The 272621-nt window shown below is 42.3% G+C and overlaps 6 protein-coding genes across 14 annotated transcripts; 3 read left to right on the forward strand and 3 right to left on the reverse strand.

Annotated features, from left to right (window-relative positions):
* The first annotated feature begins 2284 nt into the window (after positions 1-2284).
* Positions 2285-67641, forward strand: FAM81B (family with sequence similarity 81 member B). Of its 5 annotated transcripts, none has more exons than XM_074952864.1 (9): positions 2285-2639; positions 6568-6630; positions 27667-27919; positions 35020-35138; positions 47945-48074; positions 52111-52217; positions 56737-56872; positions 61524-61713; positions 64490-67641. In XM_074952864.1, exons 2-9 carry the CDS (start codon positions 6590-6592, stop codon positions 64621-64623), a joined length of 1110 nt encoding a protein of 369 aa, XP_074808965.1. In that variant the 5' UTR covers positions 2285-2639; positions 6568-6589; the 3' UTR covers positions 64624-67641. The 5 variants fall into 5 exon arrangements, with proteins under 5 accessions (XP_074808965.1, XP_074808969.1, XP_074808967.1 ...); XM_074952868.1 differs by lacking the exon at positions 64490-67641 and adding an exon at positions 62310-62593; XM_074952865.1 differs by lacking the exon at positions 2285-2639 and adding an exon at positions 5159-5188.
* A 1811-nt stretch (positions 67642-69452) lies between these two features.
* Positions 69453-150145, reverse strand: SKIC3 (SKI3 subunit of superkiller complex). Of its 2 annotated transcripts, none has more exons than XM_074952857.1 (41): positions 149836-150145; positions 147260-147357; positions 145146-145289; positions 143107-143198; positions 142045-142120; positions 140512-140652; positions 138068-138166; positions 137864-137972; positions 130140-130280; positions 127739-127840; positions 126695-126834; positions 124514-124600; positions 124319-124422; positions 124098-124224; positions 122487-122666; positions 120753-120877; positions 119722-119975; positions 115678-115780; positions 108978-109154; positions 108354-108498; positions 108119-108197; positions 107964-108025; positions 107787-107843; positions 106634-106702; positions 104707-104781; positions 103795-103936; positions 102669-102762; positions 96711-96788; positions 94947-95071; positions 93817-93940; positions 90383-90604; positions 89354-89426; positions 88907-88960; positions 88680-88791; positions 81664-81792; positions 79292-79413; positions 76983-77141; positions 74938-75090; positions 72991-73121; positions 71727-71850; positions 69453-70333 (listed from the first exon to the last, which is right to left on the reverse strand). In XM_074952857.1, the coding sequence occupies exons 1-41, from the start codon at positions 149855-149857 to the stop codon at positions 70256-70258; spliced, it is 4728 nt and encodes a 1575-aa protein (XP_074808958.1). In that variant the 5' UTR covers positions 149858-150145; the 3' UTR covers positions 69453-70255. The 2 variants fall into 2 exon arrangements, with proteins under 2 accessions (XP_074808958.1, XP_074808959.1); XM_074952858.1 differs by lacking the exon at positions 149836-150145 and adding an exon at positions 149695-149800.
* On the forward strand, positions 149920-211453 carry ARSK (arylsulfatase family member K). 4 transcript variants are annotated; one of them, XM_074952860.1, is made up of 9 exons: positions 149920-150365; positions 160799-160928; positions 165478-165637; positions 182471-182753; positions 186253-186424; positions 188725-188949; positions 201568-201792; positions 202339-202620; positions 206629-211453. In XM_074952860.1, the coding sequence occupies exons 1-8, from the start codon at positions 150189-150191 to the stop codon at positions 202617-202619; spliced, it is 1653 nt and encodes a 550-aa protein (XP_074808961.1). In that variant the 5' UTR covers positions 149920-150188; the 3' UTR covers position 202620; positions 206629-211453. The 4 variants fall into 4 exon arrangements, with proteins under 4 accessions (XP_074808961.1, XP_074808960.1, XP_074808962.1 ...); XM_074952859.1 differs by lacking the exon at positions 206629-211453 and having other exon boundaries at positions 202339-203161; XM_074952861.1 differs by lacking the exon at positions 206629-211453 and having other exon boundaries at positions 201568-201699; positions 202339-203161.
* Positions 211454-218036: 6583 nt separating this feature from the next.
* On the reverse strand, positions 218037-220543 carry GPR150 (G protein-coupled receptor 150). Its single transcript, XM_074952863.1, is given in 2 exon segments — positions 218037-220339; positions 220342-220543. Coding segments are annotated over 2 exon segments (1476 nt in total). The 5' UTR covers positions 220468-220543; the 3' UTR covers positions 218037-218989.
* An 18169-nt stretch (positions 220544-238712) lies between these two features.
* RFESD (Rieske Fe-S domain containing) lies at positions 238713-242896 on the forward strand. Its single transcript, XM_074952874.1, has 4 exons — positions 238713-239617; positions 241340-241520; positions 241620-241654; positions 242435-242896. Exons 1-4 carry the CDS (start codon positions 239285-239287, stop codon positions 242702-242704), a joined length of 819 nt encoding a protein of 272 aa, XP_074808975.1. The 5' UTR covers positions 238713-239284; the 3' UTR covers positions 242705-242896.
* A 7075-nt stretch (positions 242897-249971) lies between these two features.
* SPATA9 (spermatogenesis associated 9) lies at positions 249972-261951 on the reverse strand. Its single transcript, XM_074953780.1, has 5 exons — positions 261891-261951; positions 261669-261757; positions 253301-253528; positions 252514-252609; positions 249972-250220 (listed from the first exon to the last, which is right to left on the reverse strand). The coding sequence occupies exons 1-5, from the start codon at positions 261949-261951 to the stop codon at positions 249972-249974; spliced, it is 723 nt and encodes a 240-aa protein (XP_074809881.1).
* Between the last annotated feature and the right edge of the window lie 10670 nt (positions 261952-272621).

The raw sequence follows: 272621 nt of genomic DNA on the forward strand, positions 1-272621 counted from the left end.
AAGAATAGCAAATATGGCAGGCACCAGCTTGGCTGAACAGAAAAATCTCTGGGGAGCTTAAACACAAAAAGGAAGCTTGGACAGATGACTAGGGAGGAGTATAAAAATATTGCTCGAGCATGAGGGGTGTAATCAGGAAGGCCAAACCACAGTTGGAGTTGCAGCTAGCAAGGGATGTGAAGGGTACAAAGAAGGGTTTCCACAGGTATGTTAGCAACAAGAAGGTGGTCAGGGAAAGTGTGGGACTCTTACTGAATGGGAGAGGCAACGTAGTGACAGAGGATGTGGAAAAAGCTGAAGTACTCAATGCTTTTTTTGCCTTGGTCTTCACAGACAAGGTCAGCTTCCAGACTGCTGCATTGGGCAGCACAGTATGGGGAGGAGGTGAGCAGCCCTCACTGGTGAAAGAACAGGTTAAGGACTATTTAGAAAAGCTGGACATGCACAAGTCCATGGATATGGATCTAACGCATTGAAGGGTTCTGAGGGAGTTGGCTGATGTGATTGCAAATCCATTGGCTATTATCTTTGAAAACTTGTGGCAATTGTGGGAGGTCCTGGATGATTGGAAAAATGCAAATATAGTGCCCATCTTTAAAAAAGGGAAGAAGGAGAATCCAGGGAAACACAGTCTGGTCAGTCTCACCTCAGTCCCTGGAAAAATCATGGAACAGGCCCTCAAGGAATCCATTTTGAAGCACTTCAGGAGAGGAAGGTGATCAGGAACAGTCAACATGGATTCACCCAGGGCAAGTTATGCCTGACCAACCTGATTGCCTTCTATGATGAGATAACTGGCTCTGTGGATAAGGGGAAAGCGGTGAACATGATATACCTTGACTTTAGCAAAGCTTTTGTTGTTGTCTCCCACAGTATTCTTCACAGCAAGTTTAAAAAGTATGGATTGGATGAATGGACTATAGGATGGATAGAAAGCTGGCTAGATCGTCGGACTCAGCAGGTAGTGATCAATGGCTCGATATCTAGTTGGCAGCCAGTAGCAAGCAGAGTGCCCCAAGGGTTGTCCTGGGGCTGATTTTGTTCAACATCTTCATTAATGATCTGGATGGTGGGATGGACTGCACCCTCAGCAAGTTTGTGGATGACACTAAGCTGGGGGGATAGGTAGATATGCTGGAGGACAGGGATAGGGCCCGAGTGACCTAGACAAATTGGAGGATTGGGCCAAAAGAAATCTGATGAGGTTCAACAAGGACAAGTGCAGAGTCCTGCACTTACAAAGGAAGAATCCCATGGACTGCTACAGGCTGGGGACCAACTGGCTAACCAACAGTTCTGCAGAAAAGGACCTAGGGATTACAGTGGATGAGAAGCTGAATATGAGTCAACAGTGTGCCCTTGTTGCCAAGAAGGCTAATGGCATATTGGGCTGCATTAGTCGGAGCACTGCTAGCAGATCGAGGGAAGTGATTATTCCCCTCTGTTCAGCACTGGTGAGGCCACATCTGGAGTATTGCATCCAGTTTTGGGCCTCCCACTACAGAAAGGATGTGGACGAATTGGAGACGGTCCAGTGGAGGGCAAAGAAAATGATTAGGGGGCTGGGGCACATGACTTCTGAGGAGAGGCTGAGGGAACTGGTCTTATGTAGTCTGTAGAAGAGAAGAATGAGGGGGGATTTGATAGCAGCCTTTAACTACCTGAAGGGGGGTTCCAGAGAGGATGGAGCTAGGCTGCTCTCAATGGTGGCAGATGACAGAACAAGAAGCAATGGTCTAAAGTTGCAGTGGGGAGGTCTAGGTTGAATATTAGGAAACACTATTTCAATAGGAAGTTGGTGAAGCACTGGAATGGGTTACCTAGGTGGAAATCTCCATCCTTAGAGGTTTTTACTGTCAGGCTTGACAAAGCCCTGGCTGGGATGATTTAGTTGGAGTTGGTCCTCCTTTGAGCAACGGGTTGGACTATATGACCTCCTGAGGTCTCTTCCAACCCTAATCTTCTATAATCTGCATGTCAGTTCAACTTTTCTCTCCTGTTTCACCACAGCACTGTGATACCCTCTACCCCCGGTGCAATCCTCACTGAACACTTGTGTTCCTACTTGGCCTGACGCCTGCACTGCTGCAAGAGGGCAGAGGCTCCCTGCGCTCTCTCCCCAAATCCAGGGCATCCTCCCACAAAAAGCATGTGAGATCCTTTAACATTATTCTACAGAATCATCATCGACTGTCAGCATAAGACAAATACAGCAGCTCATTTTCCTGTACACTTCCTTCTCTGAATAGGCATTTTGGTTACCTAGAAACAAGAGTAAACACAAGTGTCTAAGCAACAGTGATCCAAGAGACTCAGGAAACTTGTGACTCCTGTGTCTTCTACAAGTCCAACAGCCTTTTCTGATTTTATTTTCATTTCAAAATACTGTCACTGCTCCCAGAAATGTGCAGAATTGTAGGGAGTTTACCAGCAGGTATTCCTGGGTAGTTTGCCATTTTTCTGAGCTGCCCAGTGAACTTGCAGATGGACTGATGATGGTATGGGGAATTTGTGTTTGGGAGAGTTTAGCTGTTTCCTTGACAACAGCATTTGGGGCTCCCATGCACTGTGGGACTGAGACAATTAATGGGAATGACTTAAAGAGTTAAAAGAAGAATAAAGAAAATGTCAGCTGCAAGGTAAAGTATGATATCAACACAGAGAATGTATTCTCAATGCTGGACTCACTGGCCTTCCAAAGACTTACAGTAGCTAACATCAAATAGGACAATTACAGTGTTTTTCAATGTCCATCTGGTAGAAAGTGGTTTGGTTATCTTTGTGTAATGTCTATAACAAAGTCAAAGTATGCAATTCTAATATCCTGCTAATATTTTTTCACATTATTTTTCCTTCATTATAAGAGAATTTATTTTGTCTGTGTTATGGTTATATGTATGCAATACTATTTAAGTTATTTCTTACAGAAATGGTTAGTGAAAAATAGTTTCTCATCATACAGCGATAGAATTTCTATTAAGTCGCATGCACAGTAAATAAGGTGATACAGTGCAATTAACTGCAAACAAGCAGATGTGGTGTATAGCTATCTGCTACCATATGATTAAATATCTAATAACATTAGAAAAAGGGTTTTGCATTCATAATAACTCTTGGGAATCCATCTGTTCTGTCACTATGATGACAGGGCTGCAGTGTGTGCAACCTCATTGACTTTGATGAAATTGCATCTGGATTTACTGAGAGCAGAATTTGTCCCATGTGTGTAGGAGTATGTGTGTGTACATGTCTTTTAATTATTACTAGGCATCTTTACCAGTTGGGTTACTCTTTTTTCTTTTCCCTATGACTTGTGTTAGTTCATGTCAGCCAATGGTTTTCTGCTTTTACATTATTTAATAAACGCTTTTCATTTGTATTCTTTGAAAATGACTACAGTAGAACCTCAGAGTTGTGAACACTTCGGGAATGGAGGTTGTTCCTAACTCTGAAATGTTCATAACTCTGAACAAAACATTATGGTTGTTCTCTCAAAAGTTTACAACTGAACATTGACTTAATATGGCTTTGAAACTGTACTATGCAAAAGAAACATGCTGCTTTTAACCATTTTAATTTAAATTAAACAAGCACAGAAATGGTTCCCTTACCTGGTCAATTTTTTTTTTTAAACTTTCCCTTTTTTTGTAATTTATGTTTAACACGGTACTGTACTGTATTTGCTTTTTGGGTGCGTCTCTGCTGCTGCCTGATTGCGTACTTCCAGTTCCAAATGAGGTGTGTGGTTGATCAATCAGTTCATAACTCTGTGTTCATAACTCTGAGGTTCTACTGTACTAGTGCTTGTGAAAGATGCTGGATTGACAGCCATAAAAACTGAGAACCTGAAGACTGGAAACCAAGAAGTGCAAGTTTTCAGCACAACTCCAAAATGTGTCTGAAATCTGCTCATAAGAGCTCTGTCCTTTGTCTCTTTGCTGCCTTCAGAGTGTGTGTACTATATATGGAGAGGATACAGTTACATAAAGGTGAAGTTCAATTCACCTGCATTTGAAACTGAGTGTCTTTCTAAAATATATATAACAAATTGTTGTGTTTGCTACCGTAGCAGAAAATAATAGTTCCCTCCACTGCCACAATTAGTGAGTGGCTTGTTATGCAGAAAGTCAAAGTAGATGACCACAGTGGTCCAATGGATTTTAAGGTCAGAGAAGCCAAAGCATCAGGCTCCAAGGAGGTGAAGTGCAGGGCAGTTGGGCTGGAGAGGTAAAACCCATTCCCCTTGCTGTCCTGGAACTAGGGTTAGAGCATTGGTTGCAGTCTCTATGTTATCTGCCTAGTATGATGGTGGAGCCACTGAGAGATCGTCATAGACACAGATCCCATGGCCTCTGCCCTAGCTTGCCTTTGGCCTTCTCCTAATGCAACACTCTACGCAGCCCTTGGTGAAGCTATCACAGAAACCACTCCTGCAGCATACACAGAACTTGGAGGCATACTGGAGTGGATGCTCCATCAGTTTCTCCACAGACAGTCCCAACCTGGGATTTAAGTGTTGTGGAAGATCTTGCACTAACTCTCCCTAACACAGGTTACATTTTAGCATAGATGCTTGCCACAGCTAATTAACCCTGCCCCTAAAGAGCTAGTTCATTCTATACACATGAACTAAATGGAATTCCATTGAGCAGTTTTCTTTCTTTTCTATGGGAAGAGACAAAAAAATTATATATATTGTTTGCAACTATTGGTTCAGCCTGGATTTAGTTGTTATTTTACCTAAAATTCTATTCGTGTCTAAGAGCTGTTCTGTTTCTATTTGAGAAACACAGTTAAAGAGCAATGGAAGAAGCACTAAATAAAATAAAACTAAATTCACCTCCTCACAAAAATACAGGTAGATCACAGGGTATTTATAAACAGCTCATTTTAAGGAGGTGCAATGTGCTATCTGAAGGAATTCAGCCCATCAATGGGATCTCGTTCACAGATATGTAATGCAACCCAATTGGTTAAAAATTCTGTAACTGGTCTTGTGCTTTACTCTCTGAACTTCAGAGTTTCAGCTATGTGCCACGGAACTGGAAAGATGACATCACAGCATCTCCAGGGAAACAGATGCTCATTCTAAGCATCTTTTAGAATGGGGGCAACTGCCTCAGCATTTAATGCAATGCAGGACACCCACTGGTTGATGAACAGGCATACTTCTCTTCCTGAGTTTGAGGTAGAATAGGAAGCCCTTTATTTATCCATTTCCTGATTTTTGAGGGATTAAATTTATAATCTTTAGTTCTTTATTTTAATGTAGTTTTTGCAATGAATTATATGTATCATATTTGTGCACTCTTGTAATAAATGCTTAATAACAAAAGAGTTTCCTTCTGTCCTATGTATATACATTAGTACAGTATATAATTCTGTGACTGTTTTATGATCCCATTTTTGTTCATGTATATCTCTTTATGATGATCTGTTTAGCACCAACAATGAGCTTAATGCTGTACAATGCGCAAAAGTAGAGATAGCTTAGAGATCATATGGAAGAACTAAGAATAAACCACTTTGCAAATTTTCACTCCCTTTATATGTTGGTAGTTATAAGGAACAATAATTTTAAGGAGGGAATAAATCTTAATATGAATACCCAGGGATACGTGCCAGTACTATATCAGTATAGAGGTATCAGGTGACAACTCTTAGCCCTAACCAGTTTATCTGAATCGGACAGTCATTAGCTGCTTGGCAGCAGAAACAAATTCAATGTGACTCTCGAGAAGTATTCACGTATTCTCTCGTTGGTCGCCTTTGGGTCTAGAGGATCCAGTCTTACCATGTCACAATTGTGAAAGGTAGGGCCAGTCTCTCTTCTATGTCTGAACTCCACTCAGCTCAGGGCAATAGGTGTAGGAGAGCGTGGTGTCAAGAATCTGATTATTGTGGTCTTTTGATTAAAGCAAGGAGAACCTGTATTAACAGCCAAGGTATTTGTAGTTAAAGATTACGTAACTCTTACCCAACAGAAACCAGAGCCTATTGTTCACTGTGACCTGCAGTTCATGCACAGTCCCTGTATGGAAAGTCACAGCTACACTCTATATCCTTACAAAACAACAGCTATTCCACATATTCCCTCATCCTATGGGCTATGCCCATCTATTCTACACTTGACTTTGGTGCAAGTAGGCTGCTCTAACTTGCACTACTGGCACCTGAGGGACCAGAGGCCAGTGGAGAATCATGATTGAGCGGAGCTCTGCCATGTCCCCTTCCTGACTTGCTCTGACATGCCTCTTCTTCTAGAACAGTGGATGACATTGGTACAGGAGTTGGCTCTCCTGACTTTGTGCCTATGTTCCCCTTAGCTAGGGGAATTATCTGCTGATCAGATACAGTCAAAGTCCAGCCTTTTGCTCTCCCTGAATGGAAATCAGAAACTGCTCAATGCTCTTCTGATTCTGCTATAGCTTCTGGAAAGTTTGCTGTGTCTATGAGATATATATTTGTGTATGAAGCCCTGTCCTGAAATATGGACTGTACAGATTGTAAACTCATTTGAGTCATGTACATGGAAACCACAAATAAACACTTTAACCTTTGCTTTAGATAAGATTTTCTTCAAGCAAAAATGTCAGAGAACTCCACTGAGTTGGTTAACTACCCGGACAAGTAAGTCTGCAATTACTTAAAATCACAACTATTACCACAATTTGAATGGAAGTTTATTCCGGTCAAGTGCTTATTTAATGGATTGCAGAGTCCCAGACATAAAGCACGGTTCACTCTCTTGTACTTACTACCACTGCTGTGGCGAACAGAGAACAATGTAGATTTATTGGTACGTACTTGCTAATTGTGATTGGCGCTCTACATCAATGGTACGTAATCTGTGGACCTTGAACTGAAGACAGGAAGAGAACCATTGCTATGTATGGCTCAGGTTCTACTGCATGTATTGCCTGTAGTGTATCAGACCATTTTCTTCAGAATGGAATAAAATCACTCAACTGGTTGCTTCCATGGTCCATGTCGCTACCAAGAGTGGACTTGCCAAGTTCTTTTGAAAGTAAGTATATTAGACTTCATAATCGAATTCTGAATATGTGAATAACGGGAAGATATCATAAAATCATAGAAGTGTAGGATTGGATGGGACCTCATGAAGTCAGAGTCCAGCCCTCTGGTCTGAGGCAGGTCCAAGTAAACCTAGACCATCCGTGCTAGGTTTGTCTCACCTGCTTTTAAACCTTCCAAAGAGAAGGATTTCACAACCTCCCTTGGAAGTCTGTTCCAGAGTGTAACTATCCTTATAGTGAGAAAATTTTCCTAATATCTAACATAAATCTCTCTTGCTGCAGATTAAGCCCATTACTTCTTTCCCTACCTCCAGTGGACACATAATAATTGATTACCATCTTCTTTATAACAGCCTGTGACAGGACCACTCATCTCATGTGAACGCCCCTGCCGGCCAAGTGTGTCTGCACCTGCATTCTCTCAGCTTTGCTTCACTTGCTGTGATCCCTGTTGATAGTTAAACTTTTTGAGCAAGTTTTCAGTGAGAGCTGAGTCACACAGTCTGTGGGTATACAAAAAAAACAGTTCAGATAAATATTGGCTCTCTTTGAGGTCTTCTGCCACCTTCTCCGGGCTTAGGCCACTCCACCTGTGGCTGGTAGAGGGGACCCAGGCCTGCCCACTACTCCGAGTCCCAACCTAGCTGCTTCCTTTTAATTTGCTGTTGCATTTCCCTGGGCCACTTCCCTTCTTAGCCCCAGCATTTTCAGCTTCACTCTTACCTCCGGCCTGAAGTCTAGCTTGAGTCCCAGTCATCAGCCAGGAGCACCTTCTTTGCTCCCCTGGCTCCAGCTAGCAACTGATCTGCTCTCGCCAGCAGCTTCTGTCACATGATCTTGCTGGGCTCCGATTGGCTGCTTCCCTGCAGCCTCTCTAGGCAGCCTGGAGGACCCACCTCTACTGCTCTTTCCTGGGCATGGTGTGGAAGGACCACAAGGCCTCCAGCAGAGGGCCTCAAAGGACCTGATACACCCCGTCACACATCTGTTAACATATATGAAGAGTTTTATCAGGTCCACACTCAGTCTTCTTTTTTCAAGACTAAACATGCCCAGTTTAACCTTTCCTCATAGGTCAAGTTATCTAAACCTTTTATCATTTTTATTGGTCTCCTCTGAACTGTCTCCAATTTGTCCACATCTTTCCTAAAATGTGGCACCCAGAACTGAACACAATACTCCAGCTGAGGCCTCACCAATGCGGAGTAGAGTGGGACAACTCCCTTCCGTGTCATACATGCAACACTCCTGTTAACACATCCCATAATGATATTAGCCTTTTTCTCAACAGCCTCATATTGCACCTTTTTCTCAATTGCACCAAGAAGGCCTCCGTTGCTTTTCTCCTCAAAAACAGTGTAATAATTATCCATGGGTATAAGTTACCACCCAGACCTTTCTAAGCAAGCATATTTATTCTTAAGGTGAAAACATTACAGAGAAAATATTAAAACAGAAGAATCTACATGCATGCTAATAAGCTTACCAGGGATCACCCCAGATCCAACAAGAGCTCTGGCAGTTGAGCAGTCCCTCAAACTCCACCAAGGAGTTTTTTTCTGTGGTCACAAACTCACAACAGCTGTTAGCTTAGAACAAGCACACCCATGAATCTGAGTCACGTCGTTATACAGTTTGGGTCTTTGATCTGCAGAGACCAGGAATAGTTAGTCAGCCAGACAATAGTCCCCTATTCAGGGCGAAGTGTCAAAAGGTTGGGTCTTTGCATAGCTGAGCATGGTAATTTGCATTCACCTCCTTCCGGATATTTCCTAGAAAGCCCACTTCACTTGGTTTGTCTGGCACATTGTTTAAAATAATCCTTTGATGCTCATAACCCTTCCCAATGTTTACACTGACTATCTTCCTTCTAGAGAAGTTACACACAATCCCAAAATAGTACATAAGCTTTGCATTTTTAATAAATGGAACTCCTAAAACACTTAAACTTAATTCAATAAGGTTTAGTATAACTCAATTAGGTTTATCTAGAATATTGCAGGAAGTTACTATAGGTGGCCCATCAGCCAACAGAACTAGGTTGGAGTAAGGAGGAATGCACACTGCATCCAAGTAAAAGGAAAGCAGAAATCACTACTGTGAAGTTTCCTGGAGGCATTGTGCCTGCCTCATAAATGATTCTGTGCACACTTGATTGTGCACAATGGTTGCTGCATAATCCCTCTTCCTCTAGCTAACTGGAGCCATTTAAAGATGAATAGAAATGAAGTAATCATTGCTGACATGAAGGAAATGCAAGACTGAATCAAAAGTACAAACTGTAGGATTTCTCTTAAATTCTACCCCAATACAGATTTCAAAGAACCAAATAGGATAAATGATTTATGATTTCTCCATGTGAGTGAACTCAGTCATGCAACAACTGAGTGACAAATACTATTTTTCAAACTTGATAAGGAATACCTTTATTTTTTTAAGGATTGTACTAAGCCTCCTTTTTAGCCTTTTACTGCATATTTTGCACGCTAATACTACCAGTAACAATGTGTTAAGTAGGCTGGCCCCTGTGGTTAGTGAGCCACACTCTGATGAAAGATTCTGGTTCAGTTTCCAGGCTCAGCTTTGCCTTCACAAGTGCAGAGAGTAGGGTTGCCAACTTTCTACTTGCACAAAACCGAATACCTTGCCCTGCCCCCTACCCAGCCCCTCCTCTGAGGCCCACCCCCTTCATCCCCTCCCCTCTGTCACTCGGCTCTCCCCACCCTCACTCCCTCGCTCATTTTCAAATGGCTGGATCAGGGGATTGGGGTGCGGGGGAGGGGGTGCAGGCTCTGGGATGGGGCCACAAGCTCCAGGGTGGGGCCAGAAATGAGGAGGTCAGGGTGAAGGAGGGGGCTCTGGGCTGAGGCCGTGAGTTGGGATGCAGGTGTGGGTGAAGGCTCCATCTGGGGGTGTGGGCTCTGGGGTGGGGCCAGGGATGAGGAGTTTTGGGTGCAGAAGGGGACTCCGGGCTGGAAGGTGAAGCCAAGGGGTTCGGAGTATGGGAGGGGGCTCCGAGCTGAGCCAGGGGTTGGGGTGTGGGAGGGGATATAGGCTCTGGACTGGGGTTGTGGGTTCTGGGGTAGGGCCAGAAATGAGGGTGAGGGAGGGGGCTCTGGGCTGGGGCAGGGGGTTGGGATGCAGGGGGTTGGGGTGCAGGGGGTGAGGGCTCCGGCTGGGGTGTGGGCTCTGGGGTGGGGCTTGGGATGAGGGGTTTGGAGTGCAGGAGGGTGCTCCAGACTGGGATGGAGGGGTTCGGAGGACAGGAGGGGGATCAGGGCTGGGGCAAGGGGTTGGGGCGTGGGGGGGGGGGGGCTGAGGGTTCCGGCTGGGGGTGTGGGCTCTGGGGTGGGGCTTGGGATGAGGGATTGAGGGTGCAGGAGGCTGCTCCGGGCTGGGACCGAGGGATTCGGAGGGAGGGAGGGGAGGCCTGGGACAGGGGGCTGGAGTGTGGGAGGGGGTCAGTAGTGCAGGCTCCGGGTGCTTACCTCAAGCAGCTTACCTCAGGCAGCTCCCGGAAGCAGCGGCATGTCCCCCTTCTGGCTCCTATGCAGAGGTGCAGCCAGGGGCTCTGCATGCTGCCCTGTCCACAGGCGGCACCACTGCAGCTCCCATTGGCTGGGAACCACAGCCAGTGGGATCTGTGGAACTGGTGCTTGGTGCAGGGGCAGCACGCAGAGCCACCTGGCTGCACCTACATGTAGGAGCTGGATGTGGGAGCCTGCCTTAGCCCAGCTGTGCTGCTGACTGGACTTTTAATGACCCAGTCAGCGGTGCTGACCGGAGCTGCCAGGGACCCTTTTTGACTGGTGTTCCAGTCGAAAACTGGACACCTGGCAACCTTAGCAGATAGGTACAATTTTCATTCTCCTATCCCTGTGCCTGTAAAGCAGCTGGGCTGGAAGGTGAATTCACTCATGTGGAAAGGCAGCAGTGGTCCTCACAATGCCCTTTGAAGTAGAATGCCCACCACAGAGCTGCACTGCCTAAATCAGTCAATCCCTGTGTCCCGTCACTGAGGATTGCAAAGTTTGGAGCACTGTTTCCATAACATGCTAAAGCCTATGGCAGAAAGAATGCAAAGCTCTGCAGTGACCCAACACTCAGCCAGTAGGAAATCACTGTGGCTCTAGGTTTTAATGAGGATTAAACTAGACAAAAAGTAAGATGGAATAATTGGGAAATCAAATGTTATGTGGTACTGTTAATTATGCGAGTTTGGGGGTCAAGGCAATGGACAGTTCATGCACATAAAGTGTTTTATGGTTGGATATCAAATGAAGATGTATTTACTTCTAGACTGAACATTCAAGGTTCATAGGAGTTGAATATAAGGAGCATGTTTATTGCTCATGACCATGAAGTACCCCATGCTAAATTATTCCTTTTTGGAGAAATGAGAGAAGGCCTTGAAGTAATGGAAAATTGATTAACTACCCCCTAGTATTACATCTATAAATATTCCTCTCATGAATTTAGGGGATGTGTTTGTGTGTTAATTTTTTCTTCAAACTTGGTTGCCTAAAGTTAGAATTGTCAGAATGCTAGAATTGTATTATAATTGACTGTTGTGGAAATGATTACAATGTCACTGAAGAATAATTTTTAGTTCAGATAGAAAATAAGTAGCAGGAAAGAATTCTAATGAAACAAAAATCTTGTTTTCATGCAAATAAAGGAAGAAATCCAGAATAACATATTAGCAGAATTGTTCCCAATAGAAAATGTCTCAGTTTTCCCATTGTTTTTCTTAAAGGTATTCTGGTTGATAGGTTGGGGCAAAGGTCACTGATGACCCAGGTGAACCCTGAGGTTCTGCTCTCCCCCCGTCGCCCCCCATCTTCCAAAGAAGCTATGTGATCTTAATTGATCAGCTGTGTTTGGGATCACAAACATGTACATTTTGGTATCTGTACTCCTTCAATGACATCATGTCTATGATGCCAGAGAGGGTGGGACAACACTACTGATCACTGGGAGATCTAACACTTTCTAGAGATCTCTCAGATTCCTAACTGATGTAGGGAATGCAGTATAGCTGATTCTCTGACATACTCCTTCCTGAGGGATCAGGAGGAGAGTGGAACAGGAGGAAAGATATTTCTCAATTTTCCTGATATCTGCTGGGAGAGCAATACAGCGGTGCATAGACAATCCAGGAAGTTTTTGGAAAGCGTAGGGGACAATTTCCTGGCGCAAGTGCTAGGGGAGCCAACTAGGGGGGGCGCTTTTCTTGACCTGCTGCTCACAAACCGGGTAGAATTAGTGGGGGAAGCAAAAGTGGATGGGAATCTGGGAGGCAGTGACCATGAGTTGGTTGAGTTCAGGATCCTGACGCAGGGAAGAAAGGTAAGCAGCAGGATACGGACCCTGGACTTCAGGAAAGCAGACTTCGACTCCCTCAGGGAACAGATGGCCAGGATCCCCGGGGGACTAACATGAAGGGGAAGGGAGTCCAGGAGAGCTGGCTGTATTTCAAGGAATCCCTGTTGAGGTTACAGGGACAAACCATCCCGATGAGTCGAAAGAATAGTAAACATGGCAAGCGACCAGCTTGGCTTAATGGTGAAATCCTAGCGGATCTTAAACATAAAAAAGAAGCTTACAAGAAGTGGAAGGTTGGACATATGACCAGGGAAGAGTATAAAAATATTGCTCGGGCATGTAGGAAAGATATCAGGAGGGCCAAATCGCACCTGGAGCTGCAGCTAGCAAGAGATGTCAAGAGTAACAAGAAGGGTTTCTTCAGGTATGTTGGCAACAAGAAGAAAGCCAAGGAAAGTGTGGGCCCCTTACTGAATGAGGGAGGCAACCTAGTGACAGAGGATGTGGAAAAAGCTAATGTACTCAATGCTTTTTTTGCCTCTGTTTTCACTAACAAGGTCAGCTCCCAGACTGCTGCGCTGGGCATCACAGAATGGGGAAGAGATGGCCAGCCCTCTGTGGAGATAGAGGTGGTTAGGGACTATTTAGAAAAGCTGGACGTGCACAAGTCCATGGGGCCGGACGAGTTACATCCGAGAGTGCTGAAGGAATTGGCGGCTGTGATTGCAGAGCCCTTGGCCATTATCTTTGAAAACTCGTGGTGAACGGGGGAAGTCCCGGATGACTGGAAAAAGGCTAATGTAGTGTCAATCTTTTAAAAAGGGAAGAAGGAGGATCCTGGGAACTACAGGCCAGTCAGCCTCACCTCAGTCCCTGGAAAAATCATGGAGCAGGTCCTCAAAGAAATCAATCCTGAAGCACTTACATGAGAGGAAAGTGATCAGGAACAGTCAGCATGGATTCACCAAGGGAAGGTCATGCCTGACTAATCTAATCGCCTTTTATGATGAGATTACTGGTTCTGTGGATGAAGGGAAAGCAGTGGATGTATTGTTTCTTGACTTTAGCAAAGCTTTTGACACGGTCTCCCACAGTATTCTTGTCAGCAAGTTAAGGAAGTATGGGCTAGATGAATGCACTATAAGGTGGGTAGAAAGCTGGCTAGATTGTCGGGCTCAACGGGTAGTGATCAATGGCTCCATGTCTAGTTGGCAGCCGGTGTCAAGTGGAGTGCCCCAGGGGTCGGTCCTGGGGCCGGTTTTGTTCAATATCTTCATAAATGATCTGGAGGATGGTGTGGATTGCACTCTCAGCAAATTTGCAGATGATACTAAACTGGGAGGAGTGGTAGATACGCTGGAGGGCAGGGATAGGATACAGAAGGACCTAGACAAATTGGAGGATTGGGCCAAAAGAAATCTGATGAGGTTCAATAAGGATAAGTGCAGGGTCCTGCACTTAGGATGGAAGAATCCAATGCACCGCTACAGACTAGGGACCGAATGGCTAGGCAGCAGTTCTGCGGAAAAGGACCTAGGGGTGACAGTGGACGAGAAGCTGGATATGAGTCAGCAGTGTGCCCTTGTTGCCAAGAAGGCCAATGGCATTTTGGGATGTATAAGTAGGGGCATAGCGAGCAGATCGAGGGACGTGATCGTTCCCCTCTATTCGACACTGGTGAGGCCTCATCTGGAGTACTGTGTCCAGTTTTGGGCCCCACACTACAAGAAGGATGTGGATAAATTGGAGAGAGTCCAGCGAAGGGCAACAAAAATGATTAGGGGTCTAGAGCACATGACTTATGAAGAGAGGCTGAGGGAGCTGGGATTGTTTAGTCTGCAGAAGAGAAGAATGAGGGGGGATTTGATAGCTGCTTTCAACTACCTGAAAGGGGGTTCCAAAGAGGATGGATCTAGACTGTTCTCAGTGGTAGCAGATGACAGAACGAGGAGTAATGGTCTCAAGTTGCAATGGGGGAGGTTTAGATTGGATATTAGGAAAAACTTTTTCACTAAGAGGGTGGTGAAACACTGGAATGCGTTACCTAGGGAGGTGGTAGAATCTCCTTCCTTAGAGGTTTTTAAGGTCAGGCTTGACAAAGCCCTGGCTGGGATGATTTAGTTGGGGATTGGTCCTGCTTCGAGCAGGGGGTTGGACTAGATGACCTTCTGGGGTCCCTTCCAACCCTGATATTCTATGATTCTATGATTCTATGATTCTTTTATAATAAACCTATTTTTTCACTAGCCTATGCCTTTGGTCCTAGAGTGCATTCCTGAATTGGTATGTCCAAGTTGATCGTGCAATTTGCTGTTGCTTGCTCGTTGAGCCAGTTAAATGAGGTGATGCTGGTAGGCAGAGGAAAGTATTTTGAAAAGCTTGCAGCTACAGTACTGTCTGTTTAATCAGTTCACTCCATGGTCTAGGAGTACTTGTGGATTCCTCACCTATCCTGAGCTCTCACATAGAAAGCATTATGCACAGATGCTATTGCCATCTCTGCTTGACTAGGAAACTCTCTCTCATCCTGGCAGGTGAAGGCCTAGCCTCAGGTATTCATACCTTTGTCACCCTGTCGCTGGATTACAGCAATGCAGTATACTGGGGCATGAAGCCTTCAGCATTTAGGAAACTCATACTAATACAGAATGCTGCAGTGCATCTTCTCAGCAAAACAGGCTACCACAAGCACATCAAAGCTTTCTATGCTGTCTTCCCATAGAATTTCAAATCTAGTTCAAAGTTTCACTCCATATCTTCAAAGTGCTTCATGACTTGGGCCCAAGATATTTAAAAGATGCCGAAAGCTCTGTGATTGAAGGCTGTGGTTGACAATTCCGTTCCTCTGGCACAATGGAACTGTCAAAACAAAAGTAATGCTCATCTGTGCAGGAGACAGACCTTTCTATGGGGATGGTCTGAGAGTGTGGAATGAACTCCCCCAAGAACTAAGGACAATCACAAACCCACCACTTTCCACTCCAAATCCAAGGTGCATTTTGTTGACCTTGCCTTCTCTAACATAGACACATAGCAACAGGTATATTTATATAAATCAACAAAAAAAAAACACCCCCTTCACCACATACCTCCTATAATAGTATCCTTGTGTGCAGTGCAGTATCCTACAAGATACTACACTGCACACACTACTCCCCCTAGGAAGAGGATGACAGAACAAACAGCATGTGACAGAAGTTATTCACATTGTTTAATGCACTACTGGAAGGTGCTCACATATTACAGTGAGCATAGCCAAGGAAAGTGTGGGGACCTTACTGAATGGGGGAGGCAACCTAGTGACAGAGGATGTGGAAAAAGCTAATGTACTCAATGCTTTTTTTCCCTCTGTCTTCATGAACAAGGTCAGCTTCCAGACTACTGCACTGGGCAGCACAGTATGGGGAGGAGGTGACCAGCCCTCTGTGGAGAAAGAAGTGGTTCAGGACTATTTAAAAAAGCTGGACAAGCACAAGCCCATGGGGCAGGATGTGCTGCATCCGAGGGTGTTAAGGGAGTTGGTGGATGTGATTGCAGAGCCACTGGCCATTATCTTTGAAAACTCATGGTGATCAGGGGAGGTCCCGGATGACTGGAAAAAGGCTAATGTAGTGCCCCTCTTTAAAAAAGGGAAGAAGGAGGATCCTGGGAACTACAGGCCAGTCAGCCTCACCTTAATCCCTGGAAAAATCATGGAGTAGGTCCTCACGGAATCAATTTTGAAGCACTTAGAGGAGAGGAAAGTGTTCAGGAACAGTCAGCATGGACTCACCAAGGGCAAGTCATGCCTGACGAACCTAATTGCCTTCTATGATGAGATAACTGGCTCTGTGGATGAGGGGAAAGCAATGGACGTGTTATTCCTTGACTTCAGCAAAGCTTTTGATACGGTCTCCCACAGTATTCTTGCCAGCAAGTTAAAGAAGTATGGGCTGGATGAATGGACTATAAGGTGGATAGAAAGCTGGGTAGATCATCGGGCTCAACAGGTAGTGATCAATGGCTCCATGTCTAGTTGGCAGCCGATATCAAGCGAAGTGCCCCACAGGTCGGTCCTGGGGCCGGTTTTGTTCAATATCTTCATTAATGATCTGGAGGTTGGCGTGGATTGCACCCTCAGCAAGTTTGCAGATGACACTAAACTGGGAGAAGTGATAGATACACTGGAGAGTAGGGATAGGATACAGAGGGACCTAGACAAATTAAAGGATTGGACCAAAAGAAGTCTGATGAGGTTCAACAAGAACAAGTGCAGACTCCTGCACTTAGGACGGGAGAATCCCATGCACTGCTACAGGCTGGGGACCAACTGGCTAGGCAGCAGTTCTGCAGAAAAGGACCTAGGGGTTACAGTGGACGAGAAGCTGGATATGAGTCAACAGTGTGCCCTTGTTGCCAAGAAGGCTAACGGCATTTTGGGCTGTATAAGTAGGAGCATTGCCAGCAGATCGAGGGACATCTGGAGTACTGTGTCCAGTTTTGGGCCCCACACTACAAGAAGGATGTGGAAAAATTGGAAAGAGTCCAGTGGAGGGCAACAAAAATGATTAGGGGTCTGGAACACATGACTTATGAGGAGAGACTGAGGGAACTGGGATTATTTAGTCTGCAGAAGAGAAGAATGAGGGGGGATTTGATAGCTGCTTTCAACTACCTGAAGGGGGTTCCAAAGAGGATGGATCTAGACTGTTCTCAGTGGTAGCAGATGACAGAACGAGGAGTAATGGTCTCAAGTTGCAGTGGGGGAGGGTTAGGTTGCATGTTAGGAAAAACTTTTTCTCTAGGAGGGTGGTGAAGCACTGGAATGGGTTACCTAAGGAGGTGGTGGAATCTCCTTCTTTAGAGATTTTTAAGGTCAGGCTTGACAAAGCCCTGGCTGGGATGATTTAGTTGGGGATTGGTCCTGCTTTGAGCAGGGGGTTGGACTAGATGACCTCCTGAGGTCCCTTTCAACCCTGATATTCTATGATTCTAACCTATATAGAACAGAATTCAGTCTCCTCCTTTACTGTTTCTTCTTTAGTTTCTTCACGTTGTATCTATTAAATGACCCAGTATGGCCACTGTTATGTTCTTATGTTATGTACTTAGCAAAGAAGGGGGTCTGTCTGGTGGAGGCATTGGTTTGCTTTGTTATAGTCAAACTTGGCATGAGGGATCAAAGACAGCCAATCATCTCAATCATTTAGAAAGCAACACTGGTACTGTTCTAGCCCCCTGGCTGCTCAGTGCTCATGCCCACCACTGTGACTATTCTTGTGTTTCCTTGTTCCTGCTGCCCCTATCTTGCACATATCTTTGCCTCAGCCCTGTCCCTGCCTGAGATCTCCCCCTTGCCTTACCCTGCTTGCTCCTGGTGATTCCAATTTTGACTCTTGGCTCTGGGCTCTCATTTCAGCTTGACTCTCAGCTCTGAGTCCCAGTGTCTGACCTCCAGCCTGATCCTTGGCTCTGGCTTCTGACTACTCCCGTCAGCTCTGACACTAGGCCCTGATTTCCAATGCTCGGTTCTTGACACACACTCCAATCTGTAGGCCAAATCACCCACATCCTGGTTGCCTGACAGGTCAGAAACCTTCAGGACTTTTGGCTTTAGTTGCTTTTAGGAAAGTATAAGGGAAATCAAAATTGTGTCTATAGAGCAAAAAGAGAATGCAAAGGAACTAGGACAAACTTGAAGAAGCATCCTTTTCCCTGGGAAAAATGTCTCCTTTATTAAAAGTGAGTCTTGTTATGTAGGTTGAGATTTTCTGCATTTGGATGCCTAACTTTGGACATTTAATTTTAATGGAAAATGTGTGTCTACATCTCCTGGATTGCTTTGAAAATCTCAACATACATGACAAGGCCCACTTTACTGAAGCCAATGTTTCTGGCAGGAAAATGGAATGAAAATCTCACCTGTCTTTACAGTTTTATGACCAGAGCCTGTGCAGCCGGATTTCAGGAGGGCTTTGAGTTTATGGCACACGCTTTCAGATATCTTGAAGAATTTAATTAACGCGGCAAAGTGGTTTAGAAATATAGCATATGGAGTTCTTCAGTTTATATTCATTTTTCCAAAAGCATGACCAAACACAGATTGTAATTTCTATTTCAAACCAGCCAGACCAAAAAGATTAATATCAGTGACAATAATTTATGGTAAATGAATTACCAAAATCTTTGTCAATTCAAAATCCCATAATAGCTCCAGAATCTGGTAAACCACTTTCTCAGATCTCACAGGTTCTATAGTACCCTTTTGACAAATATCGGCATTATTAATCCCACAAACCGATGGACTGGAGAAAGAAAGAAATACAACTCTTATAAAATGTGGAGGAAATCTGAAAGATGATGCAAAATATCAGCATCAAATGCTCCCATATTTGATATTTGCATAAAGAGAAGTATCCCACAGGTGCTAATGGGTTTTCCCTATTCAAACAGAACCAGTCAGTGGAATACGGCACTGCCTGAGGAGGGCAGAATGAAAGAGTCTAATGTTCTGTCTTGTAATGGAGCTGAAGGCCTCAAGCTTCTTGCAGGATCAGGCCCTTCATGAGGGATTTAAAACAGCAATCCTGATAGAAGAGGGAAATAGATTTTCTTTGTGTGTTATAATGTTGAGTCATGGTTTGTTCTTTTGCATCTGTACAGCCATCTACCCAGTATGGTTCTAGGGTGCAATACTACATAATTAGTAATGGCAGAATAATACTGATATGGTTCAGGGGTGAGCTGTACATTTCACCTTTCTCTGGCTCCCAATGGTCACTTCTTTCAAGTGACAGGCCTACATTTGCACTTCACCCAGGGTGGAATCCCACATTTCACCCCACTTTTAGACTGGATCATCAGGCTTCAGCACCCCAGTTTACCAACCCTTAGTACTTTGACAATACCAGCTGGCTTTGATACATGCCATTTACATATCTCCAGGAGCTTTGACCAGTTTGAGAATGCAGCTTGTTCAAAACAAAGTGTTATTTATCCACAGAACATAAGCAGAGAAAAAAGGCGTTATCACAACAAAAGCATAAACACACATTGTCTTATCTAAACGTAGCATCTGCTCCTCCCTTCATTTTTCTGGGGATCAAGGTCCAGCCTGCTTTTCTGCAGACTGTCTCCCCTGTCTCATCAGAGGCTCATTTTTAACTGCTTCCAGACTCTGTTTTAGAGTTCCCACACAAAAATGTCTTGGGATTCAAGCTGGGGTCTTTCTTACCACCTTCCCTTCCCCTGCAGAACCTGTCAGGTCCCAGTTCCATATTAGGGGAGATAAACTTCAAATTATCACCTCAATTGTATGTTTGACTATCAGTAGTCAGGACTGTCTCTGGTCATTAAGCTTTTGGTTCCAGTAATCCCAGGTTAACCAAAACTAATTTAACTTTTTGTTACCTGTTAGCCAGCAACTCAACCACCAAGTGCAGAGATATATACATAGCATCCATAAAATTACTACAGATATTTCACATTCCTCAGATACCATAGTGCAACAGCTACCCATTATAAAATAAATAATAATAGCTCTTACATAGTGCATTCCATCCAAAGCGTTTACAAAAGAAGTTAGGAACATTATCCCCCACTTTACAGCTAGGAAAACTGAGACAGAGCAGGAAAGTGACTCATCCTAGGCATCCCAGTAGCAGAGCAGAGAATAGAATAAATATTTCCCCATATAGTTCAAGTCTTAGTTAAAAGATATCTGTAACATGTATTGCTTTCAATCCATCTCTGACTCCTAGTGGGATGGGGACAGAATGGAAATCTCAGTGTAAAAAAATATGAAACGGAAAAAGAGCTGTCATAAATATAAAGGGAAGGGTAACCACCTTTCTGTATACAGAACTATAAAATCCCTCCTGGCCAGAGGCAAAACCCTTTCACCTGTAAAGGGTTAAGAAGCTAGGATAACCTTGCTGGCACCTGACCAAAATAACCAATGAGGAGATGAGTTACTTTCAAAGCTGCGGGGCCGGAAACAAAGGGTCTGTCTGTCTGTGTGATGCTTTTGCCAGGACCAGATCAGGAATGCTCCTTAGAACTTCTGTTAAATTAGTAAGTAATCTAGCTAGAAATGCTTTAGATTTCCTTTTGTTAAATGGCTGGTAAAATAGGTTGTGCTGAATGGAATGTATATTCCTGTTTTTGTGTCTTTTTGTAACTTAAGGTTTTGCCTAGAGGGATTCTCTATGTTTTGAATCTGATTATCCTGTAAGGTATTTACCATCCTGATTTTACAGAGGTGATTCTTTTACTTTTCTTTAATTAAAATCCTTCTTTTAAGATCCTGATTGCTTTTTCATTGTTCTTAAGATCCAAGGGTTTGGGTCTGTGTTCACCTATGCAAATTGGTGAAGATTTTTATCAAGCCTTCCCCAGGAAAGGGGGTGTAGGGCTTGGGGGGATATTTTGGGGGGAAGACGTCTCCAAGTGGTCTCTTTCCCTGTTCTTTGTTTAACATGCTTGGTGGTGGCAGCATAGGGTTCAAGGACAAGGCAAAGTTTGTACCTTGAGGAAGTTTTTAACCTAATCTGGTAAGAATAAGCTTAGAGGGTCTTTCATGTACCCTAGAGTTCAGAGTGGGGAAGGAACCTTGACAAGAGCCTTGGGTTTTCAATTTGGCATATTGAGGAATTTCCATCAGACTCTTGGCAAATGACTAGATAGGTCATCAGAAAGATAGGTAAATGAAATAATAAAGCTCCAAATATCAAATAATTAATGTCTAACCAGCAAGCTCTCTGAGATTTAGTGAGTGGAACTCTAAATCTTTCTCTAGTCTGACAGCTAATATGTCAACAGGCTTTATTAGAGTTTCATTTTCATATAATTAACAGGAGCCACTTTCTTTGTTAAACAAGATGATCTGTGGGAAACAGCAATGTATTTATAAAACTAAGTAAGATTTTAAATAAGTCTGACCTACAGTGCAGGATTCTCAATCAGTCTTCTGTGACTTTGGTTCAGCAGCCACTGATAAAGCACAGCATACACAATCTCAAGAAGTCAGTTTGATATTTAAAGTTTACAGAGCACTGACTGACAATAAATGTTTACTTCCAGTGCTGTTTCATGGCTGGCAATGGTTGTGTTTATTTTTAAGTCCTAATTGCACAGCTAAATGTAAAATAGCTTTTGGTAGAAACAGCCCAGGAGCCAGAATATCTTTATAGTCCATATGGTTGTAAAATTTGTTGTGGATTACCCTTAGGCACACATCAATCAGTAAACTGTCATCTTTGCATTTTCTATATTGACGAGCAGGACAGTTGAACTTTCTTCTCCTCCTCTTTCTTTAAGTTATTTTTATATCAGGACATTTATTTATAGCAATCTAAAAGCAAAGATCACAATAAGGGAAAATGCATCTGATGTCTTTCCAGATTACTATCTGGGTATTCTTCTTTATTATTAAATTACAGTTTTCAGCTTAAATCGTGTTATAGGGTACTGTGCCTATGCCATTGTGCTTAAATTAAGAGACACATAATACAAGTGGTCTTTTGGATGAGATGTATATCCAAGGTTCTGACTCACTTGCAGTAATTAAAGATCCCATGGGACTTTTTACAAGAATAAGAGTGTCTTGACCAATTCCAGACTGGGCCTATCTATGAGTCCATTTCAAAAGGATATGATATTCTTCCTCCCTTCCAGCTCTAGACAACTGCATAGTTTTGCTGCATGCTCCTAAATATCTGGTTCATTCCACCCCAGAGATGGTTGCATTTCAGTGTGTGTGTGTGTGTTTGTGTGAAATGATTCCTCTGGCCACAGACCTGTGTTCCCACATCCACAAGCAGCTGGGCCCTGAATCGCAGTAGAATTAGCACAGTTCTTCTGTGCAGGGTAATCAGGTAGGTGGCAAGCCTGAGAAAGGTGGCCAGGCTGCAATCGTTGTAGACCATAGAGCTGTGTTCTGTGGGGATCAGGACACCATCTGCAGCAGCATCAAGACGGTTTTGTGCCTGTGTGTGTGAATAGACAGAGGTATAATTTATACACACACAAATATCTTCCATCTCTGTGCAAAGCCCAAGTCCTAATTCTTTGTGTGGGAGCTCTTCACAGGCCAGGGAATGGAATCTTCCTCACAGGTGACTCTAAAGCAGCTGCATGCATGGAGATTAGTAGTGGACTCACATAGCTGCTCAGATACCATGATGATGGACCCAGCATAAGAACCTTGAGGGAACAATGACATCAAGACAGTTATGCAATATGGTCCCCGTTTTTCACTATGACAGTAAGTGAGAATTGTAAACAAGCCAGGCCTTTAAAATGAATAAACTTCTCGTACATGAAGAGGTCACTAGAGAAGCAGACCTGATATCAGAATCTGTCCACAGTAAGGTAAATGAAGCCTTGATCCAAGGCCAAGTTTTATTTGGATTGATTTTCTTTATTGACAAAGGTAAGCTAACAAAAGAGACATTAACCAGAACAAGTACAAATTGTGCAAGTCCAGAACAGCTACCAGTTCTGACCACACTATGCATTATGGAACAGTTCTGCATTAAAACTACATTGTTTCATTGTTCTGTTGGGCTTTATGCAACTGTGTGAGTAAAGTTAAGATGAAGTATTGAATGACTCACGGGACTGGTAATGGGACATAAGGGGGTTTGCTTCCAGGTTCCCAGTTCAAACCCAGTCAACATCAGTAATTACTAGAAATGTTTTCCATTTGAAGGCTGTTAGGGGGTCTTATGTGAAAAGAGTTTGGGATCTCAGTCCAGTTTCCAATGGAAAAGTGTCAGCATTAACCAAACACGCACCATCACAATTGACATCAATTAGCACCCTACAGAGGGCACAAGGGCTGAACTACCCTCTCAAAGGAAGAGATTGTCACTCCAGGTGAGGGCTGAGGCATAATGACAGGACAGAGAGAGATAGCTTGCACAGCTACTGCCCAGACTGTACTTGTTCTGCAGATAAACAGCAGGGCTGTCAGACTGGCATTTTTTAAAAATAAGAACATTGTGATACGGTGTTTGAAGGGCCGGCTGCCTAGCAGTTAGCATACCTGACTTCCAGCCCATGGTTTCTCTGACCGGACAGCAGGGGTGCCTAGTTCCTGACCTTAGGCTGGGAACGTTCTGGCCTTCACCTGAATCTGGGCCTCAGCCCTTAGGGGGGGTGTAGTAGTGAGACCCCAGCCCTCCCTCTCTACCATGTCCTAGCCCAGGGCCCTGTGGGAAGCAATGCCAGCAGGATCCTCTGAATGGAAAATTCAAGTCCACTGCCCTGGGCTACTTCCTACCTATGTCCCTTCAGTTTGCGGCATAGCCCCTATGGTCCAAACAGTCTGTAGTGGCTCAACTTGAGAAGCGCCCCCTCGTAGAGCTTCTGCTGCATCCTGCCACAGCCTCAAGTCCTCTGGGCAGGGTGGATGTAAGCCCCACAATGTCTTGAAAGTCAAAATAGTAAAGTTCACTCACTGCTGGATGCTCCCCAGTCTCCTCAACAGTCTCTCCCGGTCAAGAGTGCTTCTCCCACAGCAGCTGTCCTGTCTGTCAGGCTTGTAGTGATGGCTCCCCTCCAGTAGAGAGACAGGACTATCTTCAGCCTCTTCACCAGTCAGCCCTAAACTGAGCCAGCTTCTCTCCTTTTCTTCCCCCTCCAGGCCTGCCATTGTCCTATCTGGGCCCATAGGCTCTCTTTAACCTCTTTTCGGCTGGTGAGAGGTTTCTCTGATCCATCACACACATTTACAAGAAAAACATGAAATTGTGCCATGCCTTGTATTTCTGTAACCTGCTCAGTTAGGGATGTTCCCGTTGGTCTTAATTTGACACTAAATGAAGGTATAATTATAAAACTTTATTAAATATTTCTATTATTTGTATTATAGCAGCACCTAGGAGCCCAAGTCACGGACCATGACCCCATTGTGCAAGACATTATACATCCTTTGAGCCCTACACACAGTCTATACCATCCCCTATATCACAGTCTTCTCACTTTTCATGGAAAGCCTTATCTTCTAACCAAATAGAAGTTTTGCCATTGCCTTCAGTGGAAGTCGGACTGGGCACCCGGAGAAGATGTACTATGTTTGTCCAATGTCCACATATGTCTTATTTTGCTAGACTGTGATTTGTGTGTCCATGGGCATTCATGAGACTAACTCCTCCGTTTTCACACACCTGCACCTGCAAAAGGCTTTGTCTTGTGAAGGCATTCTTATGGTTTGCATTGAATGGGTGGATGGGATGTACAAATTATTACTGTTATTCATTATTTGTATTACAGTAGCATCTTAGAGGCCTCAGTTAAGAATCTGAACCGGGTGTGCTACAAGCTTGTGACAATCCCGGTCCAGACACCCCGAAGGAGAACAAGGGATTTAAACCCCAAAGAATAAGGAGTTGAATCGACTGATTGTATAGAATGTTATTGTGCTATAAAAACATGTTGAGTAAGGTCTTTTATGAAAGTTTGTAATGTTCTAAACTTTAATAATCGGAGGATTTGTATACAGACTATGGTTATGATTTTATGTATTTGTGTGTATAGAGAACTGTGCTCATAAAGCTTTGACTGCACCTCACAGTAGGACTGTGAGTGATCAGACAGGTAGAGACACCTCCCAAGCCAGTTGTTTACATGAAACCACTTCAAGTACCCACCCATTGTCCAGCCCAAGAAAGGACAGCCATGGCCCGCTAAAGTTAATGGAAAGACAGACATTCCAGCTCTCAAATCAAGAGGGGTTTTCCACACTTTGAATAAGCATGAGTCACCAGGGACCAAGAGGCGGGAAAAACAAAAGGAAAAAAAGCCTTTAAAAAACAGACTTGTGTCTGTGGTTTGACATCCAGAAACTGAGGGACAGTCACTTGGCAGACTCTGTACATGAACTGCTGGATCCTCCCTATGGCTAAAGGGTATGCTGGGAAACTGTTCAAAGGCAATAGGTAACTTGTATTAGAAAACAGATTATCATCTCATACGGAAGCATAAAGTCTGAGGTTGTGTCCATAATCTGTATGTTTGCTTTTCCTTCCTATTTCATCTGTGAATCTCTGACTTTTCTATTAAATAAAACTTTTTGTCTGTTTTTACCCCAGGCAGGTCTCTGTTGTACAAACTGTGTGGAGTGTGTCCCCCAAAGTGAAGTGGTAACTGTCGGGTTGGTTTCACACACTGGGGGTGATGAACCAGAGGGGGAACAGTCAGGGTGTGTGATAGTTAAGAACTTGAGAAGGACAGATTTAGGGAGACTCAGGACTGAAGGGCTGTTGGTTTCACCCTGCAAGGAGTAACTAAGCTGGTAAGACCTTGGGTGAGACCTTGTGCTTGTGGGGTGGCTATTGGTGTCAAGGAATTAAACCAGAGCTGCTCAGAACAAAGGGCCCTAAGATTACTGGACTGGCAGTGACAGAAAATCTTATTGGTCTAGGTGATCCCTAAAGCATCACAGTGCTGTACAAACAGATAAAATAAGACCGTCGAGGCTCCAGAGAGCTCAAAGAAATCTTTCTGAACAAAGGAAGTTGCATGTCACTTTGCGCAATGTAGCTATGTTATTCCCACAATCAATAAGGTGATAAAGGTGATATTTTCTCCTGCAGAACAGGTCTATATCATTATCAGCTTCTCCCCCCATTACACTCTTGTTGCTCTATGACTTTAGGTATTTATGTTCAGTCAATTTATAGAGTTCTGCTAATAGATAGGGCCCTATCAAATTCACGGTCCATTTTGGTCAATTGCACGGTCATAGGATTTTAACAATGGTAAATTTCATGATTTCAGCTATTTAAATCTGAAATTTCATGGTGTTGTAATTGTAGGGGTCCTGACCCAAAAAGGAATTGTGGGGGGATCGCAAAGTTACTGTAGTGGAGGTTGCGGTACATCTCTGCCTTCAGAGCTGGGCAGCTAGACAGCGGTGACTGCTGACTGGGAGCCTGGCTCTGAAGGCAGAGATGCCGCCAGCAGCAGTGCAGAAGTAAGGATGGCATGGTGTGGTAGAATCATAGAAGATTAGGGTTGGAAGAGACCTCAGGAGGTCATCTAGTCCAACCCCCTGCTCAAAGCAGGACCAACACCCACTAAATCATCCCAGCCAGGGCTTTGTCAAGCCGGGCCTTAAAAACCTCTACGGATGGAGATTCCACCACCTCCCCAGGTAACCCATTCCAGTGCTTCACCACCCTCCTAGTGAAATAGTGTTTCCTAATATCCAACCTAGACCTCCCCCACTGCAACTTGAGACCATTGTTTCTTGTTTGATCATCTGCCACCACTGAGAACAGCCGAGCTCCATTCTCTTTGGAACCCCCCTTCAGGTAGTTGAAGGCTGCTATCAAATCTCCCCTCACTTTTCTCTTCTGTAGACTAAATAACCCCAGTTCCCTCAGCCTCTTCTCGTAAGTCATGTGCCCCAGCCCCTAATCATTTTCGTTGCCCTTCACTGGATTCTCTCCAATTTGTCCACATCCCTTCTGTAGTGGGGGGACCAAAACTGGACGCAATACTCCACATGTGGCCTCACCAGTGCCAAGTAGAGGGGAATAATCACTTCCCTCGATCTGCTGGCAATGCTCCTACTAATATAGCCCAATATGGTATCGCCACCTTTATTTATGTGCTGCTGCCTGCAGAGCTGGGCCCTCAGTCAGCAGGTGCTACTCTCCTGCCACCTAGCACTGAAGACAGCAGTGCAGCAGTGCGGGTGGCACGGTATGGTATTGCCACCCTTACTTCTGTGCCACTGCTGGCAGAGCGCTGCTTTCAGAGCTGGACACCAGCCGCCACTCTCCGGCTGCCCAGCTCTGAAGGCAGCGCAGAAGTAAGGGTGGCAATACTGTGACTCCCTTAAAATAACCTTGTGACCTCCCTGCAACTCCTTTTTGGGTCAGGACCCCAATTTGAGAAACACTGGTCTCCCCCGTGAAAGCTGTATAGTATAGGGTAGAAGCATACAAAAAAAAACTAGATTTCACAGGGGAGACCAGATTTCACAGTCTGTGACATGTTTTTCATGGCCGTGAATTTGGTAGGGCCCTACTAATAGATTAATCTGCTTCTTTAAAAGGTTTATCAGCTAGTCACATTACGCCATCATCTAGGCGGATTTACATGAATGATTATTATCATGGAGCTTGTATACTACAGAACCAGGGCAAGAAAAAGGGAAACTGTTATTATTCCAGTACTCTTGATGTCAAATTTTGATCTTACTGTAACTATTGTAATATGAAAGTGTAACATGCAGCATATTTCAAACCTAATGTACACTGGCCAGTCTTCAGCCTCATTCAGACATTACCCTGTATTGTGTTTTTCTGGACAGGAGCCAAGGTTTCCTTCCTGCAATTCCCATGATTCCTGGAAACAGAGTGAATCTTCTAGAAAACCGGGTGTCCAGTCAGGAGAGGACCACAGCTGTTCTCTTAGATCAGGCCTTTCGAATCAAAGATGACATTGTTTCTTATCTTCAAGGAAGTAAGGGCCATCAACAGGGGGAGGCAACAGCACGACAACTGCTGGAAAACCACATACAGACTATTACAAGCATAGTTAAGAAGCTCAGCCATGATATAGAGGTAGGTCTGCATTTGTTTTTGGAGCTGGTGGGATTTGTTGCATCTCTAGTTTCCTATGATTCAGTCAGGACCAATATGTTTTTCAACTATAGAAAGATACTTAATATTGTATAAGCAGCTAATATTAATATATCTTTGCTCCCCCTGGGAGGCCAGCTACCCACTTCTGCCCCAGTTACTGAGCATGGTACAGTTCTCAGAGGATTTTTGGCCTTCTCAAAAGGTTAGATTTTCTCCTGTGGCTAAGATCTGCCTCAGCAGGGACATCAGGGAGCTAATTACAGTTCCCTGATTCCCCTATGCAAGGAGCATTTACAACTGGCCAGATATGGACAGATTCAGGCCCCATTTTGTTTCCAGAGTGGCACAAATGGCCTGGAAAAGGGAAATAATTTGGCCCAAAGACTCTGCTCATGAGAAGTTGGAACATGCTTGGACTTTTTAAAAAACACATGGAGACATAGCATACAGGTTGGCCTGATGAACAAACACACCCATAGTTGTTTAGGGCTTTGTGATGGGGTGAATTTCTAAAGATTTGTATCCAAACCCTTTAGGGATGGATATCTTTCAGGATCAAGTTTTTCATCAGATTTCTAATCTGTCATTATTTCAGCTGGACCAGGGAACACCCTCTCTCGCCCTATAGGAGTGCTTGCAGTTCCATGTGAAACCAGGAAATGCAGAGGCTTGTGAAAGTAAAAATAAAACAGTTAGAGCTTAAGACTGTGGTAGTTAAATGAGAAGACTGAGAATTTTAAACTATTGAACCCTTAAGAAAAGCTAACAAAGTTCTCAGTGGCACTCACCAGAAATATGGAGGATTGATAGCAACTCCAAGATTAATTGTACTGAAATTTTCACTTAAAATGCCTCTGTTCCACACTTTAGCACTTGAATTTGGTCTCCAGATTTGCTGCAGCCTAGCTACCCAGCTTTCCAGCACACCAAGACAACAATGCCATGGGGAGACCTTGAAGTACTGGTGCCTTAACTCAAGGGCACTTGGTTCCTTCAGTGCCACTGCCTCAGCAGTCCTGCACCCCAGGCAGCTGTCCTGGAGGAAGCCAGTGTCTCTGCACCAGGGCACTAGAATTTGAAGGTTTCCCTGGCATTGCTGCCTCAGCTCTGTGGAGCAATAAAGCAACAGAGGCCTTTGATAGGCCCTTCAAGCCTTGGTGCAGAGCTCCCTCACAACCCAGGCCACCTGGATAGCACCCATCCCTCCATCCAGGCATCTACAAACAAACCACTCATCTTCCATCCCGTATGCTCACTGACCCACCTTCATTTCCCCTGGTGCACCATCAAAATTGTACTGAGACAATCCCTTCCCCAAAGAGCTTACACTTTATTTGTTCTGTTTATAAAGTGCCTAGCAAAAGGGGGGACCTGGTCCGTAATGGGGGCTGGTAGGTGCTCCCACAATACAAACATTATTAATTATTATAAGGAGCTGGGGTGAGCATACATATGCTTAAAATCTTCATAAATTATAGCCTTAAAAAAAAAGGTATACAAATCAAGTAATTTACCCTCCACCCCCAAAATCTGAGTACTTTAAAATTGTTATAATCTTGGGGTATTCTGGAATTCATTTTTTTAACTCCACCACAAAATGTAATAGTTACTATTAATTCAGATCTTGGCAAAGGCAACTGATAGGAAGAATTTAAGTTGACAAACTGTGTTCCCAGAACCATCCTCACATTTTGATGACATCATTAACGATGCTCAGCAAAAGAAGTAACCACAATACAGTCATCAAACAGTTCTGGCTGGTGTTGCATAAGAAACAGCAGGACAAACGCAATCAGTGTTTGTCAGATGGAAAACAACAAAACCATTAGTGAAAGAAACGCTTAAAAATGATTGAACACTGACTTTGACCAGCATTGAACAGCTTTCACAGGTGCAGTTATTTGAATATATTTCACTTCCCCAAGGTTGGCAAGTTGTGGGAATTTAATACTGTTTGGAGTCCAGGGAATTAGATGAAGAACTGGAGTAGTGATTTCTCTCAATAAATAGGATATTGGTGCTTTCCATCTTAATAAACGAAAGAGAGATACTGCTTTTGTCAACCAAAGAGCAGGTGTCTTTCATCCAACATTTCATCTTTGTGAGTTTATCACACCACATTTGCCTTGTTAGGCATACTACAAATGAATCATTCGAGCTGTGCTAATGCACTTGATCTTTTGAGAATAACATTTTTCTACCAAAGAACAAAAATAAATGTATAGTCAGGGCTCACTATTTCAGATGCATGCCTCGTGCATTGTCACTAGAGCTGTGAAGACGAATGAAAAGATTGTCATTACATTTTGCTCTCCAAATTTCCCAGCCCCCTCAGTTCTCCCATGCACCATCTCTCTTGGGCCAATGCTAGAATGCCTCCTTCTGCTGCAGAGATGGTAAAGAGCTGATGTAGTGGCCACTTACGTTAGGGGTATTTCCTGGTGGAAGTAGGGCCCTGATGCCTGCCCTATGACCGCTTTGCACCAATCTAAGTGGTATAAAAAGAGCCACAGGGCAACGATAAATCAGGCCTATAATTTTTTCTGACTGACTGTTTGACAGTGCATTAAAACAAGTCAAAAAAATTTCTGTTAACTCTCAGAAATACATGGGATGAGCTCAGACAGTCAGGGATTCAGAACAAGGGCTGTGTGTCTCATCTATATCACTTCAACAATGCAACCAAAGTCAGCTCAATATCTGCAATGCATCACAAAAACTGCCTTCAAAACTTTTGCTAAGTTCTGTGTAACAAAGATAAAACTACCCAGCTTCACTAATAATTTTACTGATTCAGAAATGTTGCATTAAGCACTGCGTGTTTGAAGAAGCTCCAGGAACTTGACAACAGGCAAATCTCAAATTACTCTGATTTTACATAGAATGCTTTACTCAGCTCTAATCAATGGATAGCTTGAAAAGTCTGCTACAGTGTTTGCACAGTATGGGAGTTTTCAATGTATGTGTCCTCTCTCCTGCTTAACTCATCCTAAAATGTTTACTCAACTCTGTTAGTTACATCAGACAGACAGCATCAGAGGTGGGGCTGGTAGCACAGTTTCATGTTAAGGTTGCCTGCCAGTTCCCATTAGATGACCCTGTTTTCAGTTACTTATAACTTTGCCAAACCTTATCTGTTCAAGCTCAAATTTCCCATGCTGGGTGTGTGCCTCAGCTTCATATACATACACACACACACACAAAACTTCAGCCAAAATGGAATAGCCACTTCTGAGAACAAGGCTAATGAAAAATATGTTGTTTTTCCCATGTTAAAATTACAGAGCTGTGCTTTGGATGTATTAACTGCTATATAATGCTAAGTCTCTGGGGAAAAAAAAGTCAGGCCCTAGACATCTCATTGACTCATAGATTGTAAGGCACAAAGAGACCATCATGATCATTTAGTCTGTCCTCCTGCATATCGTAGGCCACAGAACTTCATCCACCCATTCCTGTAATAGGCCGATAACTTCCGGCTGAGTTACTGAAGTCCTCAAATCTTCATTTAAAGACTTAAAGTTACAAACCATCCACCATTTACTCTAGGTCAAACCAGCAAGAGACCCTTGTCCTATCCTTCAGAGGAAGGCTAAAAAAAGACTCAGGGTCTCTGCCAATCTGACCTGGGGAAAATTCCTTTTCAACCTTAGATATGGCAATCAATTAGACCATGAGCATGTGGGCGAGATCCACCAGCCCAACACCTGGGAAAGAATTCTTGGTAGTAACTCAGAGCCCTCCCCATCTAGTGTCCCATCTTGTAGTAATTGGAGATACTTGCTAAAAGCAATTGCACATGGGCTATATGTCATTGTCAGCTCTCTCTTCATACCATCCCCTCCAAAAACGTATCAAGCTCAGTACTGAAACAAATTAGGATTTTTTTTTTTTTGCCCCCACTACTTCCCTTGGAACTTCACTTTTCTGATGGTTAGAAACCTTTGTCTAATTTCATGCCTAAACTTCTTAATGGCCATTTTATATACATTTGCTCTTGTGCCAACATTTGCCCTTAACTTAAATAATTCCTCTCCCTCCCCTGGTGTTTATCCTCTCATGTATTTATAGAGAGTAATCATAACTCCTCTCAGCCTTCATTTTGTTAGGCTTAACAAGCCAAGCTCCTTAAGTCTCCTCTCATAAGGTAGGTTCCCCATTCCTCTGATCATCCAAGTAGCCTTTCTCTGCACCTGTTCCAGTTTGAATTAATCTTTCTTTAACAAGGGAGACCAGAATTGCACACAATTATTCCAAATGAAGTCTCACCAATGCCTTGTATAATGATAACAACACTTCCCTGTCTCTACTGGAAATACCTCGTCTGACGCATCCAAGGATTGCATTGGTCTTTTTCATGGCTGCATTATATTGGCTGCTCTTAATCATCCTGTGATTGACCAAAACACCCAGGTCTTTCTCCTCCTTTTGTAGCTTCCAACTGATACATCTCCATTTTATAGGAAAAATTCTTGTTAGTCCCTAAGTGCATGATCTTTCACTTTGCATTGTTAAATTTCACCCCATTTCTATTACTCCAGTTTTCAAGGTCGTTCAAATCTTCTTGTATGATACATCCCAACTTTGTGTCACCACAAATTTTATTAGCACACTCTCACTTTTTGTGCCTAGGTCATTAGTGAAAATGTTAAGTAAGATTGGTCCCAGCACCAGTCCCTGAGGAACTCCATTGGTAACCTCTGTAACCAAAAGCATCCCTGTATTCACACTGCACACACCATTGTAATAGTCTTAGTACTAAATATGCTTTGGGAGGTATCATTTGAAAACTGATAACTTGCTGGTCAATAATATTGTGGTAAAATATGTGTAGCAAAATTATATGTGAAGTTATTAATTCCCCCGTATAATGTTGCTAGCACATGTTCAGACCCACACAGTCTTGACTAGCCAAAAGTTGTTAAACAGTTCTATCCTAAACAAAGGAATGTGTTTTTACTTCGGTTTACATATAAGCAGTATACAGGGTCCCTGAGGCAGCAGGAGGGGAAATTACAGGAAACAAGGCAAATCTGTATTTCAGCATACACAGGTAGAAGAAAGAGCATGGAGCCAACTTCACCACCAGACTCCACATCACCTTCTTTATGGTTTGAATAAACTTTGCTTTGAGGGGTAATCCTCAGAAGAGTCCACTTGAAAGGGTGACTGGACTATAAAAGTGAGTATTGGAATCAGGCATGGAGATTACATAAGCATCTCCCAGATTCCTAGTTTAAAGCTCTTTCAATCAGTTGTGCCAACCTCCATCCCAGAAGTCTATTTCCCTCCCTGCTCAGGTGGAGTCTATCCCATGAGAACAGTCCTCTGTCCGTGAATGCTTCCCAGCGGTCGAACATCCCCAAACCCTCCTTACAGCACCACTGCCTAAGCCATTGTAATCTTGTCTCATCTTCATTGTCCTCTTCTAGGGACAGGTAGAATTCCACTGAAGATCACCTGAGCTCCCATTTCTTTTAAGTGTCTTTCTTGGCCTGGTATAGTCTTCCTTGATGCGCCCCAGCAAAAATCTAGCAGTATCATTTGTTTCCACGTGAAAGACAATCAATGGATTCCTTCCTTCTCCCATTAGGATTCTCTTCAGCCTCAGGTCCATATCCCATCCCTTAGATTCCAAAATGTTGAGCTCCCAAAATAAGTAGATTTTTTTACCTTAATCTTTCTGTGCCTTAGTCATCCATCTGTAAAATGGGAGTAATACCACACCCTTACCTCACAGAATGGTTTTTAAAATAAATTAGTGTTTGAGAAGCACTCAGGCGTTATAATGATGAGCACCTTTGAAAAGCACATGAGACAATTAATAACTCTGTCTTCAGAGTAGGGTTTGAATAGAATAGAGTAATTAAGGTATGTGCCCACTGTAGCGGGGTAGTCACCCCGCTCCAGCCCTGAAGGGGTTAAAACAGCCCTGAGAGAGGGCTGCCCTGGGGAGCCAATAGTAAAAGCAGCCCTGGAGATGGCTGCGGCTGGGGGAAGAGGAGTTCAGAACAGCTGGGAGAAGCTGAGTGAGTAGATGACCACAGCTGTGGCCAGCTCAAGAGAAGAGGGGAGGGGAGGGGGGGCAGCTGACCCTTATAAGAGGGCTGTGGGCCAGAAGCAGAGGAGTCTCACCGTATCCCTGGAGTGGGAAGGGCTACCTGCCTGGGAGCAAGGTACCTGAGGCAGGGCAGGGCAGGGCAGGGCAGGGCAGGGCAGGGCAGGGCAAGGCAAGGCAAGCTCCAGCTCCAGCTCCAGCTCCAGCTCCAGCCTAGAAAACCCCCAGGCTGCAGGCCTTGTTAAAGGCCTACAGAAGGTACTGGGGCTGCAGAGGTGCAGCTTGGGGATAGGCAAAGGCAGCTGGTCCTATCCCCTTGTCAATGATGAGTGGCCATTACAGACTGCAGTCTGCCCCAGTGAAAGGGGGCTAGATGATGATGACTGGCAGTAGCCACTGAGTCAAGGTGGGTTTGGAGGGCTGGAGGTTCCCCTTAGAGGGGAGACCCAGATTGTGGGTTACTGCTAAGGGCAGAACCCTGAGGAAAAGGGGCACTGGGGTCTGGGAGAGACATGGGGCTAGTGGCAGGTGAGACACTGGCCTGCAGAGGGTGCTCTATATGCTGGAGAGCTAATTCCAGATGACCAGCAGGAGGTGCTGCACTGGTGAGTCCTTGCCTTGTTATACCCATAGATTGAACAATGAGGATAAAACAGTTCATGCCGTATGCTTGAATACAGCCTAGCTCCTATTGGAAAAAAATAGCATGTGATCATATAATTAAAGACTGAATCATAATGCATATGCACAAAGCGGGCAAATTAAGTTTTAATGGGCAACCTTCATTGGGGATTTCCTGACTTTTGATTGCTTGACTTTGCAACCTTAATGTTCTTGCAATGTAGTTTTTATTTGTGTAATTTAGATAGACACTGTAAAGGAGTACAGCTGTGCTGTAGAAAGCGAAATGAAAACTTCGAGAACTCCTTCTTTAAAGGATGTTTTGGCTAAGCTTTGAAATATTAATAAATGAAGTAGTTAAACTAAACAAGCTCATAGGATGTGACCTATGAATTTATAGGTTTTGGAGAAACAAATAAGAACAAGAGATAATGTTGCAACAGGAACTACTTTTGCTGTTCAAAGTTTGGACCATAAATACCTACATGGATTTGGAGACCTGCGTGGAAGGGTGGCCAGGTAAGAAAACATAGTGGGCCTGATTCTCATTTACACTGCTCTAGGTGGGTAAAGGGGCCTTAACGTGGGTATAAGAACAGCCATACTGGTTCAGACCAAAGGTCCATCTAGCCCAGTAGCCTGTCTTCAGACAGTGGCCAATGCCAGGTGCCCCAGAGGAAATGAACAGAACAGGTAATCCTCAAGTGATCCATCCCCTGTCACCCATTCCCAGCTTCTGGCAAACAGAGGCTAGGGACACCATCTCTGCCCATCCTGGCTAATAGCCATTGATGGCCCTATCCTCCATGAACTTATCCAGTTCTTTTTTGAACCCTGTTATAGTCTTAACCTATGGAACTCCTTGCCAGAGGATGTTGTGAAGGCCAACTGTGCATTGTGTGAAGAAATATTTCCTTTTGTTTATTTTAAACCTGCTGCCTATTAATTTTATTTGGTGACCTCTAGTTTCTGTGTTTATGAGAAGGAGTAAATAACACTTCCTTGTTTACTTTCTCCACACCAGTCATGATTTTATAGACCTCTATCATATCCCCCCTTAGTCATCTCTTTTCCATGCTGAAAAATCCCATTCTTATTAATTGCTCCTCATATGGCAGCCTTTCCATACCCCTAATTTTTGTTGCCCTTTTCTAAATCTTTTCCAAATCAAACATATCTTTTTTGAGATGGGGTGACCACATCTGCATGCAGTATTCAAGATGTGGGTGTACTATGGATTTATGTAGAGGCAATATGATATTTTCTGTCTTATTAAATATCCATTTCTTAATGATTCCCAACATTGTTAGCTTTTTTGACTGCCGCTGCACAGAGTGGCTGTTTTCAGACTATCCACAATGACTCAGATCTTTCTTGAGTGGTAACAGCTAATTTAGACCCCATCATTTTATATGTCTAGCTGTCTAAATTATGTTTTCCAATGTGCACTACTTTGCATTTATCAACATTGGGCAACAAAATGGCAAATTAAATTAAATCACCCAGTTTTGTGAGATCCTTTTGCAGCTCTTCAGTCTGCTTTGGACTTAACTATCTTGAGTAGTTTTGTATCATCTGCAAATTTTGCCACCTCACTGTTTACCCCTTTTTCCAGATCACTTATGAATATCTTGAATAGGACTAGTGCAGTACAGAGCTGTGGGAGGCACCACTATTTACCTCTCTCCATTGTGAAAACTGACCATTTATTCCTACCTTTTTGTTTCCTATCTTTTAACCAGTTACCAATCCATGAAAGGACCTTCCCTCTTACCCCCATGACAATATACTTTACTCCCTTTTACACTGCCAGAGCAGTGTGAAGTGTTGTTAGTGTACATGAGAATTGAGTTCAATGTATTTGTAAACCTGGTACTGTATTTTACTATGGTGCCAGGCCCACACTCAAAGCACCCAGACTGCGGACCTGCCCACTCTCCATCCAGAGGGTCTGCCCTCACTCGGCCTCTTCTCTTCTTCCCCCCCCCCTCACCCCGCCCCAGGCTCCACCCACAGCTTGCTCCTCTCTGCCCCTTCCCCACCATGTGAGCAACGGGCAGGGCCTCGGGAAGAGGCCAATGGGAGTGGGGGGGCCTTGGGGCGGACCACAGGCGGGGCCTCAGGGAGAAGAGGCTGAGCGGAGGTGTGGCCTTGGGGCAGAGCTTGGGCAGAGCAGGAGGTGGGGTCACGGTCCAGTACTAGGGCCAAAAAGATTAATCTGGCCCTGGTAAAATATATAATGCTAATGAATAATAACTACATTTTCCTCAAACATAACATTTCAGAGATTATCCTTGATGTGCTGGCTAGATTTCAACTTGAATAATTAAATTTTCCCCCAAGTAAATTCCCCTATAGTTTCAATTATATATGGCATAGAATTCTTCATTTCCTCTCCTAAAACTGAGAACAGCAACGCTACTGTATGACAGCTAAGTACCACTGTGTTCCACCCCAGAGATGGATGCATTTTAGTTGTGGCTGCAGGGATAGCTGTAGTCTGTAAAGTGAATTCAATATCTTGGAATATGTAGATGAGTATGCTGGGGAAATCTTCAGGGTGCTAGGGAAAGATAGACTTCTTCACCTCAGGCTAGGCTGTAGCAAATATTGCCCAGACAACTTGCACCTAATAAAGAGTTGGCTGAGGAGCTCTCTGGTCCCCTGATCTTCTTTTTTACTAAATCTGGAATAGTGGGGGAATTCCAGAAGACAGAAGGGTGCCGGTATTGTATCAATATTAAAAAGGGTAAGCAGAATGTCCATCTGGTTAGTCTCATATCAGTGATGGTCAAAAGAAAGGAAAAGCAGATATGGTAGTCAACTGATAAAGGATTAAAAAATAGTAGGAATATAATTGTTAGTCAATATAGTTTTATGGTAAACAGGTCTTGTCAAACCTGATTTCTCTTCTGAGATTACAGGTTTGGTTGATGAAGGCAACCCTGTAGATGTAATAGACTTAGTCTTTTGTAAGGTGTTTGGCTTAGTACTGCACAACATTCTGATTTAAAAAATACAATACACTATCCAATAGCTATAGAGCACATGATGAATGCATTGAGAACTGGCTAGTGCACAGATCTCAAAGTAAGGGAATCATCACTGAATGGGGTGTCTCTAGTGGGGTTCTGCAGAAATTGGTACTAGTCCTGACTCTATTCCACATTTTTATCAATGATCTGGAAGTAAACATAAAATCACTGCTAATAAAACTTGCAGATGGCACACAGATTGGCAGGTTGATAAATAACCATGACAGTGTGGTCTGGATTGCTTGGTAACGTAGACTTGTGTAAACTGCATTGGGCTGCACATTTTCATCTCGAACAATGAATGCAGGCCATGCCTACAGGATGAGCGAGCTGTATTGTGGAAAGCAGTGACTGTGAAAAGGATTTAAGGGTCACAGTGGACAGGCTATTAAACATGTGTTCCTAGAGCAATGCTGTGGCAAGAAGAACTAATGTGATTCTTGGCTATGTAGACAGGGAAGTAGTGAGTACAAGTAAGGAAGTAATTTTACCTGTGTATTTGGCATTGGTGAGACCAGGAATACTGGAGTCAACACTTTAAAAAGACCTTTTGAAAAATTGGAGAGGGCCCAGAAAAGAGCCACAAAAAATGATTCAAGGTCTGCAGAAAATCTCTTACAGTAAGACTTAAAGATCTCAGTCTGCTTAGCTTATCAAAAAAAGCTTGAGAGGTGACTTGATCAGTGTGTAAATACTTTCACAAGGAGAACATACTGGTCCTAAAGGGCTCTTTACTCTAGTGGAGAAAGGCCTAACAAGATCCAACCCTGGAAGCTGAAGCTAGACAAATGTAAGGTAAGTACAAAATTTTAACAATGAAGGTGATTAACTACTGGAACAAACTACCAAAGAGGTGATGGAGTCTCCAGCTCTTGATGTCTTCATATCAAGACTGGCTGCTCTTCTGGAAGTCGTGCATTAATCAAACTCAAACTACTGGGCTCAATACAGGGAAAACTAGGTGAAATTTAATGGCCTGTGGGGTTGTCCATGACTTTTATGTGACATATTACAGGGTGGGTCCTTAATTTTGTGGGTTTTTTGTTTTCAGTGTTACAAGGGTGTAGTCTTGGGGAAAAAAACATTAAAAATGTGTTCCATAAATTGGGGATAGCCCCTGTGATAGTCAGGAGTTGAGACTAGGTGACCTAATGGCCCCTTCTAGTTTTAAACTCTAATAATCTACTGTACTTCTAGGGCTGTAGCTTCTCCCAGGGAAGAATCATACCCCTTCCAGAAGGGGAATGGTCACAAGATTAATTGTATAGGGATGGATCCACTAATCATCCACCAGGCCTGACAGCAAATGTGTCCCAATTAGCTCCAAGGAGCTCTGTATTCCATGCATCTGCAATCCTCCCTCTTCTCCACCACTCTTTCCTCACTCCCTCACCAGGAATAGAACTACAGTAGTTTGCCAGCATTTGGGGCTCCCAGCCTTTGGAATGAAGTATTTGCCTCTGAGGAAGCCAAATTTCCAGCTTGGCAGTACTGGAAACCTATTTTCAAAATTGTACATATTGGGCCAGATTGTCTACTAGTGCAAATCAACACATTTCTCTTATAGTCCATGGAGTTATGCCAATTTACACCAGCTGAGATTCTGGCCCATTATATTTGATAAGCAGAAGGTTGCAAAACTCCATTTTTTCAATTGCTCAGAACTGACCTAAAATTTCACTTTGGGGTGAAATTTTCTACGGTTGTACTCCACCTAAAGGTGAATTTTTTTTTTGTTTTTAACTTAGGGGAAAATCCATTCAGCCATATGTGTTAAGCAAGGCTGAGAAAACCATACTTTTACCATTGTAAAAAAATTATTGGCACACTTTTTTCACACACATAACTCAACAGCTGAAGTTGAGACTTGGTGTGTGAATAGTGCCCACTGAGGTGTATAGCCACACTTGCAATTTAGCTTGTCACTGCAGTTCACACCTTGCTCTCAAAGGAAACCTGCACAAAACCTTCAAAAGAGAAGTCTGGGAGCTTAGTCATAGCTTGCTAGACACTAAAAATCATGGTCTTAATACAGGCAATGGATTTATGGCTTATTACAACAATCTGTAACCCACTAACCCCCTTTTTTGTACTATGACTGGAAAGGTACTAACAGGCCACTTCACCTTGAATGGTCTCTCAGAATGTGGGTGACTCCTATCCTGACCAATCTGTTCCACCTTAAATTTAGCTCTGAGTACCTTTCCCAGACCTGAAGAACAGCTCTGAGTAGCTCCAAAGCTTCTCTTTCACTAACAGAAACTGGTCCAATAAAAGTGATTACATCACTCACCTTGTCTCTCTAATATAGTTTTAAGCAATTGAAAAATCATTTGTGAGCATGCTCACCTAGTAACTGCTGAGGTTTTTCATTAGTGTCTAATTAATCACACCTTGTCCTGTGACTTCTCAGTGCATACTTTCCCTTATGCACTTTGACCAGTATAAGGGCTGCTACCTTTAGACTACTGCTGAATGTTGGACAACTTGCTTGTGGTTTTTCTGCACGGGATGGGCCAGCAGAATAGCTTCAGTAGCTTCACTGTCAGCCTGCTGCAGGTTCTCAACTTCATCTCTCTTCCTCCACAGACTCATGGGTTTGCTCTCCCAGTAGGATCTTTGGGATCCCTTAGTGTTCCACACTCCTCTGCCCACAATGGTGTTTGATCACTCCCAGAGCTGTCATGGCAAGCACTGTAACCCTGTCCGCTGGATGGAATGATGCCTTGAAAACTCTAAGCTTTGATGTTAAGCTAAATCCTACCCTTGCAAAGCTTTACATGTGGGATAGTACAATTCAGCACCACCCCCTAGGATATTTGTATGTAAATATGTGTGTTCCTTTCAATCAGCCCCATCTTCCTCCTCCTGCCTTATCCATGCATTGATGTCCTAATCTATTCTGCGAGGCTGCAATAGTCACTCCCATGGCAATTTCTGTGATGTCACAACAAGAAGATTCTGTCTCTAGCTCAAATGGAAAATTAAAGACTCTGCTGTGTGCGACCATGGTCACCCAGAACAGACCATGGAACATATAACTCCTCAATGCCCCATTCACAAATATGAAGGATGCATCACAGCAATACACTCTGCTACTCCAGATGCAAATATCTGCCTTAACCATCTAAATGAAATATAGTTGTTGCTCAACATTTACATCAGACACATGAGGAAGAAGTGGAGTTCAAACTGGGAATTTCATAAGCCAAAGTGGATGGAGGCAAATTTGCATAGTTAAGTGACTAATTTACTATTTTTTTTTAAACAGAAGCATGAATCACCTACCCATAATTATAGGTTCCTACTGAATTTGTAGATTAGTTTCCCTGAGCACAAAACTATTTGGGCTGAAAAGGACATTAATGAACCCTGGCCCTCTGTCCATGAGCTACAGTAATTCATCCTTCTATGGTCCATCATATAGAGCATGCTAATGTACATTGAAGCTTGTCATTCAAACCATGTTCTCCTTTCTCTTCACTCCCCCTCTTCCCCCAAATGATTACCTCCATAATACCTTTTTGATCTTTCTGGAATAGACAATACAAGATCTGAATTTTCTCCCTCAGTATGGTGTATAAGCGTTTCACTACCAGCAAATGCGTCTTCAAATAATTCTTGAAAGTTCTATATAACAGGGGAAGCCCATCCCCAACGTAGAATCCTATAATAGCAGGGTTGGAAGGGACCTCAGGAGGTCGAGTCCAACCCCCTGTTCAAAGCAGAACCAATCCCCAACTAAATCATCCCAGCCAGGGCTTTGTCAAGCTGGACCTTAAAAACCTCTAAGGAAGGAGATTCCACCACCACCACCCTAGGTAACCCATTCCAGTGCTTCACCACCCTCCTAGTGAAAAAGTTTTTCCTAACATCCAACCTAAACCTCCCCCACTGCAATTTGAGACCATTACTCCTTGTTCTGTCATCTGGTACCACTGAGAACAGTCTAGATAATCCTCTTTGGAACCCCCTTTCAACCTGAAAGGGGCTATCAAATCCCCCCTCATTCTTCTCTTCTGCAGACTAAACAATCCCAGTTCCCTCAGCCTCCTAATCATTTTTGTTGCCCTCCACTGGACGTTTTCCAATTTTTCCACATCCTTCTTGTAGTGTGGGGCTCAAAACTGGACACAGTACTCCAGATGAAGCCTCATCAACCTCGAATAGAGGGGAATGATCATGTCCCTCGATCTGCTGGCAATGCCCCTACTTATACAGCCCAAAATGCCATTGGCCTTCTTGGCAACAAGGGCACACTGACTCATATCCAGCTTCTCGTCCACTGTAACCCCTAGGTCCTTTTCTGCAGAACTGCTGGTTAGCCAGTTGGTCCCCAGCCTGTAGCAGTGCATGGGATTCTTCCTTTGTAAGTGCAGGACTCTGCACTTGTCCTTGTTGAACCTCATGCCATGTTTACTATTCTTTCGATGAGTCGAAAGAATAGTAAACATGGCAGGCGACCAGCTTGGCTTAATGGTGAAATCCTAGCGGATCTTAAACATAAAAAAGAAGCTTACAAGAAGTGGAAGGTTGGACATATGACCAGGGAAGAGTATAAAAATATTGCTCGGGCATGTAGGAAAGATATCAGGAGGGCCAAATCGCACCTGGAGCTGCAGCTAGCAAGAGATGTCAAGAGTAACAAGAAGGGTTTCTTCAGGTATGTTGGCAACAAGAAGAAAGCCAAGGAAAGTGTGGGCCCCTTACTGAATGAGGGAGGCAACCTAGTGACAGAGGATGTGGAAAAAGCTAATGTACTCAATGCTTTTTTTGCCTCTGTTTTCACAAACAAGGTCAGCTCCCAGACTGCTGCGCTTGGCATCACAAAATGGGGAAGAGATGGCCAGCCCTCTGTGGAGATAGAGGTGGTTAGGGACTATTTAGAAAAGCTGGACGTGCACAAGTCCATGGGGCCGGACGAGTTGCATCCGAGAGTGCTGAAGGAATTGGCGGCTGTGATTGCAGAGCCCTTGGCCATTATCTTTGAAAACTCGTGGCAAACGGGGGAAGTCCTGGATGACTGGAAAAAGGCTAATGTAGTGCCAATCTTTAAAAAAGGGAAGAAGGAGGATCCTGGGAACTACAGGCCAGTCAGCCTCACCTCAGTCCCTGGAAAAATCATGGAGCAGGTCCTCAAAGAATCAATCCTGAAGCACTTACATGAGAGGAAAGTGATCAGGAACAGTCAGCATGGATTCACCAAGGGAAGGTCATGCCTGACTAATCTAATCGCTTTTTATGATGAGATTACTGGTTCTGTGGATGAAGGGAAAGCAGTGGATGTATTGTTTCTTGACTTTAGCAAAGCTTTTGACACGGTCTCCCACAGTATTCTTGTCAGCAAGTTAAGGAAGTATGGGCTGGATGAATGCACTGTGAGGTGGGTGGAAAGCTGGCTAGATTGTCGGGCTCAACGGGTGGTGATCAATGGCTCCATGTCTAGTTGGCAGCCAGTGTCAAGTGGAGTGCCCCAGGGGTCGGTCCTGGGGCCGGTTTTGTTCAATATCTTCATAAATGATCTGGAGGATGGTGTGGATTGCACTCTCAGCAAATTTGCGGATGATACTAAACTGGGAGGAGTGGTAGATACGCTGGAGGGGAGGGATAGGATACAGAAGGACCTAGACAAATTGGAGGATTGGGCCAAAAGAAATCTGATGAGGTTCAATAAGGATAAGTGCAGGGTCCTACACTTAGGATGGAAGAATCCAATGCACCTCTACAGACTAGGGACCTAATGGCTAGGCAGCAGTTCTGCGGAAAAGGACCTAGGGGTGACAGTGGACGAGAAGCTGGATATGAGTCAGCAGTGTGCCCTTGTTGCCAAGAAGGCCAATGGCATTTTGGGATGTATAAGTAGGGGCATAGCGAGCAGATCGAGGGACGTGATCGTTCCCCTCTATTCGACACTGGTGAGGCCTCATCTGGAGTACTGTGTCCAGTTTTGGGCCCCACACTACAAGAAGGATGTGGATAAATTGGAGAGAGTCCAGCGAAGGGCAACAAAAATGATTAGGGGTCTAGAGCACATGACTTATGAAGAGAGGCTGAGGGAGCTGGGATTGTTTAGTCTGCAGAAGAGAAGAATGAGGGGGGATTTGATAGCTGCTTTCAACTACCTGAAAGGGGGTTCCAAAGAGGATGGCTCTAGACTGTTCTCAATGGTAGCAGATGACAGAACGAGGAGTAATGGTCTCAAGTTGCAATGGGGGAGGTTTAGATTGGATATTAGGAAAAACTTTTTCACTAAGAGGGTGGTGAAACACTGGAATGCGTTACCTAGGGAGGTGGTAGAATCTCCTTCCTTAGAGGTTTTTAAGGTCAGGCTTGACAAAGCCCTGGCTGGGATGATTTAACTGGGAATTGGTCCTGCTTCGAGCAGGGGGTTGGACTAGATGACCTTCTGGGGTCCTTTCCAACCCTGATATTCTATGATTCATCAGATTTCTTTTGGCCCAATCCTCCAATTTGTCTAGGTCGCTCGGGCCCTATCCCTGTCCTCCAGCATATCTACCACTCCTCCCAGTTTAGTGTCATCTGCAAACTTGCTGAGGGTGCAATCCACACCATCCTCCAGATCATTAATGAAGCTATTGAACAAAACCAGCCCTGGGACCGACCCTTGGGGCACTGCACTTGATACTCAGTTAATTGTTGTGTTCCCATTTTGTTTGCTCTCAGAAAATTATATATTTACTAATTTCCTGATTTTTTTTTTTAAATGAGCCCAAGTACAATTGTCTTTGCGCATATGGACATATGTCGCAACAATACAAAACAAGCTGACAAATGTAAACAAAAAGAGACCCTCCCCATAAACATAAAAGTACTCTCCTCAACCCACCAGCAAAACACTGAACAAGGAGATGGACTCTGCACTTCCTTCTGAGGGTTAAATTCTGCCTGTTCTCTTTTTCTTGCATACTTCTCTGTATAACAAAGCAATGGAAATCAGAAAAGTCCAGAACTTTATCAGATTATTACAAGCTATGAATGAAGTTTACAGAATGAGAAACAGTTACTACGCGCTTCAGAATTTTTTAATCCTTGGCTAGATACAATGGTATAACAAAACTGTTCCTTTCATTGTACTCCCTATAATTGTAAAATTGAGGTCCTTCAGGATACAGTAGGAAACTTTGGGGCTATATTTATGTCAATAATGAAATGCATAAATTTATCATTTGAGGTTTACTTATTCATATGCAAATAATTTAAATCTCATGGAATTATAGTGTCTAGGTCTTTCGATAGTCTCTTTCATTGCAATCTGCACTCTGTCTAGCCCCTCCCTGTCTGTCTGACCAGGAAACGGGAACCTCACCTTAGGCAACTCTTGTCTTCCTCTTTTATAAACAATTAATTAGATCAACATGTTAAACAGTTTCCAGTTTCCTTATCTTCTTGCTCCAATAGCATACAAGCTTTTTAGTGATCCAATTTTCCTTTCTATAGTATACCTTTAGGACTGAATCTTCGTGTATGTATGCAAAAATGTGCACACATTTTCCACATACAATTATGCAATTGTGTATGCAGCCGGAATAACTGCATCCATAAACACCCTAGACATCTATTTGGTCATTTGCATACATAATCTTGCTAATAATGCTATCTAGCTCCTATAGAGAACTTTTCCTCTGTCAATTTCAAAGTGCTTTAGAAAGGAGGACTCAGTATCCCCTTTTTATAGATGGCGGGGGGGGGGGGAAACTAAGGGATCGAGAGGTGCAGTGACTTGCCCAAGGCCACCCAGTAACCCACTGGAAGAGCCAGTAATAGAACACACGTCTCATGGGTCCCAGTCCAGAACTCTAGCCACCAGTTATGCAAACACAGTTATCTTTACCCAATTATGAATCAGATCCTTCATCTTCTATGACTGTACTTTTTGCATCTTGCATTAAGCATTCTCTGCATCTGATGTTTAGGTGGTTTGGTTTGTTATAATTTAAATTATTTCTTCTTATTGATACAGAGACCCTAATCCTCAAATTTCTCATGTTTACATTTTTTCAAAACTCTTCTACTTAGTGCTTAGAGTTGGGATTTTAAAAAGGAGTCTAAGGGAGTTAACAGCTAAATGGGAGCCGGGTGCCTAACTTTCATAGGCCCTCTTATAGTATTAATAGTTATGCAGGCTGGGATTTGCATGTTATATCTTGCCAGGTTTAATTTCAATTGCATATAGATGCTCTCTCCCTGATGGTCTGACTCTTTTAGAACTCTGTCCTGCACATTATAGAACAGAATTAAAACTGACTTTGCTTTCCGCATGCCAGCAAAATCAACATTTTAAAAGTTATAGGACCAATTTTTAAGCAGGAACAGCTCTCTCAACTTTCACAGAGTTGTGCCTGCTTACACAAGATATAAACTTGATTCACCCTGCCTAGAGGTTTTTTTTTCCACTAGTTCTTGCCCTCACAAGAAATTTACAACAAATAATTCCATAATATTTAGATTGTAGATGCTTTGTACTTCATAAAAAGAAAAGGAGTACTTGTGGCACCTTAGAGACTAACAAATTTATTTGAGCATAAGCTTTCATGAGCTACAGCTCACTTCATCAGCTGTAGCTCACGAAAGCTTATGCTCAAATAAATGTGTTAGTCTGTATCTGCAAAAAGAAAGAGGAGTTGTGGCACCTTAGACTAACACGGCTGCTACTCTGAAACCTTTGTACTTCATATTATTCTTGGCTTGGTTCCCAGGGTTTGGGCCAAAAAAGCTGTTGACCAAGTAAACAATTCAACAAACTGTAAGAAAGCAACCCTGCTGTCTCTCTAAACATATGTTCACCTTCTTGGTTGTTATGTAATTGTTCTCCAAGTCAATAATCCCTTTTGATCAAAGTTCTGGCCTACTTACAAGGTCTCTATCTACAATGACATTTCCATTTTATCTAAATGCTCTGGAGGTCTATCACAATATCCAAGAATCATCAGAGTAGCTTTGTCATCTTTTATTTAAACACTTTAAATCTCACCCACCAAAATCTCTCTCCAGACTTTTTGTCTAGCAACAATGTTGACTCTCCTTCTCCTGTTTCCCTCTGTCTAGTCCTTAAGAAAATAGTTCATTCAAATATTTAAAATGTAGTTGATTTCCTTACTCAACTTTTATAACATTGCATAGTATGTAGTGTCCTTAAAGTTCTATTTCAACTATCTTATAATAAATACTCTTAGCATTTGAATAGAAAAATCCTCCTATAGGGCCAGCTGCTGCAGCCTACAGAGAGATTGTGGGAGTGCTCTAAGGCAGAGAAACCGGCATGAATATTCTGCACAAGGGAGGGCACCAACTGTGAAGATGTGGTGCAGGTACATTCTGCTTCCCTTCCATGCTGTGTAGCAGGTGCATTGGCCACCCCTCTCGCATTGAAAGACTTGCACAGAAGTGGTAGATGTGACTCCACCTGATCATCTTAGGCATTTTGTTAACTTGTATTTAAATAACAGATTCGAGAGAGGGAAAATGGCACTTTAAACTGCCTTAGAAGTTAAGTTGATTAAATATTATTCAGTCATTCCATTATTCAACAAATGTTGTCATTGTCAAATTTTCCCATTTTGAATCGCCACACAGATTTTGGTGAATGCAGTTGAGAGAGTTGAAATAGATGGTGACAAACTGCTTATAAACCAGTATACTTCTGTCAGTAACAGCACTAAAACTGCTCTTCCTTAGCATCTGCCTCCAAACTAGGTATACTATAGTCACAAGCTAGAACATCAGTTGCAGCAATGTATCATCTCTGTTCCTAGGCATTTGTTTCTAATGCAAACACAGCAGCACCTGGACCCCAACTTAGCCCATGGGCATACATTTTAGAACTCATTTAACTCTTTAATTGTTGGATTATTTCATTGTACAAAACCTAGAGGACCCGGTTCTACAAGTTGCTGAGCTTCGTCTGTTTCCATTGCATCAATGGGAGCTCTGCGGTTAATGAGATGTTCAGCATATCAGCCCTATGCTTCACAGTTGCAAATTAAGGGCCAAATGCTGACTGCCTTCAACTCCCGTTGACTTCAGTTGTTACAGAAAAGAAATTATATCCCTAGGCAACCAGAACTGGAAGCAGGGTTGGTATCAGAATTATTGTATCAATGTTTGTCTAGCTCAGGGTATCCTGCCACAGTCAGGATGCTACCAGGGGACATGGGGCAATTGAATGGTGGCATGGTGAGGCTAGCAATTGTCTTCAAGTGCAAAAATAACATGATTATTCTACTATTGATACTCTTCATGTTTTGTAGTTAACCTCTTTTTTTATTCTAGATGTGATGCGAGCATTGCAAAGCTATCTGGAGACATAAATATCATCAGGCACGAGATCCAGAGGCTAGAGAAAGAGATTGGTGGCATCCGCTCTACCTCAGACAGTTATGCTAATAATTTAGAGATGAAGGTGAGCAGATGAACACAACTTATATCCCATATCTTACAGCCAAAAGATATTTTCATTATCTTTCTCTCATCACAACTGCTGACCAATGTTAATGGAGGATGTGATATTGACATTGGTGTATTGATTTGTTTAAACAAGCCCCTTTCCATTCCAATAACATTATACAATAGTGTGTGTACACACACACACAGGAGAAATGCAAACTAAACAATGCAATCCTGGGATGTGGGGATCACGAAATGCTAAAAAAAAAAATCCCATTATAATTTGCTAATAATATTTCATTACACAAACCTTAGAGCCTTGAGCCCTTTCTTGTTTTAAAATGCATCTTGAAATTTCAGATCCAAGGACTTTAGAAGTTGGAAAATACCACAGGAAACCAGGATTTTATTCTTTAGTTTCAGCTTCAGAAAGTAGCTGGGACAGATCTAGTTGCTTAAGTTCATCACAAATTAGCCATGCAAATTTTGGAACCATTCCAAAGTGCTCTTGAACTTGTCATTCTTAGGGTAAAACTTTCACTTTTGTCAGTCACTTTTTCTGCTAAAGTATTTTCTTCTGCAGTGTATATAGCATGGATATATGGATATTTTCACAACCAACAGTGCTGTATAGTATTCCTAGCATTCGACCTCTCCTGTCAGAGACTAGCACCCTCAGCTCCCTTTGCCTTCAATACAAATACAAGCTGATCTGCATCCTGCAGGATTGAGTACATAAATAATATCTTTACACAGGGGTAATTTGCCTCTTACCAAGTAATAACTGCCGGTCCCTCCTTCCACCCCAGTGAGTACCCACCATATTCATTAAAGGTTTCTATTTAGATGAAATTTACTATACCTTAATCTTTAATTTCCTTATTTAAAATAGTCACTTCACTGCATTCTGCATGAATGTGCTTCTATGTAAAACAAGCTTCCAGTCATTTCATACAGTGCAAATATCAGCTTCATCTGCTCCAAGGCAGAATTACCCATGGCAGTTCAGATGAAGATATTTTACCTGTATTATAAGATACTGTTTGGAAATCTGTCTCTTTCAATACATGTAAAAACATCCTGCCTCCCTACTACATGGAAAGCGGAACAGGTGTGTGCTAAAATCACATGAAGCAGCATACAAGTGTGTGTGTGGTTTAAAAAAAAAAACAAACAAAAAAAACACCAAGTCAGCCAGCTCATATAGAGACGTTAAGCAGAAAATGGAACAACAGTGTCCACTGAAGAGAAAACATATCTTTTCTCACAGAATGACCCTAAACAGAATGCAGAAGAACAGAGTCTGAATGCAAGTTAATCTATTGATCAGAAAACTATATTGGGGGGAAAACTATAGTAAAGAACAGAATTATCAGACAACATAGACGAACATGATTTGTTGGGGAAGAGTCAACCTGGTTTTTGTAAAAGGAAATCATGCTCACCAATCCACTAGAATTTTTTAGGGGGTGGGGTGTCAACAAGCATGTGAACAGGGGTGAACTAGTGGATACAGTGTACTTAGCTTTTGACAAAGTAAGCTGTCAGGGATAAGAGGGAAGGTCCTATCATGAATCAGTATTTAAAAGATAGGAAACAAAAGGTAGGAATAAATGGTCAGTATTCAGAATGGAGAGAAGTAAATGATGGTGTCCCCCCAGGAGTCTGTACTGGAAAAAATACTGTTCAACATATTCATAAATGATCTGGAAAAAGGCATAAACCGTGAGGGGCAAAATTTTCAGATGATACAAAACTACTCAACATAGCGTGATACAGGAGGGCTAGGAAGCAGTGGAAGAGGGGAGATGTATAAACCCTAGGCTAATTAAGGCATAGTTTCCTGTAGACTAGGGAGAGTTGCTACAGGTTAATTGGAGCACCTGTAGTCAAGTAAGGCCCTGTCAGGAACCTAATAAAACCCCCTGCTTCAGGCAGTGAGGGTGTGAGGAAGGAAAGAGGACTGGAGTTTGGAGGTGCATTGCTGAGACTTGGAAAACCAGAGAACTGAAGGAAGGGAGACCCTGCCTCAGCATCAAGGACCGAGGGTAACCCTACCCAAGGGGGAAGAGGGTAAGAAATCTGCAGGGGCTGGGGCTCAGAGTGAGGAGCAAACCCAGACCCCTCCCCTGCTTCCATCCTCTACCATCTTCCTGGGCCAGTAGTAGGGTCCTTAGTGCCCCCTGCCAAGAAAAGCATGGGACCCACCATATCAACATTGGCCATTCTGTCACAATAGTTAAGTCCAAAGCAAACTGTGGAGAGTTAGAGGGATTTCACAAAACTGGGTGACTGGGCAACAAAATGGCAGATGAAATTCAGTGTTGATAAATGCAAAATAATGCACATTGGGAAAACATAATCCCAACTAGACATATAAAATGATGGGGTCTTAATTAGCTTTTACCACTCAAGAAAGTTCTCTGAAAACATCCGCTCAATGTGCAGTGGCAGTCAAAAAAGCTAACCATGTTGGGTCTCACTGAGAAAGGGACAGATAAGACAGAAAACAGCATATTGCCTCTATATAAATCCATGGTATACACACATCTTGAATACTGTGTGCACATGTGGTTGCCCCATCTCAAAAAAGATATACTGGAAAAGGTTCAGAAAAGGGCAACAAAAATGATTAGGGGGTATGGAAAAGCTTCCATATGAGGAGAGATTAATAAGACTGGGACTTTTCAGCATGGAAAAGAGACAACTAAGGGGTACATGATAGAGGTCCATAAAATCATGACTGGTGTGGAGAAAGTAAATAAGGAAGTGTTGTTTACTCCTCCTCATAACACAAGAACTAGGGGTCACCAAATGAAATTAATAGCCAGCAGGTTTAAAACAAACCGAAGTATTTTTTCACACAGTGCACAGTCAACCTGTGGAACCCCTTGCCAGAGGATGTTGTGAAGGCCAAGACTATAACAGGGTTCAAAAAAGAACTAGATAAGTTCCTGAAGGATCGGTCCATCAATGGCTATTAGCCAGGATGGGCAGGGATGCAAAACCATACTCTGAAGTTTCCCAAGCCTTTGTTTTCCAGAAGCTGGGAATTAGGGTGACCAGATGTCCTGATTTTTGGGTCTTTTTCTAATATAAGCTCCTATTAGCCCCCCACTCCCTGTCCTGATTTTTCACACTTGCTGCCTGGTCACCCTACTGGGACTAGGTGACAGGGTATGGGTCACTTGATGACTACCTGTTCTGTTCATTCCCTCTGGCATTGACCACTGTCAGAAGACTGGATACTGGGCTAGATGGACCATTGGTCTGACCCAGTATGGCTGTTCTTATGTTCAGAAAACAATGTAATCACTGTGGGTCTTATTTGACTCCCCTTAAGTAGTCCTGTGGATTTCAATGATCCTACTCCTATGGATTAAGGTACTAACAGTATACAATGGTGGCAGAATTGGCCCTGTTTAGTTTGGGATTACATTTGCCATATACAGTTTTCTAATTGCCAAATGAATTATAATTTCCCAGTAGGTGATTTTTAGCTCATGATTAAAGTCTTGCATGAACTTCAAAAAAGCCTTTACATTAGGGCCTAATTAAATTCATCTGCCAAGTGTACTGAACATAATCAAACCCATGGTATTTCAAATTTTCTCAGATTTGGTCTCCCAATTTAGGTAGACCTGCATCCTGGATTCTCTACATAAAACCATCATTTAGCATCAAGTATTTGGAATGCTACAAAGAATGCTACCAGTGAATCATCATGCGTTGTAAATAGAGTTGGGAGCCACAATAGGTAGCTGTATATACGAATTTTACCTTATAAAGGGCTCAGTCCCCACTGAGCTCAATAGGAGTTAAATGGTGGTCCGCATCTTGCAGAATCTGGTCCAAAGAGAACAGAGTATACAGCCAGAAGTTTGACTACTAGACTTTAGCATGCAGTGAAATTACTTTTGGAAAAAGCACTTTCAGTTGCACACCCACCTTAAGTTCAGGCTGATTTCCCAGCTCCTGTAGCAATAATGTGTAGTTAATGTAAGTGCTGATAGTTTGGCTCATGAAAACATTCCCCGTTGAATTTTCATTAGGTAATGCGGCTATTAGACAAGATCGAGACTTCCAACTCTGAGCAAAGCTCTCATTTAAAGACAGTCCAGGGGGATCAACACCATGAATTGCAACTTCTGGATTTCAAGTAGGTGATGGAAAGTTTGGGTTTTTTTAATTATATTAATGCACTCTGAATGCTTTAGTCTGATGATGGAGTTGGCATGAAACAGCAAAACGGATTGATTTATATACATGCAAAAATGCTGAGGGAAGACATACACAATACAGTCATCTATTAAAAATATAGAATTGAATAATATTGTTTTTAAAACTAATCCTTAAAATGAAGAGCCACTAAATGCCACCCCAGAAGAAACAACAAATGCAGAAGTCAGTGAAGCTTACCATACTTAAAAAGGCACTAGCCACATTTGTTCAATTTACCATAACATTTATGGCTGACTTGCAGCCTGGCTAGTGTGGCAGCACAGGGGCATACAGGGAATGAAGGTACCCCCCCATACCCCTGTTCTGGCTACCTATGCCATTGGAAGCAGCATGGGAAGGGAAGCAGGCTCCATAGAGCTGCTACTTCACCCATTTGTGCAGGTGGGCAGGAAGGGTGGGGAATAGGTAGACCTTTAGGTCTGGCAGACAGTGTAGCTATGCTAGGGCATCAGGAAATGTATGCTGGTCATGATCACCTGCACCTAGGCAACCATCAATTTTTAGTGGAGTGACCAATTCAGCTTTATCGATCAGAATAAGGTCTACTATAGAATTACCTCCACCTTGCTTACAATACTTTGTGTTTAAAAGAAAAAATGTGAGAATTTTTTTATTCTACATTTTATAAAAAGATGTTTAAGGAGCTGTTCATCCTGTGTTTGTGTGGTTCTGGGGTAACACAACCTTACCCAGTAGCCCTGTCACAGCTCTAGATGAGCTCCCCCTCCTGGACACTCACTAGACTGCTCTGGGGGGATCCAAATGCTGAATCCCTCCAGAGTCTGAACAGAGCCCAGGCACTGCCCCAGCTTGAGGTGTCTAGGCTCACACTCAGTGAGGATCCCTTACTTAACTTTCTGCGAACCGAGACCCTGCAGTCCCACTGCCCAGCCCAGTGGCTGCTCTAGCTACAAGCAAACTAGGCAGCTGCCTAGGGTATCATGGCAGCCAGGCCAAACCTGAACTATGCTGCAACCCCGTGCACCAGGTCACAACGCTGCTCACTCAAATTTTACCCAGCCAGCCCCTCCCCACATCATGATGGAGAGACACTAGGCTAAACCTGAGTGAATGGCACTGCAACCTGGCACTTGGCTCCCCCCATTCTACTACAATCACTGGAAGGCTCACCATACTCCCTGCCAAAAAAGTCCAATGCGCCTTTTCTAGGAGGTGGAGGGGAGTCACACACTGAAGCTTTGCCTAGAGGGGGCAGATTGTCTTGAGCAGCCTCTGGCCCAATCCTTGTTACCAGTGGTGACACCTCTGGTTCCCCCATAGCTTAAACACACCTGCTAGGTTTATAGTTTACGTCTTCAAGGGGTATGTGAGATGCCTACACAACAGACACTTTGCACAGGAGTCTAAAATACATTTGCTCTTTACTTAGCATGAAAAATTTACAGATCCAGACAAATAAACCCTATATGCTTCCCTCCCCCCCCCCCCCAACTCACTCAGTTTCTTTACCACTCTGGACCATTCTTTGTGCTGGGGCCAGGGTTCTCTGGGAGACCCAGGACCCTTCCCCTGCAGCGACCTGACTTATCTGAACCTTCGTGCATCTCTCTCTCTCATTCGCTCACTCTGCAGGCCAGTTTGCTTTGATCTTGGTTGGTCCCACAGCTAAATTGCCCCCACACCCCCACTAAGAAAGCACATCCATCTCTTCTCCTTGGTCCTGTGTGACTCTGAGAATTCTTCTCTCTCTCTCTTCCCCCTCCCCCGACCTTTTCAAAATGTTTGCCATCTCTTGCTTTGTCCTCTCTGGGAATTTTCTACTCTCTCCTTCACCAGCCCCCTTCAGAGAGATAGGATAAGACAGGTTCTCCTAGGCTTGAACTAACCTATTGTCTCAAGATGCTTCCACCTGAACAGGCAGCTAGCAATTTCTAACACCTTTGTACCTGGTCAGGGAAGGATGTGACACAGCCCATGTCAGCAACGATGGGAGCCACATGCACTTAGAGGTATTCAAAAATACAGTCCTTTCAAAAGAACCACTTCATATCCTCGATCAGAATTCATAACTTCTACAGGCAAATTCCCCATCTTGTGATTTCAGTTAGCACATTGATCTGTACATATAACAGATCCTGCCCTTCTGAATTGTCAATTCTAAAGCATGTAATGGTATCTTTGACATAGAATGCCATTCTCCCCCACCCTCTTCTGCCCACTCTTTCCTAAATAAGAGCTTTAGCATTCCAGTCAAGTGACTCACCCACTCACTTTTCAGTAATACCAATTATATCTCCCCTCCTGACTCCCTTTTAAATTGGTCAGGTTGACCACTGGACTATACTATCTGTATGATATCAATACACTCAGTGTATTTTCTCAGGAGCAAGTAAAAACATTTCCAGGAAAAGCACTTAATATAAATTTTTTTGCCAAGTGGTGTTGCTTATCTCCCTGATCACGATTTGCATGCCAGTGGTACCTAGGGACCCCAGTGATGTGCTAGGTTCTATACAGAACAATGACAATAGTCCCTCACCCAAAGAGCGAACAGTAAAATGAGATAACAGGTGGATACAACAAACAGTGGGGAAGCTCAAAGAAATAGTTAGACTGGTGAAACTGATAAGTATGAGCAGAAATGGTCATAGCATGCCAACTGCCCAATCATTGTTGAGGTTGTTTATAGGCATCATGCAGAGGAGAGCGTTTTAGGGGGGCTTTGAAGGAGGCCAATGAGATGGCTTAGTTGTTGTTTACAGGGATCTTTTATGTGGGAGGGCTGGCCAGGGAGGAAATGTTTTGAAAACTTTACAAAAGGATGCTGAAGACTGGCATAGTGGAGGCAAGAGTGGTGTCTCGGTAGTAATGTAAAAGATGATGGGTAAGGCAGGGATAAACCATGACGGGCCTTAAAGCAGAGAAGATTAGTTTGTGTTAAAGGGGAGCCAGTGGAGGGATGCAAAGAGAGATGTTGCGGAGAAACAATGAGCCAGGAAAATATTTGCAGCAGCATTTTGAATAGCTATAAGTAGGGAAAGACTGCAGGATTATGAGGAAACTTATTGCTCTTAAGTGGGCAGAGAAAATGAATGAACTGATTTTTCTGGTCCCTCACCACTCCCTTCTGCAAGCCTATTCATCCCTGGCTTATCACTGACTGTGGGGAAAAGGGCTTGTCGGAGCCCCTTGTTGAAATACTTGTAGTACAGGATTGTTATCGTTTTTCTTGATAAATGGGGAGGGGGATCCTTTTTCCAGAAAGTGAGTCCATTGCCATGATAAAGAAAATTGCTCAAATTTTCATTCTTGAACTTTCAGAACAATCTCTTGCAATTGTTTGGTTTGTTTAGCAATAACAAAAAATGACCCAATGCATTATTTAAAATAGCTCTTGATAAGGTGTGAGCTACAGGCAAGAACTGATGTCAGATTCCATGTATAGCAAGTCATTTACTATTGCTCTGTTCTTGTTTTCAGAATCTCAGTTACTGTTAATTACCATTATCTCTACCACCAGACTAATAACACTGTACCTGTAGCATTGTTTAAAAAAAGTCTCTCAATTTTTTTTTTTCAGGATGATATTTGAACTTTAGAATTACAAGTAAATGTGCCTTCCAGGAATGCTTTGTTATAAGCTTCTGTTTTATATTTTGACTGAGGCACAAAAGCCCAGCTGGCTTGCCCCAAAGCTGTGCACTTACTCAGTAGTACTGCTCAAATTAGAATTCCAGGAGTCAGTTTACAGGAGAACAAATATGTCAGAAAACATTTTCTATGCTAATTTCTAATACTCTTTAAGGTCAGGTCACCCACAAAAGCTTGGAAATTTACATTTATAACTGAAACTTGGTCCTAAAATCATCTCTGTAATATAGCTCACAATGTACATTATATCACATTTTTGCAACATAAAAAGACCAAAGTCTAAAGCACACAGCCCCCTCTAACTCTAACTAGACACTGTTCACAGCTCTGATTTCTGAGCTGTTAGCCTCAATCCCTCTCCCTCTCCCTCCCTTGTCTGCTTTCTGGACTTTATCCTCTGTCTTTTGGAGGACTTCCAGACTCCCATACGCCCCCAAGGCAAACTGATCTCCTGTACTCTCACAAGCTTCTATTCTGTCTTTCCATGTTTCCATTTCCAGCTCAGTCCTGACTTTGCTGCTTTTCCTGGTGCCAACAATATAGGGTATGCTCAGCCTGATACTGTAGTGACCACAACCAGTTGGATCCTTTATGTCTAGAAATGGAATGGAACCAATCCATTTCAAGAGTAAATTTGATTGGAGAAGTGAATGTGTGTAATAGTTTATTTTCCCATTCCAATCTTCTCCCCCAGATGACAACGTGCATCAGAACTAAGCCAGCCTGGCTTGTTAAAAACAATTTACTCAAGTGACTAAGGTTTTCACATAACATTGACTAAAACTCAGATGTATTGCTAAAAGATTAAACCTTCTTAATATTAGGGTGAATAGTCTTCTAAATGACCTCCGGGATCAAATTCAGGACCAACGAAAATGGACAGAAATCCAGCTGAGGCGATCTGAACAAGAACAAGCCTACCATAAAGATCAGTTTCTTAATGCAATGAAGGAGAGACTGGTAAGATGTTTTATAATCCCAGACTGATAAAATAGTATAGATTTCTAGACCTCTCAAGACTGATTACAAGAGAAACCCCAAAGATTTTTGATTCCATAAAAATTTCCAGAGATGCAAAGTCAAAACCCCCAAAGTAGACAGCAAAACCCTTAAGCCCCTGAAGCGCAACTCTGTCAGTAAAATGACCAAAGAATGGAAATGGACTGGTAATGCAATATAAAATCTTTAGTCTCGATGTTGTCAATTCCAAATCCATCTCACAGTGGTACTGACCAAAAGCTACCATCTGACTGTTTAATGGTCTATGTGCTTGGTGCTCTAAGTCTGTTTTTCCATTGGAAGAGTTGTCCACATCACAAAAACCACCACCACATTTGGCATCCTCAGACATTCTCATCAGAGAAACCAAGGACTGAGTGGCTAAGGGCATTCTACACATGTGGTACCTGACAGCCAGAGCTGAGATACATGGCTGGATCAAAATGGAGAAGCTCCATGCTGTTCCCATCCATGTTGAACCTGTGCTATGAATAAACGGAGGACTCCAGCTGTCTCATACTTGCTCCTTCAATGAGCATTGTATTCAGACAAAGCATTTTAGAAAATTAAACACAAATGAAAGGTGGGCCACATCCACCATATTATTCTTTAACATTCCTTCCTCTCCATCTTAGAAATAGCTGAAGAACTTCAGTGTTTAAAGCTTCAAAATGGTTAGGTGAAACAAACAAATTCTTCCACCTGAAGTCTGGCAAAATATTTTTCCTGAAATCACACTTTTCAGCAGAGCCCCAGGAAGAGAAGAGGCAAGGGGGAGGAAACAGGGTAAATTGAAGAATGCAGGGAGGATTAAAGGAGTGTGAAACTAAAAGGGAGAGAGAGGGGTGCAGAGTGGAGAATATGAAAGATGAGTAAAGAGGTAGAACAGATGCAGATAAGAGAAGGCTTGCAGGAGTGATAGTAGAATTCCTGGTAATGCAGTACTCCACAAATCAATTTTTCATTTTGTGTAATTGGGCTCCATACATTCAAAATTACTGCCAAGATATACAATAGACAATGTCCTTCTATGAACTGGAATATTCACCTGAAAACAAATGCAGTACATTTTATATTCGCTATTCCTTTAACTCTGGATACTGTGGTCCCCAACATGGATTGAGACATAGTTCACCCAACCATACCAGAACTCTCCTATCAATAGTAAACTGCCCACAGTTCAAAGTACCAAAATTCACATCCTGGACTTACACACTTTCACTTTGAGCTCAGGCACCAAAGGTCTAGAGCCACTGTGATTTGTGTAAGGCACTGAAGCATTCTTCAGTATTAGTGCTTAGCTTCAGAAAATCCCTGTTCTCAGGGTCTGGAAATGAAGGTTTATTTTGTTGGACTGATGAATCAAACTTCTAGCATAACATCCTTCCAGCTGCATTAAGGATTCTTTCTTTGCATCCCAAGAATAGTCCTGGAGAGAATGCAATATATTTAGCAAACTTCTTCCTTTGGTTCTTACAAACACAAATCTCAAAGATTGCTAGTGCATATTTAAAATCACATACATGATTTATAGGATGTACAAAATTTGTCTATACAGAATTTCATAAACATGTTTCGGTTCAAAACCTCCAGCTTACCAAATCTTAAATTTCATAGGAATTAGGGCTGTCAGGCAATTTAAAAAAAAATCATGATTAATCGTGCAATTAAAAAGATTAATCGCACTGGTAAACAATAATAGAATACCATTTATATAAATATTTTTGGATGTTTAGTCACAAGTTTGTTTAATGCATTATATTTTTAACAAGCATCATCAGCATGGAAGAATGTCCTCTGGAATGGTGGCCAAAACATGAAGGTGCATAGGAATGTTTAGCATATCTGGCATGTAAATACCTTGCAATGCTGGCTACAAAAGTGCCATGTGAATGTCTGTTCTCGCTTTCAGGTGACATTGTAAATAAGAAGAGGGCAGCATTATCTCCTGTAAATGTAAACAAATTTGTTTGTCTTAGCAATTGGCTGAACAAGAAGTAGAACTGAGTGGACTTGTAGGCTCTAAAATTTTGCATTGTTTTGTTTTTGAGTGAAGTTATGTAACAACAAAAAAATCTACATTTGTAAGTTGCACTTTCACAATAAAGAGATTGCACTAAGGTACTTGCATGAGGTGAATTGAAAAATACTATTTCTTTTACCATTTTTTACAGTGCAAATATTTGTAATAAAAATAATATAAAGTAAGCACTGAACACTTGAATTCCATGTTGTAATTGAAAGCAATATATTTGAAAAATGTAGAAAAACATCCAAAATTAATAAATTTCAGTGGGTATTTAACAGTGCAATTAAAACTGAAATTAATCACTAATTTTTAATCACAATTTTTTTTAGTTAATCATGTGAGTTCACTGCAATTAATCGACAGCCCTAATAGGAATAATTGGGAATTGATACTTGAGTAATACATTTTAATTAGTTCTTTTAAAGCTCGGAAAGCTGCTTCTGGCCTTTTGATAAATACACTACATCCTGCTGCAGGGTTCAATATCAAATACATTATTATGATTCGCAGCAGCAGCAGGTATGATCTTGGGTGTGTCAAAGGACATAGCACTGAGTTCCAAACAAAACTCCTATGAAAATGTCCTTGAATTTGAATCTTGAACAAAATGCTTCTATAACTTAGTCCATCCAGTCATCTACTGTACTGAATAAATCAAATTTATTTACTACTGATGATACAGTGCAATAGAGAAGACGCTAAAAATATTATTTCCAGCCCTATAAAACACAGCAGCTTTGAGGTATTATTTGCTGCCTCTGATACTAGCATTTTCATGGGTGTTTTGCAGAGAAGACACCTATATGCAGTGCTATTTTCTCTGTAGAGAGATTGTATGAAAGTTGTGCCAAAACATAGTCAACATTAGCCTGAGCTTGCAGCACTACTTTTGAATAGAAGAAATAGGACAGAGCATAGTTTCTTGCTCGCTCTCTGGAGTAGCCAAACTGTCCACTGGTGGTGGTGGTGGTTGCTTCATGAAAAACACAGCTGGAAATGCAGTTGTGTGGGTGGGACTTCGAGGAATCTTCAAAGCAGAACCTCAGAGGGAACAGCAGTGTGTAGCAGGCGATGGAGTGTTCAAAGCTACTCACGAAAGTTCGGATCATATCTTTGGGGGGGTACTTGACGCCAATCAGGATCAGGCCGTAACTGCTAAGCCAACTGTTACAGCCCGTTGTCCAGGCTCTACATATTTTGAAACAGAGGGTACAATTGCTTACTCGTCACTCATGTGACATACAGAAGCTGTATGAACATGAGCACGGATTAGGCTCTAAGTTTACATGCGATAGGATGGATCTGTTTAATGAGTGCAGAACAGCCGTAGGTTATTCTGGGAGATGACTCACTTCATCAGCCACCTGTATATAATTTCAATATTTGTACATGCAAAGTTTAGCGTATTGGTTTAAACAAACTCTGGTTAGGTTTCAACAACACTGCTGTTTGTAAACATTTTATTTTTGAGGCAAAGCCTGCCACTGCCTCTGCAGGGTCCCCTGGGAGCAGAACTATGCCATTCTGCTGTGTAAGACCAGGGGGTGCTGACCATAGCGTGACACAGAGCTCTGAGCCACAAGGCTCCCTGTATTGCAGTGTGCAGAGCAAGGCGGAGGTGGCGGAAGGTAGCCACAAAACCCCTCCCTTCGTGCCCCCCAGGAGCTGTGTAATAGCCTTCAGAGGCTACTGCAGCCAGTAGGCTTATGTGTGGGAAAGGATTTCTCTCCAGCCCCTAACTGCACATCTACTTCAGCTCTAGACTGGCTACTCATGCTGAGCTCTGGATTTGTTCCTTAATGTTTAACACTTTGGGCTAGGAAGCTTCATGTGAGAGAAGCATATAACAGAAAGCTGCAGGGGAGTGTGAATTTGTTTCCAGTCCTTTGTTCCAAGGTGAAACATGGACTAAATCGTTTGTTTGTTTGTTTGTTTTAAATGCCCTGCACCAGCCTCCATTCCACCCTGTCTCACCCCCTGAATCTCAGGGGGATGGGGGAGGGTTGGAGAACATCCTGCATGGGTATAAGGCTCCAGCAACATTTATTTAGACAATATTATATTAACTATGTGGATTTCAAAGGTAAAGAAAACTGCCTCTTGGCTGGCAAGCATGAGTTAAACCAGTTTTCTGGTGAGCCGTGTAATCCTCCTGAGGCCCTCTCAACACTGATGGACACATGCAGGGCATGTGTAACTACACATTTCCGAGTAAGGCTCTGACAGTGGGCGAAAGCTCCAGCAGTTCGGAGCTGTCAGAGCCTTTCCCCGCTGTCAGAGCCTTTCCCCACTGCCAAAGCCTTTCCTTGCAGCAGGGAAAGGCTCCGGCAGCAGGGAGGCAGTGGGATATTACACTGCTAAAAACAAGTGTAAACATGGGACTGTAGACTGCTATGTAGGATATATACTTGAAGGTTCTAGTGTGTCTTTACTCACCTAAGCATTGCCTCACAGTCTACACTGCTATTTATACTCCTGTTAGGTGGGTGTTCAGTGTATGTACTCTATAGACTGCCATAAGTGTAGACCTAGCCTTATTAACTTTGGTATTTATGTGATGTTCACATGATATCTATTTAAAAGGAAGCAGCAGAAAAGAAACTGGAAGAAAACCTTCACCTCTCGCTAAAGCTAGAGAATAATAAACCACAGCAATATGAAATGGCGCTGAGCCAGGTGACAAAATATGAAAATAAACTGCATGCAAGAATTACTAGATTTGAAAGACAGATCTGGAATGAGCTGGAGGAAATCCAGAATGAATATAGATCAGGTAAGAAGGGTTTATTTGTTATATTTGTACAGGACTGTAACATGCTTCCTAGTCAAATGGGAACAATACCAAAATATGTCTTTCTTCCTTAGTGCCATATAACTATTTTTCAAATAGTTTTTCCTCACTGCCTATTACTGCTGACAGACATTACAATAGCCCACCACAATCTGGTACTCCAGTTTCTTTTTCCCATGGTGACACTGTCCTTTAGTAGCTTGTATCTGGAGGCCTGAATCTGGTTTCCAAACTCAGCCTTAGGGACTGCATCTAACAGTGAGAATCCTTTTCTTCCATCATCAGCTAATCAGGAGGCTGCAGCCTTTCTATTTGCACAAGAACCTTGTTACTGAGATCTTTGCTTGATGATGTGTAGCTGTGTATATTTTCACTTAAGGCAGCAGATAACAAGGTCCTTCTGAAGTTTCAACTTGCTACAAAGAGTGGCACAATACAAATCTGTACACTGATAATTAGATTAAACAGGCAGACACACGCATACCTGTTCAGTGTTCTATGATGAATGCTAGTGACATCCACCAGTGCACTTGCAGACCAAATTCTAACCTAGTCATGTTCTACCACGACCTTCACAGATTTGGACTTGGCTATCTCAAAGACCACCTTACCATCCACAACCTGGCAAGACAGGATCTAGCAGGATGATGCAATTAGAAAATTCCTGAATTTAAAAATTTAGATGCTGAAGGATGAGCATTCTCCGCAGCAAGTCCTTGGTTGCTGAACTTTATGTCAGAGATAATCAGGCTAAACCCAAATCCAGCCATCTTCAGATCAAAATGCCAAAACCCAGCTTTTCTGTAAACACTTCCCCAGTAACTTTTTCCTAACTATCTGCTGGGGATGACAAGAAATAAGAAGACCAAGAAGAACAGGTATGGAGAAACACAAGAAGAAAGAGCACTTTCTTTGTAATTTTTATGCCATCTCAGTAGCTGCTGTTGGTGCTTATACGCTGCTGAGACAGTATAAAAGCCAAGATATCTTGGAAATCTCTGAAATATGAGAGATCTGTTTGGATTTTTTATAACTTTAAATACTCTGCAATTACTTGCTTAAATCATATCTGAAGAGTGGCGCTGATCAAATGAACTCCATATTAAACAACACTTTCAAAAGCAAAAAAAAAGTGACAGTCTGTCATGCTACCATGTAGATACTTTATTTTTAAGAGGACGGCTAGCTGGAAACTATGGTTAAGATGTTAATTAGCAAGAAAATCAAACATCTCTTCTGACAAAGCTGCAAACTAATCCTCTCCGACGTTTGCCCATTTGAGAGAGCCTGTAATTTGCAAACAGGGATGGATAAATCTAATTGTTCAAAACCTTCCAGTCTCTGGTTAGCCACATTACAATGAAATGTTGACAAACTTCCAAGCATACCAGCTTTTTTTTTAAAATCTATTTCAGAAATGATAGAACCTATCAACTCTAACCTCTTTCTTTATATATTTACTTAGGTACATAGAAGGCCCTCATAACAGTAGTATCTAAGCTCCCCCTTATCCTATCTCAAAAATGCATGTATGATTTCCTCTTTTTAAAAACTCTCTTTTTATTCTTAGTGATACCATATAGTGTATTAGAAAGTAGTGACTACTTCCAAGACTAGCTCTCCTTCAGAATTGTTCTCAGTGTTGGATTTCTTGGCATGAACTCCACTACCTGGAGGGGACACACCAAAGCTAAAAGTTTAGCATCCAGTTGCTTGAAATGAAATTTTATGTATCCCCACTGGAACTATAGTCACTGTCTGACATTGCCACCTAGTAACAGGTGATGATTTGTCTGAGTCAGACACCAGCCCTCCAGCAACCCTGTCTGTGATGGAGCACACCCCCATCCCAATCAGGAGAAGGCTAATGAGCTCCTTTAGGCTCAATTCATATCAAATAGACACGGCTGCACAGCCTGCTGTGGCAGTTGGAGAAAGCAAGCTTAAAAAGGACAGCGGGTCACAGGAAGGGGTGGCAACCAGGAGGGAAGGAGCTGCACCGCGCAAGGAGTTGAAAGGGAAACAGCTGACAAACTTCTGCTGCCCCAAGCCTTGCCACAACCCCAAAAGACTTTAGAAAGAGGGAAAGGGCTTTGAAGCTGCCTGAGGGTGAGCCCTGAGAAAGGCTCTGCCTACTTTGCAGTGTTGCTGGCTAAAACTATCATATTAGGTTCTGCGTCAGCAATTGATAGTATGTGGGATGATACTCCGCTCCCTTGACTTCAAGGAGGGGCTCTGGGCAAGTGCAGGGATCTCCTGCCATACTGTCACTTGCAAGAGCAATGCCTCCAAGGGTATGTAAATGTAATTAGAGAATTTCATGAGTCCAAAAGTAAGGATTATAGACTTGCAACTCAGTTACTGGATAAACAGTGCATTAGTCATGCTTTTAACAGTGAAACTGCACAGCTGGTAAAAGGTAACTTCAATACAAGCAGGACTTCATTTTTGTTTTTTTGGACATCATATAGAATTCAATTTTCACAGCCAATAAATGTGATGCAAGTTCTGGTAATATTGCTATAATTTTGGGAGCACTACCAGTTGTTTGGGGCTGCCCAGTACACACCAAGACATGATTCCAATACCAAGGAGGTTATCATTTAAAATGCTAAAGCATCTCCATGACATGCAATAAAACAGCTTAGATAGTTAGAATGGCCTGAATGGATTTTAGATTAAATGGTAGCTAATTACTGCAAGGTTGCATAAAAGCCTTTGACCATAATTTAACTAAATATACCTATTTTTACACCAGGATTTCAGTCCATTCATGAAGCTCTCAACTCACTCCAACGAATACAGATGACAAAACTGAAACTAGAAAAAAAGAAATTCCAGAAAGACATTAAAAAAATACGATGCAAGGTAACTGAACTTCAGGAAGAGTGAAGCTTTTTCAGCATTTGCCATTGTTCTCTCAACTTAACAGGACTCTTGGCTTAAAGACTGAAACAAAGAAAACCTCATGTCTCCATAGCATGTTACGGCTCTGCTTAAATCATATTTTATAGTAGAACCTTCATGATCTAGTGCAACACTAAAGAAAATCAGTTTTGGTGATTTTTGTCTTGTTTTAATACGTGAAGCAAGGTCAGTGTGGCAAGAAAATAAAGATTAAGGACTGACATATTTTAAAGGGATATTTCACAAAACATTAGCTCTTATTTTGGGATTTTTAGGATCTACCTCTCCATTTAGTGCCCTGAAATTCTTAAGCATAACAAGCCCAGTTCTGGTCTAAATTATGCTGGTTTTACACTACTGCAACTAAAACCAAAATTAGGCCTAATAAATTCTCCCAGTACTGCTCTATGTACATACTTAAGTCCATTAATATTCAATGGCCATTGAAGGAAGAATAGCAATCCTTGCTTCAGTCTCTCTAGAATATAGCAGAACATTTAGAGCAGTGTAATTTGGGTTTGAGATAAAGAGAAGTTGAGTCATTCAATGCAGCTAAGGAAACTGGTGCAAGTGATCGATCAAAGGCAAGATGATGATTTTTGCATTATCAGAAATAGGGTATCTATTTCCAAGCTGCATTTCTGGTTCCTGGAAAGAAGGTGATGGTTAGACCTAGCTTCTTGATCATTAAAGTGGGTAAAATAAAATCTTAAACACCTTTTTATCTGCTTCAACTTTAAAAAAGGAAACAACCCTGAAATAAGTTTACCTGGTAATTCAGGTTCCAGGATTCTGAGGCACTAGTACACACTAAATTTCAGTCCACTGACATCAGAGACAATTTTGCCAGGGTGGGGGAGGGAAAATGACCACAATGCAATTGTGGTAGATACTCTGTACTACAACTGATAAATTCATTGTCTCTGAGCCTCTCTCCAGCAAATCAAATGGGATAGAACTCAGATAATCCTAGTGGCTCTGGTTTTCCATGTTTGTCTAGGACAGCACACAGGGAAAAGTTCCTTAGGCAGGGGCCCTGCATAGCCTCTTTAACAGCATGGTTGATGAATGGGCCTCAGTACGGATAACAGGAGAATCCAATTCAGTAACAAATATACTTTTCTCGCTGCAAGGAAACCTTCCTTTTCTATGGTATATGCAAAAAACTAGAATCACAACAGGAAATGGTGTAAAGACAAATAGTGACCAATGTCAAACGCATTCCTTCTGTGTTTCAATTTTGGTAAGTTTGACTCACATTGGGCCTTGCAGGTAGCACTCTTATGAGACAGGTGTCTGCACTTAACACTGTTTGCTGCTCCCATCTTGGCAACCCTTTAAGATCACATCACTCTGTGTCACACACATTCAGGGAATAGCAGAAAATCTATAGTGCCACCTGCAATCCTAATATACTTCTACAGACCCTTACCCAGCTGTCTTCTGAACTCATCCTATAGGGCTCACATTATTCCCTGCCTATGAAGGTGACACTACTAGGTGCCATAACATTACTTGTATAAGCCATGAAGTTATGGCAAAATATAGGGCCACTGAGGAATTTATTCCAAAGTAGCACAGTATGCCTCAGATGTTTGGATGGATCCAGAGCATCCTACAGAGCGCCTAAACCTGACACAAGGGGAAGACCACAGCTGCAGGTGTGCAGACTGGCTGGTGAAGGCTCCTTTTCCCCTCTATGCCCTCCTTTGGACAAGGTTACTCCTGCCTTCATGCTACAGCACAAAGTATTGATTTGCATGATTACATTGCAAGTTTGAGACATATAGAATTAAAATTTCATGTGAAATAAACATGCTAGATGAGCTTCAGTATTGCTATTGCTGATTGGGCAGTTTTTGTGCAAAAAGACATGATCAAAAGCTTCTAGCCTTCTTTTCCGCATGATGCAATTTATACTCCTCTTCACATCCAGCCAAAGGTTCCTGGCTGGTCGCAGCTTTTCCTCATTGGCTGGCTTTGTGGAAGGCATATTAGTCTGGCCAGATGGCAAGGCAGATAACAGAATTCAAAGCCCAATCTTGGAAGTTCACATCCAAGAAAAATGTAGGACTGGGCCTTATGCTTTTTTTAAAAAAAGAAAGAGTTTGGTCTAAAGTGTTATTTACATAGCATTAAGCCAAAAGAGAGATTCCAAAGCTATAGGCAGCTCAGAGTACTTTGGAGTGTCAGATAACCATAACCCTATTTGCAGGACAGGTGGAGTTATTTGTTACTATTGTTTTTTGCCAATCAAAACTGTTTGTGTTGGTTATAAGGCTGTTCCTATCCTTCACAAATGCTTTGCTTTCATTTAAACTATACAGAATACCTAAATATATTAGATCAGTGTGCTGGTCATGTTTTGTGATTTAATTATGTGTGAAACAATGCTTGAATAAGAAAATCCTATTTGGTGAAAGGATTATTGAGGGGCGGTATGCTTTCCACCTCTAAGTAGGCGATTCACAGAGACAGCATATACAGATTTTTTTTTAAAAAAAAATTCTCATTAACTGATTTTATTTCATGTGTATATAAGGGACTTTAAGTATCATGGATGATATCCTGGCTCCATTGAAGTCAATGGGAGTTTTGTCTTTGACATCACCAGTGCCAGAATTTCACCCTATTTCTGCTTTAAAAGAAGGCAGTATGCACCACTAGATGGCAAACCTGCCTAGGAATGAGTAGACCTGTTTTTCATTCCCATCTCTACTACTGACCTTGGCTAAGTCACTTCATCACTATGGCTGTTTCCCCATCTGTAAAATTTGTAAAGGTCTTCAAGATCTACAGAAGAATGAATTGCTAAAACCTGTCCCACCCTCAGCAAACCTGGAATTCTTTTGCACAGGACACAGAGACATTTTGCATACCTTTACACCTGGAGGCTGCACACTTGCTTTGTCTTCTATTTCTTGTATTTCATTAATTTAAATTAGAGCCTTCCCTTAACAGTTTGCACATTATCTTCACTACCTACACCTTGCTTTCTTTCTTCAATGTGTATAATAAATTGCTTTGGGCTATAAAATTATCTTGTCAGAAATATCAACTAATAGTTTCTTCTAATTCGAAGGAGACAGCATCGTTAGTTTGAAAGTAACTTTTGTTGTCTGATGAAATGCTAAGCACCATAGCATGCGTTGCATAGTTTTAATACATAAAGAACATCTACAATTGAGAGTTAGATGACTTATTCAGAGTGTTGTTGTAGTCATGTTGGTCCCATGACATGAGGTAGACAGGTAGGTGAGGTAGTACCTCTTACTGGACCAACTTCTGTTGGTGAAAGAGACAAGCTTTTGAGTTACACAGAGCTCTTCTTCAGGTCTGGGAATGGTACTCAGTGTCACAGCTAAATACAAGGTGGAGCAGATTGTTCTCTGGAGACCCTGGTTTTGTCTTATTACAACAATCTGAACCCATTAACCCTCCTTTGTCCTATGATTGCAGAGGTGTTGCAAGAGATGGTTCAAGATGAAGTAGGCAATTAACGTGTGTTAACTCCTTATGCTTAATCTGTTCCACCTTCTATTTAGCTGTGATATGGAGTACATTTCCCAGACCAGAAAAACAATGCAGCTCAAAAGTTTGTCTCTCACCAACAAAAGTTGGTCCAATAACAGTTATTACTGAAGTTATATGTTTGATAACTAAGACTGATGACAGACTGGAGACATTCATTCTCCTATTCCCCCACCCTGACATTAGAATACACATGGTCTTTAGATTTACTGGCTGAGTGAAGTAAGGTCTAACATTCAACACAGAAGCATTTCTCTGTCTGTTTGCCTGTAATGTGATAAAACTGAAAGGAAGGGAAAGGTAGAGCCTCTCAGGAGTCTGGTTAGCAGAGCCAGCAGCTCCAACAACCTCTAGAATTATCTATAGATCAAAAAAAGTAGTTGAGGGCAGACCTTTAAAACACATTTCTGCATAACCTCCTAGGTCAACTCTGTTGATCCTCCCAATACAATTTGAAAGTGATGATGCTGAAAGAAAGCCGGATAGACAAAATAAGAACAGTGTATTGGCTGTGGGGGAAATAGGGGTGTACAGAGTCTCTGGTATGGGGACACAAACACTGATGGTAAGAATGGAGGACCATGTCATGAGGACACACAGGGACTCTGGCATAGGGGCAGGTGCAAGGGCAATGGAGAGAGCCCCTGAAAATAGGGGTAGCATACAGAAAGCTTGTGGGTGAGAAAAAATGGAGGAATAGAAGGAGCACATTAGGCCACAATGCCCTAGTCAGAGTAATTATTAAAATCCTAAATCTGCTGATGTATGAGGTGATGAGATCATCCTACAGGATTATTGCTAAAATGACAACTGATATGAACCACAAAGGCATGGAATTTACAACATTGTGGGTTTAAAAAAAAAATCCAAATGAGTGGGCAGAAACAGGATGGTGGCTAGTGATAGTGTAACACTACATGATGTACGCAAGCAAGTTTAAGAGTCGGATCCCTAGTCAGTCCCTGTGGAGTTTGAGCCAAGAACCAAAGACTGCAAAGGGAGAGTGGGACCCTAGAGAGAGAAGCAATTACTCTCCCCTTCCCTCCCCCCCGAGCTACATTCAGTCCACATTAACTATCTGACCAATCACCTTAAGGAAAATGTCTTACATGGCGGATTGTGGGAGAAGGAAATAGTAGAAGACCCTTGCCATTCCTCCCTTGAGTAATTTAAGAGCAACAGGCCAGCCAACCTGTTCAAACTTGAAAATTAACACATTTAAATATACGTGCTGCATATAGTAAGTTCCTAATTGTTTGCAACAAAACACTGAGACTAGATTCATTGCATTTTATTTTAATTACAAGTACGTACAGGGCAGAATTGCATCATGTGTCAAGAAATATCATCATGATTAATCCAAATAAGCAGTCAACAGCAGGGTTACCAAAAAATCATAAATACAAATTGCCATACACATTTATAAATATATCCATGGACCGGATCATTGTGCAAAATCTCAGTTTTACTTATTTATATTTTCCTTGACCAGAGTATGTTGTAGAAATCTGGTTCCTCCTGTCTGCAACCTAATCAGTTACAGTGTTACATATTTTTTTGCTTCCCACCACTGTATGTGGATTTGCAAATGTATTTGAATTCTGATTGTAATATAATGAACATTATAGAAAGCTTAGATTTCTGCAAGTTACAACAGTTGGAAATAACTTAAAAAATATGAATTTGCATACTACTTTGACAACTTAAGGCTTTGTTTGAAAAAGTAGAAACTTGTCCTGTTTTGCACCACTGCAAGTGCAAAATGATAAGCAGTGTCCATGTGAGGAGCAGGGACATCTGCTGTAAACTCCAACAGAAAAAAAAATGGATTCTCCATTGCAGCAGCATAACAAATGTACCAGTGAGGAAAAATACACGTTAAATGAACTTGAGTTTTGTTTAAGTAAAGGAAAAACAGGTTGATGGCAGTGTCCATCTTAAAAAAATATTTTAAAAGCAATTTGTTTTTGTCTAACAAAAAAATGATTTTCACTTAAAAAAGTATTTGCTGGCAGGTGGTGTGAATTAGGTTTCATGAATTTCCTCTGACTTTTTCCTTCTGGTTGGCCACTGAAAGAAGTCCATGCTAGGCAGATGCTGATAATTTCTTGTCTAGTTCCAGAGATCTAATATCTCCATTAGCTTTGGCATTCGCTACAAGTGCCTGTGGGAAAATTAAAAAAAAAAGAAAAAGAAAAAAAGTTATTTGAGATACCCAAATATTTGATTCTCTCCTATTCAGCTCCCCAAGAAACCTAAGCAACCCAAATATCCAGACATAAATGGGATATTTCAGTATTATGCAATAGTTTGCTTAATGCCTTAAAAACTAAATTGCAACCACTGCAATGCAAGACATCATTTGTTGCTTGGGGCGGAGGTCAGTTTTCCAACTAAGTGATTCACTTACAGGAGGGAAGATACTGAAGATATGAGACCAACTAGGTCATATGGCCTGTCAATGCAGGGTTGCTCCCTGCAGGATCCTTACTGGTATTTGGTAGGTCTGACTTTATATATGATCCATGTGATGGGGCCCTCTCACCTCCTACTTACATAACATTGTCAGGAGGTTTTTCCTGACAGTTTAGGGTTTCCCATTCTGAATTTAATTCTATGACTCCTACTTGAGGCCTTTGTACTATTCAAAAAGAGCTCTCCAGCTTAGTGTTTTTACAGATGTTCATAGGTTCTGCTTGGCACTTCCTCACTCCCTGTGGTCACTTAGCCAAACTCAATTTTTCTTTAAGAAAATCCCTCCTGATCCATACTCTAGACATTCTTATGACTCCTCTTTGAACTCTCAGTCGGACTCTCGCTAATAATGATTGCTCAGAATGGAGTGCAATGAATCCACACCAGAATCATATGAGAACTCTATATTGCCAACTCTTTTTTAGCTGGAGTCCCATAATGCATGTCTAAGCATGGAACTCAGAAGAATTTTGCCCTAGATGTGATCTAAAAATGTAATGCATTTTGGAGCAGGAACTTTCAACACCACTCCCTTAAAATTCACAGTTAAATATCTTGCTTCTGATATTACAGTCAAAATATGAAGGTTTAGAGAGCAGTTCACGTGCTATTTTGGATGTGCTGGCGGCATTCACGTTTACTCTTTACACTTGTTTTAGCAACATTCAATAGTAATTAAAACAAATCTCCCCCCCCCCACCCCACCCCTCATTCTGTCTTGACCTATGTCTGCATCTGTGTTGGGGCTGACAGTCTAAGAAGCATTTAAATAAATTATCGTGTAACCTCAATTTTTTACTGTAAGATCTCAGTCTTAAACAAGATGGAAGTGCACAATTGGCCAGCATCCAGTCTCAGTCACAATTAGGTATGCTGACTCTGCCTGACAGTCATAGTGCAGCTTTGATTTGAAGCACTGGCTCCACACAAAGCTGGAATTATATTATGCTTTTGCTTCCCAAATCCTGGAAGGATTCCATAACACACCCCATAAATATTTCTATAAATGGGGACTAGCATAGAAAGCTAGTCAACATGATTGGTATTTGCATACATCTGTATAGATATAGACTGACTCTTACATCTATTAATTCATAATCATCTTTGGCATATAAATGTCTTAGGAGGTACCAGCGTGCAACTGATACTATGGTTTCTGGATACCCAGGCTGATATACCACTCTTTCCAACATTCGACGAGTCTCCCTAGGAACAAAAATAAAATTTAATACCGAGTAATCTCTAGAAATTTGTTGCATTTAACAATTTTCTTCTTTTGTATAACTAATGCTATCCTGGCAAGAGTCAGAATTATTTTAAACTGTATTGATTAAACCAAATTGTCCTCTTAGCTAAAATTCGTACGAGCAATCAAGTGTCTTGCAGCTGATGACAACAGTTGATAGCAATATCACCAATTTTTCTTACGTCTACTTCCCTTCTCCCAATTGTGGGTCCAGCACTGCCTCTCAATGTCCACAACGTACATAATGATGCATAGTTAAGTTTATTTCCACTTAGGATAATAACTACCCTGAGAGCAATCCTCTACAAGTACACCTGGAAATGTAAACCCTTCTGCTACAAGTAGTAACCCAAAAAATTATTTGTGCATCATGCTGCCCATAAATTCAATAATTTGGGCAGCATGACCCTGTTGAAATCCTAAAAGGCATTTGCTCTTGTTTTATATCAATAATATCAACCTTTAAAGGTGTCACAGCTGCTTTTAGGGAAGCAGTTACTAGAACACTAGTCCTGTGACCAGCAAAAAGGTTTTTAGTAAAGTGTATTTGTATAACCAGTGTATATTCACACACGTATTATTGTCCATCTTTAGTGTGAAACAACTGTTTAATAGCTTGCAACAACATTATTCAATTTTATGGCAAGTGAAAAGTCAGCAAAGTGACATCCAAGGGGAAATTCAGGTAGGTAGAATATGGTTACCCAAGTTAGAATTTGGCTAGTTCACTGGTACCAGCAATCCTATTTTTGCAAATGTGTGCCATGGAAAAAAAGGGGCCAGAAACTTGTTTTGAATCTCACTTGAGACTAGATGGAATGAGACTGCCCCACTGCTACCATCCCACTCAACCAATACTCATCAGATCTTTTTTGCAAAAAAGTTTAACTATATTTTGTTTATATGTCTTTAAAAAGCTTAGCCAAAAGCTGTAGCTGTCTTTGACACCACAAAAAACTCCAACTATAAATACTACTGCTTTGGTTCCCTGCTTTCAACTGGTTTCTCAGCTTTTAAAGTTGAACGAAGGCATACTACCTGCACTCAAGTTCACCAGACATTATAATACAGTGTACCCCACAAAAACAAAGAACACATACCTCGCCCCCATTTTGCGATTGTACTGTAGCAGCGCTTGCAGAAGAACAGCCAGTGGGCAGAAGGAAAATTTCAAGGCTTCAGTTGTTGCCTCCTGAACCAAGGATGGCCAATGATCATTTGAAATGTTAGCCTATCAGCAAGATGACAGCAAGAAAACTTTAATAACTATGTTACTAGCCAAAATGTTTCACTGGGTACAAGATGTTATTTGTTTGCAGACATACCATCTGCACATGATTAGCCTTTAATTCTGCAAGTTTGCTCATTCTTAAACTTTCCTGTTTGTTAACTTAGATTTCTAAGTCTCAGGGTATAACAGGGCTGGAAAGCCAGAACTGCATTATTTCAGCACTCCTATAGGTGCCTTGCAAAATTCTACTTGGCCATTCATCTGCAGAGTTGTTTTTAACAGGAAAGTAAAACAACATTACTTTATTATATTAAGGATGAGCAAAATTTATGACTCTGTACGTCGGATGAAAGCTTGCAAGGCTACACTGGAGAGATGAATTTATCCACATTGGCTCCTCACAAGTACACAAAGTCGAAAGAGAAAATCATAAGTTAAACAGCAACTCTAAATTTATGTTAATTTAGTGGAGCCACTATTCAGCAATTCATGTTTGCCAAGTCCACTGAATTAGATTACTGGAGAGACTGTAATATATTTGGTAAAATTTTTGCATGACAAAAATACAATAAAATATAGATGTTTATATGAAGTGCACAGGTTTTCACTAGGAAACATAACAAGAAACAGATTATTCAAGACTGTAAGAGACCGCAATTATGCTACTGACATCTACGTGAAATAATTAAAGACAACAAAATGTGCCAGAATTTGCACGAGAGTGGGTGCAATTTAAGTGGGTTCAGCTATGCTAAAGATAAAGCTGAGAGCAAACAAACCTATGTAATAGAAACCTGTCTTGTAAAGTGCTCTGGTTGTGCCAAGAGAATGTGGGTAGCGAAAGTTGTGTTAAAAAAGCTGATCTATTTGCTTCAAAAGAATTTAATCAGCTATGAAGACTGATCAGTATAAAATACACTATAGAAAAAAGTCTTAATTATGTCATACTCTAATCTTGTGCAAAATAGTCTGAAACAAGAGAAGGGGTGGTTGGATGTGGCAGGGGTCCCCGGGAGAGGGGGGGGGGCCATCAGGAAGGAGACCGAGGGTTGGATGGAGCAGGAGTCCTGGGGGGGGCTGTCAGGGAGCAAGAAGCGGGGGGGGGGGGGCGGGGAGTCGGATAGGAGGCGGGGGGCTGGGCCATGCCTGGCTGTTTGGGGAGGTACAGCCTCCCCTAACTGGCCCTCCATACAAATTTCAGAAACCTGTTGCGGCCCTCAGGCCAAAAAGTTTGCCCACCCCTGTTTTAGGGGGAGAGGTTAGAATGACTCTCCTTAGGCTGTAAGCTCTTCAAGGCAAAGACAATCAATGGGTTTGTACAGCAAACTGCACAATTGTGCACCAAACCTGACTGAAACCTCTAGGCATGAGTGCAATAAAAATGAAAATAAATTAAAAAAAAAAAAAAGTAGTGAATGCAACTCATACAAATGTCACATGTTCAGTGAAGTAAGTCTTGAAAGTGGAAGTTATACTACAGTCAGTTTCTAATAATCTAGAATTAGAAAATAAAGCTTAATGGTTTTAGTTGATTATTCCATATACTTTTCCTTTAGACAAAATATTCCTGGAGAGAAGTTTAAGAACAATCAATAGTCTTTTAAAATTAGAGTATATTAGGTTTATTCCCATCCATGTTAGCATGAAATGAAAATACCATTTCTGCTAACTATTGAGGAGTAATTCACAAAAGAGAACAAAAAAGTCTTACAATTTCCCACAGTTTATGGGAGGACTTCATCTGGGAGATTACAAAAGACAGCTAACAGCAGATGGCTTACAATTCATTTTATCATAATAGTTGTGGTTATCTTACCACACAGATTTCCAGTGCAAGCATAGCTAGCCTGAGCAAACTTGATAACTTCCCGTTCCAGCTGCCCTGCTGGGATGCCAATCGTAGACTCTTTCTGTAACACATCTCTGCTGCGACCATCATTCTTTGAGACTGGTACACTTTTGCCAGCCACTGAAAATAGAGAACCATTATGTTTGGTACTGCTCGTTAAAACACATCATTCAGGTATTTTTGACTATGTAAATTTAAGTTTTCCAAATTTCATGAATATATTAGGTTGATCTTTACACACAATTAGTTGTAGGTCATTTTACAGGTGAACACCTGCTTGAGGGAAGGAGTGTGCAAATTTCCATGCCAGTGTAGCTATAGTACTAAAGGAAAGAGGGCTGCTATTTCACAACAGAGGTCTCTTACTAGGCACTGCCAACCATTTTGTAGTTTTGTGAATCTGGACATGAACTAGGAGGTAGCCAAACTCATTTTCCACTGGGGACCTCCTAAGCTATCTTTTGGGAAATGGAGCACGCCACCTAGCACTAGATTGCCAACAACAGTTCTATTAGGATGTTGGAAAGCTGTTCAGACAAGTTAGAAAGTTTCTGCCCTTGAACAAGATGTATTTCCTATCTCATGCTACTGTATGTGAGGAAGTAAAAATATTTAATCTTACAGCTTGAACTCAGTTGAAAATATGTAGTTATCCTTTTTGCCAGACAACACCCTGAACTTCTGCAGATAGAAGGTTCCTTTTAGAGGAGCTACAGATGGGACTGGAATTAGGCGAGTCCGACTAACCTAGTGTTCTCATCCTTCTGCTTGCTCCATCAGCAAAGCAGAGTGAACTCCTCTTACAGAGAGGTTGGCAAGGGACTATAACTGAGGCTTATTTTGTACTGACATGAAAATGTATTGGTGCAAAAGAAATCAGGAGTTTGTAAATTGTTGCATATATACCCTAGACGTTCCAACATCAGCAAGTCATGCTTGTACAGAAAGCTCTTCGTTAGGTCACGAAGCAGCCATGAAACAATGAAAAGATCTAGACAACTAATCTTTTAATCTAAAACCTTCCCTAGATGATCCCTCTCCCCTGGTCCTCGGCTACTGGCTTTATGACTCTCGGAGTGGAGAGCAGGGGTACAATTCAAAGCACTTTCCAAAGGATTCCTTTTAGAGAGTTGCCTCTATATTTATGCTTGTGGGATTATTGCATCCATCATTAAGCAGTAGAACTGCCTTAAAGCAGTGTCCATTGGGGCAGAGAGGCAGCAACCAGTAGCCTTTCTTCTCCCTAACTGCAGAGTCCTGATGTTACCTAGAACTGAGGAAGGGTAATATGAATGCACAGAGGTGACTCTTGAAGAATGATTACTCTCCTCATATTTTTCTGTGCAAAATGAATAGTACTAATAATGATATAATGAAAACATTCTTATATCAATAATATCATCAGGAGGAAGGGAAGGGTGGGGTTGCTTAAGAAAACAGTCCCTTTTTTGAAATACAGTATTGGCAACTTTAGTTAGATCTTCTCTTCCAGTTATAAGGAAGAGAAATTTTTTTTTAAATGTGTCAGGGAATTGGGTTGTCTTGATGCTCTTGAACAAGGGGAAAGAGAGTTACTCACCTGTGCAGAGAGTGCAAACAGAAGGAAACACAGGGACAGCACATGTCCAGTTTTTTGTACACTGTTCAGGAACACGCTTTAGGGTTTTGAGGAATCATTTATGTGTGCCTAGTAACATATGTTATAGTACATTAAGCTACAATGTTTTACTGGGGACCTGTGATGTGGAAGTCAAGATTGGCAAATATGCACAACATATGTTTACCTAATTAAGTTAACACATAAATTTACACTTTTCCTGCCTTCATAAGGAGGACTATGTACTTTCAGTTCTCTAATAGAGATCATTATCTAGTACTCACATCTCACCAGCTGTTAGTGTGCAAGGAAGAGGAATGTTAACTCAGAGTCCCTTCTTCTCAGATAATCCACTGTAATAGGGATGTGTATTGAAACAGGAAGAAAAAAAAAAAAAAAAAAAGAGTCCACTTACATGCCACGCTGTTACTGAAGTGGAGTTGGACATGACAGTTTTATGAAGTTCCTCCAAGACAGTATCTGGAAGCTCTTTGTGTGACTGAAAAAGCTGTTTACACTGAACTTGTCTCAAGAGCAGGAACAGATCTGGGTGATCGGGGCAACTTTTTAAACTCTAAAACCAAAAACAGTTTTTATGAGTTAAATGCAAGAAGTTATTAGAAGACATATTTAAAAACCAAGAACATTCTTTTGAATACTTTTCATTTTGCACAGAAAAATGTGAGAGAAGAACTGCCCCCTCCTTATGATCCACTTGCAGCAGACTATTTCTGTGTATTAATCTCTCCTTTTCTGCACATCAGGAAGGTTGCTGAAATCATGGATTTGCACAAGTCCCATAGAGAATCTGTCCAAAGTCTTGCACCTGCCTCACACTTACAGGTGGGGTTGGAAGGCAGATATCTAATGTGGAGGGGAAGAACAAGGAATAGGAGTCTAATGAATCCATGGGGCCCAGAAGCCAGAGGAGAGGAGTCGTCTCAAAGCTAATGTAGAGACACAGGGCCACCATGTGGCTGGGACTGGCTGTAAGCGTATATCCAGGGACTTGTGAGTTCTCAGGACAGCATCCCCCATTTATTTTGTCTTGGGGGAAGGAGATGCCACACATGCACACTTCCCCTTCTAGGAATGATTTCAGAATAAAAAACAGCAGCCATCACATGGTTCTAATACCTGCACTTTTCTTTACATTAGCAGTAAAGTCCCAAAACATTACTTACAGACTGGTTTTTCACTGTCCAAAATCAGTACACATTTCAAAAACCTAGTTCAACCCAGATTCTTTTTAAAGGATATTTATTTGGAGCAAAAGATGTATATTGGGAATTAAGTAACTCTATACATAACAAACATTTTAACAATCGAAAACATTCCAAGCTATTCCAGAGGGTTAAAGAGGCAACAGTCTAGTAGATGGAATTTGGTCCCTAGTCAGAGACTGGTATTTTCAGCAGTTCTACCCTCAACAACTAAGGAATGGTCTCACATAGGTAAATGGTCTTGCCTAGCTCAGAAAAGAAAAACAGAAAAACTGATCTTCACTCCTCAGTCAGATTCTTTCAGCAGATCTTGAGGTGATTAGAGCTTTCAAGGACGTAGGGCCTACCTCTTAACTTCCTCCCAAGGAGAAGTGCTATCCAACCTAAATTTACTAAGACATGAAACCATAGTAAGATTAACAAACATTTTAAAAAAATGAACTATAGAGATATTTCCCTTAGGGAAATAAGTACAGACTAATTCTCTTGTTAACGTATTCCTGTACAGGCAGGTCAATGGATATGCTGACTAAAGGAAAACTGATAAGCAAGATAATTTCTTCTCTTCAAAAGGTGGCATGTCCACTGAACCTTACTCAAGGGCAGTAGCCAACAGTCTTAGAAGAGATTGTGGTGGCCAGAGAGAAGGTAATACATGAGCAAAGTAGGTTGACTGGGTCACCACAGCAACAGCAGCCTTCGTAAAAAAGCCACATTTGCTAAGAATTAGGTGTTTATTTTGGAATGTTTGGTGAATGGCTTATACACTAGATCTATGGGCTGCTTTGCAAATACTTCTGTGAAGGTGGCAGCCTTCTCAGTCCATTATGCACACATGCCACTTCAAAAAAGAAATTTAGTCTTCCTGATACTAGAAAATTAACAAACCACAAACGCTTTCATAAGATATTTTCTGACTTTTCACCATTTACTTAAATTTTTCTTTAGCAATGCAAACACTTGTAATGATTCAGGTGATTCAGTCTGGGGTAGTTTAAATGGTACCTATCACTCTGGATTGCAGTCAAGACTCTGAAAATTGAGTGTGGGCTAGGAAGTGAATAATCAGTGTGACTGAGTACATAGCAAGTCATTCATCCTACAATACAGCCAACTGCATTTCCCTCTGGATAAAATGCCTTTGGAACTTTTGTAAGAATTTATTTTTTGCTGGCATAAGTGTGGAGGGACAAGAAGATAGATGGGATAAGATCAAGTTGAAGTAGGTTTTTTTGTGCTATAATGTACTGAACATGGCTGGTGAACAATTATTTAACCAATTAAATGGTCAGTAAGTTTAAACTGAATTATAAAAACTACTCAAAGCATAGTCTTTCCTTTACTAAAAGGTGAAAAAAAGTCAGTTTATGCATTTGGGCTGTGCTCTGCTTGTAACAGACTGTTGCTCCTTTGCTGTTTATTACCATTGCATATGTAATACATAGGAATTAGTGCTCCAGTCAAAGTCATGAAGCAGCAACTGCAGTGGTAGTAACCATACCTTTGTGCAGAGAGCCTCAGCTTCTGTAATTCTACCGGTCTCTTTTAAACCGGTAATAGCTTGACAAAGTGACCAGTCTTCAAGAGCCTGGATGTACTCAGCTGAGAGGTCCTTTTCTTTAGCTGTAAATGTAAACATGCATTTAAGAATGTATTGCTGGATATGCTCTAGTGCCCTGCCACATATCAGACTTGAGTCATAGTAATAACTAAAGAAGACCTAGTGCATCTCATGATGATAGGTCAGACAGGCTAAGTGACCATACTCCCTGGTATTTTTATTACATACATACACACGCATGCACGCACACACATGGCAAAACAGACTTAGAAAGCGAGCACACTTTTTATTTTGTTTTAAAGGTAGGTATCAACTTGTAGGGTTGATAAAATAAGTGAAGCAAGTCAATTTTTCAAAGTAATAAGAAAAAAAGTCAGTCAAATGTTAGCCTTTAAAAAAAAACAAAAAAACACATCAGCCCTTTTAGTAAGGGAGGCTATAGAGACAATGAACAAAGGCAGACTATCCCAGATCAAAAACTTCTTTAGCATAAAGTACATAATGTATCAATTTATTGATTTAAATATCAGACCACTGTAGAAGTATTGAAAATAAGATGTTTTCAAGCCAGGACACCTGGGAGTTAAGATTCTGTAAATAATCTTAGTTCTGACCCTGTATCCTTTGTTTACCTACCAAGGATACTAGTATTCAGAAGTATTATAGTGAGAACTTAAGGAGCAATTTGTGAGTAATTATCAGCCTCTTTTCCATTTGTGAATTGTCCACAAAAGCTTATGATTTTCTCAAATGCATTACATTTGCAGAAGTTTGGTAAATAATTTTGAACAACTTTTCGTCTATAAACAAAGCAGCTCATTCAGAGTGTTTGACTTTCAAAATATGAGTTGAGTTGGGTAGTGCTCCTTGGCCACAATTTATATGGTTTTGTTTGTGTTCCAGGGTTGGATAAGTACCTCTTAGAATCAGATTTCTGCACAAAATATTGCTGTTCCTAAGTTCAAAATTCTTTTTCAACAAATATTTTACTATTTACTCAACATTCACTCAATATTTTTCTTAGCAAAGCTGTTTGATAGAATATTCATAGAAAGCCAAAAAACAGCCATTTTTTAAAATTTGGAACGAATAGTCATAGAATATCTGCTCATATTACTGCACAACTATGCTATTTTTTAGACAGTGCTGTGAATTCTACACATGCTTCACTATGGTACTATGACTGTGGTACTCTAGTCTGGTACCTCTTCATAAAACGCCCACCAATGTCAGAGGTTTCATCAGGTACATTTCTGAAGGATGGGATCCAAGAGCCATATGGGGAGGAGGTAGAAAAGACTAGAACCTTCACTCTCTTTAGAGGCCCAAGGAGATGGGTTTTCTGGTTCCTAGCAGAATGGTAGTTGGGTTTACCTGGTATGGCTTCAGAAATCTGCTACTGCCTCAGTTTCTCCTTCCTCCCAGTTAAATCAGACTACATGCTGCAGGTGTTCTCACTAACTCTCCCCTTTTGAATTATGTTAATAAATCAGACTCCCAAAACTACCATCCAGTCTTTCCTGCTGGCTCACCATCCTTGGTGCAGGTTTTAGGCCTGTCTTGCTGAGCTTCTTCTCCTAGCAGGCCCTTGCTACCTGCATGTTTGTCTCCCAGGCCTACCTAGGAGCCTAGAGAATTACTCAGCTTTGACCTCCTCACTAACCCTTTCCTGGATGTTCTTCCTGATTTTTGTAGGCTTGGAACGAAACACTTATTTCAAGGTCTGTACTCAGTGAATGATCACAGGCTGCCCTTATGTCTCCAAGCACACGCAGTACTTAGTCACATGCTCCCTGTCACGTGACCCTTGTATTCATTCTCTCTCCTTGGTAGATTCAGTCTGGCATATGTGCAGCTGAGCCCCAGCCCTGTAAAGGGACTCTGACAATCCATATACATATTAGAAATAAGAAGCGAGTTGTTCGTACTCTTCACCATGAGCCAAAGTGATCTATCAGATAGGTAAGCTAGACATTTTCTCCTTAAGATTGTCATTATCTATTCATTATTTAACTCCAGTTAAACCAAAAATGTGTGTCTGGGAACATCCTAATTTATAAACAGGTTAAACACATGGCAATGCCTTTGATGACAAGCAATATAAGGCATTGTTTACTATTACGAAGATCAGTTGCTTGAGCGTCACTACCAGCCTGCATTTAACGAGTATAAGCAAGTTATGTTTTTCTAAGCAATTTTCTTTAGATTACTGTTGACGACTTTACAGGACAAACAAAAACCCACAAAACCAGAAGTATTGATTTTTTCCCTCTTAGAAAAGTATGAAAATTAAAAAGGTTTGTATAACTTACTTTTGGCTGAAACTGTGGCTACAAGTGTCATTTCTAGGTCTCTTCTCTTAGGCTGTGTGTTGTTTAAATAGACAACAGTATTTTCAGCATGGCAGGCACCCATTAGCACTGCCCATGTAGCAGGATCATCTGAAAACATTTTTTTAAAAATTGCCCATATATTCAATATTATCAGCATTCTATTTACAGGAGTCTTCAACTGATATACTATTTATCACAGCAGTCAAGGGATCCATAAAAAAATTATACAAGACAAAAATAGTTAGAATCAAGTAAAGAAATCAGTGGGATCTTTGGTTGGGTGAGGGGCCTCAATAACTTCGGGGAAAAAAAAAAGACAGGGCATAAACCTCTGTCTTTGTAATCACTACAATGGTCAGACCTAATTCTGTTCTCAGACGCAAGGGAGCTAAATGAGAGTTGCACCTGTACGTTAAGTGACATTTAATGAATCACTGAATTGTATTTCATTCTAGTTTTATAAGAAAGGACTAGAAAATAAAACTTGACAACTAAAGCACCAATTATAAAAATTACACCACCGCATTCTCCTATACTCGCTAGTGCAGTATTATATTATGCAAGAGCATGTTTTGTGGGACTTTAGTAGAACTCAAGTCTGCTTTCATGTAGATACCACAGTAACTGGTGCTGTTGTAAGAATGATATTTTTCCAAGTCTGATGGCTTGGTCATTTCTTTCACCATCAGAACACAGCTGATCATAAGCATCCCCCACTGGTGTTGGAGAGAGAACAGTTCATCAGTACTATGTAGTACTGCAATCCAGAACAAAAAGGGAGAACAGTGAAGTTAGGGTCCTAAAATGGCATGGGAGCATTAAGGAGGCAGGTTGTTAAATCTTTAATGAACATGAAATTAAAACAGATATTTATCATTGTATCTAAAATATTTAGAATGTGTTTATGCTAAGTCAGCTTGCCAGCACATAAATCTCAGACACAAGGGAAAAAGGGGAGTAAAGATGCCGCACAGCAAGCTTCTCTACACCCCTTCACCAATGCACCTCAAACATGTCTTCATTCCAAAGAGGCAGTCTTGTAAAACGGTGGTCCACACAGTGTGAATTTTCAGTCCTTGGCAACAGGTGTGCTAATGGTAACTTTTTTTTTTTTTTTTTAAACAAACTACAGCATGGGCACATGTCCACCAGGAACTGGACTGACAACACCAGTCATTTTACTTATGACTCCAAACTGATCTGTGCTTAAACCAATGTCCTAAGGTAAACATTTCCCAATTTTTAATATAAACTGTGCAACTGAGATGATCCCAAATGTGTGCAAGACATGGATCTCTCTAGATAAGTTCTATTGTACATGAGAGATAAAGATGTAGAACAGCCATAGGTTTATTTTCTGATGTAAGAAACTGATTAGGAGAACGTTAGAAGTACTCTATCAAAGAAACAAAATTTTTGCAGACTATTATTAACCCTTTAAAAGTGCCTTCTGTTTAACCTCTGTGAAACTATTTGATATCTTCAATTTTGCCAAGCATCCTTGTGTAAAATTAGTAACAATTAGTCGCACATTACTGAGGGGGAATGGAGGCACAGAGAAATTAAATAACCTACAGATTGTGAATTACAGTTTCGCAGAGCGGGGAAGAGATCCAAGCCAGACTCAATCCTCCTGCAATCCTATGCACTAACCACAAGAATCTTTACTATAGTGAAATGAAAGCACTTGGGCCACTGCTAACCACTTAAGAACAGATTTCAAAGACCTGTTGCCAAAAATTGCATTCCTGCTTTCTGCCTGCACAAGCACAAATCTAGAATGTGGTTTTTTCAAGCTACATATTTACATCACTTTTTGACAAATGACACTTATTAAAAATGAATTTTTAAAAATAATTTTCCTTGAATAATTGAGGTACGTTAGGGAATCTCACTGATTTGGATAGTTAAATTAAACTGGACATTCATTACAAAATATACACTACAGAAAACAGTGCAGCATTGGCAGAGGGAGATCTTTTCCGCCCCTATTAGATTCTTTGATAAATTTGCTATAAGTAACAAGACATACAAGAACACATACCCTGGCATAACATGGTCATACCAAGAGCATTTCATTTAACATTGTATCTATCTTCCTATGCAAAAAATGCCATCTTTTCTTCCTCAGCTGTACTGAAGTAATTGTCCTATGCAATCTTGTGAAAAGGGTATTTTAAAAATGATTTTAATCATGTGGGATTGCGAGTTTCCAATATTTACTTTCTTTCATAAATGCAGGCTAGTCACCAGACACATAAATGGGAAGACTTCATCTTAAGTATTAGGGTTTTAACATTCTGTTCAAGATCTGAGATTTAATATCAAGCTATTTGAAAGTTTATTAGTGATAATATATGCATTAGGGATGACATGGAAAATGGTTTTCATTTTAAATAGAAGTTTTATCTAGGCCTTGGGGAAATACTTAACTATAAAATATTTTAAATATCATTAGAAACTTGCAAAGCTCTAGCAGAATTTTTTTTAAAAGCAAATTCTATATTTAGCTAAATATTAAATAAATTTTATTCTACTGGAAAGTATTTGACTTTGAAGAGGAATTTTCAAAATGTATGTTTTAGTAAATGTATTGCTCAAGAGAGATGCTAAATTAAAAGCCTGGAATTCTGTGCTCAGCAGGAGCATGAAAAAGTATGGCCAGTAACATTACAAGTTTCACCTACTCTTAATTGTTTAAGCCCTGCAAAGGCGGACCTTTAGGAGCGAGAAATTAGTTCAGTCTCTATGACCCAATCCATCTTCAGCCTCTGCAGAGACCACCAATAAGGTGGTCATCTATTGTGATAATTTCACATAGACCAAACACATTCATATGAAAACTACTTGCAATCCTTGCCAATAAGGGAAGCACTGAATATGCACATTATTTCTAAACCTGTACTTCGCAAGTACTCCATTTCTGTGTGGATTACTGATTCAGACAAAGGCTGAAATATGCCTAAACAGGAAATACAAGGTGTTTGGGGAGCAGGGAGAGAAAGCAATACAAGTAATTTTGCTCACTCCCTGCTCAGTTGTTTTAAGAAGTGAAGTTGCATCCAACATTTTAATAGGATTTATATTTCACTGTAAATACAGAAAAGAGCTAATGGCTTACTGTGCAATGTAAGTTATATTCTGGAAAGTGACTAAAATGACATTGTAGAGTTCCATTTTTGTTGGATCAATAGCTAAAAAAACACGTTTCTCAGTTTACACATAGGATAAAAGTCCTAACTCCAAAATTCCTTAGCTGTTAGCCCTGCAAACTTCCCCTGAAATTGGAAAGTCGAGCTTTTATTTCTGAATCATGCATGACCACTAGTGATAAGTATTCTGCAGACAGAACTTATAGTTTTATTGATGAGTAAGCACAAAATAAAGCAGTCAGATATGTTGATGGGCTCAGTAGAAAAAATACTTTATAGATTCTAAGATCAGAAGGGACCACTGTGATCCTCTAGGCCAGGGGTTCTCAACCTTTTTCCTTTCTGAGCCCCCCCCCGCTATAAAAATTCCACAGCCCATCTGTGCCATGACAACTGGTTTTCTGCATAAAAGCCAGAGCCAGCTTTAGGGGGTAGCAAGCAGGGCAATTGCCCAGGGCCCCACACAACAGGAGGCCCTGTGAAGCCAAAGCTCAGGACTCCAGGCCGGCGGGGCGGGGGGGAACGACACCCGTGGGCATAGGCATAGTTTTACTTCTATTTTGGGGTGACAAGGGCTGGCAGGGCTCAAGCCAGCTCCGCACAGCAGCGTCGAGAGAGAAACCGCCACCCTCCACCCCGACTCACTCAGGAGGCCACCCTGCCTGTCTGGGCTGTGGCAGGAACACAAACCAAAAATATAACTCAAATGGGGGACTCCATTCAAAAAGTTGGAAAACTGCTCAGGTGCAGGAAGGGAGTAGCTAGGGGCTGTGTGCAGGCAGGGAAGTAGCTTAGGGTGCAGGCAGGGGGTAGCTAGGGGCTGTGTTCCCAGTGCAGGTCCCAGCTTCATTGAGGGAGAAGGTGCGCTGGGGCCACCGGCTTCAGCCCTGCACCGCTCCCAGCTGGGATGGGGGGGGGGGGGGGAACCACCGGCATCAGCCCCATGCCGCTCCCAGCTTCAGCACTGGGGCTTAGGACACTGGGTTTGAGCCATGGGGCTCTGTAGCCCCCCTGAAAGGGCTCACAGACCCCTGGTTGAGAACCGCTGCTCTAGTCTGACCTCCGGTACAACACAGGCCATAGAACTTCCTCCAAATAATTCCTAGAGCATATACTGAGCTGGATTCTATGATATCTTTTACATTAAGTGCTTGAGAAATTGTGTGTACTAGCAGCAACATCACTGAGTCCCAGAGAACCCTTTTAGATTAGGCTACATGTTAAGTGTTATTACAAAGAAGGGAATGTTTTAAGACGCTCCAGAGAATATAGTTTCCTTTGCTTCATAATGATGGAATTTTGTATACTTAAAACTGTGCACATATTGCAGTGTTTCCAAACACTACTCAGAGGTTATGGCATAATATTTTCCTTTTGTCCAACACTTGTGAAGAACCTGCTTCTCCCTGAACATCACTGTATATTCTGCAATCCCAGAACAGCTCCACATTTTCAACAAATGTTTACCTCTGTCCCATACAAATCCAGTGTTCCCACTTCAGTTACTGTATTAAGGTTGCAAACTCAGGCACTCAAAAGTTAAGAAATGCCAGAATCAAGCAAGCCTTGGCAACCTTAATTCAGCCCCCTTGTGTATGTGCATTATAATACAGTAATTACATAGGACCCCTGCCTCATTCAGTGTACAGAGTGGACTGGTGCTCACTTAATGAGCAGCTATTCAACGCTGTGTTTTCTCTTCACGGTGCAACATGTGGGCCCCATGCCACACACTAAAACAACACGTATAACTTGCTAGGTTTTTATTTTTAAACCAAACTGAAAAAACTAATTCCATCAAGTAGCACTGTATCAACAACCACATGGTTCATCAGTAGGGGTGGAACCTTAAGATCCACTGCACAGACCTCTTAAGTTAGTAGAAGTAGTAAGTTATCCTCTGTGGACCAGCATTGGGGGAGAGGAGGGCAGGGGGCCAGCGACACAAACTTTGCCAGTGCATTTCACAGATATTGCTATGGGCAGAGGAATAGTGCAACTCAGGAATTCTATATTATATTCCAGGCTTTGGAGGGGAGTGTGCTCTAGAGGTCAAACTTTCAGGGCTTGCCCTTCTGCCCTGTTCCCTCCATCCTGATCTCTGTACCGTACGGTCTCTTCCCTACCCCTAACTCCTTGTCCAATCTCGTTCTACTTGCCTATTCAATCCCAGCCTCCGCTCTTCACGGTTAACCATCCTGCTTCCACTCTCAGTATCTCTGCCTGCTCTCCTTTGTACCCAGTCTCAGACTACTTGCCACAATCTTCTCCTTTCCCTCCCACCTGGTTGCCTCTGCATTCAAATTAGATTGCTAATTTGATTGCCAAGGTGTCAGCAGGGAGATCACAGGAGGGAGAGACACTCTGCTCTCAGTTCCAGTGCCCATACTAGAGCAGTCTAGCTTTGCCCTTGTAGTCCTGAGCTGAAGGTAGCATACCAAGTTGCTCTGTGGGGATGGTGCCCGCAAAGACCAGTCGGCACTACAGGCTCAAACATGCTCAGAGAGGATGAAATCCTTCTTGATTTTAGAAGCTAAAATGTCCATAATCTCTATGAGAGAGTACAAACTGGGTTTATTCTAGGTTTTATAATTTGACTGAATTTGGGCCATTTTTCATAGGGATGGCAAAAAGACACATCCAATCACACAAAGGCCACTACCCTGCCAAATTACAAGTCCTGGACTTCAAAGCACAAGGTGCTCACTTCGTTGAAAGAAAGGATCACCAGAATTTTTTTTTTTAAATGGGAAAAATGTATTTTCTCTTAATCCCATTCTCAGAAACAGCTGAACTGTTCTGGCTGAAATTTTCCAAACTAAAATTCAGCCTACAGGCAGATACTCACTATGGAAAATTTAAGACAAATGGGTAAAATTTTGACAAGTCATAAGTACCTGAAAACAGAGTCTTATGAGAAGCATTGGGCAAAAAAAGTTAACAGGCACCAGTATGAGACCCGCCTATACAATTATTTGCATTATTATAGTGCCTACAAATCCATGGACCAGAGTTGCATTGGGACAGTGTCTAATGCCCCAGGGAGATCTCCATTTACGTATATGACAAGATATAACAGATGGATACAGACAGACAACAAAACAATAAGACAATATTGGTCAGCATGACAGGCAATGGTCTCAGCACACCAGCAGCCTACACTGTTAAAGTTTTTGTAGGCATCATAGCAAAGGAGATTTTTGGGAAGGGATGAAGGAGAACAATGAATAAATACTGGAAAATGAAACAAAGCTCCAGAAAGTGTCAAATTATCCTGTATCTGTGAGAATGATAAAAAAAGTTTATTTTTATGCATTATGTTAATGCATACCACAGCATTAACACTGTAGAAGAAATTTAACATTTTGGTATTTGACTTCTGAGTGCTTGATTTCACAGTCTCAACATTAGTTTTGCATTTACTATAATAACAAAGATTGCAATTTGCTAATAGGACAGCTGCTTGTAGCATTAACCAACATTCAGTAAATTAATACAGTATTTGCAATCCAAAAACTCTAAAAAAAAAATCATGAATAGATCTTTCCAGGTCAGTGCAGCAGGTTATAATTCATTGAGTGTCCGAATTTTGAGACTGGTGTGTGAAACAACCACCACCACAAATCTCTTCTCCTGTTGGGAGATTAAATAATTTCCAGTGTTGTTAGAGTGAGCCTCAACTTCAGCATTTACCTATCCCTTGATGTATTCAAACAGTCCCTGGAAAGCTAGTTCTATTTTACTTGATCAAAGGCCTCTCCCTGAAATATTACTGGAATCCTAACAAATAGAAGTTTAAAATAAAAATTGCAGCATGAATGTTTGTGATAGAGTAATGATCACCTGGAAAAAGATGTACTGCCTTTTGGATATCCTTCAGTGCATTGTTTTTCTCATCTTCAGCTGAATGACATCCCACCGCCAACTGATTAACTGCAGTATGCAGCAGGGCTTTCTACACATGAAGAATAAGCAACATTAGCATGCTTCAATATTACTTTATAAAAAGCCAAAACGTGTTCACTTTAGGATTATTTATTGAATTAAAAAGTCTGAAGCGAAAAACAAACCTTTCCATGGTTTAAATCAAGTATATGAGCAACATTTCCTGCCACAGCTCCACCCTAAAAGATAAATATTGAACAGATTACATCACTATTGTTTAATGCTGGGGTTTTACGAGGGACGTTGAAATGACAGGATCATACTTCTGATCTTGACCTTGATCAGCAATATGAACTAATTTTACATTCAAGTATTTTCTCTTCCAAGCTGATGCATAGTGTTTTTATTTATTTTAAGGGGAGCATCACTGCTTTTGTTAAAGCATACATACAAAGAAGGCAGTTGTGCAGGCAACTTGTCAGAAATGCAATTGTGAATGCAATCATAATAGTTGTTCTTGTTAATTAGTGCACAATAGCATATTAAAAAATTGTAATTACTGAACTCTACTCAAATATATGTTGCTTAACATATGGTCAAAGCTTAATACAGGATAACTGCAACACACTTACCTTTGCATTATGTGGCGTATACAGAGGAACAAGTCGAGACAGAAGAGACCAAAGAGCAGGATCATCTGGGTTACTACAGAAGAGAGTAAGGATATTCAGATTTGCATTTCCTATAGAGGTGTACTTAGCCATGTGAATCCTGCTTGTCACATCTCTGGATAGGCATCTACTTTCAAACCCGCTACTATAATCAACGCTTACATCTGTAATCTTCTTAAAAGAAGTTATGCAAACAGCTTCCATGGTTAGTGACTTAAAGTGAACAGACATATACGATTATAGACTAGATAGACTGTATTCTCCCTAATGTATCACTGTCGTCAAAAAAACAGGAACATGTTATTAAAGATCAGAAATCTGCTCTGGGATAAGGAAATTTAAGATAATCTGGAAAGAGAGAAGAGTAGGATAACTGTCTGAAACATTTGAGAGGTGACAGTACAAGTTGGTAGTTAATGGCATAACCAAGAGCAACAGCTTGAAAATTAACCCCTCCCCCCCGCCACACATTTAAAATTAAATCAAAAAAACATTTAGTTAATGGACTCAACTGCCTAAGAAACCATTTAATATTACATTAGATAAAACCTGAGGGATCACTGCAGAGAAGAACCTGTTACAGTGCAGACCTTTCCCAGCTTTATCGGTAAGTTTCTACTGAACAATCCAGAGAGCTGACAATGAGCACACAGAAGTTTATAGTACACATGCTGACCATAAGTAGATTTATAACTGTGTACCACAGTGTAATGTGTTCCTAAGAGTAAAACAATTTGATCCCATAAAAAGATATCATGACAGTATTTCAAAAATGCAAGAATAGAGGCAGCTTCTGCCACTTAACTTGATCTAAATGAATTACACTTTTCACTCTTAAGATACCAGAGTTTGTCTCTAGGTATGTTGTAAAAGTGTAGATATTTGCTTAGTAAGTCTTGTTCCAGCACTCACAAAGTTTAAAAAGGATAGTTTTGCATGGGAGGGTAAAAGTTTAATTGCCATTAATATACAAAAATGCAGACCACACACCTATGGACAGCTTTGGAAGCTTGCCTCTGCACTCCCACATTTCTACCTTGCAGCGCATACACAGCAGATGTAATAAGGCATCTCTCATAAACATTATCCTTGCTTTTTGTGTGCTTCAGTAATTCTTTAAGTGCTGCTGTTGCAAGTGTAGCATCCTGCTTTGCCAGACCTAGGGTGCACAGAGCCTGCAGGCTTTCTGTAGTAGGTTCCTTTAATATAGAGCTATAAATACAATGGAAAACAGGTTATTATGTAATACAATACTACCCTCAAGTATAGTTTGCAGGATTTGTCATCTTCTTCCACTTGTCATAGTGTTGTAAGTGCTCGTTAAACAACAAACAGCAATTTACTCACAAGATTCACTCCAAATTGAAACTACCTCTTCAGAGCAACAAAACATCCTCTTTAGCTCACAGTATGTTTGAATTCCTAATCCAGCAATAATAATGTGGCGCACTGAATTAATACCCTCTCATGATAGGACTCTCAAACTCAGTCCTACATCAATATTCTTAAATCCTTTGGATAAGATTGAGTACAATGGAGTTATGTGGGTTTCAGCTTTTAAAGCTCATGACTACTGCTCGGCAAGAATCAGGCATGTTTAGCTGTCTTTTTTTTTTTTAAAAACAGAGTAGCCATAAAAAATGTCTGGTAATGGAGACAAATATCTCCTCAACCTTATGCATCTACTTTCTCTTGAAAGAAACGTTTCTCCAATAGTATACATAATCTTATAAACTCAGTTACTCATACTAAGCAAACGGAGGTTTGCTCCCCCCTCCCACACACACACTTTTTTGAGGGCATGGCAGTATTTGACATCTGATGTAAATAATTTTGTTATGAGAGCTTTGATTTAGATTCCCTAGAGTAAAAAAGATCCAATCTCTGCTAGGAAAAGAATTCCCTCTTACATAAAATTGTGCTTCAGGTAGCTGTAGAATTTCTGTATAATTTTCCAAGATCATCTAAGTTAAAATTAATTGTGTTTGAGTAATAAAAATCTGTACAGAGCTAGCATTCTGGGTACAGGATATATGCATTTCCCAATTAAAAAAAACAAAAACAAAAAACAGATGAAGGGGGGTGGGAGGGGAGGAATATTTACATCTTCTGTCAGCATCTCATATTTAGCAGTCTGCACTGTACCATGAATACATATATGACTACTGCAACTCCATGCTATAGCAAAAGGAATTAAGGGAGACAATTTGCAGTCCAGTCAGTAGATTAGTTCTGCTGTTGCACATGCTTAACTGTATGCATTGCACTTTCCATGAAGCTGTTTTGAGGAAACACGTGCAAGGAGGTTAGGAAATTAAAATGAAATGTATGTGCATTAGTCACTGCTGGTGAAACTTTAGAACCAATTTGGAAGGAAAATTGGAATACAGAATCAAAGCCCAATGAAGTATTGCTTTTTTTTTTTTAAACTCAAAATAATTTTCATCTCTATAAAGAATATTCTAAAAAATTAAAAACAATTAACTATATTGCTGCTTAAATAAGTACAAAAGTAGGTGTTATCTAGTAGTTTTATAGAAAGCTTTGAATAGTAGTAATGCAGAAGCAGAACTGCTTTCTATGAAGAAGTAGGAGAGCTGTAGGGAGAAAAACTGGTGCAAAAAAACTACACATCTCAAGAGACTACACAAATTCAAGATGTTCCAATATAAGAGAAACTGCTGCAGTATCATCTGATCAGAATATGGAATTATGAGAATTCATTTATTTGGTGGTCACATCCTAAAATTGGAAATAAATATGAATATAAAGGAGATGCTGCCTATTGTAATTTAGCAATGGAATATGAAAAGGTTCCTAAACATATTGATCCTATTGTTTTGTTTTAGTATTGATGATTTCACTGGAGGTCAAAAATTTAATATCCTACTTCTATGCTGTGTTGCTAAATCAATGGAAGAAAAACAATCCGCCAACATCCTGGTTAACCAAATTTTGTGAACTACAGATGTAAAAATATACTTATTTTATAAAAAGCACAAAAGAATAAGTAGAACATTTAGACCTTTTGTTTCTTCTGACTCCATCACAAGATTACAGTTATACTCTTTAAATATCAGCTATAGACACCAAATATGTCTAATTATGTGAAATTCTTTTTTCCAGGTTTTTGTGTTGCCATCAGTCTACTATATGGGTGTAAAACCCAACAGTAAAATTTAAAGTCTTGACAGATTTCACTTTTTACAATGTTACATGCTTCCAGTTAAAAATGATGCATTTCCAGAGCATTTACTAGTTTTCTTTAATGCTAGTGACTAATGATATGTAGGAAGCACTCATTGTTGAAATTTATGTTAAAAATAGAAAGAACACTTTCGTGACTAACTAGAAATAACATTTTCCTACATCATATTAATCATCAATTACTCAGGATTTAAAGCACCAGGTCACAGACCTCAATTATTTCAGTAACTTGAGGATTTGCTGGCAGGATAGAGATGGTCAATATGGCCATGTTTCCGACACAGTATTCTTTGGTAAACAGGGAAAGTAATGTATCGTGGGTAGCCATGTTAGTCTGTATCCACAAAATCAACGAGGAGTCTGCTGGCACCTTAAAAAGACTAACAGATTTATTTGGGCATAAGCTTTCGTGGGTTAAAAACCCACTTCTTGCATCTGAAGAAGTGGGTTTTTTACCCACGAAAGCTTATGCCCAAATAAATCTGTTAGTCTTTTTAAGGTGCCAGCAGACTCCTCATTGTTTGTTTGTTTTTTGGGGAAAGTAAAGTCAGCCACTCTGCTCAACACTGGGGACTGAAATGGTAGAGGCTAATTTCTGGCTGCCAACTGCCCAGTTACAGACCAGGCACTTTTTTAAATCTTCAAAATGCTGAAAGATAAAAAACCACTTATAAAATGCAGAGGTGAAACAGGACTGCTGATCTTTAAGTGAAAATCTACAGAATACTGTCATGATGCTATGTAGTGTTTACAGCATTATTCTTTGGGGGATTTTTAACTACTTAGGTTAAATTTTTATTAAGAAAAAGTTACATTTATTATAGCTGCATACCCCACACACACACACTTTTCCTAAGGATGGAAGATTTTAAACTCTCTGAAGAAAATTAAGATAGCAACTTGGAACTTATTTTGCAAGGAATGCCACAGTATAGGAAATTAAGTTTTGAACAATATCTTAGTTTAAATTTAAAAACTAAATTAAAAACTTACACAGCAAGCCACTCAACAAATGTGAAGACAAGTACTACTGGTAGGTACATTACCACTGCTTTTAGATTAATTTACAAAGCTGCCTTCAGTGTTTGTACCTCATTACTTTTGGGCTAAAAAAAAGCAAGCCCAATAAAAACTTCCAAGTTAAAGCTTCTAACAGTACTTTCAGATTCTGACAAGTTCTCTCTCTCACACATACTCATGCTACACCATCCACATACCATTTAAACAGCAACGTCTTTGCAGCATCCACTTTGTTCTGTTTGTACTCCATTATTGCAAGGGCAGTCAAAATATGGGCTTTGTCTTGTTCAGATTCAGCAAGAGATAGGGCTCTCTCATAGGCTGGGAATATTAAATTAAGATAGGAATTTAAAAAAGCAATCAAGAGATTTAAAAGCATTCTGGAGTGACAAGATACAGACATGTATATGCACTATGAGAGTCTTTAGTTACATGATCACATACATTTTCCCCTACAGGACCCCTGCCACATTCAGTGCACAGGTTGGACACAAAGGGGCAGAATTAAGGTTGCACAAGAACATGCAACTGTAAGTCTGGCATTTCCTAACTTTTGAGTGTTTGACTTTGAAACCTAAATAATTTTCATATGTTATGAATGCTCAAAATTGTTGAAAAGTGATAAAGGAACATCCAGGAAAGGAATGCGTTCTCTTGATGTTTCAAGATTCCCTGCCCCAAGCAGCAAAAATCCATTTTTAAAGTTTAGCATCCACCTTTGTTCATAATACCTTTATTTCCCTACCTCACATACTGGATGTAGAGAGTAAGCAAGTACTGGTACTGCCACGGTGTCCTGCCTTGAAAATGTCAATTGATATGTAAAAGATATTTTTTCCAGTACACTGCAATAGCTCATGGAAACTTTCTGAGTAGCAATCTGGTGATTATGATGAATTTTATATGAAAATCTGAAAATTTTCATACTACCCCAATGCGTGCATACCCCATACTACCCCAATGCGTGCATACCCCATACTACCCCAATGCGTGCATACCCCATACTACCCCAATGCGTGCATACCCCATACTACCCCAATGCGTGCATACCCCATACTACCCCAATGCGTGCATACCCCATACTACCCCAATGCGTGCATACCCCATACTACCCCAATGCGTGCATACCCCATACTACCCCAATGCGTGCATACCCCATACTACCCCAATGCGTGCATACCCCATACTACCCCAATGCGTGCATAAGTTGGGACAGAATGTGTCGGTCAGGAGTACAAAGTCAAAAGGGGTAAGTGTTCATATAGAAAATGCCATATTCCTTTAGTGTCAGGCCATGTACTGTACCTTTGTTTAAACAGACACTTACCTTTAATGCTGTCTTGTAAAAGCCCTTTCTTGAAGTAAGCTAGTGCAACTCCTACAATGTCCTCTAACTCTATGAGAGGAGTGGACATGTAAGCCTGGATGGCCTTGTCATATTGACCTATGGCACTAAAAAAAAAAAAAAAAATGCCCCAAATCAGCTTTGAACTGCAGTTTTAAGCAGCCCCAGTTCATGATCATGTACAACCATCAGCTAAATTCACTAACACTGTCTTTTAGAAGCCCAGTATATCAAAAAGAAAGGGGTTGAATTTTGGTTTTAAGAAATGTAGAACTATCAGTGTACCCTCAAACCCTTCATTCTAGGTGGATGAATGTATTGTTAATGTGGATATTTGCAATCCCATTTCACTTACGTGAAAGCTTCAAGTCCATGTTACTAGCTCAGAAATACAACATTTAGTCAGATTTGCTAAATAAATAGTTACGGCTTGTTGGAACTATCTGACGTTTGTATCAACATATGAGCACACTAACATTAATTGATCACACATACTATCCAGGGAACGATATTATAGTGTGATACAAAAAGATACTGCCTAGTGATTTCTATGGAGGGAGGAGGAAGAATAGATTTGGCAATCTTGCTATGAATAAGACCATCATAGCAGAAATGCAATAGGACTATTTACTAAAGTTCATTAACAATCATGAGAACTTTGTACTCACACAAAAATGTTGCATCATTTTGAATTCTTTCTGGAAGACCAGAAATGACCACAGTCACATACAATACATGCAACATGGAATGAGGATGTTGAGCATCACAACACTTAAGTGAATCTCTTTAGTCTACCAAGATGCTCTTAGAAAAATATGATGGGAAGACATGACCTCTCTAGGATGAGGGCACTGGTTCTATCACTCGCATTGAGGTCAGGGGTAGATATTTCCTGCCTAAAAAAAATTTACTTCTAAAACCTTGCTTAACAGAGCTGAAGCCACCACAAAAGGAAGCAGTTTGAAACGGTCCTCCGACGTCAAGATTCTCTCCATCCTATGCCCCTGAGATGGAATCAGAGGACTAGAAGACTGTTCTGACCGTTGAGGCAGACATCGTAAAGAGAAGAATAATCTGTGCAATAGTGCTGTTTACGAGAACTAGTTCAAGTCAGTCAGCATGACCCCAAAAGGTTAAAGCAATAGCACAGCTCTGCTACAGGAGCAACCCTATCCTAGGAATACTAGCTACAAGATGCCACTCTATGGGGATTTCTCACATAACTTGAGACTCCAATATGGGCAACCTCCTGGAACTTTTGGACACCGATCTCAACAAAAAAATTCTTGCTTTAAAAAAGTAGTGACAACATACAACAGCTAACTACTCACACTACAAACTGGATTACCTGCAAAAAGAAAGGGAATAAATTCCAAGTCAGATGGCAGGTAGAAAAACCAAGAGAGTTTGAGCTTCCTTCTGCAGACTACATAAATAGAGACAAGGAATGCTAAAGTTAAACCTAACTGTTGAATTATTATGGGTACAGCTCAGAGTTTTAAGAGCGGGAAACTGAAAGCAATTTAATGAAAGTACGTATAAGATACTGAAGCTCTAAATTTTGTGCTGCATATGATAAAAAATGGTTTAAGATTAAAATGAAAGTTAAATATGAATAGCTTATCATCTGCCATAAAGTACCCATTAAATGAAGGATGTGGCCATTCCTTGTTCTGTGGTGGAATTTCTCGAAGTAATACTGTGATATTGCAAGAGGTAACAACTTAAACAAAAAACACTGCTTACCAGAGTGATCTACCATAATTTTGCATTGCTATGTTATACTTCTCTTTATCTTCAGAGTTCTTCAGCAATGAGACCGCCCTTGAAAGTGACCATAAAGAACGAGTAATTCACAAATATGCCCAGGAGTACATGCAAATAGTAGTTATAATGCAAGTGTGTGTCCATAAAAGGCCTGCAAGTTTATGCCCCTATTTCTCTCAAAATAAGAGATTACTCAAGATTTACCAGAAGGGTTCTTTTGCTTATTACGGCCAGTGACTTATCTACACTGTAAGAGTTGTTCTGTCTCTTTAATAAATGGCTTAAAATTACAAAATATTTGCTGTGTTCAGTGACCACTACTGCATCCAGGTTATCCCCCCTTTTTGGGAAGAACTGTGTTTAATACATTGTTTTAACAGTAGAGACAATGCAATGATACTTCAGTTTCCACAATCATATTGAAAAATTCAATATACTGCAAGGTTCTGTGGTAATTTCCATGAGAGGCATTGATTAATTTGCACTTCTTTGAAAAAAATACAGTTACCTTTTTCCGTAACTGGTGTTCCTCGAGATGTGTTGCTCATATCCATTCAACTTAGGTGTGTGCGTGCTTGTCACATGCACTGGTGCCGGAAGTTTTTCCCTCAGCAGTATCCATAAGGAACTGGCTCTGGTACCACCTGGAGTGACATGCATATGCGCCGGTATAAGGGGCACCGCTGGCCCCCTCCACCCTCAGTTCCTTCTTGCCGGAAACTCCGGCAGCAGGGCTGGTGGAATGGACATGAGCAACACATCTCGAAGAACACGAGTTACGAAAAAAGGTAACTGTCTTTTCTTCTTCGAGGGCTTGCTTATGTCCATCCAATTTAGGTAACTCCCAGCAGTACCCCTGGAGGTGGGTAAGGAGTTCACGGACATGTAGATTGCAACACAGCTCTGCCGAACCCAGCATCATCCCTGGCCTGCTGTATGATGGCATAGTGGGCCGTGAACATGTGTACTGAGGAACACGTCGCAGTTTACAGATGTTCCGAAATTGGAACGTGTGCCAGGAAGGCTGCCGAGGATGCCTACGCTCTAGTCAAGTGGGCTCTGATGATCGGCGGTGGAGGGACTCCTGTTAACTCGTAGCGGGTCCGAATGCAAGGGGTGATCCAGTTAGAAATCCTTTGCGTGGTCACTGGGAGGCCCTTCATCCTATCAGCTGTAGAGATGAAAAGCTGAGTCAACTTACAGAAAAGTTTTATCCCATCTAGGTAGAAAGCCAGACCCCTTATTATATCCAAAGCGTGAAGACGCCTCTCTTCACTAGTCTCCTGGGGCTTAGGGCAGAAGACCAGAAGAAAGATGTCCTGGCTCATGTGGAAGGCGGACACCACCTTGGGAAGGCAAGTTGGCTGGGGCTGGAGCTGGAGCTGGACCTTGTCCTTATAGAAGACTGTGTACAGCAGTTTTGAGGTCAGGCCTCACAACTCAGAGACTCGCCTCGCCGACATCACTGCCACCAGGAAAGCTACTTTCCAATGATAGGTGAGATAGGGAGCACAGGTCAAAAGGCTCAAAGGGCAGACCTGTGAGTCTGGACAGAACCAAGCTGAGATCCCACTGAGCGGCCGGGGACTGGACTTGAGGAAAGAGTCTCTCGAGGCCTCTAAGGAACCTGACCGTCATGTCATGGGAGAACACAGTCGGCCCCTGAATTGGCGGATGAAAGGCCAAAATGGCCGCCAGGTGCACCCTGATAGAGGAGTGCGCTAGGCCCTGGTTCCTTAAATGAAGCAGGTAGTCCAAGATCGACTGCACTGAAGAATGCGAAGGGGAGATGCCCCATTCGGCCGCCCAGCGGGAGAACCTCATCCACTTTGTCAGGAAGGTCTGCCTAGTCGAGGGCTTTCTATTCTTGAAGAGGACCTTCTGGACACCGTCCAAACAGGTCCGTTCATCCGGGTTCAGCCATGCAACATCCACGCCGTGAGGTGGAGGGATGCAAGGTTGGGGTGCAAGAGTTGGCCGTGATCCTGTGACAGCAGGTCTGGTCAGGGCCAGCAAGGGATTGCTGACAAGCTTGAAAGCGTCCTAAACCAGTGCTGGCAAGGCCACGCCGGGGTCGTCATGATAACCTGTGCCTTGTCCCTCTTGATTTTCACTAGGATCTTGCTTATGAGTGGAATTGGAGGGAACGGCAAGAGGAAGACGTTGGAGAGGGAAACCTTGCCCAGATCCAGTCTGGAGCAAAACCTGTGGCACCCTCTGTTCTGCCTGGTGGCAAACAAATCCACTTGGGGAGTTCCCCACCTCTAGCTACCTCCAGGTGGAGCACCCACTCAGTGAGAGGAGAAGTCCCTGCTTAGGTGATCTGCTAGCATGTTCCTGGCCCCCGGAAAGTGACATGCTTCTAGATCAGTGGTTCTTAACCTGGGGTGCGAGATACCCTTTCTGGGGGTGTGACATGCCAGATTTTTTTAGAAGATAAATCACCCCGAAAACACAAATTAAGCACAAGCACGTTAAGTACAACTACTTTGTTTCATCAAACCTATGTATTTATTAATTAACATTATACATTTAACAATTACTGTAATATACAAACAATATTATCTAGGTTTAAAGAACTGACCTACTCCAATGATTTTTGATAAGGGGTGCGAGAACATATTTTGAGAACCAAAGGGTGCAGGCTGCAGTAAAGTTTAAGAACTACTGATCTAGATGGATTCCGTGGTCGACGCATAAGTCCCAGAAATGGAGTGCCTCTTGGCAAAGGACCGAGGATTGCGCTCCACCTTGCCTGTTGATGTAGAACATCGAGGCTGTGTTGTCCGTAAGGACTCTGACCACTCTGCCCGACAGGTGAGGTAGGAAGACTGCGTATGCTCGGCACACCACCCTGAGCTCTTTGACGTTTATGTGTAGCGTCGTTTCCTCTGGGGACCACATACCTTGGGTCTGGACTCGGATGCAGAGGTGTGCCCCCCAATCCGAGGCATCCAATACCAAGTTGACTGACAAGGAGTGCTGATGAAGACAACTCCTTCCAGGAATTTCCCAGGGTTGGTCCACCATTGCAGCGAGGTAAGTACCGTCGTGGGGATAGTGATCTTCTCCGGTGGTCCCCGGACTGGGAGCAGACTGTCGCCAGCCATAGCTGCAGGGTCACATCCGGAGCCTGGCATAGCGCACCACATATGTGTACACCACCATGTGACCTAGTATGCGTAGGCAAACCCTGGCCGTGGTCAGGGGAAACGCAAAGACTTCCGCAATTAGGTCCATCAGTACCCTAAATCTCTCCAGCGGCACGAACGCCCTGGCGCAGGTCAAGTCGAGCACCGCTCCGATGAATTCTGTCCTCTGAACAGGAACTAACATGGATTTGTCGTCGTCCACCAACAGGCCAAGGCAATGGCACATGGCTAGCAGCACTGTGTTGTCCCCTTGGACTTGCCCTTGACAAGCCATTGAGGTACAGGTAGATCTGGATACCCCGATGTCAGCCGCCACCACTGACGTGCACTTGGTAAATATCTGTGATGCTATTGCTAGGCCAAATGGGAGGACCGCAAACTGATAGTGGTCTGGACCTACCATGAACCAGAGGAAGCGTCTGTGTTCCTTGAAGATGGCGATGTGGAAGTACGCACCTTTCAGATCGAGGGCGGAGTACCAGTCTCCTGGATCCAGGGAGGGGATGATGGAAGCCAGGGAGACCATATGGAACTTCGGTTTCGCTAAGTAGCGGTTCAAGCCCCGCAGGTCTAGTATGGCCACAGATTGCCCTTGCATTTGAGGCTTAAAAAGTATCGGGAATAGAACCCCTTGTTCCTCTACTCCACAGGAACTACCTCCACCACACCCAGCTGTAGTAGGCCCCCTACCTCCTGTATGAGAAGATTCTTGTGAGAGGGGTCCCTGAAGAGGGATGGGGAGCGGGGGTGGGAAGGTGGAGTAGAAAGTAATTGAAGGGTATAACACTGCGCCACCGTATTGAGGACCCATCGGTCCAGTGTTATAGATGCCAACACAGGGATGGGGAGGGAGAGAGAGAAAGGCGGCTGGCAAACAGAGGGGAGGAAGCATCCAGGGTACAGTCTGGTAGGTCACTCAGGTGTGCCCTCAAAACATGCGCTTGCCTGTCTGCTTACTGCGGGTTGAGCCCGTCTGGGATGTAGATGGGGGCTGTTGGCCAGGGCTCTTCTTGTAGCTGCTGGATCTTTTTTTGGGGGGAAGGGGGTGTCCTGGTGAGGGTGGCTCCCCTGTCTGAGGCTTAAAATGGCTTGCGGGCGAGGCTGGGGATGTACAAGCCCAGTGCTTTTAGGGTCATATGGGAATCTTTCAGGCCATGGAGCTTAATGTCCATCTGTTCTGTGAATAGGGTGTGCCCATCAAAAGGGAGGTCTTGCATTGACTGCTGAGCCTCCAAGGAAAGACCAGAGAGGAACAACCAGGAAGCCCTGCACAATGAGATGGCCGATGCTATGGTATGGACAGCTGTGTCTGCAGCATCTGATGCTGTCTGGAGAGCTGCTCTGGCTGCAGTCAAGTACTCATCCAGGATTGCCTGGAACTCCTTCCTAGAAGCCTCAGGAAGGGCGCTCTCGAACTTGGTCATGGCCTGCTACATATTAAAATCACTGTGGCCTAGTAAAGCCTCATTGTTGGCCACCCACAACTGTAGACTGGAGGACAAATAAACTTTATGCCCAAAACAAGTCCAGTCTCCTTGAGTGTTTATTCTTAGGAGTAGCCCCCAGTTGACACTGTTTCTCCCTGTGGTTGACCGCCTCTTCCACTAGGGAATTGGGAGCAGGGTGGGTATAAAGGTACTAATGGCCCTTGGATGGCACAAAGTACTTGCACTCCGCCCTCTTGGAGATCGGAGGCAAGGAGGAGGGGGTTTGCCAGAGGCCATTTGTAATTTTAGTAACCCCCTCACGTAGGGGTAAAGCTACCCCTGGCTGGAGCCATGGGGCAGAGAACATTAAAGGAGTCGTCTATGAGTTCCTCTAATTCCTCAAGCTGGAGGCCCAGGTTGGTGACAACCCTCCTTAGCAGCTCATGATGTGCCTTAGCATCATCCTGGGGCACCTCATGCTTAACGAGTGGTACCAGGATGTGGAGAGGGATCAGGAACTAGAGCAGGCTTGGTGTCACGAAGATGTAGCCGCACGTGGTGATGCTGCCCTGGGGGGATTGGCGACAGTCCCGGGAATGGCACTGTCGGTCCCTCAGCCTGTCCATGAAGCGATACCAGTGCCACAGAGATTCCAGGTGCTGACTCCGAAACTCCTGCCAGGGGCTGCGTACTTCCAGAGGTCTGCACCCAGTTGCTGGCGAGCCATGCCTCGAGCCTCTCTGTCCTTGTTCGAGGTCTGGAGACCGGATAGGGCTATGAAGCTTCTGCCTATCGTGGTCAGAAGCATGTCGGCTGTGAGAGGATGACTGTTCACGGGAACTCCCCTGCGATGGGAAGTGCTGCTGGAAAGGTGGAGACTGTGGTGGTCCCAACGTGGGTTTACCCTGGGACCGGCAAGAAGGAACGGCGAATGGATGGGGCCAGCGACGCCCTATATGCTGCAGCATACACGCACCACTCCAGGGGGCACCAGAGCCTGTCCCCTATGGATACTGCTGAGGGAAAAATCTTTATGCACGGGTGCACCTGGCGAGCACACACCTAAGTTGAATGGACATGAGCAATCACTCGAAGAAGAATGTTATGTTCTAGTGAATGAAGAACGCTCAGAAACAGATATTTTACTGTAGTTTTATACATTCTGACTAACCTTACCATCTCAATAACAGGGGCTAGAAACAGATCAGACATCCAGTGTCTCCCCTTTAAAATGGGATTAGTTAAAATGCATTGGAGGAAACTGGCAAATAGTATTTAGGGAAAGAACAAACCCATCTCAGATTTTTCACCCCAAGGGTACATTTCAGCACTTAAAATCTGTTCCGTGTATAGGTTACCTTTGATAAGCATCTGTTGCCTGATTTTTCAGTTGCAGATATTCATTCAAATAACCCAGCATCGTGAAAGCAGATGGATCATTTTGAATTCTTTCTGGAAGACCAGAAATGACCATACTCACACACAACGAGCAGTGAAAAAGCATCAGGGTCATATGGTGAAACATATTACAGCAACATTTTTCAAAGCAACTTGAGTTCTAGCTATCAAATGCCCACTGAGGTCACTGGGAGTCACTTTAGCACCCTTCACACAACACATGGAAAAATCTATCTATCAATCAAAACCCACCCCATCTTCAGGCTAGTTCAAGAGAAGATTTTAATTCATACCGCATTAGTGTTATTGCCCACAAGAACAAGTTCCATTTTACCAAATAGTCTATGTATTTTAAAAAAATTTCTCAAACTGACTACAAAGAGACAACAACAACAACAACGAAAATGACATCTGAAAAGGTTCAACTTTTTACAGACTTTAGCAAAATATAAATTGAATATCAAGGTTTTAGCTTCAGTTGTATTGCTTTGAAGTCATGTCTATTAAAATGAAACAGTACTGAAAAGTATTAATTTAAAACTTCAGGTGGGATGCTAGCAGTTCTCCCTAGAACATAGTAACACCTCTTTCAATATCTTGTATAAATGAATTATACAAGAAAAGATTAGGATTCTGCAGTTAGAGCCTCAGAGTTTTATTCTGTATGCAAAATTCACCCAATATTAGACATTCTTGTCAATAGCACAAGTTCAGTAGTCAAAGTGAGTCTATTACTGGCATCGTTTAAGGACAAGTCAGGCAAGGCCTTGATCCTATATTCCTTACTCATCTCTTCAGGGAGATTCTTTCTTGAAGAAAGAGAGCCAGAAAGAATTCAATCTTATTGGTGTCATATTTTCATTAGGCATAAATTTAACAAAAACAAAGATACACACACACACAATACATTTTGGTTGTCTGCTTCATGACTCAGAAGAGCCTCCCCAACCACAAGATTTCATGACCAGCTCAATTTTGGCAAAAGTGATTAAGTAATAGCTAAGACACATTCATGCTGAATATGCTTTTTAGTCAAACTTTTGACAGATATCAAATGAAATATTTTAACTTTAAGATGTCACCTACCTGTGTATTTGCTCAAAACCACATGTGCTGCCGGAATAGCATTCATTTGAACAATGTTGTACCGATACAGCTCTGTTTCTCTGTTGGTTTTATCTTGCAGCGTTGAGCATACCCAATGAGCATAGCCTTTTGCTCCCTCAGTCTCAAAAACAAAACAAAACCACCATCATTAACTGCTCAACCAACAATACGCAAAAAAAGAAATCTCTCTGTTCTATAGTACACTAATCTTCAATGAAGAGTGGTTAGGTGTAACATCAGATCAGCATTTTCCTTTTACTACTTAACAATTGTGTTTTAGGTGACTGCAATTCCAATTATAATTCTTCTTTTGAACATAAATGTAAAGAAAGTTTTATTCATTCACAGCAGACAGATTATAAAAGGGACAAAAATCACCACCACTCAAGTCCATTCTTTACTCTTCGGGCATAAGGGAATTTTCTACCACAAAGGTAAAGTTTGCCTGTGCAGGACACAGTGCTTTCTTGGAGGACTGGTCCAAGACTAAGGAACAAACTCCTACAGGAGCTAAACACCAGTGCAAACCTCACCATCCTCTACTCCTAATGCACTTCTACCTGGTCTTCTCTCATATAAACACACAGTGTACATATTAAACAATTCTCCCCATGGAGAGAGGATGAGAGAAAGAATGAGCCACATATGACATATTAGTCCAATTGCTTAAAACGCTACAGGAAGGTGCTCAGATACTACAATGATGAGAGTGGTATAAAAACCTGTATCAAGTAGAATACAAAACATGAGAGATAAAGGGAATTTGAAACAGGCCTCTAACCTTTTGACTTTAGTAAGATAAAATATGAACTTTTATCACACGCCTTTCCTTAGTATGAAAAAGGCTCGTTGTTCAGAATCTGCTAATGAGAGGACTGTTCAAATACTTACATGCATGCTGAGTTCAGTGGTGTGCCTAAAGAGATCCATAGTTTCATAGCTGCCTACAGCCTCTGCAATAAGAGCCTACAGACAAGTTTAAAAGAAAAAAGTTACTTGATACTGTACTGTAAACAGATAGGTACTGTAAACAGATAAGAGTTTCCTAATCATTATTCCCACTTAAAGGGTCTTCTTGAGAGGCAAGAATTGCAAAGTACATAACAAATGACCACAAAAAAAAATCTCATAAGCACCTAATGTAGTGCATTTTTACTTTAAAAAAATTCCCAAGAGATCTTTGTGAAACCCCCAAATATACAAAGAATGGTAATATTACTGCTACAAGAATAAAAAAAAAAAATCACTATTAAAGAGCGTGTAAACTTAGATGAAGGAATGGAACAGATTGCTGCATTTGAAGTATCTATAGAGTGAAACAAAGAACTTTTACTTTGCAAGTCCTTCACAGCAAGGATTCTCTTTACACAGCACCCATCAGAATGGGACCCCAATCCTGACCTGGATTTTGGGACACAGCAATAATATAAATCTTTACCACTTTCTCTCAACAGTTCAGTTTCACTTATGCATGATTAGCAGGGCAGCAAGGAAAGGTTACAGAGGGTACTTGTAGTGATGAGAGGGGAACAACAGGACAAAGAGTAGGGTTGGGAATGTCTCTATGGCCACACATATTCCTCCTTTCCTTTTTCACTCCTGGAGTCTCAAGTGGCAACCATGATAGTGAAGCTTGCTCTAGTAGCCAATTTTTCTCCCAGAGTCCTCCTTTATGGACTACAAAAGGGAACGATGGGTACCACAGCCCATTCTCTTATTGTTTTGTTCAGCAACTAGGCCTAATATCTGACACCAATTGTGGTTCAAGGATATGCAGTTTTATACTTTTCTTTTTTCAATTTTTTTTAAATCAGGCATTCTCTCACAGTTCTATCTGTAGGCCTTTTTGTTTGGACTAATTCACTGTATTTTGCCTTTGCACCTTTCCACCTCCCATCAACATTTATTATGACATCTTATGATCTTCCCCTGACTTTTTATAGTTGAGCTCACAATTAGGGTACATTTGTAGGCCCAATTATCACAGTCACAACCAGCCCCATGACAGTAACATGCAGGTGGTTATAGAGGCCTCTTTGCCTCCTCTGCTCCTGCAAGATGGCAAATGGAGACTTAAATTTATATCTTAATACTCAATGCAGTGGTGGCAAATTAATGTTCCATGTGGGAGAGCTACCACTATTACGAGAACATTACATTTGCGGTCTTTAAATTACTGAACTTAATACTACACAAGCAAGTTCTTTTTTTCCTCCTCCACTGTTCTTAGGAGCAGTTCCATTGACATCAATGAGAGTATTTGTATGACCAAAGGTTGCAGGATTTGACCCATAAACACTACTTCTATTTAGCAGCATTATGGACTGACTGTTCCGAACTGAGCAGGTGACTGGGGGATACCAGTGCTCCATCATGATCTCCTGATATGGCTGCTAGAGTGTCTTAATACTTGAGAAGGTTTTTAATCAGAATGTCCAGGGGAAAAAAAGCACTGAAAACAGTACTCTATAAATAAAATCATCATCATGTATCATTAGCCAATTTCACTATACTGCTCCTTCCAGAGTAAGTAATAGACTACAAAAATAAGTTATGAAAAAAAACTGATACCGAACACAGCTCCCATAATGGACAAGAAAACTTTGTGGAAACTTTAGAGAAAGCCAAAGGGAGTAATAGGAAGGTTGAAGTGGCCTTTTTCTGTTTCAAGGAGACACACACAAAAATGTAAACTGAGACTTAATTTTAAGCACACGCTTAAATCCCAGTGAAGTGCTTTGCTGGGTCGGTGCCGAAATTCAATATACCTTGTTAAAACCTACTGAAACCCATGCTATGAAAGATATTGACATCTTACCTGTCCAATCCAGCACATTAAGTAAGATGGCTCAAGGGACTGAGCTACTTTGAAGGCTTCATGAGCTTGCTGTAAAAGCACATAAGAAATCAGGTACATGACAGTGAGTCATTTAGCACTATAAGCCAAAAACCTGCTGTTCTAGATATTGAAATACAGAAACAATGGTGTAGCTACTTATATGGGACAAAAATCAAATCACTAAAAATATCCAATGTGGCATACAGAACAGCAGTGTAATACCCATATAAAGTATTTCAGTACCACCTCACGCTTTAACAATAGGAACACTCACCTCCCTCCTCCCCAAGCCTCCTCCTACTCCCACATAATCAACAGCTATATTTGCTATTGGGGGGGGGGGGTTGAGAGGAATGCAAACTTCTAGTAGCCGCCACTGCTAGAAATACAGAACTTTCTCCTCTTCATAAAAAAAAAAAGTAGCTCGCTTAGTTCTGGAAGTGGTCATTCTTTGACTCCACATTTTGCTTTGAACTGTGTGTAATCTCAGCATTCCCCATCATAAAAATCAGATTCTGAGCATTTAACAGCTTTGCAACAAGTTTTGAAAGCTTCAGAAATTACTAATCCATTTTTAAAGAAATCAGTTTCTCACATCGCAAATTTAAAAAAAATAAAAGCAGTGATCAGTTTCTGTTCTGCAACTGGGATTGTCACTGCCTCTTTCTAAACTATGCTCTGCTCCAGTCAAATGGAGCCGCAAATACAAGTCTAAATAAATTTTAAATTTCATTTAAAAGGCATTCTTCTTATTCTAGCTTTCTCTTGAGCAGAAACTATAACTGAATTTTTGGCAAACAGAATTTGTATGTTTGATTGCAGTTTTTGTCCCTTAAAATTGCATACACTATAATTTTGATTTCATTAAACTGTCTGAAAAACCAAACCTGTGCTATTTACCAGAATACTTTAATTATTTCTCCTAACTGAAATCACTTGTTTCAAACAGTATTGAATTCAAGTATGTGATTTTGCCTGTAACTCTTTAATGGTACAGCAGATTGAATTTTATAAACTGGCAATACTTTTACCTTAAACAGGAGGGTGTGCTTTGCTGTTAAAAAGCATTCTAGAATTGCATTAAAGTAACACCTTTTCAAAAAGCCATCATTTGAGGAGGAGGAATATTTACCTGAATGTTTTCAGTTGCTAAGTACAAAACCCCCAAGTTGGTCCAGGCAACAACATTCTATGCAAAATAATTAAATACAAAAATTAAAGCCAGTTTATTACTGTATTCAAAAACAGCTCCATAAAAAGAATCTTGAGTGCCCATTTGAAACAGAGAGTAGCTGCCTACAGCACTTACTATTTGTTCAGCTTGAACAGATTTGATGAATGAATGTTGAGCAAGAGCATAATTCCCAACACCTGAAAGACAGAAGATTAGATGTAACTGAATTTTGTCAACAAAAGCAGCCAAGCTGCCCTCTAAGTTAGCTGCACAGAATTTTAGAGACTTACCACTGCAACAGGCAACCACGCCAAGTGCATTCCAATAGAGATGGTTTTTACTATCAAGCCTCACAGCTTTTTTGAGACACTGGAATGAAGAGAATTAACTGTGAGTTGTTATAGCACATTAGACTTTAACCACTGTTGTTTTGTCACAATTTTAGGTTTCACTGAGCACAAAGTGATCCTGAAAGTGACAGTGTTTAAAAAGTGTCACTGAAGATGGCAGAAAGACACGCAATACCTGTAAAGATTTCTCTAACAGTTCACTGATCTCATTTGTGTCACTATCGGCTGCTGTTAGGTGTTGTGCTTGACGATAGTAGTTTATTCCAAGATCACACCATGTGTTAGGTGAGGACATCAGTTTTAATGCTCTGCCATAACACCTACAGAAATACGAATCACAGAATTGTTTTATCCCCACTCATTCCACTTAAAAATAAACCACTGAACTGAAGCCTGCCTTCAGAGGTGCTTTGAAGTAGAGGCAGACAAAAATGGTCACTAACAAGTTACAAGTGTGGAAAAAAATGTCAGTCTTTATGCTGAATTCAGGCTAGTATTCTGTGGCAACATTTTTAAGTTAGACTGCTGTCTGAAACTGATCTGGGGTTATGGATTCCAGGGGGGAAAAGTCGTAAGAAAATTGATTAGGGGGCAAAGTGAAGGGTGTGATGGTCAAAATGTGCATAATTCATTTATCACAAAGTTCTGCAATTTATTCCATGCATATCACTTCCACATATGTATGCTGGATGCATATTGATTTAGTATTTGAAATTTTTAGCCTTCCAATCTTTTTAGTCTAGAATAGTTAAGATTTTAGTAGACTTTATATGGTGAAGCATCTCATAATGATTGTTACCTTCCTCCCAAACTGAGGAGCTCACTTTTCTTCAGCATTTGTTTGCCTACATTCTGATCAATAAGGGATCCCAGAACTTTAACATTCACTTTGGATGATGAAATAACATGCACGATAGTACATGCATCCCCAAGTAGTTTCCAAAGGCAAGATACGTCAGGACGATGCTTTGTCGCTCTGCAAAATAAGGTATTAATTTAAATAAGTTATTTAAGGTATGGCAATCCTCTCCCTTTTTCAGAAAGAGTTAATTCTGAAATTGAGGGAAAGTTTAAAATGAACACGAATTGTTTGAGTGAGAAAGATTGATATAAATTTTTCCTTTCTGCCCCTCCAAATAACATGTAAAAAAATAAAAAAAATAAAGAGACACACATATGTAGAACAAGAACAAAGTTAAAACTGGTCACTTTCCCTTTCCTCTCAACTATCCATCATAACTAAAAAAAAGTGAACGAACCTAGTCTGCAGTAACAAATTACAAGGAAAAAGAAGAGGAATACTTGTGGCACCTTAGAGACTAACAAATTTATTTGAGCATAAGCTTTCGTGATGCATCTGATGAAGTGAGCTGTAGCTTATGCTCAAATAAATATGCTCAAAGCGAAAGCTTATGCTCAAATACATTTGTTCATCTCTAAGGTGCCACAAGTACTCCTCTTCTTTTTGCGAATACAGACTAACACGGCTGCTACTCTGAAACCAGTCAAATTACAAGGAAACACTCAGAATGACCTCCACTCTGAGCTTTCCCAGAACAGCTGGTCTTCAATATATCTTTGGGTTGCTTTCTACCATTCAAAAGCATGGACTGAACCTCTGAAGAGAGGCCCAACTCAAGACCAGAGGACCACTGAGGCGATCTGGTGAAGAGGGTGCTTTGTGATCCTCACTCAAGCTGTCAAAACCATTTAGAGGAAGGTGCAAAGCTGACAGGTTACCACAGAAGAAGCTCCCTTCCTTTGAGGTCTGAATCTTTTTCTAGGAGGCTCCACAGGACTTGAAAAATCCTGGTACATTTAGAATGGAAAGGGTCAAAAAAATTGAGCTGTCTGTGATTCACAGAAAATGTTCAGTGTCACCAGTTGAAAAGCTTAAGTCTTCAAAACAGTATTCTGAACTTTCCTGGGGAGGCCAGAAGATTGCAGCAAATCAGTGGTTGCTACTGACCATGAGGCCATGCCAGCAGCATCAATTGAGGCCTGCAGAGAAGTTTTAGTTATAAACGGACCCTCTGAAATGAGGGCTTGAAATTGTTCCCCTAGTTCTTGAGGCAGATGATTGAACTTAGAATAATTGTTGAAAATCATTTTTCCATCAAGACCTGATTGTCCGCTGCTTTTCAATTTTGGGTGGCAAACTAACAGCTCTTCCGACCAAGAAGTTCTAAACTCTTGGACTCCTTGTCTGAGCAGGTGGGCCTGGAGTGAGCTTGACCATGTATGCTGTTAACTGCATCCACCAAGAATTTGGGGCTGGGATGAAGGGGGGCAAAAAACATTCCAGTCCCCTAGCTGAAATGTTACATTTATTTGCCCATTTGCTGGTATGCACAATGGCGACAAGTATCTCCCACACTTTATGAGGCATTATTGTCACCAGCCCCTAAACAGGCAAGGCAACCTTGCCCTGGGGGTGGAATGCAGAATGTCCACCAAAGAACGTTTAGTCTCCTGAATTTCCTCCAATGAAATTTGGAGGGATTCAGACAGACAGTCATTTCATCAGGTCCTGAAAAGGCCCTGCAGCCGTCTGCAGAGGAGGATGGTGGTGGCAGCAGCAGCATCACTGCCTCACTGGGGGAGGAAGAGGACTACTTATCTGATGGGGGTGTACTGTCCTCAGCTGCTGCCTCCCATTCCAGAGTCTCCTCCTAGACAGGGAGTTGTAGTAGTACTGGTGGCTGAACTTGTGGGACCAGAGGCTTCTGCAGGACCTGGGGTTCTCTAAACAAGGTCTCTTACAAGAGGGTATCCTATAGAACAGATCCCTATAGGGAGCCCAAGAACTCCAGTAGGTCCACTGTGGTGGTAGGTAAGGAGAGGGCAAGGGTGGTCCTACCAGGAGTGCTGAGAGCATTCACTGGGCTCTGGTACGTCCTCCTCACAAAGTATCTCCAAAGATATGGGAGTGAGGCAGAGCCCAGCTCAAAATCCTCAGTGTCTGAGAAATTATCTCTCATGCCCAGTGGAAGGGCTCTGATCATCAGTACTGGAAGCAGTACCAGAGGTCAAGGTGGCACTGGAGATCAGGATCCCACTCCAGAGTGAAGAGAGTTGGTCACCAGCAGGTGTAGCAGTACCAGGGAATGACTATTCCCCTCAGGGAGGTAGAGGCCAGTCTGAGTGCTCCATATGGCTATGAGAAGGGAGCAGTACTGAAGTTTAAGATAGGCTAAGAATTCTGGAAAAGCTTAGAGGAATCATCGTGCCTGGAAATCTCTGCTGCCTCTACCAGGGCTGGTACTACTCATTGCTGTTTACTGGAAGACCTCTTGGGGCAGTATCAATGCTTCACTATTGAAGTCCAGAGGAGCCTCAGCAAACCCACGACGGAACATGAAGTCTCCTTGAATCTAGCTCAAAGAAGTGACTTATTCCTTCTTCTAGAGTCTCTCTGTGAAATGGGGCTCTTTTCTTCAAATGTGCTGTTTCTGAAGCTGCCTCTGGAGCTCTGGCAGTCACTGTTACAGCCTCAGAGGATGAGGCGGATGTACACGGGGCGGGAGGAGATTTGAACAAAGAGCTTCAGGGAGCACTTCAGTAAGAAGAGCTTCTATCTATCCTTCCTCAGTTTGCAAGATCTGGTTTTGAACCCCATGCAGACCTTGCACTTTGATGGGAGTGTGAGACTCTTCAAAGCACTTGAGGCAGCTGAAGTCCTGTCACTGATGGGGAAAGACCTTTGGCAAGTCTGATGGGGTTTGAAACTCATGGCCTTTGGTATAACTCAAACAGGAAGTACTGCAAACAACAACAAAAGCCTGGAAGAGGGGAACCCAGCACAAAACTATGGCTAAAAAGGAAAAATATAACAACCCTCCCCCATGAGTAAAGATACTTCTAGAGAAGCAGTGGACACCGCAGAGCTCCATCTGGAGACAACAGCAGTTGAGAAGGAATTGGATCGACAGCGGGTCTGCCCTTCCCTATATGCCCTTGCACCAAACTGCATAGCGTGTAGGTTTGGACGCACAGACACTGCTTATAAAAGTCTCCAACCAAGAGTGCATGGGCATTTGGATCCTACAGTGAAACACTCACAGGGACAACACTGGGGTTATGTAATTTATTGTTGTTTTCTATAGTCCAAAAAGGAAGAGACAGAAAAGAAACTGTGTGTGGTATATGAAGGAGGTAAACGGACCATATATTGCCATCTACAAAGTAGCAAAGCCACAGGTGAAGTTTATCAGCAACAGATTCACTGAAGTAAGCTGAAGAACTTGTGACAATGCCTCATAAGTGCCTCCTACACAAAGAAGAACACTGGGAGTCTACTCCCATAGCTGCTTCAGGGAGATGGATAAGGCAGATGAGTCATCCAACTAGAGGAGGAGGAGCTCAAGACCGCTCCTAACAGACTTAGACTGATTTACAATGCAGTCTTGCTTTGACCCAGTATGAGCAGGAAAGAATTATACTCTACTAAAGTAAGGGCTTATCTACATAGTGGGGGAATGCACTCTCTGGGTGTGCGATTTCTAAAGAACCCCAATATGCTGAGCTGTGTAGACTCTGCAGGTGTGTGTTAATGTAGTGTTGGCTGAAACACTATCATGTTAAAGCACACTAGGGAATCTTTAGCGTGCACCAGCAGGATCTACACAGACCAATTAATGCACAAGTTAGTGCACTTTAGAAATTACAGCCTTGTAGAGCACATTAGCCCACCCTGTAGACAAGCCCTACATTCTTTTTACTTTCCCTCTTCTAGACCATGCCAAATTAATATATTAATGTCCACATCTAGAAATGCATAGAATACATCCTGCTATTGAATGACATATACTGTTGGCAGGTAGACGAAGATGGGATGTTTTACAGAATCCTCTTCTATTGGGAGATCACCTCAAAAAAACAAACAAACCAACAGCCTTCTATGGCAGCTTCATGGAAAGAAACAAGATTAGATGTTGTGACATCTAGAAATTTAAGGTCATAAATAAAGAGATGGAAAGGGCAACAGGAGTGGGCTCTTTTCCTGTTAAAAGTTTTAGGTGACGATGTTAGGGCTCGATTTTAGACTGATGTGAAAGGTCACATAACCAAGCTAAATCCATTTATTAAATCAAAGATTCATCAGCACAATATAGAAAGGAAAGGTTGATACTTTACTAACCTGGAGAAAAAACTTGAAGCAGTTACATTTCCACTCTGTTCCACTCATACTTATACCCCTCATTACAATAAAGAGAGAAAACTCCCCATATTCCAACATGTCATTACATACCTTATCTTTTTTGCACCTGCTTTTCAAGGCTCTTGTTCGCCACAACAACAGGGGCTGCAAGTGCCTTAAAACCCTGAAGTATCTCTCACTGGCCCAATCAAGGAACTACAGTAACGCCTCACTTAATGTTGTAGTTATGTTCCTGAAAAATGCGACTTTAAGTAAAACGATGTTAAGCTGGAGCACCCGGGGGGAAAACTGGCAGCTTCCCGCCCCGCCCCCCCCGCCCCAGCTCACCTCCGCCTCCTCCTGAGTGCGCCGCTGGGTCCTGCTTCTCCCGCCTCCTTCCCAGTGCCTGTGCCGCAAAACAGCTGTTTCATGACGCAAGCCTGGGAGGGAGGGGACGGGAGGGGAGGGGGAAACATGGCACGCTTGGGGGAGGAGGCAGGGCCAGGGAGTGGATTTGGGGAGGGATCCAATGGGGCAGGGAGCGGTGGAGTTGGGGCGGGGCCGCGAGAGCACGCCTGTGCTCCCTGCACCCTCCTGCCACCTGAACGTTGCAAGCCAGCTGACTGCTGCGGGCAGGGGGAAGGCGCACCGCTTTCTCACTCCTCCCCCCTGCCCGCAGCAATCAGCTGGCTTGCAACGTTCAGGGGACAGGAGGGTGCGGGGAGGAGTGAGGACTCGGCACGCAGCCTCCCCCTTGCCCACAGCAATCAGCTGGTTTTCAGTGTTCAGGGGGTAGGAGAAGTAGGGGGAGCCTGTGCACCGAGTCCTTGCTCCTCCCCCCCTGAACACCGCAAGACAGTGGATTGCCGTGGGCAGGAGGCGGAAGGGGAAGGCACTGATCCGCGGGGTCTGCTGGTGGGCAGGAGCGTAGGGGGGCTGCCAGCTGTGGACAAAGCAGGCAGCCAAATGACCTTATAGCGAAGCATTGCACAACTTTAAATGGAGCATGTTCTGTAACTGAGCAAGGAAGTAAGATTGAAACAAGGTTAAGTGGGGAGTTACTGTACACAGATAAGGCCTCCTTTAGTATAGTACATGGGCATAGGCTGCATATGCAAGGACCACAAGAGGTCTTGACTGAGATGGGGGAACAAATCAGTATAGCATAAGAAATGGTGATAGGAAGAAAAGAAAATACTCCATAGACAACAGCTTGTATATAAGAGTAATTGCAGACTGTAGTTCAATTAATCTTTTGAATGTAGCTTTTTATTCCATAAATACAGTCACCTGGGCTCCTGAACCTTTTTTTTTTTGGGGGGGGGGCTATGTGTATAGGTGAAATTATAGCCCATTGAATTCAGTGAGAAGTTTTGCCATTTTCCTCAGTGTGGCCAGGATTTAAGCTATGGTCTTTAACAAAATGGTTAAGAGTAGTTTCAGCAGTAATCTGTAGGTAATTCATTAGTTTCATTAAAAATGAACTACAGATGAAAATCTTAGCTCTCCCACAAGAATTTCTGCTGTAGCCTCCAGTATGCCTCAAAATGAGAAGAAAGTGAGGATGTAGCATGAGGAATGTGGAGTTTGTTGATGTACAGGAGATTTAAATGATTTTATTGCTTTTATTTTTAAAGCCTATATTGTGGGTGTAAACTTCAAAACAGAGCTGGGCAGCCCTCCATTATTAAAAAAAACAAAAACAAAAACAACCCCCAGTCCCAAATAATCCTTCACGCTCTTTTTTTAACAGGAGGCTCCACCTCAGATCAGATTCTTTCCTGGGAGCAGGGAGGGGTTGTTTCAGACAAAAGTCTACAGTCACAATGTATGATTTAAAATGAAAGACAAATTAAAGTCTGTTAAGTTTGAGAGAGAAGAGCATGTTTCACCAATACCACTCTGATCTGAACAGCATATTACACAAGGTAAACCACCCTCAGTTTGGAGTACTGGAGCAGTGAAGACTGAAAGGACCATAGAAAAAAAAGATTGTGGGTAGGCACACACAAAGGGACAAAAAAACACCCACCTCCCACCCCCCAATTTTCGTAGTGATTACATTTCCACATAGTTCTCCCCAGTGTTCTGCAAGGATGTCATTGTTGCTTTTTAAATCAGTCTCTTCACACTATGACAAGAAGAAATTTAAAAACAATCCTATCAATTGTTAAAATTTTCTAATCACTTCATGTGGTCTGAATACAAGATGCATCATTCACGCTATTTCATAAAAATACAAAATAAAATTTCATGCTAGATTAGTTTACTACAAATTTTTTTATCCCAAGTTTAATTGGAAAAAAAAAACACACAGGATCTTAATTAAGACTTACATACTTGAACATGAAGTACTAACCGTGTAAAATATTCAAGTGCTTGTTCTACATAATCTAGAACTTTCCCATCAAGATAGTCTGCAAGAGCAGCCTGTGCCATCATGAGATAGCACTCTCCCAGACCTGAAAGGAAATTAAACATTTAGTCTGTAAGCAGGAGAGTGACTTGAAGGACACCTTTATATAGTTAAACTCAAAAACCCAAGTACTATGGCACAAAGAACATTTAGCAGGCACAAAGAAGCATAACTAAGCAGTAGCATTCTTTGTAGCTTCTGCAGGCCTACCTTACTATACACAGAAGGAGCTCCTTGCATCCCTTCATTCCATTGCACAAGGTCCCTGTGTATTCTTGTATTTCAGGGATTCCTTGAACTCCCCCTAGTCTCCCACCATACTAAGGTCCCCAATTTCCACCTGCCAGGGACTGTGCCCCCCTCCCATTTGCCATCCCATGGCAGGAGCTGTGTACATGCCCCCATTCCCTCCTTCCCCTCCCCAAGATTTAGTAATTGTCTGGGAGACAAGTCATTCAGGGCATCATCATGTTAAATTCTAATGGGAGGATGTGCAAAGATGAAATGGGATATGATTATGCTGGGACGAGTTTGATCTACAGACCACTGCAGAAGTGCTTGAAGTTGTGCTTCTGCTTAACAGGAGGCAGGGGCTCTGTGTCTCCCCTGTTTGGTTTTCTGATTTCTCTCTAAAATCTATAGGGTTCCAGCCACTGATGCCCAGAACATTCCCTGAAATTGATGGATATGGTGCTCAAAAGTTATCGCATTACATGAGACACACCACCAAGTTGAGTACAAGGCATTTGCATGCTTGGCTGGCAATAATATGACACGCTCATCTTTGCAGGGCTTCAGAAGGCCCTCTCACCCACGTTAGAAAGTAAGCTGTTACCTACCCTGGAAGAATATGAACTGGAGAATTACAGATACACACAAAAAACCCAAAGCCTAAATAGTTTAAAACTAGACTGTTTAAAACTTCAGGATTTGTTTTTAATGTCCATTAAAACACTTGGGAGGAACCCTCTTTGCTAAGAATCCAGCCATTCCCACCCATTCACTTATGGGCAATAAAAAGCTCACAATCCACATTTCAGCTATCAAAGTTCTCCTTCAACTCGCTCTCAAATATGAGCTTGAAATTCCTCATATTTTCCAGAGGAAAATACAAGTTATTTGTTTTGTTTTTTTTAAATGAAAAGCACAGAGAGTCAGGCTTTAATATATAAGAGCAAAAAGACCAGGCACAAACCACCTCTTCCTCCTCTTTGTAATGCAGTGATTTTTGCTCTAGGATTAAACACAAGTGGAGGTGGAGGGAGGGAAGAAGTGAGGAGAAGGGTGTGTTTTAATCAGGGCTGTCGATCAATCACAGTTAACTCACACGATTAACTCAAAAAAAGTTAATCGCGATTAACCGCAATTTTAATCCCACTTAATAAATTTCAATTGATATTCTATTGTTTAATTATTTGGGATTTTTTTTACATTCATATATATTTTATTCTGTGTTGTAAATTAAATCAAAGTGTATATTATTTTCTATTACAAATATTTGCACTGTAAAAATGTTAAACAAAAGAAATAGTATTTTTCAATTCACCTCATACAAGTACTGTAGTGCAATCTCTGTTGTGAAAGTGCAACTTACAAATGTAGATTTTTTTTGTTACATAACTGCACTCAAAAACAAAACAATGTAAAATTTCAGAGCCTACACGTCCTCTCAGTCCTACTTCTTGTTCAGCCAATCGCTAAGACAAACAAGTTTATTTACACTTACAGGAGATAATGACGCCCTCTTCTTGTTTACAATCTCACTAGAAAGTGAGAACAGGGCATTTGCATGGCACTTTTGTAACTGGCATTGCAAGGTATTTACATGGCAGATTCTAAACATTCGTATGTCCCTTCATGCTTCAGCCACCATTCCAAAGGACGTTTCCATGCTGATGACGCTCGTTAAAAAAAAAAAAGCGTTAATTAAATATGTGAGTGAACTCCTGGGGGGGGAGAATTGTGTGCCGCCTCCTCCTCTGTTTTAATAACATTCTGCCATATATTTCATGTTATAGCAGTCTCTGAGGATGACCCAGCACATGTTGTTCATTTTAAGAACACTCACTGCAGATTTGACAAAATACAAAGAAGATACCAATGTGAGATTTCTAAAGATAGCTACAGCACTCAACTCAAGGTTTAAGAATCTGAAGTGCCTTCCAAAATCTGAGAGGGATGAGATGTGGAGCATGCTTGCAGAAGTCTTAAAAGAACACCACTCCAATGTGGAAACTACAGAACCCGAACCACCAAAAAAGAAAAATCAACCTTCTGCTAATGGCATCTGACTCAGACAATGAAAATGAACGTGCGTCGGTCCACGCTGCTTTGAATTGTTATCAAGCAGAACCTGTCATCAGCATGGACGCATGTCCCCTGGAATGGTGGTTGAAGCATGAAGAAACATATGAATCTTTAGCGCATCTGGCACATAAATATTTTGTGACACTGGCTACAACAGTGCTATGAGAACACCTGTTCTCACTTTCAGGTGACATTGTAAACAAGAAACAGGCAGCATTATCTCCTGAAAATTGTAACCAAACTTGCTGGTCTGAGTGATTGGCTGAACAAGAAGTAGGACTGAATGGACTTTTAGGCTCTGAAGTTTTACCTTGGTTTTATTTTTGAATGCAGTTATTTTTTTGTACATAATTCTACATTTGTAAGTTCAACTTTCATGATAAAGAGATTGCACTATAGTATTTGTATTAGGTGAATTGAAAAATAGTATTTTTTGTTTTTTTACAGTGCAAATACTTGTAATCAAAAATAAATATAAAGTGAGCACTGTACACTTTGTGTTGTAATTGAAATCAATATATTTGGAAATGTAGAAAACATCCAAAAATATTTAAATAAATGTAATTCTAATATTGTTTAATCACATGATTAATTTTTTTTAATCACGCGATTAGTAACTATTAATCTTTTTAATCGCTTGATAGACCTAGTTTTAATTCTAAGTTTTAACCCCACCTACCAAACTGAGAATCTTTTAGGTTTACCTGCTAGGGCTCAAGAATATCCACCATTTTAACTTTTTGTCTGCTAGTGCCCAGTGAGTGCTGCTTGCTGGTCAAAGTCATTTTTCCTCTCTATAGTACAAGCTGTCATAAATATAAAGGGAAGGGTAAACACCTTTAAAATCCCTCCTGGCCAGAGGAAAAACCCTTTCACCTCTAAAGGGTTAAGAAGCTAGGATAACCTCGCTGGCACCTGACCAAAATGACCAATGAAGAGACAAAATACTTTCAAAGCTGGAGCAGGGGGTAGAAAGAAAGGTTCACTCTGTCTGTGTGTTGTTTTTGCCAGGAACAGAAAAGGAATGGAGTCTTAGAACTTAGTAAGTAATCTAGCCAGATATGCGTTAGATTCTGTTTTGTTTAAATGGCTGATAAAATAAGCTGTGCTGAATGGAATGTATATTCCTGTTTTTGTGTCTTTTTGTAACTTAAGGTTTTGCCTAGAGGGATTCTCTATGTTTTGAATCTGATTACCATGTAAGGTATTTACCATCCTGATTTTACAGAGGTGATTCTTTTACTTTTTCTTCAATTAAAATTCTTCTTTTAAGAACCTGATTGCTTTTTCGTTGTTCTTAAGATCCAAGGGTCTGTGTTCACCTATGCAAATTGGTGAGGATTTTTATCAAGCCTTCCCCAGGAAACGGGGTGTAGGGTTTGGGGAGGATTTTGGGGGGGAAAGACGTTTCCAAGCAGGCTCTTTCCCTGTTATATATTTGTTAGACGCTTGGTGGTGGCAGCAATAAAGTCCAAGGGCAAAAGGTAAAATAGTTTGTTCCTTGGGGAAGTTTTAACCTAAGCTGGTAAAAATAAGCTTAGGGGGTTTTTTCATGCAGGTCCCCACATCTGTACCCTAGAGTTCACAGTGGGGAAGGAACCTTGACACAAGCATTTCCCGATTTAGAATTTGGTGCTTCAATTTCAGTCTTACACTAAGTTAACAATCCATCTTTATTACCTTTGAGTGCAGGTACATATTCTTTTGACTTCTTTAAGATTTGTTGGTATTCAGCTATAGCGTCTTTATACCTTCCTAGAATCTGCTCAATTGATGCAGCCTTGTAAATACTGTATATCGATTTGGGATTCAGCTCACTGGCCTTTGTGAAGGACTTCAGTGCCGTTGTATAGCCGCCTCTGCTCAGGTATGCCTCTCCCAGAGACTCCCAACAGTTGGAGTCCTTTGGATCTGCCCTTAGAGCTGCCTGCAAGCTGAATATGTCAGGAAATAAGAGATAGTTACCTAAATTCAAATAAAGTAGACCATTAGTTCATTTAAAATACAAAATCTCTTCCTTGCATAAATGTATCCATTTTGTCCAGAGACATGGACATATATGAAATGATATAGAGTATCAGGGGGTGGCCATGTTAGTCTGTATCCACAAAAACAACAGGGAGTCTGGTGGCACCTTAAAGGCTAACTGATTTATTTGGGCATAAGCTTTCGTGGGAAAGAGATAAACAAACACTTCTTCAGATGCATGGAGTGAAAATTACAGATGCAGGCATTATAATGACACATGAAGAGAAGGGATTTACCTCTGAAGAAGTGGGGGGTTTTTTACCCACGAAAGCTTATGCTCAAATAAATCTGTTAGTCTTTAAGGTGCCACCGGACTCCTTGATGAAATGATATAGTTTTAGGTTTTTCTTATGTAATTTTCATCCTCCTATAGCATATTACACAATGTAATAAATTTCAAAGTTTTGGCTCAAGATCCTGTGGAGACAAAGTTTTATAAATTATCTCAATGAAATCTGATTTCTGACTACTGCTCTCAAGCTAAGTTTTTCTGTAAAAGGAGAAGGGTAGACACTATGACTTTATAGCATTTGCTGCAGCATCAACTGCAATAAGCCAAATCTCTTAATAGGGAGATTTGCTTTGTTATTTAAGCTGTCTTTGACCTAAGTAAATTTTAGAGAATAAACTGTTTGACTAGCACTGTGTGGCTAATAGCTTAACTCAATTACTAGTTCTCTTACTCAGCCACTGCTTGAGAGTGCTGACCGGCTCTCAGGTAGTAAAGTCCACGACGAAGCCAGGCCCACTTTGCTGTACCAGCACTTGCTCTTTCAGTTACTGCAGTCAAGATTGCCAGAGCAGCCTCCTAACAAAACCCCAAAATATCAGATTAGATACATTTACATGCAATATAAAGAGAACAAATCATTGTTAGTGATTTGCATTTGTCTAACAAATTAGTTAGTATACTACTCAAGTATTGGAGACACAGGTCAGTTACTTTAACAGGGAAAACAAAAAAGCCTATATTTCTCCAGAATCACTCTCATATCAGACATTAGTTTTAAACTGTTGTCTGGGAATGGGCCATGTTTTAGTTTTGTTATTTCTTTCACAAGGGGAATACTGAGACTGACTTGCATGGACTGATCTTAAACTTTTGTTCACTCCTCTTTTATCAGATCTCTGGAAGTAAGGGAGACAGAGGATGGGGGGGGGGGGCAGAGGAAGAGATGGGAGAAGAATTATAGAAAAAAAAAAACTTTCTATCAGCTGACCTTACCACAACAGAAAGGTTACTACTGAGGCAAGGAACAATTTGTCCCCTTCCTCCATGGACTCTGCTAGGCATCGCTGCTTTTTAGTCCGTTTGTGTCTGTTGGAGACCTACACAAACATGGGTCACTTCAAAAGTTCCACTGAAAATTCTAGCAGCTATGCAGACCCTACAGTCTAAATTTAATTTGTTTGAATCTCAGATGAGTCTTGTCTGATCAGAGGCATTAGCCTGAAAACTGATCCCTAGTTGTTGGGGGGGGGGGGGGGGGAGAAGAGGGGGAGAACCATTAAAGATCTAGAAGACAAGAACAAACAAACACTCACTTTGAACCTGTGCTTAAATTAATCTGTGACAGATAAGATGGTAATGCTTTTGTACATTACTAAATGCTCAGTTTTCTAAGAACATTAGACTCTTTAAAGGGCATGAGTTATTTGAAAGACTTTGCAGTTCACTGAAGTCCCATACCAAATCTGATTCTAGTATCTATTCTAAAGACAGTTTATTTTTCAAACTTCTCCCTGTTAACAGTTTCATCCACCTCAACTAGAACAGGCAGATAACTACGACATCTCCTGGGAGCTGGAGGGAAAAAAATATTAAGAGATCTTTATTTTCCCTACTTTGAACAGAACTACTGAAAGCCATAGTTACTGGCCCTATATCTGAGTTCCTATCACTAAGCTTCCAGAGTTCTATATTGTTTTAATGAAATTATTAAGAGTGGGGTTTTGCTTTTTAAAAATAAAATAATAAATAATAATAAGCTACAAGAGTTGATCAGGTAGGCAAAGAAGTTCATCTAAAATAAATATTCTGTGGTAGGATGTTTTGGATTGTTTGACTGAGTAGTTTGTATGGCTGACATGAGGTTTTCATGTTTGCCAATTAACCCTAGCAGATCACCGGTCCGGATAACACCAGAAGGGGACATCACACCCTCCCACCTCCAAAATCATGCTAATTCTGGGGCTCAGAAATATTATGTCAAGTTTTCTTTCCCAAAAGAGTTTAATCAATATTTTTAAGTGGAGAAGTCAAGCAGGCCTGAAGCTATAACATTACTAAACAATGAAAAAGAGACCAAGTGTCCAGTCTCAAAACTCTATGTATTTTGAAGACAAGAAAATCTGTTGTTCTACAAGTCACTTCAAATTCGACCATAAATGCTCAAAAAATGTTGGATATACAATACCATGTCTCCAAGTTCCACACTTAAGTCTACAGCTGCTGCTCCAGCTTCTCCATCAGTTCTATCTAGTTCAAAAGCCTTTTTATAGCAGCCACGAGCCCTGCTTTTGTCTCCAGCTACATCTCTGTAGTAATGGCCTAAATAGCAGAAGACGCTTCCCATGTAGCTGTCCAATTTTGCAGCCTATGAACAAGCACACCAATGGAAAAGAATAGGATGCATTTTGAAGCATAATTATAAATACACAAGAACGAGTCCATTGATTTATAAATATTTACACAACAGAGGCCATATCGAACCAAAGACATACATTACTTGTGAATTTCTCATGTAGCATCAAAGGTAATATATTAAAGCTAGGCAGAATTTTGAAACAAAAAAAAATACTCAGTTGTTTCATAGAGGGTGATAAATATGCCAAATGCTTGTGAATGTTGCACATCAGACAAAACAAGTTGTGAAGGGAACATTACAATCCATTTTAATAAGCATTTAATGCGTTGTTACAACAGTAAGTTAAAAATACTGTCATTTTTCTAGCACTATGCTTGTAGTTCTGCTGCAAGCTGACTTATTTTGTTATGTACCAAAGTTTAAACAATCTTAACAATGGGAACTTTAAGTATGTGTTATTGTTTAGGTCTGAAAGACCACAACCCAAGCAGCAGAGTGACAGTTTTGTAGTGATCAAGTCTCCTTTTCATATTGTGCAGCATACAGCACAGAGATCAGACTGGAGGCAGTAGATGAGGATGCCATTCTTTCACTCTTCGCTGTTCATGTTGGAGCATATAAATGCTCTTTTCCTAGCCAGAGTGACAAAAAGAAATACCCCTATACGCAGGGGGTAAAAGACTGTGGTTTGGGTATATTTAAAAAAAAAACAAAAACCCCAAAAAACACAAAAAACAAGTCTGTTGGAAAAAAAAAAACAAAAAAAACCTGTGGTGCATCTGTTGACCAAGTTTATAATCCATGACAAAAAACAAGAATGCAGCATGCTCGCCATGTCCCTTAAGTGAGTAGTGTGCATCACAAGCGTGTACACATTCATTTCTATATAGGAAAAAAACAAGGGGAAAACCCCAGCTTACTTGCATCAGTAGCTCCCAACCTTTCAACTTGGTTATCCAACTTAGAATTTCCCAATCCTCCTTTTTTGTCTCTCCTGCCCCTTTGCCGCCACCCCCCCTCCCCCCACCTCATTTTTTCAGCCTCCACTTTAAGTTTTCCCTTCTTCTTTGCTTCCTTCCCCACTTTCTGAAGCGCATGCGCAGCTCAGTCTGGACATGCATCGGCCTGGACTGCATAGCCCAGGAGAAAAGATAGGTCAGAAGCTGCTTCCTAAGTCACTACCATTAGGCTGCATTAGGAGCCTCTATGAGAGGAAGCGGCAAGTAGCTTTCAAGGAGTCACATGGTTCCAAGAAAAAGTTTGCATGGAGATCCATTTTTCCCACCTTCCACTTTTAATTTGTCCCATGTGCAAGCTTTCCAACCCCTCAGCTTGTGAAACATTAGACATACATTTAGCCCCATTCCAGCCAAGATATTTTCTAATTTAGGTTTTATAATAAACGCTTCCACATGAACATGTTAACAGTGTTTTTATTACCTTCAGAAACTGAGTGAGAGCTTTCATTTTATCTTTCCTTATTTCTTCACCCATGAACCAGTAAGTGAGTCCGAGGTGGTAATGGTACTCTGCAGTTTCAGCTTTTCTTTCAATCGCTCTTTGAAAGCTAAGTAAAAGAGGAGGCACGGGAGGGGGGAAAAAGGTCATATAAAACCTTAAAGAGTTCCCTGCTGCCTTATAAAGACACACAGAAAACCTACCTTCTCTCTGCCTGTTGATAATTCTTTTGGGTATAATGAATCAAACCCTCAAGAGCATGGGCTTCTGCCAGGTGCAGGTGGGACAACACAAGCTGTTGTGCAACCTGCCAAAGGATATGTTTTGATTTTATTTTCCCAGTTATATACAGGAATAAAAATAGTTCAATTTAAAAGAAAAAAAAAAGAATAAATTACCTTTGAAGCTTGATCAATCAAACCTTTGTTCAGATAAGCCTGACCTTTGAGAGCTAGAAGCACTGGGTCATTATTTATATCTGAAACCTAGAAAATAGTAAAACACTAGCTGAAACTTTATTGAACCCTACAACTGGTAGGCTGTTACTCAGCTAAGATATTAGACCTATCTCCAGGCATAATAGAAATAGTAAATATATTAACTCTACCCTCTGTGTCCCCAGATAATGCTAGGAATCTGTGTTGAATGCCATTCACAATAGAATCATTCAGTACATACATGAATTTAAGTTTTGGAGGGGTTATTTAGATCCTTGAAAGTTGTAACTAACTGGCCTTTGTTCTACTGACTCAGCATAGCCAAGAAGTATGTTACAGCTTGTAGATCAGCAAGTAAAAGGACTTTGGGTATAGAAAATGTTACACACACATAATGGTAGAGTTATTTTAAAAATAAGATTTGCATATCTTCTCTTAAGAAGCTTAATGTAGCATTAGAACAGATTTTATAGTTGTGGATTTAACCATTTTAAGCAGATGTTTTTCGAGGCCGAGTTTCCAAAAAGAAAATCAGACAGCAAGATAACTGAAGATAAATGCTACAGAATAGTTAATATAAAACTTAATAGAGCTATCCAAAGTAAAACCTGCTTCGACGGGTTATCTTTGAAAGTCAGCTATGCATTTCTGCTTGTGTGTCAGCTGTCAATTCCCCGTTCTCCCCCCAAGATATATGGTGATACACATTACACTTCTCAGGGCTGGACTGAGAGTCATAATAATATTAAACATGCAATTTCACATTGATAGTGCACCTCCCACAGTTTAAAATAATCTTAAAAGGAAGCTTACATATTAAGGGAGAATTTCATTGGTTTAGATAGGAGCTTAAGTGACCTTGGACGGAGTGGTTTCTGTGGAGTGTAGGGAGCAAATGGAGGAGATCAAGGCCAGAGGGGGAAGTCTAAGCAGTGAGTAAAACAGCATTCACTAAGATTTTGGAGACACAAAGCAAGATGGGATAGTAAAGCAGCAAGCAGGAGCTGTCCCTCATTCTCTCCTCCCTGTATTTGTCACAATAAGTGAGGAAAAAAAAAAAGAGTGCTTCAAGATAAAGTATACTTAATGTTTTTCCACTAAGTCAGAGAGAAGTGAACTAGAAGAAACAGAGCTAGACTTTAAGAAGGACCCAGAGTGAATGTGAAGTTTTCTCATCCTTGTGATTTTTCCAGAACAAGATATTAGAACAGGTACTGCTGGACTCCAGAACATTTGTTTAAGGCTAGATTGGCAACACACAGTAAATGTTGGACATACTAACAGCCACATGCCAACCTTTCACACATCCTCTATACCTATCAAACAGTGCATGTATTCTGGAATTCCATATTGAGTGCTCTCTTTAAGTGCTGCTATCTTTCCTTCTCCAAGCTTGTGTATTTTAGGAGTGCTGGATGAGCTGGTATTAAAAGTTCACAGTAAGAAACTGCAGTAGCTATAGGGGCCCAGAGTATTATTTTGAGAAAATGGAAATCTGCAATTCCTCCCTCATACATAGACTGGTTTAGTGAGCTCTCTAGTACTGCCTAAATGGACAAAAAATGACCGTCTAATAGAAATGCTTGGAACAAATGTGAGGATGTCTGGTCACATAACTATTGCATACTTTTGCAGTTGAGTATATATTAATCCCCAATACACAAAGTGAGAACATAACCTATCTATTTAGTCACTTTAATAACTGATGCTCTGTGTGACCTCTATGGGCTCAGGGTTTGTTTTACAAATCATAAACACTGAATTTTGTTTTTTTCATCTCGTACATGTGTTTATATATGTTTTGTTTCATTGTATGTTCAGATTAAAACAAAAATAAGGGACCAGAGATAATCAGGTGCGAAAATGGAGGTCATCAATGAGACAGGTTGAAAATTTAAAGATTGATAGTAGAAGAGAGACTGCCAAATGAGAGTTGAAATGACTAAGAATATGGAAGGTGAGAATGTGGAAAGTAAAAGAGAGAGACACAGACCTGTTTTACCAAATACTGTGGATATAAAATAATTCTCTGCACTGGGAATAAAATAAGGGGAGTGGGAAGGGGAAACATCCTTTGATTGTGAGTGTAATAGGAAGACAGCTTGATTTTCTTTAAATATACCTATATCAGCCAAAAAATACCTGTGCAAGAGTGCTAATGGCTTCTTCTGCAGTGTCAGCGCCTGCTATTTTAATAAGAGCCTCTGCTTTCAAACGAAGGGCAAGGTATTTCTGCTGTAGATTGCCACTATCATCATCAAGTTGTCCTGATATCTTAAGAGCTGTTAAAAATGAAAGATTTCACTTTAGTTCCATGCTTGATTTAAGAAGGGCATTATCAACTTGACATTTTGTGAAGCTTACTTATTTAAGTGTTCAAATTTGACAGAGCACCCTCTATCATATCATTTTTCTTAAGATTTTTTTTTTTTAAATGTGTGTTACTTGGTCTTTTCTGTTCCCCTGTTATTTAACTCTTTTTAGCAAGAGAGCAATTAACTATACTAGGAAGAATGTGAAATTGACTGTCGACAAGGTGCTAACACTCAGAAGAAACTGAAAGGAAAAAAAAAATTTTTTTCACTAGTTTTCCAGTTATAATAATCTTGTAACTTACTAGGTACAAAGTTTTCAGACATTTTGAATGAACAGTGTCCCTTTAACAGCAAAATTTAGCTTTCCCTTCTCTGTGTAGAGGGAAATTCAGGTGGAAATCAAGATTGAACTTAGTATCAGTAATTGCAGTTTTGGAAATTACTCCAATAAATAATAGCTTAGAATCTCAAAGGATCAAGACAGTTTAACAACTCTAGAGCTTGAACAACACAGGAAGATGGCCATATGTAAGATGGACTTGTGAATACATCTAGCTAGATATTATTTTATCCTTCAATTGCACCAGGCCTTTTCAGAGGAAAAGAAACATCCATGCAGAGTACCCTTCGATTTGTAACCATAACATTAGCTTCTTCAGTTGGCACTACCGCAAATTATTTTACATTTTGAGAAGAGACACATTAGCCTTGGAATCAGATTTCTTAAGATAGTTATAGTTCAGAAGCACAATATAACTCACTTCTTTGTATTTGCTACAACGTAAGCCAACAACATGACCATATTGTTTTCTAATATAATATAAAGTGAAAGATTAGGGACTACTACTCCTTTCAGATACAAGATAATTACCTCGATTGCAGGAAATAACAGCTTCTTTGTGTTTATGCATTTTCATTTGCGCCTCTGCCAGATAATACCATGCTGCTTGACATTGGCTGGTCTGTTGCAAACCTAGAACAAATATTTTTAAAATCAGTTATCTGTTTAAAATAAATCTTGGGGATACAGATAGCCTTAGTGGGTGTTGGAAGTGGTTGTACATTACAGTTCTATCACAAACACACCACCACAAATCATCATGCTCAGTAGCACAGAGACCCAAACAGAGATCTTTTTATTTTAGTCCAGGCTTATAACATTATCTTGCCACTTATAACAATGAAATAAGGTGGAACTAAAAAGAGTGCAAGGTTCGCTATTATGACACATTCAATATTTTCACAATATTCTTCCTATCCAGCAAGAAAATGGAGAAAAAGGCAAGGAATTACACAACACTATGGTTTAAGATATATTTTCATTTTGAATATAAAAATTTCCATTTAATGGGAGATGAGGATCAAAATCTCCTGGACTGCTCCAAAAGTTTCTCCTCAGGTCTTTGTCCACTACTAAAAGATCTACAGATGCCAATACAGCATGAGCTCCACCCAGGTCTAAAGGCAGACTGAAAGAGATCAAAGAAATTTTAGGACTTAGATAATATTAAAACTATTTCACCACAACCTCCTCACTAGCCTTCCTTAAAAATGGAATGTTAAAAATCTGGTGATAATTGAGAAGTTCACTGGTGTTTTGAGATTTAGTCACCCCTCTTTGCCCTCCCGCCTCAATAAAATTTGAGCTAATCTGTTCCTGAAAAGCATAAGTACCTTGATTGTCCACTAGTATCTGTCAACAATAGATTCAACTTTCCTTACTAGGCCACAGTCTGAAGTTGCCTCAGAGCCTCGATGAGCAAAACTAGATGAAACCCAGCAGACAGACGCATGGCATTAACTGTACTCCCCATCTCACACACACAGTGTTTGTTTTAGGGAAAAAAATGTAAGGGGATATTTTGAAGGGGGGGGGGCAGTTTAGCAATGACTCAGTTTCACTTGCTCCATGTCACTCATTCTTTCCCATATTAGGCACTTTAACTAAATGAACCTGAAATTTGAGTTCATGACTAGGGCTAGTTGTAGTATTTTCAGTTCATGGTCAAAAACATTTAGATGTTCAGGAATTCCATTTTTTTAAAACCAAAAAAAAAATTTAAAAAAAAAAAATCAGTTTTATGTCAAAAGTCCCTACATTCTACAGAAAACTGGGGTTTTAAGTGAAGGTTTTATGGGGGGCAAAACAGTATCAGCTTTCTACAGAAAATTGGTTTTATGTCAAAAAAGATGAATGCCTGAAAATCTGTGTTTTTGGCCAAAAAATGAAATATTTCAATAGGATATGCCGCCATGCCTCATGGGGGTTGTAGTTCAGATGCCACAACTCCCCGTTCGTTTCTATGGGCCAGGGTCCACAGCCAGACATCATCTCCCATGACACACCATAGTCTCTTCTCGTGTGAGGAGAGGTAGTACATCAGAGGAATCCCTGGCCATAGTTCATCATGGGAGATGTAGTCTGACTGGGGGTGTGAGGCACCCGATGATCATTCCCATAGGCACCCCACTGGTATCAGTAAATCGAAATATTTCAGGTTTCCAGTCAAAAAGTTGAAAATTTTCCGGGGGGGGGGGGGGGGGGGGGGAAATGGGGACCCTTATTGTCCAACAACCTCTAGTCATGACCCATTTTAAGAGAGCCTTTTACATCTGAGTGCAACCAAGCCACTAATAAATAAGATATTAGTTTAACATAAAACTTTGCAGTAGTTATAGCTGCTGTATAAAAGCTTAAAGATTCTCTTTCAAAGGCCAAGACAATCATTTTTAGTGTAAATATACACATACAAAAGTTTTTAAAAGGACACCATAGCTTAATAGAAAAAAAGAGTTACATCTGAGTTTGTTTTTAATCTATTTTCATAAGGCTACTACAACTGAAAGATTAAAAAAATTATGGTTTACTTTATGCATTTGTATACTGCAGAACATAGTCAATTTCACTGTTTCTTTTGTATAATAGGCATCCTCTGCCCTTGGGTTTGTGTAGGATTTGACTCAGCAACAGGGTGAGAGGAAAAAAAAGAAAGAAACACACACACTTATAGAAACACTTCAGAATTGGCAAGGGAACTTATGAGCAAATGTAGTAACCAAAACAACTTAACTCTTTTTTAAAAAATTGGCTAGATTTCAAGCAGACAACCCTCTAAATTTACTGCTTGTTTTACCTAATTACAAAATGTTTAACTGATTCCACTTTGAGCACAAAGCATAAAATAAATCTAGTATAATTTAGCAGTTGTACCTAGTAGAAATATTAATTATTATGCAACACATTATCCATTCCTTTTATATTACATGTTTACCTTCAGTTAGGCTCTTGACAGCTTCTTCATATTTTTTTTCTTGGAGGAATTTGATACCTAAACCAATAAGGCCTGGGCTGCTACTTGAGTCCATCTCCATAAGCCTGCAACAACAACGCTGGGCCTCTTCAGTGAAACTGCCTAATATCACAAAAAGAAAATTTCTCATAACCACAGCTTAATGGTGGATAACAGCCAAAAGTCACAAGAAGATTTAACAATGTATTCTACTCAACAGATTTAGAAAGAAATTAATTTACTTAACCATCAGACCTAATTTGGCTGAATTTTTAGTAGCAGTTTCCTACCATACAGTAATTTCTAAAACTAGCAACCAGTTTTCAGAAGTACTATACACACAGAGTCAAGAAACACTACAAGTACTTCATGCCTCTGAACCACATACCAAAATTTGTAGGCCTGAATTTGGAGTTAGCCACTCAGGTTAAATTGCTAAAGGTCATATCCTCATCAAGGGAAACTACTTTCTAGATAGGCCTTTCAATTTAGCACAGCTGAAGATCCCACCTGCTACAGCTAACAACCCAAAATTAATGCTTGCCTGAATTCCCCACTCCATGAGTCCACTACAGAGGACCTTTCAGTCTGACTACATAATGCAATTTGAAAGAATAGTTAGGTGAGAGAGAAAGTGTGCAAGCATGAGAATTACTCTGTAGCTTGATGTTTTGAGCACTCAGGTGGGAGACCCAGGATCCAGTCCCCCTATTCCAATTACTTTTTTTTCCCACCAATTTATTTATTCAGTGGAACAGCTTCAACAGGAGAGAGACTGGGGGAGCCCTACATCAGAATATCCTATAGCTTAGTGATTGGAGTACTCATCTGAGAGGTAGCCAATTCTTGTTCAAATCCCTTCTTGCCCTCAGGTGGATAGAGGACTCCCACATCCCAGGTGAGTCCCTAACTACTGAGCTAACAGTTTTAAGGGAAGGACTCTCTTTCTCCTCCCACGCCCCAAACAGCATAGGTGTCTAACTCCAAAAGAGGGTCTGCACCTGAGAATCTCAAGCAGAGGGAGGTGCTTCCCTGAAACCTGGACTTGGCACCTATCTCTGTGAGATGGGTAGGGCTTAGCACATACCCCCTCAGATTGGCATTTCCCAGTGGTTAGCTTAGGAGGTTCCCTGCCTAGCATGCTGAATTTGTGAATCCCATTCTAAAGCACCTATCTCTTCCCACTCATTGTATCAGGAGTTTAGGCACCTAACCCAAGCTTTGTGAATCCAAGTGATTTTCTAGGTGCTTTAGTTTCTTTATGAATATAGCCCTTAGTTTCTTGTTCCTTCTCCACTTCCCAAAGGACCTAACAGCAAGTTCACTCCTGGTGGTCTCCTAAGGCACTATGAACAAAGGAATGCCCAGTTTAACGCCAAAGGAAAAAGGAGTGAACTTCACAAATGCTTGTTAATCAGTAATTACAGTGGCTTGAATGCCCTCATAGCAGCCAAGTTTCAGTTCAAAACACTTGTAAAAATGGACAGCACGTACAAACATTACTGAACCAGAGGCCTTCACTACAGCACAGGAGAGGAAGAAAGAAGCCCATGCCATCTCACTTCAGGAATTTCACTCAGGAACTTGTAACTTGACAAATACTCCACTCCTCTATTTTGCCATTGTGGTAGATGTGAAACCATGGAAGTATGGAAACTAGTCAAAAGACTAGTTAGTATACTGAGGTGTGCCATGGGATTTGTCATAAGCGTGTGTATCTATAAATGCGAAATATAACTTTTTGAGCTAGGGATGGTAGTCTAGCCCCAGCAGGGAGGGTTACAGAGTCTCACCCTGAGAATTAAAATGGGAGGGTGGGGGTTAATTACTACAGATTCTGGCACAGGTAAACAACTCCTGAGGAAATATCATACTAGTTCAGACCAGGGTCAAGAGGCTGAGTAGACAAAGAAAGACATAAGATTGTAACCAAGAGGGCAAAATGCTACTGGAAGGGTTTGAAGGACTCAGAAACTGAGCAGGCTGTCCTTCACGTGGAAGATGGGTGACACCTAGTTAAGCTTAGTATGTTCTCAACCAGTGGCCCACTTGCAGCCCAATCAGCACACTGCTGCAGCCCATGTGACATCCTCCAGGCCATACACGTAGCATATATATTGCATGGATGCGGCCCACATAACAGAGAGCTGCATATGCAGCCCACAATGGTAAATAGGTTGAGAACTACCGGTGTAGACTGTTTATTGATTATATATGGATTAGTGAGAAGCATCAACATATGAAACTATAGGTAACAAGGTATCTGTAGTTGCCACCCAAACCTAAGAGAGAACAAATGTCACTTTTTAAAAAGTAAGCATATGCATCTGCAAAACTTACTTTACTGTGCATATTTCAGGACTTACTACCACTTTAAAATTATCCCTGCAGTCTCTTTTCTGTGTGTGTGCTGGAAGGTTATTGTCAATCCTACATGAGTTACAGGCAAGATTAAACTTCCCAAGTGATCAAGATGACTTTCCAGCCTGGTCTAAATGACCGTGTCATTAAGGTAAAATATTCTAAGAGTCGCTGAAATAAGATTCATGCTGTGTATAAACTAAGCAGCACAGTTAAACCAAAGAAGTTTGTGTGGTGACTCTCCTACTTCATGGTGCAGTTTGTTATAGACAAGAATTTATTTCTACTACTTCAGTTGCCAGCTGATTGATAGATTGTCCATTTTGGGGATCGGTTAGCAAATCAGGATGTCAGTGATATTTCTCATATGCATACACAACCTGCTCATCTTTAGTTACCAATACAAAAGGGAAATAAAATTACTGTTAGAAAATTGCAGACCTAGTGGCACAGTAAATGAATTTGTGCAATCTTTTAAAAGAAAATACAGCATCTGTGTTTTTCCATGTTTGTGGCAGCTTTGAAGTTATAGGCAGATTTGGGGAAGGAAGGCAGAGATCCATAGTAGAAAGCAAGACACAGATGTAATAAACAGTTAAAAAAAAATTGAAGACAGATTAAAGTAATTGTTCAGATGGCTGTACATGCATCTTGCATTTCTGCATGGTATTAATGGAACATAGATTTTTTTAATACACATATAAATACATATAATACATACATATACACACACACACCCCAAAAACATCTATTTTTAGAGCATATTATTTTCTGATCATGAGCATTTCCTATTTGTAAAACTTTACATAATATATGTTGTTTTAAAAACATACAGTACAAATGCTTTAACTCAGTGGTTCTCAATTGATTATACATTTTGTTACCTGGGCCGCTGAGGCCGGGCAGCAGCAGCCCCATCCCCGATCCTCAGCACGCCGGGCAGCCGGCTGCCTGCCCTGGACCCCATGGGGTCAGCCAGCTGCCCCAGACCCCGGACCTCCTCTGCACAGCTGCCCCAGACCCCGCCATGCAGGAACGAGCCAGCTGCCCCAGACCCTGGAGCTTGCAGGGCCGGACAGCTGATCTGGATTCCCAACCCCGCAGGGCCCGCCAGCAGCACCGACCCCGGATTCCCAACACACGGGGCGGGCTGGCAGCCCAGACCCTGACGTGCTGTATGGCAGGGCAGCCCAGCCAGACCCCTCCATGCCGGGTAGCTGGGAACCTGGTGAACCCAGGACATGCGGGCCGGCCTTTAGCACACAGCTGAGCTGGGCCACAGCTGTATGGAATTGGGCCGCATGTGGCCCAAGAACCCTTGCTTTAACTACTTCCTTTTCCCATACCAAAATTTGGTCACTTAGTGATGGGCGACAGCCCTACCATTTCTTCTTGTGCTAACTATGAATGAGGTTCAGTATCTGTTTTCATTCATCTTCATAAGCTGAATCATATTGACTTGGAGACATCAGCATACAAGCCAAGGCAGGAAGGAAATAAATGTACTTGTCCACAACAGAACAGAAAACAGTGATGGATGGCTTTGAAACAGCTGAGTATCAGAGAAAACAGATGCCCAGGCATTACAGTAAATAAGCTTATGCTGCAAAGTGACTTAAGGCTTTTCATAAATACTCAAATTTTTGTTTAAGTTAAGTCAATAATTAGGCTGTATACTGCAGAACATACATAAGGAGCATAAGTCAAATGAGCAGCACTGTATTTAGAGGGCCTGGAGAGAAGCCACATTCTGTAAGATTGTACACACAATATCACCAAAAAAAATGCCAACTCCAGTAAATTTTATACACAAGTGCTGGAAAATAAAGTCATGAAGATTCAGCATACTAAGGGCAGGTCCAAATTTAAAACAGTGCATCGGCACAGCTGTGCCACCGTAGCGCTTCAGTGCAGATGCTACTACACCGACAGGAGATCTTCTCCTGTCAGAGTAGTTAATCCTTCTCCATGAGAGGCAGTAGCTATGTCGATGGGAGAAGCCCTCCCATTGACACCGAGCTGTCTACACTAGGGGTTAAATCAGTGTAAAAATATGGACTTTTCACACCCTTGAGCGATGTAGTTATATCCATGTAAGTTTGTAAGCCATTGCTAAAATCCCAGCAGTAGCAGGTACTGACTGTTCAGGGGAAGCCAAAACTCAGGGTAACTGCTCCCTCAGACTACTTTACAGGCTGTAATCTCACTGAGAAATTCTCAAGTAGAAGGGTTCTGCTGGGATAGCTAACTATTTCATGCCTTTAAAAATGAATCCAAGATGGGTACCTTGTCTCCTAGACCAAGCTAAAGCTTGGTCAAGATCTCTTACAAAAAACGTATCTTGAAATTAGATTATTAAAAATGGAAATTTTAAAAGTGTGTAGTGTTAAGGAATACTGAACACTGGGGCCAACAAATCTATGAGGGATAAGAAGGGCTACATCTTACTAGTGAAATCCACCCCGTTCTTTAAATTACTCCAAGCAAAATTCAATCCGTCTTTAGAGATTACAGTGTTCAGGATCCTGGGAATTTGCACAAATATTCATGGGAGAGTGAAGGCTGTAGGTTACCATTACCTGTGATCTTTGTCTAAAAGGAGTCATTTTTGTATACATATTTCCCTATGCAACAACTTAGATGGTGCAAACTGGATTTTCTGAAAGCAGAAATTTCTACAATTGGCAGTGTATCAATCACCAAAATCTTGCATTATCAATGACAAGAATTATTTAACGGACGATAAACCCATAACACTTTGAGAGACACAAGTTGTGGCACCTCAATACCAGAAGAGTGAAGACAAATTTGAGAGATTCTACTGCTAGATTCAAAATTTCTAATTTCCATAATTGTACAGAGATGGGATTCAACTGACTTCCCTGTTTCTTTAGCTTTAACACTCCAGACCAGATCCTGTACTGTATTTGAGCTGTACTTGGCACAGCTCAGAAGAAAAGTAGAGAAAAAGGTGGCATTAAGCCACGTTCATGTTCCCCCAGTTTTGAGGCTGGTTGACAGCATAAATCATAGCCCTAAAGTCATTTAGGTTATTAGGTGTTTAAATATGGATATACAAGCCTTACCTTTAGACACCTATTTTTTTAAATCTTGGTCTAAGTTTCTATGATTGTTCATTTATAACTTATATATTTGTTTAACCTGGATTAGACTGTAGAAAATGGAAGCATGGTCTAAACAATACACCTTGTAAAACTCGTTTAGATATTGTGTGCTGTATTATATTGTGTGATCTTTGAAGTGTTGACCGTAACATCTTTACAATGTTTTATGTTCTATAAATAAGTGAATACATGCTAGAATTTGAGTGCAGTTTCAAGTCCACATCTTTCTTAAAGTGCTAAACTATCAGCTAAATGACAATTTATGTATAAATGGACTGCAATGTAATATCGGCACACTACAATAAAGAAATCACTGTTTGATCTTTACATTTAGGCTATACAGTGTATTATGTGTGGTGCTAGGAGACCCCATTTGCAATCAGGGTCCCATTACTTTAGGCACAATGCAAACACCTAGATAAAAGACAGTCCCTTCCCCATAGAGCTTATAATCTTTCAAGACAGACAAAAGGTTGGAGGGGAATCAGGCACAGTGAAGTGAAGTGACTTGGCCAAGGCCACACAGCAAATTCCAAGGCCAGTAGGAATTCCTTTGGTCTCTGAACAAGTTCACCACTGGCATAAGATCAATAATTCCATTGAATTTAATGGAATAACTGTAACTGAAATGGATGTCTGCTTATTCCAGCAAGGATAAAGAGAGAACACTGCAAACTGTTAAAGCTCAGGAAACTATATGGTTGGATAGTTAAGATTCATTTTACCAATACTGGTCCAGGCACATAGAGATGAAAATAAAAAATGACTCTTTGCAAGGAGGAGTGAATTCAGCAGTTTTGTGCCTGGTGCAGACCAGTGCATTCCATAGCAGCCAGCCATATCTATTTTGAGATGGAACTTCAGCTTTAAGATGCTCAGGAAAGTCACAAAGAAACAGAATGAGCTTAACAAATCCCTTCTCTTTGTTTTAAAGCATAGAAGCCTGATTACGTATTTGGGTTCAGACTTATGTTTAATTTAATGGAATGTACACATTCTGGATTGTTCTGCTGTGATACAATAGACTATGTACTAGCACTTCTTGCAGATGAATTATGCTTGTTGGTTTGTTCTTGCTGGTTCCTCTCCACTGGGTTCAATTGTTTTAAACACTGAAATTAAGAGTTCTGTATTACAATTTTTCTGCTGCTGTATTACTTTCATGATGCCTAGCTCCCTGAAACTTGGTACTATAAGGCATTCTTCCACTCCTAACAAAGGAAATTATACAGCTTTATTGTTTAAAAAACACAGGAATTTCTGTATGGATTCTTGGCATACACTTCTACTTAGTTTTTGTGTGACATTCCTGGTCGATATGACTTTATATTTACAAATAGTGTTTTTGGGGGTGTCCAACTTGAAAGTCACTTCTGGACCCTTTAAGGTATCAGCTGTGACACCAAAAGCTGACACATTTAAAATCACTATTCACTTATAGAATATTAATGCAATAGTGAGCGCTCAAAACTGAAATTTAACACAGTTTCAAACCAGCAGTGTGGAAGACTGCATGCTGCCTTCTTAAAGCATATAACAAACAAATCTGTTTTTAAAAAAGACCCCTTTCCTCCACTTCACTGAAACACCCTAAAAAGCCCCGTTTACTGCCCACCCACCAGGAAGTCTTGTGGAGAAAGATTCATGAATGTTCCTGCCAAGAGGAAAGGGGTATACTGGTTCACCAATTCTCTCACGTTAGCCATCTCCAGAGCTTTGTTTTATTGTCACCATCCTTTCCACCAAAGACAAGCAAACAGGATTCTCTTCAAACCTCATGTAGCTAATCTTCATTTATCTAGAGAGGCTCCTTTTGAGCTTCGTGAAGCACTCTTCCCATGGGACTGAGTACACTGCCAGCAAAGGAATCAAGAATCCAGAACTGGTCTTGAACAAAGAATACTTATTTTTTAAGAAGTCCTTTGATGCTACAGTAGTACTAAGTTTCACAGCTCTGAGACACTATAGTTTAGAACAGAACTGTCTTCCTCTCCAGGGTGGTAGAAACATAGCACCTAATATAGACAATGTATTTGTGCTGAAAAGTGGTGCAAGTTGCCTCAAACTACATCTTCCCTCAACAAAGTGAAGTAATAGATCTTGAAAGACTGGATCCCTTTTTTATGAGAAGGGCTGGGGGAGTGAAGGGCAAGACAAAAGTCACAGTGAAAAGATACAAGATTTGGAACAACAAAAATGAACCAAAACCATCCCACTCACCTGACTGAATAAAGTGCAAGCAGAGCACTTCTAAAGGATAACTCATGGTGGGATACAAAACCATCATATCATCACAGGCCTTCTTCAGCCTAGCAGTCTCATGAGGAAACTTGAGGAAAAAAAGTCAAAGCAATTTAGCTATTCGTGCAGTATTATTAGATGTTATTGTGTTATTGAAGAGACTATAAATTTAACTGTTCTTACTTTTGACAAACACTGAATGAAGTTTTTATAAAGCTTTTGGTGGTCTTCACTGGGAACCGTGTCTACAGAGTTCACTGCATGTTCAAATGCAGTAAAAAGCTGAAATAAGAAATTGGTAAGTGTACAACAGTGTGAATTAGCAAGAAAAGCTACAAATAGTGAACTTATGAAATGTAGTCACTGTTTTGGGTAACTAAACAGGGTGCAGTATACCATGAACATGATTATAATATGTTTATTTGGCCCCACTGGACCATGTGGTCCTTCATAGAACTTCTGTTGTGCAAAGAGCAAAATACATAACAGGGTGCTTCTTCATACTCAAGTATTATTCATGTAGTATTCAAAGCCTGGTAGTAAGTGTGCTACTAGTTGAAGGAAGTAAACAATCTAATTCATGCAATGGCATAAGATATATACAAAAAGAGCACACATGAAGCACTATCCATTATGACAGCTATGAGCTTGAATAACTTATTAAATATTGGTATGCAAGTGTTCATTTTGACGCTCCTATTTTGCGTGGTTTCAGAGTAACAGCCATGTTAGTCTGTATTCGCAAAAAGAAAAGGAGTACTTGTGGCACCTTAGAGACTAACCAATTTATTTGAGCATGAGCTTTCGTGAGCTACAGCTCACTTCATCAGATGCATACTGTGGAAACTGCAGAAGACATTATATACACAGAGACCATGAAACAATACCTCCTCCCACCCCACTCTCCTGCTGGTAATAGCTTATCTATTGTTTCACGGTCTCTGTGTATATAATGTCTTCTGCAGTTTCCACAGTATGCATCCGATGAAGTGAGCTGTAGCTCACGAAAGCTCATACTCAAATAAATTGGTTAGTCTCTAAGGTGCCACAAGTACTCCTATTTTGCGTGCCTTTAAGATAGAACCTTAACACTGCCAAAATGAATCTAAACTTTTAAAAGTAATGCATCACAAAAGATTTTTTTTTAAAACAGCAGTTATGTAAGACACTACATTACAGGGGCTTTTCAAAAATGTATTCTTCCATCACCAGTAAATTCTCCTGATTTAATTTCTATTACCAATATTCTGGGACACACAGTGTGTAATATTTTCAAAGGGTCTATGGTCCAGGACCACAATGTTATTTAGGCTCCCAACTTCCACTGATTTCAGTGGAAGTTAGAAGGCTAAATACCTTTGTGGATCTGAGCCTAAGTGACTTAGAAACCTACAAGCAAAATTTTCAAAAAGCCTAAATCCCACTGAAAGTCAATGGGTCTTGGGCTCTTCATGTCACTTAAGCAATTTTTAAAATTTAACCCAAAGTCTAGTTGTCTGTATCCACTAAGGTGTGTAATGGTTTTGCTTCAGTCTTCACTAAAAAGATTAATTGTGACCAAATACTTAACACAATTAATATTAACAACAAGGGAGAAGGAACACAAGCCAGAATAGAGAAAGAATATTTAGTTAAGTTAGATGTATTCAACTTGGCATGGTCTGATGAAATTCACCCAAAGGTACTTAAGGAACTAGCTGAAGAAATCTTGGAACCATTAGTGATAATTTTTGAGAACTCATGGAGGACGGGTGAGATCCCACAGGACTTTAATGCTTTAAAATTTGCTTATGTCACCAAGATGGGAGGGGTTGCAAACACTATGGAGGACAGGATTAGAATTCAAAATGAGCTTGATAGACAGGAGAATTAGTCTGAAATCAACAAGATGAAATTCAATTAAGACAACAGTAAAGAACACTTCAGAAGAAAAAAAAACACAAAATGGTGAATAACTGACTAGCCAGTAATACTGCTGAAAAGAATTTGGGCATTATAGTGGATCACAAATTGAATATGAGTAAACCACGTGATGCAGCTGAGAAAAAGGCTAATATTCTGGGATGATTTAACAGGACTGTCGTAAGAAAGACACGGGAGGTAATTGTGCCACTCTACTTGGCACCAGTTTTGGGAGCTATACTTTAAAAAAGCTGTGGACAAATTGGAGAAAGTCCAAAGGAGAGCAATAAAAATGATAAAAGGTTTAGAAAACCTGACCTATGAGGAAAGGTTAAAAAAACAGGCATGTTTAGTCTTGAGAAAAGTGACTGAGGAGGGACCTGATAACAATCTTCAAATATGTTAAAGGCTGTTACAAAGAGGACAGTGATCAATTGTTCTGAATGTCCATTGAAGGAAGGACAAGAAGTAATCAGCTTAATTTGTAGCAAGGGAGACTGAGGTTAGATATTAGGGAAAACTTTTGAATGATAAGAATAGTTAAGCACTGGAACAGGGAGATTGTGGAACAGCAACATTGGAGATTTTTAAGAACAGGTTAGACAAACAGCTGTCAAGGATGCTCTAGATATACTTGATCTTGCCCCAGCATGATGTGGGGGATGGACTAGCTGACCTCTCAAGCTCTCCATTTCTATGATTTGAGTAGGAGGGAGAAACATTACCAACTGCTGTGTCTCATTATCTTGATTCTGTGTACTGTCTGGCAGTAGTTGGATCAGCCTCTTCCACAGCTGGTGGAGCTCAGCATTATCTGCACCTTCCTCCTGTTTTATCTTTATCAGTTTGTGCCATGTGCGAGCCACCTGTCAACAGGAAAGAGAAATGAATCATTCTGTAACTCATTTAAAAATCTGACACCCAGTGTGATCACTCCAATTTATTTTAACCCCTCGCCAATAAGATTTACAATTTCCCAACTTAAGTGGTTGGAAAATAGCATTAGCACTTAGCAAGAGGCAAGGGCTAATGAGTGAGTGTTGGACAAATTACTACACAGTGCTGTTTAGTACAGTCAACAGAACTAGTGGTATTTAAGCAGTTTAGTACAACAGATGTAGCTGATGGTCTGTAATTGCTCATTTAACCTTGTATAACAGAATACTGCTGTAAAGAAACCCTTCAAATGTTCCTTGAAAAACTCCATCATAGAGGAATCTGCATTAATAATAGGTCTGATACTACCCTACATGCACTGTGTAAGGTAAAGAATTCGATAAACCATACTTCTGATGACCAATATAAAAAAGAAAATAGCTCCCCAGGCACTATTATCTTTTCCAGCGGTGAAGTGACTCTGCATTATACTCGGACAGAGAATGGAATACCTATTAAAATTTGAGACTGTTAACAGAAGCGAAGCACAGAAAGTATCAAATAACCACAGTGTGGCTCTCTCTCTCTCTAGTGGCTGGACCACATAGAAGAAGCTGAATTTATGAGTCTAATACTGGCTTTAAGATACCAGAGCTGGATTTTAAGGCTCACACAGCAGAGGCTCATGCTTTTAGAACCTGAGATCCCAGGTTCAATCCCTCCTACTGCTGAGCAAAACTATGGTTTATGTTTTACATCCAGGTTTTCAAAGGTTTGTCTGCCTTGCAAACAAAATAACAAACTAATAATAATCCTTGGCAAAGAATTTTTGCTATGAAACTAACATTAAAGTTCTCAAACTTCAAGGAATCGAAATACTCCCAAAAAACTGGAGTAGATGAAAAAGTACTGTAGAAAAAACAGTATGTCATCATTTAATTACAAACTGTATTATAATGCATACGCACAAGAGGGCAGAATTAAGGTTGCATAGGCATCCTTTGAGCTGGCATTTCCTAATTTCTGAGTCCCTGAGTTTAAAAAAAAAAAAAGTAGAAAAATATTCAAATGCTTGACTGCAACCAGAAACTAACATTTTAATGCAATTTTGTTTATATGACACAACATGTCAACACGGTGAATTTCAGAACATTGTATTGAACAAAATGATTGCAACTTCCTTTTAATAAAAGGTAAACGAACCATTTCTAGGATTGCTTTTTATGTTAAGACATGTCAATTCAATAGATTGCCTCTAAATTTAGTGGTAGGAGCTGGTTGGAGAACAGAGGTATATAATTAAGCGAGATGAGTTCTTGCTACAAAAAAAAAATATGAATAATTTGCATAGGAAAAGGAGACACAGTAAATCAGTAACTGACCTCTAGGTATTTTTTTTCTTGGTGATACAGTTCCACAAGTTTCCTACACACTTCACACCACTTCTGCTTGTCAGCACTAGAAGAAGATGGGGGAAAAAAAAGCACAAAAAGGCCAGGTCTGTTTTCTAACAAATATGGAGAAATGCATTCTTCAAGAGACACTGACAACTTGAAATCTAGACTTTTTTTTCTTTTTTAAACGAGAGCATTAGAAGTTGCTGCAGATACTATATGTGCCTCCAAGTTCTAATGCAACTATTGTGAATTTTTTTAGAATGTTTTTCTCTTGCAGTTACTGTGTGAAAAATCTACACAGACTGTATATAGTCAGTTTATCCTAAATGCTGTCAAATGCAAAAAGTAAACAAACTGGAACAAAAGTATTTTCCATTAATCTTTCAATTATAGTTATCTTAGATGTTACTTGTAACAGAAGTAATTAAAAATGTTTAAAAAGATGTATGATTTATAAGTTGACAGTGTCCATTAGCCAAAACCAAAATCACAAAAACAAAGCAATAAGAACACTCCAATCAGTTGAGGAAACTGGTGACATACAACCAGAGCTAGCTTTGTTTAGAACTGTAAACTGTAATGGGAGATGAAATTCCCTGTGACCATAAAAATTGTGAGTACAGGTACTAGTGATATTTATGCTAACCATCAACATCAACTGAGAGTTATGAGATTTATAAAGTTCATCCATCTATGCACCACATTAAGCCAATGGATACAGTCATGACACCAGATACTTAATGTCAATAGTTTAGATAATATTTATTCCAAAAGATTTCTTCTTATAAAAAGACAATAGGAAAGTGATAATTTATCTCTATCCCAACTTCACATTATAGAAAACCACTAGGGGTGACAAGGCGTTACCTCAGATACAACATGAGTATTAGAATTAGTTACTATACACAGGTTTCAGAGTCGTAGCCGTGTCAGTGGCAGATTATCACATGTAGCAGTGATGGCATTAAAACTGGATTTTTTCTAGTGCAACTGAAATTTTAAGATAACATGTTGCAGTGTCATAATTTAATCTAAAATATTCTTTACCTTTCATAGAGTTCCAAGAGCTTTTGGTAAACATTGAACAAGTTTTCTTTGACATCTGTTTGGTTAGATTTCTCATACAAATTTGCTAATCCCTAAACAAAAGTAAAATGTATGTTAGATTTCACATCTGATATTTCCAAGATCATTTTAAGGCACGCAGTCTGGCTGTGCCCACAAGAAACCCAATGCCTTCAGTGCAGCTCTACTGGGATCTGTCTGCTCAAATCTCAATGCAGGATCAGAATATAATGTTATGCTGAGAGGTACTGGTGACTGCTTAGATCAGAAACTTCTTTGAGATTGGGTGTGAATGCATTCCTCAATTAACAAAACTGTCAGAGTATGTTAATCACAAAGCCCCTGTCCAAGTATTTTCAGACTGTTGGGGCAGAGATGGTCAGTAGTGTGTTTTGTAAAGGGTGGGGAATGCAGAACACATAGAGCCGAGACAGTCAGCCTGAAAAAGCAGCTGAAAGCAGTGTCTGCCCCTGGAAGAAACCTGCAGAGCGTTTTTTGGATCAGGGTGCAGGCTGAGAAGAGTGCACTTGGTGTTGTGAGCAAAAGAACTGCTTTCTGCTACACGATTCCTTCCATGTTCAGAGACGTTTTCTTTATAAACAAAGAAAACTGCATCAGAGAAATACCTGACTATCACCAATTTTTCCTCCTAACTGGAGCATCCCTTAGACCCCGAACTTCGACTAGCTGCTTGGGTGAAAAAGGGGGCTACAAAAACATGAGAGTATTTCTTCACACAACGCACAGTCAACCTGTGGAACTCATTGCCGGGAATTCTGTGAAGGCCAAAAATATAATTGGGCTCAAAAAGGTTCATGGTGGATAGCTCAATCAATGGCTATTTGCCAAGATGGTCAGGGACACAACACCATGCTCTGGGTGCCCCCAAACCACTGACTGCCAGAACCTGGGCCTGGACAGCATGGGATGGATCACTCAATAATTGCTGTGTTGTTCATACCCTCTGAAGCATCTGGCACTAGCCACTGTCGAAAGACAGGATACTGGGTTAAACAGACTCTTGTCTGACCCAGTATGGCCATTCCTATGTTCTTAAATATCATTTACATTATAATAAAAGATCACTGTATTTTCTTAAAACTATTTCTGAGATTAGTGAAGTGGAACACAGACTACCTGAACACAGTTAAGTAAAATCATATTTTTTAACACCAGCCAATGGACAACAATAAAGCATCTTAAATTGTGCAAGACTACACAAAACATTTTTGTCTCAGTAAGTTACTGTTTTGTACTATCTTAAAAAAGCCAGAGCCTGACTGGCTGATGAGGATTCAACTAAGGTAATTTCAATATATGTCCAATTGTTGCATTTAAAAAAATTAAAATTACTAATGTTAAAATACCTCTTTATTAAGTTACAAAACACTAAATATTCCCTTTTACCAGACACATGAATCAACGACGTAGCCTTCAGCCATATGCTTCATGATGTGCCCTAAGGGCACAGGAATCTAATATAACAGCACACGTTGTAGATTATCACTTGCACAACCATCTTAAAGAGTGTCTATTACTGTTGCCTAGGACCATGGAAATCAACAACATAGTCCAATTTTCACAACTCTGTATCAGAGGCTGGGGAAAAAGTTATTGTGCACAATGTTCTCTCTTATAGAAGAGAAACACCAAATTAAATTTACTGAGTCATGAGCAAGGGAACTAAGAAAGCACCTAAGGGAGATAAGCATACTTTTTCTGTTTGTTTGTTTTGTTTTCCAAGGAAATGAAACATATTTATCCATTAGAAGACCTATCATAATTTAAATATAATGAAACCAAAACTTGCCCTCTTTTACACACATGCAACTCCCATTGGTTTTCACATTGTACATACAAGGAGTCAGATCCGCAGCTGGTATAATTTGTTATATGACAATTTACACATCTTGAGGATCTGCCCTAAGAGTCAAATGTTGATTGGATCTTGTTCCTATACTTAAGAACACAGTAGCTTATTTAATAGGAAGGGTAAAGGGGAACTAGAGTCAAATACATACCTGCCATGCCAGTAGCTGGCTGGGTTCAAGTTCAGCAGCCTTTTTGTATGCACTTTGGGCCTGATCAGGCTGCTCTAACTCTGCAGCTGCCAGGCCAATAAACACCCAGGCATTGTAGTTATTTTTCTCTTGTTTCAGCACTGCCTAAAAATGTAAGAGTTCAAATGAAGCTAGTGTACTAAATGTGTCTTACAGACTCAACTACCGAGTTTGATTAATCAGTTTTCTTACTTTCTAGAAAAAAAGCTCCTGAACATACTAGTCTGGTACACAGTGAATTTTATTTATTAGGTATCTATTTAACAAGATGTTACTTTCTGCATAGTGATAACATAAGTTAGAGCATTAATAAAAGGTTAATGTTTTAACTGGTAGCTTTCTCTAGCAAGAAGAAACTGCATATGAACGGTCCTCGTGACACAGGTCTCAGTAACTGTGGTCATTGAAGGATTCCTCTAAAGTCTATGGTTAAAGACAGACTTTTGTCACAGTCATCTGAGAATTAATACAGTAGCTCCTCGCTTAACGCTGTAGCTATGTTCCCGAAAAATGCGACTTTAAGCGAAACAATGTTAACCGAATCCAATTTCCCCGTAAGAATTAATGCTAAATGGGGGGTGGGAGGGCTTAGGTAAATCTTTTTCGCCAGACAAAAGACATTATATACATATACAGTATAAGTTTTAAACAATTTTAAACAATGTAATACTATACTCGGCAATGATGATTGTGAAGCTTGTTTGAGGTGGCAGAGTCAGACGGTGGAAGAGGGTGGATCGTCCGGCTGCTCCTCTTGTTGAACTTTCCCAACTCGAAAAAACACATCTAGAGATTGTTGTTTTGCTTTCCTTCTTTTTTGTTGGTAAATTTCTTTATGCCAGTTTGGTGCAGTTTGACTCACAGCTGTGACTAGGTAAGTGAATATCCTCTGGCCCCAGAGCTCTGCTGAGGGTGTGGGCCAACGACACCCCCACTCCTAGGCCTGCAAAGTCCTCCCCATGCAAGCTCTGCGGGTTTGGGCTCGACATGGAAGCCAGGCAGAGCAGGCAAGAAGCAGCACAAAGGAAGGGACAGTGTGCTGCATCCTTCCCCAGCACTCAATGGGGATGTCTCTGCTGGCCCCTGAGCAGCAGATCACACAGCCTGCACCACTTAGTCACTGAACACCTCCCACCCCCTGAGATGCTGGTGAGACCAGTCGTCTCCTAAGGGAACCAATCTGCCAGGTTGCATGGTATGCTTGGGACACACAATGCAGAGGCACTGGGTCTCTAGATCCCTGTAGAGCTGGAGACAGCCATCGGCTTCCGGGGCCAAAGGCGCTGACTTTTCAAACTGCCAGGGGGTGCTCAACCCCCTGCTCTGCCCCAGGCCCTGCCCCCACTCCACCCCTTCCCCCAAGGCCCCACCCTGCTTCATCCTGCCCTCACTCCACCCCACCCCGCCTCTTCCCACCCAGTCCCGCTCCCTCCCCCAAGCATGCCATGTCCTCCCTCCTCACCTCCCTGCATGCTGCGAAACAGCTGATTGCGGTGGGCAGGAGGCACAGAAGTGAGTGGGGAGGCACTGATCCGTGGGGCCTGCTGGCAGGTGGGAGGCGCGGGGGGGTGGAGGGTGTTATAACCGAACATTGTGCAACTTTAAACGAGCATGTTCTCTATCAGAGCAGCAACATAACAACGAAACAATGTTAACTGGGACGACTTTAAGTGAGGAGTTACTGTACCCTCTGCTTCGCATTTAAGCACATGCAACAGAAAACTGTTCTCCTTTTCTGGACAAGCTAACATGGGCAACTAATGAAATCAACATCACACCAACCCACAATATCTACCATCTAGCAATAAGATCCAGTGTGTGAACTGAAAGGGTGGCATTTGTCTGACTCGGGTGAACTTCACCTTCATTCAAGAAAAGAAGACTGATCCATCCACAAGGATTTTAGTGATTACCCCACAGCAAAACATTCACTATGAACACTGCCAAGATGTGTTCATTACTTAGTATATACATTACTGCAGAAAGTATAGAGTACAATTCCAGTGGACAGAAAATAGTAGGGTTTTTTATATGTACACACAATTAATGTTTATACAAGTGGAAGAATTAATTACCTTGCAATGTTTTAAGGCTTCTTTGTATTCTTTATTTCTTATTGCATCTCTGGCACTTTTCAGTGCTGCCTTCACCTCCTTATTTGACATTATTACTGCTAAAGTCAAAAGGACAGAAAATTAGTTTTAAGAAAAGACATTTATATCAAATACTGTTCAAAGCATTCGACTTATATTGCATTATCATACACAGAGAAAACATTTTAGCAAATGTTAACACTATGTTCGCTGCTGTACAAGTATAAGACAAAATCCCTGCCTCAAATAGTTATCAATCCAGTACAGACAAAAAAGCAGTACACAAATAAAAAATGTATATGTGATAGTACATCTCTAAACCCCAATCCCAAGCACATGCATCATTTTTAGTATGTGAGTAGTCCCACTGAAGTTATTGGGACCAATCATGTACTCAGATGTATACACATCCTTAAATGCTGTGCTGGATCTGAGCCATCACCTTGAAATACTAAAAGGTGCTTCTCATCCCAGAGTAGAATTTTTCTTGACAGTTGGGGCACATTAAATAAGGGGTTTCAGTAATATGGAGAAAAAAAGGAGTACTAGTGGCACCTTGGAGACTAACCAATTTATTTGAGCATAAGCTTTCGTGAGCTACAGCTCACTTCATCGGATGCTTCCGTGAGCTACAGCTCACTTCATCGGATGCATCCGATGAAGTGAGCTGTAGCTCACGAAAACTTATGCTCAAATAAATTGGTTAGTCTCCAAGGTGCCACTAGTTTTCCTTTTCTTTTTGCGAATACAGACTAACATGGCTGCTACTCTGAAACGAGTAATATGGAGGTTTACATGTTTCTCTGTCATTCACATTTTAAAGATTTTCCCAACACTTTTTGGCCATACCATTCTACCAAGACCAAACTGAGCAACTTCAAATTCCACTTCCTAATGTGGGAAAGAACACTTCATAAGTTTGGAAGGGATGTGTGCAGGAATGAAGGAAATATTCAAGTTTGTTTTTGTAAAAAAATGGAAACATAAACAATAAAGTTAACAATATATTTTGAAGTTTACACATAGTATCATTTAAAGCACATACATGTATATTTAAGTATATTGTACACACACATCAGTCTGATGCACACATTATTTACATTCACTCTAACACATGCGTTAGAAACCGTACATGATTCGGATGCAATTATCATCATTGCCAGGATGGGGAGAGTGGCAGGAAGGGGATACCCCAGTGCAAAAGGATCTATGTCTGAATGAGTAGAAAAGAAACACTATACTGGGGAGCAAGGGTCCACTATGAAAAACTGAATAGAAGTCATATATTACTATTTATTTATTTATTTATTTATTATCTAGCACGGTCACAGACCAGTGAGACTGGAAAGATAATGACTCTATAGTCTGGTGGTTACTCCCTGGATATGGGTGAACTATGTTCAAGTCCCTGCTTCTGAGCAGAGATTTTAAAACAGATCTCCCATGTCCCAGGTCAGTAACCTGATCACCAGGCTACTGGCAACAATAGAGGGGGCGGGGGGAGAAAGATCTCCAGTTTTTCATGAAAAGGGCTGACCTGGCTAACTCACTTTGAGAGATGAGGGTTAGCCCCCACACTTCTCCTTGGCATTTCCTACTGCCAGATTGGACAGCTCCCTGCTCAGCATACTGGTATTTGTAAATCCCTTTCTTTGGAGTCTAACTCACCCCATGCATGGTATAGGGAGCCTGGGCACCTAACTCAGGGCTAAAGATCCCACTTGGCAGCAGAGTGCCTAAATACCAGGTGTTGCAACACTGACTATAAGCCTGTGTATGTCTTTACGGGGGGGGGGGGGGGGGACAACTCCCGTGGCAGCAAGTCTCAGAACCCACTGTACAGATTCAGGCTTGCAGGGCCCGAGCTACGGCGGTAAAAATAGCAGTGTGTAGACATCCCTGCTTGGGCAAGCCGGAACATCTGCACTGCTATTTTCAGCGCTGTGGCGTCAGCCCATCACGGCTGTAGCTCTGGGCTCTGGCCAGGCTACAGCGGGGGGGGGGGGGGGTTTGCAGTGTACGCTCCCCCCGTCCCTTTGTGGATCTAGCGCTAGCCCCCCCCCCGCGCGCCGCCGCTCTTCGGGCTATTTCGCCTTCCCTGCCCAGAGCGGGGACCTTTCTTCTCCTCTGCCACGGCAGCCAGCGGGACTGCCCTGTTACTCCACTTCGCCAGCAGCTGCCGCCCACGGGGCCCCAGGCCTCCCACTCGGCAACGCGCACCGGCCCCGGCACCCTCCCCGGGCACAGGGGTCCCCTTCCACCCACGGACCCCGACCGCCCCGGCTTCGCTGGGGAGCGCTGGGCCCACGCAAGCCTCGCGCAGAGCCGCCGCCGCGCCGCCCGCGGGGGGCCAGCAAAGTCCCTCAGGGGCCGCCAGCGACCCCGCCCCCTACGCCCGCTCGCCCTGAGCACTTCACCTGCCTCCACCTTCTGCCTCAATTACCAGCCGCTAACTCCCCGTGCCCCGGCCACCGGCTCGGCCGCGCAGGCGCACTGACTCGGTTACTACCCTTTCCGCAGGAGGGCCCTTGACGCGGCCCAGCACGCGGCTATCTTACCATCCTCCCACTCCTGTGGCATGATGGGAGTCGTAGTTCATCCCCCCCATCTCCCTCACTGCCTAACCTCCGAGGCATGATGGGAGGTGTAGTTCGTCGTGGCCCGCTTCGGCGGGGCCTGATGGGCGCCGTAGTTTGGTCTGCTGCGGGCAGAGTCACGGGGTCTTGCTCTCAGGCCTCCGGCAGGGGCCGGCCTGTCGCCGGGCCCTGTCAAAGCGCTGGGGTGGGCAGGGCTGGCTCTAGGCCCAGTCCTCCCTCAGTGGCTACAGCCTGGCTGCCGGGGAGCGCCGCTCGCCCTGCGGCTGTGTGAGGGACCGTGTGCCCGGGGACCTGGCCCTGGGCGAGGAGAGAGGATGAGGGGGCGGTGCGGAGAACGGGCCCGGACGGTGGTGCTGGCGGCTCTGGTGCTGCTGCTGCTGGCTTCCACCCGCTGGGAAGGTGCGGAGGCGCGTCCTGCGGCTTGGGGACACCTCGGCGCGGGCAGCAGCCAGAGAGCGCGCAACGTGGTGATGGTGATGTGCGATGCCTTTGTAAGTATCCCACCAGAGCCTCCTGCTTCTCCAGGCCTCTGCTCACAGGGAAAGAGCCTGAGCAGGTATAAAACAGGTAGCACCAAATATTAACATGGTGTTGCCAGCTTCTGTAGAGTCTGATGAGTTTGGGGTGCCCTCTGCACTTTAGAGACGCTTGTGCAATGTGACCCAAGGCAGTGTGTGCCTTGGTGTCAAATCGTCTTCGTCTCATGCTGAAATGGCATTTCACATTCTGAAATTTATTTGGGAACTGTTAATGGGTCACAGTCAGGGCTTGTGAAACCACCTTGTCCAAGCAAGGACCACAATCCCAGTAAAAAAGAGGATATGTTAATACCCCAAGAGCTGTCCAGCTGCATCATCACTTCTTCTTGGGACCATAAAGACAGGGTTGCAATTAACTGAAAGACTTTGTATTTTTGAGCTTAAAGAAAGAGTCAGATTTTTTCTCAAGATCACACTTTTAAAAAGAAACCTGTTATTTTAATCAGTTAAAAATAATCAAATTATGTGTAACTGATTTCTGTTATCAGTTATGGTAACCCTGGTCATGATGTAACAGTAGCAGTGAACACTGCAAAACAGAAATGTAAAAACAATGTATTTGACCTATGTTGAAAAGAGAAGAACACTCCTACCAATAGGAAACTGTAGGGAGCAATCAGAGATTCTTGGGCTGTATAGCCTTTAGAAATTATAAGAAATTCAGGTATTGTCCACCATGGGGAAATTGATAGAATTATTCCAACCAATTTAAACACAGGTTCAGCTGAACTGGAGGGAATCATGGTACTGGGCCCAAGCCTGTTTTTATCACTGTGCTTTCATCAGCTTTAACTAATGTGGTAAAAGTACCAGAAGCTTATCTACACTATATGTCCGTCAGTTCAGCTAAAGTGGTGATAAAGCTGATGAACATTTTTTGTAAATGCCCCCTGTGTCCACAATGGCCACAGACATAGGCACCAACTGCATGGGTGCTCTGGGGCTGGAGCACCCACGGCAGCCCCACCGATCAGCTCCCCCCACTATGATCAGCTGTTCAGGAGGTGCTGGGGGGGAGGAGCGGGGGCAGAAAGAGTTGTGGGAGAGGAGGCAGGACAGAGGCGGAGTGGGGGCTTGGTGGAGGGGGGGGTCCTAGGGTGGAGCGGGGGTCAAGCACCATCCGGGAACTGATGCTACAGTGATGAATGCAGGGGTGAAAGTAACTTAAGGGACTTACCGGTACGCAGGGCAGCTGGGGTCCTGAGCAAGGTGGGGGGGGTGGCTCAACTGGAAGGGGCGGGGCCGTGGGCAAAAGGGTTGGGGTTGGGGCCGGGGCCGGGGCCAGACTCCCCCAGCCAGCCCTTCAGCGCAACCCGGCAGCGATTTAAAGGGCCTGAGCCTCCCAGCTGCTGCCATCACCGCTACCCGAGTTCCAGCCATGATTTAAAGGGCCCAAGGATGATTCTGGGCCCTTTAAATCACTGCTGGGAGCCCAGGGCCCTTTTAAATTGCCAGGCCCCTGGGAAGCTGCCCCCTGCTGGTACGGTCGGCTGTGTATTGGCTCTTACCGGTACACCATACTGGACTGTACCAGCTTGCTTTCACCTCTGGGTGAATGTGATCTAACAATACAGGTAGATAGAATGGGTGCAATCAGACCCTTGAATTAATTATTTATCATCTTTAAAACTTTATTTCATTTAATCTTTATTTACTTCATAAATAAATATCCTTTCTTATTTATGGTAGATGGCAGCTTTTTTGGGGAGCAAACAAATCTTTGCAGTTCATTAAAACTGCATTGCAGTCATAACTTGATTATTTTGTATAAGAAAGTTTGCATAATCTAAATTCACATTTTTATTTTCTCACTTCGAATTTTATTTATTTAATTTTATTTTGTAATTTTCCTCAGGTTCTTTATTTAATGTTAATCAAAGGACTAGGCAAGAATTTGTTTTTTGAGGAGTGTGTAAACCTTACCCTGTTCATATTCATTTAGAACTCTTCTGTAAAAATCATTTTCCTTTCTTGTCGCTTTGCCGGGATTATCTGGGTATTTTCCACTTAATCATTTCCCTGTCATCATGGGGGCCACAGGCACTGGTGCATCTTGGTCCCTCCTATTCACTCCCTGTGACACATAATAGTCTCATCTCCTGTGGGCTGTAATACTTTGATCTAATTTCAGTTGTTGGGTTTAGTATGTGTTTGGAGGGTGGTCTTGGTGGCCTGTGATATACAGGAGGTCACATTAGGTGGTCTGGTAGTCTCTTCTAGACTTAAACTCTCTGATTCTATATCATCCCTTTCTTTGCATCCCTTCACTGACTCCCACATTATCGCACCAAGCATAAAACACTTGTTTTCACTTTCAAGGCCCTTCATGGTCTATCCCCATTATATCTCTCATTTGCTATCTAGATGTCAACTCCCACTTCTGATTGGCCCATGATGCAAGCCTTATTACATTTTTAAACAAGTCCCCTCTCCGTGCTCCCTTCCATGCTGCTCCCTCTTGCTTAGGAGGCGATCCCTTTAAATGTCCGCAAAACAAATAAGTTTTTCTCCTTCAAAACCCTCCCTTTTTTCTGTGATGCCCACGAAAAACTTGACAGCAATGCTGGTGTCCTGAGATTATGACCTGTCATGCTGACCAACATTGTTTCATTGTACTCTGTCTTGTCTGTATCCATTTATTTTCTCTTGTCTTTGAAGCAGGGACTGCCTTTTTGTTCTGTATTTGTACATTATCTAACTCAGTAGGGTCCTGCTCCATGACTAGGGCTCATAAGTGTTACGGTTATAGAAATAATAATAATAATAATAATATAAAAAATTATTGTGCTTGTTGCCTGTTTAGTCCCAGATTTCTTTTTCCCTGAGGGGACTATATAAGACAGTGAAACCATCTCCAATGAAGTTATACCAGTATAACTGAAATCAGAATTTGACCACATATCTTTGAAGGCACAGAAACAGTGTAGCATGAAAAACACAATATTCTTTCAGCTGAGTAAAATGTTTTTGTGGATCTCTATTGTAAGGCCAAAGGCAGAAAAAGAAGTTATGATTCTGTTTTTGTGTATGTTTGCCCTCCTGTCTAAGTATAGCAAATTGTAAAATACAATGTGAAGTATAAATGTAATCATAATGTTAAGCAATTATTTTTAACAAATTAAAGATTCTTTCAAAACTGAGTATCTACAGATCTTACATTCTCACAGTTATGTCACTGTAACTCTTATTTCTCTATACTGTACATGCTTTTTCTTCGGCCATCACTGACTCAGATGCTAGAGAATTGTCTCTATCCATTTTACACAGCTTATTCTTTTAAAGGTGAAATGTCAGAGAGTCTAGGGCCCTGGTCTTGCAAATGCTTGTGACTAACTATTCAAATGAAGCCAGGATCAAATCCTATCTAAAAACTAAATCTTTGTGCACTGTGAGAAGTTATGGGTACTGTTTATTGATATCTGGTGTAGGAAGCCAGGCAGAGTCTGAAGGACATTTTAGGTTGAAATTCCACAGTGAAGCAAAGTGAGAGCTTTAAGGATGATGATAGTGGTTCCCTTTTCTAAAAAAGTTCCTTGTGCAATGTTAGAAAAAAGAACTTTGCCTTGATTCCTTACCATTGTCACATGACACACATCCATAGATGTAAATTACTAAGGTTATGCTTGAATAGGAAAAAAGAGTGGAAGTTCAATTTACCATGTTATTTCTCTGTTTATGAGATAGTATTTCACTGAGTAATTATTTTCACATAGTAGTTCTGAATTCTAGAAAACTATCCATTAAGAACCACTGTGCACTAACTTACTATTTTTTGGTATGCTACAGCATTGCCCAAATAAGGATCGGGGCCTTATTGTGATTAGTGCTGTACAAACATAAATACATGAGTAACTTCGCTCCCATGAATTCAATAGGACTACTCTCATGCTTGAAGTTACATGTGTGTAAGTGTTTGCAGGGCAGGACCATATGGTGAAAGACAGCCCTTTCACCGAAGAGTTTACAATATAATTTAGGACAAGCTACATCAAAACACCCTGAGAGTAGAGAATATAAGCACGACAGTGAAAGGAACAGGTGGATACCTACACTAGCTATGTGCACAGTTAGTGGGATTTAAGTCATTTGAAGTTTTCTTTTGGGAAAGGAGGGAGGTTTGGTTTTAAGATATAAATAAACAAATATTATTGATAAAAGTTGTTAAAGAAATGGATAAAATGGGCCATTTAAACATTGCAGGATACTGTTGTGGGCACCATTGCAAGTTGCAGTAAAAGTGAGAGAGCTGCAAGTGGGGCTGCTACTCCCCTTCCCATACAGTGGATGGGCAGATGTGGGGAATCGGTTAGGGTTATGGCCACACACAGTGTGAGCTGGAGCCGGTTCGCACGGGTTTGCTGGAACCGGTTGTTAAATTTAGAAGCCCTTTTAGAACCGGTTGTCCCATGAGGGACAACCGGTTCTAAAAGGACTTCTAAACTTAACAACCGGCCAAAAGTGGCGCCTTATGCACCAACTCCGTGGGTGCTCCAGGGCTGGAGCATCCACAGGGAAAATTTGGTGGGTGCAGAGCACCCACGAGCAGCTCCCTGCCAGGCCCCAGCTCACCTCGCCTCCACTCCGCCTCCTCCCCTGAATGCACCACCCCGCTCTGCTTCTCCGCCCCCTGCCGCCCCCCGCCCCCCATTTCCCGTGAATCAGCTGTTCACATGGGAAGCCTGGGAGGGCTGAGAAGCAAGCAGCGGCTTCGCGCTCAGGCCCAGGGAGGCGGAGCAGAGGTGAGCTGGGGCGGGAGGGGGCGCGGCACCGCAGCTGGTAACCCGGGGAGCATGCAGGGGAACCGCTCTCTGCCCCAGCTCACCTCCGCCTCCCTGGGCCTGAGCAGGAAGCCACCGCCTGAACAGCTGATTCGCGGGAAGCGGGGGGGTGCGGAGAAGCAGAGCGGGGCGGCACGTTCAGGGGAGGAGGCGGAGCAGAGGTGAGTTGGGGCCGGGCGGGGAGGTGCTGGTGGGTGCTCTGCAGACACCAAATTTTCCTCGTGGGTGTGCTCCAGCCCCGGAGCACCCACGGAGTCGATGCCTAAGGCGCCACTTTTGATGTGATCAGTGGCGGGAGCGGCCGCTCCCCCAGCTACGCTACCCCGCCCCTGGGAGCCAGAGGGACCTGCCAGATGCTTCCTGGGAGCCGCCCCAGGTAAGCACCTCTGGGACTCCCCACCTTGCCCCTGGCAGGTCCCTCTGGCTCTTAGGGGCGGGGTGGGCACCCACTACGGTGGCCCACGAGACTCTCCTGCCCGGTTCTGGGGGCAGTCAGGGGAGGGAGGTGGATAGGGCAGGGGTCCCGTCAGGCTGGGGAGCCCCCTGGAGTGGCACCTCCATGGCACTCAATATATGATCCTGCTGACCTGGCGCCCTCTCAGTTCCTTCTTGCTGGCTACTCCGACAGAGGGGAAGGGGGGCGGGTTTGGAATGGATATGAGCAACACATCTCGAAGAACAACAGTTACAAAGGTGAGTAGCCATTTTTTCTTCTTCAAGTGTTTGCTCATATCCATTCCAATTAAGTGACTCCCAAGCCTTACCTAGGCAGTGGGGTTGGAGTTAAGGAATGTTGACTGTAGCACCGTTCAACCGAAAGCCATGTCATTGCTGGCGTGCCGGACAATGGCGTAGTGCAAGGTGAAGGTATGCACCGAGGACCAAGTCACTGCCCTGCAGATTTCTTGGATCAGTACCTGGGCTAGGAACACTGCTGACAAGGCCTGGGCCCTAGTGGAATGTGTACATGAAGCCATGTGGCCGAGGGGACTCAGGCATCCCCTTGCTGTCGAGGTCAGGAATCGCTGAAGGCCTCAAATGATGCCTGTGATAGCTTGGAAACGGGAGTCCAGGAAGAGGACCCGCACCTGTACGGTGTCCAGCACCGCCCCGATGAATTCGATCCTTTGAGTCAGTTCTAGCGTCGACTTTGCTACGTTGAGGAGGAGAGCCAGCCGTTCCAATTTAAAGCTGACCAGGTGGAGGTGGGACTGCGGCCCTGAAGCAACCAGTTGTCGAGGTAGGGTTACACTTGCACCTGCTGTCAACAGAAGAAGGCAGCCACAACCGACATACACTTGGTGGACACTCAGGGGGCTGTGGAAAGGCCGAATGGAAGGGCCATAAACTGATAATGTTCACAGTTGACCACGAAGCACAGGAAACGCCTATGTGCTGGATGAATCACTGTGTGGAAGTATGCATCCTTCATGTTGAGGGCAGCATACCAGTCTCCAGGATCCAGAGAAGGGACAATGGTGCCCAGGGAGACCATGCGGAACTTCAACTTTACCATGAATTTGTTGAGCCCATGCAGGTCCAGAATGGGCCAGAGGCCCGCTTTGGCCTTGGGGATTAGGAACTATTGGGAGTAGAATCCCTTGCCCCTTAGTTCCCACAGAACCTCCTCTGCCGCCCGCAAGGCGAGGAGCACCTGAACCTCCTGATAAGGAGTTGCTCGTGAGAGGGGTCCCTGAAGAGGGACAGGGAAGGGGGGTGGGAGGATGGGTAGGAGCAGAATTGGAGAGAGTATCCCGCTTCCACCATTCAAAGGACCCAGCAGTCTGAGGTTATTTGGGACCATGCATGGTGAAAGTGGGATAAACGATTCAAAAAGGGTGGGGAAGGATCCGGGGGTAAGTCTGGTACGCTGTCCTCAGGCGTCCCTTCTAAAGGCCTGCTTGGAACCCGACGATGGTTTGGTCAGGCCCTGACCTTGCCCAGACCAGGTGTTGGAGGGCTTCCTTGTGCCATTCCACCCCTGCCTCCTGTAAAAGTCCTACCTCGTCCGAGGGGGGTAGGAGCACTGTTGCGGCTGCTGGAGCTTGAAGTGCTTCTGCTGGGTTGCTGGGGTGTGCATACCCAGGGACTTCATGGTTGCCCTCAAGTCCCTAAGGCTATGCATCCTAGAGTCAGTCCACTCCGCGAACAGGCCCTCCTCGTCAAAGGGCAGGTCCTGCAGCATCTGCTGAACCTCAGGAGGCAGGCAAGAGGCTTGCAGCCAGGAAGTGCACCTCATGGCAATCCCCGAGGACAAGGTACGCTCGGTCGAGTCTGCAGCGTCCAGTGAGGCCTGTAAAGAGGTCCATGCCACCATCTTGCTCTCGTCAACAAGGCCCCCAGTCTCCTCCCTGGATTCAGGAGGCATAAGCTCCTTGAACTTCAACATGGAGTTCCAGGAGTTAAAGTTGTAGCAGCTCAGGAGTGCGTATTGATTGGCAATCCTGAGCTAGAGCCCACCCATGGAGTACACCTTGTGGCCAAACAAGTCCAGCCGCTTGGTGTCCTTCAACTTGGGCGCTGGAGCCTGCTGCCCGTGCCTCCCCTTCTCATTCACAGCCGCAACCGCCAGCGAGCAGGGCTGCGGGTGCATGAACAGATAGTCATACCCCTTCGAGGGTACAAAGTATTTACATTCAACCCCCTCTGCCATAGGGGGAATGGAGGCCGGGATCTGCCAGATGGTTTTGGATGGTCTTGATGAGGGGCAGGGCCACCCTCGATGGACCTTCCGGGGCCAAAATGTTCACTACCGGTCCCTTGATTCCACTACCTCCTCGGCTTGCAGATTCATGTTGCATGCCACCTTGCGCAGGAGGTCCTGATGGGCACAGATGTCTATGGGGTGCGGCCCAGAGATTGAGGTGCCTGCCACAGCCTCGTCGGGGAGGAGGACTAAGAGGCTAAGGGGAGGAGAGGGTCGTCCTGACCCCTCTGTTCCACGGGGGCCCCGATGCCCTGCGTCGCCGACCACAGGTCCAGGCTCGGGAACCAGAGTCAGAGGGGATCCCAAGATGGGGAGGGGGCACGACGTCTCCTCCACACCCCCAGGAGTGGGCTGACTGGTTGAGGCTTCTGGCACCTGTGGTTCAGAGGTGGCCAACCAGGAAGATCCAGACTGCGTACCTTGGGCCTGGTGGTATGCCCACCAGGGTCCAGAACTGCCACTGGGTGGGCCCCTGCCATGGTCCTGCCCCCACATCAGGGCGGCCACGGTCCAACCAGCAGTAGTCCCATTCCGAAAACTGCGACCCCGTCTCCAAACCTGAGGAACGAGATCCGGATCTCAAGGGCCAGGGCGGGGCCGAGCGGATCTGCGCTGGTAAGCGGCATCGAGGAGAAGGAGAGCTGTGCCGCAAGGCTGGGGAGCAGTCCCGGGACCTGGAGCGGTACCGGGACCTGGAGCGGTACAGGACCTGGAGCAATACTGTGGCCTGGAGCTGCACCAAGACGGTGAACGGCACCGGGATCGGTGCCGGGTCCGGGACCTGCTCCGCAACATCGACCAGCGATTGGGAACGCCAGTGCAATCCAGAACAGCTCCACGATGGGGAGCAGTGCCAGCACTATGAGCGGTTCCAGGACTGGGAGCGGTGCCGAGGCTCGCCCGACAGTGCCGTCGATCAGATCAACGCCGGCTTGCCTCGAGACGGTGCCATCCTCTGAGGCATCAGAGGCTTGGCGTGGAGCAGAGGAGACTCTGGTGCTGTCATGGCGATGAGATACCTTGCAGCCACAAAGGTCTCCAGAGTGAAAGGCAGCTGGACTTCCACAACACTGAGGGTTGGGGAGTCCAGTGGCTCCAGACTCAATGGTTCCCCCAGCGGGGCCGAAATTGACAGTGTCACATCTACGACCTTCACTCCTGGGTGCTCCCCTCCGGGACGCACCACTGTGGCCGGTTCCAGGGGGGTGGGTCTCTGTGAAGGAGAGCCACCCATCTCCGGCTTCCAGTGTCGGAAAGTGGGAGCAGTGCCAGGTCGATGTTGCCGGCTTTGGTGCGAGGGAGCGGTGGTGCCGCAGGTCTCGGCCAGAGTGCATCCGCAGCGCCGCTTCCACTACCACTGCTGGGGCGCAGCGCACCGAAGAACTTGGTGCCGGGTCTTGCCATGTCGAAGGAGGCTGGGGTCTAAGGGTCTCCTCCATAAAGAGCTGCCTCAGGCGAAAGTCACGCTCCTTCTTAGTTCAAGGACGAAATCCCTTGCAGATCTTCCACTTCTCAGCTTGGTGAGCCTCCCCCAGACACTTTAGACAAGAGTCATGGGGGGGGTCGCCTGTTGGCATGGACTTGGAGCAGGACCTGCAAGGCTTGAATCCCGGGGACTAGGGCATGACAGCCCCAAAGAAAAAACCCCAACCCAGTAAATCCCCCCAGTAAACTCCCCAACCCTGCTACCACTAACTATAACAAAAACAAAGAACTACCAACAAAAGCAAACAACAACTATCTACAAAAGCTAGGGAAACTTGGAGAACTTGTAGAGCAAGATGCCACAGTTTCAATGACCGTCATGGGCAGTAAGAAGGTACTGAGGGGTCAGCAGGGTCATATATTGAGCACCATGGAGGCGCCACTCCAGGGGTCTCCCCAGCCGACCTGCCAGATGCTGCTAGGGGAAAAACTTTCTGACAGCCATGCATGCGGCACGCGTGTACACCTAATTGGAATCGATATAAGCAAGCACTCGAAGAACAAAACTTATTTTTAACCCCAGTTTAGTTTTAGCCAACTGTTCTTCATCTTGGTGCTTGTCTCATTCAGGCACCAGGCAACTGAGAGATGGTGCTTTCTATGTTTGATTTGAAAGAGCTGTAGACTTGGGTATTGTCTGCATGCTCAAGTACTGAACTTCAGGGTATCTCACTTCTCCCCTAGGAGCTTAGTATATATGTTGAAATAAGGTGGGAATAGGATTGAACCATGCAGTTCTCCTAAAGGTTCTGCCCACCATGACACGCTGAGATATGTCTGCGAAGAAGGATTGAAGACAGCTCCATTGACTCCAACCACCTGTACCAGGTGTCTTAAGCAAGTCAGCAGCACCTCATGGCCAGTGTCAAATGATGCTGACAGATCAAACAGCAGAGATGTTTGCCCACTATTCATGGCTCAAAGAGATCATTTACCAGTGTGACCAGCAGTGTTTCTATGCCATTTTATAAATCTGAAACATGTTTTGAGATGAAGGGTGCTAGGTTATTGGTAGAGATGGCTCAGATGTTGTAGAAGGTGGCTTCTTAGTCATCTTGCCAAACAAGAAGATTAGACACCAGGGTGGTAATCGGTGAATCATGTTTCAGAGTTTTCCAGGATAATTCATTTTTGGAAGGTGCCAGATTTAATGACTCTTTATAAGTGCTGAGTATTATTATCCTATGTAGTTTGCACGAGGATTTTATTCTTTGCACAGTTTACAAGATCAAAACTAAGTACAACTCTTGGACAACCAAAACGTGGATGAAGTTTGTTTCAGTAATTCCTAGAATGGTAAATTTACCATGTACTGTAGCTTTGGGTCATTTTCATAATATTTTATTTCTGATTATTAAAGAAAATGTTACCATTGTCAATTTTAATGTTTTTAAGTACCTTCTGTTCGATTGCAGGATGGAAGGTTGACATTTTATCCAGGAAATCAGACCGTGATCCTACCTTTTATAAATCTCATGAAAAGATACGGCACTGTGTTTCTCAATGCCTACACCAATTCTCCAATATGTTGTCCTTCTCGTGCAGGTAAGACCATATTAAAAATCTTATTAAGGGAAATAGTAAGTACCAGGGGAGAGCCGGTTTAAATGTTCATTAGTGATGGACAAACCTCACAAGGCATGAGCTGAATAAGCCCCCATTTTTAAACGCTTATTTGAAATTATCCAAACTTTTTCTGAGGTTTTATCCATTTCTCTTTCCCCCCCCCCCGCCCCTTGTCTGCCTCCCATTCTTCTTCCTCCCAACCGCATTCTTCTCTTCCAACTTCTCAGTCCCCAAGCCATTGCAAACTTCACTCAGGTTCAGTACTTCTGAAAACCTTTAAGGATTCCAATGGACTTGTTTGTCCTCTGCGATGTTGATCTGTGGCTGCATTCAGGGCTGGGCTGGGACTTCCCAGCACAGAGATACTTTCTACCTTTCCTACTGCCTAGAACACATATGAAATGCTAACAACTGACTGAAACTGATGGATGGCCTTTAACTTTGCCTTGAGACATCAGCTCGTCTAACCAGTTATTCTCAAATATCTTGTATTTTCAGTAGTTATTACCTAAATATGATAGTGTTCTTTAAACTTTTTCTGTTGTTTCAACCAGTTATAATCAGAGCCCTCTGTATTGTGAAATTCTATGACTACAAAATTTGCCATATTATACACCATTTGATAATAGTTGTGCTTCAGAATCCAAGTTTTCATTTTAAGAAGTTTCTAGCCCTTATTGTTGTGGAGGAAACCTTTCACATATGAACTAAGTGTAACCAATGTAGTGATGTCTGTGTGAGTCCACAGAGGGACTGAAACAGTAGCTCTGAGAGGAACTGATTCATTCATCTCCCCGAAGTATTCACACTGAAACCTAACACATTGTAGATTATGCCCCTGATTCAGAAAAGCACTTATATGTATATATGATGGGGCACAGAGGCCCCATACTGGCAGCAAAGGAAAACTGACTGGTTCTTCACTAACAATGATGAGAGGGTTAAGAGAGCCTGTGGACTCAGTTGATGCTGCTGTTACACCCGCACCCAGTGCAGCCAATATCAGGCATGGAAAGGAGAGCTAAAAGGAGAAGAACTAATCCAATTCAGGGCTGACCAGGAAAGCCTGGTTCAAGCTGAGAGTTTAGGGAAACTTGCTACCTGGATGAACCCTTTGGTGGATGGAACAGCTAGGTCCAGGAAAACTAACAGAAAGGGACTAGCTGTTCAGAGCAGGAGAGCAAGGGTCCTCCTGAAGATCCCATGGATGACCCTGATTCTGAGATCTGTTTTCTTTTCTGTTTTGGGTTCTGACAGAAAAAGTAGGGCTTGAGCATGCCATAGCCAGAGAGCTAAGGCACCACGATACCAAATCTGTGAGGGGTGATGTCTGGGGACCCACAGTACGGGTTAGCCATGTCCTGATGGTCAACATGCTTAACGTTAAACTTATGAAAAAACCACTGAAGTCAAGGGACCAACTCACACTTGAAATTTAACACGTTTAAGTCCTTTGCTGTTTTGGGGCCTTTCTAAGTAAGGCATATTATTTTTACAATCAACAAAAATGTTTCTTTTCTAGGAGAAGAAACTAAGTTTCATGATTGTGCCATGCTTAGCATAGTGGGACCTTGGCCCATGACTGGGGCTCCTAGGCAGTGGCACAATGCAAATTAAAAAATAATTATTAGATCATGTAGCTAAGAGTCAGGAGACCTGGATTCTACTCTCTTCTCTATTATTGACCTACTGTGTGAATTTAAACAAATAATTTTACCTCTCTGGATTTCAGTTTCCTTATCTGTGCAATGAGGATAACAACATTTCTACATGACCCAGAGGGACTGCATATCTTAATTAATGTGTGTTGAGATCTTTGGATAGAGGATGCCATGGAACCTGTTATAAAAGTACAAAGTATTAATACTATTATAGGGCTGTCCATTAATCGCAGTTAACTTACACGATTAACTCAAAAAATTAATTGTGATTAATCGCAGTTTTAATCACACTGTTGAATAATAGAATACCAATTGAAATTTATTAAATATTTTTGGATGTTTTTCTACGTTTTCAAATATATTGATTTTAATGACAAAACAGAATCCGAAGTGTACAGTGCACACTTTATATTATTATCTTTATTACAAATATTTGCATTGTAAAAATGATAAACAAAAGATATTTTTCAATTCACCTCATACAAGTACTATAGTGCAATCTTTTTGTCATGAAAGGTGAACTTACAAATGTAGAATTATGTACAAAAAATAACTGCACTCAAAAATAAAACAATGTAAAACTTTAGAGCCTACAAGTCCACTCCATGCTACCTCTTGTTCAGCCAATCACTCAGACAAACAAGTTTGTTTACATTTGCAAGAGATAATGCTGCCCACTTCTTGTGTAGCCAGGATCACAAGATATTTACATGCCAGATGCACTAAAGGTTCGTAACCCCCTTCATGCTTTAACCACCATTCCAGAGAACGTGTCCATGCTGATGATGGGTTCTGCTTGATGTCGATCCAAAGCAGTGTGGACTGACGTATGTTCATTTTCATCATCTGAGTCAGATACCACCAACAGAAGGTTGATTTTCTTTTTTTATGGTTTGGGTTCTGTAGTTTTCACATTGGAGTGTTGCTCTTTTAAGACTTAGAATCATAGAATATCGGGGTTGGAAGGGACCTCGGGAGATCATCCAACCCCCTCCTCAAAGCAGAACCAATCCCCAACTAAATCATCCCAGCCAGGGCTTTGTCAAGCCTGACCTTAAAAATCTCTAAGGAAGGAGATTCCACCACCTCCATAGGGAATCCATTCCACTGCTTCACCACTCTCCTAGAGAAAAAGTTTTTCCTAATATCCAACCTAAACCTCCCCACTGCAACTTGAGACCATTACTCCTTGTTTTATCATGTGGTATCACTGAGAACAGTCTAGATCCATCCTGTTTGGAACCCCTTTTCAGGTAGTTGAAAGCAGATATCTAATCCCCCCTCATTCTTCTCTTCTGCAGACTAACTAATCCCAGTTCCCTCAGCTTCTCCTCATAAGTCTCCACCTAATCATTTTTGTTGCCCTCCACTGGACTCTTTCCAATTTTTCCACATCTTTCTTGTAGTGTGGGGCCCAAAACTGGACACAATACTCCAGATGAGGCCTCACCAATGCCGAATAGAGGGGAATGATCACATCCCTTGATCTGCTGGCAATGCTCCTAATACAGCTCAAAATGCCGTTAGCCTTCTTGGCAACAAGGGCACACTGTTGACTCATATCCAGCTTCTCGTCCACTGTAACCCCTAGGTCCTTTTCTGCAGAACTGCTGCCTAGCCACTCAGTCCCTAGTCTGTAGCAGTGCCTGGAATTCTTCCGTCCTAAGTGCAGGACTCTGCACTTGTCCTTGTTGAACCTCATCAGATTTCTTTTGGCCCAATCCTCTAATTTGTCTAGGTCCCTCTATATCCTATCCCTACCCTCCAGCGTATCTACTACTACTCCCAGTTTAGTGTCATCTGCAAACTTGCTGAGGATGCAATCCATACCATCCTCTAGATCATTAATGAAGATATTGAACAAAACCGGCCCCAGGACCGACCCTTGGGACACTCCGCTTGATACCAGCTGCCAACTAGACATGAAGCCATTGATCACTGGCCGTTGAGCCCTATGATCTAGCCAGCTTTCTATCCACCTTCTGAAAGCATGCTGTACACCTCGTCCCGCTCAGTTTTTGGAAGGCACTTCAGATTCTTAAACCTTGGGTCAAGTGCTGTAGCAATCTTTAGAAATCTCACATTGGTACCTTCTTTGCATTTTGTCAAATCTGCAGTGAAAGTGTTCTTAAAACAAACAACATGTGCTGGGTCATCGTCCAAGACTGCTATAACATGAAATATATGGCAGAATGCGGGTAAAACAGAGCAGGAGTAATACAATTCTCCCCCAAGGAGTTCAATCACAAATTTTATTAACGCATTATTTTCTTAACAAGTGTCATCAGAATGAAGGGACATACAAATGTTTTGCATATCTGGCACGTAAATACCTTGCAATGTCGGCTACAAAAGTGCCATGCGGATGCCTGTTTTCACTTTCAGGTGACGTAAATCAGAAGCGGGTAGCATTATCTCCCGTAAATGTAAACAAACTTTTTTATCTGAGTGATTGGCTGAACAAGAAATAGGACTGAGTGAACTTGTAGGCTCTAAAATTTTACATTGTTTTGTTTTTGAGTGCAGGGTTTTTTTGTACATAATTCTAAATTTGTAAGTTCAACTTTCACGATAAAGAGATTGCACTGCAGTACTTGTATGAGGTGAATTGAAAAATACTATTTCCTTTGTTTCGTTTGTACAGTGCAAATATTTGTAATAAAAATAAATGCAACACAGAGCAGTGCTCACTTTATAATTGTAATCAATGTATTTGAAAATGTAGAAAACATCAAAAAATATTTAAATAAATGTTAGTCTATTATTGTTTTATAGCACAATAAATTGTGTGATTAATCACTTGACAGCCTTAATTATTGTTCTATAAATGCATTGACAAGCATTTGTTTCTGACTTGCTTTTTTCAGCTATGTGGAGTGGCCTCTTCACTCATTTAACAGAATCTTGGAATAACTTCAAAGGTTTAGATCCAAATTATACAACATGGATGGACGTGATGCAAAAGCATGGCTACCACACTCAGAAATATGGGAAACTAGATTATACTTCGGGACATCACTCAGTGAGGTAGGCAATGGATATATTCCTCTCTGGTATGGCATCCATAAATGTGATTAAATGTGAATAGATCATGGAACAACAGATTGACCATGGCTTATGGTTTTCAATTAAAAGGTCACGTTGATTTTTTTTAAAGAAATTCTGTTAGAAATGTATGAAGGGTCCAGTCCTGCAAAATGTTAGGCCCGGGCATACAGTTACTCCCATGAAGAGTCACATTGACTCAAGTAAGGGTATAAGGGCACCGAATGACCTTTATGTCTGTCATAGGTGCAAATAATTATACTTAGAAATCTCAATTTATACATCTCTGATTTGTCCATTTGGATACAATCTGGATAAAACTAAATTTTTAATAATATTTTTTTAAAACAACTTCATAAGAAGATTGCAGTGTAGCTAGCCCAAAATAATTTGATTTCATTGTGATTCTCACCAGAATTCATCCATAAATCCTAAACATGTTCAGCTGAATTTTGTGCAATGTATTTATTCATTTTAATTGGCAAACTCAACTTTATTTCAGTTCTTTGTGTAGGTCAATTTCATTTTGTTATGGTAAATTAAAATAAAATACATTATTTAGTACAGAGCACTAATTACAGTTTTCATAGCTTTACTTGGTAAACCAGGGACCAGTGCTTTAAGATGATTAAGGCATAATCCATCTCCATTAAATTCTGTCTGAATTGTCTACAAGAAGGATGATTCATTTAACTGAATCACACAAAAGGCTAAAAAGATTTTAAAGTCCTTTCATTTTCTTTTTTCTGATTTAATTACATTTTTTTTCTTTTAACAAACCAGAGATATTTTAGGTGTCAACATAAATAACAAGTACAAAAATTACTATATGTTTCCAGCACATGGATTTTTATGCCATATAGCCAAATAAATTAATAAATAAAAATGAAAGGGTAAAAGGCAGGGGGAAAGAGATGGAGAGGAGAGGGAATAGAGAGGAAGGCCATAGATTGATTTCCTGTCTTTCTTTCAGGCATCCTGCAGGGATTTTTTGTTGATCAGTTCTAGGAAATTGACCCAAATAGACTCAGCTTTTTCTAGGGCTTGCTATCTATTGTATGTGATGCTGTGATGGTGTGGACTAGGTCCAGAGGTGCTGTGCTGGAGGCCTCAGGGTCCTCAACACATGTCCCAGGAAGAGAGCAGGAGAGGAGTCCTCCAAGCAATGTAGAGTAGCTGCAGGGGAAGCAGCCAATCAGAGAGGCTGCAGGGAGCAGCCAGTTAGGGCCCAGGAGAACCATATAAAAAGAGCTGCAGAGCCAGAGACAGTCAGTTCCTTGCTGGAGCCAGAGGAGTGCTCCTGGCTAGCCAAAGGGAACTGCAGCACCATGGACTGCTCAGTACTGGCAAAGACCAGGGGCAAGAGGAAGAGCTCCTCGCTGGCTGCTGGGCCTGAACATAAAAGATCCTTGAGGTAAGGGTAAAGCTTTGGTGAAGCTGGGGCTATGGGGAAATGGCCCAGGGAACTGAAAGCAGTTTTATTAAAGGGACATAGTGGCAAATGGATGCTATTCTTTGGGTCCCTGGGTAGGGACCCGGAGTAGTGGGTGGGTCCAGGTTTCCCCCCCCCCCCAATAGGCCACTAAGGAAGTGGCCTACAATTGGACAGCAATAAACCACAGAGAGGGATCTGAACTGCTAAGAGGCCCAGCCAAAGAGCTGAGGGCAAAACCATTGCCTCCAGGGAAGAAGTTTTGGGGCTATGGCTCAATACCAGGGCTGGGACTGTTTAAAGACTGCAAACACACCTGACCAGAAGGGAGTTCTTGTATGAGGTGGGTGCCACACCATTACAGATGCCTTTCTTTGCAGACAGGTCTGCCAGTCCAATAAACCTGCTGGGGGGAAAAATGAGAGGGAAGGGACAGATTTATTTTTCCAGTGTATCAAAATTTGACCTCTCACAGCCAGTACAAGTCTATGTAGCCATTCCCTTTGGTATGGTGATAGCCTCCATTTGCTGGGTATCTGACCCAGTATAGTATGCAGATGTCTGCTTTTAAGGTCAAGTGACAATTCTAGGATCTTATTAATTCTGGTTTTAATATCATCTCAGAAGCTGGAAACAATAGGGCATGATCAAAACATATGCATGCTGGCTCCTTAACAACCCCGCTCCCCACCCACCCCCCACACACCTCAACATTGATCACTGAGGGTAGCTTTAACTTTGTGAAGTGCTTGGGGCAACCTTGAACCTAAACATGATTTTTTGTTGAAGGAGACTTAATTGGAGGTCCACGGTTGCTTCTTTAATCTCTCATGTTGTTCTATTTCACTGTGGGATTAAGATACTTATTGCCAATTCTTTGTTCCATTTTTGCATCACTTCATCTATATTAACTCTCTGATGAGTAATTAGGAACTCATCTAGTGTAGCTGCCAGTCTGGAGAAATAGTATTATTCTCTACAAAATTTGGCAAGTTCTAGCGCTTCAGACAATACAAGTTCCTCTGGGCCGAACTGTGAGGTGAACAAGTGACAAATTTGAATATGTTGCCATATTGCAGTACTTGATACATTATATTCTAGTTGGAGAGAAATTAAATGGTGTGATCAATCCTCTGATATTAATTGGGATATAAATAGTATGCAGTGTTCCACCCACATTATCTTCTTCCACGCCCAGTTTGTAGCATGGGATTCCCCCAGATTGGGTCCTCTACATGAGATGAAAGATGGGATTTGTGTTGGTGTGCTTAGTTGGTCCATATGTCCTTTCATATTTTTTGTTTGTAGTCACACAGCAGCCATGCTAATGTTTGTAATCCTGTTGTGCTGAAGGCTGACTAGCCTAACTGTTGCATGCTCCATCTGTGAATGGGATGTGCTAGAGGGAAGGGAAATTTTAGCCAAATTATATAAAGACAGCTGCATCAGTCTTAAAGGCGGCTGTCTCTTCATCAACTTCTCTAGAATATGATCACTGAAATCATTTTTTCCCAGCATGAAAGAGCTTGAGAGATATTAGGATTGAAGGTCACTTCAGGCAGATTGTATTGCTTCCTTGGTAGAGTGCCCAGAAGCTGTTTCCCTATAGGCTGTCTAAAGTCTGTGCTAGGTCTTGCCTCAATGCCTGCTTGAACCTAAATATCTGAAATATTTGGGCGGGGGGGGGGAAGTAGACCAGAAAAGTTTTTGCTAGCATTGAGATGTTTTAAATCTCCCCATGTCCTCGGAAAATTTTAAATATGGTAATATGTTTCCAAATACAATACAAATGTTCAGTGAGAGTATCTATTGTTGCTGCAAAGTTTTTCTGTAACGAAAAGTTTTTAATGAAAGCAAGCCATGAAAAACAGCAAAAACTTTAAGGAGCCAAACATCTTTCACAGTGATAGTCAAAATACGACATAAATAGACAGAGTAGATAAAACAGTGTCACTGTGGCTTCCCCAAGTACATATAAAAACTGCCTGTTTTGCAGCTTTTAATATGGTACACAATTTTCCTGGTTTCTGATTATGTCCACTGTTGAAATGTTTAATGGTGCTAGCACTGAGATTTCTCTTTCTTTTCTACTAAACTAATATCTCAGAATTTCTCTACCCTTCACTCCCTTTCCTATCTGAAATGAGTAATCAGATGTTGAAAGGAGACTTTGGAAATTATTAATACTTAGCATTTACACAGCAGTTTTCATCTTCAAAGTGCTTTGTAGATGTTAGCTAGCTAATCCTCATCTGAAGTAGGTAACCCATTTTACAGATGAAGGAACACAGGTTTTTCAAAGTTCAGGTTCTGTACTGGAAAGAAAGGGTGATCCTGAATGAAGACTCTACAGCAAAATCTTGTGTTGCCAATGAGAACTTTCTTTAGTGAATTAAGTCCGTAATACATTGTACTTAAACTTATCTTATAAATGCATGTCTCTCTCTTTGTGACTCTTTACATAACTTGTCATCTGAACTATGAATATATGTCCCCTACTGTATCTTCAGGTTTTATCATTACAGAACTTCTGATGCATTTGTCTTTCTTTTTCAGTAAGAAATAGATACATGTACAGTATATGTAACAATATGTACTTGTAAAAGGATTAAAAAACAAACCTTTTTCATTTTTGGTGCATGATTTAATTCCTCACTGTGCCATGTTAAGAGTTGTAAAACTAATTGTAAAGGAAGAAAACTATTTACGTATTGTGACGGGGCAAGGCCAGATGGCTATAGGAAAGTAGTGGGAGACAGATATATTAGCCCCAGGCTAAACAAATCCCTGTTACCAGGGTAAGCAAATGGCAGTTGCTCCAGGTCAATTAAGACACCTGGGGCCAATTAAGATCCTTCCAGAAAGCAGGGAAGACAGCTAGGTTGATTGGGACACCTGAAGCCAATCAGGGGCTGCCTGAAACTAGTTAAAAGCCTCCCAGTTAGTTAGGTGGGGGCATGTGTGTCACGAGCTGTAGTAGGAAGCCACGCCGCTGGAGAAACAAACCCTAGTACAAACCCTATCAGGCACAAGGAAGGAGGCCCTGAGGTAAGGGTGACATAGATATTGAGGAAGTGAGGGCTGCTGTGGGGAAGTGGCCCAGGGAATCATACTCATCCTGTTTCCAAAAAGTCAGCTACCAAAAGCTGCTACTATCAGGCTCCAGCCCAGAGTAGAGGGCGGGCCCAGGCTCCCCACTCCCCTCCCCGACTAATCACTGAGACTGGGAGACAACAGAGACTGTGCGAGGGAGGATAACTTCTCCTCACCTCCCTTGCTGGCTTATGATGAAAATGGCTTAGTAGACTGTGACCCTTGCCTCTAGAGAGAGAGAAGAGCTACGTGGAGGGTCACAATGAGCCTCTGAGGCTAGCGTAATCCACCAGGAAGCGCGGTACTGAGACAAGGTTGGAGCTTTGTCACAGTATGTTTGTATTTTTGTAGGTTAAAGATGTGCATCACTAACTTGTTGAGTACTGCGGTTATTCATACTTTTTAAAAGGCATAGCTGATCTTAACTGTATACAAATACCTCAAATGCACCCTCACTGAATCTGCCTTTGAGAAAGCAATGGGTCAGAGTTTGTGTAATGTAATGCAAGGAATAAATGATTATGTGGATGATTCATTCTTTTGCAGACGTGTCTAGAATAAAATTATTTAAGGCAAGTGCAAATTACTTTTGAAAGATGAAAATTTTCTGCATGGCTACATAAGGAGGGCCAGGACCAGATTCTGCCCCTCATCTGTCCCCTTTGTGCCACTCTTGGGTAGAGGTATCCCCACCTGTCATTCAAATGGAGTTATCCATTCTAAATCCAACCTCTTGGTTCCTATCCCTGGGGGAGAGAGTGCTTTGAAGTCCAGGTGATCTCCAACCAGCATAATGGGCTCCTTAGAGAATGTTGCAAGACAGAGTAGTCCCAGGGCGCTCTAATTTATACTAATTCATGATAGAGGTTAAACTGTTTTCTAGATTCCCCAAAGATTATCAGAGCACAGAAGTGGCTATGGTGAAGAAAACTTGATCAGACCGACAGATCTGGTGTCCAGATTTAACACTGAGTCCCTGTTCTTGCTCCCAGAGCCAAAAGTTTCAAGAAGATTGGGGTCTCATTGCAAAGGCTTGAGTGCAGAAGGGTGTAAAATGAGTAAAATACGTTATCCTCATCGCTATTACAGATGATCCTTCACACTATTGCAGGGCCAGATTAAGGCAATTATGACCCCCATGCACCCCCCCACACACACACACAGCAGCGGGGGGGGGGGAGTCACCCTCCCACCCCAGAGAGAGAGGTAGTGGTTTGGAGCCCCCTTAACACCAGAGGAGCATTAGCTGGAGTCCTCCTCCCCTGGGAACAGCATGGTCAGGGTAGGACCTGAATACTTACCTCAGCAGCCAAAGTTTATCTGCCTCAGTGGTTGCGTGAGCAGGCACACTGAATTTTTCTCCTTCTGCCAAACAGTCTTGTGTTGTTGTGATGTTGATGAAACAGCCCCTAGGCAATGGATCTTGATACGTAGGGAAATTCAGAGCTCTGAGATACTGTTTCAGGGTGTCCTCAGATTCGGGCAGATGTCACTACATTGGTTACAGTTAGGTCACATATTCAAGCTTTTTTTGGTAGCCATTAGGATTAGTAACTTACTTCTTTATGAAAACTGAGAGTCTGATGTAATAACACGGCTCAAGGCGCTGTAGACATAGTCCTATAGTGCCTATGCCTCAATCTCCCCGTTTGGAATTCCTCCTTCTCTAGGGGAAAGAAATGAATTTGTGTTAACCTGCTGCCAGTAGAGCTATTTTAGTATAATCCTTTCAAATTCTGTTTTTAAGGGTAGGATTTTAATTTCCAGATTTGGTTACTGTAGTATGAACACAATCTAGAAAAGCTTAATGACAGATTGACTAGATAGCTGACTAAAGTTTGGATAATTGAGAAACTTTAATTTTCTATGGTGGAAAAAATCATGGAACAAAAAACATTAATTTGTTGCTTTTGTTACTTTCTGCCTTGCTCTACAGTCCTTTATGAAATTTCATCACTGCCTGTTCTGTACAGCTAAATAAACCCTAAAATGCTCAGGTTTGTCTAGAACAGTTAAGAAAGAAGAAGCCAACATATTTAAATTTATTTAAAAAAAAGAAAGCATGCAAAATTGATATACAGAGGAGATTATTATTATTATTGTATATATTATCATGTATTTACATGATTGTTTAGTCACCCGGAGCTGAATTTTCAGGAGCTTGAGGTAGATTCAGTAGTAATACAAAATATTATACAATCAATGGTTCTGCACTGACAAACTTGAGTAACATAGTAGTGAATCAAGCTCAGTGATTTTAGTCAATGTTTATCTTTGTGGTTTATGCCCTGAACCTGCTACGCTGAAAGCCTTTTGCAAGTTACTGAGCCTTCTCAGATTTCTATTTGGTGGTAGTTGAGGGGGATCAGCACATCACAGGATCAAGCCCTTACTGTTGCTTGAACAAAAGTGGGTGGAGGTTGAGAATAAATGAAAATAAATACATGTTGAGTCAGCCTTTTCTAGTGTATACGTAAGTGGAATTTTAAAATTTAATACTTTTCTCTCTAATTGAAAACTAAAACAACTTTTATGGTTTTTTGTTAGAGAAAAATGTGTATCTCATTCTAATTGCATCTATGTAGACATTTAAAAAGTCTAAGTAGCCAATTAAATCTATAAATAGTGTGGAATAAATATAAGGAAGGTTACTGTTGCATGTTGAGTTAATTAGCGCAGTCCTGTTGCTTTGGTTTCCTGGTAAAGAGAAGGCTTACAAAGAGAAACAGAGCTGTCCTCTCAGTATGGGATGTATGACTGTTAAGCTCAATAGACATATGGATATTTTAAAAATATAGATTTGATCCATACAACATGCAATTGCTTCTGTTTTGAACCACGGAGCAAGAGTTTGCCCTAAACATATATCTAGGTTTGGCAGAATTTGACTTTTTATATAATTTTTATGGATATCAATGTTTATTTTTAAACTTTTTTCAATATTTATCTATTTAAATTTTCACAGTTGTGGGAAATGTATTGCCCCCCCCCCCCAATATTTAAAGACGATTCAAAAAGTTAAAGCTTTATAATTGTTAAAACAGAAATTGTCAACATCACAATGTCAAAATATACAAAGTAAATATCCTTAAATCTAACTCTGAGTTCTCAAGCAGCTTTTTTCTTTTACTTTGCCTAGTTGTAAATGTTGATTAGCATCAATGGAAGTATTTTTTCAGTGGTTTGTGTATGTATGGTGAAATTGACATTTACCAACATTTACCAATTAAAAATCTAATCCTTCCAAGCCTACATATGTCTATTAACTGACAGCTATCTGACAAAGAATATGGGCTGTTAGTTTTCCTGGTACTTTATTAAAAAAAATTAACTTCCATTTGTCCTAGGAAACTGTTGCAGTTAGGGCGTTGATAAGAAAAAAATAATCTTTGCAAATGTGAAGTTTCCATTTCTTAAATGTGCAGGAAGTATGTGATCATATACAACGATATTAAATAGTTTATTATGAATGCATCACAGCATGATCCTGGCAGCTATCAGGCATCTGTCACTGCTGCATGATTAATCAGATTTGAGGAGGATGCTAATAAAGGGCCAGCTCTTCAGTAGCTGTAACTCAGCATAGCTCCCTTGAAATTAACAGAGCCATGCCAGTTTACACCAGTTGAAGATAGATTGCAGAATAATCATAGACTCATAGGACTGGAAGGGACCTTGAGAGGTCATCTAGTCCAGTCCCCTGCACTCATGGCAGGAATTAAGTATTCTCTAGACCATCCCTGACAGGTGTTTGTCTACCCTGCTCTTAAAAATCTCCAGTGATGGAGATTCCACAACCTCCCTACGCAATTTATTCTAGTGCTTAGACACCCTGATAGTTAGGAAGTTTTTCCTAATGTCCAACCTAAACCTCCCTTACTGCAATTTAAGCCCATTGCTTCTTGCTCTATCCTCAGAGGTTAAGAAGAACAATTTTTCTCCCTCCTCCTTGTAACAACCTTTTATGTACTTGAAAACTGATATCATGTCCCCTCTCAGTATTCTTTTTTCCAGACTAAACAAATCCAACTTGTTCAGTCTTCCCTCATAGGTCATGTTTTCTAGACCTTTAATCATTTTTGTTGCTCTTCTCTGGACTTTCTCCAATTTGTCCACATCTTTCCTGAAATGTGGTGCCCAGAACTGGACACAGTACTCCAGTTGAGGACTAATCAGTGCGGAGTAGAGCAGAAGAATTACTTCTCATGTCTTGCTTACAACACTCCTGTTAATACGTCCCAGAATAATGTTAGCTTTTTTTGCAACAGTGTTACACTGTTGACTCACATTTAGCTTGTGGTCCACTATGACCTGTAGATCCCTTTCCGCAATACTCCTTTCTAGGCAGTCATTTCCCATTTTGTACGTGTGCAACTGATTGTTCCTTCCTAAATGGAGTACTTTGCATTTGTCCTAATTGAATTTCCTCCTGTTTACTTCTGACCATTTCTCCAAATCATTTTGAATTATAATGCTATCCTCTAAATCACTTGCAATCCCTCCCAGCTTGGTATCGTCCGTAAACTTTATAATGACAGGTTTCAGAGTAACAGCCGTGTTAGTCTGTATTCGCAAAAAGAAAAGGACTACTTGTGGCACCTTAGAGACTAACCAATTTATTTGAGCATAAGCTTTCGTGAGCTACAGCTGTAGCTCACGAAAGCTTATGCTCAAATAAATTGGTTAAACTTTATAATGTATATGTGCATGTGCGATCTCACTCTTTAAAGTGTAACAGCATACCTTTTGGGGAGAGAAAGGGCTAATGAACTCTGATCGTGTTACAGCCCCTTGAAAGTTTTATAACACAGAATAATCAGAACATTACATTAAAGGTGAAGTTCACTTGTGTGCAGAGGGCTAGCATAAGGCCTGTCCACCATTTCGTGAGTGTAAGTGGGCTACAGGCCTTCTGCTGGCCCTCTGTACAGGGGAGAATTTCATCCTAAATTACCATTTGCACTCTTCAGGAGTTCCAGGTTCACTTCTATTCTCCAGGCCTGCAGGAGATGGGAGTTCTGTGGAAACATGTTCTGGACATATGAGGACTCTTCTGGCCAGTTAGGGAGTGGAATTGATTCCTGTTATCTCAGCAGTTTTCCCAGATTTACAAGCCCAGAATAAAGGACTGACCTTGGGAGCCAAATTCTTACATTGTCTGTGAAGCACTTTGTTGTACTGCCACTAGCCCACCAGTCCAGCCCAGCTACCTGCAATTTTAAAGTAATACATTGAATTACACATTTAATTTCATAAATACTGTTTAGAATAAAGAGTGTGTGCGTCAACATTTTTTTCTTTTGAGAACATTTTCAGGGAAACAGATGTCTTAAAGATTGTTTTCCTTTGTGGACAATAATATTTTATTAAATAACACAGTGACAGTCAGGGTCCAAATACCATAAGGGGTCTGAATCCCAAAGAATGAACAATCAAATCAACTTGTATACAATGTTACTGTGTATAATATATCAATTAAGGTCATTTATGAAGGCTTGTAATGCTCTGAATTTGATGATCCTTAGGAGATGTGTATACAGGTTATGGTTATGAATGTATGCATGTGTATATATATATGCAGACATTTTGTAATTGTAACTAGGATGCAACCACAGCATTACCTTATAGCTGTGTGGGGAAGCAGTCAGGCAGGGAGGGGCAACTCTCAGGCTTGCTATGTCCGCGAAACTAACTCCAAGGACCTAGCATTGTACAACCCAGAAAAAGACCATGCTGAACATAAGAGCGGCCATACTGGGTCAGACCAAAGGTCCATTTAGCTCAGTATCCTGACTTCCGACAGTGGCCAATGCCAGGTGCCCCAGAAGGAATGAACAAAACAGGTAATCATTAAGTGATCCATCCCCTGTTGCCATTCCCAGCTTCTGGCAAACAGAGGCTAGGGACACCATCCCTGCCCATCCTGGCTAATAGCCACTGATGGATCCTATCCTCCATGAAGTTATCTAGTTCTTTTTTGAAGCCTATTATAGTCTTGGCCTTCATTATATCCTCTGGCAAAGAGTTCCACACACTGACTGAGTGTTGTGTGAAAAAATACTTCCTCTTGTTTGTTTTAAACCTGCTGGCTATTAATTTCATTTGGTGACTTCTAGTTCTTGTGTTATGAGAAGGAATAAATAACACTTCCTTATTTACTTTATCCACAACAGTCATGATTTTATAGACTTCAGTTATATCCCCCCTTAGTTGTCTCTTTTCCAAGCTGAAAAGTCCCAGTCTTATTAATCTCTCCTCATACGGAAGCTGTTCCATACCACTAATCATTTTTGTTTCCCATTTCTGAACCTTTTCCAATTCCAATATATCTTTTTTTGAGCTGGGGCGACCACATTTACACGCCGTATACAAGATGTGGGCACACCATGGATTTATATAGAGGCAATATGATATTTTCTGTCTTATTATCTATCCCTTTCTTCATGATTCCCAACATTTTGCTTTTTTGACTGCCGCTACGCATTGAGTGGATGTTTTCAGAGAAATATCCACAGTGACTCCAAGATCCTTCTTGAGTGGTAACAGCTAATTTAGACCCCATCATTTTATATGTATACGTGGGATTATGTTTCCCAATGTGCATTACTTTGCATTTATCAGCATTGAATTTCATCTGCCATTTTGTTGCCCGGTCACCCAGTTTTGAGAGATTCTTTTGTAGCTCTTTGCAGTCTGCCTGGGACTTAACTGTCTTGAGTAGATTTGTATCGTCAGCAAATTTTGCCACCTCACGTTTACCCATTTTTCCAGATCATTTATGAATATGTTGAATAGGACTGGTCCTGGACCATTAAAGTTAATGGAAAGACACTGAAACTAAAAAGAAAACCCTAGTCTTGCAAAATTAAGGAAGGAGGAAGTTTTCCCTGCTTTGTGTAACCATGAATTGCCATAGTCTCAGAGTGTGAGAGAACAAAAACTGCAAACCCTTTTAAAAGAGAACATGTTTAAAGTGAAGCATATCCAAAAACTGAGGACTAGCATCTAACCAAGCTGCTGTCTGAAACACTGGATCGTCTCTAAGACAGAGGGCATGTTGGGAAACTGTTCAGAGGCAATAGGTAGGGAGTATTCGAGAAGGGAGTTTAACAAATATAGAATTATAAAGCCTGAGGTTGTGTATTCATGTTTATTTTCTGTGTAACTTGTATGTGTTTGCTTTTTCTTACTATTTCATCTTTGAAGCTGTGATTTTTCTATTAAATAACCGTTTTGTTTCTTTTTACCCTAAGCAGGTCTATATTGTGCAATCTCGGTGGAGGGTCCCTGCCCAAGTGGACTGATAACAGGGGGGCATATTTCCTTCCTTCAGGGATGATGAACCAGAAGGGAAATGTCTGAATGCCTTGTTGTTAAGAACTCAGGGAATAGATTTGGGGAGACTCATGACCAGAAAGGCTATTGGGGTCACTCTGCTATCAGTAACTGAGCGGGTGGAAGTCTGGGTGAGGCGTTGATTCTTATTCTTGTCTACTGAGATCTGTCAGCTCTGAGCCATAGCATTAAGGCACCCAAATTTTCAAGGCAGGTGGTGATAGAACCCTTTACTTGTCTGGGTGATCCCCCAAATGTCACAAACACCTTTCTGCTAAAGATCGTGAAATGCTTTAGAAACTTCACCACATGCTTTTGAGGTCATTTAGGAACATTCTGTATCTGATCACAGTGACCCTGCCTCTTCCAGTTTGCCAGTGATGCCTGTCTTGATGACTCATTGGCTGTGCTTTGAATCCAGCGTGGAACATACAGATGGAACACACATCCTGGGCTAATATACGAATCAAAATTTTAAAATGTTTGTCCTATCATGCTGTGTGCTAGCCTTGCTCACTGACTACATAATCTCATTGATGTAAACTTGGTCCCTATCCTCACCTTCACACTGCTTTGTGACCCACATTATTGGATCATATTTGAAAGTAGATTGTACACTTGTTTTGAAGTAGGGGTGTGTCTTATTTTTTTCTATGAGCCACTGAACAGAGTTGAATGCTCTGTGGTGTGTTATATAGGGATCACATCACCAAGCACTGAAATGGGTTGGAACATGTCAGGTGTTTAACAGTGCTCAGCAGAAAACTGTATCCAGTTGCATCTACATGGGAAATTTGTAGCAGAATGTAACTAATTTACTTTGAATTTGTCCAGGACATTGGGACTAACTGCTGTGCTTCCAAAGAGTGACTTTTTAATGACTGACCCAGTTCTTCATCTTATCCAATAGACTAGAGTATCAATTTTTTGATATTGTGGACAGTGACAGCTGCTGGAAGCCAGTTGCAGCTCCCAGGTCCCTGACTGTCAGGCTCCAGCAGTTAAGAAGGCACTTTGTTGCTGTAACTTCCACCTCTGATGTAAGCTCTGTAGTGCCACAAGGAGATCAGGTGTAGGGGAGCTTAGCTATAGCACACCCCCTTCTTCTACTGACTGACTCCTATCAGACCTTCAGCTCACCCAATAAGATCTCCTTCCTGCTTATGCCAGAGATATGCAGCTGGTGTAGGAGGCACATATACTGCCTCCTCCATCTTTACACCAACAGAGATCTCTCTCTCACACTCTCACACTCACACACACACACACACACACACACACACACACACACACACGCGAAAACAGCGACCAATTTAAGTTCATTTTGCAGAACCTGAGCATCAGAGGAGTTTAACACATTTGGATAGACTCTTCAATGTTACAAACATAAATCATGACGCTTTTCAGGTGTTTGAAAAAATTCAGTACTTATATCAAAAGGAAATAATGAGGAAGGTTATAATGTAGGCATTGGCCAAAATTTCCCAATCACCACTGCTGCTTGTCGGATAGCTGCTACCCTTCCATCAAAGTACTGTAGTGACTACATTTTAGCAATGTTGTATATTTATAATCGTGAGGCCCTTTTGAATGAAAGGTTGTCATAAACATAGAGATAAGGGTAGCATAAAATCCCTCCAGGGCAGCTCTACTGAATCGCTTTACCTGTAAGGAGTTAAGAAACTCAGTAAGCTAGTTGGCACCTGACCAGAAGGACCAATGAGGAAAGAAGATACTTTCAAATCTGGGTGCGGGGGGGAGGATTTGTTTGTGACTCTCTTTGTTTGCTCCCTCTCCGGGCAGAGAGAGAGAGACCAAGCAGGTACAATATCTCCTGAAAATATGCCTGAAATGAACCATCTAAAATTACAAAAATTGTAAGGCAAGGAAATGCATTAGGTTATCTTTTGTTTTGGCTTGTGAATTTTCCCTATACTAAAGAGGTAGTTTCATTTCTGTTTTGTAACTGTGAAGCTGAGCCAGAGGGGAATCCTTTGTGTTCTAAATCTTTTTATTTACCCTGTAAAGTTACCTTCCATCCTGATTTTGCAGGTGTGATTCTTTTACTTTTTCTTTGTAAATAAAATTCTTCTTTTAAAAACCTGGTTGATTTTCAGTGTCCTAAAGAAAAGGTTTGATCTGTGCTCACATTGCTAACCAACTGGTTGGTATATTATTCTCAAGCCTCCCCAGGAAAGGGGGGAAGGAGCTTTGGGGAATATTTTGGGGGAATAGGGACTCCAAGTGACCCTTTGCTGAATTTTTGTGTAAATCACTTGGTCGTGGCAGCAATACCGTCCCAGGACAAGGAAAGGAATTTGTGCCGTGGGGAAGTTTTTAACTTAAGATGGTAGAATATAAGCTTAGGGAGTCTTTCATGCGGGTCCCCACATCTGTACCCCAGAGATCAGAGTGACAAGGGTGCTATAGACATGTAAGAATTTTATTTAAAATATTTCAGTTACTTGAGTGGCCTTTTATATGTTTTCACTTATACAATAGTAATGATTCCAGCTCTTAAGATTTTCTCTTCATTATTAAGCAACATTATATTTCTGTCCTTTATCTCTTCATTGTTTGTTTCCGCTCTCTAAGTTGTTATCTTTGGAGTATCATCTGTCAGCAAAGGAGGTATAATCCTACTTCTTACTCATTACGAGTGTTATAAACAATTGTTTAAGATTCATTTCAAAACTTTTAAATTCTTGTTAGTAACTCATTTTCCACCTGAACTCTGACATCTGATTATTAAGTCTTTGTTTACAGTTTGTGAATCTCTCATGTCTTCTTTGCAGAGAAGATGACCCCTTTAAACAAATCGTCTGATTTCTTACTGTGGTTTAATTAAAATTATATGATGTATTATAGCAGAAAATACATATTTCTGCCTTCAATTGGTTTAACACTCCATTAGTATTTACTCTTCCTTTCAATCTGTGGATAAAAATATAGTTAATGGTGCATTTTATGGGGCATAGAGATTGCCCCATTTATTTCTCCGTCATCCTTTTTGTTGTAGCAATCCTTTCTCTTTCTCTCTCTCTCTCTTTCTGCCTGAAGATTTGTTTTCCTTTGGGACCTGTCAATACTTCTCCCCACTGCTCTAGTACTGGAGAGTGACCTGTTCCATTCCTTTTCTCCCAACCCCAAACTAACTTTATCTGGATGGTCAGACTGGCCTATATATATATATATATATATATATATATATATATATATATAATTAATTATCAGTGTTATATTTTAAGTTCTATATTACATTAAATATAGTAAGCAATGTGCACAAAAAAATCTAAACCATAATTGCACACACCTCTTTGTACAGGCAATGGATGCCTAACTGTACAGTATGCAAGAAAGGGGTGGCAAAAATCAAACTGACCCCTTAAGTCCTCCAAACCAACCCCTGCCAGCAGAAATCCTAGTTCTTTTCTTCTTCTAGGAAACAGGCAGGCTCTCCTGTAGGCATCAAGTAAGGGAAGGAGCAGCTTAACCAAGTTCATAGAGCACTTACCTCAGAGCCTTGAGTCAGAGCAACCAAACTTAGTCAGAAAACAAGTCTCTAAGGCCCAGGTTCAGCTAGTGTCCCAGGTCCTGTAACCTATAGCAGCCAGCTTGGCTTCTCATCCCTTTCTGTCTTACTCAGCTTTCTTTTATTTATATACAGTCCCGAGGTAGGACAGCATGCTTTTTCATTGCCCTCCTGCCTGTTTTGGCCATAAATGGAAGACTGTCCTATAAAGGGGTAGTACTCCCCATCACACTGATATTTTGAAAATTAGGTTCAATAAATATTATATCTCCTACTGAGATAAATTGTGATGATTAATCTTGTTAAAATGGTTGTGATTAATTCAGTTAAGCATAACAAACATTTGTTTATCTTGGAAGTGCAGATAACTACACAGGATTTAAAAAGACCTAAAATTGTTTTATTGATAAAAATGAGATACAAAGGTTTTGCTAAAAGTTAAGAACTTATTTGTAAAATTCCAAATGAGGAGGAAAAAGTACATGAATGTTCTTTAAAATATAATTGGCACTATACTTTAACAAAACTATATGGCTAAAGTCCTGAGGAATCTGCTGCTACATACTTTCTTTTATCATTCCTTGAATGACATGTAAGTTTCTAAGATGGAGTGGCACTCTCCAATCTTTGTTTATGATACTTCTGGTGTCATTTCCTTTCTCTGCCAGAATGATACATCTGTAGATCAAATTTCTCAGGATTTTAGAGATTCATTAATTGTAATTGTCTGAAAATCTGGCTCAAAACATATTTGATCATGAAAGTTGTTTCATTTATGCCTCTTGGGGCTCCATTGCCGCCTCCACCTTTCTCTGATAATGTTATCATCTGGAGTCAGCGGGGTTGCACAGGGAAAGTCAGCAGAGGATTTGGTCCAAAGTGGCAGTGTTACAAAAAGTGGTATAGTAGAATCCAAAATAAAACGGTATGGTTTCAAAAGATGTGATGCTCTAGGTGGTTGAAACGGTCCAGTGGAAAATAAGTTTACATAATAAAATTTCAAGATTAGATGCAGCAGGTAGAATGAGCAATGAAGCCATAGCAAAAAGTGAAGAGAATCCGTTAAGTGAAGATATGACAACAGGGTTTGGAAGTGCTGTGTCTAAATGTTCATTTGCCAAAGTAGAACTGGGAGATGGATCAGAGGCAGGAGAAAGAGCCCTATGGCATGAAATGACCAGGAATAAGAAAAAAAAGATTCAGAATTGGAAAAATATTAACTAAAGCAATGAATATATAGTTTAGCTCTTGGTTATTTGAATCTAATAACACTAATATTATATATAGAAATATGTAAATGAAATGAAGTTGCAAATTTAGAAAGATGTTTAGATATTTTAAAACTGAGGTGATGTTACTAGATGTTTAGTTGCATGAAAAGAGAAGGAAATGCTTTCCACCCAATGCAGTCTTGTATTTTCAGTAACCGTGTGGAAGCTTGGACAAGGGATGTTGATTTCCTGCTCAGACAAGAAGGCAGACCCATGGTGAATCTTACTGGCAACAAGACATTTATGAGAGTGATGGAAGAAGATTGGCAGAATACTGATAAAGCAACAAGTTGGATAAGGAAAGAAGCCACTAGCTTTAATCAACCATTTGTTCTTTACTTGGGGTTAAATTTACCACATCCATACCCATCACCCTCTACAGGGGAAAATTTTGGGTCTTCTACATTTCTGACATCTCCCTATTGGCTTGAAAAGGTATGTGAAAATGTATAGAAACTTAAATCAAAATGAATTTGTAACTGCATTTAGTATGTACATTACCTTATTTCGCACATTATATAATTCACATCAGACTTGGGCTCAGGCCTATTCTGATATTATAGTGCACTGTAAGGGCATCTGTGGATGAGATGTTAAGCACACTTCTTAAGGTTACCCAGGTAGAAGTGAAAAAAGGAGACAACTCCAGTCTCTCTTGGCCAATATTCCCTGACTCGGTAAAACCATTTCTGATTCCAAAAGGAGCGTATATTAAACTGGACACTTAATGGTGTTTGTCTGTACAAACTTTGCACTCCTAGTCTCTAGCTCATTGTTTTATAAAGCATTTGGTAGCAACTTGAGCACAAGAGATGCTATATAAATCAAATTGTCTGAATTCTGTGCTGACAGGTTGATCTTAACCCAGAATGGCTGCAAAGGTGCTAAATCAATGCCTTGCACAATGCACATTTTTGTCTTTTCTGTTACCTGATGCTTTGATTACTAATCTAGCTCTTTCAGTTTTTCATTCTAATGCTAAGAAAAATCTACCTGATTCCATGTGTAGGAAATCAGCAGATTCCTTCTCCCAGAGAGAATGGTGTGAACAATTTCTGTTTATCTGCCTCTTGTATTGTCCACAAATGCAGTCTTACTATTGTCACAAAACTCTCTCGATTAGTTACCATGGCTCCCACTGCCTAAATGACAACAAGATTTCACACAATCCAGTAACTCAGCAGTAGGCTTTGAAGAGACTTTACATTTATCTGCCCAGTCTTTACTACTGGGGTGCTGTAAAGTCAGTTTACCTATGTAATTTGATGGGCCACCTCTTACCATAATATCTGATACCCTTTCAAGCATTTAAAAATAGAAATAACAATCACACTCTTTCTTCATTCTTTACCTAGGAAAAAGTAGTTAGATTACGATGAGGTTTTTTTAAATTTTTCAAAAATGTATTATTTTATTTTGAGTTGTATGTGAGAGCACCATGTTAAGGGAAAGCAAAGTCAACGAGATTTTTACTCTTGTTTTTACATTTACTTTTGAATGCAGGAAGGCCTGTGGTCATTCTGATCTGTTACAGGAGGGAGTTACATAAGATAGGGCCAGCGCCTGTGAAGATTTTTTTTTTTTCCTGCTTTTACGAGCCACCCTCCATTTGTTGACTGTTTCATGGTTCCAGCTGAACACAGTTGTCATGGTTATGAGGAAAGACATGGTCTCTGAAGTAGCTAGGAGCAATCTCATGGAGATCGTTGAATATAAGGACAGAGACCTTGAATTAAATTCTATCTTCAAGGGGGAGCTACTGCAGAGTGAAGCATCAGCATGATGTTTCTGGTACCCTGTGTTGCTAAGCAGATGGTCTGCTGCATTTTGTAGGGAGTGATGCTTTTCCAGGGCACATGGCTTTGTTCCTAGATATGAGTTGCAACAGTCAAGCGTAGAGATCATTAATTTAATGGATCACTATTGTCAGGTCTAAGTTCTTTAGGAAGGAGTTTAATCTTCTGGCCAGTCACAGATGTTGACTTAATGTGAGGGCAGAGGTCCTTGAGTAATGGGGAATGTTCTAGAAGAACCACCTTGTTTGAGGAACTTCTCTCTCCCTACTGGAATTCCACTCTTGTCTGAATTCAGCTGGAGCCAGTTTCTCATTTCATTTAGACACTGAGAAAACTTGGAGCGGTTGCTGTTTACATTTAATGTCAAGGAGATAAAGAGCCAGGTGTTGTCAATGTATGCTGCTGGCATTTCAGACCTTGCTGTCTCACCAGCTCTTTTAATGACTTCATATAAATGTGTTGGATAATGTGGGAGAGAATACTGACTTTTGTGGGAGATGAGGGCTTTGGAGACGTTGGCATGAATGGCCATAATTTCTCTCGGGTTTGGTCTGAGAGGAAGAAGTTAAGGCATTTCAAAGTGTTTCTGTACCACTCAATAGCCTCTTAAAGGTGGGACAATAGTATTTCGTGGTTAAAGGTACCAATTGCTGCAGGGAGGTCTAACAGGTTGAGTGTGGATGTACTTCTCTTGTCTATGGACAAAGATTCATTCAGCAGAGAATTGCTATCTCTGCAACATGCCCTGGCTTGAAACAGAATACTGTCATCTGATAGGTGGAGTTGGAGGCTGGTTTTGTTCTCTTCTTAATTAGCCTGATAATAGTGTATTTAATCAAGAAAAGGTCATGGAAATGACATCCCAGTGACCAGTGGCAGCTGTGCAGAGTCTTTAGCACTAGCTAGAGTCTGGGGAGCTCTCTCCACTGCTGAAATCTTCTACCTCTGATGCCTCAGCTCCCCATCAGCATTAAATAAATGAGCAGTGGAGGCTCCAGATGTACCTTGCTTGTCCTCTCTCAGTCCCACAAATTCTGTCAAGATGCCGCTACCACTAGGAAACATACATACATATTTAGATTCTAAAGTCATTAGAGCCTGTGGAGTTTTCTCTCTTGTGGTATTTTCATCAAGAATAAAAAATAAATTCTGTTGATTTTGTTTCTTAGGATGATTTTTACATGCTGCTATAAATACTCACTGTACAAGCCCTGACACATCAGTTTTGTTAACTCATTTTGAGGTGCCAAGTGTTCCTAGCCCAGTCTCCATTGCCTTCCTATACTGCATCTAAGCCTCCCAGGACCTGCGACTACATTGTGACCTAGGACTTGTCAACCCTGCCTTCAGCTGTGATTATTAATTAGTAAGATCATGGACGAGTTAATAAACTACTTTACTTTGTTTTTCAAATCATAGAGGTTTCACATTGCCTAGTTTGTAATTCACAGTTCTAAATGTTTAGAAATAATTCTTGATCAGTAAAAACAAACATTTTAAAATCTGAGTCAAAAGGCAATGCTTATTTTTATATTCAGGGTCCAGTTTGCAAATGTGTGTGCCTAAATAGAACATCTCCATTATAGACCATGGCATTTAAATTGGCACAAGGCATCAAACTGGCCTAACTGCCAATCTGAGCATCCAAATGCCAGAATTTATATATCCAGTATATATTTGAAAATTAGACTACCCATGTGAATTCTTTTTCCAAGATACAAATTTCATGCCAGCTCTTCTGGAGATTTTCCCAGAAAGAGTAAATTGCCATGTTGATCTATTTTCCCAGATGATACCTAGTCCTTTGGAGGCACATGGTACAACATTTTTCTTTTATGTGGTGCTATGCCCACACTTCTGAGATTAGTTACTGAATATAGTTCTAAAAGACTGGGTCCTTTATCTGTCTTTTGAGATATCAGCTGGCAGGTCACATGCTGCTGGGTCCTACTCTAGTTTTCCAGCTGATTTTTACTGGTGTCCAGGCTCTTCTTTGCAAGGTGGTGTTTGGATATCTGTAAAAGTAACAGATAGTAAGCAGGTGCTGCATGGACCACGGTTTGAGAATTTCTGATTTAAACCCATTGTAAAGCATTAAACTCACTTGCCAAAATAACTTAATTTACTCTTGTTTTTAGGTGACATATGAAGCCATTAAAATTCCAAAATGGCCTCCTCTTTCAGACATGCACCCAGTAGATTATTATTCTTCTTACACCAAGAATTGCACTGGGCAGTTTACAAGGAAAGAAATCAGAGATATCAGAGCATTTTATTATGCCATGTGTGCTGAGACAGATGCCATGCTTGGTAGGTAATCTTCCAGAATAATAATACAGAAAAGAGATTTGAAGCTGTTAGTAGATAACTCTGATCAGACTAGCCTTTTGTAAAGAGTAACTCAAGGCAAAATAGCTTCCTACATATTGCATAAATGATGCATGTGCAAAAGAACTGGATGGCTTAGAATATTGCTGTCAGATTTGGAAGGATTAGAGTTTTGGGTGGTAAATGTTGATTTCACTGTACACATACAAACTGATGAAAAAATATTTCAATTGATGGTGATCAAAATTTACAGGTAAGCAAAGTAAGAAAAAACATGCTTGAGAACTTATTGAAGGTTGATTTTAAGGGTATATCTTTGTATATTTTGACATGTGATATGACAATTTCTATTTTATTGGTTGTAAACTTTTAACTTTTTGATATCGTTAAATAAATGCCTACGGGGGCCCCTTCCCCACTGTTTGACCCTCCCTATAATTTCTTGCAACTGTGAAATTATCCATAAAATCCATAAAAATAGAAAAAAATGCCTAAACAAACATCGACATTACCTGTTGAAGTTTTTTTTTTTTTTTTAAAAAATCGAGTTCTGCCAAGCCTACTAATGGACCATTTTACTGAGTGTTCTCACTTACCAGTGTGAATTCAGACCAGGATGGTAATTGTATGTTGAAAGATGTTAATAGCGTTAAGACCTGGTAAAAGTCAATGGATATGCTAAGCACCCTTCATTCAGGCTAAACAGTGGAGCAATTAAATAGCCCTTTGTTTAATGATGGCTGAAACAATAGAAGCAACTGCCCAAGACACAGACATCATGGCAATGCCAAAGTAGAAACTGAGCCATGTGACACAAGTGGCTTCCTGGCAAGCAATTCCAAATGTAGGGGCTGTGGGTATTGATTAAGTGTCCTTGTGTGTGAAGGAACCAGAAAAGAAGGGAGAAGGCAAGCAGACTACAAAGAAGCAGAGTGAGTGCGACCTTAAGAAGAAGTCATAAGAGATCTTTCGGGAAGAATACTGACTGAAAAGGCAAACTTAGATTTCTGCACTAGGAGATTGCCTCCTGATTGTTTTCTACTGTGTTCAAGGAAACAGAACTTTGGTGCAATCCTATTTATTTACAAAGATTCTACACAAACAGACACCTGACTCCTCTCATTATTTCTTCTCCGAATGGAAACAACCTAGCAAGGCCCCAAATATTAGCTAACTGCTTGAGCTAACAGGTAGCAATTGTGACTATGAAGTAGACAACAAAATGACCTATGCAAGGCTCCCATGTTTGTCCCTGGATATAATAGCAACATATTGAAAATTACAAGAAAAAATAAGTTAAATCTAAATAAGCATGCAAAGTTTTCCATGGTTTGTTTTAAGATATACATATATGCAAATCCGCCTTAATTTACTGTGTTTTGTTTCTTCATTTTAAAAAGTGATATCTAAAGAACAAGAATTCTCAATAAATAGAAGAGTTACTTAAATGATTTTTGTGATGTTAGAATGATTAGGTCATATATAAATGCAAAGGACCAATCCTGTGGGTCACACAGGCCTCTCATGGAGAAGTAATCAGTCCTCCCAGGACCTCTGATCCTGAAGCGATCATGCTGCTGCAATACATGGCGCAGGGTAACTTTCGACTAGAGCCCCTTTTCTGTAAGGTATTGAAGTATGTACATAATTTTAAGCATGTGAGTAGTCTCATTAAAGTCAGTGGGATTACTCATGCTTAAAGTTATGCATATGTAGGTAACTTGCTGAACCATGGCCATCCCTTCTACCGTGCTTCCATTGATCCTGCCCCTCTTTCTCTCTCCGTTGCACAAATTTGAGGCTGCAGTAGCTCCTGTGGAAATACATGCACAAGAGAGAATGAAAAGTCCAGTGACTGGGATAGAGTGAGGGCTCAGTCAGGACCCCCAATATCCAGTGCTTTTTGGTGGGGGCCTCTGCTGTCCCAATTGCCCTTGGTATTGTTAGCTGCAATGGGATCCCATCCAGAACTGTGGGTGGCCTCCTTTGTGAGGAGGGAGTGCCTCTCATCCCTTCAAGATGTCCTTGGTGGTGGTTCAGCCCCATCTCCGAGGCTGGAATTCACAGTCCCCAGCAATCTCAGACTATAATGGATATTGCAGTGAGGGGTGAAGTCTCAGGCTTTGCTTTCAGTGGGAAGGAAAGGAGCTCCAAGGCCTTTGAACAGCACCCCAGTTGCTAGTGAGGGCCCGCTCCCCTCAGGATTTGCATGCTGCTCTGCAGGTGCAGAAGCTTAACATAGTATCTGAACATACTTTTTTCAAGTCTCTCTTTTGTTGCAGGTCAGATCATTTCAGCTCTAAGTGATACAGGACTTCTTAAAAGAACCATTGTTATATTCACAGCAGATCATGGAGAACTTGCTATGGAACATCAGCAGTTTTATAAAATGAGCATGTATGAAGCAAGTTCCCATGTTCCTCTTCTAGTTATGGGGCCAAGCATTAAAGCTCATCATAACCTATCAAATGTGGTATCTCTTGTAGATATTTATCCAACTATGCTTGGTAAGTAACTTGATTCTATTTGAAATAACTGAAACTTTGAGATTTGGGTATGAATTGGTGGTGGCAATAGTAATAGCATTATGTTTAGGGTTCTGTTGTGATAGGTGATATACTAACATAGTAAGATATGATGCCCGCTCTGAAGAGTTTACAATCAGATTTAACACAAGATCAACAAGTGGTGTAGGGATTAAATAGAGGGATTGGAAGAAGTGGGATAAGGGTAACCGTGATAGGAACATGTGGTCACAAAGACTAGCAATGGATGCAATCCATTCGTTTCAGGTATTTACATTTTTTCCTCTTTTTTTTTTAGTCTTAAGATGTAAACACACAAGAAATGTTATGGATCTCAGTAATCCCTACTACCTACCTACTTGACCATTGACTGTAAGCATCACAGTACAAGTGGGTCCTGAGAAGGGATTTCAAGTCAAAGTCAAGGTAGCGGCTTTACTTACTAGTTTGAGGACGATATTCCATTTATAAAGGGCAGCATGGCAGAAATGTAAAGGAACTTGTGAAAGAAGTGGACTAATAGAAGATTGAGGTGGGCATCATGAGCTGAGAGGAAGGTCCAGGGGTGATGTAGTAAAACCACAAGAGTGGCTAACTGGGAGGCATAGTATTATGAAGCTTCTTGAAGATGAGGACAAGAACAGAATTATCAGACGCAGATGAATATGATTTGCTGGGGAAGAGTCAGCACAGCTTTTGTAAAGGGAAATCATACCTCAGTCATTTATTAAAATTCTTTGAGGGTGTCAACAATCATGTGGATAAGGGTGATCCAGTCAATATAGTGTACTTGGATTTTCAGAAAGCCTTTGATAAGGTCTCACACCAAAGGCTCTTAAGGAAACTAAGTAGTCATGGGATAAGAGAGAAGGTCCTCTCGGATCAGTAATTGGTTAAAAGATAGGAAACAAAGGATAGGGATAAATAGTTTTCACAATGGAATGAGGTAATTAGCGGGGTCCCTCAAGGATCTGTAGTGGGACAAATGCTATTCAACATGTTCATCTGGAAAACAGAGTGAACACCAAAGTAGCAAAGTTTGCTGATACAAAATACTCAAGATAGTTAAGTCCAAAGCTGACTGCCAAGAGTTATAGGGGGATCTCACAAAACTGGATGACTAGGCAACAAAGGGCAGATGAATAATAGAAGTGTAGGACTGGAAGGGACCTCAATAGATCATCTATTCCAGTCCCCTGCACTCAAGGCAGGACTAAGTATTGTCTAGAGACTATCCCTGACAGGTGGCTGTCTAACCTGTTCTTAAAAGCTTCTAATGACAGAGATTCCCCAACCTCCCTAGGCACTTTATTCAAATTCAGTGTTAAGTGCAAAGTAGTGCACACTGTAGTTGGGATGATTTTTTCCTCATGGGTTCTAAAATAGCTGTCACCACTGAAGAACGCGGTTGGAATCATTGTAGATAGTTCTCTGAAAAAGTCAGCTTAATGTGCAGCAGTGGTCAAAAAGGCTAACAATGTTAGGAACCATTAGGAAAGGGATAGCAAATATCATAATGCCACTATATAAAATCCATTGTACACCCACACCATGAATATTATGTACAGTTCTGGTCACCCCATCTCAAAAAGGTTGTAGGAGAACCTGGAAAAGGTTCAGTGAATGGCAACAGAGATGATCATGGGTATGTTATGGCTTCTATAGGAGGACAGACTAATAAGATTCAGGCTGTTCAGTTTAGAAAGGAGACTATTAACAGGGGATGTGATAGAGGTCTATAAAATCATGAATGGTGTGGAAAGAGTGAATAGGAAAGTGTTATTTACTCTTTCCAACAATATAAAAACTGCACATTGTTCCCCAAATCCTCCTACCATCCACAGTCAAAACCCTTAAACATGTATAGATGCACACTGAATCCATACTTAGTGCTCGCCTGGGGATGTTGGGCAAAGCACATGTTGGGCTTTGAGCTACACCTCTACTCATCCATTTTGTAGTGTGGGTACAGCAAAAGCAAAAGTACCTGGGATTGTGTTTAGATAAGCCTCCACTGCCATTCCCACAATTCCCAGTACCTGCATGCTCTGGCCCTTTAACCTACCCACTTCATTGTCACCCACTATGTACCAGATGCAACTGCTGGTTTATACACAGTTGCTCGGCATTTAACCCTTCATTTCCATGCGACCTGCTTGTTTCTGCACAGCTCAACTGTGCCTAATAGGAAGAGGCACATCATCAGCATCATGTTAGTTGGCTGCAGGAGTACTCCAGAGTTCTGGTTAACCTCTAGTGTGAGTACAGCAAGCGTTATGAGTTTGGGAGGAGTATCCAGAACATCCACGTATGAGAGCATCATGAAGAAGCTGTCAGAGATGGGCCTAACTGGATTGGTGTGCAGCACAGGGAGCACATCAAGCACTTAAAGCTGAGGATGGCAACAGCAGATCTGGCAACTCCCTATCTATATGCCCTTTCTACAAGGAGTTTGGACCGGGTGCTTGCCACTGCCCTGAGCTCAGAGCCCACCGTCCTTCTTGACATACTTCCGAATGCAGATCATCTTACTTTCAGACCAGAGGAAGGGGGTAAAAACTCTGGGGATGGCACTGGCTGACATCACAATGAACTCCCATAAACAGATTGTGGAGCAGGAAGCCCAGGATCAGTCCATGTGGCCGGATGGGTGAGTGGGTGTCCTGGGTGAATTTTCAGAGGATCTGTTCTGAGATCGGCCCAGGGAACAGTCCGGAGAGGAAGCAATGCGGGACCAGGAATTGGATCCATAGTCTGGTAAGTGCAACCCATCAACTTTATAATTACCATGTGGGAAATTGTAGCATAAGAGTGGGATTTCAGGATTATGACCAATAAAATCATTGTTATGGAGGATATTACATGGGATGGGTTTATCTTTGGGTGAGGGCAAAAGCCACCCTGCTTTCTCCGCATCGTGTGTGATCTAAAGTGATTCTAAGTATTGCCCGGGGTGGGAGGGTGATTTAAACATATATCTAGTGATTCTTAACTATTTTTTAAAAAGAGTAATAGCAAATTATGAACAGTAACAGGCTTAGCAAGCATGATTACATATCTTTCAGTATACCACTGTCTGCAACTCAATCACCCCAGTAGCATTAAAGCATTGTCCCGGACAGTATGGATTATAAATCCCACTGGCTGCATTAAGTACTAAAGTCCCTTGTGGACTTCAGTGCTTGGCTGTCTGGTTCTGTCCATTCACAGCACGCTGTCTGGGCTGGGGTTGGGAGTGAAAATCAGTTCTGCTCTTCAGAACTCTCTGCATCCTACTTCAGCCTCCTGATAACATTTGCCTGAATTTTCCCCCACTTCTGGAAGATGCTTGAGAATTTTTCATACAGGAGAAATTCAAGCGGGTTTGTAAAATTCCTGGGTAGGCAAACTTCCAGTGGCTGCCTACATAACTAACCAACCCTGTCCATGCTTTGATCTGCTGTTCAATCACCAGGCAACCACAAAAATCTCCCTTGCTTAGATAGATGGGTTTCTGCATGCAGCCTGCAAAATTTGTTTGTCTTTCCAAATAATAATATCCTCCAAGGCTTCCCTGGCCTGAAAGAATATTGAAACTACTACTGGTAACAGAGCCCTTCCCTCACAACCACCTCCTGACATTTTTTGTAAAATAACAGTTAAATCTGAAAATCTTACCATGGTTTGTCTTTTGTCTGGGAATGTTGCTAGAAGAAGCTTCTGAATACATCAGTGTATGAAGATGATGAAATAAAAGCATACCAGGTTGAAAAAAGTTTCAAACCTTGGCCTCATTTTGATGCAAAACATAAAGTGGGATGGATTCTTTTCTTTCTCCCAGCCCGCTGCCTCCCTTGAAAAAAGTAATAAGCTCTTTCATTTTCTTGACAGGCATTTCCACTTCAGCTGTACCAACATTACCACACTGGACTCTTGGGGATAGAACCCTTAACCAGCATAGGAAGAAAAAAAGGTCAGATGAGATGTTCTGTGACATGCGGTACAAGAGAGAAAAATACCAAAAAGCAGAGGAGTGGGAAGAAAGAATGCTCACCCAATTCCTCAGACATGACCAGAGGAATAGGGCTCAAGCCTAGCTTCTGTTAGACCGACAGTTCAGCATGATGGCCAATAGGGTGCAGCTGCCAGTATCCGCACCACAGCCACCTTCATTTCCAGCTCTGCTGTTGGCTTCTGTACCATCACCAGTGCTTGCAGACTCTTCTCTGTGGTACCACATCTTGCAGCCAGTGCAGCGACTGGCAAACTCAAACTGACCAACCAGTGACCAGCTCTACGAATTGGAATGGGCAGATGTACTCTATGTACTCCACCCCTGTACAGTGCAGTCACCATGTTTGGCCGGGAGGAGAAAAACAGGAGGCACACTTGACATCCAATTCCACTACCAGCAAGACTGACTGTGGAGCTTGGACTTCAGTTAATTGTACTGTTTCACAAACCATTAGCATTTTATTTAATTTTGCACATTTGTCAATAATTGTTTATGGCCAGTGAACTGGTATGCTTGCAATGGCTTTACTATTACTTTGTTTTGTTTTCTTTGGGTTTTGTTAATAAATGGTTTGGTCGCACAATTAATTGGTGTGTGTGAGTGCATGGAAAAGGAGGAAGAGTCAGGAAGTTGTCTCCAAAGCTTTTGATAAAGTATCAGTCTCTTATCACATAAAGCCAATATTAAATATACAATAGCAAACCAGGTTATACATCAGTACAGAGCCTTTCTGCATCACAGGTCCCCAGCGCAGCATCACTGGTCCATATCCACTCACCCTGAGATGCTAGGATGTGGCACGTAAGGCATCCCCATTTTCTTATGCTTGCCTGGACCCATTCCTGGTGCTGATCAATGCACTTTCTGGTTTCATATATCAAGTCTGCATATATCAAGTGTCTTAAGACTGTTCCATGTGAAAATTCTTTCTTTTAGCCTTGCAGTGTTGTGTAGGGCACAGCAGGCCACAATAATTTTGAATGGTATTGGCCACACAGGCATCCAAATGTTTTTTGGCAATGCCATCTTGCCTTCTGCCTGCCAAATGTGCACTCCACCACTATCCTGTAACAGCTAAGCATATAATTAAACCTTCTTCCGCCAGGTCCTCTGAGGTCAGGGTATGGTTTCATGAATCATGGTAAGAAAGGTTTAGCAGGTTCCCCTAAAATAAAAGTCGACAGACACCCCATTGGTAACCATGCCATTTAGAAGGAATAAGGTCCCTGCTTGTGCAAACAGGGTATTGAGGATATCTGGTGTTTACCTAGCATCATGCACCTGTCCTGTATTTCCCATGTTGATGAACCTGCCGTTGTGGTAGTCCAAAGCCTGTAGAACCAGGGAGTAGTATCCTTTGTGGATGACATTCACTTGCCTCTTTTGGCAGGCAAACTATGGGCACATGCATGCCCTCAACGGTCTCAGCAGTTTGGGAGCCCCATTCTCTGAAAGCCAGCTATTATTTCAGACACATTAATTATGCCCATTATCTGTGGGCATACTACTTGTGGACTGGTATGGCCTCCCTCATTTGCATGTCCTGGTGCTGGAGGGTCAAGGCAGGCTCCACACCCAACTCCATGAAGGTCTACAACTACTTTCAGAAGTGCTGGAACCACTACTGGTCATCCCAGGTCTGCATGGTGATCTGATACCACCACAATGTGCTACTTGTTCTGCACTGGAAGCCCCAGCCTACATTTGGGGAAACTGCTGCAGTTGCAATAAGAATCAGGTCTCTCCAGTCTGCCATGAATATAACCTCCTTTGGGTCTCACTGCCTTACATATTTCAGAAACTGCTGCTGAAATGTCATCCAGAATCTCACAGAACATGTACCCTGATGCATAAATACTTCAGCCACCACAGGAGCAGCTCAGTTGATGGAATCCATGACATGGCCCCCCAGCTAGAATGAACAGAAGTGACGAGTGTGCAGAGCTAAAAGTGCCTCAGCTAAGTGTGTTGGCAAGCTAAAACCACTTCCACTCAGGAGTCTGGGAAGAACAGAAATCCTGCCACAATACACCACAAATCCTAGAATAGCTCCAGTTGGTAAAGTGCTAAGAACCATGGGCTGTGTTCCCAGAAATCTTAGTGCCAAACACATGTAACTGCCATGCTAGTGTGGATTTGGCTACATGGGGTAATGGGCACATGGACACTCAGGCAGGCTTAGCTAACACGTGCCCATATGTGTGCAAACCAGGACACGGGCACTGTAGACATACCCATAGAGACAGGCTGAGATGCAGCATTAGATGAAGGGAAATAAGTCAGGAATGGGACAGTAGGTGGTAGGTGAAGTTACAGAGAAAGGTTATAGAAGGGACAAGAGTAGCCCTAGAAAGTTGTAGCCCTGTGAGACTCCACTAAAAGTGGAGGATGGGAGGAGGCAGATCCACTAGAATAGGTGCTTAGAACCAGAAGATAACTATGAAAGCCAAGGGAATAATTTCAATATTTCAAGAATAAGAGGATATAATTACTCCTTTTGACACTGTCAAAGGCCAACAAGGCTGAAGATGAAGTAGATCTGGCCATAAAAAAAAAACTTTGAAGATTTTGGTGAGAATAATTTTAGTGGAACAGAGGAGATAGAAACCAGATTGGAGAGGGTTTAGAGTAGAGATGAAGGAGATGAATTCAAGGCAATGGTTGTAGATGCCACATTCAGTGAAATTGGAGGAGAAAGAAAGAAAAGAGAAACATGCAATGTGGGAAGAGGCAGGTCTGGTCAAATGTGGGATTTTTGAGGAGAGAGGAGATGAAGGCACGCTTGTATTTTGAAGGAAAAGGCCAGAAGATGGAGGAAAGGAAGGCAAGCAGTGAGATTGGGAGCAAAGTAGGTCAGGAGTTATGAGAAGATGGGTTCACTGTGCAAGGTCCTGAACCTGAGCCTGCAGGCTGGTGGCACATCTACAATCTGCCTGACTGCTGTACTAGTGACCAGAGAATTGGGAGCCCTAAAGCCTTCCACTCCATTAACGGTACTGCCCACAGAAACCTGACTGGAGAATCTCTGGAGTCCCTGATAGGGCTGGGTTCACTAGTTAAGCCAGAAAGAGAGACTAGAAGTTGTCTGTGCAACAAAGTGGATCCTGGCTTGCTTCTGCTACAGACCCTGCCATCCACTGCCTCATTTCTGGCATAATCTGTGCTTCCTAACTTCAACCCAACCCTGTTCCCGGCTCCTGCCCTCAGCCTCATTCCGGTCCCTCAACTCTATTGCCCTAGTTTCTGACTGCTCCAGCTCTAACCTTATTCAGCTTTTTGGCTTCTGACTTAGTAGTGACTCTTGGCTTTAGTTTGTGTTTCCAGTCTGACCCCAGCTCTAATGCTAGGCTATGGTTCTATAGCTTCAGACTTTCAACTTTGACACCTGGCTCTGGATCTGCCTCTTGGCCTCTGGTTCCTGAACACTGCACCGACCACCAAACCAGACCACCCATGTCCTGGGCACTGACACCAGTCTTCCACAGACCCTGACACACTGGATCAAGCAGAGAGGTTAGAGGAGAGCAGATGAGACCTCAATGTTGAGCGAGCTTCTGTCTTGGTGAGTGGGAGAGTTGATATAGCTTTGAAGGTCAGACTTGACAGATGATGAAGCTGGTAGGATGAAAATGGTAGATGGTTATGAGATGGAGAGCCAGGTATCAAAGTCAGAGAGGAAAGTGAATGGGGAAGAGTGGGGTGGACTCTGACAGCAACATTGAGGGGAGAGGCGAGTCAGAATGTTGTCCCATGTTGTGAAAAGGGATAGGAGGAAACGGGTAGAACTGGCAAAGTTGTTGAGAGAGAAGAGAAAAGAAAGTACACAAAGATGAGAAAGCACCTCCTTATAGTCTGTTCTTTCTCTTCTGTTCTGCCACTTCCACTTCTCTCATGTCCTCCTATCCTTCTGCCCTCAACATATTTCTCGCATCTCATCTCACTGTTTTGTCGCCCTATCTCCTCTGCCCATTGTTGTCTTTTCCTTAATGAATTGCATATGTATTAAAAGTGCTGACCTGCCAACATTGTAAAGTGACTGTGTTCAAAGAACAGGTACAGCAACAGAAGCACAGTGCAAACACACCTAAATTTCCCTTTTAATTGGTCTCTGAAGAGACCCCATTCATGGGTGAGAAGATAGGTCAGTTTTCATGCTAAATGAAGCCTGGGACTCTCTTTAGTGCTAATTGTAATAGCAATTTTTGTGATCTGAACTGTTCTACTGTAGATACAGGGTGAGACCACCAACACATTTCATATTAGATCATCGAACAGCCATCAGATGGTACTGATAGTCCATTCCTACTGGAGACTGAAGTCTCTCAATCCTATGACCAGTCCCCTGTGTCATCCATTTCCACGATATGGTGCTTTTTGTAACATAGGAACCTGTTCAATAGGGATTAGACTATGACACGTAGACCTTGAAAACAGCCTTCAAATTATAACTTTTCAGTCATTTCACCTTGATTCAAATTCTAACTTGGGACTGTGGAGGAATTGACTCACTGCTGTCATCCCCCTCATGGCTGGATATGGTATGGTTGATCTGTCATACAGTGACGCCCTGCCAATGGCTGCTCCAGCCCTGTGGTGGTCTCTCTTGCGACTCAGCCCTGTGGCCAGGTCACACTTTAGTCCCGCTCCTTCTAGGGAACAGAACAACAGTCCAATGTCCACATGAAGGTCTTTGGCCCTGATTCTGGGCCCCATGGTCCTCACATTGTTCTCCCAAGGCTCTCCGTCATCATGTCTCCTACTCAGGGACTTCATGCCATCTTCCCTAGTAGTTGGTTTGAAAACCCACAGTGCTGGGTTCCAGTCCAGATACCCTACACCTGCAGTCAAGGTCAGCTCCCAGACTTCCTGCTGCTTCCTCCCTACACTTACCACATCCTCTTTTTTAGGGTGTCTCCCCACAACCTCTCTAAGTTCATCCTTCTTTTGGGACCTAGATTTGCAAGGCTTTCTCCCTTGGAATCCCCCCAACAAAATCTCAAACAAAGTACCAATTTAAATCAACTTCTGCCCTCCTTGGGCTTAATCCGTCATCCCTCTTATGTTTCCCTTATCAGTGCCTCACTGAATGCATCCCAGGAAGTCCCAATCCTGCCCTTTTATCAGGGCTTACCACTGGAGCTTGCTGCTCCATGTCTCTTCTGGCCTCCTGCCAGACTTCCCTATTCCAACTTTCCCCCTGGTCTTCCTACTTTACCCTCTCAGTCTCTCCACTCTAGAGTCCTAGAGAATGACTGCAGAGTTTCTGTCTGCAGCCCCCTTCTGGTCTGTATTTCCTTTGTTTGTAGTCATCTCTCAACTCCTTTCCTAGCTGGACTTCAGACATATTTAGGCCTGGTCCACAACCCAGATGCAGCCAGATGGCTTAATTGTCCTCTCAGGCCAACATCAGCCCTTTCAGAGCCAGGATAGGATATATACCATCTTAGGGACCAGATGTAAAAGAGCCTGTGTTCCAGATTTTGATCCCAAAAATATATTAACAGATTTTAAATCCCTCCCTTCTTGGTTGTGTCTGTCACTCCCTCCAAATAATTTATTGATCCAAGTGTTTTAAAATCCTTCCTTTTCAATCTCTCTTTTTGAAGTTTGTATTTTTAAAGCTCTCTCCTTCCTGTTCTCTCACTCTACTTCTGCCAATTCCTCCTTCCTGTAATCAGTTTATGTCAAAAATAGAAACATAAATGAAGAAGAATTAAATTATTCAGGTGACTAAGAAAAAAAATAAGGAAGAAGCATCTCAGTCATCTTTTAACCTTTCCTTTCTGGCAAGTGATGAAACAACCCATGCGTCTTTGGCCATTACAAATGTAATTGCTTGGCTTATATGGTCACAAGGAAATATCCTCTCTTCTCAAGATACCATCTTATCTAAATACTTTGTTTTCTGAGAAACTGGAGATTCACTCCTTGCCTGTCTGACTGATTTGAGGGTAAATTGCCCTCAGTACAGGATGGTACAGAAGGTCTTGAGTGACCCTGGCAGAAACTCTGTGTTAGGCATAATTTCCCTAAGATTGCAACTTTAGTTCCATCCTTTAACAGGGTGGGACATGCACTTCCCTCCAGGTAGCCTCAGCTTTGCTGGTCAGCATGGAGGTGGTTTGGGGGGTGTGGCCCAGCCCCATGGGGGAGGCTACAGCTATTGAAGATGTTAGCCTTGAACACTTCTTGATCTTAAAGGAATGCAGTGACTACCGTTCCCACTCCTTGCACAGAAGTGTAAGGGAGCAGGGCTTATATCCCTTTTGCACTCATTTAGGGCTGGGCATAGTCTGGCCCAAAGACTGTCGGTTACTGGTTTACAAAGATACCACTTTTCCTCCTACTGCTAAGTCCTACTGCTGCCTCCATGAAGCCGCCTGTTTACCATAGCAGGATGCAGATCTATAGACTGATGCACAGCCTACAGAAGCAATTTAACAAAGCTAGGAGAGGAGAAGAAAGATGTTAGATGCTAATAAGAAAAAAAATGTCACCAGTATGGGCTATATACATACAGTAAGTGCCATTAGCAAATGAAGTGACTACTCCATGTACCTGCAATAACCTGTGCATAAAACAGGAGATACACTACTACAGGCCACTGTGAAATGGAAAACACAGAGTTATTAATGACACATAGTATACTGTGTTTGGGGGTATGATAAAAATAGTACTACATTCTTAATAGACACTTTGGTGTTTAGATAGCATGGGTGATATTCTGTACTGTGCCTCCTAGAGTATCAATGCATCTTTGCGCACTCCTAATCTAGGCCTGCTCTGGTGGCTGGAGAGTCCCCTAGTATAACTTAGCTCTTGTGGGGAAGCCTGAGTTATGGCAGCCGACCTGGACTGCACCCTGCCCAGAATCTCTTTTGCACCATGTGCTGTTATGTTGCTTCCCAGGGTTATGACTCTGAGGCACCTAACTACTACTTGCCCTTAGTGTGAAGCAGTCTTGTCTGTGCCTGCTGAAACCAGCAGCCTCTGGCAGCACAAGCACTGACTTCCAGGTCTCTGCAGGCCTTACTTTCTCTGTGCAGGTAGTGATAGGCACACACCAACCACTTAGTTTCAGAGCACTCCTCTCAGTATCAAGGCCCTTAATCCACTGAATACTCACTCACAGAATTACCAGGCTCACAGCTCCCAAAGGAACAGTACACATCATCTTGTAACATGCAACCCTGGATCACCACTTCGGTTGATACCACAGCACTTAAACTTATTCTTGTTTTCACTATAAATATATCTATTATAAAAAAAAAACAGAGATTCAAGTGATAGTGAGTAAGAGAATTAGAAACAAATAACATATTAAACAAAATTATAACACCCTGCAGAGTGTATAACTAACAGATTAATTTCTTGTCTAAAGACGCTTGTCTCACCTAAAGTTCTCTCCAGTGTTTTCAACCAAGTCTGGTTGAGACCCTTTTTCATGAAGCAAAACTGCTGTCCTTTTTCTTCCTCAGTAAATTGTGCCCAGGCATCTCCTTTGTCCCTACCAAAATACTCAGGGAAATGTTTGAAGAACAGCTCTGGATAGGGTTCTTCCACCCCATTTTTTCTCTTCCTGTTAGTTTCTTTCTCAAATCCCCACAATTCTTCATTTGTATTCAGTTCAGACTGGTGATAGGAAACCCACTGTGAATCAGACAGTACTTAATTTACATGTAAACAGATGGATAAACATCTCCTCTCAGACAGGAAGCCTGTTTTTCATCTTTGCTGGTGACCAGTCCCTAGCCACAGACTTTAAGAAGACATTTTCCATATATATGTATACACACAACTCCTTACATAGTATCTGTACATACATTTCACAATGATACTGAGTGACACCGACTTTTATTCAAGATCTTGCATTACACTGTTTTGCTGACCTATAATGTAAATACCAGAGGGAGGAGATCCTGTAACCCCTGTGTGCCCCTTGTCAGTTGGCACTAAGAGGTTCCTGAGTCAAAGCTGTGGCCCTACTCTTGAGAGACCCCTTTTGCTCCCCACCCAACTTCCAGCATGGGATTGCAAGGAGATGGGTGACCTTGGGTGAGTCACTTCAGCTCTCTGTGCCTCAGTTTTGTCATCTGTAAAATGGGAGTAGTGATACTGACCCTTTGTAAATAATTTAATTTACTGCTGAAAAGCACGATATAAAAGCTAAATAATATTAATGCAGTGCCGGGCCAAGTGAATCCTCCCCCAATCCCATATGGAGTTTTTAGGGCCCCTTTACGTTGCTCTGGTCTTTTCATATGGCATAAAGGGACCAGAGTGTTGGTGGATATCACCTCAGACGTACAAAGACAAAAGAGCATGACATGAACTGCAATACGGGCCCTCTAAGGTGGAATTCACATTGATGTGACAACCATATTTTAGAATTTCCTTGCTTTGTTGTTTTATGCCTCAATAATGTTCTTTTTAGTGAACCTCTGTGTTTCTGTTTCCTAACAGGAAGCATAATTAGAGGGCATAATTTAACACACTAGTATGGTCACTGTTCAGATAACTGATAATTTAGTGTTTTGATATAACGTTCATTATCATTACTAGAGTTAATTAAAAGAAGGCTTAACTATGTTTATATCTTTGTTCAGATATAGCTAGAATTCCTATCCCGCAGAATCTCAGTGGATATTCCTTGATACCATTGTTGGCTGAAATGGCAGAAGATGACGTCTCATCCAGAAGGCTGCACCCCCCATGGGTCCTGAGTGAATTCCATGGATGTAATGTGAATTCTTCCACCTATATGCTTCGAACTGACAAATGGAAATATATAGCATATTCAGATGGGCATTCAGTACCTTCTCAGCTCTTTGGTATACTAACCACGTTTCTTCACTAGATATTTTTAGGTTTCAGAGTAGCAGCTGTGTTAGTCTGTATCCGTAAAAAAAAAAAGGAGTACTTGTGGCACCTTAGAGACTAACAAATTTATTAGAGCATAAGCTTTCGTGAGCTACAGCTCACTTCATCGGATGCATACAGTGGAAAATATAGTGGGGACATTTTATATACACAGAGAACATGAAACAATGGATGTTACCATACAGACTGTAACAAGAGTGATCAGGAAAGGTGAGCTATTACCAGCAGGAGAGCGGGGGGGTGGAGGGGGGAACCTTTTGTAGTGATAATCAAGGTGGGCCATTTCCAGCACTTTACAAGAACAGTAGCGGTCCCCCCCCCACCCCCTTCCCCCTGCTCTCCTGCTGGTAATAGCTCACCTTTCCTGATCTAATAAATTTGTTAGTCTCTAAGGTGCCACAAGTACTCCTTTTCTTTTTATAGATATTTTTAATGGTTCTGTTTTTACCAAATCATATCTTGGCAAATTGCGCTTAACTGGTTTTTGTTTGTTATAGATCTGTCTGCTGATCCAGATGAACTAACAAACATAGCTACAACATTTCCAGAAGTCACACATTTCTTGGACAAAAAACTTCGCTCCATAGTAAACTATCCAAGAATCTCTGCCTCTGTGCACAAGTACAACAAGAAGCAATTTATCAACTGGAAACAAAGTTTGGGACAGAATTATTCCAACGTTATAGCTAATCTCAGATGGCATCAGGACTGGTTAAAAGAACCAAGAAAGTATAAAGATGCAATTCACAGGTGGCTCCAAATGAACACTAATGAATAAAGTAAGTGCAACAAGGGATTATTGAGTGCCCTTATAGTAACAATTTTTATTAAATGAGCGCAATGAACGCACTCAGGAAATGAAAATATGCAGTTGTAATTGCAACACTATATAGTTCATAACATCACAGTTTGTTTGCTAATTTAAAATAGCAATCCATGAAAATAAAGCTTGCACAAGCTTTTATATCCTTGTTAGCAAGTTAAATGTTTGTTATATAACTGACCATGATACCAAACCTAGCTCCCATCATGTAAAATTTAATATCTGTGGGGGTTAATCAACTTTTAAGAATCATGGGAAGGAAATACACATATATAAAAATTGCTTTCTATAAAATACTGTGTATTAAGAAAATACCGAATGTATTAGCCAATTAATATTTAAGCAATAAAATGCAAAGCAGATTTTGCATGTGTAAGGACTAATTAAAAACTGAATACCTCAGGATTTGATCCAGTGGGATACAGATCATAGTGAAATATCCTAGCATCCCAATAGATTTTAAAATAGTAATGAAAAAGATTCCCCAACCCAATCGTCCCACACACACAGAAGAGAGGATGTAGAGCATCAAAAAAGGATAATAACTAGTGTTGGTCTGAACAAAAATTCTGAGGCTATGGTAGGTACTTGAATAGACAACTAACTCACTCACTGTTTATGACGGGTTGGATCACAGTAACCCCGTTGAGGCTGCTAACTGATGTGCCAAGGCTACTTCTGCCCCTGCTTTCCCTGCCCTCCCAGCTTGGGACTTCAGCGCCCAGCCTGGTTTGAGCCAGACCCGCTAGCCTGCTGCAAACCCAGACCCAGGTCTGAACCACATCCCCTAACAGTTGTAGGCTTAAACTGAAAGCAGCTTAAGAAGTGTTCCTGTCTTTAACTCAGATGCCCAACTCCCAATGGGGTCCAAACCCCAAATAAATCCATTTTATTATACAGGGTAAACTCATAAATTGTTGACCCTCTATAACACTGATAGAGAGATATGCAGAGCTGTTTGCCCGCCCCCAGGTATTAATACATTCTCTGGGTTAATAAGTAAAAAATGATTTTATTAAATACAGAAAGTAGGATTTAAGTGGTTCCAAGTAGTAACAGACAGAACAAAGTGAATTACCAAGCAAAATAAAATAGAACACGCAAGTCTATGTCTAATACAGTAAGAAAACTGAATACAGATAAAAACCACACCTAGTAAGCTTCCTTTTGCAAACTAGTCACCTAGTCTGGGTCCAACAATCACTCACACCCCCTGTAGTTACTGTGCTTTGTTCCAGTTTCTTTCAGGTATCCTTAGGGGTGGAGAGGCTATCTCTTTAGCCAGCTGAAGACAAAATGGAGGGGTCTCCCTGGGGTTTAAATAGACTTTCTCTTGTGGGTGGATGCCCTTCCCTCCCCCTGTGTAGAATCCAGCTACAAAATGGAGTTTTGGAGTCACATGTCCATGCATGACTCAGTTTTTATAGGCAGCAGCCATCGCCCACCTGCTATCTTGAATGTCTCCAGGAAGACTTCTTATGTGGATTGGAGCCTTCCAAATCCATTGTGCGTTAAGTGCTTCTTGACTGGGCATTTAACTTGCAAATTCCTTTCTAAAGAAGTTGACCAAATGCCTTACTAAGGTTATTTAAAATCAAACAAGTATACAGTCAATATGCATAACTTCAAATACAATAATGACACATACATACAAATAGGACGAATAGATTCAGTAGATCATAACCTTCACAGAGATATGTTACATGGCATATGTAGCATAAAACATATTCCAGTTATGTCATATATACATTCATAAGCATATTTCCATAAAGCCTTATGTGGGGCACTGTCAGACTCTCTCTCTCTCTCTAAATATGTATGTGTATACACACACACACACACACACACACACACACACACACACAAATTAGAGACCTCTGGTTCTCTTTCCTCTCCTAATGAACTTTGATGGCCAGTTTTCAACTTCTGTTTCTGGGGCCTCCTATCCAGTATGCAAACTTTGCATATAAATTGCAGAGCAACAAATAGCAAATATAAACACCAATTTTTCTCTATATGTGTAGGAAACTACAAAGCACGAAAACCAGTGTTTGTGAGTAGACCTATTCATTAACTATCAACTGTAAGCTGTGCACTGTATAAAATAGACAGTCTGCCAGGAAATCTTACAGTCTAAGGTACCAATTCTCCATGCAAGTGGACACTTACACCTGTATGCATCTGATTGCAGAATCAGGGACTAAAAGATAAAAGGAAGGAGATGTGCTGCAATGGGAATCCCAAAGAAAAGATTAACTTTGAAAATGTCAATATTTTTAAATCACTTCTAGTAGACCTTACAGAAAATAATCAGTCTTACAAAGAAATGGAGCGTAGGTAGGAAAATTGACTGGCAACTCTAACCTACTCTGTTTTTTTAATGAAATACATAATTACATGAGCATTTCAAAGTGCACCTTATTCTTTAAGCTAATGTACATGCAGCTGCTATAGTAACTATTCAAGATCACATTATGCTTCAAATTTAAGAGCTCTCGAATAGGAATCCATAATAAACATTTCAACAGTAAAATTAAACTGGCAAAGATAAACATGAAAATACCATCTGCTTTCTGAGATTAAACATTGTACACCTATTCAATAACTGAATTGATAGACTGATTTACTAGATGTTTTAAGTGTGGTATTTTAAACTATAGTATATCGTGATTTTGCTTCCATAATATGTTAAAGCTGATCTTACACATACCATTAGTATTTCCCCCTCAGTTTTTATTCTGAATCAAAGATTTTACATTAATAGTGCAAATGAATCTGAGCAGTGCAGTGTAAGTTATGATTCTTGTTAAAAATGAGTACAAGGTTCAAATGGTGATGAAATCACTGTCAGCAAAACTACAAAACAGAAAAGGGATCGGATCTGAGGAATATATTGGAAACTGGCTATATGACTTGAGAAAAATATTCACACATGAATGTGTAGGACTTCTCAAGACTTCAAGAGCAAAGGGAATTACAGCGTTCAAAGATCTGGAAAAGGGCGGTATACTGTACAGTACATTCCAAAATAAGAATGATCACAAGCCTTTATTCCAGTGGTATCTCATTATGTACCATTTAAAGAAATTATAGAGAAGGGAAAATTATGTAATCTGAAGACTGTGTGGACACAGCAGTACCTTTCAAAGCTGGTGAGCCTGCTTCAAAATGTAGTTGTGGGTAGGCGTTCTGCTCACAGAGGGGACCAGTCTGTGGCACATTGTGTGCTACATGAGGGAATAAGGCACTCCGTTTACTCTCTTGCACCAGCTTCCTGGATCATAGGTAGCAGCAAAGAGGAGCCTTTTCAGGGCTGCGTCATCTCCATGTAATTGAGCAGGACTGGGCACAGCAGGAGAGGGACAATAGGATGGGGTTGGGAATACCAATCCTCAGTGTGCTGGCTACCATAGGCCTAATACAAGGTACTTCCTCTGTGGAGGAAGAGGAAACTGGGAGGCAAACTGTGACTGAGGGTATGTCTACAGTACAAAATTATTTCAAAATTATTCTATTCAAATTTTCAGAAGCGATTTTATACATTCGGTCTTGTGTGTCCCCACTAAAGCGCGTGAATTCGGCGTAGTGCGTCCACAGTACCGAGGCTAGCATCGAATGTCGGAGCGGTGCACTGTAGGTAGCTTTCCCACAGTTCCCGCAGTCCCTGCCACCCATTGGAATTCTGGGTTAAGCTCCCAGTGCGTGATGGGGCAAAAACATTCTCACGAGTGTTTCAGGGTGTGTGTTGTCAGTCGCTCCTCCCACTGTGAAAGCTAAGGCAGACAATTGTTTCGCGCCTTTTTGGTGTGCAGACGCCATACTGCTTTCAGCAGACGAAGCTGCACCGCTTCTCTCCTGGTACTATGACTCCACCTCGCATTTCCTCTCGTCTTTCTATGTAATCTCTATAAGTATCTACTCTTTCTCTTCCTCGTCGACCGCTTCACCATTCTGAACCGAGCAGCACAGCTTCCGTCGCCAACTCTGCTCTCCCACTCTTGCCACGCTACCAAGCTTTTCCATGTTGTCTGTCCTGGGCTCCCTCCTCCGTGAAAGCTACAGAAGACAACCATTTTCCACCTTTTTTTGGCTATCGTGAACCGAACAGCACCTCTTCTGCTGCCACTCTGCTCTCCTACGTTTCGCGCCCTTTTTCCAGGATTACCGGTGCAGGTGCCATAGCGCAGCAAGCATGGAGACCGCTCAGATCTCTGCTGCAGTTTTGACCATTGTAAATACCTCGCACATTATCCAGCAATATGTGCAGTACCTGCAAAACTGGGCGAGGAAGCGACGACAGCGCGATTATGATAGTGATGAGGACATGGACACAGACGTTCCTAGAAGCACGGCATGTGGCGATTGGGAGATCATGGTGGCATTGGACCAGGTTCATGCTGTGGAACGCTGATTCTGGGCCCGGGAAACAATCACAGACTGGTGGGACCACATAGTGTTGCAGGTATGGGATGATTCCCAGTGGCTGCAAAACTTTCATATGCGTAGGGCCACTTTCATGGAACTTTGTGACTTGCTGTCACCTGCCCTGAAGTGCAAAGACACCAAAATGAGAGCAGCCCTCACAGTTGAGAAGCGAGTGGCAATAGCCCTGTGGAAGCTTGCAATGCCTGACAGCTACCGGTCAGTCAGGAATCAGTTTGGAGTGGGCAAATCTATTGTAGGGGTCTGCTGTGCTGCAAGTAACCAACACAATCTTTGACCAGCTGCTATCAAGGGTAGTGACTTTGGGAAATATGCAGACCATTGTGGATGGCTTTACTGTGCTGGGGTTCCCTAACTGCAGCGGGGCGATAGACGGAACTCATATCCCTATCTTGGCCCGGAACACCAGGGTAACCAGTACATAAACCGCAAGGGGTACTTTTCCATGGTGCTGCAAGCACTGGTGGATCACAAGGGACGTTTCACCGACATCAATGTGGAATGCCCGGGAAAGGTGCATGATGCTCACATCTTCAGGAACTCTGGTCTGTTTGAACAGCTGCAGGAAGGGACTTACTTCCCAGACCAGAAAATTACTGTTGGGGATGTTGACATGCCTATAGTTATCCTCGGGGACCCAGCCTAACCCTTAATGCCATGGCTCATGAAGCCGTACACAGGCACCCTGGACAGTAGTAAGGAGCAGTTCAACTATAGGCTGAGCAAGTGCAGAATGGTGGTAGAATGTGCTTTTGGACGTTGGAAAGCACGCTGGCGCAGTTTACTGACTCGCTTAGATCTGAGCACAACCAGTATTCCAATTGTAATTGCTGCTTGTTATGTGCTCCACAATATCTGTGAGAGTAAGGGGGAGATCTTTATGGTGGGGTGGAAGGTTGAGACAACTCGCCTGGCCACCAATTTCGCACAGCCAGACAACAGGGTGATTAGAAGAGCGCAGCAGGGCACGGTGCACATCAGAGAAGCTTTGAAAGCCAGTTTCATGACTGGCCAGGGTATGGTATGACAGTTGTGTTTGTTTCTCTTGAAGTTACCCGCCCCCTATGTATATGAAAGGAAATAAAGTCACAATTGTTTAAAAACTGTTCTTTATTATTTGGTGCACAACACATTGAGAGAAATCAGAAGGTAGATCGGGGAAGGGGGGGTACTGAGGGAGAGGGGTGGAGGAGGAGGGAAGGACAAGTCCAGAAACCAAATCAAAATTATGGATATGCCAGCTTTCTGCTGCTTGTGCAATCCTCTGGGGTTCAGTGTGTGGGTCCCCGTAACTGCCTCCCCACCCCCCACCCCCGTGTTCTTGGGCGTCTGGGTGAGGAGGCTATGGAACTTGAGGAGGAGGGAGGGCGATTATACAGGGGCTGCAGCAGCAGTCTGTGGTCTTGCTGCCTTTCCCGCATTAGATCCACCATACAGCGGAGCATGTCCATTTGCTCCCCCATGAGCTTGACCATAGCATCCTGCCTGCTCTCATCGTGCGCATCCCTCCTCTCTTCGTGTTCATTTAATGCTTTACAGGACTCCGCAATTGTTTGCCTCTATGCATTCAGCTGGTCCCTATCAGTGCGGGAGGACTGCATGAGCTCGGCAAACATGTCGTCCCGAGTTTGTTTTTTTCACCTTCTAATCTGGACCAGCCTCTGGGACGGAGTAGATAGGGGCCACGTTGAAACATTTGCACCTGCGGGAGGAGAAAAAGGGAGGGTAGTATTTTAAAAGATACATTTTAGAGAATGAAGGGGACACTTTCTCAGTGAAACAGGCAATTCATAGTACACAGCACATGTTCTTTCTGTACAAAGTCGCATTTTGCCTCATACTGAAGTGCCTGCCACTTTGGTGTGAGTAAGCCATCACACACAGCCACGCAACAGAATTCAGCTTGCAGGCAGCCATGGTAAACCCTATGGGCACGTGGGGTTCTGCTTCTTCCGCATTCATTTCAATGATTTCAAACTGCCAGGCCCCCTTTCCCATAGCAAGCAATGCCTGGTGGGTTTGCCATATAAAAGGAGGGTCCTGCAGGCTCTCTGGGATGATCGCTTCATATAACACCCTCCCACACACACACCGTGTGGCTCTGATGAGGCTCTGAGCAGGGATGAGCCCTTTAAACTAAACACGAACAGCCCAGCGTGGCTGGGTTTCCCCCCATTCCCCACCATGTGGCTCTGAACAGGCTCTCACTCACCAGAAGTGCCTTCTGCAGGGTCATGGTCCGGGAGCCCACATTGGGAGTCGGGGGAGGTTATTGGGTCCAGCATTAAGAATAGTTCCTGGCTGTGGGGGGAAACCGGATTGCCCACTTGCCGCCTGTGCATTGTCCTCCTCCTCCTCCTCTTCGTCCTCCAATAACTCATCCTCCTCGCTCCGTGCAACTCCCCCCTTGCAGGTGTCCACGGACAGTGGTGAGGTAGTGGTGATGTCACCCCACATAATTGTGACCCAGACCACCCGTTTGCCTTCCTGGCTTTTTGGTACATTTGCCTGAGCACCTTGATTTTTGTACAACACTGCTCTGTGTCCCTGGAGTAGCCTCTTTCCGTCATGGCCCTGGAGACTTTAGCATATGTATTTGCGTTTCTTTTTTTGGAACATAGTTCTCCCATAACAGATTTGTCTCCCCAACATGTGATGAGATCCAGTACCTCCCATTCGGACTATGCTGGAGCTCATCTGCGAATCTGGGACTGCATGGTCTCTTGCAATGGTGGACTGTGCTGATGGTGACCAAACAGGAAATGAAATTCAAAAGTTCCCGGGGCTTTTACTGCCTACCTGGCTAGTGCATCGGAGTTGAGAGTGTTGTCCAGAGCAGTCACAAGGGAGCATTCTGGGATAGCTCCCAGAGGCCAATAACGTTGAATTGCATCCACAGTACCTGTAGCCCAGAACTGCAACATCAATTTTAGTGCTACTCCACTTGCCGAGGTGGAGTACAGAAATCGGAGTAAAGAGCCCTTTAAATCGAAAAAAATGGTTTGGTCGTGTGGACGGAATCCGTTTTATTTCGAATTAACGCGGCTAATTCCAAAATAACTGCGTACTGTAGACCAGGCCTCAGAGTCATAATGTGCCTGTTGGGTTATTCCTGGGACAGCAAAACTATGCACTTCCCCTTGACTGTGGCAACCCCACAAATGAGTCCAAAAAAATTACTAAAGTTGAGCAACTTGCCCTCTCTTGCCATCCTAGTGCCCAGCATCCTGATGTTCTTGTTTCTTTAATAAAGAAATAAGGGCCAAGCAGTTTTAAGAAGGAACAAACACTACTTAGGGGGAGGGATAGTGCTAAAGGAGTAAGGACAGAAATTAGGATGAAAAGGAAGGAAGATCAAGGGGAACAGATAAATAAATGAACACCTTAATCTTACAACAATAATCAGACCCTCCCTGAAATAATCACATTCCCTCTAGTAACTAATTATAATCAATATGCCTCAAAAATAATATAAAAGTAATGGGGGTACACCCCCAGTGTCTACCCATCAGTTTCAGGCAGATGGAATGTACACACTGCCCTGTGCACTGGATCACTTTTGGAATGAGCAAAGGAAGGTGAACTTGAAGTTACAGGTAAGTTGCAGGCCTGACCTTTGTTGGGAGCACTGTGGTGCTGGCATACCCTTTCTGCTCCATGTAAGCCTTCTCTTGGCTCTGTATACACAGACCAGCTCTTAACTCACCTCCTGGGGCTTTATTAACTAGCTTTGAGAAGTGCACATATTACTCACAATTGTGGCATCCCATTGTAAGGCAGGCAGATCACTCACTGGGTTGAACAAGTCCTTGTGTTGATCAATTCTTAGTCTTCCCTCACCTTCTAGTACGAGGGAGGCTAGAATCTCCTCTCCCTCTGAATAGGAACCTTTGCTTGTATTCCCACCCAAGACTTTCAGTAGCCAAATGATTTCAGGGACAGGTAATTGAGGGGGGACACCCCCTAAGAAGCTGGAGGCTTTTGGTCAACTGGTTCTTTGGGAGGAGAGTCAAATGGAGTTCTCTCTCCAACTCTGTAGAAAGCAACTGAGGGGCTGACTCTCCTGTTTCTGGAAGGTAACCCCTTGGCACCAACTCTCTTGCTTTAAACATTGTGCTTCTCTGGTAGTACAGACATTTCAGGGCCTGCATTTGCTTATCCTGGCATGTCCACCTGTCCTATGGCCCAGTAACATCTCTTCTTTCAAGCTCTCAAGGATAAGACAGCAACCCAAAAAGTGAGTCAAAAGAAATTATATGCAGCAGAGCTACAATTTTGTGTTTTTCTCTATAAAAAAACTTACACACACAAAAAATGAACAACACCAATCACTGGTTTAATGTCCTGTAATCTCTATACTTGTATGTTATCAACCAAATGCTATGTAAAAAAAACCAAAACACATCTTGTAGTTTATAAGTATAGTGTCTTCCTTTACCACATACTTATTCTAAAACTAAGGTTGCGTATCTAGTTTGGTGTTTCTTCTCTTGTAACATTTTAAGAAATCAAAGTATTTGTTAAAACGAAATGCAAAAGCAAATATGTTGGCTTCCATAAATAAATTATTTAATCTCCTTTGGGTCTGAGCCTTCTTTCTGAAGCACTGGGAGGAGAAAAAGGAAGCACTTTAATACTCCCTCTCTCCTTACACCAGATACCCAGCATAAACTCTGCTTGTACAAAGTTAAACCAATTTAACTTCAAAAGTGGTTAATTTAATAGTGTATGCTATATAACCTGTACACTATTTTCACATCAATGTTAAACATCCGCACTACTATTCTTGCAGTCCAAGTCAAATGAACTTTGCAACACATGGAATTTAAGGAAATAGTAAAGGACAAATTCTGTCCTTGGATCCACGGGCATATCAATCCACCAGGTGAACATAAAAAACAACCATACTGGCTAAGACTAATGGTCCATCTAGCCAGTACCCCTATCTCCTGACACTGGCTGGTGCCAGATGCTTCAGAGGGAATTAATAGAACAAGGTAATTTATCAAATGATTCATCCCCTGTCATCCAGTCCCTGCTTCTGGTAGTTAGAGGTTTAGGGCCACCCCAGAGCATGAGGTTGCATCCCTTACCATCTTGCTAATAGCCATTGATGGACCTATCCTCCATGAATTTGTCTAGTTGTTTTTTAACCCTGTTATACATTTGGCCTTCACAACATCCTATGGCAGTGAGTTCCACAAGTAAACTGCATCATGTGAAATAGTACCCCCTTATCTTTGTTTTAAACCTACTGCCTATTAATTTCATTGGATGATCCCTAGTTCTTGTTATGTGAGGGGGTAAATAACACTTTCCTACTTACTTTCTACACACCATTCATGATTTTATAGACCTCTACCATAGTGGTTCCCAAACTAGGAGCGCCGCTTGTTCAGGGAAAGCCCCTGGTGGGCTGGGCCAGTTTGTTTACCTGCCTCGTCTGCAGGTTTGGCTGATCACAGCACCCAGTGGCCACGGTTCACCATTCTCGGCCAATTGGGACTGAAGGAAGTGGCGTGGGCCGAGGGACATGCTGGCCACCCTTCTCGCAGCCCCCATTGGCCTGGAGCGATGAACCACGGCCAGTGGCAGCAGCGATCGGCTGAACCTGCAGACGCGGCAGATAAACAAACAGGCCCGACCCGCCAGGGGCTTTCCCTGAGCAAGTGGCGCCCCTAGCTTGGGAACCACTGCTCTACCACATCCCCCCTTAGTCCTCTCTTTTCTAAGATGAACAGCCCCAATCTTTTTAATCTCTCCTCATATGGAAGCTGTTCTCCACTTCTAATCATTTTCTGTACCCTTCTCTGCACCTTTTCCAATTCTAATTTTTATTTTATTTATTTATTTATTTATTTATTTGGATGGGATAACCAGAACTGCAAGCAGTACTCAAGGTGTGGGCATACCATGAATTTATATAGTGGCATTATGATATTTGCCTGTCTTATAATCTATCCCTTTCTTAATACTTCCTAACATTCTGTTAGTTTTTTGACTGCCACTGCACAGTGAGCAGATGTTTCCAGAGAACTATCCAGAATGATTCCAAGAGCTCTTTCTTGAGTGGTAACAACTAATTTAGACCCCATCATTTTGTATGGATAGTTGGGAGTATATTTTCCAACATACATTACTTTGCACTTATCGACATTGCATTTAACCTGCCATTTTCTCACCCAGATTAGTGAGACCTTTTGTAACTCTCTGCAGTCAGATTTGGACTTACTATCTTGAGTCATTTGGCATCATCTGGTATCTCACTGTTCACGCCTTTTTACTGATCACTTATGAATATGTTGAACAGCACACATCCTTGGGGGACCCTATTTACCTCTTTCCATTGTGAAAACTGACCATTTATTCCTACCCTTTGTTTCCTATCTTTTAACCAGTTACTGATCCGTGGGTGGCCCTTCCCTCTTATCCCATGACCAATGTTCCCTTTAACTTTTTCCACCTATGTGTGGAATGAATTTTGTTATGTGCACCAATATCAAGGTAATGTGTGGATGTGCATCACCAGTAGAAACCAAAAACCTAGATATATATTTAAAAGTTACCCTAGGGATAATGACTCCAGCCAGGACAGGTTGGGCATTTTAGAACTCACTACTCAAAGAATTAAATTTAAGCATAAGAGTAATAAAAATTATGAAATGCATAGACAAGTCAAAAAAATAAAATAGCACTTTGAAAGAATAAAATTACAGAGAACATATGTGCATTGCAGGAAGTATCATGAAGTAACAACAAGTATGTGTTGGAAGCTGAGTATGAAAGACTGTGTGTGTATATACATGTGAGACACAGAGACAGTGTATGTGTGTGTGACAGCATGTGTGTGTGTGAGACACACACTCACACCTCTCCCCTCCATGACCCCAAGGCTGGGGCTGACGAAGAGAGCCATCTCTCCCATCCCCGCCACATCCCCAGCTGGAGCTGGGGGAGAGAAGCATCTCTCCCGTCCCGGCCGCAGCCCCGGCTGGAGCTAGGGACAGGGGAGAAGTGCATCTCTCCTGTCCCCATTGCAGCCGCGGCCGGAGCTGGGGATGGGGGAGAGAGGCATCTCTCTCCCCCCAGCCCTGCATGCCCCAAGCTCCCCCAAACGCCCATCACCTCACCCCACTGCCCCCACCCTCCACATTCTCCATGCTCACCTGTGTGCGCACCTGATGTGCATCCCTTGATGGCCTCGTGAGCGCACCTTCGAGGGAACACAGCCAATGACTGCCTACTGTACTTTGTTTAACAGCCTTTGGTCAGGGACCTTGTCAAAGGCATTCTGAAAGTTCAATATACTACATCGACTGGATCACCCTTGTCCACATGCTTGTTGACTCTCAAAGAATTCTAATAGATTGATGAGCCAGAATTTTCCTATACAAAAGGCATGTTGACTCTCCCGCAACATATCATGTTTATCTATGTGTCTGATAATTTTGTTTTTACTATAGTTTCAAACAATTTGCCTGGTACTGAAGTTAGGCTTACTGGCCTGTAATTGCCAGTAAGGTGGCAGAATTTCAAGGCTCAGTCATGATTGGTGAAGTTGTGCTGAACATGATTTAGTCCACCCTACCCTCATAGTTAAATTGTTTACACTTTACAGCACTGGTTCAACTTCACCCATAGTTAATACCCCTTTCCAACAGAAACTATGTTACCTAGTATAGACAATGCTTGCCGCAATGTGGTTCCTCAGAATTCTTTTTAACAGCTGGGCTCCATCGACACTGTTTTCAAAATGTAAGCACTTTTCTAGGGAGAACCATGTTTAAATGTCATTTTCTAGGAAGGAACTAATCCAGTTTTAAATGGCACAGAGGGAACTTGTCTGGCAGGATCTATTATTATTACTGGTTACTTGTATTGCAGTAGCAGCTAGAAACCTCAACTAAAATCAAGGCTCCAATGTATAAATGCATAGCAAGCAGGGTGGATAAAAATCAATGATTTTTTTAAAAAATTAAAAATTGGATTTTTTTATTTAAATCAGATTTTTTGGATAAAATACTTTTTGAGGAAAAAACTTATCTAAAGATAGTTTTAATTAAGTAACATTATAAAAGATATCTCACCGTGGAACAGGGATTATAAATTCTAATTCTATAGTATGAGACAATATATTCATGTAATGTTTAAGAAAAGTTTTGCAAATGAGTTCCAAAAATTCATGGATTAGGGACCCAATCTTATGGGGTTCCAGGAGCTTCTGTATAGATTATTTAGGTTAATCTTTCTATCTACCCAGTGGGACTCAGTGCTCAGTCTAGAAGATACCATCAGAGATGCTTGGTTTTGCCGTTCTCAAACAGTGGATTTGTGTCTCCAGAGGTAACATGCTTGTTAACAGCAAAAATGTTTTTAAATAAATAAATAATATATAGAGGTGAGAAATAACAGACCTCAACTGTATTGTCTTTCTGTAAATTTGTAAATACAGAGTCAATCCCTTATCTCTCTTTAAAACTGCAAAGTTTCAAAAAGTTCAACGAATAGAAGATTATTGGGGGAGGAATAGATCTGGACAAGGAGAAGAAGTCTAGAGATAAATGTGAGAAATGAGGGACATATGCTTGTTTTGTTAAAATATTATATGTTCGCTGTTGAAGAAAAAATCCAGAATACTTAACGCTGTTGTTTTAGTTAAATAAAACAATTTAAATGTCTGTCTGGTGATGTTCTCCTCCTAATACAGCATGACAAGAAAATCCTCCAAATATTAATGATTAACCCGTTGAATTGGAGATAGTTCACCTCCCAATGACTTCATAAATATCTGCTTCAATTACCTTTGGTAAATGAAATAACCAATCATTCATTTTCTGATATAGCTCTAAAACTAATCTGAAAAGTTCTCAAAATAAATCACTGTTTAAAAATGTATAGTGTGTACCTTCTAAAAATAAAACCTACATCTATCTCCGAGTTGTGAAGAATATGTATTAAGGTTATAACAACCAACAAGAATGCACTTTTATGTAGAAATCCATGATTAAATCGAGTCTTCCTGACTAGTGATTTAAATCATGAATTAATTTAATCATGATCAATTTGATTTAAATCAAATCCACCCTGATAGCAAGAGATGGTCCCTGCATGAAAGGATATACAATCTAAAGGGACAAAACAGACAACAGCAAACAGAAATACACAAAGGTACAGTTACTTGCTCAAGGTCACTCGGAAAGTTGGTGGCATGGCCAGGAATAGAGCCCTGGTCTCCTAAGCTCTAGTCCAGTGCCCTATTCACTGGACCATGCTATTCTATTGTGCATTATGAAATTGCCTAGGAGGACCAAATAACAGTTCTGTAGAAAAACCAATGAAATTGTGAACACGCAACTGGAATCCTAGCATACATTAGCCTTTCCCCAACTAGAACTTCCCACTGTGGCTAACACCAGTGCAGCTCCACAGGTGAGAGCTCAAGTGTAGACAAACTGCCACTGTTTTTTTTAAACAATTGCATGATTTATATTCCATTTCAGCAGCGTTAAACAGTGTTAAATGTGGCAGTTGGAACCTTGTCTATATTAATGCTCCCACCATCATTACCATCAACAGAGCTGTGTAGAGTGGCCTCCTCATGAGCAGGCGTGGCATAGCAGCTCTCCTTCATTCTGGCACCCTCTGCGGACATTCATGATGTTAGTCTCTCTTCCAGGGGAAAACAGGCCCTCCCACTACGCCAGATTCCAGCCCCTGGACTCTATAACTAGCAGACAAAGTCAGTACAGTCCCACTCTTTGCTGCTGTTTCCTTTGTCTTCTTCTTACCCAACCTCTCTCAGGCCATCTTCCCCACAACTTCTGTGGGTTGACCCTTCTTTCAGGGCTATGATCCCTGGCTTATTTTTCCCTCCCCAGGTTTCCTCCCCACCACCTCTTTGTTCCTAGGAAATAACTACACCATCTCTTACTACAGCCCACTTCTGCTCTCAACTTCCTGACTTTCTGTTAACCAGCTTGCTCTTACCAAACTGGCTTCATGATCAGTTAAGCCTAGTTCTTCTTCCAGGAGCAGCCAGGTAACATAATTAGCCTCTTAGGCCCACATTAATCCTTTCAGGGCCTGTGTGGGGTTCACACACCATTACAGGCCATTTATGTGGTAGCAATAATGGGAAGCATTAGGAAGGAAACAGACTAGATACAGCCTAAACAAGTTAAAACTTGTGTTCAAAATTACCACCTCTTGACCCCAGCAGTATATGAATGTGACTTTAAGGCTTCTCTACACTACAATTCCAATGAAGTTAGGAGAACCAGTAACTATGTAGCTCCCAGTTGTAGCATCAGTGGGACCTTCCAAGTCCAATTATGGAATACTGTTCAGGTTCCATCTACAGGAATCAAGTTGTCACTATGTAAAAGGACAACCCTTGTTATCAACAGGTCTCAGAATTCTGTTGTAATTATAGTAAAGATGGAAGCCAGTTCTAGCATGTTAGTAGTGTTGATGTATATACCATGATGTATAATGTGCTATATGATACACAATTCACATTCAACTCAATAGGAATTTTACCTAGCTATCTGAAAACAAGATTTAGCCCTGTGTTTCACTTTCTTTGTAGTGTGAACGGGGCCCAAAAGGGCATCTAGAAAATATTCAATTAGCTACATGGGTATTTGCCAAATCCTAAAAATAGGAGGGATGGAGCCAATTATCTCATTAAATGAACTCTATATTACTGTTCGTTAGGCAGACATATAAAGAAATTTTAGAAGACCTTTGTCTTTTGCAAGGTGTGTTTTGTACATGTAGATTTCCATTACACTCTGCCCACACAACCCACTGACTCAGTCTTCACTGCCGATTATTAACACATTCAGCAGCTTATCCTAGAGTCCAGCCAGATTGAAACAAAATGGAACCATTACTTTTACATTGTTTCTTTAAACAAAATGTCACTTCATATACTCATTGATTTTATTTACAAATGGGCTACCACTAAGTCCACAGAGTGCAACAAAAAGATTCAGAAGGCTTTGTAAAGGTTACAAATATAGAGCTATTCATATGTACAACATTCAGTCAGTTTGCATAGCAACAGCAGCCCTGCTGATTTTTGCACTCTTCTCCTGTAAAAAAAAAAAAAAAAAAAAGACTGAAAACTCAAAGGACAATGCTATGGTTAAGGACATGAAAACACACCTCATAATACAGAACCCTATCCTGGCTAGTTTTCAGGAGGCTTTCAGCTAAAGGCTTTCTGAAATTCCTTCCTGCCTATACATATCTGTATATAATTATAAAGTACTGGTGCTCTTTTGAAAACCCTATCTTTGAGCCCCACATCCCTAAGGAACAAGGAGGCAGCTACTTCAGTTGTAATAAAAATATTAAAGATGCAAAATACACAGTTCAGCTTCTATAAACCACATTACATCTAGTCATCACATGGCTACAAAAAGTGATGGAATGAGGCTTGTTCCCCCTGCTTGGTTAGGGAATTGAATTTCCGTCATCCCAGGAACACAAAGATCAGTATCTTGGGAGCATTTTGAACATGTAAGGAGCCTCTCATCAGAGGACGTTAACTTTAAACCCCATCTTTGTCGTTATTCAAACTCCAGAAAAAGAAAGAAGGGAAAGTTGGAGAGATGATTGAGAGGAAGGGTATGGGAGAGAAACAGGAAGAAGTGACACAAGAGAAACTTGGGAGAAAAGTAATGGGAAGAGAGAAAGGCGTACGCGGGAGTGACTGGGAGAGGGAGGTGACAGGTGAAGGACAGGCTGGGGTGATGACCGGGCACTGGGCCAAGGAGGATGTTAAACGATATCGTTCTCTGCCCTCGGTGGCCTGTTGCTTGCTCCTGCTGCGGTGGGCGCCGCTTGGCGGTGTCCCCCGCCCCGAGGAAGGCTGATTAGAAGCCGCTCTCGCAGGCGGAGGTGTCCTCAAGCTCCCGGGAGTCTGAGCCCGACGGCTGCGCTGGGGTGCAGAAGGCGGCGCGCTGGGCTCCGGGGGGCGGCCCGTCCTTCGGGCGGTGTCGGTGCGGGGCGCGGTGGTTCGGCCGGCGGCGGGGCTCCCGCTCGGGGCCGGGGCAGCAGCAGGTCGGGCCGGGCCCCGCACTGCAGAGGCTCCTCTGCAAACGGCGCGCCCAGGGCCGGTGGCTCTGGAAGAGCAGATAGGCGTAGGGGTTCAGCGCGCTGTTGGTCACCGCCACGATGCCGAGCGCGGCCCGCGCCTCCCGCAGCCCGGCCGCGGCCGGGGCCTCCCCGCCGGGCCCGAAGGCCATGCTGAGCTCCAGCACGAAGCGGGGCAGGCGGCAGAGCGCGAACAGGGCGATCAGCACCAGCGTCAGCTGCAGCGTCTTCACCCGAGCCCGGGGCATGGGGCAGCTGGCGGCCGGCAGCCTGAGCAGCAGGGGCCGCGCGGCCGGCAGCCCCAGGCGGCGGCGGCCGCTGCCGCCTTCCCCCCGCGCCGCCGGCGGCTTCTCCTCCTGGGCGGCCCAGAGGGCGAGGAGGATGCGGCCGTAGGCCCAGCACAGCAGGCTGACGGGCGCCAAGAAGCCGGTGACGGCCCCGTACACGCCGTAAGCCTGGCCGTGCCAGCGCGGGAGCTGCTCGAAGATGCTGAGGCAGCGGCTGCCCCCGGGGCGGGAGGCGAGCCTGAACACGAAGGCCTGGGGCAGGGCGAGCAGCAGGGCCAGCAGCCAGCCCAGCGCGGCCAGGGCCCGGGCGGGCAGCGGCGGGTCCGCCGGCCGCCTCACCACGTGGTGCCGCTCCAAGGCGATGAGCACCAGCACGTTGGACGAGGCCAGGAGGCCGGAGCCCTGCAGTAGCTTAAGCAGGCGGCAGGCGGCGTCCCCCGCCGGCCAGGCGGCCCCCAGCAGCTCTGCCGCCAGATGCGAGAACAGGGCCAGCCCGCAGCCGTAGAGATCGGCCAGCGCCAGGTGGGCGATGAGGAAATCCATCTTCCGCCGCCGCCGGCCCCGGCCGCAGCAGCCACAGCAGCAGAGGCGATGCAGCACCAGGCAGTTGCCCAGCAGCCCCAGCAGCAGGATGGCGGCCGCGGAGATAACACGCACCTGCCGGCCAAGGGAAGGCCAGCGCCGGTCCCCGGGGGAGGAGGAAAGATTCAGGCTCCAGCCTGGCTGCAGGGCACTCGAGAGGTTGAGTTTCGGGGAAAATCTGTCTAGGCTGAAAGGATCTTCCATGGCTCCCCGCAGAGCCCCAGCAAATGGGGGGCTGGAGTCTTGTGCAGGGCAGTCCCGGGGTCCCAGGCTCTCAGCGGCCCGGTCCCTGAACGCCTCCCGGCTCGACTCTGCTCTTTGGGATACAAACTTTCTTGGGAAGCAAGAGAAAGGATTGCGCTACTGATGAATGCGCTTCCCGGCGACATATATAGGGGCTTTGCCTGTCATCTGGCACACAGAGAGGGTGGGCTGTGCATGCACACAGCAGCGAGCACGCCTATTATCTCCCCCCACCCCCCGAACCAAACAGCCAATTTCTCCCATACCACCTACTTAGGAACGTCTTCCCCAACCAAGCAATTAGCTTCTCACCCCACCCTAACAAAGCAACTATAGTACCCCCCCAACAACACAGTATCCCCACCCCCAGATCCAATCGCAACCATCTCCCCGCATCCCTGCAGTTTAGCAACCATCTCAATTCCCAACACCTGAACCAAGCAACAGTCTTCCCCCCCACCCCATCCCAAAATGAAACAGGTACGGCCCTCACACGGCCCATACAATCGCCCGCCAGCCTCCATCTCCTCTCCAGCCCTTAACCAAAGTCTTTATCAACGTACCGGCGGTGAACAGATCCGAGCGCAGTCCGAAGTGCCCGCAACACACCTTCACGCTCTCGCTGCCCTGCATCACCCAAAGCCATTTCCACCTCTGAGGTCTGTCTCGGGACTCTGCAGTAAGAGGAAGGGAATCTCGGACGGGGACAGCTCAGGCATCTGACCCGGGTTTTTAAACTGCGGGGCAATTTCAACAATCTTTCATACCAGACAAAATAAAAGGATTCTCAGTTCTGGGCTGTGTGTTGTTATTACACAGCCCCTGAGCGCAGCGTAAACACGAGGAAGTGCTAAAGAAATCAGATGTAAAGGGTAATGTGGCATCTTGTTTTAATCAAAACAAAATGACGCTAAAGCTGTTCAGGAGTCCCATTTATCAGAAAGCAGCCTGTTGAGCGCTTGCATTCTGTAGTTAGTGTCGTTTCCTAATGAAATACCAGTCACCACCACATTGTACTTCCATGGCAATGCTTTGTTCAGGCATCTTTCAAAATATTTTCTTTTTTTCAACAGCAGCTCCTCCCCTTGGTATGATGTGAAATATTAACCTAGAAGGGTAGGAAATTGAAAGGTTTTATATAAATGAGCCATTACTCATGTGAACTGGTTTGTGTTTTGATTCAAAGAACAAATCTCTCCCTTACACCTAATCTCTTTTAATAAAATTTCCACCAGATGGCACTTGGCTGCAGGGACGCCTCCATTCAACATAAGATAAAGTGACTCAGAAAATGCTAAAGAAAGGAGCCAAGTTCTTCATAAACTATTGAGAACAAACCAAATAACACAATCAGTTTAAAGTAAAAGGGGGAAATAACTTTCCTCCTTTTGACTCAGAGTTTTTACTTAATCTAATTGACGATACCTATAGCCTTTTGACTCTCAGAGATTAATCTAATTGCATCCTACAGGAGCTGGGAAATTGTGGGTTTGGGATGGATGTCCACACTTTGATAACTAGATACTGTCTTAGGAAATCACAACATTTTTTCAGCATGTATTTAGATTTTCATTGGTGCCCTGATCCCATCCCCTGGGTGCTATTCACAGAGATGGGTGTACATATTTCATCACCTGAAAAATAGACTTAAAGCTCTTCAAAGATAGACACAGCCACAAACAACATTTGGGGCCAAGTGAAAAAAAAATGTCCTTTCAGTCATGAGGTGCCATCCATTTTCTTTTCAAAGTACATGAAAAGTAAAACTCTCGAATAAACAAGAATAGCACCATCATATTTGAACCAGACGTCTTCTATACTTACACTACCCACATGACTTTGATTCACTTTAACCTGATAGTCAAAGGACATAAAAACATATTGTAGCTATGCTGCAGAAGAACACGGTAATCAAGGGTCCTATCGTATGTGGGCCATTGACTTCAAGGCCTGTTGAGGACACTCCACCCATCACTCATCTGGCCCCCAGTGAGAGAAGGCATCGAGTAATTCAGCTGTACAGTACCCAACCAGGCATCAGGTGCAAACTGCACTTGGAAATAGGAACCTATCTAAGACCATTCTGCAAACAGCAGGAAGGGGTCTGAGCTGGATGAGCATCCCAATGTGAGAAAATGCTGTGAATTATCAATCATAGGAAGATCCAACCTGTCCCAGTCAGAAGGAAAGTTGTCCACTTGTTTGCTCTCAGGTGCGATTCAACTAGTTAATTTTACTGACAGTAGCTTTGCTTCTGTTATTTCCTGTACATGTAGTACTTGGTTAATGAGACAGTCAAATGCTCTTCAGGTTCGGTGACTGTTATAATTAAGGGGTATGTTCACAGTTAACTCAGAAGCCCCTGGGAGGAAGGGGTTGTATAATTAACTACCTCCTCCTAGTTGGATGATAAATTATCTGTGAGCATATGACCTGTGAGAGGTTACTGCTACCTTTCTGTGTTGAGGAATGTATTACATGTACACTGCTGCTCTATCGGGGCACTAAATAAATAGTTTTCGAACATTTCAAATATATACTGTACCAGTAAAATAAGACATTTATTTGGCTTTGTAAAATGTTTAGGTGTAATTAAAAATAACTCATTAGTAGATCAGTACAAAACTTATCAGATGCATATATGGAAATAAAATGGCCTAGTATCAAGGAGTATTACCAATTATGGTACAAGAGCTCACTAGTGTGCCAACTTTTTAAAAAAGGGGGGTTTGAAACCATTACTGTCAGGAGATTTCCCACAAGATCTGGATCTGTAACAAGCAGGCTGGATTGATTTAAATAAAAGGGATTTAAAGCACCATTTTCAATCCTGATTTAAATCAGCAAGCAGGAAACTGTGACTAAAAACATGGATTTTAATCATGTTTTGCATTTTACTTTTAGTTTTTTCCTAAAGAAAGGGTGATTCTCATTAGTTGGTAACCATTAAAACATGTTGATTTGCAACTAAATATAGCCTTTATGCTAAATTTGGTGCTTCTTTTTTCTAACTAGGAGTATACACTATAGTTATACGCATTTATTTAAGCAGTTGTATAGTTTAATTTACATTTATTCAGATACTTAATTTTTGCATTTTTATTGTATTAGAAAACGGTGAATGATCCATTTCTTATTATTAGATGATTATTATTAGAAGCCTGGGAAACAAGCAGGGAGAACTGGAAGTCCTGGCACAGTCAAGGAATTATGATATGATTGGAATAACAGAGACTTGGTGGGATAACTCACATGACTGGAGTACTGTCATGGATGGATATAAACTGTTCAGGAAGGACAGGCAGGGCAGAGAAGGTAGGGGAGTTGCACTGTATGTAAGGGAGCAGTATGACTGCTCAGAGCTCAAGTATGAAACTGCAGAAAAACTTGAGTGTCTCTGGATTAAGTTTAGACGTGTGAGCAACAAGGGTGATGTCGTGGTGGGAGTCTGCTATAGACCACCGGACCAGGGGGATGAGGTGGATGAGGCTTTCTTCCGGCAACTCACGTAAGTTACTAGATCGCAGGCCCTGGTTCTCATGGGAGACTTCAATCACCCTGATATCTCCTGGGAGAGCAATACAGCGGTGCACAGACAATCCAGGAAGTTTTTGGAAAGTGTAGGGGACAAGTTCCTGGTGCAAGTGCTGGAGGAACCAACTAGGGGCAGAGCTCTTCTTGACCTGCTGCTCACAAACCAGGAAGAATTAGTAGGGGAAGCAAAAGTGGATGGGAACCTGGGAGGCAGTGACCATGAGATGGTCGAGTTCAGGATCCTGACACAAGGAAGATCGGAGAGCAGCAGAATATGGAGCCTGGACTTCAGAAAACCAGACTTTGATTCCCTCAGGGAACTGATGGGCAGGATCCCCTGGGAGAATAACATGAAGGGGAAAGGAGTCCAGGAGAGCTGGCTTTATTTTAAAGAATCCTTATTGAGGTTACAGGGACAAACCATCCCGATGTGTAGAAAGAATAGTAAATACGGCAGGCAACCACCTTGGCTTAACAGTGAAATCCTTGCTGATCTTGAACACAAAAAAGAAGCTTACAAGAAGTGGAAGACTGGGCAAATGACCAGGGAAGAGTATAAAAATATTGCTCGGGGATGCAGGAGTGAAATCAGGAAGGCCAAATCACACTTGGAGGTGCAGCTAGCAAGGGATGTTAAGAGTAACAAGGAGGGTTTCTTCAGGTATGTTAGCAACAAGAAGAAAGTCAAGGAAAGTGTGGGCTCCTTACTGAATGAGGGAGGCAATCTAGTGACAGAGGATGTGGAAAAAGCTAATGTACTCAATGCTTTTTTTGCCTCTCTTCACAAACAAGGTCAGCTCCCAGACTACTGCACTGGGCAGCACAGCATGGGGAGAAGGTGGCCAGCCCTCTGTGGAGAAAGAAGTGGTTCAGGACTATTTAGAAAAGCTGGACGAGCACAAGTCCATGGGGCCGGATGCGCTGTATCCGAGGGTGCTAAAGGAGTTGGCAAATGTCATTGCAGAGCCATTGGCCATTATCTTTGAAAACTCATGGCAATCGTCCGAGGTCCCGGACAACTGGAAAAAGGCTAATGTAGTGCCCATCTTTAAAAAAGGGAAGGAGGAGGATCCAGGGAACTACAGGCCAGTCGGCCTCACCTCAGTCCCTGGAAAAATCATGGAGCAGGTCCTCCAGGAATCAATTCTGAAGCACTTAGAGGAGAGGAAAGTGATCAGGAACAGTCAGCATGGATTCACCAAGGGCAAGTCATGCCTGATTAATCTAATTGCCTTCTATGACAAGATAACTGGCTCTGTGGATGAGGGGAAAGCAGTGGACGTGTTATTCCTTGACTTTAGCAAAGCTATTGATATGGTCTCCCACAGTATTCTTGCCAGCAAGTTAAAGAAGTATGGGCTGGATGAATGGATTATAAGGTGGATAGAAAGATGGCTAGATCATTGGGCTCAGCGAGTAGTGATCAATGGCTCCATGTGTAGTTGGCAGCCGGTATCAAGTAGAGTGCCCCAAGGTTCGGTCCTGGGGCCAGTTTTGTTCAGTATCTTCATTAACAATCTGGAAGATGGCGTGGATTGCACCCTCAGCAAGTTTGCAGATGACACTAAACTGGGGGGAGTGGTAGATATGCTGGAAGGTAGGGATAGGATACAGAGGGCCCTAGACAAATTAGAGGATTGGGCCAAAAGAAATCTGATGAGGTTCATCAAGGACAAGTGCAGAGTCCTGCACTTAGGACAAGAGAATCCCATGAACTGCTACAGACTAGGGACTGAGGGGCTAGGCAGCAGTTCTGCAGAAAAGGACCTAGGGGTTACAGTGGACGAGAAGCTGGATATGAGTCAACAGTGTGCTCTTGTTGCCAAGAAGGCCAATGGCATTTTGGGATGTATAAGTAGGTGCATTGCCAGCAGATCGAGTCACGTGATCATTCCCCTCTATTTGACACGGTGAGGCCTCATCTGGAGTACTGTGTCCAGTTTTGGGCCCTACACTACAAGAAGGATGTGGAAAAATTGGAAAGAGTCCAGCGGAGGGCAATAAAAATGATTAGGGGGCTTTAAGCACATGACTTATGAGGAGAGGCTAAGGGAACTGGGATTATTTAGTCTGCAGAAGAGAAGAATGAGGGTGGATTTGATAGCTGCTTTCAACTACCTGAAAGGGGGTTCCAAAGAGGATGGATCTAGACTGTTCTCAGTGGTAGCAGATGACAGAACAAGGAGTAATGGTCTCAAGTTGCAATGGGGGAGGTTTAGGTTGGATATTAGGAAAAACTTTTTCACTAGGAGGGTGGTGAAGCACTGGAATGGGTTACCCATGGAGATGGTGGAATCTTCTTCCTTAGAGGTGTTTAAGGTCAGGCTTGACAAAGCCCTGGCTGGCATGATTTAGTTGGGGATTGGTCCTGCTTTGAGCAGGGGATTGGATTAGATGACCTCCTGAGGTCCCTTCCAACTCTGATATTCTATGATTCTATGATTCTCTGGCTTGTGCACTGCTGCCTCACTCTAGGTGTCCACCTAATTCCTTGAGCAATCCCTGAACTGTGGAATACAGGCAGATAAACACCAATCTCGCATTCAGGGTCCAATCCACTTGGCATACTCAGAGGCTGCCTGCCTAGATCAGGGCCCATTCAAAATCTGTCTGGAGGAAGAGGTGCCACTGCTGTCACCCACCTTATAACTTTTAGCACAGTGGGTAGAGCACTTAACTGGGATGTGGAGACCCAGATTCAGGTTCCCTCTCTGCCTGAAAGGGAGCAAGAATTTGAAGAGGGGGTCTTCTAGTTCTCAGGACAGTGCTCTAACCACTGAACTATGGGATATTCTGATGTGGGGATGCCACATGTACAACTAAAGGCCACCAGGAAGTCACCCCTTCTGACCCACCACTGCACCTCCTGCTCCAGCCATTTTATGTGGAGGCAGGCGTCTGACTCATTCTCACAAAAAACTACTTAGGAACCTAAGCCACCTGACTCCAGGAGACAGGTTTGCATTCATGGATCGCTAAGGAGAGATAGGCACCTTCCTGCAGCCTGGATGTAGGTGTCTATCTCTGTGAGGGGAGAGGTTGACCCAATCAAGGTCCAGATACCCCAAAGGAAGAAGAGGAGGTTTAAACTCTAAAAATAACCATTTAAGCTAAATGATTGCATACTGTATTATTGTACTATAAATGTGTATCAGGTAAGTCTTTTGTGAAACTTACAATGTTCTGAATGTGATGGTCATTATGAAATATTTATACAGACTGTGGTTGTAAATGTATGCATTTGTGTATATAGAAAACTGTGCTCATAATCAGTACTATACCTCACAGCAAGGCAGTGAGCTGTCAAGTCGGGAGGGGCACCACCAAAACCAGTTGTTTACATAAAACCAGCTTCAAATAACTATCCATTGTCCAACCCAGCAGAAAACAACAATGAACCATTACAGGTAATGGAAATACACTGAGACAAACTTGACATTGAAAAGAACATCCCAGCTCTGAAGCCAAGAGGAAATTTCCCCACTCTGAATAACCAAAGGTAACCATAAACTGTGGGCATGTCTACACTACAAAGTTAAGTTGATGTAAGGTAACTTACACTGACCTAAATATGCAGGTGTACACACTGCAGTGCTCCTCCACCGCTTTAATGCGCCTGCTAAACTGACCTAATAAAACTCCCTGGACAAGAGGCATTAAGCATATCACAACGTCCTTAGAGCGATGCAGTGTCAGTGTAGATGCTACGTGGCTTATGTTGCCATAAGGGACCTCCAGGAGGTGTCCTACAATGCTCACCATGACCACTCTGGTCGCCATTTTGAACTCTGCTGCCCTGCAGCCAGGTACACAGGTGAATGCCCCTTCCTCTTTAAAGCCCCGGGAAGTTTTGAGAATACTCTTCCTGTTTGCTCGACCTGGAGAGCAATTGCCCAGCTGAATATGCTGCCTCCACTCAGCAAACTCGCTCCTGCCTGGAGTACTCGAGAGGTGGTGAATCTCCTGGATCTGTGGGAAGAGGAGACTGTGCAGTTAAAACTCTGCTTCAGCCACAGGAACTTTGATGTCTATGGCCAGGTTGCTCAGGGTATGGTGGAGAAGGGCTATGACAGGGACATGCTGTAGTACTACATAAAAATCAAGGAACTGAGGCAGGTGTACCAGAAGGCAAGGGAGGCAAATGGCCGCTTTGGTACAGAGCTGCAGACACACCACTTCTACAGGAAGCTGCACTCCATCTTTGGCAGTGACGCCATCTCCACTGCTAAGAGCCCCTTGGATACTTCGGGAAGGCTGGAGTCACTGGCAACCAGAGTGAACCCAGAGGACAACATGCTGGGCAAAGAAGTGGAGGCAGAGAAGGATGGGGGACAGGAAACAGGGTGATCTGGTGCATAGGCACCGACTCTGTGGGTGCTCTGGGGCTGGAGCTCCCACGGGGAAAAATTAGGGAGTACTCTGCACCCACCGGCAGCCAAGCTCCCCCCCCCATGCCCCACCTCTTCCACCTCCTCCCCTGAGCGCGCTGCTTCCCCACTCATCCGCCTCCCTCCCAGCGCTTCCCGCCCTGCCACTTGGAGGGAGGGGGAGAAGCGGGAACGTGGTGCACTCAGGGAAGGAGGTGGGGAAGAGGCGGTGATTTGGGGAAGGAGTCGGAAAAGGGGCAGGGAGGGGGCGCAGTTGGGGCAGGGACTTTGGGGAAGGGGTTGGAATGGGGGAAGGGCAGGGGTGTGAGGGGGCGGGGCAAGGGTGGAGTTGGGGCAGGGCCGTGCGGGGGTGGGGGGGGATCGAGTACCCACCGGTGGGAGCATAAGTCGGCGCGTATGATCTGGTGGTGTGGTGAGCCAGGAACGCTTTTTGACTCCTGGAAAATCTAGCCATTCCTAGCCGTCCAGCACTGGCAAGCCTGATGCATGGGCGGGAATCTCTGGTAAGTACTCATTCTGCTTCAATAATGCAGGGACCCATCTGCTCATGTACTACTTTTTAAATCAGGCTACAAGAAGTAGTGAATAACCAGTGCAGGAACAGTTTCTATCTGCTTCTCATTCCCCTCTACAGCTTGAGAGAGGGGACCCTGCAGAAAAGTTTGTTTATGCACACTGAGATGTCCCGGGAATCCTCCATAGAGATCTCGAGGGAACTTTCTTGGGGGTGATCTCCAATCCTCTGCTGAAGTTTTCCTGGGAGGGCTGCCTTGTTTCTTCCCCCATGGTATGAAACTTTGCCATGCCACTCAGTGATTAGTTCAGCAGGGACCATAGCAGCACACAGGGCAGCAGCATACAGTCCCAGCAATTTCTTTTTCCTTCCCCTTTAAAGATACTTTTCCCTGTGTGTGTGAAATTTATCTTACCAATACATAAATAGGTTTGCATGGATATGGAATAAAACTGAATTTATGGAAAGTGAACGAATCTTTATTATTATCCAGCATATGGTGACTACTGCTGACATTCAGAGACAATACCAATAGGTGCATTTGCAGTGTTATTTAGCACATGCCAGGGGGATAAAGGGGCTCCAGCTTGCTTGGCCCCTGTCCCTGGCAGTCAAGCCTGGGCAGGGAGCAGGCCACCTCCCAGCCAGGCTCTCTCAGGCAGAAGCGGCTCTGTCCCGCTCCCCACCCAGCTACCAGAGAGAGCAGCTGAATGTGACAGAGGGAGGCGCAGGGTAATGTGGAGCGGGGAGAGCATAGCGGCCCTGGGCTGGCCACAGGGCGGGGTGGGGGAGGCACTGGGCAGAGGAGACACCTAGGGAGGTCGTGTCCTCCCCTTTAGATTGTACCCCCCAAGTATGGGGAGGCATGAGTCATCTATGCCAATGGCCCATTCTTAAAATGCTCCTTCAAAGCCTCCCTAATCCAAATAGCTCCCCATTGAGCCCCTTTTACAGCCCTGGTATCTGATAGCCGCTCCACCTCCATGCTCCACCCCTGAGGAAACTTCTCCTCCTTTGATTCATATATATTATGGAGGACACAGTAGGCAGCTATAACCATGGGGATATTTTTCTCACTGAGGTCAAACCTGCAGAGGAGACAGCACCAGCGCCTCTTTAAGTGGCCAAAGGCACATTCTACAGTCATTCTGTGCCTGCTGACCTTGTTGCTGAAGCGCTCCTTGCTGCTGTCATGGTGGCCAGCGTACAACCACAAGAGCCACCGGAGCAAGGGGTAGGCAGGTTCTCCCAGGATTACTATTGGCATTTCCATATACCCAAGGGTAATCCTCTGTTCTAGAAAGAAAGTCCCTGCGTGCAGCTTCGTCATGTTCCTCAAGTACCTTCCTTGATTAGCCTACATTGATGTCAGTGAAATGACCCTGGTGATCCATTAGCACTTGCAGGCCATAGAAAAGTAGCCCTTTCTGTTTGTTGGATCATATTAAGAAGTTCTGTATTAAAATCACAAATGAGTTTGATTCCCCATAGTTTAAATTCCAGGGTATTACTAAATAAGAGGTCTCTTTGTTTTTGCTCTCTTGTTTTTACTGTTTCTCTCCCTCTCTGTGTGAAACTTGCAAGCTGCTAATTGTGTTAGTACATTCTAAGGCAGAGTCTGTTCTCAAAGCAATACTTTGTAACAACAACTACTCACACAGAGAGAGACTCAAAGCAATACTCTGTAACAACAGAAACAGCACCCAGAGACTCCCCGCCCTTTTGTTGTATTCATCTCGCTTTGTTAACAATTGTGATTAAAATAGAGATAGAGGATGTATGTGGATGGATGCTTGGCGTGGATAATAACTGAATGATCAGGGAGGTGCCAGCCTAAGAATCCAGTGTCCATCGGCCGAAGAAGGCGTCAAGTGGAAACAACCAGAGGACCCTCGGAGGGCAGATTGGAATCCACCCAACAGCCTCAAGGATGGGAGAACCAAAGAACAAGATAACATCTGGCAGCACAGAGCCGTCAGGAATGTGCTATCTGCTGATTGATTCAGCAACAGCATGATGAAGCAATTCCCATAGACTGGCATAGGAATAAATTCCTATAAAAATGGACTCTAGAAAGTGAGAACTTTGGGGTCTGATTCTGCAAACCAACTTCCAGGAGCATCAGATGAGCATCTGACAAGGCCCTGCTCCCTCCTTGTGTCCAGGCCACCTGGCCAGTGGCTTGGCACGAGCAACTCTAAGGCTGGTAACTATGAGAACAACCTTGCAGAACCTGTGTGTGTGTGTATGAATGAATGTGTGAATAAATATGAAATTGAATGGAATGTTATAGCTATAACTAACTGCTTACTATGATTCTTTCTGTATTCACAATAAATGTGGCATTTTGCCTTTCCCCCTTTAATAAGATCCTGCTGGTTTTTATTTTATTTATTGGTATAACATGTTGATGTACTCCATCTCAAGGTAGTCTGGAGCCAAAATGGGGATATGTGTGCCATCTATCACCCCACCCAATTAGGGAATCCCATTGCTGCAAAACCATCCATTATTTCATGCACATTGCCCAGAGTCACAGTCCTTTGTATCAGGAGGCAATTAAAGGCCCTGCACACTTGCATCACTACAACCCCCAGAGTGGATTTCCCCACTCCAAACTGATTCTCAACTGATTGGTAGCAGACTGGCATTGCCATCTTCCTCACAGCAATCACCACTTGCTTCTCCACTGTTAGTGCAGCTCCCATTTTGGAGTCCCTGCGCTGGAGGGTTGGGGCAAGCTCTGCACACAGTTTCAGGAAGGTGGCTTTGTGCATCCAAAAGTTCTGCAGCCACTGCTCGTCATCCCAGACCTGCATAACAATGTGATCCCACCACTCAGTGCTTGTTTCTCAAGCCCAGGACTGATGGTCCACCATGTGCAGCTGCTCTGTGAATGCTAACATCAATCTTGAATTGTTTCTGTCCATGACACAAAACAGGGCAGATACCATGGCATCATCAGAGTTGCAGCTCATGAAATACTACAGGATCAGGCATGTTGTGTTCATAACGCTCATCACAATACCGGAGAGCAGTGCAGGATCCATGCTTTCTGACAGAGGTGGTAGGCAGGCAGTTTACAGGGACTGTTGAAAAGCAGCATAAAATGTACTAGGAAGGCCATGGAATGATGGGATGCAGAAAGCTGCATCATCGGACGCTGAACCTGCCACCATGAGGCATTGCAAACCCATCCCAGAATGCCCTGTGGCAGATGGTGGCCAGTTGCACAGTGAGATAGCTATCCACAGTTCACTGCTCTTTGTGTTGATGCAAGAGCTGTTCATGTGGACATGCTCCACCGACACAAGAAGCATAGTTTGGACATGCACCAGTGGTTTAAATACAGCAGTGGCTGTACATCATCGTAATTTAAGTTGACGTAACTCTGTAGTGTAGACAGGCTGTGAGAGAGAGAAAAGAAGGAAAAAGCCTGTTAAAAGCAGGCTTGGAACAGAAGTTTTTTATCCAGAACTTGAGGGACAGTTTTGACTCTTGAGGTGGGAGGCTGTTCATGAATACTGGATCCTTCCTTTAGCTAGGAATACTCTGGAAAACTGTTTTAAGGCAATAGAAAACGTAACAACATAAGAACAGCCATACTGGGTCAGGTGAATGTGCCATCTAGCCCCATATCCTATCTTTTGACAGTGGCCTGTACCGGATGCGTCAGAGGGAATGAGCAGAACAAGGCAATTTCGAGTGATTCATTCCATTGTCCAGTCCCAGCTTCTGGCAGTCAAAGGTTTAGGGACACTTGAAGCATGGACTTGTGTCCCCTGACTATCTTGGCTAATAGTCTTTGATGGACCTATCCCCCATGAATTTATCTAGCTCTTTTTTTAATCCAATTATACTTTTGCCTTCACAACATCCCACAGCAACAAGTTCCACAGCTTGACTATGCATTATGTAAAGAAGTACTTCCTTTTGTTTGTTTTAAACCTGCTATTAATTTCATTGGGTGACCACTGATTCTTATGCTATATGAAGGGGTAAATAACACTTCCTGATTCACTTTCTCCATATCACTCATAATTTTAGAGACCTCTATCATATTCCCCCTTAGTCCTCTCTTTTCTAAGCTTTCAGCAGCTTCAGTCTTTTTAATCTCTCCTTGTAGGGGTATTCCATACCCGTAATAATTTTCATTGCTCTTTTCTGCACCTTTTCTAATTCTAATATATCTTTTCTGAGATGAGGTGACCAGAACTGCATGCAGCATTCAAGGTGTGGGCATACCATGGATTTATATACTACCATTATAATATTTTCTTTTTTATTATCTATTCCTTTTTTTTTTATCTATTCCTTTCTTAATGGTTCCTAACATTTTGTTAGCTTTCTTGACTGCCGCTGCACAGAGTGCATGCTTTCGGAGAAATATCCACAATCACTGCAAGATCTCTTTCTTGAGTGGTAACAGCTAATTTAGACTCCATCACTTTGTATGGATAATTGGGATTATGTTTTCCAATGTATATTACTTTGCACTTATCAACATTGAATTTAATCTGCCATTTTATTTCCCCATCACCCACTTTGTGAGATCCTTTTGTAACTCTTCACAGTCAGCTTTGGACTTAACTATCTTGAGTAATTTTGTATCATCCACAAACTTTTTACCTCACCATTTAACCGCTTTTTCAGAGCTTCTACATTCATAGTGGCTAGGATGGTGTTTTCTGGAAGATCATCAAAGAATTGTAGTTTCCTCAGGAGGTCAGTGATGTCTCGAAGATAGCTAGGAGTGCTGGTAGCGTAGGGCCCGAGGAGAGAGTCTACATAGCCAGACAATCCTGCTGTCAGGGTGCCAATGCCTGAGATGTTGGTGCAACCAGGATTCCCAGGTTTATGGATTTTGGGTAGGAGATAGAATACCCCTGGTTGGGGCTCTAGGGGTGTGTCAGTGTAGATTTGTTCCTGTGCTTCTTCAGGGAGTTTCTTGAGCAGATGGTGTAGTTTCTTTTGCTAATCCTCAGTGGGGTCAGAGGGTAATTGCCTGTAGAATGTGGTGTCAGAGAGTTGTCAAGCAGCCTCTCGTTCATATTCTGACCTATTCATGATGACTACATCACCTCCTTTGTCAGCCTTTTTTATTATGATGTCAGAGTTGTTTCTGAGACTGTGGATGACGTTGTGTTCTGCACGGCTGAGGTTATGGGGCAAGTGATGCTGCTTTGCCACAATTTCAGCCCGTATACATCGGTGGAAGCACTCTATGTAGAAGTGCAGTCTGTTGTTTCGACCTTCAGGAAGAGTTCCCCACACCAACATTCCACACAAAGATGGACTACAAGCCATCAGGAACAGTATCCCTGATAATGTCATGGCAAACCTGATGGCTGAACCTTGTGACTTTGTCCTCACCCACAGCTATTTCAGATTTGTGGACAATTTATACCTTCAAATCAGCGGAACTGCTATGGGTACCCGCATGGCCCCACAGTATGCCAACATTTTTATGGCTGACTTAGAACAACGCTTCCTCAGCTCTTGTCTCCTAACGCCCCTACTCTACTTGCGCTACATTGATGACATCTTCCTCATCTGGACCCCTGGGAAGGAGGCCCTTGAGGAATTCCACCAGGATTTCAACAATTTCCACCCCACCATCAACCTCAGCCTGGACCAGTCCACACAAGAGATCCACTTCCTAGACACTACAGTGCTAATAAGCGATGGCCACGTAAACACCACCCTATACCAGAAACCTACTGACTGCTATACTTACCTACATGCCTCCAGCTTCCATCCAGGACACATCACACAATCCATTGTCTACAGCCAAGCTCTAAGACACAACCGCATTTGCTCCAATCCCTCAGACAGAGACAAATACCTACAGGATCTCTATCAAGTGTTCTTAAAACTACAATACCCACCTGGTGAAGTGAAGAAACAGATTGATAGAGGCAGAAGGGTACCCAGAAGTCATCTGCTACAAGATAGGCCCAACAAAGAAAGTAACAGAACGCCACTAGTCGTCACCTACAGCCCCCAACTAAAACCTCTTCAACACATCATCAAGCATATACAACCTATCCTGAAGGATGATACCTCACTCTCACAGATTTTGGGAGACAGGCCAGTCCTCGCTTACAGACAGTCCCCCAAACTGAAGCAAATACTCACCAGCAACTACACACCACACAACAAAAACACTAACCCAGGAACCAAACCCTGCAACAAATCCCGCTGCCAACTCTGTCCGCATATCTATTCCAGGGACACCATCATAGGACCTAACCACATCAGCCACACCATCAAGGGCTCATTCACCTGCACATCTACCAATGTGATATATGCCATCATGTGCCAGCAATGCCCCTCTGCCATGTACATTGGCCAAACCAGACAGTGTCTATGCAAAAGAATAAATGGACACAAATCTGACATCAGGAATTATAACATTTAAAAACCAGTAGGAGAACACTTCAATCTCCCTGGTCACTCAATAAAGACTTAAAAGTGGCCATTCTTCAAGAAAAACACTTAAAAACAGACTCCAATGTGAAACTACAGAACTGGAATTAATTTGCAAACTGGACACCATCAAATTAAGCCTGAATAAAGACTGGGAGTGGATGGGTCATCACAAAAAGTAATTTTGCCATACTAATTGCCCCCTACTCTTACTCACACCTTCTTGTCAACTGTTTGAAATGGGCCACCCTCATTACCACTACAAAAGTGATTTTTCCTCCCTTGGTGTTCTACTGTTAGTTGAATTCTCTCATTAGACTGACCCCCCACTTGGTAAGGCAACTCCCATCTTCTCATGTACTGTATATATATACCTGCTACTGTATTTTCCACTCCATGCATCTGATGAAGTGGGTTCTAGCCCATGAAAGCTTATGCCCAAATAAATTTGGTAGTCTCTAAGGTGCCACAAGGACTCCTCATTGTTTTTGTTGATACAGATTAACATGGCTACCACTCTGAAAATTGTATAGGTTAGCTTTCCCTCACTATTTCATCTTTGAATCTGTGTTTTTTTCTCTTAAATAAGCTTTTTATTTTCTTCCAAAGTAGATCTCTGGTTTTCAAACGGTGTGGACTGTGTGTGCCAAAGTAAGTGATATCGATGGGGCTGGTTTCATGCTTCCAGGTGTGACAAACCAGGGGGGAATGTTCCAAATGTCTGGTAATGAAGAATTACAATGAATTTGGGGTAGGTTTACCATACGTCGATCGGGGTGTTCCTGGACATTGCCTCTTTTTTTACCATTCACCCTCAGTCCCAGCAGATTTTCCAAACAACAGGCAATGTCCGGGGGTTTTGCAGAACAATCATTGCAGCTCAGAAAGAGCCCTGATTAGTCCGCTTCCCGACTGGTCCCTCCCTGCATCCACAGCTGATTGGTCCATTCCCCTGCAGCCACAGCTCCTGGATCCCGCCTATCCAGGCCCTGGCTCCTAGCCCTGGGGAGAGGGTCCCACAGGGAGGCACTGACTGATGGCTGGCACTGTGTCCTGGGCTTGAACCAGCCGCCCTTCCACCGGAAGAGACACAGCCCCCCACCTCCAGTGAGTACTCCCGCCACAGATACCTGCTTCAGTACCCCCCAAATACTCCTTCCAGTACACACATACCCCTCCAGCATCCCCAAGTACCCCCTAGTATACACCCCCCAGCACCTCCCAAATACCCCCTCCAGCACCTCCAACTGTATGTCCCCTCTAACTTCCCTGCCCCTCTGGCAGTGTCCTTTTTTTGTGAACCTGAAATATAGTAACCCTAATTTGGGGAGACTCAGGACTGAAAGTCCTCTTGGTGTCTCCCTGCAGAGGGTAACAAGACTGGTGAGAGCCTGAGTGTGCTTATGGGCTGGCTACTGGTGTCAAGAAATTGAACCACAAGTGCACAGCATGAAGACCCCCAAAGTTACAGGGCATGCAATAAGAGAACCCCTTACCAGTCCGGGTAGTCCCCAAAATGTGTCAAGAGGGGCTTAGCACATACACCTGTCATTGGCATCTCTGATTGGCTAGTTTAGGTGTCTCCCTGTCTAACTTTTGTGGATAGCATTCTACAGCACCTATCTCTCCATTTCATCTTATAGGGAGCCTAGGCATCTAACTCAGGCTTCGTGGATTGTGGTTTTGTTCCTGTGATTTTCTATGTGCCTAAAAGTTAAGCACCACAATGCTCAGTGATGCATTATCTGAATCCCTTTATAGATCTGGGCCTATGTCCTTTAAGATTTTAGAATTAGTAGATCTCATCTTCTAATTTTTATTCATAGATTGGAAGAGGAAAATAAGCTTTCCTATTTTTTTCAGCTCCAAATTAGTTTCTTAACTTTGAATGAACTAGTCACTCAAGTGAATAAATTGAAATGAAAAAAAATTCTCTGCATCTGCAGAAGAGGCCATTGCTATCAAAAGTTGGTTTAGTACTTCAGTAGACTCTGGTTCCAGGTACTTAGCCCGTGACTTCCATCATTCAGGGGTTTGACTTTCTTTAAAATTTCAGGAGCAAATAATTCCTACTTCATATTATGTTTTTATTTAATTTAGATTATGTCAATAGATTATAATAAGTTTATGCATTAACATAGGTTGTCAATTATATATTTAATTTTAAATAGGCTTATTTTGGAAAAAAATAACCTGTATTCAATTTAAATTTTAAAAAAATCATTTTTTATTTAAAAAGTCCTCGATTTTTATCCACATTGGTAACAAATGGGTTTGGGAGAGTTTTTCACTTTATTATTGTAGCTGCATGTGAATCCAGTCATCATCATCAGCTATGAAAGTTTCAAGTCTAAAGTTGAATTTCTAGGCTGTTAGCACTAGGTGGCTTTGTCCCTCTTTCTTAAAGTAACATGTTCCAAGGGCCTTGATGCTGCAAATAGTGATGCACGTGACGTGCTTTATACAGGTGAATAGTCCCAAGGACTGAAACTTGTCACCACTGACTTCAGTCGCCCTATCTGGTGAGAGACCAATGTACCTACAGACCCCAAGAGATGCACCACCTGTACTGTCCGCAACAGTGAATTCCAATGAAATGATGTGATATTTACAAGACAGCGGGGGCCGGGGGGAGGGGGGGGGCGGAACCAACCCAGCCCCTTAGGACAAGTCTGTCACTGCTGAAAGTAAGGGGAGGGGCTCAACATGTCTGCTACCGGCTGAACAGACATGGATAATGACGCTTCCCCACGGGCTTCTGGATGGCAGAAGTCTCCCCCTCTGAATTTCTGCTCTTTCATCCCAAACGTTTTGCGAGCGAGCAGCGCCAGCAAGGGCCGCGCGTACTATGCTTCCCCGCCCCACTGGCCAAATGCGACCTTCACATCTCCCTGCCGTGCCAGTCCCCACAGCGTTCAGCGCGCAGTACTGAGCCTCCCCGCTAGGGGGCAATAGAGACTAGCTCCATCGCCGGGATTCCCGCGAGTCACGCAGGATATGCGCTCGTCACGTGTCACGTGGCGCTCAGGGCTCCAATAGCCTGGTAGGTCTCTGGTCACGTGTTACTTCGCGGCCCCTCTGTGGTGGAAGCGTGTCTCGCCGCTGCCGGACCCTTACATGGGTGCGTAGAGGCCGGTTCTAGTGGCGGAGAACGCTTGGCGCGTGTTCTGTTATGCGACCTATCAGAGTCTGAACGGTCGCGATGCTTGCCGGGAGTTATGGTCTGTGCTCGAGCGCGGCGGTTGCCGGAAGTTGTAGTCTCCCGAGGCGGTGGGCCCTGAGGCTGGCTGCGGCGGCGCAGCGATGCCTCGCGGCCCGGCTGTGCGTGACGCACATTGGAAGAGGGGCTGTCTGCAGGGTAGTGACGGCTGGGCTCCAGAGCCCGCTGAGGCGGCGCTGCCGTCATGATCAGTCAGTGCCCTAGGTTGTGCGCGTGATTCCTCACTCCTCCGCCCGGTCCAGACTCTGTCCGCTCTGTCAGCTGCGGGGCTCGCGCCAGGCGCGAACACCAACGGCTGTTGAATGTGGGGCTCGTGAGCCCCGTCGCGGCTGCGAACCGTGGGCCGAGCCCGGCTGGGGAACTGACGGAGCGGGCTCTCCCTGGGTGCTTCCGCTTCGCGCGAGGCCCCAGTTGTACCGGCACCGTTGTGTCCCCTCCGCCGGCCAGACCCAGAGAGCTCCCGCCCGCGCTTAGCCCTTGAGCCTGCTGCTCGCACCGAGCATGGGGGCCCGGGCGATGGCGCTCCCTGTTCTCTGCTCAGGCGGTGGGAGCCGGGGTGGGGTTGGGGCCATGCTCCCCTCGGCTTGGCAGGGCTGCGCGGCAGGAGATGCTGGATGGAAACTTGAGGGCGCGGGCCTGCCCCGAGGAGCGGCCAGAAATCTAGAGCGCCCACAGCGGCTGGTGGAGGGGGAAGCTGGCTCGGCCACTCCTCTTTCCGTAGCACTTCAGTGGCTGGGGGTTAACTGGTAGCTGAGTGTTTTGAGGAGAGAGCTGCTGCTCCTGGCGGGGGCTAGGAAGCGCTCCAGTCAGGCACAGAGAGGATGAGGAGGAAGGATACCAGAGGAAGGCTGGAGTGGAGTTTTCATTAGGTTTCTGTCATGCGACGTGGAATCCCCCCTCTCTGCTGCTCCCAGTGGGCAAGGAGCCTGCCTCCTCCCATCTGTCAGAGCCAGAATATCCACTTCCAGCCAGTTCTTCCCATGCTCACCACCAGCTCCCAGCTGAGAGTCGCCATTAGTGGGCTGAAAAAAGGGTCTAATTATAGTTTGCCCTTGGCAAGAAGCCCTTGGCTCTCTCCCTCAGTGCTAGAAACCCTTCCTCGGCCACAGTGCTTCTTAACAGACTTATACTCAGATTCAAATGGTCAGTCTCAAGGGCTTTCTCTGGAGGACCTGCCGTTTGTTGGGACAGTTTTGGTCCTGCAGTTAATTGTAAGCACATATGCTAGTATTTACATATCAGCCTGATTGTGCCTCAAAGTGACATTTAATGTTTAAATGTTCGCACTTGTCCCAACTATTAAATGTGGGTGCCAAAACATGCCAGCAAAGTCAGAGGCTGAGCCGAAGCCTTTTTAAGTCTGAGTCAAACTTGGGTGCATGCCTACATTTAGGCAACCAAATACATGTGGCCTGATTGTCAGAGGTGTTGAGCAGCTAAAACGCCCATCAATCTTGGTGGGAGTTTTGGGTGCTGATCATCATGCAGAATCAGGTCACTTATATTTAGGCACCTTCGTGAGGATGAGAGTGCCTAATTGTAGGCACTGTATTTGAAAATTTTGGCCTCTGTGACTTGCTTAAGGTTACATACTGAATCAGTGATATTAGAGATCAGGAGTTTACAGTTCACAGTCTTCAGAATATTTTGTACTATGCTTATTTACAAAGCAAGCTGTGAAAGAAGTGAGTAATTCTCAGGATAATATATTCCTGTGACTAATAATTACGATAAAATCTTAGCTAGAAATAGAAACATGGCATGAGCTGAAACAGAAATGGATGGGGCTGCCTGAAGGAGCCGTACTGCTATTTGATTTATGCATAATCAGCTTTTAAGTAGCCTGGAAAGTACCATGGTGTTTACACCAGCCTGCAGGGGCTGTGACATGCATATTTGGTTTAGAATTATTTGTTTGCCATGCGTGAATTAACATAGGAATGTTATAAAAAACCTTCTAAATGCTGTTTTAAATGAGTGTGACTCCACGATGCCTTCTGGAGAAAGCAGCTATGAGATAATTATAAGGAGTAAAGAAGCAAACAACTCTCATCTTCTGTTATCAGCCCAGCCACAGCCTTCCTCTTTTCAGTTCTTGCAAAGTTCACTTCAGCCATGCTGTGTCCCACACAAAGCCTGCCTTTTTTTGCTGTTCAGACCGGTTCCACTGTCTTTGAGAAAGCCTTTTTCAGTAAAGAAGCACTTATCAGAGCTGATACATAGAGGAGGCCTGGATGTGATGGAGCTATAGAGGGAATTGGTGCTGCTCTCATTACTTTGCAACTTCATTTCTTCATCCATTCTTCATCTCTGTCATGCTCTAGTATGGATCTAAGGTACTGATGTGACTTGATGTGTTGCTGAGGAGCTACATTGCTTTTATCCCATTTAGAGCTTGATTCTGTCCCACTTTGGTTACTCCCCTCTACCCTCCCTTGTGCCCATTCTTCTCTGTACATACAAAGACTTTTTTTTAACTTTGTTTTTCTTTTGCATGTAAACTTTAACCCTTTTATTTTTTTAAATCCGTGTATATCCCCAACCTGGACATGATCTAAAAAGTAGTTTTAGCACATTTGTTTTTGTTTATATGGAGTTTTTTTGGAGATTGGCATAAATGAATGAAAAGAGGTTTAGAATCTAAGTCTCATTTTGCCCCAACTGCAGTGTTGCTGTTACCCAAGCCCTCAGTCTAGTAATGAACTTTAATAGGTACCATGACATTTGTTCTTTTATCTAACAGACTGGCAATACGTTGTTATGAAGCAGGGATGTTTTATTAATATAATACAGATATATTTTCACCAAAACTTTTGCTTATGATATTTTGGTTAAATATCTTTATGAATGACTTGGTATCCAAAGTGTCCTTGTTTAGAAACCCTAAACTTTAATTGTTTTATAAAGTGGCTTTTTACTATTTTTAACTAAAGGACATGGATTTGCACAGCTCAGTTGAAACACCTGATAAAGTAAAGGCTGATGCTCCTGTATATGCTGGTAAGGAAGAAGACATAAAACAGTCCAAAAGAATAACAGCTAGCGTCCATGACAGAGAAGTTGTCGTTTTCTACCATGAAGGGAAATTTTATGCCATGGACCGTTACTGTTACCGTAAGATTGTTTGCACTCATCATCTTGGTGTTTATGTAACAATTTTAAAGTAAGCTAGTGTGAGTGTTGACTCTAATTCCATATTCCACTATGTTTCAGATGCAGGAGGTCCTTTACATCTTGGAGAGATAGAGGTATGTAACATTCTAAAATAACACACACAATTATTCAGAATCTTTTTACATTTTAATACCAATTTTATATTCTCTCACTTTGGGCTAAATAATGTTCTTAGTAACACTGCAGTAATTCTACTGGAATCAGTGGGGTTACTTTGGATTTACACTGGTATAGCTGAAAGCAAAATTTGGCCCTCTCTCTCTATAATGGACCACTATCTTTAACAGTCCTTAATTTTTCAATGTCCACAATGCTCTCAACTCCCTGCTGGCTTGAGGGACAGGAGGCCAAGTTCAGGTACTTTTGAGACAAATAGTTTAATAATCATTTATTATTAGGCACTTACTAGAGGCACTTACTTTATAAAACACTGACAGCATGCTTTGTGTTTGCACATCATAGAGAGATGTGGTGTATGTCAAAATGTGAGTAAGTAAAAGCATCTCCAGTCACACTGTTGAAAATAAAAAATGGCTATTATCTTTATTATCTGGAGTCTGAAAGAATCCCTGTCATCTATACACACACATCCCATTATGATAAAGTATTGCTAGTTAGGGGCATTATGGGTTTTCCTCTGAATCTTCTGACAGTGGTCACTGTTGCAAACAGGCTATGCTAGCTGGATCAGTAATCTGATTTGGTATTCCAGTTGCTAATTTTAAAAACAGAACCTGGTGTTCCTGCCATGGCAGTACAGGGCATTAAAATTAGTCCACAAAGCTGTGTGTTGGTCTAGAGATATTTCATAGAGAAGAGTAAGATTTGTGGGTTGTCCTAATTTTTTTCCCCAGGATATCAATGGACAGCCCTGCATTATTTGCCCTTGGCATAAGTATAAAATTACTTTGGCAACAGGAGAAGGATTATATCAAGCAGTAAACCCTACAGAACCATCAGCAACACCAAAATGGCGATCAAAAGGAATAAAGCAAAGAACTCACAAGGTTACTGTAGACAATGGAAGTGTTTATGTGACTCCTTCCGATTTATCTATCAGCTGTGACTCTGATTACTATGCTGATAAGTACAAAAAGACTGGAAGTTCTGATATGAAAAAATAATGCACATCCTGAACTTCAAAATCAGTGGCCATAATGCAAAATATCAGCGTGTGTGTGTACAAGGCATCATCAGTATATCAGGATGATATGCAGATTTTTTCTAGATGTTAATATAATGAAATACCAGTGTTAATCTTATTGCTATTAAAGCATTAAGTAATGTAGAAATGAGTAAGATCATAAACAAAAGTTCAAGACCCTCTTTAGAATGAGTTAGCATTGTGCCAGTGCAGTTTTATATTTGTCTTTAATAAAATACAAGTTTAATGTGTGTACATTAGACTAGTTTGTAATATTTGAAGTGTTAAATCTTCCATTGCTATAGTTTAAATCTTTTAACCTTTAGGAGGAGGATTATTATACTATTGCATTTAATTAGTTTATAAAAACATCTTGAAATGTTGTGGTAAATATCCGTTGAAGGATACAATTTTTTGTATACATTAAATAGTTTAGAACTATATTAATTTCAATGTAATTGGGAGATTTTTAAAAAAAATATTATATTTGCAGGTCAGGAGAAAAACCTATTATTTTATCTTCTTAACACATAGGACCAGAGTTTCATAAAGTGATGTACAAAGCATTTGTGTGTTGTAATGTGCTTTTGCATGGTTACTTTTGTGTGTGCAATTACCCCAGTTCTGTTCTAAATAAGTACTTATGTCTCCTTCATCATGGTAGTGCCTGAGCACATTCCAATAATCAGTTAACCAACATGACACATGTGAGTTCTCTGTCATCCTTTCCTCTGGAGGAAAATTGGATGTGTAGTGTAGAATTTTGGTTTTGGACTATTTTAAAAATGTAAACACTTATCAGAGGGTGTCGTAAATGTAAAGGGAAGGGTAACCACCTTTCTGTATACAGTGCCATAAAATCCCTCCTGGCCAGAGGCAAAACCCTTTCACCTGTAAAGGGTTAAGAAGCTAAGGTAACCTCGCTGGCACCTGACCCAAAATGACCAATGACGGGACAAGATACTTTCAAATCTGGAGAGGGTGGAACAAAGGGTTCTGTCTGTGTGATGCTTTTGCCAGGAACAGATCAGAAATGCAAGCCTTCCAACTCCTGTTAAATTAAATTAGTAAGTAATCTAGCTAGAAAATGTGTTAAATTTTCTTTTGTTTAATGGCTGGTAAAATAAGCTGCGCTGGAGGGAATGTACATTCCTGCCTTTGTGTCTTTTTATAACTTAAGGTTTTGCCTAGAGGGATTCTCTGTATTTTGAATCTGATTACCCTGTAAGGTATTTACTATCCTGATTTTACAAAGGTGATTCTTTTACGTTTTCTTTAATTAAAATTCTTCTTTTAAGAACCTGATGGATTTTTCATTGTTCTTAGATCCAAGGGTTTGGGTCTGTGTTCACCTGTGCCAATTGGTGAGGATTATTATCAAGCCTTCCCCAGGAAAGGGGGTGTAGGGCTTGCGGGGATATTTTGTGGGAAGACGTCTCCAGGTGGTCTCTTTCCCTGTTCTTTGTTTAAAACGCTTGGTGGTGGCAGCATACTGTTCAAGGACAAGGCAAAGTTTGTACCTTGGGGAAGTTTTTAACCTAAGCTGGTAAGAATAAGCTTAGGGGGTCTTTCATGCAGGTCCTCACATCTGTACCCTAGAGTTCAGAGTGGGGAAGGAACCTTGACAGAAGGTATCTTGGATAAGGCAGTTCAAAGAAGCGTGTATCTAGAACTTGGAGCAGAAAGTGGCAAAGTTTGTGATAGAGGCACTGGGGCAGTTCATTCCACAGTCTCAGACTAGTCCCCGAGAAACCTGTGCCTCTTGGACAGATGAGCTTTGCTCATATGGTAGAAAGCCCCATTGTGCTTGAGGATCAGAGTTGTCAAGCACAGTACTTATCCCAGAACTTTAGGAGATCTTTCAGATACTATGGGATCAGGCCATTCAAGACCTTGAACTTGATTCAATATTCTGGGTGAAGTCAATGTAGAGAGTGGAGCACAAGGCTGATGTGCTTATAGTAGCCAATGTTGTTGAGATGTGCTGCAACATTTGGTACTAGTGGAGTTTCCTAAGCATTGAAGGCTTCAGGTCCAGGTATATTGCATTATGGTGGTCCAGATAGGAGCTGGCAAAGGTGTGAATAACTGAGGGCAGGTCATTGTCTGTCTGCCAGGATGATATGGAATCTCATAGGCAACTGGAGCTGGTAGAAAGCATAACTCATGTTTTGTGTTATGCAAAAGCTTAGCATCATTGAGGAATCCAGGAACATTCATAAACTACAGAGTGACTTCATCAATTAGGAACATATACCTTCAGTCAGAGGAAGGTATTTGCCTCATTCCTGTAAATTCTTCATAGTGCTTTTCTTTGCCCACCAACATATTCTTTTTCTTGCTCAGCGTCTGCTTCAACCAACTATTCCTCATCCAGGTGCTGATCTAATCAGAGAACTGGGCCATCTTTGTTTTAAGTGGTATAGTTGAATCTGTTGAAGGATGGTGTGACACTACACCCCATATTTTTCATAAGCTATTGTTATAATATTATAGAATTTTTGCAAGATAAGGCATGTGAAATATTGTTGGAAAAGTTACAATTATTGAATCTGATTATCCTATTTGTATGCATGTATCATTTTTGTATCTAAAGTTAGGAATATTGACTCCATTGAATACATCTGTACTACAAAAGTGTTTGCCCTTGGGGAATGCCCACCAGACAGAATGCAACCAGTCTGGCTGGCTAGCTGGGGACCAGTCAGTGGACCATTAGGGAGAACAATAGGTCTTTGAAGATACTAATCTCCCACCTTCCTCAGAAGCTTTCCTGGGATGCTACAAACAACCTCTGACTCATGGCTGCTTTGACACTGCAGGGTCACGTGATTGTCACCTGGTACTAGACTCAATGGTAGAATACCAGTATTTTTCCACGGAGGGTGGTGGTGGGAACCACACTGGAAAACAAAGGATTCCTGCCATATGTAAAATCTATTTAAGGCTGGGGAGGATTAATCAGCATTCATTCTTCATTGAATCCCCACCCACGATGAGTGCAGGAAAAGACAAAGGTGGGTGGGGAGAAGGACTGAGCCCAGGCTGGAAAGATGTGTGGCCTGTGAGAGTAATGCCTGGAGTTTCAAGCTGCAAGCAAGAGCAGCTTGCCTTCAAGAACCTCTGCAATCTGCCCAAAACAATATTTAGGGTGAGAAACTACTACTTGTAACCAGTTTCTTTTTTTTGGTATCTTAAGCTTATATTGTGTTTTTTGTTTTATTTGCTTGGTAATCTGCTTTGATCTGTTTGCGATCCCTTAGGTTTTAAGTGATATCTTTTGTAGTTAATAAACTTTTTGTTTTCTCTGAAACCAGTTTGTGGAACTTATAACTGGGAGCTGGGGGGGGGGAAAGCTGTGCACATCTTCCTCCATATTGAGGAAGGGGAGTGAATTTCATGAGCTTATGCTACTGTACAGTTCTCTGTACAGTGCAAGACAGTATAATTTTGGGTTTACACTCCAGGGGGGATGTGCACTTGAGTGCTGGGCATTTCTTTAGTGAAGCCTTCCCATGCAGAGCTGATTTCAGTGTCTCCCGTCTTTCTGAAGCTGGGTGTGTCCCTACCTGGGTGTATGCTGAAGGAGGCTTGAGGGCCTGGCTCAGCAGGACAGTGTAAGGGGAAACAGGTGGGTACCTCTGTTCATCAGTGGGGGGTAACCCATCAGATGGGTAGATCTGTTTATACATGTCAAGGTTCCTCCCCCACTCTGAACTCTAGGGTACAGATGTGGGGACCTGCATGAAAAACCTCCTAAGCTTATCTTTACCAGCTTAGGTCAAAACTTCCCCAAGGTACAAAATATTCCACCCTTTTGTCCTTGGATTGGCCGCTACCACCACCAAACAAATACTGGTTACTGGGGAAGAGCTGTTTGGACACGTCTTTCCCCCCAAAATACTTCCCAAAACCTTGCACCCCACTTCCTGGACAAGGTTTGGTAAAAAGCCTCACCAATTTGCCTAGGTGACTACAGACCCAGACCCTTGGATCTGAGAACAATGAAAAAGCATTCAGGTTTCTTACAAAAAGACTTTTAATAGAAATAGAAGTAAATAGAAATAAAAAAAAAATCCCCCCTGTAAAGTCAGGATGGTAGATACCTTACAGGGTAATTAGATTCAAAACACAGAGAACCCCTCTAGGCAAAAACCTTAAGTTACAAAAAAGATACACAGAAATAGTTATTCTATTCAGCACAATTCTTTTCTCAGCCATTTAAAGAAATCATAATCTAACACGTACCTAGTTAGATTACTTACTAAAAGTTCTAAGGCTTCATTCCTGGTCTATCCCCGGCAAAGACAAAATATAGACAGACACACATACCCTTTGTTTCTCTCCCTCCTCCCAGCTTTTGAAAGTATCTTGTCTCCTCATTGGTCATTTTGGTCAGGTGCCAGCGAGGTTACCTTTAGCTTCTTAACCCTTTACAGGTGAGAGGAGATTTCCTCTGGCCAGGAGGGATTTTAAAGGGGTTTACCCTTCCCTTTATATTTATGACAATACAAAAGTAGAGCTGTACGTGTACATCGTGTATTTGCATGGACTAAGGAGTAATGGGGTGTGTTTAAATGCTAGATTAAGGCGAAAAAAAGAGTACTTGTGGCACCTTAGAGACTAACCAATTTATTTGAGCATAAGCTTTCGTGAGCTACAGCTCACTTCATCGGATGCATACTGTGGAAACTGCAGAAGACATTATATACACAGAGACCATGAAACAATACCTCCTCCCACCCCACTCTCCTGCTGGTAATAGCTTATCTAAGGTGATCATCAAGTTGGGCCATTTCCAGCACAAATCCAGGTTTTCTCACCCTCCCCCCCCCCCCCCAAACTCACTCTCCTGCTGGTAATAGCCTATCCAAAGTGACCACTCTCCTTACGTGCATGAAAATCAAGGTGGGCCATTTCCAGCACAAATCCAGGTTCTCTCACCCCCCTCCAAAAACCACACACACAAACTCACTCTCCTGCTGGTAATAACTCATCCAAACTGACCACTCTCCCCACAATGTGCATGACAATCAAGGTGGGCCATTTCCAGCATAAATCCAAGTTTAACCAGAACGTCTGGGGGGGGGGGGGGTGTAGGAAAAAACAAGGGGAAATAGGCTACCTTGCATAATGACTTAGCCACTCCCAGTCTCTATTTAAGCCTAAATTAATAGTATCCAATTTGCAAATGAATTCCAATTCAGCAGTTTCTCGCTGGAGTCTGGATTTGAAGTTTTTTTTGTTGTAAGATAGCAAACTTCATGTCTGTGATTGCGTGACCAGAGAGATTGAAGTGTTCTCCGACTGGTTTATGAATGTTATAATTCTTGACATCTGATTTGTGTCCATTTATTCTTTTACGTAGAGACTGTCCAGTTTGACCAATGTACATGGCAGAGGGGCATTGCTGGCACATGATGGCATATATCACATTGGTGGATGTGCAGGTGAACGAGCCTCTGATAGTGTGGCTGATGGTATTAGGCCCTGTGATAGTGTCCCCTGAATAGATATGTGGGCACAGTTGGCAACGGGCTTTGTTGCAAGGATAGGTTCCTGGGTTAGTGGTTCTGTTGTGTGGTTGCTGGTGAGTATTTGCTTCAGGTTGGGGGGCTGTCTACAGGCAAGGACTGGGCTGTCTCCCAAGATTTGTGAGAGTGTTGGGTCATCCTTCAGGATAGGTTGTAGATCCTTAATAATGCGTTGGAGGGGTTTTAGTTGGGGGCTGAAGGTGACGGCTAGTGGCGTTCTGTTATTTTCTTTTTAGGCCTGTCCTGTAGTAGGTGACTTCTGGGTACTCTTCTGGCTCTATCAATCTGTTTCTTCACTTCCGCAGGTGGGTATTGTAGTTGTAAGAATGCTTGATAGAGATCTTGTAGGTGTTTGTCTCTGCCTGAGGGGTTGGAGCAAATGCAGTTGTATCGCAGAGCTTGGCTGTAGACGATGGATCGTGTGATGTGGTCAGGGTGAAAGCTGGAGGCATGTAGGTAGGAATAGCGGTCAGTAGGTTTCCGGTATAGGGTGGGGTTTATGTGACCATTGTTTATTAGCACTGTAGTGTCCAGGAAGTGGATCTCTTGTGTGGACTGGACCAGGCTGAGGTTGATGGTGGGATGGAAATTGTTGAAATCATGGTGGAATTCCTCAAGGGCTTCTTTTCCATGGGTCCAGATGATGAAGATGTCATCAATATAGCGCAAGTAGAGTAGGGGCGTTAGGGGACGAGAGCTGAGGAAGCATTGTTCTAAATCAGCCATAAAAATGTTGGCATACTGTGGGGCCATGCGGGTACCCATAGCAGTGCCGCTGATCTGAGGGTATACATTGTCCCCAAATGTAAAATAGTTATGGGTAAGGACAAAGTCACAAAGTTCAGCCACCAGGTTAGCCGTGACATTATCGGGGATAGTGTTCTTGACGGCTTGTAGTCCATCTTTGTGTGGAATGTTGGTGTAGAGGGCTTCTACATCCATAGTGGCCAGGATGGTGTTATCAGGAAGATCACCGATGGATTAAGGTGGTGCTTGTGGACCTTGGGCCTCACTTCATTAAAATCTGGCTTCTGAAGTTGTAAAGAGATTTAAAAATGAAGCATATGAGTGTGTGGCCTCTCAACAACAATGGGACACAGAGGAGAGTATTCTGTTAATGCTTTGGGTAAAACACAAAGATGATCTCTTTTCATAGTTCTGACATGATTGGATATGGTTATTTTTAAACTTCATAACATTTTGTGAAGTCAAACATCCTAGTCCAGTGAATCAAGACAGGAGATGAGAAAAGTCTGGGTAAAGGGAAAAATCAGAGAGAAACAACCTTGGCGGGCTGAACCGCAGTAAAGGAAACAAAGTATACATTAATCCAATATAGTCAGTGACCATCTGCTAGAAAAATGCAATTAGACATGGGCCAGATTTGTGGAATTTGGTATAAAAGGAACCCACTAGACTCTACACTTAAAAACATGGGATTTTTTTAACTTGCATAATCAATGAAATTTAAACAGTTTGTGTCAGTGAGAAATTTACATCCTATAGAACATGGCACTAAAAACATTCATAGTAAGGCCCTCAGCCATACCTAGGTAGACTTTTTTTTCCTTTCACTAGTCAAGGTACTCTGAAGATATTAAGTTTTTGTATGAATTATTTTATTAACAAATAGAGAATGTAAATTCTGTGTATATTGTGTCTTTCTTTTCACATTTAATGCACTAACAAAAAGCTCACAAACCTGTTTGAGCTTCAGTTACCACTACTAAGTACTGTATCTTGATCCAGTGCAGAATGTAGGATGTGAATGCTGCTCTTAGTTGAATCAACAGGAAATTCAGAAAAGACTTGCTTCTCTGGAGAGGGCACAGCGTAACTTGCTAAATCTTCATATTTGGCGAATACATCTTTTTCTTCCTCATTCTTAGTGTTTTCTCTTGAGGCCTTTTCTTCTTCAACAATGTTTTTTATTTTCCCTAATACTGTGTTTATAGAGACTGCCTACATACAATAAAGATATATAGTTTAGTTGAAGAAAACCATAACTTGGAGTTGTATGTTACTGTCTGTATGACATTTGAAATGAACAACAAGAAGTACCCTTTATTTTGAAGTTTTTTAATACATACCAATATCTTAGTAATAAAGGACTCAGTGCTTCAAGGTGCTGACCACTTTGGCCACAGTCTAATACAGTTAAGCATATGAATAGTCCCAGCAAATTCAGTAAGACTATATATGTGCTTAAAATTATGCAGAGGCCTAAGTGCTGTTGGATCAGGGCTACTATGTTTAGCACTTCATAGGATCAAGCTTTTATACATCACCACAGCAGCCACACACTTTGTACAGTTGTAGCTAAGTGAATTTGCTCACAGGGTCAATGCCATTATGTCTATCAAATATTTAAACGAACAGTTACTACTATTACAAATTTCTCCTATAGAAAGTATTACTGTAAATACTTACAACAACTAAAACCCCTCCAGCACATCATCAAGGATCTACAACCTATCCTGGAGGACGATCCCTCACTCTCACAGACCTTGGGAGACAGGCCAATCCTTGCTTACAGTCAACCCCCCAACCTGAAGCAAATACTCACCAACAGCTACCCACCACACAACAGAAACACTAACCCAGGAACCAATCCCTGGAACAAACCCTGTTGCCAAGTCCGTCTGCATATCTATTCAAGGGACACCATCATAGGACCTAACCACATCAGCCACACCATCAGGGGATTGTTCACCTGCACGTCTACCAATGGGAAACATGCCATCACGTGCCAGCAATGCCCCTCTGCCATGTACATTGGCCAAACCGGACAGTCTCTACACAAAAGAATAAATGGTCACAAATCAGACATCAAGAATTGTAACCTTCAAAAACCAGTAGGAGAACATTTCAATCTTCTTGGACCCGCAATAACAGACTTAAAAGCGGCCATTCTTCTAGAAAAAAACCCTTCAAAAAGAGACTTCAACGAGAAACTGCAGAGCTGGAATTAATTTGCAAATTTGACACCAAATGAAGCCTGAATAAAGACTGGGAGTGGCTGGGTCACTACAAAAAGTAATTTTCCTTCTGTTGACACTCACACCTTCTTGTCCACTGTTGGGAATGGGCCATAGCCAGCCTGATTGAATTGGCCTCATTAGCACTGACCCCCTCACCCCTTGGTAAGGCAACTCCCATCTTTTCATGTGCTGTATATTTATACCTGCCTACAGTATTTTTCACTCCATGCATCTAACTGATTGCCATGTTTGAGTTGGGAAATGTGACCGAGGTCCTGGGGTTTTTTCACCTTCCTCTGCAGCATGAAACATGGGTCATTTGCTGATTTGAACTAGAGTAAATGATGGGTTCTGTGTAATTAAGTCTTTAAATGAACATTTGAGTAGCTTAGTAACTCAGAGGTTGTGACAGGAGTGGGTGAATGAGGAGGTTCTGTGGCCTGTCATGTGCAGGAGGTCAGACTAGATTATCATGATGGGTCTTTCTGGCCTTAAAGTCTATGAGACAGGTTAGAGGGGATGGCTCAGAGGGGCAAATAATCTTGAGTAAAGAATCAGCGAATCATTAGCCACAAATTCATGAGACAATTTAATGCAGCATTGAAAAATAATAGCGTCCCACTTATCTAGGGTAAGTAGTTGGGTTTTTGGGTTCTTTTAATTTTTTAAATAAGTGAGTAAATATCATTAGTTTCCATTATCAATCAATATAGCGGAAGACAGGGGAGTAGATTTTTATGCCTTGGTTTGGGACCAAGTTTGCAAGGCTGCCTAAACATGTACAAAGCACACTCAAATGCAACTTGAGTAAAAATAACCATTTCATTGCGCCTGTCATGCAGCTACCTGTATGAAAAGAGCAGAGAGAAAACTGAAATGCTTATTGTTGATGACAGGTTTCAGAGTAGCAGCCGTGTTAGTTCGCAAAAAGAAAAGGAGTACTTGTGGCACCTTAGAGACTAATAAATTTATTTGAGCATAAGCTGTAGCTCACGAAAGCTTATGCTCAAATTTGTTAGTCTCTAAGGTGCCACAAGTACTTCTTTTCTTATTGTTGATGACAGCATTTAAATCTTATTCTGATGGCTATATTACTATAGCATGAATATTAAGGAACTGAATTGATCAAAAAATGCCTGATTCTGTCCCCTTTACCCACTGAATAGTACCTGATGCTGCACATAGTCCTATTGGTTTCATATATGGAGTAAGGCACTACTCACTGTGGGTAAGGGTGGCAGAATCAGGTGCAAAACTAAGAAGCGTATACTTACCACATAAATTAGTGCTGCATAGGAAGCACACATTATGCTGGTGAGAGCAGTCTTTGCTGGATAGGAGATCACATCGAACAGGGAAAATGTTCTACCCTGAAAGAAAAATAATTTTTTAAAACAAATTTTTTTGCTGCCAAAATATCAATGCTGCTCAATAGGACAATGTTTTAATAGCAGTTCCCTATATCTATGTCCACTTCTGAAATGTCTATATTTACATTCATTTTGTCATCTGTGTGGGTCACTGGGACATACAGGAATCACAAGCATAAAGGGGTGGCATCCACTACAGCCCTTCTACCAGCCTGCCTATTCTTCTGACTCAGCAGGCCTTCTGTAGCTTATAGGAGAAAGTAGTGATGGAGGAGGAGAGTTAATGCTGCTGCAGAGCTGGCTAAAGTCTCTTTCCATGTGGAAGGAGGAGAACCGCCTATGCAGGGGCTTCTCCACTTGCAGATATTGGGTGCAATCGGGATCTGTTTGTATACAGTCCTTATTCAGGCAAAATGCCTACTGTTTTGGCCCAGCATGTTAACTGAATGAGGACAAACCAATGGTTTCAGGATTTGTGCCCGTATGAATTACTATGTAATAGAGGTGAAAGTATTCATAGGGGAAAAATGAGATAAAGATGGTAAAGATTCCAGTTTTGCACACAGTAACTTGAATGAGCTGTGGAACAGAACTTTTAATTGTAAGTAGTTTGAAAACCTGATATACATTGCAGGTAAAAAACGTCAGAATAGGTCCTAAATAATAAGCATTTGAACTAATGCTCCCATACCTGATTTTTATAGAGAGGCTGCTTTGGTATGTTTACATTTTTCAGAAGACGATGAGACATAGTATTTAACTCTGCAAAATGTTGAACAATTTGTGGCTGCAAGACTTTGGCAACAGATTTTGAAGATGTTGATATTCTGTTTAGCTCATTAATAACTCTTACTCCAGGAGATGAAGAGAATGCACTTGCCGCAACTGATCTGGATGCTTGTAGAATGGGAACAATTTCCTGAAAGGGAAGTGTTTGAGAAATAATATGGCATATGATTCTAAAATGAATTTCTTAGAATATCATGACTTTATGGAGAGTGAAAGGCTATTCCAAAGGTAATCCTTTGATACTGAGGCTATGCAGAGATACAAGCGATTTTATTAAAAGCTCAGTTATCATTCTTCATTTAACTCTACAACTAATGAACACGTATAATTACTTGAATTGTGGCAACATCCAAGACACTTTATAAACACATAGGAAGATATAATCCTGCCCCGTGTTCATATATAAAGTACCAGAATGTTTTACACTTTTAATGTCTTGGGAAACAACATGCATTTATATAGCACAGTTAGCATCTAGAAGAAAAATCTTTTGTAGCTCCTGTTTGGCCAGTGGACACAAGACTACCCTTCTCCTGTAATAGGTGTATGACCTTTGCAGTATTCCCACCCCTACAGTGGCTTAGCAAACAGGAAAGTGCAGCTATCATCTGAATTTGAGAAGTACTTTACTTCTGTGGATGTTGATGGTGTCAGCACCTCCCAGGAGGCTCTGTCATCTTGCAGAGCTCACCATATTTTCCATCAGACTCAGCATCAAAAGCAAACCTAAATATATAAATTTGGAGATGCAGGTGTTCTAGCTGAGAGAGTCTATCAGCTCAGAACATAAAGAGCCTAATAGAGGATGTATCCGATTAAACTGAGATTACACTTGATATGGGCCAAAAGATGGTTTATTGTTGGTGATTTACCTATTGATTTTAGTTACAACATTGCCACCTGGTAATACAATGATGGGCATATTCGAAATGCTTAAGATAGAGGCATATTCTACTTCAATATTTGTAAACATTTTAAAATATGTTCTTCTCATCTGCTCATCTCTGAATGCATTTTCCCTTGCCCCCTGCTCTGACAATGCCAGCCTTGCCTGAGTCCACTTCTCCCACAAACATCTTTCTTCCATGATGCCACTTATGCATGGAATGTCATTCCTGAGCTGAAAAATAAAGCCTCTACTCTCCCCTTCAAATCCCTCCTTTCCTCCTCTTCACCCACTTCTTCCAGGACACTTAGCTTGCCAGTTTTTAGTAATAGTACAAATTATCATAGAGTCTCAGACTTTAAGACCAGAAGGCATCATCATGATTTTTTAGTTGGACTTCCTGTGCTTTTCAGGCCACAGAAGCTCACCCTCCCACTTCTGTAATAGGCCCATAACCTCTGGCTGAGTTACTGACGTCCTCAAATATTGATTTAAAGATCAAGGGGGCCCAGTACTGATTGGAGCCTTTGGGCATTAGCATACTACAAGTAACAAAGCCTTACAAAAATCTTTCATCCTTGCTTCTCTTAGAAACCTGACCTTATATCCTACAGCCCAATGGGATTCAACCAAATGTTAAAGAAAACCCAATCAATTGATTAGTGTGAAATTTACCCTAATGTGGTGGTGATGGTGGGGGAAGCAGCACAAGGCCCTTAGCACTATTTCTGCCCCATGGTGATTGTACTCTGGTCAGAGAGATTGCGGAGGGTTCTCTGAACCCTCTCCTTCACACTCTATAGGGGAGCTCTGTGTCGGCTCTATAATGGACCACATGATCTGTAATTAGAGGGATACAATGATCCAAGTAGCTACAATGTAGCAGCAGTCATTCTTCCTGTCCATACACTGGCATAATAGCCTGGCCACAGGATGACGGTATGAGAAAGATCTAAGTATGAGCACTCCATAGCAGTCTTCCCTCCACAATTCTAACCACTCAGATTGTGCTCAGTGAGGGTGATGAATTTCAGTGACTGCACTAAATGGGAGAAATTGTATCTTACACATGTAGGGAACTAAGACGTGTTTCTGTGCACTCTGCAGTGACCTGTATTTTATCTGATATTGGTCAGAAGTGCAACTTCCATTAAAAAAAAAAAAATCATCAGTGGGAGTCCTGTAACTAAACCCTATGCAATGCTGCTTGAAAAAAAATGCAGGGTAGATTCTCAGATGTAAAGTGCCATAGTTGTTGAAATAAATGGAGCTATGACAATTTACACCAGATGAGGATCTGTCTTAAATGTTTTGTACCATTGGCTATTACTATTATTATATGTGATAAATATAAAAAAATAAAACTACATAAGGTTCTCAAAACATTTAGGAAGGAATGTGCATTGAAATGGAACACAGGATCTAATTCAAGAGGTGAATATAATTGCAACCATAATGTAATTAAATTTAACATAATGGGGGGGGGGGAGAGAATGCAAATAAACCCACTACAGTCGCATTTAATTTAAAAAAAGGGAACTGCACAAAAGTGAGGAGGCTAGTTAAATGGAAATTAAAAGGAACAGTCACAAGAGTGAAATGCTGGCAAACTGCATGGAGACTTTTTAAAAACATCATAACAGAGGCTCAAATGAAATGTATGCCCTAAATAATCATTTTAAAAACTGTAAGAGGACCGTGCTACCGTGACTAAACAGCAGAGTAAGAGAGGCTGTTAGAGCCCTCCCCCCCCCCCCCCAAAAAAAATTCCTTTAAAATTGGAAGTAAAATCCTAGTGAGGAAAATAGAAAGAAGCTTAAACTCTGTCAAGTGTAAAAGGCAGGGCAAAAAAAATTTGAAGAACTAGCTAAGGTCAAAAAAAACTAACTGCAATTTTTTTAAAGTATATCAGAAGCTGGAAGCCTGTCAAACAGTCAATGGGGCCCCAGGATGGCCGAGATGCTAAAGGAGCACTTAAGGAAGATGGGGCTGCTGCAGAGAAGCTAAATGAATTCTTTGTATCAGTCTTCACTGCAGAGGCTATGGGGGAGATCCCGACACCTGTGCTGATCTTCTTATGTGACAAATCTGAGGAACTGTCCCAGATTGAGGTGTCAGTAGAGGAGGTTTTGGAACAAATTGATAAACAGTAATAAGTCACTAGGACCAGGTGGTTGTCACCCAAGAGTTCTGAAGGAACTCAAATATGAAATTACAGAACTAACTAAGGTATGTAACCTGTCACTTAAATCACCTTCTGTATAAGATAACTGGAGGGTAGCTAATGTAACTTATATTTTTTTTAAAGGCTCCAAGTACAATCCTGGCACTTACAGACCAGTAAGCCTAACTTCAGTACCAGGCAAATTGATTGACACTGTAGTAAAGAACAAAATTATCAGACACATAGATAAACATGATATGTTAAGGAAGAGTCAACACAGCATTTTTAAAGGGAAATCATGCCTCACCAGTATATTAGAATGATCTGATAGCGTCAACAAGCATTTGGACAAGCATGATCCACTCGATATAGTGTGCTTGGACTTTCAGCAAGCCTTTGACAAGGTCCCTCAACAAAGGTTTCTGAGCAAACTAAGCAGTCATAGGATAAGAGGGAAGGTCCTCTCATAGATCAGTAACTGGTTGAAAGATAGGAAACAAATGGTAGGAATAAATGGCGAGTTTTCACAATGGAGGGAGGTAAATAGTGGGGTCCCCCAATCTGTACTGGTATCTGTGCTGTTCAACATATTCATAAGTGATCTGGAAAAAAAGGATGAACAGTAAGGTGGCAGATGATGCAAAATTACTCAAGATAGTTAGTTCAAAGCTGACTGCAAAGCATTACAAAAGGATCTCACGAATCTGGGTGACTGGGTGAGAAAATGGCAGATGAAATTCAGTGTTGATAAGTGCAAGGTAATGCACATTGGAAAACATAATCCCAACTATATGTACAAAATGATGGGGTCTAAATTAGCTGTTACCACTCAAGAAAGAGATCATTGTGGATAGTTCTCTGAAAACATCCACTCACTGTACAGCAAAAGTCAAAAAAGCTAAACAGAATATTAGGAGAGGAATAGATTAAAAAAAAAGACAAAAAAATAATATCATGCCACTATATAAATCCATGGTATGCCCACTTTGTGCAGTTTTGGTTGCCCATCTCAAAAAGAGATATTAGAATTGGAAAAAGTACAGAGAAGGGCAACAAAAACAATTGAGGGTATGGAACAACTTCCATCTGAGGCGAGGTTAAAAAGACTTGGACTGTTCATTTTAGAAAAGAGACAATGAAAAGAGATGATAGAGGTCTATAAAATCATGAATGGCATGGAGAAATGGAATAGGGAAGTGTTATTTAGCTCTTCATGTAACACAAAAACTAGGGGTCCCCAATGAAATTAATAGGCAGCAAGTTTAAAACAAACAAAAGGAAATCCTTCTTCACACAGTACATAGTGAACCTGTGGAACTCATTTCCATGGGATGTTGTGAAGTCCAAAAGTATAACAGGGTTCAAAAAAGAACTAGATATGTTCATGGAAGGCAGGTCTATCAATAGCTGTTCACCCAGATGGTCAGGGACTCAACCCCATGCTCTGGGTGTCCTTAAACCTCCAACTGCCAGAAACTGGGCCTGGACCACATGGGATGGATCACTTGATAAATTGCCCTGTGATGTTCATTCCCTCTGAAGCATCTGTCTCTGGCCACTGTCAGAAGACAGGACACTAGGCTAGTTGGACCATTAGTCTGACCCAATATGGCTGTTCTTATATGTATCACAATGCCCTTAGCACCTAATGACTAAATGTCACCATATCCATTATGTATGGTATATGCATCCACACACACTTTAGCTCATGTTGTCAAGGAAGAAGTGTAAATTACATTTTATCAGTGTCCACAAACAGGTTTAGTAGTGCTGTTCCCACCTGAGTCAGTGGCAATCTTTACTCAAGCTAAACTCCCCAAATGGGAGCTTTGCAGTAGTATAATTAGGTGGGAGGGGGCATTTGTGGCCACTCTTTCGGTCATATTAGTCCCCTAATAGAAAGTGGGGATTATTGATGCCAATGTCAATAAGAGGTGAAATAATAAATATCTTCTTGTTCATTTAAGGCTGATCCCAAGCCTATTAAAATAGCAAAACACCCACTGACATCAGCAGGAGCAGGATCAAGTCCTAAATGGCAATAGAAAAAGGCATTTGTTGCCTATCATATTTTAAGCTCTTTGGGTCACCACTTAGCACAGCAGGATCCCAATCCTAACTGAGGCCTTTGGGTACTACTGCAATACAAATTATAACATTCAATAGACATTGCTGTGTTATTCCTATTATTATTTTGTATTATTGTAGAACTTAGGAGCCCCAGTCATGGACCAGAATCCCATTGTGCTAGGTGCTGCACAAACACAGACCAAAAAGACAGACCCTGTTCCAAAGAGCTTACAATCCAAGTATAAGACAAGAGACAACAGATGGACACAGAGAGTTAGATGGGGAAGTGCAAGGAAACAATGAGATGATACTTGTCAGCATGATTGTCAGTGGTCTCTGCATGCCAGCAGCCTAACCGTTGTCAAGTTTTTTTTAATAGGTATAATGGAAAAGGAGAATTTTAAGGAGGATAATGAGTTAGTTTTGTGGATATTTATGGGGAGCATCTCCCAGGTGTGAGGGGCAGCATGGGAGAAAGTACAAAGGTGTTCATGTTATTAATGAGTGGGTGATGGAGGCTGGCCTCATGACCTGATCAGAAGTCGGAGCTGACATTTTGATCGTGAATGGATGATGGGTAGGATGGGTGGTGATACATTGTAAAGGGCCTTGAAAGTGAAAATAAGTTGTTTATATTTGATGCAATAGAGAAGATGGAGCTAGTGGTGCAATTCAAAGAGAGCGAGGTGATGTGGTCAAAGCAATGGGCAAGGAAATTGATCTTTGCATCAGCATTCTACATAGATACGAGCAGGGAGAGATTTACTTCATCGAGGCTAGTGAGAAGGATGTTGCAGTAATTGAGATGGGAGATGAAACCTTGGACAAGAGTTGTAGCTGTGTAAATGGACAGGAAATCTCAAGAGTTGTTGTATGGAAAGAAACAGCAAGATTTAGATATAGCCTGGATGTGAAGATGAAAAAACAGGTCTGAGTTTAAGATAACATAGTGGAAAAGATTAAGAACTCTGTTTCAGCCATGCTGAACTTGCACTGATATTGCGTTGTGGATTTTAGCCAATCAGAGAGGCAGGCCATGGTTTTAGTTTAGACAGAATGGGACAGGCTTGGAGTAGAGAGGTAGATCTGTGAGTCATCAGCATAGAAATGGTAGTTTAATTTGTATTTATGGATGAGATTTCAGAGATGAGTGTGGAGGGAGAAAAGAAAGGGATGAAAAACAGATCCCTGTGGAGCCCCTACAGAAAGTTGGAGAGGAAATGAGGAGGATCTTCCAAAGGACACACTAAAGAACAATTAGTTAGGAGGAGAATCAGGAAAGGACAGTCACAGAAGGACAAGATTTCAAGAGCATTAGTAAGTTTCAGTTAAGCGCAAAGGATAGAAGCTAGTTGGAGAGGGTCTAGGATGGAACTGGAAGGGAGGACTCTAGACAGCAAATGTAAACAGCATGTTCAATGAGCTTAGAGGTGAAAGGGAGGATGCGGCACTAACTGGAAAGGCATGTTGGATCAAGGATGGATTTTTTTTAAGATGGGAAAGACTAAAGCATGCTTGTATCGTGAGGGGAAAGAGTGTCAGGAATCACGACCTGCTGCAGAGCTAGTCTCCAGGCAGCCTCCTCAGTACATTTGGCCTACAACAGCTGTCTGATTGGCTACACCACCTGATTGGCTGGAGGGGGTAGAAGCAGCAGCTTGCTGGCTGCTCAACGTTCATGCCCACCACTGTGATTGCTCCTGTTACCTTATTCCTGTCCTGCCTCTGCCTTCAACCCCTCCTTGCCTGTTACCCTGCTTGCTTCAGTTCCTGACCTTGGTTTGATCTTTGGCCCTGGCTTCCCACTACTGACTCTGGCTCTGCCCCTAGTCCTTGGTTCCTGATTCCTGCTCTGACCACTAAGCTAGACTGCCCTCATCCCAGTCAACGGAGCCAGAGGCACACAAGAGGTCAAGAAGAGTAAGGGAAGGAATGAGAGCGGGTATGAGGGAAATCTGAGGGAAATCAGATGGGATGGGGTCACTGGGGCAAAAGGAAGGCTTAGAGGAGGAGAACAGATGAGAAACTCCTGTGTCTGTGACAGGGAGGAGGAAGCGAGAGTTGTAGAAAAAGAGGTGGAAGATCATATTGCATTTTGTCAATTTTCTCATGGAAGAAATTGGCAAGAACTTGTGCAGGGAGAAGTGGAGGCTGGAGGAGGAGAGGGTTTGAGGAGTGGTCAGAGGTGGTTGGGATTGTGGACATGAGATTCAATTAAATTGGTTAAGTGGAGTTGTTTAGCTAGGAAGATGCCAGAACTGAAGAAGAAAATGAATTTGCAGTGTTAGAAGTCAGCCTAGTCACGGCATTTTTGCCAAAGATGCTCCGCAGCCAGAGACCAGGAACACAGGAAGTAGATGTTGGGGTGTTTCAGGCAATAATTTATTACAGGCCTTCTTCTCCCAATTTTATTTCTACATGAGAGGGATTGGAATTGATGTCCTGCTTCACAGTCTGATTTGCCAGTGTCAGTGGAATTGGAAGTGTAGAAGGAGCTGAGGGTCTATCACAATAGAGAGTCTGAGCACCTCACAAGCCTTAATGGATTTTACCTTCAGAACATCTCTGTGAAATAGGGGAATTTTAATCTCCATTCCATAGATGAGGAATGGAGGACAGCAGGCTGCATCCACAAACATTTTGGGCATCTAACTGCCACTTGAGGCAGTTTTAAGATTCTCAAGTTAGGATTCTCACAACCTCCACTCAGCTGTCACCTGACCCACAAATTACCTAGGCATCTACATTTCTGCTGATAAATTCCCCTACATTTTTGCCAGTGGGTATGTATGGAGCCATCTAAATCCTGAGGCCATAAAGCAGCTCAGGCCATTCCCCTGCCTGTCTCACCTACAATGTCCAATTCAGAGACCACTTTCCAGATTGGGCCCAGCACAAAATGGAAGTGGAGAAGCCCCACCAGAGAAAGAGTGAGACATAACTCTACAGTCCAGAGATTAGAGCACCCACCTGGCAGACCCAGGTTCCAGTCCCTGCTCCAATAACTAATGACAAAATATCAACCTCAGCAGAGCATGTCTTATTAAATAATGATAGATAAAACACATTCATAATATTTTTAAACAAGAAGGGGAAAATCCTTTATCAGAACTTCTATGGCAATGAAATACAATAATTCAGTACCTTTACCTGGTTTGACTGTTGCAATCCAATTATCGTTGGAAATTCATCCTTAATCTCATCTATAATTTCCACAACTGCTCTCTGAATTAGGTAAGCTGAGGTAAAAAAGAAGCAATTAAAGATTCAATTAAAAACCTAATTAATTAAACAAAGTGGTGGTACCATGTACAAATAGGTAGGACAAGGAAGGTTTATGGGTTTAAATGGATCACAACCAGGATTATGTACCTTGTCCAGAAAATCTCTTTAACACCTGCCCACATATCCACCCAATTGGTTTGATGGGCATCTTGTGTCCTAGGGTGAGTTCCCCTGAGTCCTAAGTCCAGTTACCTCACAAGACTAACTCAGATGGACTCTCAGATCACAAATGAGCACACCATGCCCCCCCCCCCCCATGAACATCACCATATCCAGGCAGGGAGCCTTTATGACAGCACAGTGGATCTCTTAGGTACCCACTTAGCTTCTGATGCTCTGCAGATGTGTGGTGCCCAAGGTATGATCCTATCAGGAAAAAAATCATCCGTACTTTTCACAAGTTGCCATGTAAATGATCACATTTCTTCTAAGTTGTGCACAAGGATACACTGTTTTTACATCTTGCTCTTCTGGTATCCTAAATCCATGGGCTTGGGGCTAAACAAAATACGTCTCTGATTGCCTTTGTCTTCAGGTTCAAGGTAAACAAACAAAAGTCCCTTATTCCGTTCCTTAAGTTTTAAGCAACAAGAGAACTCATAGTTTTTGTCCTTTGCATTAGACTGTTTCTCTCAGTATAGCTATGAGCCTTTCCATCAGTCAGCCAGTGATTTATTATTCCTTTTCTTATTATATGCACCAGGTTGGCTCCTGGGAAACTAATAGGCTCCAGCTGCTTCTAGTTCCTTCTGCTCTTCTCTCTAAGACAAGGAAATACCCAAGTGTCAACATACTAATGTTGGCCACTACCAATGGAGCCCTCAAACGTGCCAAAAATATATGTTTAATTCACGTGATTCTTCATATGGCTCCATTGGTTGCCAACATAAAGAGACCAGAAACAAAACATTGCCACATTTCTGAACTAGGGGTATTTGTCAGCTGTCTTTAATTAGTATAGTTTATAAACCCCTGTGTTTAATACTGAGAGGTAATGTTCAGCAAGACCACAACAATAGTGATGCCTTTGGACCAGATGCCAGGATGGCTGGTGCCTTGCCACTATTAGTGAGGAGAGTAGTGTTCCTACTGGCCCCATATAAAGCCCCATTTACTGAGAAAATGGGGGGTTGAGAATTTCACCCATTTTCCTTGAAGTATTGCAGAATATATATTATTTATTAATTCAGATTTGCACTATAGGGTATCACTGAGGTGTTGTGCATCAAAGTCTGCAGTTTGGGTGGCTTGGAGGAAGGAAGGAACACCATGCTATGGCCTTCAGTTCCAAGATGTTCATATGATGTTTTAGATTGTCCTGAGACCAAGAACCTTGCATTTGCAAGTGATTCAAGTGGGGCACACCAGCCTGTCCCTGATGTGTCTGTGCCCAGTGTCATTGGGGAGGGGACCAAGAAGAGTATCCATTTTCTTACGTTCAGCAGGTCTATCCACTATTCCAGTTCTTCAGGATGCAGAGTGGGACTGAGACTCATTTGGTTATAAGGTGGCCAGATGAAAGTCAGACTGTCCTTCGGCAGCGATGCATAGGTCACTAGCAAAATCTGACAAGTAGTATGACATACATCCATGTAGATATGTGACCAAAGAGACCCAGACATGTACGCACTGCAACTATCAATCTTGTCTGCAGGTCATATGTCATTGACTTGACTGAAGGTACACAAACTTGTCTTCTGGCAGGAAAGCTTTTGCCAAACTAGAATTGAGCACAGCTCCTATGCACTCTATCATCTGCATTGGTATGACAGACAAATTCTCATAGTTCATGTGAGATGGAAGGGGGTAGTTTTTAATTATTGAACATCTACTACTTTGGTTTTAAAAATTACTAAAAATATTTAGTTCAGAGAAACAAAAAATGGCAGGCCAGCTCGGACTAATTGTTTGTCTTACTACAAACTCAGGGGTGTGGTTACCACCACTGAGTCACAGGTGTTCTTTTAAATACTTTATGGGACACCATGATTAAGACCAAGAAAAATAATCACAATTATTAACCAATGCTATTTTATAATTAAAGAAAAGAATAGGAAAACATTAAACACAAATGATAAACTGGTTACTTCCATTACAATTTTTTTCTATATGTCTCTTTGTGTAGAGCTTTTAACAGAGATAGTACTCTGGAGATTTTAGGGCAGATGAACCTGCCAGTTTATAGTTGGCAAAGTCAACAATCTTAACTACGTTCTATGAAACAGAAGAAAACATTTAAATCAGTTACTTAGAAGAAGCCATTTAAGGAGTTGTATTGAGACAAGCCAATTAACCAATATTAAACATTTTAAATTTAATTAAATCCTACTTTTTTGTTTACCAGTGTTTAGTCCTCCTCTCCTTTCCAAAAATACATTTTAACCAGTTGGTGATTAACAGGAGAAACTGTTAGTCTTAATTTATTTCAGTATTCCAACAAAATCATTATGAGACTTTTATATCTAATCCCTGGCAGTGTTTTAGTTAACTTTTTCTTACCAATCCATCCATGTTGAAGTCTTGGGGAGGTTTCCTTGGGTTGGTTTCTTCTTGATTCTTCTCTAAAAGAAAAGGAGTACTTGTGGCACCTTAGAGACTAACATGGCTGCTACTCTGAAACTTGATTCTTCTCTGTTTTTCATATCTGTCTGTGGCAGCTTCCTTTTAGTGGTGGAAAGGCTAAACTGAGGAGTGCTTGCTTTCTAAACAGAGTAGCCAGGGGTGTGGGGTGCTCACTTGAGAATTTTGTATACCCTTATCATTATTTTGATGAAACTATATGAAAACACACCTCTTTAATGCTTGTTCAGATTTAAGTTGGTTACTCTTATTCTTTTATTGGCTCTATGCCTTGGGGGTTGGCTTATATGATACTTTCATCTCCTAAATATGCGGTCTTTCTAATATGCAACATTTCTTTAATAACTCTCTCTGTGGGTGTATATAAATATGTGAAGATTCAAATAACTTTTAAAGTTAATTTTAGCTTTTTTTATTCAGTTCATTTTGTGAGATTTTACTTTTATTAGAGTTTGACAGGAAATGAAATTGTTTTTAAAAAGTCCATTAGTTTATTTTCTTTATTTAAAAGTTATTAGTTCTCAAAACAGTATTTTAAATTTAAATAACTCTAAGAAAATCTTTAGCCTAAGCTGTTAATTAACCATTACTGTATTCTGTGCCTAAATGGCTTCTTACATTAATAATTAATCTAGCATTAAATGACCTTGCTCTATGTTTGTACATAAAACATTTTATGATTTATATAATATCAGACAGTTATTATATGAAAGTTTTCATTTAAATACAAAATATTTATAAATATACATATTAGTAGAAGCTTATACCTTCTAAGCATTTGAGAAACAACAAAGGTTATCACCTCTAAGTGGAAATGAGTTGGAAGTAGCCAGTAGCTTCTGTAAAAATTGCCCATCATAAGTGTTCTCCAAGTTTAAAGAATGAAAACTGTAGTGTGTTTACAAAAGAAATGAATATCACTAAGGCTATTTCTAGAATTCTTTGAGTGGGTTTAAACTCAGATTTTTCTTTGGGAAAAAAAAGGGGGAAAGGGGGGTTAGCATAGGCCCACTTTACCTCTAGATGTATTGCTCTGATAACACAAACCTACATTCCTTTCACTCTCAGTTTTCTTCCTAAAAGTGTTCATACAGATTGATGTTTGCTTGTCCTTGGGAGCTAGAAGCAGAAACCTTCTGGAATTTCTTTGACTAGCTTTAACATTTTGTAACATACAGTAGTTAGCTAAGCATGTGTATTGTTATATTTCCAAGCATCTTGACTATAATATTCTTGTAGCTATTTCTTAATATTTAGTAAAGGTGCACACAAGTTTGTAATTACTTTTTTAAAAGTTATATTTATTAATATTATTTTTTGCAACAGTATTGAGATCTCTCTCCCCCATTCATTAGGAGTCCTAAGTGGGAGAACAGGGAAAGGAAGTGATCCAGAGCTGTTTCAGCCTCCATTTGGGACCTGCTGGTGACTTACATATGAGTAGACATGAATTCTCCATTTCCTTAGATGAGTCCTACTATGGCCAGACACTTAGTGAACACTTTCAGTGCTGGAGAGAGTGTGAAAGGCAGAGCCCTGTTTTGGTAATGGCTGGTCCCCACTGTGCATTTTAGGTACTTCCTGCGAGCCAGAGGGATGGCCATGTGGAAGTATGCAACCTGGAAGTCAAAAGATGTGAACTAATTTTGAGGTTGGAGTGATGGGAATGATGGAGGCAAGTGTTATGATCCTGAACATGAGACAGTATATATATTTGCTGAGTCCCTCAGGTCTAGGATAGGACAAAGATGTCTTTTTTCTTTGGAATAAGAAAATATTAACAGTACTTCTCCTGTACTCTTGAGGAACCTTCTCTGGAGCTCTAAGCTAAAGCAAAGAAACCACTTCTGTTTGCAATAAGCTCTTGTGAGTCAAGTCTCTGAAGAGGGATAGGGAAGGGGGGTGGGTGTGGAATCAAACTATATGGGGTAGCCATGGGCTATAATCTCCAGTACCCATGTGTCTGATGTTAACAGAACCATGTGGAATGGAGCAAGGTGGCTTCCAGAGGTTGTGCTCTGTAGACTGGTTCCTATGTGCCTCCCAACTGTCTCATCAAATTTGCTCATGAGTCATCATGGTAGAGTGTGGGACAGAGGTCAAAGAGGCTTGATGCCCCTCCCTTGTTGTATCTCGGGTATTCCCAGCATGTACTCCATCTATCTGTGGTAAGATGGGGTATGCAGCCTCTGCTGGTGCAATGGTTGAGGGAGGTACACCTTCCAATAGGGTTGAGGTGTGTAGGTTCCCAAAGAGGACAGGGTTGCTATGAAAACTTTCAGCGAACATAGGGTGCTATCAGTCTGTTCGCTGAACAGCTCCAAGCCCTCAAAGAGCAAGTCTTCAGTCGTGTCTTCAATCTTGTGAGGGATACCTGAGGCTTGGAGCCCCAGCACTGTCTGCTTAGTCACTATGGTGACCATAGACCTGGCTGTGGTGTCAGAAGCATCCACTGCTGGCTGTAAAGCTGTGTTGGCCACAAGCTGGCCTTTTATTATGTCTTTCAGATTGTATCTGCTTTTGTGAGGGGGCTTGGCCAGGAAGGGTGTCACCCGTTCTCATGTTAAAAAATCATATTTGGCCAGCAATGTTTGGCAGTTGCCCACCCTCATCTGGAGCAAGGCTGATGAGTATTCTTTTCTTACAAACAGATTTAAGCATTTGGGCTCTTTGACTTTGGGCATATTCTTGGTGAATCTTGACTTCTCCTTGACATCCAAGAGTGTTGGGGTGGGTGTAAGAATACTCAGATCTCAAGGAGGATACCTGACACCATTTTTCAACGTTTCACCACTGGTATTATAGTGACTGATATTTGTTACAAGGCTCTTTCCAGATCTAGGATGTCTTCATTCCAGTGACTGAGGTCGCACTCGCAAAGTCACAGGAGAGGGGACCTCCTCTTCCATAAAGACAGGGACTGGCTTCTAAAGGACTGATAAAGTGGACCCCAGTAGCCCCAGTAGGGCCACAGTGGTGCACTGTATGTGCATGGAGGGCTGGTGAGCTGCTTGCAAGACCAGTGCCACCATGCTGGTGATTGAGGTCTGTAGAGATCCTCCCGACTCTTGGCAGCACTACTCATAGACCTCAGTGGCAGAGTTGCTGCTGGATGCTGGCAAAAAAAAAGTGTGTCCTGGCGATGGTGAGGAGAAGTGTACCTCTTTCATACACAGCGCTAACTGGTAAAACAGTATCGGCAACAGACTGTGTTGGTGTCAGTGAATACCTCAGTACCGAGTGCAGCTCCAGTGCGCTGTGTGTCTCTGCAATTGGTATCAGAGTTGACATCTATGGGGCATTGCTGGTGATGGGCCTGGTACCAGTGGAGTATGCTGCACTGCAGTCTGCTCCTTTCCACCTGTCTTTGAAGCCATTGTGACTTGGCTAGCTTGTTTCTTGGCATCTTCTGTGTCCCTCTTTATGGGAGGACCTAGAGCTCCATGTCAAGTTTCTGCACTTGTATTTTGGGTGGCTCCTTTTGGCACGTTGTTTTGACATTTGAGGTGTCAAATTTGAAGCTGGCACTGTTAATGGCATCAGCACTGGTGCTGGGCCTGGATTTGGTGCTGCTTTCTCTGCAGAGGTCTTCATGGTTGTCTGCATATTAGATGGAACGCTGGAAGATATGAGTCTGACTATTAGAGGGGTCTTTGAACTTGGCTTTTCTGGATTTCTCATAGATTTCTTCAGAAGACAGAGCTTCAGCTTCACATCCCTCCACTTGTGGGTTCCTTGCAGAAAAGGAGAGGCAGAGTGAGCACCTGCTTGGGAAGCAAGACTCTCCCAAGCAGAACAGCCATCTTCTATGCCTGTCTTTTAGTGGAATTAATCTGTTACAGGACAGACAAGGCTTGAAGTGGGTTTTGAGTCCACCATTTTTTTTTGAGTCCTGTGCAGGGTGTGTGTGTTATGGGAGAGGGTTGTATAGGTAGAGGGGCAGTCTGCAAGCACTTTTTGGTTCAGCAAATGCTAAAGCAGCCTAGGGTAATAAAAATAAAAGAATGAAGGTGGTTCTGAAGAATCTCATAAGTTTTTGAGAAATTTAGCCAGGGCTAAAGTCTAGTGGGTCAGACACTAGCTAGCTTACATCTTGCTGCCACGGGTGGTAAGAGGAAAGTGAGGGAGGGTTGCAGCTGCCTGCCCTCATACTGGAGCATGAGGCAGCACAGGGTACATACACCCCAACAGACACTGCTATTCAAAAAAATCTGGTATTATGTGCTTGGGGCACATGCATACCTACCGTGGGATCCACACTGACACATACACAAAAAATTAAAGATTCTATGGCATTTTTTACAGTAGGCCAGTTAACACTGAGATCCTGGCTAAATTCCAGTTCTGGTGATTCTTTTTACTTTTCCTGCAGTTTTAAATAGTTACCAGATCAGGTCTTTCCTGTTCTAAACTGTTATCTGTTGGACTCTGGTGCATGCAACAGAATTTCAGTGGTGAAATAATTATTGTACACAGTAGTTCATGAAGTATTCAGGGTTTCTTCATTGTAAAAGGGCCTGCGTTAAATATATTGACACAGATTCTTGGACCTGCCTGTACTGTGCTCACAGGACTAAAGTGAAGGGCATGGGACAGGACAAAGATAATTGTATGCCAGTTTGCAACTTCTGAGATCCCAGTGAAAGAGCACTCCCATAACTGCTTAAAGTTGTATGTCCCTAATGGACCATTTTGGCGCTGCCAATAACAGTGATACCCCAGTTATGCCTTTTTCAAAGAACATCCCTATCCCAAAGGGTGGGAAGAGTGTGTATGCACTTATGCTAATGTTTTGCGTAGGTCCTCTGACTCATTCAGTGCACAAAATGTGTGGCCCCATAATATTTACTGCACACTCTTCAAACTGTGTCACTATAGCATATGAGTGCTTCACAACATACCTGTGAGGTGAAGGGGTGGTATTATCCCTCTTTTACCCAAAGAGAATTGAGGCACTAATTTTGGGTCCCCAAATAAAGATGCTGAGGGCCTGATTTTTTCAGAGTACTGAGCATTATATAGCATTTTATATGTTCAGAGCACTGGTCCCACTGACTTTAATTGCAGCTGTGAGTGCTCAGCACTTCTGCAAATCAGAGCCCAGGGTTTCAAGCTGGGCACTAACAAAATGAGCAGCACACAATTCATGACTGCCTGTGAAGAATGTAAGTGATTTGCCTAGCTTTACACAGGAAGTCTGTGGCTGAGGCAGGGATAGAATCCAATTCACCCGGGAAGCATTCAGTTGCCTTTATCATAGGACTAAACATTTCTTTTCCAGAAATCCCCACCTCATTCACTACACAACTTCTGACTTGTGCAACAAAGGAAGCAGGGGTCCTACAGACAACAGTCTCGTTCACTACACAACTCTGATTCACCCCAGAGCATGGTACAGTCTGTACACTGAATGAGGCTGGGTTCCTGTGGAAAAAATAGTATGTGATAATGTAATTAAAGACTACCATAATGCATATGCACAAGGTAGGGTGACCATATTTCCTAAAGGGAAAATGGGACACCGTGTGGGGATTAGCCCAAGTCCTCCCTCCCTGCTCCCCCCCCCCACAGGGGGCTGGCCAAGTTGCTTGCCTGAGCCCGTTCCCCTGCCCCCACCTGCACGGGACTGGCATCGCTGCTCACCCAAGCCCTGCCTGCCCCCCATGTTCTTCCACACCCCACATTTTTGACAAAATGCGATATTTGTCCCATTTGCACTTGCCAACTGATGAAGTTGGCAAGAACAAATAGGACAAATGCCCGCTTTTGCCAGAAAAATCAGGACAGCCGGGACAGGGCTTTAAAAAGGGACTGTCCTGGCCAAAATGGGACTTATGGTCACCCTAGTACAAGAGGACCGAAGATAGCACACACAACTTTAATACTGGCATTTCCTAACTTCTGAGTGCTGGTGAAGGTTGAAGTCATTCTTTTGACCTAGTTTTTTGTGTGATTTCCTAGGTTTTTTTTCTTTAAAGCAATAAAAAAAAAGTAATTCTGTCATGTGGCATAGTGACACCCCATATGGTTCAACAGCAGGGCTGAAGCCTTTAGATCCACTTCATGTACCTCTGCCACTCGATGAAGTGAGCTGTAGCTCACGAAAGCTTATGCTCAAATAAATTGGTTAGTTTTTAAGGTGCCACAGGTACTCCTTTTCTTTTTGCGAATACAGACTAACACGGCTGCTACTCTGAAACCTGTAATTAACTGACACAAGCAGTAATTTGTCATCCCCTATGTCAGGGATCCCAAACTCAGTTTACCTTAGGACCAGTGCCAGTACTCAAACCCTACCAGAGGGCCAATAATGTCACTCATGCCACCCAGAACCCACCCCCCAAAACTCTGCCCCCCCACCTACCTAAGGCTCTGGGAGGGAGTTTGGGTGGGAGAGGAGGTCGGGGGCAGGGGATTGGGGTGTAGGGTCTGGGAGGGAGTTTGGGTGCTGGGTGCAGGCTCTGGGCTGGGGCAGAGGGTGCAGGCTCTGGGAGGGAGTTTGGGGGCAGGGGGTGTGTGGGGATGGGGTGCATGCTCTGAGAGGGAGTTTGGGGGTGGGAGGGGGTGCAGGCTCTGGGAGGAGGTCGGGAGTGCGGCGCTTACCTGGGCCTCTGTCATAACCATACAGCTAAGGGTAGCCTAGAATTCCTCCTTACCTGTAAGGGGTTAAGAAGCTCAAATAACCTGGTTGGCACCTGACCAAAAGGACAATGGGGAAAGAAGATACTTTCAAATCTTGGAGGGGGGGAAGTGTGTATTCTCTTGGGAAGCAGAGAAGCATTAGGTCAGAAAACTCTTTCTCCTATAAACCTAAAAGTCTCTCATATTACAAAAAATGTAAGTAAAAGCCAGGCAAGGCATGTTAGATTATCTTTTGTTCTGCTTGTGAATTTTTCCTTTGCTGGAGGGAGGTTTATTCCTGTTTTTTGTAACTTTGAAACTAAGCCTAGAGGAAGTTCTCCTGTGTTTTTGAATCTTTTGTTACCCTGCAAAGTTGTTTTCCATCCTGATTTTACAGAGGTGATTTTTACCTTTTTTTTTAAATAAAATCTTTCTTTTAAGAACCTGACTGATTTCTCTATTGTCCTAAGACCCAGGGGTTTGGGTCTATGGTCATTTTTTAACCAATTCGTTAGGATAGTATTCTCAAGCCTCCCCAGGAAAGGAAGTGTAAGGGCTTGGGGGGATATTTTGGGGGAATAGGAACTCCAAGTGGTCCTTTCCCTGATACTTTGTTAAATCACTAGGTGGTGGCAGGGTACCCTCCAAGGGCAAAGAATTTGTGCCTTGGGGAAGTTTTAACCTAAGCTGGTAGAAATAAGCTTAGGGGGTCTTTCATGCGGGTCCCCACATCTGTACCCTAGAGTTCAGAGTGGGGAGGGAACCCTGAGAGCCTCCACGCGCTGTTGCCCGCAGGCACCGCCCCCGCAGCTTCCCATTGGCTGCAGGGGTGCTTGGGGTGGGAGCAGTGTGCAGAGGCACAGGGCACAGGGAAGGGCCAGCAGCCACTGGAGCGAGCAGGCAGACACCGTTCAGCTCGGCTGCGGGAGCCCCTGGCACAGGAGCACCCAGTGGCGGTAGGTGGGGCCAAGGGAGAGACCCAGCTCCAAAACTGCTGGAGCCCTGCGGGCCACATTGGGGAGGTCACGGGCCACAGATGGCCCGCGAGCTGGGAGTTTGAGACCCCTGCTCTATGTGGACCAGCCCAAGCAAAGGATGAGACATGTACTCTGCCAGTATGTTTCAGAGACATTTCCTGGCAGCAGAGGAATGGTGAGAGTCAAAAATCTTGGGTTCCATTCCAGATTCTGGAGGGCAGTGTGCATGACTATTTGACTGAGCAAGCAGTAGTTTTCATAGTTGGGCAGATGCCAGGTGTGTTCCACTTTTGTTTGTAATTTGATTACCCAGTTTGATTGGTACATCTAGTTACTAGTGAAAAGAAATATTCAACTACACCACAAAGCAAATAAGGATTTATAACAGAAACATCAATTCCACATTAATGTACATTAAAGCTAAGAAAAAGTTTGGCTTCCACTGTAATTGCAGTACAGTTATGAAAATTTTTCTCCTGTAGTTAAGATGTTAAACTTTTATTTTAATAATCATGTTTGAACAAGCACAGCCATGAAGACATAATACAGTATAACAATACAAAGCAAACAAAACAAAATTCAACCAAACAACCCTCCTCTAAAAATAAATAATAAGCAGAGTATAAAAAAGAATAAACAA

The sequence above is a fragment of the Natator depressus genome, chromosome 5 (assembly GCF_965152275.1).
Source record: "Natator depressus isolate rNatDep1 chromosome 5, rNatDep2.hap1, whole genome shotgun sequence".
Classification (NCBI taxonomy): domain Eukaryota; kingdom Metazoa; phylum Chordata; order Testudines; family Cheloniidae; genus Natator; species Natator depressus.

Bases quoted from the DNA above. Each gene is read 5' to 3' on its own strand.
- SPATA9 (XM_074953780.1), bottom strand. From the start codon at position 261,951: ATGCCCATCAAACCAATTGGGTGGATATGTGGGCAGGTGTTAAAGAGA. The intron at 261,758-261,890 runs GTACATAATCCT...TTTTTACCTCAG, and splicing joins AAAGAGATTTTCTGGACAAG to CTTACCTAATTCAGAGAGCA. The intron at 253,529-261,668 runs GTAAAGGTACTG...CTTCCCTTTCAG, and splicing joins GATTGCAACAGTCAAACCAG to GAAATTGTTCCCATTCTACA.
- SKIC3 (XM_074952857.1), bottom strand. From the start codon at position 149,857: ATGCCACAGGAGTGGGAGGATG. The intron at 138,167-140,511 runs GTAATGTTTCTC...TTCTTATTTCAG, and splicing joins ATAATGAGACACAGCAGTTG to CTTTTTACTGCATTTGAACA. The intron at 89,427-90,382 runs GTGTGTGGTCTG...TCTCTTCTGTAG, and splicing joins GCTTCCAAAGCTGTCCATAG to TAACCCAGATGATCCTGCTC.
- ARSK (XM_074952860.1), top strand. From the start codon at position 150,189: ATGAGGGGGCGGTGCGGAGAACGGGCCCGGACGGTGGTGCTGGCGGCT. The intron at 150,366-160,798 runs GTAAGTATCCCA...GTTCGATTGCAG, and splicing joins TGGTGATGTGCGATGCCTTT to GATGGAAGGTTGACATTTTA. The intron at 182,754-186,252 runs GTATGTGAAAAT...TCTTGTTTTTAG, and splicing joins CTCCCTATTGGCTTGAAAAG to GTGACATATGAAGCCATTAA.
- RFESD (XM_074952874.1), top strand. From the start codon at position 239,285: ATGCGACGTGGAATCCCCCCTCTCTGCTGCTCCCAGTGGGCAAGGAGC. The intron at 239,618-241,339 runs GTAAGCACATAT...TTTTAACTAAAG, and splicing joins TTTTGGTCCTGCAGTTAATT to GACATGGATTTGCACAGCTC. The intron at 241,521-241,619 runs GTAAGATTGTTT...ACTATGTTTCAG, and splicing joins CATGGACCGTTACTGTTACC to ATGCAGGAGGTCCTTTACAT.
- FAM81B (XM_074952864.1), top strand. From the start codon at position 6,590: ATGTCAGAGAACTCCACTGAGTTGGTTAACTACCCGGACAA. The intron at 27,920-35,019 runs GTAGGTCTGCAT...ATGAATTTATAG, and splicing joins AGCTCAGCCATGATATAGAG to GTTTTGGAGAAACAAATAAG. The intron at 61,714-64,489 runs GTAAGAAGGGTT...TTTTTACACCAG, and splicing joins CCAGAATGAATATAGATCAG to GATTTCAGTCCATTCATGAA.